The 288,358-nt window shown below is 43.3% G+C and overlaps 2 protein-coding genes across 2 annotated transcripts in view; one reads left to right on the top strand and one right to left on the bottom strand.

The window, feature by feature from the left end:
• Window positions 1-43,958, top strand: part of LOC147888251 (Zinc finger C-x8-C-x5-C-x3-H type family protein) — an 84,856-nt gene extending 40,898 nt beyond the window's left edge. The window contains exons 8-11 of the mRNA XM_087393665.1: window positions 16,650-16,951; window positions 28,213-28,366; window positions 28,514-28,583; window positions 43,171-43,958. Coding sequence (XP_087249791.1) covers window positions 16,650-16,951; window positions 28,213-28,366; window positions 28,514-28,583; window positions 43,171-43,206 — 562 coding nt within the window. The 3' untranslated portion in view covers window positions 43,207-43,958. The remainder of the gene's footprint in view (window positions 1-16,649; window positions 16,952-28,212; window positions 28,367-28,513; window positions 28,584-43,170) is intronic.
• Window positions 43,959-67,670: 23,712 nt separating this feature from the next.
• On the bottom strand, window positions 67,671-251,077 carry LOC147888250 (GPCR-type G protein COLD1-like). Its single transcript, XM_087393199.1, has 13 exons — window positions 250,471-251,077; window positions 250,281-250,381; window positions 224,297-224,404; window positions 223,869-223,989; window positions 187,098-187,227; window positions 186,765-186,843; window positions 141,004-141,092; window positions 106,630-106,722; window positions 105,961-105,987; window positions 105,510-105,596; window positions 86,846-86,917; window positions 86,636-86,766; window positions 67,671-68,274 (listed from the first exon to the last, which is right to left on the bottom strand). The coding sequence occupies exons 1-13, from the start codon at window positions 250,683-250,685 to the stop codon at window positions 68,121-68,123; spliced, it is 1,407 nt and encodes a 468-aa protein (XP_087249325.1). The 5' UTR covers window positions 250,686-251,077; the 3' UTR covers window positions 67,671-68,120.
• Between the last annotated feature and the right edge of the window lie 37,281 nt (window positions 251,078-288,358).

The following is a 288,358-nucleotide window of genomic DNA, read 5'->3' as shown; positions in this document are numbered from 1 at the left end:
AATTAAGAACAGATTCCCTATACCCAGGATATATGACATTTTGGATAGGTTACAGGGATTTGGAATGTTCAGCCGCATTGATCTGAAGAGTGGTTATCACCAGATCAGAATTCAGCATGAGGATGTGCACAAAACAGCATTCCGAACCACATTTGGTCTGTGTGAGTTTCTTGTCATGCCATTTGGGTTGACGAATGCCCCTGCCACCTTCAACAGAATGATGGGCAGAATTTTCCGAGAACACCAAGCCTTTGTTGGCACTTTTTTTGATGACATCATCGTGTTCTCTCAGGATGAGGCTGAACATAAGAAGCACTTGGCAAGTGTTTTTGAGGGGTTTCGGAAGCATAAGTTGCTTGTCAATGCCATGAAAAGTGATTTTTTCATGCATGAGTTCCATTTTCTCGAATACATTGTTTCTAAGGATGGAGTCAAGATGGACCCCGCCAAAGTAGAGGCTATCAGGAATTGGCCACACCTTTTGGCATCTATGAGAAAGAGATGTTTGCTGTCATACATGCTCTTCCGCCTTGGAAGCATTATCTTTTAGGTGCTGATTTTTATGTTCAGGACGATCACTAATCCTTGCAGTATTTTCTCACTTAGAGAAAGTGGTCCGAGAAGCACATGAGGTGGGCCAACTTTCTTTCTATGTTTCATTTTTAGATTGTTCATGTCCTTGTAAAGAAGAATGTTGTTGCAGATGCACTTTCCCGAAAGCCCACTCCAGAGGTAGTGTCCATTAAGCCACAAGTTTCAGCCGTTACCATTGCATATCATGATGAGCTTGATGCCATGAAGGATCAATATGCCAATGATGCTGATTTTGCACGGATTTATGATCAATTGGTCGAGGGCTAGAGGCATGAGCACTATACTCTCAAGGAGGGTTTTCTGATGATGCATGGCAGATTATGTGTCACACACGAGTTGAGGCCAAAAGTTTTGACCAAGAGTCATGCCCCACCTTATGCAGGACACATAGGCATTGATGCCACCATCAAAGCCGTGGAGCATTATTTCTTTTGGCCAACATTGAGGCGGGATGTCGAGGCATATGTCAGGACATGCATCACTTGCCAGAAGGTGAAATATGACAGATAGAAGCCGGCTGGACTGCTGCAGCCTTTACCCATTCCCGATCGAACATGGCAGAGCATTGCCATGGATTTCATCTTCGATCTTCTACGTACACCATCTAGACATGATGGGATATGGACCATTATTTGCAGATTCAGCAAGTAGGCCCACTTTATTTCCATATGGAAGAAGATTACAATAGACCAAATGGCGAGATCTTTTATGTCTCATGTGTTCAAACATCACGGGATGCCTCAATCGATTGTCAGTAATCGAGAACCGCGGATGGCAAGTCTTTTCTGGAGAGTTATCTTTGAGAATATGTGTACCACGCTGAATTTCTCATCCTCTTTTCATCTTGAATCTGTCAAAAGAAGCTGACTCCATCGCCCTTGATCTTCTCAAGTGTTATGTTTTGGATCAACAATCCAAATGGGAGCAATTTTTGCCACTTGTTGAGTTTGCGTACAACAACATTGTACATTCATCTACAGGGAAAGCACCATTCAAGATTGTGGTAGGAGAATGCAAGGTACCTCCCATTCTGCATACGAAAGAGAAGATTTTTGAAGTGGACAGATTTGTGGAAAGTATGGATATTGCCTACTAGAAGGTCAAAACAGCCCTCTTGAAAAGCGAAGAGAAGCACAAACGGCCGGCAAATTCCATGGCGATGTGCCTGCTGACCTGCTTCATGAGGATCAGCTTGAGGTTGAAGAGTTGGATGAAATCTTGGTTCCGGAGTAGATTTTGACACATATGGAAAGAAAAGTAAGAGGCAGAGTTTCGTGTCGCTACCTAGTGAAGTTCAGGAACTATCCTGTACTGGATGCGAAGTGGGTGGAGGAGGGTGATTTGGCAGAGTCACCTCGGATTTTGCGTCTCTACTTGGACACATTTCAGCTTGAGCCCAGTGCGGTGCAAGCTCCTACAGGTTAAGCAGAGCAAAGATTTGGAGCATTGCCTAGCTCGAGAGGAGGGTAGCACCTCCACTTCCTTGATACGGACTTCACGTATTTGGAGATTGCTTGGTGACACCGATTGTCTCATTTGAGATGGTGCTTGCCGACAGTATTTTTGCCATGAGGTCTCCTTGATGGGTGTTCGCGACACTCCACACAGAGAATGCATTTATGTATGGATGGAATCTTGAGCTCTTCCAGCCCATATTATCATTGCAGGTTGTATCTTACAGAGCATTTCTGGTATGGGCTATTTCAGCTTATTTTCATTATTCTTTATTTTCCTGTAAGTTTATAGAAGCAACCTGGGTAGTTTGTTGTCTTAAGAGGAGGGTATGTCACGGGGACGTGAAAAGTCTGACGTAACTCAACCCGTGGATAACTCGGGGCTAACCGTGGTTAAGTCAAGTAATAGTTTGGTCGTGAGGGACTGGCTAGAGGAAGTGCAAACTTCCTAGAAGTTCCTAGGGGCAAGGCAAAGGCATCAAAGAGGGGTCTTAAAGTTGGGCCCAAGGACAACCAACGTTGTCCTTGGTATGGTGGTTAGGACTTTAATAAAGGCCAAATGGCATGCATGCACATGCATGTGTTCCTACCACCTACCATCTCTCTCCCTCACCCTCTTGGAGCATCCTAGAGTTTGTAGAAGGGAGTCTGGAGCTGTTTTCCACGCCAGCTTCACAATTTTCCACGTTGTTCTTGCTGCTTTTTCTAGTTTTGCTCTTGCACATAGGTTGAGGCAATTCATACAATGTACAGATTGCAGGTGCGCATCCCAAAGCTCCATTTCAGAGCTGTACGATTGCCGTACAGACTATACAAACAGTTCGTACAGTTGTATGACATTTGGCACACTTTTCAAGGCTAGCATGCTTCCCGAGGAGGTTCTGGCGTGCATTCGAGGCAATTGTACGGCCTGTTGGGCGTGGATCCATAGGTGATTGCAGCATTGGCATAGATCTAGAGGCAGATCATCCATATGTATGGATTTTCCTTGCAATTCAGGGCAGATCTGTGGACCCTAGCCTCTACAGCTCCTCTTGCCTTCCTTCGTCTTTATATTTGTTCTTTCTCTCTTTTCCTGGGAGCTGGAAGACTCCTGCACCGAGAGGGAGCTTGGATAGGGGATAAGCGTGAGGACTGAGCTCGCCCCTCTGCTATAGACTACGGGTATTTGGTTTCTATCTTTCTTTTGATTGGCTTTCCTTGGTTTGAAGGTGTTTGCTGTGTTTTCCTTGTGTTTGGAGTCCTTTCTGGTTCCCATAAGCTCAAGCAAGCTTTTAGAAATAAGGGTGTGCTTGGGAAAGGCCAGTGGACACTGTTGATGCATGTGAAAGCCTTGAGGCTACCTTGAGCACAATTTGCATGTTTGTCTTGATGCTTTGATGCCTTCAGTTGGGTCAAGTCAGAAGTGAATGCCTAAGATTGCCTTGCCAGTTGATCCTAGTGGTGCATTGTGGAATAGATGCCCAGAGGATAGTCAGAGGAAATTGCAAGAGGAATAGTGTGGGGCTGAGCCCCCTAGTGTAAAGCTTTTTCCATTGAGAAGAATTAAATAAATACCGAAAGGGGCGCCAAGACATTTGGGGCCAGGGGGTGTCTTGTGTACTGTTTTCATCGAGCAGGGGCATTCTAGCATCCACACTATTGTTTCTCAGTTTATTTCTAAGTATTTTAAGTAAAGGAAGTATTTGGTGTGATGCACTGTGGCTGTATTTGAGGCACTTGACAGTAAAGTAGAGGTTCATTGTCCTTTAGTTTCGTGAAGGCAGGTTACAAATAGGTCCCTCGCCGCTACCAATTTACCATCTTGGGGAGTAGGTGCATTCTTTTATGTTTTTGATTAATATCCTAATCAAATTGAAAATGATTGGTCATTGAGATCCCCACCCTTCTTGGCATGTCTTCTTCCTCGGCAGAGGCAGTCAGTGCAGATGGGGTGCCTCGTGTTAGGGTCATTGTCTCTGACCCTAACATCTCAGATGACCACATCATGCTTTAGTGTCTAGACGGCTCTCTCTTTCAACAGAGAGTCGAGATTTCAGGTAGACAGGACCAGTGCAGGATTTGCAAGACCCTTGGGCACTTTGCTAGAGACTGCCCAAGGAAGAGAAAAAGACCCAAGAGGTCTTCTGGCGCGGCTCCTTCACGTACTACTTGGATTGCACCTCCCCAGCACCCTGTACCACGCACTCTAGGAGCAGCAGGGCACCCTGCTTCGTGCACCCCAGGACCACCAGGGGCAGCAGAGCGCCCAATGCCCGCAGCACACCTAGTACCACGATGGAGAGCTATCAGAGCGGCTCCCTTACCTTAGGAGGAGACCTTTGATCTTGTTCAGGCAGATGCCTTCTAGACTCCAGAGGTGATGTTGCTGCAGCCCCAGACACTATAGTTCCACATCAGGAGGGGCCTTTAGATGCACCAGCCCCAGTCACCTTGGTTTCTGACCATGAGGGGGCTACAGGCACTTCCTCCCCGCAAACTGTTCCTGCCACAGTCAGGACGACCGAGAAAGTGCAGGCACAGATGAAGACTCCAGATTCCTCTTCAGCCCAGTCACAGGCCTCCTCAGCACCCAGCTCTAGTTCTGCTGATAGAGGCTTGGCAGGTCCTTCTCCTCCATCTTCCACGAGTGCAGGTCTTCTTCCCACTCCTCGGCCAGACTTGCTCATGAGGAACACTTTTTCGGCACTAGCAGATTCGGCGACTTTCATGGATGAGGAGTTTGTGCCCTCCACCTTAGGGATCCCGGTCTTGGGGATTCCTTTTGATAGGGCCTCCCCTTCAGCAGGTGTGGGGATCCTTTCACTTGTTGAGTTTCCTGCCCTCAGCAGGAGTGTTTCGGTCCAGAGGAAGATGGTCTCCTCTACTAGGTCAGGTAAGCCTTTCCATCTAGCATCCTCTTGTCGATGAGGATAGTCAGCTGGAACATACAGGGCCTAGGCGGAGTTCCACACCGTCGCCGTAGGCAGCTGAACCGGAATCAGCTTTATCTAGGTTTCACTGGAGGTGCTATTAATATCCTTTTTATCCAGGAACACAAGTTGGATGCTAGTGATTGCTCTAAATCGGGCAAACTGCTTTCAGGACATACCTTCTAGTCGCTTGCTATGGGCACAAGGGGAGGTACTTGCATTTCGGTTTCTCCCTCTATTCTCCCCTTGGTGGTTGGTCATGGTATTATTTCCCTCTCTAGAGCTCAATGGATCATTATTTTGATTGGAGGGCGTAAGATTGGTCTTCTCAATCTTTATGCTCCTAACAACAGAGGGGAGCAGATCTCCTTTTGGAAGGAGTTATTCTCTTGGGCCCCCATTGCAGATTCTTGGATCATTGGTGGTGATTTCAACATGGTTGAGTTGCCATCAGACAAAAAGGGAGGCAAACAGGGTGGAATTCATTCTTTGGAGAGGGCAGCCTGGGATGCCTTTCTTTTTCAGTACAGTGGCAGGGACACATGGTTGGATGATGCCTTTCATGTTATGCCACAGTCACTTGGATTCAGGAGCGCCTTGCTGCAGCAAGGGCTCATATGCAGACATTGTTGGATTAGAGAGCAGAATATGCCTTTCATGCTGCAGGAGAAGCTCTTGGCTCTAAGTATGTGGCATGATCATCTTCTCTCTTCATAGGCTTCGAATGAGTCATCTCTTGAAAATCGATCCTCATAAGCTCTAAGGAACTCAGTTCTCTTCCGATCTTCTTTTGAGATATGAAGATCTCGTGAATCCCGTATATACACAAGATTACAATCTACCCCTCTTTTTACCAATCTTTTCGCTTGGGTACGAGTAATCAATGGAATTGTATACACGTCTGGATCCCCTATGATCCTTATGTACAAAGCAACAATGATGAGTATAAGGATGAATAGCAGGGTTAAAATCATACCGCCATGGTTTACCTAGAATCATGTCAACGTCTTGTAAAGGAGCTACTAGAAAATCCCTTTGATCTCTATATTTTTGTATACGAAAAGGAATATTCCGTACTATGGATGTGTCTTCTTTATTGTGTTTCCTAATAGTTTCTGAGAGCGACATGTTTTTTATAGGTTTTGGTTTAAGATGGAGTAATTTTACCAATCTATCACTCACTAAGTCATAATTACATCCATCGTCTAGGAGAACCACTATTCTTTGTCCATTCACGAATCCATACACCTTAAAAAGATCATGAGGCCCAAAGGTATTGGTTGAATGGACAGCATTCACTATTGGCTCAATAGTCATGGTAGATTTCGAGGTAGAAGCCTCACCCTCCTGCTTGGATGCCTTGGCTTTCCCTTTTACTGAATTCGTCTTGGCAATCTTACCCAAGAGAACGGGACACTTATGCCATACGTGCCTTCGCTTATGTTTCTTACACCCGAAACATTTTCCTTCCTTAATCAACTTCCTCTTCTCTTCGTTTGTCATAGAAGGAAATGGCACCCATCCAGGACGTGATTAACTGTTCACATTCCTTACAAGAGCTTTACCTTTCCCTTTATTATTCTTAAATCGGTTTGGTTTCCTAAAAGTGGGTATATTGTTGGTCTTAGATGATGACCCACCCTCCTTATTGAAGGGTTTATGAGTATTCAATTTTCTCTCGACTATTTCAGCCAGCTTAGTGAGGTCCTTAAGTGTGGTCAGGTTAAACATTTCAACCTCGTACCTTACTTTTGAGCTTAAGGCTGCTAAATACTTCTTTCTCCTATCTTCCTCACTCTTTTCGGGTAACTCTAGAGAGAGTTTCCAAAATTTGGTTGTAAAATCTGCATTACTCTCATTATCGAATTGCCTAAACCTCTGCCAACGAAAGGTTAGGTTCTCTTCATGCCTCGGTGGCATGAAAGTGGCTTTCAGTTGCTTCACGAACTTAGCCCATTCATGAATAGACTCTTTTTCTGTTTGTGACAAAGACCACCACATTAGAGCATCCTTCTACAGAGGCAATGTGGCAAGAGCAAGTTTCTCTTGCTCGGTCTTATCTTGATGGGCAAAGTATAGCTCAAAATGGCGAATCCAATTGAGGATTTTGTCAGCCTCTCTTGTCCCATCATATTTGGGAAACTCAATTCTCTCTCGTGGTTGGAATTTGGACCTCTTAGAAAGGGTAGTTAACTCTCCATCTTGAAAGTTTAAAGTCCTCGTAGTCCCTAATCTTGTCATAATGGACTGCTCAATCATATTGCTAAGCTGGAAAATCAGCTTATCAATAGGAGTCTCCTCTCTTCCTCTTGCACTTGGATTATAATCCATGTGTGCTGGGTTTTGAGTTGAAGGCGTAAACTCATCACCTTGTTCTTGGTTGGTCTCATTTCTTCTTTCATTATGAAAGGAGAACTCCCTATCAAGAGGTTCTTGAAGGAGAGACTGCTCTAAATCTATTTGGGGGTTATCATACTCAAGATGTGTGTAACTCTCACCTAATCCATCCTCTTCAAGAGGGGGTGAAGGTGTAGGAAAAGGACTAAGTTCATTGTTATATCTCCCTTCCCCTTCCATTCTTTTCTTTTAGTAATATAAGAATTCAAGATTGGCCAAGAAGGAGATGATTGCAACCTGAAAATTATGCTATGTGCACGGTGGACTGCTTTCCACAACGCATGCGTGTGTCCCGTCCAATATTTCGTTGTCTCGCATGCGTTCCTTGATCGTGTGCGCCTTCTTCTGCTATGTAGCGTTCTTGGTTGTGCTTTCTCCTGCGGCTTATTCTGTGGTTCCCATGCCTGCTCCCGGCGCTCGTTGTGCTTCTCTTCCGTCGTGTGCGGCTGTCGCGGGTCATGCCTCCCACTAGTGTTTCCGCCACGTCTGTCACGATTCTGCGTGTTCCTTTCTCGTCCTCTTCTCGTCTCGGTCGTAGACCGTCACCGCTCTGATACCAAATGTGAAAAACCAGACTTTTTGAGAATGCAAATGTGTGCAATGCATGCAGAATTTGAATGCCAATTGGCCCTCCAATGGGAAAGAGCGCCCTCGTGAGAGTGCTTGTTTCTATTTTGACCTACATGCAAGGTGGGAGAGAGATGGCGGATGAATGCAATGTGGCAGAGAGAATGCTACGTGAGATTCACAATGAAAGGGTGATACCCTTTCATTAATGTCCCTTGAGATCACTCAAGTTCCATCTTTCCATTTACACCTATCCTTATCCTATGACCCATGCACCTACCATTCAATGCACTCTAATGCACCCTTTCCCTTTCCTATTGCCCCTAGGACCTAGACACGTGTGTGCACATCTTTATTACTAATCATTGGCCAATGTTACATAGTTTTGGCGATACTATTTACACCGCTTGGTCAATCATAAATACAAACATATAACCGCACCATCAAATTGGCACCTAACAATAATAAGGTTCTAATGACTATTAATTAACTAAATAATCATTTCTCTTGTCATGACAGTGGCTGAGAGAAAGAATAGATAAGTCATGGAGACGGCCAGGTGTATGTTGAAAGGCAAGCGTGTGCCTAACAAATTGTGGTTGGATGCCGTTATGTGTGCAAACTATATTTTGAACAAATTTCCCACAAGGCATTGAAAACCATCACACCTTATGAGGCTTGGATAGGTCATAAGCCCAGGATTTCCCACATGAGGATTTTCGGATGCTTGGCATATGCACATGTACCTTCTCAGACATGTACAAAGTTGGATGATAAAGCTGTCAAATGCATCTTTATTGGGTATAGCTCAGAAAGCAAGGGCTACATGCTCTATCAGCTCCACAAGGGCAAGGTTTTTGTCAGTAGGGATGTTGTCTTTGATGAATCTTATTCTATGCGTGTGCTGGACTTTCAAAAACAGCCCATTGCTGATGCCCCGGATCTCTTTGACACCTTGATGCCTTTGTTTCTGTCTGACTCTCTTGATGATGTCACATCTGAGGTTACTCCTTCCATCGGTCATTTGCAGTATGCCTCAGATTGATCAGGATATTATGCACAGGGCTATTGGCCATGAGAGAACTGAAATTTAGGAGCCCAAAAGGCTTCCCCGTTGGCTCCTTCACACTCTAAAAGACAGCAAACAAGATGCTCCCCTCTGCCAGCCCGTAGTAGAGCAGCTGTCCAAAAAGAACATGCTGATTTGGTTGCATCTGCATTGGTTGCTACAGCATGCAACGAAGAGCCATTATGCTATAAGGATGCCTTCGAAAATGAATGTTGGTTGCAAGCTATGCAAGCTGAATTGGATTCCATCGATCAGAATAACACTTGGGAGTTGTGTGACTTGTCTCTTAGCAAGAATGCCATTGGGACTAAGTGGGTATACAAATTAAGTGTGACTTGTCTCCTAGCAAGAATGCCATTGGGACTAAGTGGGTATACTGTCATGTGACTTGTCTCGGCGCTCTCATGTGTCTCAGTATAGAAGACCATGTCTCTGTCAGTGTATGTCTCTTAGAAACTGCCTGGATCAGACCGAGAAACCGCCTGGATCAGTAGACTAGAGTGTGTCATTGCAATTCTACACTGCCATTCTCAGTCCACTTTGTGCCCCATTGGCCTGACACTGTCATAATTCACCCTCTTCTTTCTCTTCCTTTTCTTCCTTATCACCTTGGTGTTGATACTCCTTTCTCTCGGATGATCACCCTAGCATCCCTGTATGCAGCCCATTTTCCTGCTTCTCTCGCTGCCATGATGCGTAGCATACCTTCCGTCTGGTGTTTCTGCTGTAGGAGGGTGAGATCATCGTCTAGGTAGATCCGGGTTCCTTTCAAAGTCACCCTCGTGCTGATGAGGGTCTTCCTATCCATGGCTGTTCGGAGCTTCATCACAAGTGGCCTTCTGGGTGCATCGGGCTTGCCAACTCTCCAAGCTGTCTCACATGTCAGGTTCACACCCGTTTTGATGAACAAGGCTTTTGCATCTGCCATAGGAGTGTCTCCCACTGTGAGGCCTCGAACCAAAACATTTAGGGCTTTACTGTTTCTTCTTTTATCTTCCTCCAGAGCATCTGAAATGAACTCTTTCTTGGGGGTAGCCGTGCCTTTCTTGATCACATCTTTTCATTCCAAGATTGCAGCCTCTCCTTTCTTGATCTTCTGTGTGAATTCAACATGTTTACCCTGCATAGTGTCTTGCAAAAATGCCAAGTCTTTTATGAGTTTTTCATTCTCAGATTTCAGTTCATCTATAATCTTGCATCCTTCTTCTGAAGTTCCCTTTGCCTCCTTGAGCTGCTTCATTTGTTCCCTAATGATATTCAGTTTCTTGTGTAGGATGGCTGAAGTTCCTCTTCATTTGTGTGTGTATTTGCCTTCAATTTTGCATTCTCATCTTGGAGACTAATCACCTGAGCTTCCAAGCTCTCAATCTTGGATGTAAGAAAACTGTTTTTCTTGTCCATATTTTGCATCATAGCCATCTGCATTTTACCAATTTGTTTTGCCCATTTTGCATGCATTTCTTCTTGCCATCCCTTCATGTTGTCATTCATTTGAGCACGTAGGTTTGAAATCTCATCCTTCTTGTATTCTTCCAATTTCTTTTGTAAGCATTCAATTTCAGCATCTTGTAGCTTACATACCTCTTTGATAGTGGATAGACATGCTCATCCTCTACTTTCTGCCCTTTGGTCCAAATTATGCTGTATTTCCTGTCTTTTTCCCTTCTGGTTTTCTGATCGGGTGAGCTTGCCATGGCCCCCTTCTCTGAAAATTCAAAATATTTGGTAGCTCTCTTGGTACTTTCTGATTATCCTTGCAGCCTTCTTTAATGTGTAGGCAGTGTGTAGGTTCCGGGCAAGTGCAGAGCCTGAGGCGAGTGGGGCTGGCCACCTTCAAGTATGCTGGTAACTCTTCTCTGTCCTTCCACTGACAGTGAAGCTTCCCTCTCAGCATTTTCTTGTTATTGATGTTGACTTTCTTGATCTTCTCGTTGTTCTTGAAGGTTTGGAGCTGATAGGGTTTGAGACCTTTTTTGGGTGGCCTCGATGACTAGGTGGAGGGAAAAAGGCCCTGTGTAGTAGCCTTGCTGGCCTGTAGGCTAGTCAGAGGCTTGTTGGGGGTAGAGGGCACCCCCTGGGTCCCTCTGCTTGTGCTTGCAAGCCTCTATGGGTGGCGGTGTAACAGCAGGCCCCCACTGCCTATTTATGTGCCAAGAAGGGGTGTGGGAGTAGCGAACTGCATCACGACAGCAGCTTTTGCCATGTCGCCATCTAGGAGGTTATGGTAGGAAAGTCCCATGGAGATGAGTGGTGCATATGGACAGGCAACAGGGATGCACGGGTATCGACGAGTAGCAAGGACGATCGGGAGTCACGGCAGGAGTAGCAGTCGCGGGTTGGAGCAGCAGAGAGGGGGGGTGGTGAACGGAGAGGTGATTTATAGAGAGGAGGGGATGGCGGATGGAGGGGTGATGGATGACAGAGAGAGCAGACGACGGATGGGGGTATAGAGGTGATGGACGGAGGGCGGTGGTGACGGATGGAGAGGGAGAGGTGACGGACGGATAGCGGACGACGTAGAGTAGATGACAAACGGAGAGCATACAATGGGCGACGGGTGGGCTGAGTGATGGTGGACGACGACGGATGACAGGCGGGTTGACGACGGGCTGTGTCATTGGTTCGAAGAGAGCAGATGACGGACGGGGGTATAGATGTGATAGATAGAGAGGGGGGGTGACGGATGGAGAGGGAGAGGTGACGTGCGGAGCTGTGTCACTGGTTCGAAGAGAGCAGACGACGGACGGGGGTACAGAGGTGACGGACGGAGAGGGAGAGGTGATGGACGGATTGGGGGGAGAGAGAGAGAGAGAGAGAGAGAGAGAGAGAGAGAGAGAGAGAGGAATAGAGGAGAGAGGGGAAAGGATGAAGAGGATGGGGCAGGGGAAAGAAGGAGAAAGAAAGAAAGAAATTTTATTACAGTCTTCGGAAGACCGATGGATCTATGAGATTGAAAGAAAACCTGATAGATTGAAACGAGCATCATCACCCATGCTGAATCCTAAGTCTGATCATACATAATCAAATACATCTGGATGTAACAATGAAAAGAAAAGGAATGGAGTGGAGCGGAATCCTCCGTATGTCATGTCGCCCTGGTTGGTGCATAGTTGGTGATGGGACGCTGGTGCCCGTCAAGGAGTGCTGTGCGTCTCGGTCTCCTGGACGAGGCTCGACGCAAGACCAGAGCCATCGTGACTCCCGTGGGACGTATCCTGGGTCTAAACAATGACGGGAGGTCCCCCAGAGTGATATGTGTGTCCCCTCGATGTCTCGTGTGTCGTGCTGCGATCGTCGGGTCAGGGTCTTTGTCACGTCTGCGGCTAGAGACTGGACAATCAATGTCACTCGATGGGAAGAACTCTGTGATCCTGCTCTGAGAGGTGTCTGATGATGTGGCCAAGCCCCGTCGCCTGAGTAAGTACTCTTTGTGTTGGACTCCCTTGTGAATGAAGGCCGCGAGGCATCTCTGATCTAGGTAGGCGAAGAATCTGGAAAGGAGTCCGGAGCCATCTTTGAAGAGGCAGTGGTAGCGACCTCGGATCTCGTAGTACACTGGGCACCTGAAAATAAAATGCTCCTCCGACTCAACCTCCTAACAGTCGTATAATATGCATAAGCGATGCTCCCTAGGAATCCCCTCTGCTCTGCCGCTCTCTATGCGGAGGCGGTGTGATGATACCCGAAACTGCTCGACATAGATCTGTAGTGAGTGAGGCATATGAAGCTCAGCGTACCCCGGTGGTGTGATGAATCCCTCCTCCGAAATGCAAAGACAATAATCTCTGTAGAAACTCAACTTCAATGGAAGCTCCCTCGGTTCCAACCAGGTCCTAAAGGTGCGTAGCTGCAAGAGATCCTCTCGAATGACTTGGTTGGTATGTGGCTCAATCAGGATGGTGGGTGGGAGTACTGGAGGGGCATCTAAACTGTACTGAAAAGGAGGTATCCTATCGATGTGGAACCCTAGTCTCATAAACCATTTGTGAGTCCGTGCATACCAGCATCGCTCGTCTCCCTTTGTTGCCAACCTCATGGAGGAATCGAGAGCCAACCATGGCAACCCCTGTCTCCTTGATGTGCAGTTTCCATATGATCTAACCCGGTGTAGATATGTGATGGTTTGAAAGGCTGCATCTAGCTGGAGTGGAGAAGTACCAAACTCGGCCTGAATGATGTGATGTGGTACAGACGATTTCCCCCGGATCATCCGTGAGAGCATGAGGATCTGCAAGCGCTCCACCCGTGTCCACTCTATCTCTGACATGTCAGGCCTCCAACAAGGGCTGCCATACATACCAGTTGGTCGGACCAAGGAGTCGAAGAGAAGAGCCTTGGTTCGAGGGTCCTGGAAGTGGGAGTGAAAGCACTGTCTCTCTAGCCGAGCTAGTGAGGCGTATCACCTGCTCAGTGTGGCCTGCATCGTTGGTCTCATCGTGAAGATCGGGCCGGAGAAGATGACCCCCAAGTAAGTGTATGAGGATACGATCTCAGCTGGTGACCCACCGAAAGTAAAAGTAAACTGCTTCCGTTGCATGTTTGCTCGAGAGGTGTTAAAGATCATGACCTTGGTCTTGCCAAGGTTGACCTCCAAATCATGGGATAAACAAAAAGCCTGCAGTGCATCCAGGTGTTGCTGGAGCCCCTCGGGTGTGGACGACAAGAGTGCCACATCATCTGCATAACTTGTTTGACCCCTATGGTACTCAGGATCTCATCTGTCCAACCTGCACCTGTACGAACTCGGCGTGGGACTCTCTCATACAGTGCCTGCCCAGATGATCTCCTGATCAAATCCCAGTGTCTGTAGGCGTGTGATAAGAGAGAGAGAGAGAGAGAGAGAGAGAGAGAGAGAGAGGCTAGGGTGAGAGAAAATGATACTCAAATGAAGACATCATGAAAGGCTTTCATTCATTCATCCAATATGATGTGACAATTGAAGTGCAAGCCTTTATAGACTAGGCACACACACTCTAGTACGAAGTGCACATGGGATAATTCCCAAGGTGACACGTGGCACTCACACATGGACCACGACTACAACTCCTAGTACAACACACCAACACACACTCTTTGGCTATGATTTCTCCAAGACCACCCTTCAAGGCAAAGAGTGTGAGACCCAACACGTAAGGAGTAGACTGATCCCCCCTCCACAGCAATACTGCAAAGAGCAGTCCGACTATCCAACACCTATTATGTGATAGTGACTTTTGAGTTAGCTTGTGACTGGCAAGGGACCATCACTCTTCACCCCCCCTTACTCTGAATTGGGTGGTCAATACAATCATACCAAAGTAAAAGACAATACAATCATTTTTGGGGGACAACCCAAGGCAGAGTACCCTTATTGATTGCAAATACATTCATTTTATAGGGACTACTCAAGATTGAGAATCTTTATTGACTCAACACAAAAAGGACTAGTAATCATCTATCACTTTAGGGAGGGATAGATCATCCAATATAGTAGATAAAGCTTGCTCCTTAGGTCTAGTAGATGTGGCGAAAGTTTTGGAGCTTGTCCCATGTCTCCTTGGCTGAACTATTGAGGTCAAGATGATGAAGTAGATTGTTAGCCAGCCTCAAACCAATAAACGCCAGTGCCTTGTCATTCTTCTCATCCCAAGCTGTGACTTGTGCTGATTGGTCTTCACCATGAGGATGGGGTTCTATGTATGCAAGGCAGGTAGCAAACTTAGGTGGCGAACTTGCAGCACCAGATGGGCCCTCCGAAATGCAAAGGCAGGCCACCAAACTGAAAGCTGCTATCCGAAGGCCTTGAAACAGCCCGGAGCTCATAGGTAGTCGGCTATGCAGCAGCAGCATATAAAACTCTGTTTTTGGGTCCACACGGGTGAAAAATGCCTTGGGAAGTGAGCCGACCAGCAAGTAGGGAGGCCACCAAGGGTGCCTAGAGCTTGAAGAACTCCCGAATGGAGGCGGCAGACTGTGGAGAGGCTCTAAGCAGATGCAAATGGCTGAAAGGAGGAGGCAGCTAGATGCGAGATGAACTGGTTGAGAGTAGACAGCATAGGAGGCGTTTGAGCATAGGGTTAGGGCTGAAGAGGGAGATGACGTGGCAGATTAGGGCAGGGCCGACCTGCTCTGATACCATGAAGGAAACATGGTGAGAGAGAGAGAGAGAGAGAGAGAGAGAGAGAGAGAGAGAACATGGTGAGAGAGAGAGAGACAGAGACAGAGAGAGGCTAGGGTGAGAGAAAAGGATACTCATATGAAGACATCATGAAAGGCTTTCATTCATTCATTCAATATCATGTGACAAGTGAAGTACAAGCCTTTATAGACTAGGCACACAATCTAGTACCAAGTGCATATGCCATAACTCCCAAGGTGACATGTGGCGCTCACACATGAACCACTACTAGAACTCCTAGTACAACACACCAACACGCACTCTTTGGCTATGATTTCTCCAACAGAGAGGACATGTAAAATCTGCGCTGACAGTTTCGTTGAGGATGAGCATGCATGTCAGGGATACTCAGATGTCAGATTGGCATTGGGTATGCACCTAGCTTCTAGGAGTGAAGATTGCTGATAGAACCCCTTACAGCGTCAGGCTCTAGAATTAATCCCTGATATGTTAAATCCATGTGTATACTTGTAAAACCATAGCTTAAAAGATTACGATTCTACCATAACTCAACTGGATACACAATAAAAACGTGGACAGTTTTGCAACCTCAGCCCCCCCAGCCCCTGTCCTCCCTCTTTTCCCTTCCGTGCAATTAGGAATATTGATGGAAATTTTTTTTGACTCTAGATGAGCAAGGAAACAATTTTACTCATCTATCAAACTCTATAACCTTTACCACCAAGGACCTTCAATGGGCAAAAAGAAGTACAACTGTCAGACATGATTCAGATCTAAATAAACTATCCTCGAGCCATCCATCACCATCAGGTTTGGCTTGGCCTCCCTCCATCTCCAGGTGCTGCAAGCTTGCCACCCCTTCTCCTGCCTGACCTTATCTTGTTCTTCCTCTCTGCCTTGTTCAGCTCCGCCTTGTGCTCTCCACCAGGTCCTCTTCCACCCCCATTCGGTGCAGCGTGTCCTTTATTAGACAATTGGGGGCGGTTTTGGTGCATTCCCACTAGCATGCTGTTAATGAATTTTGTCTATGGCCTAATTGTGCATCAAACATCATGAGTTGTACTTCCATTTAAGACATATTAATATATTACCAACCCCATGGTTCTGCCTTATTGTATGACTCCATGATTCACTGCTGCCTAACCTATATTCTGGCATTGATTCCTTAAGCATAATTACTATCCATGGAGAAGCCTACTGACAAAAGCATGCAAATAGCTCATTTGCATGATGTATGGATGATGACTAAAGAAAATTTATCCTCATGATGAAAAGACTCTAGAGATTTTTATGTCTTACGCCCTTTCATTATCCATTTTTCTAGTTGATACAATTCTATGCAGCACTAGATTATCGCAGCTGTTAGGAGCTAATCGAGTACTTCAAAAGATCTTTTCATGGAGAAATTTGTTTGGACTTCTTTTCTTTGATTATTAATGCTCCGGGAATATTATTGAACAGCACCTATGAGGTGATCGAGCTCAATGCAAAGGTACTATGCAAAATACTCTTACATGATTTCTTGGTGGCTTTTTCAGGGGAAGCTTTGGAGTTGGTTTTGGGAAGGAGGCCACTGGTTTCTCTTTTGGCCTTGGAACATCCTCTGCCCCAACCAACGCTATTTCACTTTCTGGGAATCAAGTTTCCCCCCCCTTTTCATCTCAGACTTCTTCATCTACTGGCTTTTCTTTTGGTACTCAGTCTGCTAGACATGCTGCACCTTTGGTTGGAACAGAAATGATGCCACCGCAAAGTGTCTTTGGCAGCACTTCGGTGTCCCCTCCAAAATTTTGGCAGAATACTTCTCAATTTAGCAAAGGTTTTGGCGATTCAATTGGAGGTTAAAGATTCTAAAAACTAACTCTTTTTTGAAGAATTTTGCTGTTTATGCATATTTTTTGCTGAAGAAAAGTCATGTTTTTTTCCCTCAAAGAAATGAACATTTTTAAAACAAACTCCTTTGACACGGACATCAAGGAAAATACAACTCCCCAATGAAGGGTACAATAGAAAAACACAAGGATATCCCGCTGGCTTGCCGCTCTATGGGGGGTTACCTCTTAGAACGGGCTGAACAAATAGCCACTAAGGTGATTTATAATGCCATATTATCGCACCATATGCAAAATGAAGGAAAGGGCTTGGCTCCAATATACTGACGAAAGCCTCCCTCCTGTTCCTAGCACAATCCGAATCTCCCTAGAGTGTATCCCATCTACATCTGAGAGTATGAATGATATCCAGCCAACTGTGGGGCAGAGTCTTGGAGGGTGATGTGGTTTGCTGCTCTATGGACTGCCTGTACCTACCTGTCCATTTGTACCAAGCAACAATGCTCGCTATCAGCTCCCATCTATGACAGTGTCTAGGTGTCTACATCTTGTTTGTGAAGTCCGGAGTACAGATGGAGGTCGACTCCTGCCCTACTGATATGAAGGACGAAGTCCCTTGAATGTCCTCGTACCCACAAGCAGGTCCTCTGTCTGTAACCAGGTTGACATTACCAACTCCATCGCACGACTGAGAGAGACAAGAGGGCATCTGATAGGGGGTTGGGATTTGCTGAGGGCTGGCATCCAAGAAGAAAGTCAGTGATAGGTCGTTTGCTGGTGCTCAAGCTGTCCATAGTCTCCATGATGTAGCTTGCTGTCTGACAAGTGCTATCGTCACTCCAGTGGTTCTGTCTCCCCATGTCAAAAAGAGAGAATATGTTTGCATTCCTGATGCGAGTGTCCACCTGGGGTCGGGTCTGTTGAGTTGTATGCTTTGGCTTTCTACGATGTCTAGTCCCCTGCTATCCTTGGCTCAGGTCAGTGGATAAGAAATCCATGATCGTGCTTTGATTGGGGTTAGCCGGTCCCGTCTGTTCTCTCCTCTGTGCTCATATAAGTTGGTCTCTATATCTCTGGGCCTCAAGAAGGAAAATGGCCATACATAGCATGTGCGAGGAACTCTGTGAGTTAGTCAAAACCGCTACTGAAAAGACAATGATGTCATCCACGGATCTCATATTACACAGAGCATCCGAATGCGAAGTGATCCTTTGTGTCGTCTCCTGCATATCACATAAAGTACAGTTTTGTCTCGTATGTGGGATGCCCTCTGCTTGCCCTGTCTCAACCCATAGGCCGTGTGAAGATATGCGGAACTAACCAATCGAGATCCTCAGTGCATGTGGGAGATGAATCTTGATGTAACGTGTGGTTCGGTAACCCCTCCTCTGAGATCTGTAAGCAATGATCTCTGTAGAAGTTGAGTTTAACCGAAAGCTCAATAGGTGCTAAGTCTTGTATGGTATGGAGCTGCAAGAGATCCTCGCTGATAACCTGGTTCACCTCTTCACAGGTGAGCATAATGGATGGAGCCTCAAGGCTATGCTGAAACGGTGATAGTCTGTCCATTTGGAGTCTCAAGCTTGCAAACCCTTTGTGTGTTTGAGCATACCAGATGCTCAAATCTTCCTCTATCTCCAACGCCATAGTTAGGGCTAGCCTTGGCAATTTGCATCGCTTGAATGTCGTGGTAGAAAAGTCCCTGACCCTATGGAGATAATTGACCACCTAGAAGACTGCATCAAGCTGTAGAGAACTCTACCGGTATGATTTGATGTGGGACCGATGGGGTGCCTGCGGATCATCCAAGTAAGCAAAACTTGAAGTCTGTCTATGCGGGACCAATCTATCTTTGATAAGTTGGCTCGCCAAAAAGGACCACCGTACATTCTTGTTGGGTGGACCAGTGACTCAAAGAAAAGAGACTTGGTTCTGGGATTCTGAAAATGTGAGTGGAAGCATTGACACTCGAGTCTGTCTAGTGTGGCATATCCCTTGTTCAAATGGGCCTGCATAGCTGGTCACATCGAAAGATTAGTTATGTGTAGGATGCAACAATCTCTACGGGAGCTCTATCAAAGGTAGATAGCTCTCTGTGCATGGCCGTTCAATATGATATGGGTATCACCTTGGTTGTACCCAAGTTGACCTTCAAAACATGTGTATCGTTGACAGATTGGAGTGCGTTCAAATGTCATTGGAGACCCTCATCCGAGAAGGAGAGTAGGACTAGATCATCTGTGTATAGTAGAATTGAGATCATAAAGGGAATCTGCAACCCCCAAAGTCGTGATGAAGGATTCAAGCTCGTCGATGTACAAGCCAAACAAGGTTGGCGATAACAAAGAACCTTGTTTTATCCAATTTATGCTAATGATCCAATTCGTCGAAGTCTTGACTTTGCTTGATACCTGCTCATATAATGTGTGAACTACCCAGATGATATCTTGACTGTACCCTATATCAAGTAGTCGTTTGAATAGTCCGGCTCGCGGTACAATGTCAAAGACCTTGCGGAAATCCACAAAGCAACAAAAAAACTCTTTGCTTCCATGCTCGAGCCTCCTCAATGACAGTTCTCAATGTAAAGATATGTTGTAATGAATGTGGACATAATGTATTTAAGTGTGAAAAATACCATTTGCATAAGATTTTATTGCCTTAAGATGATGCGGATCACTTGTTTGAGATGATTCATTTTATTGTAAACAAAATAGAGAGTAAAGAGATCATGTTAGCTAGACTCTTAGTGAGGCATATTTATCGGCTTTGTGGGCTGTTGATGGATATTGTTAGTGACAATGATAAAACATTTCATAGTCATTTGTATACCCACAATGGAGCTAGAATAATGAAAAGTAACATTAAGGGACAAATGAGTTCTATAATCCTCTGCATAGTCACTATGCTTAGACACATACTTTTCTGATACTTCAATGTAGCATGATCTGCTCGAAAGCTTGCCGGTCCCATTGCTCTGAAGTCTCACACCCTGCCTCTTAGGGCATGTGAGTGTCAAGTACTGCTGCATAAATCTTGGACATAAGATGTCCAATGATGATGTTCCTGTAGTTCTCCGGACTCATGGGATCCCTTGCCTTGTGGATTGGATAATGGTCATAAGGGTCCTGGTGTGAGAGATTGTGAGGCCAACCGTTTGGGAGCGCAAAGAGTAACCCAAATCCTTTGCCACAAGAAGAAAAGGAAGGGAGCTAGAGGGCGGCCCTGATGCACTAAGCCAGAAAGAGAGAAGGCCTCCAATGTATGGTCCTCGATAGGCATTTGACTTACGGTCCCTATATACAAGACAAAGACCCCCCAACACTCCGAGAAGCCCATCCTCTGCATGGTGCCCTTTAGAAAAGGCCACTCCACCTTGTCGTAAGCCTTCTCAAAATTCAAGAGAAGCATTGCCTCCGAAAAGATAAAGATGTTTTCCATGATGCTGCACTCTTGAACAAATCCTGTGCAAGACCAGAAATGTTGCCACCAAGTTTTTGATCCTTGAATCCAAAAACAAAATCTGCATTTGCTAGCGGGAAGGAGGAAGGGAGAAGTGGGGGGACGGAGGGATGGGAAAAGCGGGTAAGGGAGGAAAAAGGTTCGACAAAGAGCAGCAACCCTATGAAATGGCCCGAAACAAGGAAACTTGAGCAAGGAACAACTGTCCTGTCAAGAGAGAGAGCTTCCACAGCCAAAGACACAGCATGAGTGAGGATTAGGGCCCAGGGAGGGGAGCAAAAAGGCCCTCGACTAGAAGTAGCAGCAAGGCGGTTAAGAGGAAGGGGGGGGGGTGTAAAACAGACCCCCAATTGGCTGTGCATGGCAAAGGGTGGGAGGGCGCGGGGGGAGGGAGGGGTGATGCGGGGGCAAGGGGGGGTTGGTAGAGAGAAACAAAAATGGGTGGGCCTATGTAGTACAAGGGAGAAAAGGGGGGAAGGGAGTGGGGGGCTAGCAGCGAGCAGAAGCAGGGAGCGGCAGTGTAGTATTTTGAACAAGTGCTAATTGCATCAACAACACACCGAATCTAGAGATTCATAATGCAACACCTTGTTATTCTTTCTCTTGAGAAGGGAAGAAGAACATTTATCTTCATCCAATCTTTCCAGCCTAGGCATCAATGATGTCAAATCTCACGCTCAAAGCACATAGCGAGCTTTTGACTACTGAAACTAAATCCTTGTTATAATCCTTGGACATTCAACGAGATAATTCCCAGATTAATGTAAAGGCACATGGTGGAGAGGGAGAGAGAGATAGGGTAGGCTAGGGAGAGAGGAAGTAATACTCAAAGAGAGACATAATGAAATGGAAATGAAATGACTATAGCAATGAACCAAAATGAAAGTACTCACATGTAGACCAAAGAGCTTGTAGCTTGATACTTGATTGATTTGACAGTAGACAAGTACAACTCTTATATAAGAGCGCACACACACATATGAACACCTATGCATATGCGATAACTCCCAATGTGACACATGGCATCCATAGGACACACTAGACTATAGCAAATTGACTCAACTTGGCTTCATATTCTAACACCCCCCCATGAAGGCAAGGTGAGATACTACTGGAGTGGAACCAAGGATAGAACATGACTGTGACAAAACTACTAAACTGTGCAATGTCTGAACTAGACATGGCTCTCATGCTAACTCAGAGGCTGTAGTCTGAGCATGGTTCAGAGGTCGGACTGAGCACTCACATGGCTTTACGTCCCAAACATGCCTCAGAGGCTCATGTCTTAGCATGGATGCATGAACAACTCAGAGGTCTAGAAGACCAATGCACCAACATCCTGGAACTCATATGCTAGGCCTGATAACTAGACCCTATCACTGCCAATACATGGCTCCCACAGTACATGCCTCTCTTGACTCCAGGGACTAACTAGGGACATGGAGCCAAACACAATAAATATAAAAACAAACATCATTTTAGGAGGACTATTCAAGACAGAGAACAAAATGAAAGTACTCACATGTAGACCAAAGAGCTTGTAGCTTGATACTTGATTAGACAAGTACAGCTCTTATATAAGAGCACACACACACATATGAACACCTATGCATATGGGATAACTCCCAATGTGACACGTGGCATCCGTAGGACACACTAGACTACAGCAAACTGACTCAACTTGGCTTCATATTCTAACATAATGTTCGTTTCTGTTTAATTTCCTTTTCGGGTTTGGACTTCTTGGCTGCCAGTCGTTGCTGTTATTGACTGGATTACCTTGAGGATGCTGTTTTGCAGCTTGGTAAGCTAGACATTGTTACATATCTCCATTGAGGACCAACTTCTGTAGTTTGCATATCGTCCTATAGGTCAATGTGACCAAGTAGAGGAACAAAGTAACTGTCATACTTCTTGTCATAAAATGGCATTTTTGTTACACATGCACACATGCATGCGTGTACACCCTTTTTTTTAGTGAAATCTTTGAGTGCTTTATATTACATGCGTGTACACATACACTTTTTTTTTTGTGGGAAGAAATTTTTTATTGTTGTAAAATAATTACATTCATAGTTACTTCGAAAGTGGAGTAACTACTACTCAACTGAAAATCTCAGTATAAGCTGTATATACATCCTTATCAATCAAACGAGTCTGAACGCAATCATAGAATGATTGCCGCAGAGATCGTTTGAAAAAAACAAAAGATGAAAATAGGGGATCACCAAAGACTCTATGATTTCTGTCCATCCATAAAGTCCACAGTGCCCAGTAGCGTACCCATACAAAAAATAAGTCAAAACCCTGTCTAGCTGGATGAAAACCAAACAACCAGAAAAACCTGCCATAAGTAACAGTAGGAAATCTCGCTCGAAGCCTCTGTCGGATGAGAGCGATGAAATCACAAGTGTGTCGACAGTGCCAGAAGATGTGAAGCACAGATTCAGCATAGTGTAGGCATTTGTGGCAAACAGCCGGAGCAAATATGTCTATGTGCGAGTAACTGGCCAGATGGAAAAATGCCAAGTAGGACTCGCCAAAGGAAAAGCTGTTGCCGAAGAGGGACTTTATAATGCCAAAGGAGACGCAGTCGCTTTCTCCACCACTTTAGTGGGCGATCCATATGCCAAACAGTATTTGCTCTGTCAGAAATCCAAGGCGGAAATAATAACACTTTATACAAAGATGACACTGTGATATGTGAGAGCTTCAAAGAACGGGCTGAAGAGGAAGAAGAATGTAAAATCCAATCCTCAAGCCTATTCTGAAGTTCCAAACGAGGTACTAGCAAGAACGGTTGAAGCATTGCTGAAATCCTATGCCATAAAGGACGATAATGAGCTCCCAAACCGTATTTGCTAGCAGCCATAGAAAAGGATAAAAGAGTGCCATCATCTTGAAGTACATCCGCCACAGAAGAAATGCCTTTGAAAAAGAGAAAATAAGAACGTTTGGGTTCTTGTATGGCCAAAGAAGGGTGGAATACTGAAGACCAATAAATATTCTCAGCCCTCAAAGAACTTCCCAACAAAGAATCCTAGCCATTCCATTCCAAGTGGGATAAAATATGTTTCCAATCAAGAAGCATATGAGAGACAAAAGGGCAGCCTCTGATCTTGCCTTGGATAGAGCCAAATAGGAAATCCCACTGAGTAGGCTGCCAATGCCCAAAAGCAGAAGTATGAATATGTAATAAAAGAGAGCGGATCATGAAAGCCCAAGGTTGATTTCCTTGCATAAATTGCAACATCATTTTTCCTCTGTGAGCATTTGAATATTGAGAATGTTCAGATCCTCGTGCATCTTTGGAGAACAGAGACGATGCATAGAGAGTAATCTGAGACTTTTCTTGCCATTTTTTGAACACCAGAAAATTTCCATGATAGCAGACATATTTATAGGCTTTGTGGGCTGTTGATGGATATTGTTAGTGACAATGATAAAACATTTCATAGTCATTTGTATACCCACAATGGAGCTAGAATAATGAAAAGTAACATTAAGGGACAAATGAGTTCTATAATCCTCTGCATAGTCACTATGCTTAGACACATACTTTTCTGATACTTCAATGTAGCATGATCTGCTCGAAAGCTTGCCGGTCCCATTGCTCTGAAGTCTCACACCCTGCCTCTTAGGGCATGTGAGTGTCAAGTACTACTGCATAAATCTTGGACATAAGATGTCCAATGATGATGTTCCTGTAGTTCTCCGGACTCATGGGATCCCTTGCCTTGTGGATTGGATAATGGTCATAAGGGTCCTGGTGTGAGAGATTGTGAGGCCAACCGTTTGGGAGCGCAAAGAGTAACCCAAATCCTTTGCCACAAGAAGAAAAGGAAGGGAGCTAGAGGGCGGCCCTGATGCACTAAGCCAGAAAGAGAGGCGGCCTCCAATGTATGGTCCTCGATAGGCATTTGACTTACGGTCCCTATATACAAGACAAAGACCCCCCAACACTCCGAGAAGCCCATCCTCTGCATGGTGCCCTTTAGAAAAGGCCACTCCACCTTGTCGTAAGCCTTCTCAAAATTCAAGAGAAGCATTGCCTCCGAAAAGATAAAGATGTTTTCCATGATGCTGCACTCTTGAACAAATCCTGTGCAAGACCAGAAATGTTGCCACCAAGTTTTTGATCCTTGAATCCAAAAACAAAATCTGCATTTGCTAGCGGGAAGGAGGAAGGGAGAAGTGGGGGGACGGAGGGATGGGAAAAGCGGGAAAGGGAGGAAAAAGGTTCGACAAAGAGCAGCAACCCTATGAAATGGCCCCAAACAAGGAAACTTGAGCAAGGAACAACTGTCCTGTCAAGAGAGAGAGCTTCCACAGCCAAAGACACAGCATGAGTGAGGATTAGGGCCCAGGGAGGGGAGCAAAAAGGCCCTCGACTAGAAGTAGCAGCAAGGCGGTTAAGAGGAAGGGGGGGGGGGGTAAAACAGACCCCCAATTGGCTGTGCATGGCAAAGGGTGGGAGGGGGCGGGGGGAGGGAGGGGTGATGCGGGGGCAAGGGGGGGTTGGTAGAGAGAAACGAAAATGGGTGGGCCTATGTCGTACAAGGGAGAAAAGGGGGGAAGGGAGTGGGGGGCTAGCAGCGAGCAGAAGCAGGGAGCGGCAGTGTAGTATTTTGAACAAGTGCTAATTGCATCAACAACACACCGAATCTAGAGATTCATAATGCAACACCTTGTTATTCTTTCTCTTGAGAAGGGAAGAAGAACATTTATCTTCATCCAATCTTTCCAGCCTAGGCATCAATGATGTCAAATCTCACGCTCAAAGCACATAGCGAGCTTTTGACTACTGAAACTAAATCCTTGTTATAATCCTTGGACATTCAACGAGATAATTCCCAGATTAATGTAAAGGCACATGGTGGAGAGGGAGAGAGAGATAGGGTAGGCTAGGGAGAGAGGAAGTAATACTCAAAGAGAGACATAATGAAATGGAAATGAAATGACTATAGCAATGAACCAAAATGAAAGTACTCACATGTAGACCAAAGAGCTTGTAGCTTGATACTTGATTGATTTGACAGTAGACAAGTACAACTCTTATATAAGAGCGCACACACACATATGAACACCTATGCATATGGGATAACTCCCAATGTGACACATGGCATCCATAGGACACACTAGACTATAGCAAATTGACTCAACTTGGCTTTATATTCTAACACCCCCCCATGAAGGCAAGGTGAGATACTACTGGAGTGGAACCAAGGATAGAACATGACTGTGACAAAACTACTAAACTGTGCAATGTCTGAACTAGACATGGCTCTCATGCTAACTCAGAGGTTGCAGTCTGAGCATGGTTCAGAGGTCGGACTAAGCACTCACATGGCTTTACGTCCCAAACATGCCTCAGAGGCTCATGTCTTAGCATGGATGCATGAACAACTCAGAGGTCTAGAAGACCAATGCACCAACATCCTGGAACTCATATGCTAGGCCTGATAACTAGACCCTATCACTGCCAATACATGGCTCCCACAGTACATCCCTCTCTTGACTCCAGGGACTAACTAGGGACATGGAGCCAAACACAATAAATATAAAAACAAACATCATTTTAGGAGGACTATTGAAGACAGAGAACCTTATTGACTCTTCAAACATTCATTTTAGAGGGACTACTCAAGGCAGAGAACCTTTAACTCAAACATATAAAAAATATAAAAGATTTCATTCATTTTATGCATAGCAAGGGCAGAGAACCCATGAACCCAAAGTAGCTACCGCACAAGAATGTGCATATCCTGATGCGAACAGGTATGTCGGTGAAGAACCAAGTGAGGATGCGCTCGAATGATGTGTCGATGAAGGCTATAGGAGCAGCTACCAAGGGTAATCACGTCATGAGTCTCAATGTGCCGATCGGAGAGTCACCGAATGCGAAGAAGAGGCTCAAATTCGAGCAATTATGCCCAAAGAAGACAAAATGCCTAAATGAGTGTACAAAATTAGAATGAGGCTACATGAATTTGAAGAAAGCCCCAAATAAATTTACATGTTGGAAGTTTCAATGATGCTCAAGAAAGATGCCTAGTTGGAGAAGCAAATTGTGGGCAGCTCAAATCAACTTCGTGACCACCAACGGTAGCCTGAATGAAGACGGATCTATGGCGGAATCAAGTGCAGATTTTGGCATGGATTTCGAGGGCAGGAGCAGCAGCAGTAGATGGAATCAGATGGCACAGATATCGAGGCTATAAGCAGCTGCAAATGGCGCAAAAATTGAGGGCAGGGGCGACTGCAAGTGGTGCTGCAATCGAGGTGGTGGCAGTCCTGAGAAAGAGTGCTCCCCAGCATAGAAAATATCATAGCCACAGTAGTGACCTGTCTTTTTGGCATAGACATGTTGGTTGTGTTCTTGTAATGCCACTATGTCAGGCTGAAATGTATTGATATACAGCCACACAGATTTCCATTTCCTACTGTCACACATCCCTTGGACATTAAGTGTAAAACATTTGATATGAGCAGTCATATTTACAGATATTTATAGTATAATAACAGCTAGGTACAACCGCAAACTTCATGAGGTCAGCCTGCATTTCTATCTCAGGGTCAAGGCCTCTTCCCTGAGAAGAAATATCCACCTGAGGAGTAGACAGCAAAGCAGCAACCTCTTCTTCAGGGAAGAGTGTTCTGCTAGCTGTCACTGCAGCCCATGTGATCCCAATTCCTGTATTCACCTCTGGGGAGTTTCCACTAGAAGACGCACCATTCCAAGTGCGAGGGGGTGGAAGTCTTCGAGCAGAAATAACTTTTCTTGGACTTTGCCATCCATCAATTGGAGGTTTCGGTCCTTTTGTTGAGGGTTGAATAGCAGGAGGTGAATGTGAAGAAACATTCCCATTTAAAACCACTGGAGCTTTTCCTTTATCTTGAGTTTCAAAAAACTGTCTACTACCTTTGTTTATATTTCCAATGGAGGTAGGAGCATCTTTAGTAGGCATTTGAATAGGCAAAGTAGCAGGAGGCATTTTATGCTGATTCATTGGACACTGTGAAGCCATGTGTCCAAATTTTTTGTAGTCAAAGCAAGCCCCTGCAAATAATCCCCATTTCAATTTATAAAAAGCACTTCCCATGTCGACATTGTTCATCGTGACTAAGTAAGAGTCTGGTGTGGGATTATCAGTATCCCAGAGAATGCAAAATCGATTCGAGTTGCCATTAGGCCGTGGTGGGCATACCACTTTGCCTAAAGTTGCTGCAATTTTAGGCAAGAGTGAAGCCATGCATTGCGGGAAGTCTACAACTTCAACCCAGACCGGACATTGGTGTCAGATCAAAGCCTGAAAATCCCTTGTGGGAGACCATGGCAATACGTGCACCATTTGCTGCCCAAAAAAGAGGGGCGAATGTTCCAAAAGCATTTGCCTGTGTATCTCATCTACCATAATGACCTCAAAAAAACCCCTGGCTGCATAGTGTACCTTGCGAACAAATGAGCCAGCCAGTGTGCGAGTCAACCAGTTGCCTACCTCTGCAGCAGGTGGCATCCGGCCTGGGAAAAATAAAATGACTGCATTTTTGGCATATTCTCTAACTGGATCCGAACTGTGTAAACTTAGCCATTTGAATTGTTTATTTCTCTCTTGTGCAAGCAGTTTGAATGAGTTTTCTTGCTCGGTATGCTGTTTGTTTGTGCTCCGTAGATGGGACTGAATCATGTACACACATATCATGAATTTAGAGAATGGTGTGTTGAGCTCGTTGTGGTATTTGCATTTATGGTCTGTTCATCCATATAAATATAGATGTATGAGAACCATGCTTGAATTGCTTTCAGCTCCCCACAATGTGTTTGGTCACAACACCCCTTTTCAAGCTGCAAAGGACAATATGATGGCAAGTAGCTTTCCAAATGTACCATCATCACAGGAAACAATGAATATAGAGCTTTCCGTGGCTGAGACTTCATCAGGAGATACAACCACTCAAGTGTATGTTTGATATAAATACCTTTTTTGTGCTCAATGTTCCCTGTCTTGACTTTCAGCAAGTGGTCATTGTCCTTGAATTTTCTCTGTAACAGGTGTCCTATGTTTGGGTAAAGGTGTTAATTGTATGGCTCTTTCATGGACAAACAGGCTGAATGGACAGCAAGGTCAGAAAGATGCAGTGGAGATATGGCTGAAGGAGACATGGGTGATTGGGCAGGTAGGGCATTTCATAATCTTTGAGATCAAATAGTTGTTGCAAAGCAATATTTGTTGGGCATCATGAAGGCTGCTGCTTGCTCCCTGCTGCCTGCCACCCCCGTTTCAGCCCTGCCTAGCGTAGCATCCTCCCTCTCCACTGTGTCGCTCTCAACCTGCTCGCGCCCTCCATATCTGCTGTTCAGAACTGTATGGCAGTCCGTACAGGGCTTTATAGGTGTGCGCTTGGCCTAGCTCCATCCGCATCAATTCCACCTCCTTTGCCTAGAGCTCCCCTTGTATCATCCCACCCCCTCCCCATGCCCTCCTCCCTTCTCTCTGTCATACGAACCTTACAACTGTCTCTACAGTCTGGACCCCTTGCTCCACTCTTCCATCTCATCGTCTCTCCATTTTATCTTCACCAAATTTGGCGTAGGCGCAACTGTGATGGAGAGGCCAATTGGCTGAGAGCTTTTTTTTTGTCCCAAAAAGATTACTTCATTAAGTATGCACGAAAACCGCAAGAGCAAGCTCAGGTGCGGAAGTACATCATGACATGCATAAAAGAATAAACCAGCTCAGAAAGAGCTAACAAAAACCTAGGGTGGAGGCTGAAAGTGCCACCTCAACCCTGAAGGAGAATCAGAGAAGAAAGGAGATCCTCTCCAAACTTTGAAAAAATATCCCTCCTAGTGGTAGCTGCTCTTGAAAATCCCTACATGCTTGCCCATATGGCCATCAAAGTATGTATAGTATCCGTCCATATACAGGCCATAGTTTGGGAAGGGTGAATCTGGGAACTCTCCATCGCCTCCGTACATGTGGCCCTCCAAATATGCAAGCTGAAATACTTGCCAGAATCTCTCAAGATGTGTCTATAGAGGCATGGGCTGCTCTGAAAGGAGTGAAAGGAACATCCTGGAGGAAACATGACTGCACAAGATGGCATCGTACAAAGAAGGATGAGTCTGAGCCATGTCCCTCGAAAAACACTTGATGACCAGTAAGAGACAAACATGCAACTGTATCCTCAGGTCATAAAGAAGGGTGCTCTATAAAATATGCAGAGTATCCTAGCAACACCCTTCCAGATCATCCTCGCTTGTTTGCACTCCCAGAGGCAATGCTGAACTGACTCAACTGCTGTGTGGCATCGAGGACATGTAGGGTGAGCCCCGAACCTGGATCTTACAAGTACACTACAATCCCTCCGTGAATAAAAGGGCCTCCAACCTCTACTGCTGAGCTGGAATCTCCTAGCATTTCTAACTGTGTAACCAAAGAAGGGGATGATCTTCTCTCGGTGCTCTTCATCAATCCACTCCCACTCCCCAGGGTCCCACTGCAAGGACCTAATGGTGGAGCCACCATATAACCAGAGTCTCTAATACCCAAGTGCCAGAAGAATGGGGTCAGGATCAAGATACCACTATGAATCCTTCCCCCACTCCAAATAACCTGCAATCATAGTGCCCGGAAACAACGTTTTTGGGTACCCGAAACAGTACGTCGTTTCCGTGCCGTCTTAGAAACCAAAAATGGCGTTTTAGACAGGTATTTTTTTTAATTTTAAAAAATAATTGGTTTTGTGCTTTTGTAGTGCCTCTGGAATTTATCCAAGGAAACGTATATATAGAGCAACAATGTAAGAGCTTGTAGACACCAATGTTCAGCTATAAAAGCAAAAGTACCAACACACACACACACACACACACACACACACATACACCCGCCTCAACAACTGAGTAAGAAGTTAGAACCCCATCGGCGGGTAGGGCAGTTTTTGCTCTCCCTCTCAAGCCTCTCCTCTTGCTCTCCTCTCATCCTACAACCCCCCTCTCAGCCCGCTTCCCCTCCTCCTTGCTCTCCTCTCTAGCATATCCTCCTTGCTCTCCTCAGCCCTTGCCCTCTCCTCTCCTCTCCTCCATGCTTTCCTCTCCAACGCTCCTTGCTCTCCTCTCCTGCTTGCTCTCCTCAGCCGTTGCCCTCTTCTCCTTGCTCTCCTCAGTCCTTGCCGCTTCCCCTCCTCCTTGCTCTCCTCTCTAGCATATCCTCCTTGCTCTCCTCAGCCCTTGCCCTCTCCTCTCCTCTCCTCCATGCTTTCCTCTCCAACGCTCCTTGCTCTCCTCAGCCGTTGCCCTCTTCTCCTTGCTCTCCTCAGTCCTTGCCCTCTCCTCTCCTCCTTGTTGTCCTCTCAGGCCTTGTTGTATGACATATGTATTAATAATAATTACATATATAATATATATTTAATTAACCTTAAAAATTGAAACTCTGTTTCCACTGTTTCTTCTGGTGCCCGAAACTCCGAAACACCATTTCCCGCCCGTTTCCAAAACTCCTGGGAACTATGTGTGCAATCCTGACCGGCTGAAAGGCAACCCCCAAAATAATATTCTTTGAAGATATGTGAAGCCTGCCTCTCGACTGAACCTGAAAAACAAGGGCATCCTCCCATGCATCCTGCATGGCTATAACTTGCAGAGGAATACCCTCCTCGTGAAAGCACCCAACCAAGTGGACTCTGTGATCGGCATGCCATTTGTATCCATCCACTCCCCTGGTATGGCTGTATCTATCTGCTGAATCCTGACTGCACTCCCTTTAAGATGGCTGACTGATAATCTGATCCTGTGGAAGCTTCTTGAAAGCTTTCTAGGCCCCCACTCTGGAGGCAGGTCCCCTCTCTCACCTAGACCACTACATATAATGTGACGCTCCTAGTGATCTACCATGCTCATCCAGTATACAATCATTCCTCATGATAGGCTGCCGGTCTATCTCTTCACGAGAGGAGGGTGGAACTCTCTGAAGAGTGCCTTTAAAGCTGTCCCAAGCTTTCGAAATGGCAGCCATGAGAGGGGAGGGGGGAGATTTGAGATGGGCTGACTTAAAGATGCATCTCGATCCAATCTCACCCAAGAGAAGGTGTATAAGACTGAATGCTGAGTAAGAAAAATCTCTCCAAGGCTCTTGTCCAGGCATCAATCCTCTCACCACCATCTTACAGAGCAAGGCCATACACTACGAGTCTGGATCAATAATATTGAGATCCCCTTGCCTTGTGGGGAGAATGAGAGTCTCCCAAGCCACTCTGGCTATAGAATTTGTAGCGCCATCTAGTCCACTCCACAAATAATTCCTGATAGGTCTTGACCTGAGTGATACACTCTCTAGATCGGCACCAACATGAACAAATGAATCCGGCAGGAGCCAACAGTACCTAGCTACTCTAGATGCAAGGTCAGGTATGGCAGAACTCCAAAAAAGGAATTTCCTCTTGATGCTTTCTAAACGGGAGCAAACTGCTACGCTGGAGAGATGCCCACCCCAACTTGGCATCCTAGATACCTGATGAAGACACCCCTCTGAATCCAAGTGAACCCAATGTTTGATCCCCAATCTAGAGTATCCTCATCACCCAAAAGCCGTTGGATTTGTTCCAATTAATATGAACCCCTACTTCAGTGCAAAACAAATTCAGAGCTGTCCTGAAGGAGGTGAGTGTCTGTGGCGTGGCATCCAAAAAAACCCGCTGTGTCATCTGTCAGCTCACTATCCAACAACTCTTGCCTCAACGGAAGCCTCAGCCCAATAATATCAGCTTGAGCCCTTATATAAATGCTCATAGCTTCAGCCACAAATAAAAAGAGAAAGGGGGCTAATGGGCATCCCTGCCGGACTGATTTGGTAATCTGAAACTTGTCTCCCCTGACTCCACCAATAGGAACTTGGCTGTGGGCTGATCTGTAAAGAACAAAGACCCCTCTGATCCATTTATCTGAAAAGCCAAAGCAAACAAGGGTTCCCTCTAGAAAACCCCAATCTACCTTGTCAAATTCTTTTTCAAAGTCGAGGAATAGAATGGCTAGCCTAGGGCCATTGTGCATGGCCTAGTTAGAAGCCTACGAGAATGAGAAGATGTTATCAAAGATGCTTCTGCCATGCACGAAGCCCGTCTGCGTATCATGTATAAGATCTGGAAGGAAGGGCTGCAAACGTAGGCTGATTGCTTTCGCCAAAATCTTGTATATAGTACCCAACAGAGTGATAGGTCTCCATTGAGACACTAAGTTCTTGCAACCCCCTTTTGGGATAAGATGAATGAGATCCTTTGTAAGTGAGTCCGGCATCTCACCCAAGTTCCAAGTGCCCTACAGGGCTGCGGTAATCTGATCTGGTTCCAAAAAGCAATAAAAAAGGAAGGGTCCTGAACTCTATGTTGGTAAAGGGTGCATCAAGTGAAACTCTCATATCTCTTGTCACCAACCTAGGTAAGTGATGCCAGATAGTAACCCTAGCATCATCTCTGGACTATGTGTCAAGATTTGCTGTGAGAAAGGAGGCATAAAAATCTGTAGCTACCTACAAGACGGCATCTGGATGTGTCTGTAGAACCCTGTCTGAGTCAACAAGCTGCGAAACGCTCTCCTTACTATGTCTGGGGCCAATATTAGAGAAGAACTGTTTGTTGGCCCTACCTCCAATCTGAGTCCAAAATGACTCTCTCGTATGAAAGTGCTCTACTCTCTGATCTAACAGTGACTGCTGAAGAGCCCTTGGTGCAGCAAGGCGCTCTTGAATCCAAGCATCTGTAGGCCTTTTCTGCTCTTCCCTCTGAAGGGATGCCAGTTGCTGGTGGATACCAATCTCTCGCCTGAGAATCTCACCTCTCCTGACACAAGCAAGTGAATGATAGAAGTCGCTAATATCAGAAAGGGATGTGGCTACATATGAAGGGAATAGCTGCCCACCTTGCATGTGAGATATCCAAATCCATAACACTGCCTCTGTGAGGCCCCCCTCTGCAAGGCATATGGAATCCTGATACTGGTAGAGTGGCCTCTCACACGAGGCTATGAAATCATCAAAACAATTGGAAAATGGTATAAAGGGACACCTCAGTGCTAATGCATACTATCCCACCTCTATCCAGAGTCGAATCATCCACATGAAATCTGTCAATCCGTGCATGGATTGGCATCTGCAACCTCCTGTTTGACCAAGAAAACAGAAGTGACTATGGCTGAGTGTGAAAAACATCATCATATCAAACATCTCTGCCACTGAACTGAAATAGGAAGGCCACCTTCCCTACCCTCTCTTTTACCTGCGGCGGACATCTCAACCATGTTGAAATCACCTCCAATAATCCAAGCCTCTGCAATGGGGGACCAAGAAAGCAGCTGCTTCCATAGAAGGATACGATCCCCTCTCAAATTGCGGGCATACAAGTTTAAAAAGCCAACCTTACGCCCTTCAATGAAAAGAATGATCCACTGAGCTCTAGAGGGGACTATAACTCTGTGTCCAATTATCAAGGGGAGCATTGAAGAAGAGACATAAATGCAAGTACCTCCGCTAGTGCCTGAGGCGGGCAACCAAAAGTATGACCTGAAAGAAGCTTACCCAACTTGGCACAGTCTCTGACATCCAGTTTATGTTCCTAAAGCATAAGAATATCAATGGGTCCCCCAGTAACACTTGGAAGAAGCTGGTTACGAATCAGTTGCCTACAACGGCGATGCGCGTAGCTCTGAGGCCTTGAATGTTCCAACTGACAATCCTCATCGATGAGAGGAAGATGTCGGATGAAAAATCCTACTTGACCTGGAAGCGGAGATAACCCTCTCTTGGGAAAAATTCCTCCTATCAAGAAGAGGGAAATCCACTGGGGAAAGCACTCCCACACCTGCTGAAGGGGAATCTTTGTCGAAAGATATCCTGATAACCTGCTCCCCAAAAGTAGAGGGTACAAACTCCTCTAACTCGAAATTTGCCAAGTTTGCTAGGATTGTGAAGGAATTCCTGAGTGAAGAGCTTGGACCCGGTGTGCAAAGGATCCCTGCAGATGGTGGAGTAGAAGCAAAACCCCACTTGCCTCTATCCACAGGTGAGGAGCGGAGGAGGAGGGGGGCTGCTGAGGTGGAGGGTCCGAAGACTGAGCAATAACATGCGGGTTAGCACTAACTCTCTCCATAAGTGGTAGCCCCTCCTGATAACCAACTAAGGGGACATGGGCAACCACATCAGCACTAGGAACCAAGACATGAATGATTCCTTACTGCAAGGATGAAGGGTCCGTGGCGCCAAGAGTACCCTCTTGAAGTGGAGGGGGGACACCAACTCTGACTAGCATCCATGAGGGACAACATGAACAGGACGTGTTGAGGGTCTTGGTCGCGTTGAAGAAGAGAATCCAGGATGAGATGCTGTAGCCGAAGGTCTTGGGCGAGAGGTGGAAGGTCTAGTAGCGCGAGAAGAAGTGTTAGGACGTGCAATATGTGCTATTGAGGTGGTGCGATGAGGCGTTGCACCTGAGGATCTCTTAGGTCTTTTCTTTTTCCTTGGGCAATCTTTGGCAAAGTGCCGAGGAGTCTTGCAAATCCTACACTGGTCTTGTCTCCCAGCGATGTCGACTCTTTGCGTGAAGAATGAACCATCTTGACGCTGAAGTATGATGTGGTCATCCGTGATATTAGGGTCCGAGACAATGACCCTAACACGTGGAATTCCATCCGATCTGATTCTCTGTAGGTGAAGAAGGCATGCCAGGTAGAGTGGGGATCTCGGTGACCAACCCAAAGGTGGCTTCAATGGAAGATAAGAGTAGATGGTAAACCTACGGGAGGTCGGGGAATCCGATGAAGAGTGACGTGATGTGGTTATCCTCCACAAGATCAAATCCCAAAGTGAAGGGCGTCAAGAAAATCCTCCTGGAGCTCAGTGTCAAGGAACTAGCCTCGAGCACTGTACCTGCTGCGTCTGGAGAATAAAAAACCACCTGGAAGAAGCCTCGACCAAGCAGGCGAACATTTGTGAGGTGCTGTGCAAGGTCTCCAGGTAAAGCTGCGAGCATCTAGTCCCTCGCCTATAACCTGGAAGGGTGGGACGAACGGATGCGAGCAAAGAGTGAAGTGGGACTCTCCTGCTATGTGTCTTTTTGAGTTATTGCAAGTCGTCTTTTGAAAATGTAATTGTTTTCACGACCGGTGGATGCAAACGAGGATTGGCTGAAGGATGGTCCATTGCCAATCGCGGTGAGAAGGCCGACTCGAACTCGATATCACTCTGTTCGCTCTAGAGCTAGGGGAATATGCGCGAGGGGTGCATGAGGAAGGAAAGGAGGGGAGGCAAACGGAGGGAGGGGGGGGTTGAGGGAGGCGAAGGAAAGGGAGGGAGGCCGGGAGAAGAAACTGAAGGGGCAGGGGAGGGGGAGGGTAGCTGGGAGAGGAGGGTGAGGGGCGTGGGGGAGGAGGGTGAAGGGGCGGAGATGGAGCCGTGAGGGTGAAAGGGCGGGGGAGGGGGCCAGGAGAGGAAGGACGAGGGGCAAGGGAGGGGACGGGGGGCGGGGGAGGCGGGGGGTTAGGGCGGAGGAGGGGGGGTGGAAGGCTAAGGGGGGCGGGAGAAGTGGGATGGAGGAGGAGGGGGCAGGGTGGAAGGCTGAGGGGGGCAGGGGAAGAGGGACGGAGGAGGAGGGGGAAAGGACCGGGGGAGGGGGTGGGGAGGACATTGGAGGGGGAGAGGAAGATGGCGGGTGAGGGGGCGGGGGAGGACAGCTGGGAGGGCAGAAGGAGATGGCGAGTGAGGGGGCGGGGAGGCCAGCCGGGAGGGGAGAGGGAGATGGTGGGTGAGGTGCAGCAGGAGAGGGCGGGTAAGGGGGCTGGGAGGGGCTGGTTGAGAGGGAAGGGGGAGGCTAGCAGTAGCTAGAGCGGGGAGGAGCAGCAGCTGACCAAAGCGATTTTAAAGACATGTCTGGTATATGCACTGGACCCAAACAAATGAACAAATGTCTTGCATTGCATGAGAGCTTTTTTTCCACGTATGGCTTAAGAGATTGTAGCGATCATGAATGAATTCTTTTAGAGAAGCCAACAACTTGGAGGTTTCATACACATCTCAAGACCTAGTAGAGATTTGTTAGTGGTTGAACACTAAGGAGTTGTCAACGTGCATATATTTCCTTGAACTGAAGACGAACTGAAGTGGTGCATAGTTTTGGAGTCTGGCGAATTGTACAAAGGATAAAGCCTACGGGATAGAGGGAGAAGTTCTCAAGGGCAAGAGTATTTCGACAAGGAGCTTTCTTATCCCTTTTGAATTTTGGGATACCTTTGGTTTCTAGCTCCAGCTTTAGGCTTTGTTGTTATTTTGGATTGCAGGCATTTCCCGGAAGGGCATTGGTATTTATATGTTGAGGGTTGCATTATTTCAGTTTCGACAGTTTGCAGTAATTTCCCTAGCGTAGGGAAAGTAGATCGATTTTGGTTCTGGTTGGGTGTTTTTATTTACAAAAAGTCAACTCAAACAAGCCAACACAAGAAAAAGTCAAACTTAGGTAGATATGGAAAGGGATAACCATTTGAAGATGGAGGTTGAGTCTTTTTTTTTTTTGGGTGCAAAGAAAAGAACCTTCTATCAATGCTTGAAAGACTTCATACAAAACAACAGCCCCGAAGGTGCTGAGTATGGAAAAAAACTGGAAAAGGCTGAAAGAGAAACCCGCCTGTTCGAGAGAAACCTAGCTCACTACCTAAGGGATCTCTGGTACTGGGGCTAACAGCTAGGTGGGGAGACTATACAACCAGTGAATCCCTCGCGGAGTGAATATGTAAAAAACTCCTACAGGCCAAGCCTCATAGAATTGAACGCGCCTTGCAACAGTTGCCCTAGAGCATGGGGACCCACGCTTCCAGGGGGTGCGGAGGGTGTAGATGATATCCTACCAAATGGCGACGAAGGTAGCGGAGGGTGGAACCGGATGCTCACCCATCACCAGACTGCAGCGAGCAACCCAAATGTTCCATGCCGTGATACTGGCTTCTACCTCACATACGCTGTCCTCCAGAGAAGAATGAGGAACGAGGCTATGAGGAGGGATCGCCTCATGGAGCTCTATCCTCTGAATGCTCTGACCTTGTATCTGGTAAGCTAGGGAGACCTCATCAATCTGGAACACGTGTCCTCCCTCAGTCAACTAAGCCACCATCCCCCATGTGTAGTCCCTCCGATTGCTATGCATACGGGTCATAATCCGGAGGGCTCCCATCCAACCTGTAACGGACCTTCTAGGGCACTCTCTGGGCCACCCAATGCCTTTCCCTTGTAGGGGTCCAAATCGAAGAGTCCATTTGAAGCCTCTTGCTAATCTGTTTGGTGTAGGAAAAGAAGGGCACCTCGTCGACCTACTCGGCAATGCCGCCTCTGTAGGGCCAGAACCACTCTCCCGGATCCCACTGGACCTTCCTCAAGGGCCTACCCTCCCAAAGCCAGAGGCGCCATCTGGGGGCATCTTGCTCTAGGATACTGGGAGGATTAATGTGCCACTCCTTCCCCAAACGCCCCACCACTCTGATCATCTGCCAATGAATCCCATCCTGACTCCCATCCATCTTTGGGTCTCTTAGTGAGTGCTTGGAGTAGGCCTCTAGATCCTACACGAAAAAAACTAGGCTGCGTGCTGCCTTGTTGCATCATCATCCTCAAGGGATACTAGTCTGAGAAAACTGACCCAACCATCTGCTATCCATCCACACGCGAAGTCCCTTCCACCAGGACTCAGGGATGGCTAGGTCAATCTTTCTCATCCGTTGCCCTGCCCCTCGCAAAACGCTAAGGCGGCAAGCCTCGCCTCTGCCTCCATGGGTAATCTGCTCCATCTGCCAAAGGAGCTGGCCGGTTCACTGTCCCATTGTGCCCAACCAATGTGAGTCTGCTGCCGGAGCATACGTCCATCTTGATCTCTGATCTCCGGGTGCCAAGTGATATACCAGGCCGTGGCAAGGACCTGGTTTGCCACTAAGGCATGGCCCTCTAGGGAGAATTTGGTCGAGCTCCAGTAGAGAAGCTTGCGTCGATGCCCTGCGGATCCCGTAGATGCTGCAACTGCGTGCCTGCTGATTGGGGCCTAGTGGTTTGAAAGAACTGCTTCGTCATCCTGTCCCCTTGTTGTACCTACTGGACCTGGGAGGAGTGATAGAACTCAGCCTGCCGAATCTCCATGTCTTGAAGCTCAAGGTGCGTGCTCTCAAACGTGCCACTAAGCCACTGGGATCCTGGGTCTTGCTCCTTGAGCCTCTCTCTGGAGGCGAGGTCTATCCGCAGTGTCCGCTCACGCTCCTGAAGAGCCTTGCTTCGTCTAAGGGCATGAGCCTACAACTCCTCACTGCTCCTTTGGATCGCGTCGGCCACCCACAAAGCCTAGCCCTCGCAAGGTGTTGTCTCTGATTGCTACCAAATCTCTGCCATGACTTGTTGAATCTCCGCGTCTTACAGGAGGTTCTCTAGAATGTGGACCCCCTTTTGGGGAAGACCTCGGTGGGGCTTCTCGAAGTGGAGTACTGCTAGAGAGTGGTCTAACATCGTGGTGCCTGCTACAGTCCCGGTAGAGCCACCTCTGTGCAGTGCCCAGTCCCCAACGTAGAAGCGGTCTAGCCTCTTAGGCAGTCCATCATGTCTCCTCTATCCGAAAGAGAAGAGGAGGCTGCCAGGTATCCTGTTGAACTCTGGCTCTCGCCATGCGTCCCTCTCATTGATGTTTCACAAGATATTGCTGGGTATATCCTTTAAAAGCCAAATCTGAAGTTTTCTTATGCTTTCAGAGGTGGCTGAATATGGTTGAGAATGAATCAGGATGCAAGCTTGTCACCCTCAACACAGATAGGGGAAGAGAGTATATGTCTAAGGAGTTTGATGCATTTCTGTCTTCACGGCACGGGGCATTATTCACAAATGCACTACTCCTTACACTCCTCAGCAGAATCCTGTTTCTGAAAGGAAAAACAGGTCCACAATGGAGATGGCCAAATGCATGCTTAAGGCCAAGTCCTTGCCCAATAAATTTTGGCTTGATGCAGTGATGTGTGCCAACTATGTGCTGAATAGATCACCTACACGGGCATTGAAGACTGTTACACCTTATGAAGCATGGAAAGGCAGGAAACCTTCACTTCACACATGAGAGTTTTTTGGTCTCTTGCATATGTTCATGTACCATCTCAGCTGAGACATAAGCTTGATGATGAGGCAATCAAATGCATATTTATTGGTTACAGCTAGGAGAGCAAAGGGTATCGGTTATATCAACCAAATACTGGGAAGATTATTGTCAGTAGAGATGTAATCTTTGCTGAACATTCAGCTTCTCTTGTGGATTGCAAAGCTAAGCCAGATGTTGACATGTTTGATGCCTTTGAATCTTGGTTACCTCTGGCATCCTCAGAAGAGGACTTTGACCAGCAACATGAGCCTCCCGCAGGCCCTTCACCAAGCAATAATCAGCCACTACCCCATGCTGATTTGCAGGTTTCTCTTCCAGCACAAAATGATCCCACTATTCATGATGCAGTCATTGAAGAAAGAGCTGTCAATAGACAGAAAAGGCAAGTTCCCAGATGGCTTCTTGATACATTGAGGGACAGCAAACAAGATCAGCCTTTTGCTGCCTGGACAAGATCAGGGAATAGACAGATGCATGGTCACTTTCTTGAATTTCTACTCCTTACTACAGCTTGCAATGAAGAGCCCTTGTGCCATAAAGATGCTTTTGACAGCAAAGAGTGGATGGATGCAATGAGAGCTGAGTTACAATCCATTGCCAAAAATGACACATGGGAATTAGTAGATCTCCCTCCCGGCAAGCATGCCATTGGTACCCGGTGGGTCTACAAATTAAAAAGGAAATCTGATGGCAGCATAGATCGATACAAAGCCCGTCTTGTTGCAAAAGGGTATGCCCAACAAGGCATTGACTTTGAGGAGACATTTGCTCCCACATCTAGGATTACTACCATTAGACGTGTCATTGCCATTGCAGCCCATCATCATTGGCAAGTGCACCAACTTGACATCAAGACTGCTTTTCTTCATGGGGATCTGCAAGAAGAAGTATATGTCACACAACCTCTTGGCTTTGAGGTTGTTAATTCTGAAAATAAGGTATGCTGGCTTAGAAAAGCCCTTTATGGTTTGAAGCAGGCACCTAGGGCATGGTATGCCAAAAATCATGCACACTTACTATCCCTTGGTTTTCAGAATAGTCCCACAGAACCCAAACTTCATGTTCGTGGGAGTGGATCTGATTTTTTAGTTCTGATTTTATATGTGGATGATATGCTCATCACGGGTCCAGATACTGAGCAAATTGCAGCTTTCAAGGCTGATTTGCAGCAGATTTTTGACATGTCAGACACGGGACAGCTCCATTATTATTTGGGCATTCAGTTTGCTCATGTTGAGGGGGTATCATGATGTCTCAGTCCAAGTATATTGGACAGCTCTTTGATCGTTTTCAGTTTGAGGATTGCAAGCCAATCTCTACTCCAGTGGACCCTGTTTTCAAATTCTCAGCTCATGATGGGAGCCCACCATGTGATATCACTCTTTATCAGCAGGCTGTTGGATGCCTTATTTATTTATGTCACACCAGACCTGACTTACAATATGCAGTATCTCAACTCAGCAGATTCATGCACATGCCTAGTTCACAGCATTGGCAGGGACTGAAGAGAGTCTTTAGATATCTCGGAGGCACTCAGCATTTAGCCCTCTTCTATGGTGATCAGGGTTCACTTACCATGCATGCTTATACGGATAGTGACTGGGAAGGATGTTCTGACACCAGAGTGTCACATACTGGCAATTGTTTTTTGCTTGGCAATTCATGTATCTCTGGGCTCAGCAAGAAGCAACCAATAGTTGCCACATCTAGTTGTGAGGCTGAGTACAAGGCAGCTTTCACCGCTATAGTAGAGTGTGTTTGGCTTCGACAATTACTTATAGATCTTGGTATTCGCCAAACATCCTCCACTATTGTCTACACTGACAGCCAGAGTGCTTTGGCCATTGCGAGTAACCCAGTGTTTCATGCGCGTACCAAGCATATTGAAGTTCACTATCATTATGTTCGGGAGCGGTTGTCAGCAGGAGACATAGAGTTGTCCTATCTTTCCACAGAGGACAACATAGCAGATATGTTTACAAAGGCACTTCCTCGTCCCAGGTTGGAAGTCTTCCGACAGGCTTTACTCTTGGTTCCCTTTGTTACATGATCTGACATCCCTTGTACATTCATAGGTGGCTATATCCTTTTGGATGAGCATGTGCCACCATGACGAGAAAATACCAGGTATTCTGAGACGTTTCCAGAATAGTTCAGCCCATCCCATGGAGGGGGGTTTGTAGGCCATCTCCTGGTGGTTCTAGTGATGTCCTATAGGCCATGGTATGTTCCTTGTAGGCATAAATATAGGCACTTGTAGTGTTAGTGCCTTTTAGGCCACATAGGACACTTAGTCCTATGTGACACCTAGGACACTTAGTCCTAGGTCTAAGTACTTGTACCTTATACTCCTTCTTTTCCCATTATCCTAGTTTTGACGTGACGGCTAATCTATTGACTCTTTTGCAACCTGCATTCTCTCACTTTCATTCGATCCTACACGCGTAACCCAGTGTTTCATGCGCGTACCAAGCATATTGAAGTTCATTATCATTATGTTTGGGAGCGGTTGTCAGCAGGAGACATAGAGTTGTCCTGACTCCTATCTTCCTAGAGAGGACAACATAGCAGATAATTTTACAAAGGCACTTCCTCATCCCAAGTTTGAAGTCTTGCGACAGGCTTTACACTTGGTTCCCTTTGTTACATGATCTGTCATCCCTTGTACATTCATAGGTGGCTATATCCTTTTTTCTGAACATGTGCCACCATGATCAGAAAATACCAGGTATTTTGAGACGTTTTCAGAATACTTCAGCCGATTCCATGGAGGGGGGTTTGTAGGCCATCTTATGGTTGTTCTAGTCATAGATCATGAGGTCTTTTTGGCATATACTGAAATTTTCAGTTGATGTAATTGTAGCACCTTATTTTGAGGTTGCTACTCATATAATATAATCAATCAAAGATTTCACAAAGAAAAAAGTGTGTTTGTGTGTGACCGTGTCCCTGCGACAGCACGAGACAGCTTGACAGACGCAGATACAAGATATTTTCACAGGTCACCAGAGAGCCATCATTGTGCCTGTCTTCGGTTTCTAAGTCCCAGCTCCGAGATTGACTTGACTTGATTCAGCTTGTACTTGATTGATTATGATTTTGCCAGCATAGATTAGTACTCAGCAAGGGCCCTAGTGCGCCCTTTGCTCCCACCCACTGAGGCTTGTATGGGTCTACTTTGTTTGTGCACTTTGTCCCGTGGGCCCCGAGGCCTTCTACAGACTCTCTCTCTCTCTCTCTCTCTCTCTCTCTCCCCCCCCCTCCCCTTTTCGTTAGGTTTTGGTTTTAAGCACTTGGATTTACCCATGAGATTCTGTAATCTTTTGAGACTCGGATAACAGCTATGCTTGGTTACTTCGATTATAGGCATAGCCTTGGTTACTATGTAATTCTCTTTCCTTCTTGTTTTAGAATTATTTTTCTGTCCTCTTCTAAAAGAATCTCATTGTTTCTCTCGTCTTTCATATCTTTGTTTCTAAAGAGAGAATTTCATTTTTAAGATCTGATATATTCTCGTGTCGTGAAGGTAGTTATTACACTGATTGCCATTACAGCTATGGAATTAATCTTCTTGCTGCTGATACTTATTCCGTCATCTAACTTGCAGGTCCCAGAAGACGAACCCCCTGTATATGCACGATGATTTCTGTTTCTTTGCATAGGTGGTGTGTTATGGCGAGGTTTAGTAGATAGAATATACTGGCAAGTTTCTTGCTCTCATATTTGCATTGCTCTTAGACAAAAAAACAATGTATAGTGCTGATGGCATCCATGGGGATGCCAGAGTAGAGTATCTACTATGTATTACGAAGTTGCTGGATTCTGACCCTAGGAGTGAGTATTATGAGGCTAAAAATTGCACTATTCAATTTTGGCATGATGACATTGGGTTTATTTAGATATACATGGTTGATGGATGCCTCTACCCTTATAAATGGCTTCATGCGGAATCTGTTAACCGGTGTTTGGGAACCTATTGCCATGTAGATCCGCTATCCGGAAAGCTGTTTGAGGTCTTCCACAATCCGGTATGGGCCCTGATATTTCAACTTGAGCTTGCCCGGGAATCTTCCCAGCTTGGAGTTATACACCAAAATTAGATCTCCCAGTCTAAATAGTTTGAACTTAATGTTCCGGTTTACCCATGCCTTAACACCATTCTTGAATGACTTGAACCATATATTGACTCTGAATCTGGCCTCCTCCAGGCGAAGTAACTGTTCTTGTCGGTACTGCACGGATTCTTTTGGGGTCATTTTTTTTACGGAAATCCCCAAATTTGGTGCGAAGATTGACTACGTCAATTCCTTTATCTTCCTGTTCATGTATGTCCCTTGCTTGTCTATGGATAACAATTTGCATTCCATGTCGGCCATCTCCAGCATTGGCTGTTACTTGCAAAGGAAAGTTCTTTTTTTTTCAAGATAGTTCTGTGTTTTTACATGATTGAGAAAGACACTAATACACGAACATTTGTTGAATGATTGATAGCACTGAATGCCATATTTATACGTAATGGACATCTTCACTAGAAAGACTGTTTGTAAAATATTGGTTTCTTTCTTGATTGAAATTATTTTGTGTATATTAGCGTCCCTTTTACATGGCTAGCTTAAAAGTATGAAATTATGAGTGTTGCCACCGTTAACTAGTACATGCCTATTTTGGATGAATCCTTTCAAACTAAGGGTTTGAGCTCCTTTATAGCCCATTATAGCATCTACAGATATGATGAACACTTCAGCCTGTGCATCAAAATAAATCTCATCACTCTCTACACAAGAATGTGCATCTTAAAAATCTTTCATCAAAAGACAGGTCACGTGCAACTTCAATATCCCATTGCTAACCAGAAGATGGACATTTTGCTTGGGAAATAACTTTTTTTTCTGAATGCTCACTTGCTGAACCACCTGGGTAAAAGGATTTAAAAATGCCCAGCATAACAGATTTCTTAGACCAGGTCTGTACAGTTGTTTGATCTCTATGATGACTATGCTTTGTATGATCTAAACTATGATCTCTAATGATATTAACTATGCTTTGTTTGATCTAAAATTTCAAAAACCTTGCTATTTTTGTAACATCAATCCTGAAAACAGAGTAGAATGATACCAAATTTCGAAGTTACTTGTGCACAAAGGCAGACCTTTTCTTTTTTTAATCTAAATTATTTGAGTCTTGAAGTATAAAGTACTGACTTCTATGCCTAGTGTCTTGTAGTTTAACACCTTACATGTCATAGAAATTTCATTAGCTCAAGAGAGATGGGGAATTAGGGGTACAGCATTAAGGCACAGGCCGTGTGTTTATCTGTATTTTGAAGCTAGATGCCTTTAGAGGTGCTTTCTTGATGTCCAGTGTCATCTCAAAATTTGTAGTGTAGCCATGAATCGAGGTCACCCTTTACAAATTTCGTAGAGGAGAGGGAGGCAAAGGTATACAATAGTGGTGGCCCAGTCTCTGTAGTGCCACATTGTTGCTCATATTGCTGCTCGATCGGTGTTTGCGAGGGTTGCTTGGTGTTGGCTTTGTCTCTTCTCTTGGTAGCCTCCTCTCCCCTTTGCTACTTGGGCGTTTCACTTTCCTCTGCTCCCTTTGTAGATTATTGGTGCCCTTGCCGATGTTCCCCTTTCGGGTTTTGTTCTCGTCTAGTCTCCTCAAAGGTGCCCTTATCGCTATTCCCCTTCTGTGTTTGAACTTGTGCCTTCTCCTCGACACCTTTGCTAGTATTTTTTGCCAATGTTATCCTATCCCTGTCCCAATTAATCTGAATGCTCATCATCCTTGGCTTTTGATGAGCTTGCTCCACCATGAGCTTGCTCCACCTTGTGCTGGAAGGATATTGGGCCATGGATCCTGGCTAGTCATAAGATGATGATGCACCAACATGCACAGGTGAGGGCAGAGCTTGTAGTGCATTTGTCCTTGGGTCACTTCTTTCAGTTGGGACTCGAATTCCTATAGCGTTGCCACCATGAGCCAAGCCACAAACTGCCGTGGAACATAGCCCATGCTCTTTTTAAGACCAATAAACTCAGAGAGGAATTTGCATACCGCCTTTAGGCCTTCATTAAGCGCCTTACTGATGAGGTATCCCTGTGAATTTGAGTAGCTATCCTCATCAAAGTATGCATCACACCTTTCGGTAGAGACGAGCTTTCTCGACCTTGGGTGTGCTTTGAATCTAAACACTTCCTCCAGTAACTCTGAACTCAGACAGACATGATTGTCATTGATCATGACAGTGTGATCGTGTTGTGATCGTCTTCATCATAGGAATCTAAGATCTTATCCGACAAATCTTCGTTTTGTTGAGGCATCATGCGTGGTCTTCTTCTACCCGAATTTCCTTGCATAAGGAAGTAGAGTGCCAGATAGTTCCATCGTCCAATAACGAGACTACGTACCAATAATGTGTGCATATCGCACTTGGTGTGGTCCTCTATCCTAGTTTCTACTTCGTGGAAGTCATGCGAACTTTAGAGGCTTATTGCTCCTCAAAATCCCTCTGAGGATGTCATTTTCAAAGTTCTTGATTGGGTATGGATGCGACACACAATAGGGTGCTCTTCGACTCTTTATCGATCAAATCGTTCCCTGCGCTCCTCCATGGCCACGAAGATTATGTAGAAGCTGATTGGGGATGAGGATGATGAAGAAGAAGAATGGAAAGCACAACAAACTATTGGGCACAACGGAAACAAGGGAGTTGTTAAACGACGGAGATATGAGAGTAGTAGAACGATTGCAAAAGCAAATGGAAACGATGATTGAAATCCTCAACCCAATGTAGCCAAACAAGATGTAAAATTGGACGTTGCATCAAGTGATTGGTTGCATGATAGTGTACAGTCTCCCTTTCTTGGGCATGATTATCTTGCATGAATGTGCCCACAACATGCCACATGTCAGCATTTGGTGCATCTCTTCCACTGTCACTAAACAGCTAACTAGCACTCTTGTTGGCATAAAATTCATCAAACTTTTGTCAATTGAGTACTCTGCATCTGAGTCCTGCCTAATTGAGAAACCCATTGCTTGGTACGGCTTCACCTTACTTCCATTATACAACTTGGAGATACATTCCCTTGCACATCTTCAAGTTGAATTGTCCCATTGGAGAAAACTTCAGTTAATCGGTAGGGATCATTTCATCGCAAGTTTAAATTTGTTTTGAGAGGCCCCAACTTCTCCAAAGCGATAGCTTGGTCTAGCAAATCTTCATGGTCCTAGTTAGATTGACTTATTTCTAGCTTGTGCAAATCTACCTGAGTGCAGCCTAAGATAAACAAGCTCGCATAGACTTATCATCTGGAACAATGTTCAACTGATTGATAGGAGGTCGCATCCCAAGTACAAAGTCTTGGACGAACTCTCCTTTGTTTTGCTTCAGCTTACTTAGCTTTGTTCCAACATCTTCTTTGTTGATTTCTTGCCTAAACCTTCATAGGAATGCTTCAGACATTGCATACCAATCATGAAAATATCCAATTGGAACCTGTTTGAACCATCTCTAAGCATTTCCTATTAAGGTATGCAAAAAATAGTCCATGTATTTCTCATCTGTTGTGGCACCATTGATGTGGCAAACTTGCAAGAGACTCTGCAAATGACTTTATGGATCTTCATCATCAGTGCCTTTGAAACTTTGAAATTTTACTTTGATGTTGGTGTTGGTGGACTTAGATGTTTTTACTCCATAGCTTGAGTAGACCGGTCTTCTACTTGGAAGGACCAAGTCGTTGGTTCTCCACCTATCACACCTACCTTTACGTGTGAGATCAATGTTGACTATCCCGCAATTGGTTGGTACTATCTTCAGGCCTTAGAGGTACAAATCTTTGTATGTTTGTAGGTTAAGTAGAACTTATGTCCACCGTGAGGAACTCGTGCAAATTGCCTAAGCTACTCCACATTCACTTCAGGTCTTCGATGGCATCTCTCTCCATCAGAAGCACGCCGCTCTTTTTGTCAATTGATTCTTCGGCCATTTACTGTAGTTGGCCTTCTTCCTTCATATCTTTCTTGACATAATACATATGGAGTAATAGTCGAGTACTCTTAAAGTCATTCTCTTAGTTATCTAAGTTGTTCTTCACGTTCATTTTGATTTTTTATAGAGTAAATGGCCGTCCACTCAAAATCGAAGCTTTTCATAGATGAATGCTTAGACTCCACTTGCCATGACGGACCTACATCTGCCAATGTTCTGGGACGTCTCAGTTTAAGACCAACGTTCCGTTCTTCTGATTCTGGATAGTGATTAACTTCCACCCCTGGGGTAGTGTGGCAGACTCTCTCTCCTTGTGCTCGTTGCTCTTGTTGGACAGTTGATGCTTTTGCCAGCCTCCTTTGAGTATGGAACTCCGGTTCTGAGACTGCCGCTCCATTTGTCATGGTAGGATGCAGTCAATTCTTTTGGCTCAGGAACTCTTTATGCCTTGCCACATATCTTTGTCTTTTTTCCGAGCATGTGTCAGGCATTGACTAAGGTAGAAAGTATCCAAGTAGCTTTCCAAATACTTGATCTGAAAAATTGATGTACTGGGGTCAATACCAAGGATTACAAGGTATGTGGTTGTGTGTGTGATCACATGAGTGAGCGTGTGAACACGTGTGTGTGTGTAGGTGTGCCTAAGTTAGGTGTGATTGATGATGTGTCAGTCAATAGGTGTGATTGAAGGAGTGTAGTGTGTGATTGAGAGATTCATGGAGAAATTTGTGGATCTAGATGCTCTCTTCAGCTCATAGGTACATTGTATCTCTCGCCTATATATTGGCCATCTCTCTCATGAATGAATAAGCTTCTTCCATCTTCTTGTTCCCCCATCATGTTTCCATTTTTGCTCCAACATGTGGTATCAGAGCCACCATGCCCTCCTTGAGCCATTTTTAGCAACGTTATCATCTTCTCCACCTTCTCCATCCTTGCTCCCATTTTGCCCCTTTCTGGCATGATCTTGGAGCTTCGAATTCTATGCATGTAGGTGACCATTCTCCAAACTCTTTCAGCCATATATTCCCCTCATATAGGCGCACTTCCACTCTAGAGGGATTCTAGAAATTGTCCTTTCTCAGGCCGTGTCAACACGATTATTGCCTGACAAACTTTTTCTATGTACAACCTATAGAAGTAAAATTTCGACCAGCCCTCCTAGGTATTGTTGGGCAATCTTATCAGCTAGATGCTAGTCAAGTTTGAGTGCATTTGGTCCATAGAAGAGGGAGAAATAAAAGAAAAACTAGTTGATTTTAAAGCAATTCTCATAGGCGATCTGGCATATTTTCAGCTATCCTCTGGGTTGGATATAATAAGCTTTATTTTTTGCATACAAAGACCCTTCATTAGCTCTTCCAGCTGTGCGCATATTTTCAGCTATCATCTAGGTTGGATATTATTTGGTGTATAAGCTTTATTTTGGCATAAAAAGACCCTTCATTAGCTCTTCTAGCTATGCGATTTCAGCTCTGCAAGTTGCTGCTATCTCTAGTTGCTATTTTGGACAGTTTTAGCTTTAAAAGGGTTAACCAAGTCAACTAAAAATTGGGTCTTTTTACCTTGACTAAAAGTTTTCAGCATATTGACTCTTCTTGAGCATTAGAACTCAGTTATGAAACTCATGGGTGTCATTGTACTTTGTTTTTATGGAGATGACTTAGTGGTCTATGCAACATATCTTATGATGTATGCAGCTTCTTTTCATCTATATGGGGATGACATGATGATTGTTCTCTTGAACAATATGTTCTCAAGTTCCACTTATTTGAGTCTATTTGTCAAATCTTGTAAGGCATTAGACACTACCCATGGGGTAAGACCTTGCTTAGAAGGAAAGCTTTGCTTCCTCGACACCAATTACAATGCAATGGACAAGCAAGTTTATGAGTCTGATACAATGGTGGCTTGGAAACGACGCTAGAAAAATATTGCCATCAAGGGGGGGAATTTCCCCACACCTTCAACTTAGTTGTTTGTGTGTGTGGTCAATAAGGGTTCTTTGCCCTGGGATGTCCCCCTTAAATGAATGTTAGTCTTATGTTTGAGGTTTTACCTTGTTAGAGCCATGGGGATTTCCATGCATAGTCATTGTCCAATCTCCCAGTTGTAAACGAAGACCAATGTCAGAGTGAGATCATGTTGGGGTGAAGATGCCCAAATGAATCTACTGCTGATGCAGCTAGAAAAGTTCCAGGTTGGGATCATAAGTGTTGTCACTAGAGGTGGGCAAGCCATGAAGTTTCCCATGGACTACTGCTACGGTTGAGGTCATCAATTTGTGGGGGGGTATGATGAGACAAATTTATGTACTAAGGACAATACCAAGGATTACAGGGTATATGGTTGTGAGTGTGTGAACACATGTGTGTGTAGGTGTGGTTGAGTTAGGTGTGACTGATGATGTGTTAGTCAATAGGTGTGATTGAAGGAGTGTGGTGTGTGATTCAGAGATTCATGGAGAAATTTGTTGATCTAGATGCTCTCTTGAGCTCATAGGTACATTGTATCTCTTGCCTATATATTGGTCATCTCTCTCATGAGTGAATAAGCTTCTTCCATCTTCTTGTTCCTCCATCATGTTTCCATTTCTGCTCCAACAATACTTTGTGTATCCCACACGTTAGTCTTCAAGCTTACCACCAGACTACACCACTCATTTGGAGTTACTTGAAGAATTTTCTTGTTGTAGCCTGCACTTCAATTGCTTCACTTTGTCACTGGTCAACATGAACCTTACTGACCTCAACAACCCTAAACTTAATACCTCGGTCCTCTAGATCTTCTGAACTAACAACTTGTCAATTTGCAATTCAATTGACCCTTCCCTAGTAATATCGCCAAAATGTTGATGCTTCTTTTTGCCTACCCATGGCTAACTTAAAGTGCTCGGTGCTAACCGAACCCTGTGCAGTGCTTGACAAAGATGCTCGCAGTTAAAATCCTTAGGTACGGCGTGCTCGAGTAATAGAGCAGATGGCAATATTAACACTCAGAGTTTGGGGTTAGTTGTTTACAAGAGAATACCGAGCTACACACAATCAATGATGTAATCCTATGGTACAATTCATCGTAAAGGACAAGAGTATAAACAAAAGGAATAAACTTATATTGAGCTTCTGCTTACAACCAAGCCTCCTCGGATTGCAATGAATACTCAATAATCTTCCTAACATAGCAATCTCAGGTGAGAGGAAGAGAACTCAGCATGCTACTGTTCTCTTCTCTCTCCCTGTCACAACTGCATCTTTTCTAGCTATGCAAAACTGCCTTCTAAGAGCAGTTTCATTCAATGCGTCATGTCACCACTTGCAATTGATGGATCTACCACAATCTCTTGCACCTTAACTGCAAAACTCTGCTCAGCATCCAGAACGTTCCACCACTTCTAAGTAAGTTGGTAGTCGGTGATTGTACTTCAATCCCTGACCATGTTAGCTTGACTCCAGGGCTAAAAATTGCCAATAGATCAAGAATGGTAGAAGGGAGGGAGTTTGAGCTTCACCAAAACCTCCATGGATGGAAAAGTCAATGAAAGCGGATCAAGTGATGAAAGACATCACCACTGCCATGTTAGCCTGACCCTGAGGAATAATTGGCATTCTTTCTGATGGCCTTACATAGCACTTGCATGCTCTAAAGAACCTCCTTTTTCAAAGAGATTTAAATGCTAAATTTGGGTTCCAATCTTCAATACTTTTGAGGTTGACAATGGACATGGATTTTCTTACAAAAGAAATCTAAGGGACATAGCTACACCATACATGTACTTCGGGATTGAATTTTTTTAGGCATGACTTCTAGATGAGGAGACTACCATGGATTGAATATTAAGAATTATACCTCGCTTGCAAAACAACTAGAGGCTCAATGAAACTCTTCCACATTCCCTCAATTTGCATCACATCAAGGTGGCATAGCTTGGAGCACCACCTTTGCGATTGGATGTCGGTTTTACACAATCACATATAGGTTCATGGGGACATATGTTTTTAGATTTGTTTTGATGGCATCAAGCTTTTCTAATATGGGAATGGGGGGCATTGATACGTAGATGATGGACATGAATATTCTTACAAAATAAAATGAACAGAGATAGCTACACCATATATGTACTTGGGGATTGCTTCTTTTAAGGCATGGCTTCCACCATGGATCGAATCTCAAGAATTGCAAGACTAGAGTATCAATGAAGCTCCATATTGTTGAACCTAAACCCTCAAATTTGCATCAATGCGGCATAGTTTGAAGCATCATCTTTGCAATTGGATGCGGTTTCACACAATCACATATCAACATAGGTTCATGGGGATGAATGTTAATAGATATTTTTGATGGAAATGTCATCTTTTAAGCTTGTTTGAGATTGAATGGGGGGCATTAATATGTATGAGTCACATAGATTGTGGGTAGATAAAGCCCTAATTATTTTCATGGCTAGGACTAGAAAGGAGCCACATTTTTAGATTAGACCTAGCCAAACACCATTGAGCTCATCGTATCTGGGAAGTTATTGGGACCATTTGGGACTACCATTGGTCGTAGATGAAGAAAAGGAATCATCAATGTTGACATACATATGGAGATGTATGTTAAGTTATATCGATTGGATACATCTATCTCCATTTTATAAATTGTTGTTGCTACCCCACCTAAAGAGAGGTGTCCTTTATACTTTGTTGTTTTTGTTTAGTGATCAATAGATTAATTTAGGCTCTCCCACCTATTATTTCACACATTGTACTATACTATGTCTCATAGACTCCTTTGGTCTTGCATACAAAGCGCATATACTTTTAGTTTCAACTAGGAGACTTTTTTCATTGAGAATTCCAAAGTGTTAAAATGGTATGAAATTCAAGACAATACATGGTTATTGTATGATTTTACCTTAGAGGTATGCAATCTATTATATGGTTGATTTTGGGGAAGCAAGGAAGGGGAGGATAAGAAAAAGGCTATTTGAGGGAGTGAAAAGAACTAAAGAAAGCATGATGGAACAAAAAATTTATTGGCATTTTTTTGGAACAAAGCAAAGAGAAAGCTAGAACTCATAAAGTCAATACTCGTGATTTTCCATTACTGATGCATGAGCAGATTCATGAACAAATATGGAGAGAGGAGAGAAGAGTGGAGATGAGGAGAGAGGGCACAGCTAGAGAGCCCACTATAAATGACTAACTGTACAATAGTATTAGTTGAAAATAATAAATATATACAAATCCCTTTAGGGTTAGGGTTAAGGTTTTCAATCCTTGTGCCTTTAATTGATCAAAGGATTTGGAAGACACAAATCCATTCCCTTAAGATGTCAAGTCATGAGACTAATGGAATTACAAATACTACCTGTGGGTGAGATTGATATTTTCCAAGTGGCCTACAGACACCAAACAAAAATTAAAACTTGAGCAGATTGCTAAGCAAAAATATCTCTTTTTGATTAACTTCCCTAAAGACATTGAAAGGGAATGAGAGTTAGCTGGAATACCAACTACAATTATGAGACTTGGTATGGAGTAGTTAGTGCCAGAGCCAACAAAAGAACTCAATCTCGAAACAGAAGACAACACTACAATGGTAGTGGTAAGTGCCAATCTTTCTTCCCAGTAGCTAAGGATTATGAAATATTTATTTGTCAGATATAAGGATGTTATTTCTTGGAATTACACTAATCTACAAGATCCTCTCGAGTTGTGTCAACTTAAGATAACTTTACTGCCAGATGCCAGAGTTTTATCTATGCTATTGATCATAGTGATTAGCTATTTCTTATTGTGGTTGTGCCTAAGAAGAATGGTAAACTCCAAGTTTGCGTATATTATCAAGTGTTAAATGCATAAATAGTCCCAGATCTCGAGACACTTCACTGATGGAATCTTGAATCAAGTTACAGGACATGAGATGTACTCATTTATGGATGGTTAATGTGGTTAGAATCAAATTATTATAGCTCAAGAGGATCAATCTAAAATTGCCTTTATCATGGAATGGGGTGCTTATGCAACCTGAGTAATGCCCTTTGGGTCAAGAAATTATCCATCAACCTTCCAGAAGTTTATGGTAGAGGCTTTTTGTGATTATCTCACTAAGTTCATTGCCATTATTTTTGTGTTTACTCCTCAGACAAAGATCATCTCAGTTATCTAGAAAAGATATTTCTTAGATGCAAAAAAGCAAATATTTCACTCAATCAGTCTGGAATGTGCATATTGCACGGTCATGTCATTTCTCAAGATGGTATACAAATTGAGCCAAGTCAGATTCGAGCTATATAGCAAATGTCTGAGCCTAAAAATCTAACTCAATTGCATTTTTCAATGGGGTTTATCAACTTCTATAGATACTTTATCAAAGATTTTGCCAAGATACAGCTCCATTGTATGAGTTGACAAAGAAACATGCTAAGTTTGAATGGACTATCGAGTTGTTTGTGCTTTTTCATGATCTTAAGAGTTGGGCAATGGCTACAGCCATTTTAAAGCAACCAAGGTGGGATGTTATTTTCCATGTGCATGTAGATGCATTTAGGTGTGCCTTAGGCATTATTTTGGCTCAACTAGATGGTCGGCTAGATTATCTAGTGTATTATGCCACAGTCGGTTATTGACGCCTACTGAGTCCAACTATAGTACCACCGAGTGAGAAGTTTTGGGGATGATACTCAGTGTGCAAAAACTAAGGCATTTTTTACTTGAAAATCCTTTTGTGTTTAATCTTCACTATCATGCATTACTTTATCTAATCAATAAGACTCTTATTCAAGGGCGTCTTGTGCATTGGATGCTTCTTCTTCAAGGGTTCAACTTTAAAATCATTCATAAACTCGAGAATACCCTTGTAGGATTAAATAAAATTATACTGAGCAAAAATTAAATAAAAGATCTTACATTTATAAAAACTTAGCAATTGTCGAGAGCATTAGAGGCCAAAAGATTACAGATAGTGACCATAACCAAGCAGCAATAGCCATCACTGAGTGGTTTATATAAAAATTAACAACATTGCATACTGAGAGCCTCACATTGAACAAAAGAGATTACATTTGTAACTCAGCAATTGCTGAGAGCCTTAGAGACCAAAAGATTAACCCGGGTGAGCTTCCTACAAAATGATTGCTTGCTCGTGTGGCATAACCAATCTACAAAGAACTCCACCTGCACACTAACGATAAAGGTGTCCACTAATTAAAGTGTATTTCCAAGCCTTCAAGGTCAACTATTTGTGCTTTTCATGAGGAATTGTATAAGGAAATGTACCCTTGGATAAATAATCCATCAACTCAGTATACTCGTGCTCACAATAGTCAACTATAAAGAGTTCAATGTCTGGAAGTTCAATAGTAACTCCTTGAGTATCTTTGAGTACAGGAAGTCTTGATAAGCATCATTGAGCAAGAGGGTAATTGTACAACAATATTGCCACCAGCCCAGCTTGCTACATTTGAATTTTTTGGAGAGCCAATGGAGGAGACGATGGTGAGGCCAAAGACCATGCACATTGCCAGGACTTAGATTACGGCCTACCTAATAAGATGAGTATACTTTGTTGTGAAAATCCTGAGTGCTTCATGAACATCCAAGGGGAATCCATATAGCACAGCCATAAAGAGGCTAGAGGTGCACATGCCATCCAACCTGGTGATAGGCACATGTGGGGGGAATCGATCGAGGATTTGAAGGGTGTCCAAAAGAGCCATCATTTCCAGTCCTATAGAGTGCTACGCAATCACCTTCTTATACAAGAAGGCTAATAACATTGGGATCATGTTGCATTGAGGGGTGGTAGTAGCTACACTAGGCATGGTGAAGATGAGTGGATGACTGGCGGAGCGGATGAGTAGAGGAGCAAATGAGTGATGAGAGTTGGAGGAGGAAGCATGGAGCAAAGTAGAGTAGGGGTGGAAGAGAGATAGAGGAGGGTGTGTGGGGCATAGTAGCAAAGCAAGGGAAGGATAAGAGCAATGTAGCAAAATGCCAAATGCCACAGATCTTTAGATTATAAAGTTCGAGACACCGTGGTGGCTAAAGACCTAGTGTTCCGTCCAAATAATCATGACTACCATCTTAATTAATCAAGCTATGGTAATTAATTGCACTCTACACTGCGATGGCTGGTAATTATTTGCCAACCTAGTGGATCTTAGCCACCAAAGGCATAGTTGATGAGAGACACCACCACTGGGCAGTAATTACCACAACATAAAAGAGCAAATCGGTATGAAACATTAAAAAACTAAGAGGAGCGCAAATTGCAAAGGTTTATAGAATGTATGTCTATGCAAACAAGTTTTGCTTTGATAATTCATCGCAAGCATCACTACTATTGAAGAGGGTAGTCTGCATACCTGCACCATCCAACAAAAAAAACATGATGAGAACCTGTTTAGACCTTAGTTGGGACAATAGGTGTCATAAGCACCACTCCTTTGTTATCGGGGTCACAATGAAAACCAACACTTTACCACAAGCCTATCAAGCTAAATTTATATGAGTGTCAAAAGAGTGAATAAAGTACCCTAGAGAAGGTAAAGGAAAAAGAGAGGGAAGGATGGAAAAAACCCTAAGTGAGAGCTTAAAATAAAGCACTACTAATGCAAAAAAGAAAAGGAACAATGTGAAAAAATAACCGAAGTGAGAACTAGAAAAATAATAATTTTTAAACAATATAAAAAGGAAAGGAAAAAAGTGAATAACCTAAGTGAGAGCTTAAATTAAAGCACTAGTAATGAAAAAAAATAACCTAAGTGGGAATTAGAGAAAATAATGGGAAAAAAAAAAAGGAAAAATGTAAATAACCTAAGTGAGAGCTTTAGAATAAATATATAGAGAAGGGGGAAGGGAAAAAGGCTAGGAGAAAGAGAATAAATATATAGAAGAAGGGGAGGGAAGTATCAAGATTTTTTTTTTTTTTTTGGGGGGGGGGGAATGATGGAAGAAAGTGGTGAATTAGAAGAACCTGTGAGTGAGAAGAAGGTGCGGAGTTTGATGTGAAGGACAGGAAATAGCAAGTCGGATAGGAGGGAGTTGAGCAAGAAAGGTGGGAGGGAATGGTTAGAGGCGAGGCATTTTTATAGGTCAGGGAGTCATGTAGTCAGGGAAGAGAAAGGGTTTGGATGTAGAGAAGAGAGTTTAGTCGGGAATTTGGAGAGACGAGGAAGAGAGTTGGGGGCATGGTTGGGTGGGTTTGGGAGAGTTAGGTTAGGGAGAGCAGTTTTAAAATTATGAACATTTTGACAAATCAAGGAAAAAGAAGGGGAAAAGTAGGGAGAGAGAGGTAAATGAGGGGTTGAATATGGAAAAATAAGGGAAAAGGAAAATAAGAAGAATAAGGAAGAATTAAGGGAAAAAAGAAAAGAATAAGGAAAAGTAAGAAAATTAAAAAGAAAAAATAGGAATTAAGGAAAGATTAGGGAAAATAATGAAATTTTGAGCAAATTAAGAAAAAGATTAAGGGAAATAAGAAAAAAAATAAGGAAAATAAGAAAAATTTAAGGAAAGTAAGGAAAAATTAAGGAGAAAATAGAAATAGGGGATAAGAAGGTAAGAAAATTGTGGATACTAGTAAAGGAAAATAAGGAGGGAAATTAGAGAAAAAGGAAAGAATAAGTGAGAATAATTAGGGGAAAAACACTAAATGATTAGAAAAAATTTAAGAGGGGGGAGAGGAAACGTAAAGAGAAATGTTTTAAGGGGTAGAAAGTGTGTGTGTGTTTAGGGGGTTGAGTTTAGGGTTAGGGAAAGAGTTTAATGAGAAAAATAAAAAAATTTTGTGAAAAAAATTGGAGAAAATATAGAGGGATATAGGAAAATTTAGCATTTTTTAGGGAAAATAGAAAAATAATGAAAAAAAGTATTAGAAAAAAGGGACAAAGGAGGGAAAGAATAAGGAAAATTACATAAAATAAGGGAGAATTAAGGAAAGTAAGGGTAAATAAGGGAAAATTAGGGAGATCTAGGGGGGAAGGGTCTTAAGAAGGGACACATACTGTGAAAGGATAAGGTTAGACGAAAGAAAGGAGGGAACAAAAGAGAGTAAAAAATAAAAGTTAACAAAGTAGAAAAGCTAAAGAAAAAAGAGAGGGAAGGATATTAAAAAACTTAAGTGAGAGCTTAAAATAAATCAATAGTAATGGAAAAAAGAAAAGGAATAATGTGAAAAAATAACCTAAGTGAGAACTAGAAAAATAATAACTTTTAAAAAGAGAAAAAAGGAAAGGAAAAAACTGAATAACCTAAGTGAGAGTTGAAATAAAAGCACTAGTAATGAAAAAGAAAAGGAATAATGTGAAAAATAACCTAAGTGGGAATTAGAGAAAATAATGAAAAAACAGGAAGGAAAAATGTAAATAACCTAAGTGAGAGCTTTAGAATAAATATATGGAGAAGGGGGAAGGGAAAAAGGCTTGCAGAAAGAGAATAAATATATAGAAGAGGGGGAGGGAAGTATTAAGAAATTTTATTTTAATTTGTTTTTTTTGGGGGGGGAGATGATAGAAGAAAGTGGTGAATTAGAAGAACCTGTGAGTACGAAGAAGGTGCAGAGTTTGATTTGAAGGATAGCAAACAACAGGTCAGGCAATAGGGAGTATATATGAAGGCCGGGTCTCGAGACACTGGGGGGAGAGGCGGGAAAGAGGCAGTCAAAATAGTCACGCAAAGAGTCAGGACTTGAGGTCAGTGCAATAGGTGTATCGGCCACGAGGGTGAAGGAGCCTGAAGTATAAAGCAGAGGTTGGCCATTAGAGCAAGCACGAATAGGAAGGTGGTGTACTCGGCTTTGAGCAATCAGCAGAGAGCTAGCACAACCGAATGGAGAGAAGAGTTGAACAATAAAGGTTGGAAGTGGGAGGGAATGGTTAGAGGCAAGGCATTTTTATAAGAATGGGACTGGTTAGAGGTAAGGCACTTTTACAAGCAAGGAAGTCATGTAGCCGAGGAAGAGAAAGGGTCAGGGATGTAGAGAAGAGAGTTTAGTTGGGAATTTGGAGAGATGAGGAAGAGAGTTGGGGGTGTGGTCCATTCCTCCATGGAAAAACATGCAGCACCTCCTCTCCTCCTGCTTCCTTGATGCAACAACCCTCTTCCACCCTCTATGGATGTTCTATATTGCCCATGATAGTCTGGTGGCCGGCCACATCTCATTTATATTGCAATGTGAAGTATTTTAGGGCCCATAGTCCATGTAACATCGTAATACATTGTAACTATTTTGTAACACTCAAAGTGATACTCGTTACAAGGAAAGGTCATGATATAAGATTAGTTATGACCTATACTTTTGAGCCCTTAGCTAAGGCCTTGACCACCTATGAGCAGCGTCTATCGTGCTCAGATTCCAAAGGATAAATATGGTTCTAAGGGTCCAATATGATTAGTGGATAGAACTCCTAAGTTTGGTTCTTTATATGGAGAAATTATCGAAGGGAAATTACCCTGGATATTTACATTGGATTGTCAAAGAAATCCCTTTGCCCTTTTTATTCATGTATTGCTTGATAATCCTTTATTGGGATTCTTCTCTATAAAGAAATTGATAGCTGAATCCATCCATGAATGGGAATTGGATTATGGCTATGAAATATTGAATAATGTGTCCCTTGGTTGGAAGTTTACAAGTTAATTATTGTCTAAATAAACTATCGTCTATATTATGCAAACCGAAATCGACTTTTATGGATTCATGTTCACCTCTTTGGTGAAATTTATACTTACTTATGATTAATGTGGAGTCGCCTCTTTCCTTATTTGACCTAGAGCATAAGGGGAACTTGGACCCATGGTGGATTTACCCCCTCCAGCTCTTGGAAATTAAGGACACGATGGAAATTAGGACCTTGAGTCTTAGGGGGGACTTATTTGGCACAAGGGTAAGCTTTATAAACATGACAATCACTATCACTCAGATTGACAACGGAGCTGCGTTTACGAATAAATATGAAAAGACAGAGTACCTCCCCTACCTAGTGTGTAAATACATTTGGGCTGACAATAACAGGATCCTTTGCAGAGAAAGTAATACTTTCCCAGATTATGCCCATTTTACATACAAAAAAGGAAGAGTTTAATGCCTTTTTGAGATTAAAAGATTTAATTGAAGCCTTTGGGATGAACGGGTTTGATAAAGGAAAAGTGTAGAAGTCTAATAAGAAGATTCCTAGACCAATCATTCCCAGGTGGCAACCTCGACTTGAGGAGGATTAAATGTAAGCTTCTTCAAGATCCTCTCTTTATCTATATTCCCTGATAGTTTCACTAATGGCTAGTAGACCAACCCACTTCTATGTGAGGGGCAGACTACTGCCCTCACTAGGAGTGTGTGTCAGACTTGCGGGACTGTGGTCGAAGGGTGTGCATGTGTGTGTGTGTGTGTGTGTGTGTGTGCATGTGCGCACAACACACACACACACACACACACACACACACTCTCTCTCTCTCTCTCTCTCTCTCTCTTCCCGTCCCTTGGTAAGGAAGAGAATGGGGTAGGAGCTTCTGAGGCCCATGGATTGCTATACAGAAAGGCTACACATACCATTGACTACTAGGAAATTCATAGCCCTCGAATATTGTATGGGCCTTTCTTAACTTTTCTTCGTTGAAAAAAACTCATATAGTTTCTATTGGGATATACATATCTAAAACAGTGAGTATAGATAAATGAAATGGGAACAAAAAGAAGAAGAAATAAATAGAGATTCCAATTGGAAACGTTATGGTTATACTATAGGAACCAATGAGCTTTGGTGTGGTGGTGATTAAAACTTGATGAAATTATCGATGTGGGTGAGCTTTGGTACAATGAATGGACTTATAGACCCCGATAACTGATCTGGTTTGCTGATAGCTCCTCTTTTCTCATAGGGTATGAGGAGTAGTTATTATTATATAAGGCAGAAGGGGCTATATCATTGTTTGTCTACTCTTGTATTTGGGTAAGTTTACAATAAATGAAGGACCTTGCTTTCTTGGAAAACTAATGGATATGCTAGATATTAGGGACCTAGTTTTCCAAGGATACTATGAGGGGCAACAACTTGCTCGGAGTGGTAAATTTAGTGGAACTCATAGTTTAATTTATTAAGTTGGGTTTATATAATTTATATATAATTTATTAAGTTGGGCCTATATTTGAATAATTTTTTGAGGGATATTTCAAGGTCATCTAAATGAATGACCAATGAGGTTGTGCACTCACTAGGAAGGGTTTCTCCCTTGCACTTCACTTGTTCTTATCACTCTATGTTTGGATTGTGTTTATCCATTTGTTGTACTGATCGGTGTTGGCACATAGGGGTATCACTCATGTTTTTTGGGCACTAAGGAACATGTATAGATATGTTATGAGCTGCTTAGTACTAGGTTTGCCATTGAGTACTAAAAGAGGGCTTAGGGTTTTTCTTGAGCGTGATGTTAAGTAGTAGTCCTTTATTTTTGCCATTGAGTTAGGGAATGGAGCATTGACTAGGTTAGGATTTTTTGGTTGTAGCTGTGTTGGTCTGGATAGTTTCCATGGGTATTTATCCTCATGAGGGTTCCAATCCCACTAAATGTATTACTTGTTGCATGCACTTATGAAAAACCATGCACATTCTTGCACCTACACTCAAAAGGTGGAGCCATGCACTTACACCCCTTCCACTTTCACTCATGTGAGAGAAGCCATGCCCTTTCATTTGAGGTAATGTTGCTCTTGTATTCCCTTATTAGATTGTTGATGGTGTTGCATATTGAGGTGATGTGGCATTCATCAGGATGTGTTGGGTGTTCCTATGTTCATTTTTTTAAGGGTTCTAGTATGAGCCAATGTTTATGTGAGAAATATGTATTGATGGTTTGGGATTCCATGCTCTATATTTAGAATTCAAATCATTATCTATTTGTTTGGATGCCATGCTAACCTTTTTTGTTTGGGATCACCTTGATTTAGTTACCTATGAGAAGTTGTGGCTATTTTTATACTTCTTTGGATTTCTTGAGATTGAGACAAATAGCCTTGGGTTCCAACCTAAGGTTCCATGTGGACTTAGCTTACATCAAATATGATGCAATCAGTACCACGATTGGTTGCTCCAATCAAGGTTCCCTATTGGTTAGTCTTTAGACTGCCTTCGGACTGCGTTCAGGAGGCATAGAGTCATTAGCAATGTTGACAAGCCGACCATGTTGGAAATCTCTCATCTAGTGGGAAGGGTAGTCAAAAGGGATAGATGCTAGTATGGAGCTTAGTCAGGCAAAAAGTAGCCAATATAAGAAAGGAGTTGATGAGACCAATGGAGCCACAAGAATCTATCTTGCTATTTCCTTAGAAAAGTCTCACACATAGACATTTCTCCATCGAAAAAAGCACTCACTAACCTTACACAAAGTCCTCTCACTAAAGTAACAACTCATGTAAGTCTTTCACAAAATCTAGAGGAAACAATCTCCATGACAAACCTCTCTCAAACTCTCAAGAACATGAAGAAGAAGAATGTCTGAGAGGAGGGCTTGTCCCCTTGACAAGAGCAAGGGATCTACACTCATGAAAGGAGTGTGAGCACCATAGGCCCTAATACCATGTTCAAGGACCAGGGAGAGAGAGGAGTGCAATAGAGATGAATAACTGTATAGTAACTTGTATTCTAAAGAAACTAAAATATATACATGAACCATTGGGGTTAGAGATATCACATGTGCCCTATTTCAATGTATAATTTATACCATTCTCAACTGAATTAGCAAGTCCTCTACATGGAGGTAGCACATCTAGATAAAGGTTGTTTGAACTTGTGACAAAAGTTTATGGCAATTCTATCTAATGTTTACAACTCAGTTAATGATATCATCAATCAAATGCTCACTTGATTGATGCTATCATCAACCAAGCTATAGGTCGGCCATGTTAGATGACCAAGATATATGCTTGGTTAATGCTATTCTCAACCAAGCCCTTGCTTGATTGATGATATCATCATCAAAGCAGTCACTCATTTGACATCCTTGCTACATGTTTGTGGTATTATCAAAATTGGCTTTGAAATCTATAATTCACTTTGTAATCGCTTCAAATTTATAATCTATTAAAAATGTTATATGAAAATAGAAAAAGTGATTTCATTATGCTTTTGAACTTTGGGATCACTAGGGGAGAATTGGGGTCTCGAAAGGGTCCCCAACTAGTGTTTCTTAATTTTAAGGAGTTCATGAGGGATTTTAGGTGTACGAATGAGAATACTCCATTTTGTGGTCCCATGCCAAATTGAGGTGGCATGTGCATTTTACTATGCTTAGGTTTATAGATGGTTTCAATTGGAAAAAGGGGTATATATGCTAAAAATTTACCATAGATTTTGAGAAGAAAATTGCCACAATTGGGGAGGAAGCATCTTGTGTTGCCATGTGGCCAAATTTTCAAAAAAGGGGAGGTTATGTGCATTAAAAGAATGTGGCATCATGACTACAAGTCAGCGTGGCTGTAGGACTGAACATGGACCAAGGCAATCCACACAAAATGTGGACCTACTGCATGTAGGTCATGCCAAGCCAATTACATGTCGCACTTGTGCAAGGAGGCGCCTACCAAAACATAATTGCACTTGGTTCCTAGTGGGATTTGAACTTTTAACCACTAGCTCAAAGTCTTCTACCTAATCACTAGACCATTTGATCCAATCATGGCATACCTTCCTATCACTTTTTATAATAATATATTACTACTCCATATCCATGAGATTTGGATGCAAAATCATGTGCGGTCTACAAAAACCACCTTATCCTCCATTATGATTCCTACCCATAGGCCTATATTATGAAAACTAATTTTTCACTAATCCATTCCTTACAGAGCCCTTTCAAGACCCCTAATGATTCTATTATTTGGCATAAGAAGAAATATATTGTTTTATTTACTTTTTAATGTTCTTTAAATGAAAATTTGTATTTTCATGTCCACTTTTGCTTTGTTTAATCATCTAATGCAAATAATTGATGCTATTTTTGCAAATCATTATTAAAATTCCATTTCATTCTTTTTATTGTTATATTTTTGTCAACATGAAAATTCTATCTCATTATTGAATGTATTTCAATGTGGCCACTAAAGCAATCTTTCACACGTATTATCATATTGAAGCTTCAAGGTCAGAATTCGACGTCTTCAGCACCCAATGATGGGTGTAGAATGTGTAAAACAAATCTCACTCCGTCTTTTGTACACACACGCATTATTCTAAATTTTTGTTTTGTATTTCCAGGCAAGCAATGGCAATCAAAAAATAATATATTGTGTATTGCAAGGCCTTCCAATGATAATGCTCCCCTCGAGAGCAATAAAATAACCTTAACAAAGAAGGATGGAAAGAAAACAGACTGTGAATTTTAAAAACTACAAAAAATTATTATCTTCAAGATCTCCCTGATGAAGCTCCTTTGTAGCTACGAAAATTATGAGACGAAGTTTAAGTACAAAACATCCAATGTTCACAATGAGTCATCAAGTTACAAAACATATATCTTTGATGCTAAGGACCAAAGGAGCTTCTAAGCGAAAGATTGGCCTCTAATCAAAATAAAAGATATAGTAAAGAGTAAAACTAAGGTTGTAAAAGTCAAGTTGACAATTTAAAAGTATGTTTTGAAAACTTATTTTCTTATAAAGATGTTATTCGTCCTTCACTAAGTTACTCATTAATATTAAAGAAGGGAAGACTATTAACTATCCATATTTTATTCAGTATAATTCTTAACGTGCCTTTTGTGTAAACGTGTAACAACAGAAGAAATACCCAACTCATCATCAAGGCTCTGTCCTGCTGAGCCATTGGATTCACCATCCACATAAGAGTGACTTGCATTCACATTATCCATGGGTTGATCTACTTTCTCTTTTCCTTTTCATGATACTTACATACCACTATCTGCATTGCTTTGAGGAGATCCTCCCGATCTCAATCTGCCTGTCCATGGCAAAGTATGTGAACCACTGCTAGAGGACACTACAGGTCCACTAATATTTTGTGATTGCTGCTGTGAATTCTGTGTAGCATTATCATTTTGTGCATCTACATCATCAATCATGTTTACTGGTTTATACCAGTGGCTCATCTCATCAAAAACATCTCTGCTCAGTGTAAACTTACGAGTAGAAGGGTTATATCATCTATATCTTTTCTACTGCAGAGAATAACCAATAAAGATGCACTTCTCAGCTTTTGGATCCAACAAAGTAACGTAGTGCTCATGCCTTCTCCTTTATGCACTCATGGATTAAGTGCAACATGGCTCTTAAGAGAAGTAACCACCGACTGCGAGAATGATTCCAGAGATTGGATCAGAGGAGGACGTTCTTGTGGAGACTCCAACAATTGCAAAATGAACGAAAATATGACCAATTTGTATTGGATCATAGGGAAAGTAAAAGTAAAAGTAAAATAAGTAAAATGAAAGAGATGGCCAATCTATAATCAAATCACAGATACATAAAGTAAAAAGAAGGAAAGTGAAACAAATTCCAAGGTTTGAGGATCTATAGTTACAGAGAGTAGACATGGAGATGGTGCTCTAAGAAAACCATGTGTATTTCCTACACATCAGTCAGGTACGAAGACTTGATCCTGATGCTCGTCTACATTCATTGGAGGTTCATTCATTCTCCTCATCAAATTTATATGGATAAATAATAACCCCTGCGAACAAGTTGTCAACTTCTTTGTAGTTGTGAATCCAATGCAATGTTCTTACAAGTAGTCTTTTGATAATCACAAATCAAATGTGAGAATTATGCCGTCCGAGGCTCCCGTTTTGTAGAACAAAAAGTCTAACAAAATCTTGAGTTTCCACGTAATTAATATTATAAGACTGACAAGCAAGAAAAGTTGTTGGCCTTTGATCACAACAATGGCAATGGCTATTGTAAGTCGTCACTGCCGTGTATAGAATAAGTACATTTAATAATGACAACTTTGTTAGAACCCTTGAAAAGTGTCCCATTACTCTAGAGTTCCGTTTGGCTTTGTTAATAAGATAAGGATATCTGTATCTATAGAGTTTGTTTGGCTTTACTAAATGAGAAATGGATTTTTGTATCTATAGCACCTTTAAAGCATGGGATGGAATGTTCCAACTTGCTTTTCGTAGTGGAGAATCGTAGAATCTCATTAATGTTGTTTTTACAAGGTCACACTTAAAGGAAGCAAACATCACAACTAGCCTTTGAAGGCTTTACTTGAGAAAATTTCAATCTCAACATGGAATATTATGCAAGGAATAAAATACGATACTCTAAGTCTTTTATTCCCTTCGAAGAAATGCATGAGACTTTCTTTCATAATAAAATGTAGTGCATATACCCTTTGCTTCAAGAGGTTTCTTTTGAGAAATTAAGGTATTTTATCCGCGTTTAAGTCAAGACAAAAATATGCGAGAATGCATGATAGTACAACTAAACATCCCGATTTCAAATGCCATTTGAAAGGAGTACCCCGAGAGTAGCAAATGGAGAGCCTTGCTCCATACTTTGATATTTCCAAAGCATAGTAAGTCAAATCAAGTGTGCAAATATTTCATGCTCTCTCTCTTTTACATTGCGAGATTCATAGTGCCAAAAATACTAGTGTAGAATAAGTCTTCAAATGCAAAGCCTAGTGAGACTGCCATTATGATTGCAAGCTTTAAGAAACTTATTAATTGAGCTATCAAAGAAAAAGAGCATAACATATGGCAACAATCATTGTTCCTACTGATGAGCTAATAAAGTTCAAGTGGAGAGAAAAACATCTATCAACTTCCTATTGTGTGATCGATGGTGATTGTGAGAGAAACTTAGTGCCACGAAATGAGTAGACAATTACTATTACTAAGATATTGTATGCTTTCAATGTGCTTGGCTCTATGTTTCATGAATTCCCCTACAAAGCAAAGAAGCTCAAGAGTTTACTTGAGCATTTCATGACAATTACAATGACAACACCTTAACTAGCTACTGTGATTTTTCATTCAAACTTAGACTTGAGAGTGATTACAAGTACTATAAAGTATATATGTTGTGGACTCGACGGCCTTTACTTTGATCATTTCTATACGTTATTTTTTCCCCTTTGGTAAATTTAGAGAAGTCTTTGATCCATGCTACAAGATGAAGCACAAATACTTCACCTATACTACTAAGAATATTCATAAATATATAGTTCAAAACAACTCTCTTCCACCTGCAACTTATGCTCATTATTATTTTAATATTCTTGCTATGATGAAGAAACTTAGACAATTGATAATGGACAAGAATGGAGAGTGAATCATAAGAAAAACCAACTCATAGATCTATTCTCTGACAAGCATGATTATCCTAATACTTGACCTAGTTATTGGTTTAGACACAATCACAAAGTGTGCTTTGATAAAGGATCAAAATATAATTGTAGTAGAGAAAGATGAAGTTCAATTAGATTATATAAAGAAGAGAATGGCTTCCCTTCATCACTTCTTGAATAAGCACCAAGAGCTTGGATTAAAAGATGGAGCGTTTGATGCAAAATTAACTCACGTGATATTGAAACCAGTAGATAAGCTAGTCAACACCTAGGAGGATGTGGTGGAGAAAGAAAAAGAAACTACGACACTAGGCAATTCTTGAGAAATCTCGCTCAAAGTGCTTAGATGATGCATATGAAATAGAGTAGTTGGATATTTTAAATTATTTCAATGTGTGCTTTCAATAGGGATTTTTAAGGCATTCCATTCAGCCAATAGTTTTAAATAGCGAAACATTAACTTCACTTCATTGTTTTGAAAAACGTTTTCTATTCTTTCTTTATTGGTGAACAAAGGCTTGTAATATTTATGTGCCATGTACAAGTAGTATGTACCATGTGATTTTGAAGAGAGAGCAAAAGTCCCTTTTAGACAAAAATAAGCAAAAGACTACTAGCAGGTGCAACAACTAAAGATAATTAAAGTAACATATTAGAGAAATACAAAGGTCAAGTTCAATGGAGGAAATATTTTTACTTTGAGAAAACAAAAAATCATTATATATTTTCTGAGGTAGTGGAGGTCCATGTTGAAAAATGCATGAATTTTGTACGTTTTTCTATTTTCCTTACACAAAATATAGCCTCTTTTTTAAAAAGTTTTGTCATTATAACAAATATTTTTCTGTATCAAGGCCACTATGTAAAAAGTTCTCCTTCCTACCTCGTGAAATTTGCAATCACCAGAGCAAGTGTTTTTGGAGTCAAGCTATGGAGCATGTCATCACCATCATTTACGAAAATACTTTCAAGAAGTTGTTAAGACTCTGAAGATCCTCAACAATGCTTCGTAGCAGATTAATTAAAGCTTAAACATCCTGAGAACATGTCCGCATTATCCTCATTGAAGTTGATAATGCTATTTCTGTTGTAAGTATAAATTAACAGAATAACCTATACAAAACTTTCTAACAATAGCCAAATGAATCTCTCTCCGCGTTGGATCCTGGGGATACTGATGCACACAGGAAACAAATGATACCCTCATTGCTTAGTTAAAAGGACCATTAAAAAATGATGGGTTGGCTGCTTGGACGATCTTTACAATCGATGTTGATTAATCAATGGGATGTTTGTCAGACTGACGAGATGTGTATTGCACAGCAATAATGAGTAGTGACACAAAAGAGCTAGCCACAAATATAGCGTCAAACCATCGGTGGTAGAAGTCGAACTGTATGTCTCCACCCAAGACGTCTGTTATGATCGACCTGCAGTGTACAATCCAGTAGTCATTTTACCAGCAGTGCGCCCTATTATTTCCAATAATGTTTGACTGTTAAACAAAGCACTATGTGGACTTTGCCTATCATGTAATCATTATTGACACTCTATATTATTGCAGAAATTTGTTGTTGGCTCTCACCAACCGGCTTGAAGGTTGTTTATTTACAGTCCAGTCCATCTGAAGTCCTCTACAATGGATTCAGTGTACCATCTACATCTATATGCAATTCCTATACTTTCATTTATTCAACAAATGGCTGGCCACCAGTTCCTCCTGACTGGCAATCCTGTGAATATTTACCTGGAGCAGCCAAATTTCCCCAAAAAAGGAAATTCTCTGTAGGAAATTTGTAGGGTTGACCACTCCTGAATCACAAGTCTTGTTGCATTTAAAAAGATGGATGTCAAAAACAGAGCATTCCCCTGACTTCTTTTTCTGTTTCTTTTTTAAACCTTCTCCAATAGAATACATTAATTTGAAATCTTGTGAATGCTGTGTCAGCCATGTAGATTAATTCACCAAGCCCATAAGTAAATTGAAAAACCGTTTGGACACTGTAATCAATACAGCAAACTACACTACAGTCTTACCCCTGGCATTGCAATAATGTGACCACTAAATTGACCGTTTTTCTCTCGGCTGTCTGAGTGATCTTGAGTGGTTGGACAGTTTCTATTAAGCACTCCAAGGATATCCAAAATTAAATATTCAATATCCTTTGGTGATTTCAAAAGCCACAGCATGCCCATCGTGCATAGGATCTGCCTGGATGAAAATCCTGCCACTAGAACTGAGCTATGATCTTTATGAGAAAGAATTATAAGTTGGAATCCATCCATTCAAAGGGTGGAAACATTATTTACTAGATGCTGAGTTTTAAGTTTGTTCTGATCAACGAAGTGTTCAAGAAACAACCCATGGTGAACACGAAGGGAATGGATTGGGCAAATTTTATGTCCACATTTAATTTCCAGATTCAATTGGCAGCTGATGCATTTTCTAGAAGGCCAACAGTTCATACCATCTTTGTAGTCTAGAAATGACAAGAGAGATGAAAGATTAAGACAGCATTAAGTGATGATGAAGGGCATACATATTATAATATTCGGGATGGACTGTGCTGAATGTGTTGCACAGTATCTTTGTGAGAAAAGACTTAATGACGCCCTAATCGACCCTATGCAGGGTAGGGTATGTCTCCTTTCTTAGCACAGCATGAAGGATTTTCTATTGGCCTCCAATGTGTGAGGATGTTTTTTGTCAAAAACCTATGTATGATAGAGAAAAAAGTTCTGATTGCTTTAGCCCTTGCCTATGCTTATAGGACAATGGAAAAAAATTACTATGGATCCTGTGATTGAAATTCATAATCACCACAAGACCATGATATGTTTTGGATAAATGCTGACATTCTCAAAAAGTAGGCCTATTTTATTTCTTGTCATAAGCCCCCAAAGGCAACCAACAAAGTCGTCGTTTGGTCAATTGAAAACAATTTTGTTAATCATTCTGAAGTCATTTGTGTCAAGTCATGATATCAAATTTACTAGGCTACTTTATTCATTAAATACATTTGCATTCTTCAAGGCATTTCAAAGTCCGTTGTGTCAGATCGTGACAACTACTTTTTGGAGGGTTTTGTTCAACAAATAGGACACTGAATTCCAGTTTTCTTCTAACTTTCATGCTCAGATGGATGCACGAAGTGAGGCAGCCAATGAAATGTTGCTTGAACTTCTCCATAGCGGTTGGATTTACCAATGACAAAATTTACATATAAAAAAGATAGAGCTTTAGCTAAGATCGTTTATAGCAAACACTCGCTACTTTTGGTTCGTAACCATGATGAAGTCTTTGCGGCCTATATGAATGTTCAAAATCCTATTATCTAATCTCAAGAACGTCAACGGACAGACTCTAATCAACGAAAGAATGTAGCTATCCAGATCTCACAAAGATTAGCAATGTAACATTCCATTTACATTTACCGTCACACTAACAGTTACACAATGGTTTCAATATTATTTTATTGAAGCATTATATGGGTAACCCTCCGTAAACTCTAATGACAAAAGATCACTAAAGCCAAAGATGATAATGAGATTCCTACATCTATGCACGTCTTACAGTATAAGATGCTTAAGGCAAGAAGGGGCATAGTACCCGAAAGTACTTCCTTAAGCTCATAAATTATCCAACTATAGATGGAAAGTGCATAAACAGATCTTTTTTTTCTTCTTTTTTTCTTTTTGTCTTCTTTTTTTTTCTTTTTTTTCCAAAGAAAGGAACCTCCTATTAATTCTTGAAAGATTTCATACAAGACAGCAGCCCCGAAGGTGCTGAGTATGGAAAAAACCGGAAAAGGCTGAAAGAAAGAAACCGGCCTATTCCAGAGAAACCCAGCTCACTCCCTAGGGGATCTCTAAATCTGGGGCTAACGGCCAAGTGGGGGGACTATACAACCAGCGAATCCCTTGCGGGGTGAAGATGTAGAAAACTCCTACAAGCCAAGCCTTGTAGAAACGAGCACGCCTCTCGATAGTCGCCCTGGAGCCTAGAGTCCCACGCTCCCAGGTGGACCGTAGAGTGTAAATGATATCCTGCTAGATGGCAACTAGGGTAGCCGAAGGTGGAACCGGGTGCTCACCCATCACAAGACTGCAACGAGCCACCCAAATGTTCCAAGCCGTGATGCTGGCTACCACCTCCCAAACACTCTCCTCCCTAGGAGGAGGAGGAGGAGCTAGGCTATCAGGAGGGACTGCCTCGTGGAGTGCAATCCTCTGGATGCTCTGACCCTGTAGTTAGTAGGCTAGGGAGATCTCATCAATCTGAAACGCGTGCCCTCCCTCTGTCAACCAAGCCTCCATCCCCCAGGTGTAGTCTCTATGAAGGCTCTGCATACGTGTCATGATCCTGAGGGCTCCCATCCAGATCCTCGCTGCGCTACGACAACTCCACAGGTAGTGCGGGATAGTCTCCAAGACACCATTGGAGCAATAATGGCACTGCCCCTCCACTCGCATTTGCTCCAACCACGGTCCGATGGGCAAGCCTCCATGGGCGACCAGCCAAAAGAAGTATGAAATCTTCCTCGGCCGCAAGCTGGACCACAACCGCATCCAAAACCTCGAGCGAACATCCCAAGGTACTCTCTGGGTCACCCAATGCCTCTCCCTCGAGGGGGTCCACCTCGACGAGTCCATCTGAAGCCTCCTGCCAATCCGTGTGGTGTGAAAAGAAGGGCACCTCATCCACCGGCTCAGCTAGGCCACCCCTAGAGGGCCAGAACCACTCTCTCGGATCCCATTGGACCTCCCTCAGGGGTCTACCCTCCCACAGCCAAAGGCGCCATCTAGAGGCGTCCTGCTCTAAGATGCTGGGAGGATCAATGTGCCACTCCTTTCCCAAACGTCCCACCACTTTGATCATCTGCCAGTGAATCCCATCAAGACTCCCATCCATCTCGGGATCTCTCTCACTGAGTGGCTGAAGTAGGCCTCTAGGTCCTACACAGAAGAAGCCAGGGTGCGTGCTCCCTCACTGCATCAACATCGTCAAGGTAACACCAGTACAGGAAAACTGCCCCAACCATCTGCTGTCTCTCCAAACGTGAAGTCCTTCCTACCAGGACTCAGGAATGGCTAAGTCAATCTCGCCCATCCACTACCCTGCCCCTCGCAGATGCGCTAGGGCATCAAGCCTCGCCTCTGTCTCCATAGGTAATCTGCTCCAACGGCCAAAGGACCCTGTTAGACCACTGTCCCATTGTGCCCAACCAGTGTGAGTCCAGTGTCCGAGCATACGTCCCTCCTGATCTCTGATCTGTGGGTGCCACATATGGGGCTGGCGCTTAAACTCCTCTCTGCATCTAGGCGGAGCATGGATGAGACCCCCTGCCACTGTCCGCCAGACCCTGTGAAGGCTCCTCATCAGGGGGGAGCCGTTCCCCGTAAGGGGGACCTCTGAGAAGATCCATCTATGTGAAGGCTGCCATTGTCCCCCAGTGCGTGGGGTGTCCCTTAGAAGCCCTCGCTGTAAGAGGAGCTTCCAAGGCTCTGCACCTGGGGTGAGGCCATGAACCACCAACTTGCCCAGAAGGCTCTGCTCTGCATCTCCAGATCAATGATACCCAAGCGTTCCAGTGCCTGTGGCATGATCACCGTCTACCAAGCTACTCGGGCCCTAGTGTTCCTCGTGCCGTCTGAACCTGCCCAAAGGAAGTTCCGTATCAACCATCGGAGCTGCCCAATGCATCCTCTGTGAAAGCACCAGTGGGAGGCGATATACCAGGCTGTGGCAAGAAGGACCTGGTTTGCCACTAAGATGCGACCTGCTAGGGAGAGTTTCCAATAGAGATGCTTGCGCCGAACACTCTCAAGGATCGGGCAATCTGCTCCTCTGCTGTAATGTCAATACCCACCTGACATCCGAGACATCTCTCTGTCTGACCACCTGCGGTATCCATCTAAAGCCAAAGTCACTCCCCCACTCACGGATCTCCTGTGTCTCCTCAAAGCCTGTGAAGAAACCTATAGATTTCGTCCAGTTGATCCGTGCACCCGAGGCCTCACAGTTCTCTTTAGACTCGCTGTGGTGCCCTCAACATACAAGGCCGTGTCATCTGCAAACTCCGAGTCAAGTAGCTCCTCCTCCTGTCTGATTGGGAGCCTCAACCTTGTGAGACCTGCCACCTGTGATCTCAAATAGTAGCCCAGAGCCTCCGCCACAAACAAGAAGAGGAAGGGAGCGAGTGGGCAGCCCTTGCAGACCGAGGAAAGGCCTCGCCCGTGTGTCCTCCAATAAGCATTTGACTAAAGCTCCCTGCATATAGCGCAGAAACTCCTTTGACCCATCTGTCCGAGAAACCCAATCTCCTCATAGTGCCCTCCAGGAAGGACCACTTCACCCTATCATAGGCCTTCTCAAAGTCCAAGAGAAGGATGGTTAGCGGCTGCGACTCCTCCCTGGACCAATCCACTACCTCCAAGAACATGAAGATGTTGTCCAAGATGCTGCGCTCCTAGACAAACCCAGTCTGTGTGTCGTGGATGATGTCGGTAAGATGGGGCCGTAACTGTAAACTCAAGACCTTGGCGAGGATCTTGCATGCAGTATCAAGCAGAGTGATCGGCCTCCACTATTGGATGTCTGACCTATCTCCCCCTTTTGGGATCAAACAAACCCGCTCAAGGACTGAGGGAGAAAGCATCTGTTAAAAATCTCCTGGCAAGCTAAACGGAAAGGGGTGGACATAATCTCCCAGAAGTTTCGGAAGAAGGCCGGAGTCAAGCCATCCTCACCTGGGCACTTCTGGGTCGGGATAGCCTTAAGGGCTTCCCAGAGCTCCTCATATGTGAAAGGCTCCTCAAGTTTGCTGCATAAATCCTACGAGACTACTGTCGGAACGTGATCCCAAACTAGCTCTCAGGCCACAAGACCAACTGGGGTTATCCTCTCCGTCTGAAAGAGCTGGCTGTAAAAACTGGTGGTCATGTCCAAACTCTCCTGCGGGTCAATGTGCATGATGCCCTGCGAGTCCTGGAGACGCTGCAGCTGTGTGCCTGCCAATCGGGGCCCAATGGTCTTAAAGAACCGCTTCGTCATCCTGTCCCCTGCTGCAACTCAGCCCACCACAACTCCGTGTCCTGGAGCTCGAGACGAGCGCTCTCGAATCTGTCACTAAGCCACTGAGAACCTGGGTCTTGCTCCTTGAGCCTATCGATGGAGGCGAGGTCTCTCCTCAAAGCCCGCTCACACTCTTGAAGGGTCCTCCTCCGCCTAAGGGCATGAGCCTGCACCTCCTCATTGCTCCTTTGAATCACATCGGCCACCCACGCAGCCCAGCCCTCGCACGGTGTCATCTCTGACTGCTCCCAAATCCCTGCCATGACTTGTTGGATCTCCTCGTCCTGCAGGAGGTCGTCTGGAATGCGGTCGCCCTTTTGGGGGAGACCTCGGCGGGGCTGATCCAAGTAAAGTACCACTGGAGAGTGGTCGGACATCGTGGTACCTGCCAGAATCCCGGTAGATTCGCCTCTGTGTAGTGCCCAGTCCCCAACATAGAAACGATCTAGTCTCTCTAGCAATCCATCGTGTCTCCTCTGTCCAAAGGAGAAGAGAAGGCTGCCAGGTGTCCTGCTGAAATCTGGCTCCCTCCACGGGTCTCTGCCACTGATCATGAAAATGATCTACTCCCAGGTGCTACGCTCTGTTGCTGGCATCTCGGAGAACGAGGCGCTGCCCTGCTTGTCTTCCCCAAACTCCAGGTTGTTAAAGTCACCTCCAACAATCCAGGAGTCTACATGCGGAAGACACTCTGACAGCCTCCTCCAAAAGGCTAGGCGGTGGTGTCTACACACTAGGGCATACACGTTCAGGATCCCAATCCTGGACTCTCCCGTCCGAACCCCCATCTAAATTGCCCGTCCTGGAATGAGCTCGCCTTGATCGTAGACCTCTGGAGCCAAAAGGTGATGGCGTCGTTTGATGTCTGCGGCTAAAAACATGTGCTCCTGAATCATAAAGATGTCCACTGTCCGCCCTACCATTGCCCTCTGCAACTCCTGCCAGAGTCCTGCCAGAGTATCAGGTACTGCAGCTGGCTACGAACACGGTCGTGGAGCCCGTGTACGTTCCAACTCGCTATGGTCTAGCTCATGAGGACGGGGGAGTCGGGAACAAGGCTCTCCTGTGAGTGGGTGTCTGTCCCAGAAAGACTGCCTTGTGTGACTTTGCCGGGGGTTTGGAGGGCGAGTAGTCGGTGTCTGTGCGGCGCCGTACTAGGGTGGATATCGGCTCCATACCGATCTTCCGTGCCCACTTCATCATGAAGGAGGCTTCCATCCCGAACAGCTCCGCACACTTTTGGAGGGGCTAGAAGTATGCCTGCTCCACCTTTGCCTCCAGCGGTAATCTGATCACTCCTGTTGCCAAAACACACACCGGCTCCTCACGCGTGAAGCTTAGCTGAAAGTTCACCTCCGCGCCATTGGTGTACCAAAGGTCTAGTCCTTGTGGCCCCATCCACTCATCCATCATGAGTGTAATCTGATTCCACAAAATAGCATCGAACACCTCCGGGGACCACTTCTCCAACCCTGTGGAGGCAAACTGAAATCTCCAAATGGGGTGTGTCTGAAATCCCACTGCACTAATCAAACCCCCCTTCCAGGGCTGAAGGACCATGAGCGTTACCTCCAGTGGTAGAGGATATGAGTTCGGAAAGTCTAGATAGTTCCATGGTCCTAACCTCCAGAAGTCCTGCGGTAAGGGACGCCCAAGCTGGAGGTTGGGAGCTGCTGATCGGGAGGACGAGCCTTGTCCCTCAAGATCCCTCCCTGAACGGACCTGCTGTTGCGATGAGGAAGTAGAAGGAGGCGCCATCGTTCCCTTGCCTACTGACAGGGGTGTCAAAGCGGAAGAACCTGCTGCTGAGGTGGAGATGGGGACGGCGGGAGAGGGAGGGGTAGGGATGCGGGGGGCAGAGGGAGGGGGACAGGTGGTGAGAGTGACCATAGAAGGGGGAGCTGAGGGGGGGGGAGGGGACGGGGGGAACCCTGGAGGGGGAGGGGGAGGTGGAAAGGAAGAGGGAGAGGGGTCTGGGGGGGGGAGGGGGAGGGGGAGGAGGAGGAATAAGGACGACCTCAGGCCCCCCCTACTGATCAGGCTCGCCGGGGCTCTGGATTAGCTCCTCTGCAGCCACCGTCGGGCTAGATCTGCGGCCTCCGCCATCACTGCATCTGAAGCTCCTAGGGCTCACTGCTACTGCAAGGGTGGGTGCGGAGGCTGGACCTCCGAGGCTGGAGGCTCGTCTGGATGGGCAGGGGGTAACCCATGGGGTCTGAGACTCCTACTGCCCCTGCCTAAGAGGATGCTAGAATCGGGCCTGCTGACTCTGTCTACTCTACGGGGGAAGGGGAGGAGGCGCACGGGAGAGGCCACCGGGACAATATTTGGCGAGGTGACCCATCTGTCTGCACCGAAGACACTGGCCTAGTAACCCGAAAATCTCCACCCTCTGGCGAAGTGTGCCCCCTTTAAGGGTCTCGAGAAGGATCAACTCTGGGAGGGACTCTGGGCTCTCAACCACCAGTCTGATCTTGGGGACTCCAGTAATGTGCCAAATGCCCGACCAATGGAAGGCAGGATGGCTCGATACTCCTTGGGGAGCCCTAGGAAGCGGAGTGTAACCGAAAAACATGGAACATGGTGTGTCATATCCATGTCCTCCACTGTGAACCCATGATACTAAGGAAAGAGGTAAATAAGATGCGGGCCAAGGAGGATGGGGCTCTGCTCCACAAGTGTCGAGGCAATGTCGAGGGAGCTCAGCTGGATGAGGAAAACGCCTTTTCCATAGATGGTGACCTCCTGGATGTGGTCTCCCTCTAATGCCAAACTTGCCTAGATCCACTCTCGCACCTGTCTCCGTGTAGGCGTGAGGCCCACAATTCTGCCCACAAGCGCCTTGTCCTGGAGGGACTGAACTGCCTGCTGTACTTGTTGCTTGTCAGCTAGGGAAAGAAGAACCTTAATGGCTGTGGGATTTGAGGGTGTTGCCATAGAGCCCCTCTGGCCAGACCAAAGGTTGCCACCAAGATCCTCTTTCTTCTGACAAACACGAATGCTCCTGCTGCTGGTGAAGAAAGGAGGAAAAAAGGGGGGGTGGGGCAAGGGAAAGGACAATGCAGGAGGGCGGAGCCTAATAGGGCGGAAGAACAGGAGAAGCGGAAGGGGGGGGGGGAATGAAGAAGTAACGGGGGGAAGGGGGGGGTTAGGAAGAGGGCAGAAGGGAGGTGGAGGGGGAAGGAAGCCCGGGGGGGGCGGAGAGAAGGCGGGAGGGGGGTAAAAACAGATCTTTTCTTAATTAGTATCCTCATCTCATTGCTTTGTATAAGGAGCATAGTTACCAGAGAACGGGAACGTTCATCGTCCAATGCCGGAAGGGGAACATTTTTGGATGGGGGAACGAGGAAGGGGTGACGGGAACGCCACATTATAACACCATCAAATCACATGAAAATATACCAGATATGAAAACAAAATCACTTTTTACAGCTCCAAGCTTTCCATTTCATCTTTAAACTTTCAAAAACACACAAAGATCCATCAAAAACTGACATGTACGTTGATGAAGATGTTTGCAATATGTATATGGCCATAGAGGTCCAAAATGCAACAAAAGGGCTGCAAAAGGAAGGAGGAGGGGACTTTTAAGTGGGTTTTTTTTTTTTTTTTGGGGGGGGGGGCGGGGGGTCTCTTTCCGGTGGAAACTTAGAAGAGCAGGGGGCTGACAAGAGAAGAGGCTGAGAGAAAGGGGCTGAGAGAAGCAAGGGACCAGGGTGGGATGAGAGACACTGATACCATTGCAAGGTAGAGAGGAGGGCTGGAGCGGCGGGAGCAACAAGAAACAATGCCAAATGGACACTGTTTTAGCGCTCCTTGTGGAAGCCATGCAGCTATAAATCTGGAATGCCTTTCAAGAATGCATTCTGGGAACGCTGTTCCAGCATTCCCTTGAGTTGCGGACCAGAAAAAAGTTCCGGGAATGTTCCGGGTTGCCTTGTAGAATGGGAGCAGAAATCTGTACATTCTCGAAGGAGGAATGACCTTCCCTAGAAGCTATGATGAGACGACTATTTAGTAGAGTATCTTTGAGTGCTTGATTGAGGACAATATCTTTTGGGACAGAGGGAATGTAACATCTGGTACAATCAATCTGTTTAAAATATTACTTTAAATTAAAAAAATTGTGCAAGAGGTCCAGTCTATCCTGACTTTATTCCAAGGGGACCGTCAGAGAGGAGTTATCACTCTTGGTATGGCTCATTGCATAGAGATCATCCCAGTCACACCCCCCGCCGAATTGAGAGACGACTCGACAGAGACAGATACGAGATATCCTCAAATCCTATGCTGTCGTGGCACCGGGAACCTAGTTGATACTTCTGGATTCTAGATATTTCGGCTCTCGCAGGATGTTGAGTTTTGGATTTTGGGTTTCAGTATAGCACTCAACAAGGGGCCTCAGAGCCCTTGCATCAGCCCATGGTGGCTTGTATGAGGAACTATTTTTGGGTGTACTTTGTCTCATAGGCTCATGAGGCCTCCCAGAAGATGTTAATATCTCTCTCTCTCAGCCCCCTCCCAGCCCCCCACTTGCCCTCCCAGCCCACTCCCAGCCCTCCGCTGCCTTCCCAACCCCAATGATTGCCTCCCACTTCCCCCCAACCTGCCCGGCTGCCCTCAGGAGTCAGCCCTTGCCCCTCAGTCGTGCAGCCCTCAACACACCCCTCCTTGCTGGTTGTGATTCCTCCAAAGCTCCTCCCAGCCCTCCCCATCCCTAGCCCTGCCCCCTCACAGCCCCTCATCTCGCCCCCTCTAACTGCGCCTCCCTCTAACCCTTCCCCCTTGTGTTTCTTGCAGATCACCCCATCTGTCCCTACAATCTTGAAGGTTTACATGTTAGCATTTATAGTTGCTGCTGCTTCCTGTCCTGCACTTACCTAGAGGGAGTTTTATAAGATCAATTTCACGATGATTCATGCAACTACAGCATGGCTTAGAAGAGAAGAGGTCAAGGAGCTCTGGCACGATTAGCATAGTTACGCTGAAACGCCGAAACGGCGCAACAAAGGCCTGAAACGGCGTTTCCCCCGTGCTAGACCCCCCGAAATGCGAAACGGCCCCGAAACCCAAAACGCAAGCTGAAACAGCGATCCGAAACGCCAAAATGGCATCTGAAACGCCGTTTCAAACCCGAAACGCACCGTTTTTGGTGCTGTTTTGGGCGTGACCTAAAAAGAGGGCAAAACGAAAAAAACGCCACCCGCGTCGTCGCGTTTTTTTGCTCTTCTGCCTGCTGCTCTCCCCCCTGATTTCTTGCCCGCCTGGTTCTCTCCCGAGTCCCGAGTCCCAGCCCTACGAGTGGCTGCTCTTTTGGACACCCGGCTTTGGTGAGCATATTTCCTTTCTCTATGCTTCTCTTGCCACAAACATCTTGCTGTTTTTTGGCTGCAACCATTGATTCTTGGCTTTTCCCTTTGAAATTTGATCTATTGCAGCTTATACAAGTGCTCTTTTTGCTCATGGATATGGCTTCACAAAGCGTTGTCCCTCAGCAAGAGAAGGAGTTCACCCAATCGGATTATTGGTGGATCCAAGTTGATTTGGTAGGCAAGTATGACTCCAAGAAAGGAGGAGCTCGCAAGTTTAGATGCAGATGGTGTGGATTGGAGCGAGGAGGGAACCCTGATAGGGTCAAATGTCATCTTCTTGGCATTAAGGATGGGGGGATTGGGCTATGCTCCGTAATCTCACCACAAGAGAAAGAAAGGTTGCAGTATTGCCCACTACAAAAACGGCAAAGACAATGGCTTCCACTCGTGTAGGAGCTTCTTCAGGTGCTCATGCACGTGTTCAACAGGGCCACTGCATTTCGGAGTCCTCTTTCCTCTGCTACTACGGCTTCTTCTTCTGCGAGTGCACATGGAGCTCCTGCTAATATTCCTGCTACATCTCGGTCTACTTCACATAGGTAGGGCAGTCTTTCCACATCATGGCATCCACAAAGGAAGGCACAAGTAGATGCAGCTGTGGCCTAATTTTTTTACTCCAATGGGATTAGCTTCAATGTTGCTAGATCACCCTACTTCAAAGAGATGGTGTCAGAAATCAAAACATTTGGATCCACATATACCCCTCCCACATTTGATGCTTTGAGGGGCAAGCTTCTTGAGGATGAGGTGGTGGCAGTTAAGCAAGCTATTGAACCTGTGAAAGAGAAATGGGTAAAGTATGGGGTAAGTTTAATTGCAGATGGATGGAGTGATGTGCGAAGTCACTCACTAGAGGGTATCCTTGCATATTGTAGGGGATCTGCACTCTACATACACTCCATAGAGTGTGGAGTGCAACAAAAAACAGCACCTGTATTGATGCAAATGTGGGCAGATGCAGTGGAATATGTGGGGCCGTCTAATGTTTTGCAACTTGTTTCAGATGGGAAAAATACCAATAAGGCAGCAGGTGCATTATTGGAGCAAAAGTATACTCATATCCAGTGGAGTGCTTGTGTAGCAAATTTCTTGAATAATTTATTAAAAGACATTGGCGAATTGGATTGGGTCAAGAATGTTATTGACAATAGAAAAGAGGTGGTTAACTTCATCACACGACATAATTTTTATCTTGCTTTGTACCGTAAATTTGCCAACAAGGAGCTTTTGAAGTATGCAGAGACAAGATTTGCATACAACTTTTTGATGCTTTGTAGGCTCCTTGAAATGAGACCTGCACTGAAACAAGTTGTGGCAAGCCCAGAGTGGGATGCATGGCCCACTTCTAGGCAGGCTCTTGGAATTTATTGTTATGACTTGTGCATAGGCAGTGATGAATTTTGGGCTGATGCATCTCACATTGTTGATCTATGTGTGCCTATTGTGAAGCTGCTTAACCGAGTTGATGGAGATATGCCTTTTCTTGGTAAGGTGTATGAGGGGATGGATCGGATGATTGAGAATATCAGGGAAATAGAAAAGGATCCCCAAAGGTTGAGAGAATTGGAAGTGTTGGCTGTGAGCAAATGGAATCAATATTACTCTCCCATGCATGCAGCTGCCTTTGTGTTGGACCCGGAGTTTCAACACAAGGCAAGTGCACAACAGAGTGATGCAGAGGTTGTTTGTGGTTGGAACCTCACTCTTCAAAAGATGGTGCCACTCCTGATGGGCGACGGAGGATAAAAGACCAGCTTGCCAATTATCGCAATAAGGAAGGCATGTATGGATGGCCAGATGCACAGCATGATAGGTAATATTTACTCATTTTAATTTTCAGATTTTAGGAACTTATAATTTGTTATTTAATACAAAATTAGAAATCTGAAATTTATGAGTTTTGGAATTTCACATTTCGAGTTGGGGCTGTTACATGGTGGGAGGATTATGGAGCTGATTCCCCCGAGTTGCAAAAGCTTGCCATCCGCATTCTAAGCCAAGCTTGCACCTCCTCTTCTTGTGAGCGTTTGTGGAGTAGCTTTGCCCATATCCACACAAAGAAGAGAAATCGTCTGCAAACGCAACGGGCCAATGATCTTGTCTTTGTTAATGCAAACTTGCGTTTGCTTAACAAGATGAGACACGAGTATACGCATGACAAATATATTGGATTTCATAGCCCAGATGATGCCTACTCACCTGATGATGATGATTTGTTAGTAGAGGAGAATGATGATGAGGAGGAGGAGGCGGCAGAGGTTGAGTCTCAGGATGAGGATGAGCTTATTATTTGATCATATATGATATCATCCTCGATGTAGCCTTTTTTGGGTTTCAGCTTTCTTTTTGTTACTATGACATTTGGGCTTTGAAAGCTGAATTACCATTTATGAATCATGATTGGTTTCTTAAATATCATGAATCATGAATCATTTTTACATTTTGTAACTTGTTATAGGATTTATAAATTACCCCACCTTGCGTAATTGAAATTTGCATTGTGTGATTGGTAACTGATTGAACAATGAAACTTAAATCTCCAAAGTTCAAAGTTACAATCAATATTAATGGTACTAGGTAGAGCTATAGCTTATTGTGCACTTTTTTTGAAGGTAGAGCACTCTAAATGTGTGTATGCATTACTCTAAACCCCCTTGATGACGTGGCGTTTCCCCGTTTCACCCCCTCTCAAAAATCCCAAAATGTTTCGGTTTCGGTTTCCGTTTCCCGTTTTCGTTTCCCCGTTTCCTGTAACTCTGACGACTAGAGCGACAACGCTTCCAAGCACATTTCTAGATCCCTCGTCGAAGGGATGGTTTCTAGAAGGCACATGGCTTTGGACAACATTCTGGGCTTATCCACTTTCACGATCAATTTTGATCAAGATGTAATGACATAGAGACTATTGAGACAGATCAAACAATAGGGGGTAACAATGACATGGGAGTTGGACACAATAGCATGTCACAGACTTGTACACATTCAAGTTCACACTAGGTCACAGTGGAGTGGAGGACGAGAAGCTAGTTGATATGAGGGCAGAGTGATCTAGTGAGAAAAGGAGACGAGGAGTAGAAGCCAGAGAGACAACGCACAATGCAGAGAAAGACCAGAGCAAAATCACTCCTCTTTGATTCTCTAGTTCAACCAGTGATCCTATACAAAAGCACTTTTTAGGAAGCAAAGATTAGAGATGATGAGTGCTTAAAAGGTTACGAATCATGATATCCTTGCATGCTCCACGGGAAGAGATGCACTCCACGTTCCTATCACAGTTTGCAACAAGACCTCTCCACACAGATAACTCGTGACATCCTAGACCGAATCAGGCAGTTCGGTTAGGCCCCTCTCATCATGTATGAAGGTTCTAGCTGAGGTAGAAAGCAGTGCTAGTACGCATGTCACCAAGTTGTAAATACTCTGAGTCAAAGTTCCAATTGACCATTTATTTGATCATAATTATACAACTCTTCATTTATTTAATTATGATCAAAGAGTGATTTTTTTCGTTGGTCAAAGTATTGACTTTGATCAAAGATACTTAACTCCGGTAAGCAAGTCTAACCTTGGTTAGGGAGACTTGGCTTAGGCCAAGAGGGTTGATTACGTTTAACCAAAGCATTACAGAACTGGCTTAGGTCAGAGAGTGTTGACTTCGATCAACAAGTCTTGGCTTTAGCCAAGGAGCGTTGACTTCGGTCAACCAAGATATTCCCAAGAGTTTTGACTTTAATTAAGATGCCTTGACCCACAGTCAAATAGCCTTAATTACGGTCAAGAGGGTTGACCTCGGTCAACCAGAGCATTTTCTATGTTATGTGCACATGTTGCTTGGTGGCGACACCCACAGAGACTAGGATTAGTCTAGAGTTTATTTTTGGATGCAAGTGCTAACAATTAATGGATGCCATGGTTATGTGCTTCAATTAATTGTTGCAGGTACCAAGAGGGGTTGAAGACCCAAAGCCTTATGGAGCTTAGCAAGCAATCAACAGATACTCCGTGTGACCAAGTGCTATGAAGGCTTCAGAGTTGCCCTTTAGTGACATGTAATCTAGCAAGTAGCTTAAATATTGACAAATGGTATGTTGCCAAAGATGAGGCATGGGCTCTTGTAAAAGATGTATTCCTGAATGTTTTTCAATTCATCCTGTGAGCTGAGATTTTGTACTCAGTATTTTTCCTCAAGAAATAAAGACCTTCCGGGGAATCCAGCCCGACAGTTGTCCTTGGCCCTAGTAGGTGTGTGTGCACGCGCCCGCATATGCTCATGGATAAAACGCAGTTGGCCAATAAATAATGCGTAGTGTTTTGCGCCTCGGGTTTTGCTCACGAAAGTTCACCGTGGGTGTGGAATTACTGGCGTATGCAATTTGCCAGTGAGTTAACGCTAGGTGAGCATTTGACGTTAACAACGCAATTTCAGCTTGAATTGCGAAGAAACAATTTTCATTACCTGACAGGACGCTAACATGGCAGACACATGGCAACACTGACGTGGCACTAGCAATGCTGATGTGGCAGCGCTGACATGGCACTGATAGTACAGTGCTGATGTGGCAATTAACCAGACCACAGCTAGGTCTAGAACAAACCTGCAGTCAGTTTTTGAAAAATAAAGACTAACAGATAGTCCTTATCTGTCAATTTTGAACTGTCAGAAATCAGACAAAACAGCAGCAAAATCTCTTTTTTTTTTAAAAAGAGAGAGAAGTGTGTATATCCTAGATGCATGGGGAGCTCACAAAATATACATGTTGTTGACCTGTGAAAAAAAGAGCAGAGCACAATGATTTGCTTTGAGTCAATCGGAGTGGTTTACAGCAGGTTCAAAGTGCCATGCCAGGGTGATTTCTTTGCCTAAGTCACATGCTCTGGCACAAGTCAAGACAAATTTGCCACTTTGCAGTACACCTCTTGCTAAGGGATTTTCAGCTTGGACAAAAAAACTGTGAGCATTCATATCATACTTTTGTTTAAGGACTGCTTAAGTCCAAGTGCTGAAACTTTGGTGATGGCTTCTTCAGAACATGCCATATCATCTCGTGGGGACACTGAAAGGGTTGCAGACACTGGTCGGTTCAGACCAGAGCAGACTGGAAGTTCCCCGAGAGGAAAATCCATACAAAGAATTGCTTGAACGGCTTGCCCAAGCAAGAAGGGATCCTTTATTTCACAAATTGAAAAATCCTCATGTAGAGGAAAAGCTAGAGAAAGTTTCTTCTGGAGCAACGCAGAAGCAGATTGGCAGGAAAAGATGCTGCAATTCAACCCCTTCTCTTTCCTCAAATGATATATCCAGAAAGAGTAAGAAGTCTTGCCATGCAAATCAAAAAAAGATTAGGGATGACCCTAAAGAGAGGTCACATTCCAAGAAGAAGAAAACCAGACATCATCACAGATCTCCTAGTTCTTCTTGCTCTTCTTCCACTTCCACCTCTTCATCTTCATCTTCTTCTTCTGGGTAATCAAAACCTAGCTCTAAGAACAAGAGGTCGTCCAGGGAAAGCATGCAACTAAGACAGCAAAGACAAAAGAATTTAATTCCGTGTGGCTTCCACTTTGGCGGGATCCATCCTGACTCCATCCTTAGATATTATGTGCCCCAAAAAATGAATTTCGTGCATGAAAAAATCACTCTTCTTGGCATTAACCAGCAACTTATGCTTCGTGAGCTTTGCAAAAACAATTGCTAAGTGTCCTTTGTGCTCAGCCTCGTTCTTAGAGAACACTATAGATGATGTGCTGGATCAGCTTAATGGAGTTCAGTTTTCAGCAGAATAAAGTGGTTATCACTAAATCAGAATATAGCCACTGGATGTGCACAAGACAGAGTTTCGCACTACATTTGGACTATACAAGTATCTGGTGATGCCTTTTGGGTTAACAAATTCCCCTGCTACCTTTAACATGATGATGGATCGCATCTTCCATCCATACAGACATTTCACAGGTACCTTCTTCGATGATATCATAGTCTTTTCAAAATCCGAAGAAGAGCACACGGAACACCTTGCTGCTGTTTTTCAAGAGCTGTGTAATCATCAGCTCTATGCCAACAGCAAGAAAAGTGAATTTTTCTTGAAAGATATGTCCAGAGCCTTTGGCCTAAGGCTATTGTGATTAAACTAGAGGTAATAGATGACCTAGCATCTAGAAAAGGTCAAACTTATGCAAGATATACCATAGATGATGGTATGCTAAAACATAATGGCAAGATAGTTGCACCTTGTCAGAATGATCTTAGGCAAGGGTCATTCGACAATGCCATGATAACCCATGTGTGGGACATTCAGATGTCAAGAAGACATCTGATCTCATGAAACAATATTTCATATGGCCAAAAATGGAAAAATATAATCATGAATATGTGACATGGTGTTTTTCGTGTTGAGTGAGTAAGGCAGAGTGGGTGAAGGCACCTGGCCTTTTACAATCCTTGGAGGTACCATCAAGCAGAGGCTCACTTTATTCCAACTAGGGAATCTATTAGTGCCACGCAAGTAGCAACTTTACGAGTCATTTTAAGATTGTAGTATTTGAGTCACTAAGTTGGGAATGAGTAGTGGGGATCATCCGGAAACGGATAGTCAAAAGGAGAGAGTGCAAATGTGTCATTAAGGCAACATATATGGAACATGTGGTTGCCATTGTTGGAGTTTCCTACAAGATAGAAAACATTCCTCTAGAAGAATAAGTCTATTCCAGTTGAACTATGGTTATAGACTAGCAAATCCAACTACAATTGGAATACCTTGGAAAGTGCCTAGTGTCGTGAACTATGTTGTTTAGATGCAGGAGATGCTAACACTTGTGAGGCTAAGACATATGCGGATGAAAATAGATCTTTCAGAGAGTTTTAAGGAAGGAGAAAAATATTTTCTTAGTGTTTCTTCACATTCCAAATCTTTGATTGCAAGTGTGCTAAGTTATCACCCCAATATTGTGGCCTGTGGTTAATTTCTAAGAAGATTAGGCGAGGTAGCCTATAGGTTTGAATTACCATAGGGTTGTAAGGTGCACCAAGTGTTTGATCTCTCTCATTTAAAACAGTTTTGCCCCCAGGTGATTCACTAGTTGAAATGAAGCTATGCTGCTATACTTAACAAGACAGTAAGGAGGAACTACTTTTCTAAAGCCCGTTTATTGGTCAGCCACAAAATCTGGTTGCTTTCCTCTAAATTCAAAATTTACCCCTCACATATATTCCCATAAATGAAGCCATGCTTCTCAATCCTTAACAAGAGAGCGAGGAGAAGTACTTCTCTGAGCCGTTTGTGGTTTCCTTTCTCATACAGTTTGAATCAGACATTTAGCAACTCAAATAAATTTCTAAATCATTACCTATATTCTGTCGCAAGGCTTTTCCTGATGAGCAAAATTGAGGAGATGAAGTACATCCCCATAACCTCTGACAGTAGTAAAACAACATTTGTTGATGAACCGCTTCCACCTCCAGATAAAAAGAAGAAGACCTGCATCCACACAATTTGTATGTTTAGTAGACACGAGACACCAATATGGCAAGCTATGCTAATTACAGATTTTGATCACCTTTGTCAGGTTCTGAAGGAACCCTCTCACCGACATAGTGATCAACATCCCAATGAACAATAGCGATATGTACTGCACAAAATGCAAAATGTCAGCACCATCACTGACCTCAGCCCTCCATGCCAAAGGCTGTGCAGCTCAATGAAACTAGTACACAAAGTATTGAAACAGAAGCACACACACACACTTCTCCACTGGATAATGTCTGATACACCTCCAACTAATGCTTAGCTGTCAAAACTTTCTAAAGGCTTGTTGGATGTGGCAAAGACAATAAAACAAAAGTTTCACACTGTCTAACACAACAGATGATTGAAAACATGTGCACTTATGTCTAAATTACACTGGTGCCAGAGACAACAGTTACAGTGAGAACACCTGGAGTCCAACATGAAAGTAAGCTATCTCAAAGCTCCTATGCCTGAAGGGCTGTCTTACAAATTTCTTCCAGGATTTTTTCATCATTTTGCCATTGCTTCCAGTAAAAATGGGCTCTTGAAATTGTCATGATCAACAAAAGTAGCCCCTTAAGACAAAAAATAAAATCTAACTCCTCAAAAGTTAAATGCAAACACCTTGTTAAATGAGACCTATCACGATATAAACATTCAAAGGCCTATCTTTCTCTTTACAATCACGGGCATAGGCACACATTTTACTCCCAGCCAACTTCGATGGTAGCAAGCTTACAGAATCTCCATTTTTTTACGTAAAAGCTCCTGCTTGCAAAATCCCAACAAGCCCCAATTCCCTACATGGATCTAGTATGCCACATGTCTACATTTTAGGGTACCTCCTAAATGCATCATTTACCCCCTCTCTTGGGATATCATTGAAATCATTTGCCCCTTGGCACATTTAATGCATTTATACCCCTTAGCCTTAGATCCACCTAGTCTAGTGCCATATCACCCTCACCAAGGACCTTGACTTTGATTCCTTTCTGATCATTTACGTAAAGCCCAAACAAATATAATACAAACATCGATCCTTTAAAGGAAAATGTCGATTGACTCTTCCGAGGTCATGTTGCCTCAACTTGAGCGTAACATTCCTTCCCTCTTCAGGCATCAGCGTCCTCGATGATAAAGTCTGGGAACACTCTCCATAACTAGTATACGGATTCCCACGTAGCTTCTGATAGAGGTAAACCATGCCATGCAACCAACACCGTGGATATCTTCGGATTGCGTACTTGCATTGTTCCTCGGTCTAGGATTCTTGTTGGTTTGCGTCTTGCATTATCCTCTATCTCCTAAAACAAAACAACACCCTTGATTAGTAAGTCACCTGTATGCAAAAATTTCTTTAAACGAGAAACATGAAACACTGGGTGCACCTTACAACCCTGTGGTAATTCTAAGGGGCAAACCCCCAATGAAAGATTTACGCAATGTGTCCCAATTTATTTTCTCCTCAGGGTTTAAGGCTCTAAACCATTGTCCAGCCCTACCATCAGACTTTGAGTGCGAAGGAACTCTCAGAAAAACTTTTTCTCCTTCCTTAAATTCTCTACCGGATCTGTTTTCATCCGCATACGCCTTAGCTCTATCCATAGCTTGGCGGATGTTAGCTCTTGCAAGTGCTAGCATCTCCTGCATCTCAACCACAAAGTTCGTGGCACTAGGCACTTTCTGAGGTACTCCAACTATAGTTGGATTCGCTAGTCTATAACCATAGTTCAGCTCAAACAGACTGAATCCTGTAGAGGAATGTTTTCTATCATTGTAGGCAAATTCTAACAATGGCAACCACTTGTCCCATGTATGTTGCCTCAATGATACATATGCTCTAAGCATATCCTCTAAAATTTGGTTGATTCTTTTTGTCTGACCATCCGTTTCTGGATAATCCCCACTACTCATTCCCAACTCAGTCCTTAGTGTCTCAAACACTGCAGTCCCAAAATGACTGGTAAATTTGACATCCCTGTCTGACACTATGGATTTGGGTAATCCATGCAAACGAAATATATGTTTAATAAACAAATCTGCCACTTGCGGGACACTAACAAACTCTCTAGTTGGAATGAAGTGAGCCATCTTGGTAAGACGATCAACTATCACAAGGATAGAATCATATCCAACTTATGTCGTAGGCAAACCTACAATAAAGTCCATGGAAATGCTCTTCCACCTACCTAGTGGTATTTCCAAAGGTTGTAAAAGTCCCGGTGGCTTCACCCGTTCTGCCTTACTTACCTGACAAAAAAAACAACGTGTCACATATTCATGAATATGTTTTTTCATCTTTGGCTAAAAGAAATCTCGCTTCACGAGATCATATGTCTTCTCGACTCCTGGATGTCCCGCACATGGGCTATCATGGCATTGTTGAATGACTCTCTACCTGAGATCATTCTGATTAGGTACTACTACCTTGCCATTTCTTTTCAGCATACCATCTCTTATGGTATATCTTGCATAAGTTTGGTCTTTTCTGGATGCCAGGTCATCCTTTTCCCTGGGTTTGAATACATGAGCCTTAGGCCACAGCCTTTGAACGAACTCTTCTACCTTTTGAGTTTCTCTAATCTCAGTCATTAGAGCACTTTCTAATACCGTGAAACTCATATTATGCATGATGCGTGACAACGCATCAACAACTTTATTACCCTTTTCTCTTCGGTACCAAATCATCAAGTTGAACTCCTACATGAGTTCTACCCACCTAGCTTGGCGGCCTCTCAAGTCAGGTTGTTTACAAAAATGTTTCAGAGTATCATGATCACCATCAACATAAAACTCTGATACATATAAATAATGTCTCCATGTTTTCATAGCATGGACAACAGCATACAACTCTAGTTCAAGAGTTGGCCAATTTCGTTGAGAGGGCGAAAGCTTCTTGCTTTCAAAGGCTACTGGCCTTCCTTCTTAGAGGAGAACTGCTCCTACTGCAATGCCACTTGCATCGGTTTCAAGGAAAAACGGTTTCTGGTGATCAACTATTTTTAACACCGGTCCTGAGACCACAACTTGTTTTATGGTGTTAAAACTCTCTTGTTGATTCTGTCCCCATATAAAAGGTACTTTATCTGAGGTCAGATTAGTCAAGGGCGATACTATTTCGAAATATCCTTTGATATGCCTTCGATAAAATTGAACAAATCCCAAGAATGATCGCAAAGCGGTCAAACTCTGAGGGATTGGCCAAGTCAGTATCGCAGCCACTTTCTTTGGATCCATTTCTACCCCCTCAGGAGTAATAATGAATCCTAAATATTCAAGTCTTACTATACACAGTACGGTTTTCTTTTTATTTACATAAAGACTGGCTTTCCTCAAAGTACTGAACACTATTCTTAAGTGTTTGTAATGCTCAGTAATACTTTTACTGAATACCAGAATATCGTCAATAAAATGTACTACAAACTTCCCGATATACGAACGTAGGAAATCGTTCATAAGCATGACGAATGTAGCTAGAGCATTGGTAAGTCCAAACGGCATTACTAAAAACTCATAATGTCCAAACCTACTTCTAAAAGCGGTTTTATGCACATCCTCGGCTCAAATACGGATCTGATGGTAGCCACATTTAAGATCTATATTACTAAAAATTACGGCCCCATGTAACCCATCTAGCAAATCATCGATCCGAGCCATCGGATACCTGTGCTTAATAGTGATATTATTCAATGCTCTGTAATCTATACAAAGGCGAAAAGTATCATCTTTCTTTTTTTTAAATATCACTGGCGAAGCAAAAGGTGAGAAACTGGGTTGAATCTGCCCCAGCTTGAGATATTCTTCCAGTTGTCTTCGTACCTCCGCTTCTTCGGTAAAACTTAACCTATAGGGAGGTCTATTTACAGTTCTACCCCCGGGATTAGTTCAATCTTATGCTGAACATTCCACTCTGGAGGTAACCCATAAGGTAATTCATCCCTAAAACAATCAGAGAACTCTGCTATTTGATTAGCCAGCTTGGCCATCTCTCCATTATGAGTAACATCAGTGCTAGCCGAAGAACCATCAATCAGCTCTACCGACCCTGTACAAAGAAATAAAAACTCTTCTTGAGCTTTTTGAATTTCCATTACGGAAACCAACGGTCCTTAAGGTATATCTTTTTCACCTCGTAAGACATACAGCACATCATTCATCTTGAATTGATAAATGTGCTTTTTCCAATCTATGGCTGGATTCTCCCTAGAATGCCAAGCCTTACCCAGGGCTATGTTTGCATGAGCAAGCTTTGTCATTTCAAAATCAAGCTTCTCTGCATAGTCTTGAATTCGAAGCTCCAACTGGGTAACCCTTTGGTCCCATACTTCAGTTGAACTTCCATCTGCCATTCTGACTGTATATGCATAGTCAGATGGACTAGTCTTTAATTTCATCCTCTTCATAAGCTTGGAGTTAATTATGTTGTGCGTTGACGCTGAGTCAAACAACACAATGACATCATGATTGACTACTTGCCCTTTCATCTTAATTAACTCCGTATTTTTAAAGGCTGTATATCCCGTTGCTGCGGGCTTTGATAGGACATTATCAGGTGCACTAGTTACTAGCTTAGCAATAGACACACATAACAAAACAAGTGCTGACCTTTGAGAAGATCCCGCTAGTTGAATCTGCATTTCCACTTTCATTTCCTTCCATTTCTACTTCCATTTCCTTCCATTTCCACATCGCATTCTGGGATCACCATCTCGGCCATCCGACGATCCTTCTTTCGTGGACAATCTTTCCACTGATGAGACTGAAGGCATCCAAAACACAAGCCTTCTCTCCTGTTTGCCAATCCGAGAAAAGAGCGGACATCATGAACATTCTTAGGAGTAGGCCAGTTTCGGATTACCTCGACCTTCTTGGGATCCACAGAGATGCCTTGAGCCGAAATAACATGTCCCAAATATTCAAGTTGGGTCTTGAAGAACTCACTCTTCTCAATGTTGATGTAGAGAGAATTTGCGCGGAGAACTTCAAAAACTTGGTGAAGATGTTGTTTGTGCTCAAGTAGGGATCTGCTGAAAACGAGGATGTCATCGAGGTAAACGATGACGAACTTATCGAGGAAAGGCCTGAAGATGTCGTTCATTAATGTCATGAATGTGGCCGGGGCATTGTTTAACCCAAAAGGCATGACCAAACATTCATAGTGTCCATACTTTGTTCGAAAAGCTGTCTTGTACTCATCGCCTTCTCGTATGCGAATTTGATGATAACCTGAATGAAGATCAATCTTGGAGAATTGTGTTGCATGTAGAAGTTGATCGAAGAGGTCATCAATGCGAGGCAATGGATACTTGTTTTTGATAGTGAGCTTGTTGAGGGCTCGGTAGTCGATGCAGAGGCGCATAGACTTGTTCTTTTTTTCCACAAGTAGTACAGGAGATCCGAAAGGGCTGCGACTGGGCCGAATGTGACCTTTGTCGAGTAGTTTGGTGACCTGTCTTTGGATTTCTTCATTTTGAGTGTGAGAAACCCGATAAGGAGGTTTCGACAGTGGATTACTGCCGAGAATAAGTTCGATTGGGTGATCCACTGGTCGTCGAGGTGGTAACTGCTTTGGCAATTCCTGTGGAAAAAGATCCAGGTAAGGCTGGAAAAAAGGTTGGTTGAGGTATTCAGGAGGATCCTTTGTTGGTGTCTCCTCTACTGCCGTAACCAACAGAAGTGAAGTCTTTGCTTGGCGTTTACGAACCCACTTCTTTACTTGTAGGGCAGAGGCAACTGGAGTTGAAGGAGAGTCCCTAGAACCAGTTAGCTCAATAAGTTTTCCCTGGTGGACAAACTGGATAGTATGGCTGCGAAAGCTGATTGATGGATCATAATCGTATAGCCACTGTTGTCCGAGTATGACATCGTACCGAGAAAGAGGCATGATGTCGAAGTTCAACTTGTCCGTATAATGTTGGATGCGAAAAAACAAGTTTTTAATCCTGGTGTTGCACAAGAAAGTCGTTCCATTTGCGAGTTCAATCTGATAGTCCATGAGACTAGGACTAGTGGTCAACCGAAGTTTATCGACCACAGAACTAGCTAGGAAATTATGAGAACAGCCATTGTCGATGAGGATGGTGACCGTTGTTCCACGAATCGATCCTTGAACACAAAGTACTTGAGTGGCCAGGGAAGGTTCGGGGTTGTTGGCAAGGCTCAGGTGGATGGTATTCGCCATTCGAACAGCTTTGCCTTTCTTGTCTTGTGCTGAGATAGCATCTTCTTTTGGGGAAGTGCTAGGTTCCATATTAGAGTTTTGCTTTGGTCGCTTGGGACAATCGAACCATCTATGGTTGCCTGTACAGATGGTACAAAGTCCTTTTGTGCTGGAGTTGTTCCTCTTGTCAGTGGCCGCACCTTTATGTTGGGGATGTCGGTAATGACTTTGTGAAGAAGAAGAAACACGATCCTTGGGGAAGTGCTTCTGTTGGAATCCAGCAAATGATTTCTGAGGCTTCTGGGGATCTTGAGACTGTCGCTGACCTTGATTACCGAAGTTTTTGCGAAACCTGGTGTTATCTTGAGGGCGAGCACCTTTGGCCATAGGAGAGTTCGGTGTGCGATTAGCACTCTGCTTCCCTGTGTTTAGGAAATCTGTAATGCGCTCTGCGTAAGCAATAGCGCCATCTGTGGTGGTGATGTTTGCTTTAAGAACATCAATGCGTAACGAGGGATTTAGGCCTGAGATGAAAGCATGAAGGCGATCATCCTCAGTTAAACCATCAATCTCCAGCACCAATGTGGTGAACTGAGAGATATAGGAAGACAGGGAACCCGTTTGCTCCAACTGTTGGAGTTTTAAACGTGCTTGGAAGTCCGCATTGGCAGGTACAAACTGCTTACGGAGCACGTGTTCAAAACGTTCCCATGTTAACACACTTTTTCCGTCCTTTAAGCATCTTTGCCACCATAGAAATGCCGTATCCTTCAGGAGGGAGGCTGCCAAGGCGATCTTTTTGCCTTCCGTGAGGTCAACAGTGTCAAAATACATGCGCATTTTAGCGAGCCATTGGTCAACTGTTCGGCGATTACGTTGACCAGTGTAGGCTTCCGGAAGTTTGACGTCAAGTCTTATAGTTTTGGTTGCTTGAAGTAATCGGTAGAGGGCACGTAGTTCAGTGTTTTCTACCTCTGGTGGAAAAGAGTCCGCATCGTCGTCGGGTTGCGTCACGTCATCCTCTGTATGTGCTGGACTTCGAGAATCTTGAAGTTATTGAACTTTTTGAACCAAGTCGGAGATGCTGTCCTGAAGCTGAGATATTTGAAGTTGCAATAGAGATTCGCTTTGGACGTTGCCTTCAGGGGTCTTTTTGGGACTTGATTCTTTAATCTCTGGAGAGGCTTCATGCGAGCGGTGCGACATGTCGGAAATCCCTGTGAGAAAAGCGCGAACTTGCGCTCTAGTTTGTACCATTCCTGAAAGAGGATTCGGGCTGCTCCCTGAGGTTGCTCATATTGGAGGGGGTAGGCGAGGCAAGATGGAACCACCCGTGGAAATCTGGTAAGGGAGGTCCTGTCGGAGGTAACACTGGAGATTCTGAAAAAGGTGTTACTACTCGTGATAAGACAGGGGTAGGTAGCAGAGTCCACGGATCTGAAAAAGGGTAAGGAGCTGCTGTCGGAAGAGGAGGATATCCAGGAGAGGGAGTGCCTTCATAATGTAAATACTGACTTGGAGAAGGTACAACCTGTAGAGGAGGATATCTGGGAGCTGAAGGAGGTGGAGAGTACCCTGGAGATGCCGAAGGTGAAGGGTAAAATTCTCTCCAAAAATGAACAGCAAACTCCTTAGGAATATCGTGTTCCGGATATCTTCGTGTCTCGTGGAACACAACCTGTACTGTGCTGAGGAAATAATGTGACTGAGGTGCCTCACGCAAAAGGTAGAGGATGTGATCCAAGTCACTCGGAGGGCACGTGACACAGAAGACCCAAGATGCAAAGGCTCCAAAATGGGCTGGCTGTGCAATTTGAACACGATATTGTGTAGTAGCAGATGCCTGAGGTGTCCTTGAAAGGCCGGGTGAATTACCAGGGGTTTCCATGCTTTAATGTGGATTCTTTCATTTGCTGTAATTTGTTAAAGAGAATCCTTAAAAAGCAGATTGGAAAGACTCCACCTGGCAATACTTTAATCTGCCAAGTTATTGCGTAGAAGAAGGCTGCAAATCGTTGTCCGGAGGTCCATGTTGCAGTGTTTTGCGAGGAGTGCTCGAGGCTTGTCTGGTCCGGGCTGTCAACGGGCTGTCTTCATCGCGCGAATAGTGGCAACTGGTGCTGAATTGGCAGGGCGAAAATGGCGAAACAAGGAGAGGGCAGCAGGCTGTCAGGAAAAGGCAGGTATCCAGGGCTGCAATGGCAAGGCTAGGGCTGCAAATAGCGAGGGGATTGTCAGCGAAAATGGCGAGGCAAGGGCTGGCAGTAAACAGGCTGGCAGCGTGAATGGCGAAACAGGGACTGGCAGCGCAGGGAATGGCGAAACAGGGACTGGCAGCGCAGGCTGTGCGGCTGTACGGCTGTACGGCTGGCAGCGTGAATGGCTGTACGGCGGGCTGTGCAGGGGTGTACGGATTGGCTGCGCAGGGCTGTACGGCTGGCTGCGTAGGCTGCTTCGAGATCCGTACGGTGCAATGAAGAGGTTCGCCTCTTTTCGTTGGGGGCTGCCCAATGGGTTAGTTGCCCAAAAATTAATTTGGGGGTTTAGTTAACCCTAGGGTAGCTAGGGTAAACCTAGGGGTAGGGGATGGGTTTAATTTTTTTCCCTTTTTTTACCCCTCTAGGTACCCTTTTGTAGGTACTTGGGGCCTAGGAGGTGTGCCTATTCGAAGGGGTGTGACCCTTGGAATAGGTGCACCTGTTCATGAGGGGATATGTCCCTATTGTTAAAAGGGGTGCGACCCTGCATGAATAGGTATGTCCATTTGCCCACGATGGGGTATGTCCCATGAGTGAGGAGTCGAGACTCGTCACCAAAAGGTGTGTCCCATGGTGGAAAAAGGTGCGTCCCTTGGTTTTGGGACAGCCCAAGCACCTGAAAAGACACGATTTTGGTCGTGTCCATTCACATCAACTTGTGATGTGAGGGAGATGGAGAGGCCAGGATGACTTTAGGCTGGGTAGGCGTTTAAAAATTTTACGCTCATCCTCTCCATCTCTTCCATGCACAATGTGCACGGATGTCCTTCTAGTGGCAAAAATGTATCAGATCAGCGCTAGAAGGTGGGGGGCATTTCCTACACGCAGGAGCGAATTTTGCTCTGATACCACTGTAAGAAATCCTAGATTTACTATATTTAGAAATGTGCTAAGGAACAGAAAAGAGACTGAGATAGCAGAGAACAAGGAATAATTGTATTGCTTGAATATCTGTAGGGTGGATGTGCTTGTCATCCATACAATTGGGCCTCTCTTATATAGAGAGTGAAGAGTCACACATGAAAAGGTGTGTACTCCAAAGGGTATGTGCATGAAGAGGTGTGTACCCCTTGTGATGTTACGCTCTAGCCGAGGTAGCATGACCTCGGAAGAATCAGTCGACATTTCCCTTATAGGATCTATCTTTGTAATATATGTGTTTGCGCTTTATGTAAATGATCGGGAGGGATTAATGTCAAGGTCCTAGGTGAGGGCTGATAGCACCAGACTAGATAGATCTGAGACCAAGGGCCTAGTGCAAAGATTGTGCCTAGGGGCAAGGAATTAAATGCATCCCAAGAGAGGGGTGAAATGTTGCATTAGGAAGGCCCTATATGGATGACATGTGGCATCTAGATCTATCTAGGGATTTGGGGTCTGTCAAGGCTAGTGAGAGAAGTTAAGGATTGTGATTTACGTGAATTTCTAGGACAGCTCTCTCTCTCTTGCTTGGGAGTCTTGGCAGAATAGGCTGGGTGGATAATCATGGTGCTACTCCCGTGATTTGCAGAAGAGGCTAGGATAGAGAAATCAGGTTACAGTTGGTATCAGAGCGCGGTTAGTGACGATCCTAGGACGGCAGTAGAGAATCGTCGATCATACGGTGCCCAGCCAGAACGAAATTGAAGGGAGAATTAAGCGAGATCAGTACTGGGAACGACAAAGTGGTGAAGACCGTCACGTACTGATCCTGTGTGTTCCGCTTTGGAATATGGCTGGTTATCAGTAGGCCGACGAGGTCCGTGAGGAGCGGCGCTCACGTGGACCCACGAACGGGCAGCGTGCACGAAACCAGTGACGGGCGAGATGACGTGGAGTCCCGTAATGGTTTGAAGGGCCTGCGAGAGGACTTGGGGTTCCTGTAACGAATTGACAGGCCTACGAACTGGAGGGGTGCCGTGACGACGGACACCCGAGGATTTGTGACGGCGTCTGGTCACGTAGTGCAGGCGTGGAGCGCAAACACGTGATACGAGACCCTTCGTGGGTTTAACGGAGGCGTGGTGATCTTTGAAGAGCAAAGGAGCGTGGTGGCTGACGATTGGTATCACAGGCTTCGGGATACCTGGCTACCTCAACCCGTGCCAGTTTTCGATTCGTTCCCTCAGACAAATTTCGATCAGAATTCATAGACCAGGGGGCTCTTTGTCACTTCTGTCAATTCTATGTTTTTTTTTTTTTCCTGATTTGGTTTACTGATGCTCCGTTTGCGTGAAGAGTGACAAGTATGCATAAAATTTGATGCTGTAGCAAGGACAGATTGTGCTTGAGACTATGCCTGTATACTTGAGTTATTTGCAGAAATTTCCCTAGTATAGGGAAAGGCGGGATTGAATATATATGCCTGTGTCAAATGCGTAGTTAGTGTGCATGTCAGATTGCAGGTATTCCCTAGTATAGGGAATTAGGTTCAGAGTGTTAGTACACTGAATTGTGTCAGCTTTTGATTACAGTGTTCTAGGGGTGTTTTTTTAAAAAAAAAAAGAGAAAAGAACCCCAAGACCAACCACCTATTGAACTAAATGGAAGCAGAAGAAGAAGCTTCCAGGAGGGACCCTGGTGAATCAGGAGTCCGGCCGACCCAGCAGGGATCGCGCCCAGTAGCTCACACTTTATCTGGCAGGATTGCATTGCTGGAAGATGCCTTGCAACAGTTGTTAGCGCAGCAATTACAAGCCAACGCAGGGCAATCTGAACTTAGGAGAGTGCTACAGAGTATGTCTGCCAGACCTTCTCGAGAGAAGAAGGGAAAGGCTCCAATGGAATTGGAGTCTAGTGTCCATACGGTCGAGCCTAGGAAGGCTAAAGTGCCAAATATTGCCAATTACAGACCGGAAAAGTATTCTGGTCGGATGAACGACCGTAGCTCCGATGTCATTGAGACCTAGTTACACAAATGGGATGAGGCGTTCGCCATTTGTGAGATCAGAAATGACATCAAAAAGATCCGCGAGGCCACCCATATGTTTAGTGAGGCTGCGGATCGGTGGTGGATTAAACAACAAAAAGATGGCATAGCATCCACTACCTGGGAGGGGTTTAAAAGAGAGTTCAGGAAACACTTCTTACCTCCTGACGAAGCATCCCGAGCTTGGGATCAATATAGGAACCTTCGTCAGAGAAATTTATCAGTGGCAGAATACACTGATAAGTTTCGAGAGAGTGTAATGAAGGTTGACAAACCCCTGCCTCAATCAATCCAAGTGAAAGATTTCATATTTGGATTGAATGATCGAATAAAAATGGAAGTTCGGGCTAAGTACGCGAACACGCTAGATGATGCAATAGCTATAGCCCTGAACTACGAGGATGCCAAGGGCAGCAAGCCAAGTGGGTTTGCACCGGTCGGAACCCAGTATGGGTATCCGAAGAAGTCTGGGTTTAAGAAGAAGTGGGCTAGTAGAGGGAGTGGTTCGCAGCCGAGTGGTCAAGCCAAGCAGGCGAGACCGGCTGAAACTCCTAAACCAAGTACCACCATTGGAGTGAAGAGAAAAGTAACTCCAATGGCAGCCCGGGCTTGGTCTAAATCTCCCTTGAACCCAGAACAGCGGGAAAAAGCGAGGAGAGAAGGCTTATGTTTTGGTTGCCTTCAACCTCATCAGTGGAGAGATTGTCCACGTAATAAAGATCGTCGGATGGCTGAGATGGTGATCTCAGAGTGCGACGTGGAGATGCAGGGAAGTCCCAGAGCGGAAGAGATGCAGATTCAGCTAGCGGGATCTTCTCAGAGGTTAGTACCTTGTTTGTTCTGTGTGTCTGTTGCTAAGTTAGTGACGAGTGCACCTGATAACATCCTATCTAAGCCCGCAGCAACGGGGTATACAGCCTTCAATGATACGGAGTTAATTAAAATGAAAGGGCAAGTGGCCAGTCATGATGTCATTGTGTTGTTTGACTCAGCGTCAACTCACAATGTGATTAACTCCAAGCTCGTGAAGAGGCTGAAATTAAAGACAAGTCCATCTGACTATGCGTATACAGTCAGGATGGCCGATGGAAGTTCAACTGAAGTATGGGACCAAAGGGTTACCCAGTTGGAGCTTCGGATTCAGGACTATGCTGAGAAGCTTGATTTTGAAATAACCAAGCTTGCTCATGCGGATATAGCCCTGGGAATGGCGTGGCATTCTAGGAAGAATCCAGCCATTGATTGGAAAAAGCACGTATATCAATTCAAGATGAATGATGTGCTTTATGTCTTGCGAGGTGAAAGAGATATACCTCAGGGACCGTTGGTTTCCATGATGGAAATCAGAAAGGCTCAAGTAGAGTCTTTATACCTTTGCACAGCATCGGTAGAGTCGGTGGATGAGTCTTCGGCTAGCACTGATGTTACGCAAAGTGGTGAGATGGCCAAGCTCGCTAATCTTATAGCAGAGGAGTTCTCTGAATGTTTTAGGGATGAACTACCTTATGGGTTACCTCCAGAGCGGAAAGTTCAACATAAGATTGAACTAATCCCGGGGGCAGAACCTGTGAATAAACCTCCCTATAGAATGAGTTTTACTGAAGAAGCGGAGGTGCGTAGGCAACTGAAAGAATACCTCAAGTTGGGACAGATTCAACCAAGTTTCTCACCTTTTGCTTCACCAGTGATATTAAAGAGGAAAAAGGATGATACGTTTCGCCTCTGTATAGATTACAGAGCATTAAATAATATCACTGTTAAGCACAGGTATCCAATGGCTCGGATTGATGATTTGCTAGATGCATTACATGGAGCCGTGATTTTCAGCAAGATAGATCTTAAGTGCGGCTATCATCAGATCCGGATTAGAGCCGAGGATGTGCATAAAACCGCTTTTAGAAGCAGGTTTGGTCATTATGAGTTTTTGGTAATGCCCTTCGGACTTACCAATGCTCCAGCGACCTTCGTCATGCTTATGAATGATTTACTACGTCCGTATATCGGAAAGTTCGTAGTACATTTTATTGACGATATCCTGATATTCAGTAAAAGTGTTACTGAGCATCGTGAACACTTAAGAGCAGTGTTCAGTACTTTGAGGAAAGCCAGTCTTTATGTAAATAAAAAGAAAACTATACTGTGTATGGTTAGGCTTGAGTATTTAGGGTTCATAATTACTCCACAGGGGGTAGAAATGGATCCGAAGAAAGTGGCTGCGATACTAACTTGGCCAATCCCTCAGAGTCTGACCGCGTTGCGATCATTCTTGGGATTTGTCCAGTTTTATAGAAGGCATATCAAAGGATATTCCGGAATAGTATCGCCATTGACTGATCTGACCTCAGATAAAGTACCTTTTGTTTGGGGACAGAATCAACAAGAAAGTTTTAACACCATAAAACAAGCTGTGGTCTTAGGACCGGTGTTAAAAATAGTTGATCCCCAGAAACCGTTGTTCCTAGAAACCGATGCAAGTGGCATTGCGGTAGGAGCGGTTCTCCTTCAAGAGGGAAGGCCAGTGGCCTTTGAAAGCAAGAAGCTTTCTCCCTCTCAAAGGAATTGGCCAACTCATGAATTGGAGTTGTATGCTGTTATCCATGCTTTGAAAACATGGAGGCATTATCTGTATGGTTCACAGTTTTATGTGGATGTGGATCATGATACTCTGAAACATTTCTGTAAACAGCCTGACTTGAGGGGCCGCCAAGCTAGGTGGGCAGAGCTCATGCAGGAGTTTAATCTAACGATTCGGTACCGAAGAGGAAAAGACAATAAGGTAGCTGATGCGTTGTCTCGCATTATGCACAACCTGAGTTTCATGGTATTAGAGAGTGCTCTAATGACCGAGATAAGAGAAACTCAAAAAGTGGACGAGTTTGTCCAGAGCTTATGGCCTAAGGCTCATATGTTAAAACCCGGGGAAAATGAAAAGGATGACCTGGCATCCAGAAAAGGCCAAACTTATGCAAGATATACCATAAGGGATGGTATGCTAGTTAGAAATGGCAAGGTTGTAGTACCTGGTCAGAATGATCTCAGGCAGAGAGTCATTCGACAATGCCATGATAGCCCGTGTGCGGGACATCCAGGAGTCGAGAAGACATATGATCTCGTGAAGCGAGATTTCTTTTGGCCAAAGATGAAAAAGCATATTCATGAATATGTGACACGGTGTTTCTCGTGTCAGGTAAGTAAGGCCGAGCGGGTGAAGCCACCCGGACTTCTACAGCCCTTGGAAATACCACTAAGTAAGTGGGAGAGCATTTCCATGGACTTTATTGTAGGGCTACCTGCAACACAAGGAGGATATAATTCTATCCTTGTGGTGGTTGATCGTCTAACCAAGATGGCTCACTTCATTCCGACTAGAGAGTCTGTTAGTGCCCCGCAAGTAGCGGATTTGTTCATTAGACATATATTTCGTCTGCATGGATTGCCTAGATCCATAGTGTCAGACAGAGATGTCAGGTTTACCGGTCACTTTTGGACAACGGTATTTGAGACACTAAGGACTGAGTTGGGAATGAGTAGTGGGGATCATCCTGAGACGGATGGTCAGACGGAGAGAGTCAACCAAACTTTAGAGGATATGCTGAGAGCATATGTGTCATTAAGGCAACATACATGGGACAAGTGGTTGCCATTGTTGGAGTTTGCCTACAATGATAGAAAGCATTCATCTACTGGGTTCAGTCCGTTTGAGCTGAACTATGGTTATAGACCAGCCAATCCGACTATAGTTGGAGTACCTCAGAAAGTGCCTAGTGCCGCGAACTTTGTAGTTCAGATGCGGGAGATGCTAGCACTTGCAAGAGCTAATATCCGCCAGGCTATGGAGCCAAGGTGTATGCGGATGAAAATCGGTCTATAAGAGTATTTGAAGAAGGAGAAAAAGTTTTTCTCAGAATTCCTTCGCACTCGAAGTCGTTGACTTCAGGAGAGTGTGCTAAGTTATCACCTCGATACTGTGGGCCGTGGTTAATTCTAAAGAGAATAGGCAGTGTAGCCTATAAATTAGAATTGCCACAGGGGTGTAAGGTGCACCCGGTTTTTCATGTTTCACGTTTAAAGAAATTTTTACATACTGGTGACTCACTAATCGAAGGTGTGGTTTTGTTTCAGGAGATAGAGGATATTGCAAGGCGCAAACCAACAAGAATCCTGGACCGAGGAACGATGCAAATACGAAATCGGAAGATACCCACGGTGTTGGTTGCATGGCATGGTCAGCCTCTATCCGAAGCTACCTGGGAATCCGTATATCAGTTGCGGAGAGTGTTCCCAGACTTTATCATCGAGGACGCTGATGTCTGAAGAGGGAAGGAATGTTACGCTCTAGCCGAGGTAGCATGACCTCGGAAGAATCAGTCGACATTTCCCTTATAGGATCTATCTTTGTAATATATGTGTTTGCGCTTTATGTAAATGATCGGGAGGGATTAATGTCAAGGTCCTAGGTGAGGGCTGATAGCACCAGACTAGATAGATCTGAGACCAAGGGCCTAGTGCAAAGATTGTGCCTAGGGGCAAGGAATTAAATGCATCCCAAGAGAGGGGTGAAATGTTGCATTAGGAAGGCCCTATATGGATGACATGTGGCATCTAGATCTATCTAGGGATTTGGGGTCTGTCAAGGCTAGTGAGAGAAGTTAAGGATTGTGATTTACGTGAATTTCTAGGACAGCTCTCTCTCTCTTGCTTGGGAGTCTTGGCAGAATAGGCTGGGTGGATAATCATGGTGCTACTCCCGTGATTTGCAGAAGAGGCTAGGATAGAGAAATCAGGTTACATGTGAAGGGCGTGACCCTTGATGAGAGGGTACATTACAATAGGAATGTCTCTTCATTAGAATGTCTCTTGTGAAGGGTTATGCCTCATTAGGAAGTGTCCCGTCGAAAGGGCAAGTGTCCCGTCAAAAGGGCATACCCTTCCACAAGTGTCCATTCATCAAACCATCCATAAGTCTAGAAATAGAGAAAGGAATACGTCACAGATCGTGACACCAATATATTGACCATTTTGTGGCGGCTCACATGTTACATGGCTTGCATATCCCTAGAGGTTGTCCTTTAGTTGCTCAGGCCTATGCAGATGATTCCTTTTTTGTGCCACAGAGTACAGAAAGAGATCTTTCTACCCTTATGCAAGCTCCTTCATTATATGGCTTGGTTGCTGGCCTTCATGTCAATTTTCAGAAATCTCGCTTGTTACCTTTGCATTCTAAAGATTGGAATACTCTGGTATGGCCGGGGGAAATTGTCCCACCCAATTAGATGGTACGTCATCTTGGATACCCTCTGTGTTGGTCAATTACTCGTCGTCAACAAATTGATTGGGTTCTTGTCAAATTGAGGAAAAAGCTGGAATTTTGCAAGTTGGCGACTTAGCCTTTGCATGTCCGGCTCAGAATTGTCCAATCTATTTTAGTGGCATATGTTCAATTCTATCTACCATTGATCTTTTTTACTAAAGGAGATATTACATCTTTTATGTCCGCCATCATGGAAATATTCTGGCGTTCGAAGCATGGCAGGAAAAGTTTGCGCTTGCTTCTAGTACAACAGTTATGTTTACCAAAATTGCATGGGGGGCTGAATATTTTCAACATTCATGTGCACATTCTAGCTCATAAGGGGAAAATGATGCTGCAATTTTTACAAGGAGATCATCCTTGGGCTGCCATGATGCGCCATTTACTTCTTCAACTCGCAACTACTACATTTGGCTACTGGCAACCCTCTTAGTGGGATTTTCTATTGGGCAATAATCAAAGGTTGCCCCATTGTTACTCAAATGTTTTTGGATTGGAAACATATTCTCACATCTCGCTTGGCATGGCCGGGATTCCCTCCAGGGTAATTCTTTCCGAGCGGAGAACATCCACTGGTCCCGAGTTTTTTCTCAGCCATTGGCTTTACAGGAGCCCAGACGCTCGCACTTTCTTAATTCAAAAGGGATTTCTTCTATGGTAGATATTATTTATGATGATGGCACTCTTTTATCTTTCCCTTTGGCTGCTGGAAAATATGGTTTGGGAATGCATGATCGTCCCGTATGGCAGATCATTACTCGGATGCTTCAACCATTTCAGCCAGTACCTCCTTTGGAACTTCAAGATAGGCTTCAGGATTGGACTCTTCTTCTTGCACACTTGTCCATTCATCCTTTGAAGTTGTCTCATATAACAGTCTCATCCTTATATAAAGTTCTGTTCTCTCCACCATGGGCTTAAGACAGGGCAAATCAAATTTGGTGTTTGCATCATCCAGTCAAATGGTGGAGAAAAAGATTGAAACAGATTTGGCACTCCAAGGTCCCTCTATGACAACAGGTCTTTCTATGGCCTGTTTTGTTGGGGGTTGTTCCATCTGGACAGCTTTTATCACACAGACATATTGCTCCAACTATTTGTCGTAGATTCTTTTCTCCAAGAGAATCTATATCTCACATTTTTTTGCACTACCCTGAGACACACAACTTCTTGGGTATCCATCGGCAAAGATTGAGACTGAGATTTCCTTAAGCTTCTTTTGGCAAGCTTTTCTGGTTGTTTGGGATCTATCCTCAACAGTCAGATTTTGAGTTGTTCTTTACCTGGCTTCGCTACTGGGCACTTTGGGCTCTCTGGAAAGATAGAAATCACAGTCTTTGGTGATCCAATTTCTCCTACTTTTGTTTTCTTCCGTCGTTCTTTGCAGCAATCGCTCTTCGATTGTCTGCAAAGTCACTACATAGATCATGATGTATATTTGTCCTACATGGAGATTTTCTCTTGATGTAATCTTGTGGCTTACCAGTTTTTCTGGGATAGTTCTCTTGTAATATAAAGACTTCAAAGTTTTCAACCCCCCCCCAAAAAAAAAAAAGTGTGTTTGTGTGTGTGTGTGTGGAGGGGGGGGGGAGAAAGGGAAGGGTATTGACATTATGCACAAAAATGATCAACAACCTCCTGAATGCTTTTTTCGATAGGTCAAAATGCATCAACAAGGATAACCCATTTGTGCAAACATTATAAAGCAAATTCCTTTTCATATACATGTGCAAAGTGCCCACGCAAGCACCCATGTAGAATGATATGGAAAATGCATGGGGGTGTGTCCGTGTGCATGAGTGTGCAACCATGCACGTGCACACACACACATACACACAGATTTGTAAAGAAGTGGTATGTGTACAGGTGCATATTTGAGCTGCCTGTGGGTGTTTTATGTGTGGGGATAGGTAGGCAGGAGGGACAATGTGCAGGGGGGAGAGCTTGATCTAGCCAAGAGGCCATAATGATATGCATGTTTCAGAAAGCATTGCATGATTACACTATATTTGCTTATTAGGAATTCTCTTCCTTAAAACTCTCTCCCAAAGGTAAGCAAGAAAAATTCTCACAAACCTGAGACCAAAGTGCAACGTTTATACCAATGTGGAAAAAGTGTAGAAGAAAACTGAGTGTATAGGTAACTGGGTCCACCGAACTTGACTGCATGACAGGAAAGCATTATTTTTTTAGGTATCAGGTATCGTTCCACAAAAAACAAGGGTGCTATATGAAATCCAGTAACTTGACACTCTGTAATGTACAAAAAAGGAAAGAAAGAAAACAAAAATGCATCCGAAAACAAAAATGCATCCATCCACACATTCACTATTGAACAGTGCCTTTGGTAGTGCTAGGGAAATTGCAGGAAAAATCAATCAGCTACAGGGAGCCAAAATAAGCGTAAATTCAACTGTTTTGGACTCTGCACTCGACTACATACTCAGATGTACACTCACAAAACGTCCATCAAACCAGTTTGACATTCCAAGTTGACAAATGTCTGCTATTAAGACTGTGAAAGTACCTCCTTGAAGACAACGCTCTGCATTGACTGTCTCCATCACGAAGCCAAACACCGGATGGTCAGTCACATGTTATTAAATTTTATATCCTCAAAGCAATGGGCCCACCAAAGGATCTATCATGTACAGATTCCACTAAAGCCACAAAAGACACCAGCATTTGGGAAAAGAACTTCAGGTTTAGAGCACCTCGTGTATATTAAACAGAAAAGTATGTTAAAGTCCTTGAAAACCCCAAAATATCAGAGTCTATTGCATTAGACATTCTTTTTTTAAACGAGAAGAGAGCCTTCTATTAATAAACTCCTTAGTGGAATGCCATAATACATATTATGCCACCATCTGTGAAATGTAAACTCTTTAATGGACCATCTATGAAATGTAGAAATGTTCTTTTCTCTAGAAAAAAAAAGAATGTCTAATGTTATAGACATGACATTCTGGGTTTTCTAAGGAGTTAAACATATGTTTCTGTTTAATATACTCTAGGTGCTCTAGAGCTCAAGTTGTTTTCCAAATACTAGTGTCTTTTGTGGCTTTAGTGGAACCTGTAACATGATAAATCCTTTGGTATAAGATATAAAAACCTCAAAGACAAACCGATATAAAAACTAAGATTAAAAATGAAAATCTAACAGAATTTTCAAATATTACAAAGGTAGACAGCTTGCCTTGAGCATCTTGTAGATACAATACATACAAAAAGCATAACCTAGTAGATTCTTCATGTGGCCTCTCCAAGTTCTAGAATAAGCTGCAGCGATCTGTCATAATAAACATTAACATTACCTTAAAAACAAAGTCGTCCTAGCTATTAACTACCAATAATTGATTGTCAGCATAGTTTGGACCAATTATCAGAACTTTTTTTCTCGTTAGAGAGTAAAAACACAAGCAAGGTGAACGTCTTAATAACAAAATAAAATCACTACACACTCAAAGTTCATACTCATCATACTGATTTCACCTATACACATTTGTTTACTTCCCCAAATTAAGCAATCTTCTAATCAACCCACTAATGTCAAAGTACAAAGAACTCCCCCAATATCCCCATGAAAGCAAAGACTTCCTAGTCCTGCTGATCCAAAACACCACAAAACAGCTTCCCAAAGCAAGGGCCAAGTATTTTCAATATTGAAAGAAAACCATTGTATGTCCACGCAATGCACTATTCTATCTCAGCCTATGTTGCCCATCACTTATTAACCTTTCCTCCAAATCAGCATGACAAAACTGCAGCCTGACATACAAAATTAAATCTCTCTTTACATGGGCCAAATGAGTCACAGTTTACTATTGAGAAATCTCACCCCATGTTAGTGGATATCAAATCCACCATAAGAAACTCTTGAATTTACTTGAGAGCTTTGCTTGCGGAGTCCAACAAACAACCTTCATTATCCTTTGCACTCCAAATTATGGTAGTCCTTATCCTGACCTTGCTAGAATCCCCCTTAATGAAAGAAGAATAACCTAACCAAACCAGCCCTTAAAAATCCTTGATCACAGTACTTCAGACAAAACTTGGACTTCATTTTTGTATAGTCCATCCAACGACTTTCCACGCCCTTGAAGACTCTAGAAAAATTAACGTGATACTGAGGAACACTTAGATTGACTTCCCAAATAGGTCAGTTATGCCCAAAAGCCATCCCAAACCCCAACCTTCAACAGACACTCCCTCGTGAGTATAACTGTGAGAATAGATAAACATGTTCATTCTAATATCCCAGCTTACGTTGTAACTATTGCACTATGTTTGTTCTTCTAAACTTGTATGTGGAAGCCTACCTGAGGACATTTGTGCGTGCCAACCGCATGTCTAGTTGGCCAAAAGCTTCATGGGCACATTTCCTTTCTGACTTTTTGGAATGGCATTAGCCTGGCATAAGACGTTACCAAAAGCAATAAGAAATGATTGGGGAGCTGTAAGAGATGCTTTGAAAAGACACTTTGGGGTAGAGGAGTCCCCAAATGCGCAATTGGTGCAAGTGGAATGCCTAACTTAGACAGAAGGGGAATCAAATAGAAGTTTTGAGTTACATTTTGAGTTGTGTAGTGCCGGAACAAGACAGCAGTTACAAAGGTAGTAAATACCAAGGTTGGTGTGGCCAATGTACATGCTAGGGGTGAGTCAACAAGGCCACCAACATTTGTATACACTAGTGGGCTCAAACACCTCAAAATGAATTGACTCCTTGCAAGTCTTGAGCCTCGATTGAAGTAGATGTTGCAGGAAAAGATCCCTAGACTTTTGCATGTACTCTATAAGTAGCAGTGGCCATTGGGGAGCAGGCAAAAGGATCCTTAGATACATCACAGGTACAATGCATTTTGGGATCTTCTATGGGAAGTCCAAAGCTCTACAGCTGCAAGGATTTTGTGACGTGATTGGGCAAGTAGCAAAGACAAAAAGTCTGCTATAGGCTACACTTTTTTAATCAGCATTGGCAATATCTATTTACTGAGCAAAAAGAAAAATATTATTGCTCTTTCCTCCACTGAGGCTGAACATATGGAAACAAATGCAGCAGTCAGTGAAGCAATTTCGCTTAATGATCTTGGCATAGCATAGGGGGGTTCAATTCCTATTGGTTGTGACAAACAGACATGCATTGCTTAGGCTAACAATCATGCAAAACATTCCAGGACTAAGCATAGTACTATTCGATATCACTTCATCTATAAGAAGGTGGAAAATTAGCAGGTCCAAATAATCTATTGTTCTGCCCAGGACATTCTTACATATATATTCACAGACAAAGAAAATTTTCCTATGCAAGCATATCCTTTGGTATACAGGATAACTTATTTCTTCAGAGGGGCATCGATAATGCATGGTGATGCCATATCTAAAAGTCAACTCAAACTCCTATAACCATTTTGCATTATGGGGGGTTTTGCTTACGCTCACCATGGATAGGATAATTCATTTATGGGTTGCAAACAAGTTCAAATCAAGAATGTGACCGCAATTCAATGAAGGCGTCTCTTTTGCATTGTACATGTAGCACTATGCCACATGTCACTCTAGGACTTGACTTAGGTCTCATACAAAACTTACTTTTAGTTAATTTCAACTTCTTAAGCTTCCTCTAACATTTTGTTATCTCTCCCCACACAAACTTCACAATTAGATCCAACTATCTGACCTATTGGAAAAAGTGATGAACTATAGAGTTAATTCACTAAATTATTCTTAATTTTGGGTTAGGATTAAAAAGAGTGGTTAGGTCCTAGGTTAGGACATGCATGAAATTACGTCATGGACAAGCGTTATAGACTTTTAAGGGGGCAGATGATGTGGCAAGCCCCCACATACATTCAACAAAAGTGAAGGGGATGGTTGCCACATGGCACCAATCCACTGGTTTATCTAATGTGGCCTTGCGACATGTCACATAGGCATGCACTCACCATGCCGCTCACTATAGGACAAGCCCCCACATACATTCAACAAAAGTGAAGGGGATGGTTGCCACATGGCACCAATCCACTAGTTTATCTAATGTGGCCTTGCGACATGTCACATAGGCATGCACTCACCATGCCGCTCACTATAGGACAGTCACTTGATGCAGGTATTGCATCTATGGCATGTACTTGATGCACTTTGACTGGGCATATTGTGTCGATGTACCACTTAGGATGGGGCTTAAGCCCTAGCTTCTGTGAGAAGCACCTCCTCAGCTAGGGTTTGCTATATGAGGGGTTCATTGTGTGCTTGCAATAAGTTGCTGCACATTTAGTTGTACGCTTTCATTAAAACCAGTGTTGGCATTTCCATTGCAGCGGCGGGCAGGCACGTACGTGCGTGCGCTCGCGCGTGTGTGTGTGTATTCCTACTCTCCTCAACTCCCTCTTGTGAGCTGACTTCCATCTGTATCTTGTCATTGCAAGCATCCCGCTCTCTGGGCTCTCGTGTGTATGTGTGTGTGTGTGTGTGTGTGTACAAGAGGGTCTTCCCACAAAAAAGTGTGTACAAGAGGGTCTCAAAAAATAGAGAGCGGGATGCTTGCAGTGACCCAAAAAAAAAAAAAAAAGTGTGTGTGTACAAGCATGCCAACGCTCTTTGGAATTTGGATAGGCCTCTATCTTGGTGGCAATCACGACTCATGAAAATCTGGAAAGCCAAATTGCCATTGAAACAGAGGCTTTTCTTTTGGAGATGTATAGTGGGAGCTTTTTCCATTGGGGCGAAATTGGCAGCACGCCGCATTGCTTCCCCTTCCTGCCCCCGTTGTTCTCATCACTGTGAAACAGTTCCTCACCTATTATGGTCTTGCCCACACTCTCACATATTGATCACTCATATTTCTCATTTGCTGCGGCTTCGGTTTCCCTCTATCAGATTTGGGAAACTTTTCTGGATGTTTAGATGCCTCTCATCTCAGATGTCTCCATTCCTCCTCTTCTTTCACTGGACTCGCTTTTGGGTACTATGGACCATTTGGACACAGAGACTGCATTCTAGGATGGGTCAACAGTTTCCTCAAGCATATATTTTCTTCAGAATGTCCCTCAAGCAATCCTTATATGACAGTTTTGCTGCAAGGGACTTGGATGCTACTAGCCTTGAAGTGTTCTCTACCTGTTTTTGAGTTTTTCCATTGGGCTCTCTTTTGGAGTCTAATGTCAGTGTGTGGAAGAATTCCCATCTTGTAAATTTATGAGAATATAAATACACTGGATTTTACCAAAAAATGTGTGTGTGTGTGTGTGTGAGCATAATTTGGGCTCTTTGGACAATCTGGGAAGAGCATAATTTGGCATACTTGGGCCGCCAGTTTCACAAGTCATATGAATCTTTTAGAGCCTCATTGCGGCAATCTTTATATGATGCCTGCCATGAGGGTGATATACATGCTTCTTGCATAGAGCTTTTCTTTTTATGCTTCTGATCTTTGGGATACTCTCCATCTTGGAGACTTTCCCTCTTGTAAAGTTATGACAATATAAATACAATGCACTGGATTTTACCAAAAAAAAAAGTGTGTGTGTGTGTGTGTGTGTGTGTGTCTGTGTGTGTGTGTGTGTGTGTGGGTGGTGGTGGTGGTGGTAGTGTGTGTGTGTGTGTGTGTGAGCTCCAGCCATGGCGACAATTCCAGCCCTCAGCCAGCTCTTTTGGTGATCTCGACCTGCCCCTACTGCTGCCTATGGTCCGTTCATCCTCCTGAGCTTGCTCACTGCTACCAGCCAACTCTCTAGAGCTCTATCTGGTCTCTTTTCCACCTCGTTTTCAGCCTCCTGCAGCTCCCCGTTTTGTGTGTGTTGTGGTGCGACCTCTGCCTTTCAGCCTCGTCAAGGTTTCCGTACACCTGTACGGCCCCCGTACAGTTTCTGTACGCTGTTTGTACAGCCCCGTCTGCATCTCCGTACAGATCTGCACGCGTTTCTGCACGCAGTTCCGCACAGTCCCGTGTCTGCACCTCCGTACAGTCCCGTGTCTGCATCTCCGTACAGTCCAATCTCCAGGGCCGCACACGTCTGCTGTTTTTTCTGTACTTCTCTGTACAGTCCCGTGCCTGTACGCTCCTTTTTTCCTTCTTGTCTTGCCACAGTTCAATCATGGCTTCAGATTTGGAAGTTTGTACATATGCTCGAAAAGAAAGACCCGCAGATGCTAACCGTCGCCTATCAGAGCCTGCATCACAAGATGATGAACTTACTGTGGAAGCTCAGTACGTGGTTGACACCCTTAAGGATGACTTTCAGCACTCACGACAAGAATGGGGCAAACCAATTCCAGAGGTCACATACAAATTGAAATTGCCGTCCCTCGTCAATCCTCTCAGGAAGAAGTCTCAAACTGCAGTTATAATTTTCTTTCCAGGAAGAATCCCAGCGGCCAGTGATGTCGCGCAGTGGATGAAGTCCATCCTTGGAGGATGCTTTGTAGAACGAGTGTATTTTGCTTCCAGAGGCTTCTATGAGGTGCATTTATCAGATGCTTCGTGCAAGCAGAGGCTTCTTGAGTTCTCTCCCATGTTTTACAGGAAGCAGATGGTACATGCTATGCCCTGGTCCCCAAACAAGGATTATCAAAGTCTTATACGACATCATTGTCCTGTATGGGTTGAGGTTGTTAACTTCCCGGACTATATGCATGAAGAGTTGCCTGGCCTGGCTGCTTCTTTGGGACAGGTCATTTGTCCTCCACGGCCCATGGGAAACCGTAACAAGTTCTGCATTCTCTAGGACACTGATACACCTACCTCTCCTTTTATTGCAGTGGAAGTTGAGGGAGTGCAATTGGGAAAAAAGTATTTTGAATTGAAGTGGGGCCTGTTTGCAGGAGCTTGTTTTGCCTGCCACAAGTTTGGGCATCTAGCCTCTGAATGCCCAATGGTTCTGCATCAACCCCCTCCCAATGCCATGCTGCCCCAAACACGCGAAATGAATGAGAATTTGCAAGCTAAGATAGCAAATAGAAATGGAGCAAAGAATGCCAAACCAATCAATCAGGTGCAGTCACTTGCTCGAAAAGGAAAAGATAAAGGAAAAGAGAAGATGAAGGAATCTGCAGGGATTGATTAGGATGGTTTTCAACAACCTAAGAAGGTGGTCGTATTGAAGCAAAGCCCCCTTCAATCTCGTCAATGGGATACTTCTTCTTCCTCACCCGGACAGGCTTCTACTTTAGCTCCTATCCTTCAAAATTGGGTGGGGGTACTGAAGAAGGGCATCCCCATATGTGATTCAGAAGAAGGGGAAAATGTTGTGTCTTTCATGGATCATGAAGGAATGCAGCCCATGCAGGCAGAGGCTTTGCCCCTCTCATGTCTTGTTTTATTCTGATACTTTCCTGTATATACCTCTCTCATGCTCCAAACACTTAAGTGCTTTACATATAATGTACAGAGCCTCTGCAATGTCTCCAAGTGGAGGCTTTTATGGAATTATGTTGTTCACAAGAACATAATCAACACTCCATGGTTGCTCATCATGATTATTTTGGCGGTTATGATATATATTATGCTGGTACCCAGGTGTATGCATACTGGTTAGACATGAGCTGGAACCTCAGTTAGCCTTCAATGACAACAGTGGCAGATGGATGGTCATACAATGTAATGTCAATGGTGATATTTTTGAGATTGCATCAGTTTATGCTTCCCAGACCTCTGCCATGAGGGCTTCATTATGGGATTCTTTATGCAGATACCCATGGAGATCCAATGCATTCATTTTTGGAGATTTCAATAATTCCCCTCTACCAAGAGATAACACCACTTCAAGATCTCATATGCTATCATTGGAAAGGCAGAAATGGGATAGCATGCTCCTTTCTGTGCAGGCTGAAGATTTATGGCTGCTTCTCCAAGGGTCAGTACCTGGATATACTTGTCGTCGTAATGCACTTACAACATACTGGGCAAGGCTTGACAGATGGTATTTGTTTTACCCACAACAATTTGCAGATTTTAGCCCTCATCTCTTTATAGATTTCTCATTGGGCTTGTCAGATCATGCCCCATTGTGGATGAATTTGCAGCTTGGCATGACTCTGGATGATTTGCCACCCCTTTCCAGTAGATTATTGCATGTTAATCAGGCTTATTTCCGACATCACTATTTCCAGCAAATGATCAGACTTGCAATTCATCCCTTGCCTTTGCATGCCCAGGAGGACATGAATTATGCTTGGGACAGTTTTGTCTCTCGTATGCAGAATGTCATTAGGAAGTATGGCAAATGGCATATGACTGAATGGAGGAATGGGCAAAAAGGACAGCACAACAATTGACTGAATTTTCTCAGTTAAGGCCTCTCTCTGATTCAGAAAATGATACCCTATCACATGCTCAGATTAAATTGACTGTTAATGATCAGAGGAAATTGCACAAATGGAAGATTAGGGCAAGAATGAAGCCCCTCATGGATAAGGGCTGCTCATCAAAAGCCTTTTTCCACGGCTTGCATGCTACTCAAAAGAAAAACTCATGTCTAAGGGTAAGGAAGCTTGATGGCTCTTGGACACACTCTTTCTCTGATCTCCAAGATGAATGCCAAAATTACTTCCAGAAATTGTTCTCCGCTCCTGGTTCCCCATCAAATCAAATGACTGATGCTAGGACTGAATTCCTCCAATATGTTTCTGGAATAGTGGAAATGGATGATGCTCTTATCTTGGAGAGACCTTTTACTGACACTGAACTTGATAATGCATTGTTCCACCTCAGCAAATACAAGTCCCCTGGCTGGGATGGCCTTATGGTGGAATTTTATATTTCTTTTTGGGATGATTTGAAAGAAGTCCTCTTGCAAATGATCAATGTTTCCTGGCAAGAAAATCAGTTGCCGCACTCTTGGAAGCATGGCATAGTCAAACTTGTGCCCAAAAAACATATGTGTGACCATATGTCAGATTGGAGGCCTATTACTTTGATGCCTGTAGTCTACAAACTCGTTGCTAAAATGATTGTGCATAGGCTTCACAGGATACTGGATGCGGGACTTCATCCTCATCAGTATGGGTTTGTGCCGCGAAGACAAATCCATGATAATATATCCAATGCCTTGACTGCAATTGAATATGCTAAGTATTCGCACCAAGATGTGCTCATGTTGCAGGTAGATATTGCTAAGGCATTTGACACTCACTGTTCAATGGGATTTTATCTCTCAAATCATGAGAAAGTTGGGCTTTGGTCCCAAGATAGCAAATGCAGTTTACTGGCTTTATTCTGGCTCTACTTCTCAATGCATTCTTGGGGGTCATCTATCTCGGTCATGGACATTGGGTAGATCAGTTAGACAGGGCTGCCCTCTTAGTGCTCTATTCTATGCCATTGCGACCCACCCCCTTTTAATGTATCTTGATCATCTTACAAACACAGGATAGATGACTGGTCTTAAAATCCCTGGGGCTGCATCTTTTTTGGCACAAGCATATGCTGATGATTCCTTCTTTATGCCACAGAATTCTCCTCGGGAAGTTCACAAGCTTATGACCGCTCTTTCATTGTATGGTTTGGCAGCAGGAGGGCATGTCAATTTTGACAAATCTAAATTACTTCCCCTGAAACAATGTGACTGGCATTCTATTCTTTGGCCAGGTCAGGTGGTGCATTCCAAAGATGTAGTCAGGCATTTGGGATATCCTATAGGATGGCATAGCACCAGGAAGCAGCAGCTAAAATGGATCTTCCAAAGACATCAGCATAAACTGGAATACTAGAAAATTTCTACTTGGCCTCTTCATGTCAGGCTCAGAATAGTACAGTCCATTGTAATGTCCTATGTCCACTTCTATTTGCCTTTGCTGCATTGGTCCTCCAAGGATATTTTAGCCTTTATGTCTCAAGCTATGGAGCTGTTATGGAGGACAAAAACTGCTGTGAAAGCATTGACACTAATGAAGATGGAAATGGCGTGCTCTCCTAGGATGCATGGTGGACTTAATGTCCTCAATATAAGATATCATGTACTTGCAAGGAAGGCGACTATGCTCCATACTTTTTTCTGCCAACAACAGCCATGGACTTGTATGATAGCATCCATGTGTGTCAACATGAGGACTTGTGCTTATGGTCATTGGACTACTAATCATTGGGAGGTTGTCATTGGGAGATTTGTAGGGAAGATGCATAGCTGTCCTTTCTCTACTGCTCTGATACTTGACTGGAAACAAGTACTTTCTAAGGTCAAATGGGCTCCTGATAATTGCTCGGGGACAAACTCAATGAGGAAAGAAAGTATTCATTGGAGTGCCATCTTTGACATTCCACTCGCTTTACACGAACCTGTTCGGGCATACAATCTCATGAAATTGGGAATTAGATACATACATGATGTGGTAGATGATCAGGGCTATGTCTTATCTTTTCCCCGGGCCACTACTTCCTATGCATTGGGAATGCACCATAGGTCTATATGGAAGAAAATCGCTGATTTGTTACATCCTTTTCTACCTGTTCCTCCTGTGGCTGACACAAACAAGCTTATGGATTGGCAATTGCAGCCCTCTGCTACATGCACTCGTCCTATTCCTCTTCCTGCCTTGACCTCCATCAAAGCGTACAGGCTTCTTCAGCCTGCTCCATGGATTCAGCAATATGCTAATTCTCTGTGGCATATAAGGAAGCCCCTCTCATGGTAGCGGAAGAATCTCCGGATATTATGGAAGTGTAAAATGCCATTGAAACAAAGACTTTTTCTTTGGAGATGTATGACAGGCACATTGTCAGTGGGAGTCACACTTGCCAAACGTTGCATTGCACCATCCACATGTTTAAGATGTCAGGCTCCTTCAGAGACTGTTCCTCATTTGCTTTGGCACTGCCCATGTTCTAGGAACCTCCTCGGGAGAATTTCAGATCATCTTCGGCTCCGTTTCCCGAGTCACAGATTTGGGAAACATTTCTGGCTCTTTGGCAGATTTATGAGGTCTTTGTCTCAATACTCACTATTTCTCTCTTGGGTGAGATATTGGGCTCTTTGGACAATCTGGAGTGAGCATAATTTGGCATACTTGGGTCGGCAGATTCACAAGTCATATGAATCTTTCCGAGCCTCATTGCGGCAATCCTTATATGATGCTTGCGATGAGGGTGATATGGATGCTTCTTGCATAGAGCTTTTCTTTTTTCTTTGGGATACTCTCCATTTCGGGGACCTCCCATCATGTAAATTTATGAGCATATAAATATACTGCACTGGATATTACCAAAAAAAAAAAAAGTGTGTGTGGGTGGTGGGGAGAGAGAAAGAGAGAGATTCCGTGCTAGCCCTCGTGCTCCCACATACAGCTGCTTGTTTCTCCCTCAGTTTGACACCCTCGAGGTTCCGTTTGACGTCCGTTTTGTGTTTGTGCGCTCTGTCAGAGAGAGAGAGAGAAATAATAATAAATAAATATATAAATAAACTCGCACTGTCAAAAATTCGTACGATTTTGTCCGTACAGTCAAAAAAATCCATACAGTCCGTACAGTTTTGTCCGTCGTTTGGGAAAGTCGTACAGTTTGCCTATCAGGGGAAAATATATATATATATGTATATATATGTATGTATATGTATATATATATATATATGTATGTATGTATGCCTGCACCCTCCTTTGTATGCCTGCACCCTCTAGCCCCTTTCCGTATAGCCTAGCAATTCTGCCCGCTTTTCCCTTTTCGTACAGCTTCTGCTCGCTCCCACAGCATTCCCGTACCATTTAGCCTATTCCGTACAGCTCCTTCCGTACAGTCCGTACAGACCGTACAATCTGCACTTTTACCCTCTACTTTATCCGGGGTGTGATTTTTTGGTGAGCTTTTTGTCATGAGCTTTTTTTCAATTTTCATGAATATTGTGAGCTTTTCATTCCACCTGAGAGAGAGAGAGGGGGAGGGGGGGTTTCATGGAGTGGGGTGGGTGGAAAGTTTGGGTTATGGTTGCAGTTAAGAGGAGAGAGGGGGGAGAGGGGAGATAAAGGAAAAGGGGAGGGATGGTCGCATGGGTAAAGTGGCATGGAGAAGGGAGGGGAGGGGAGGGGAGTTGGAACATATATTCGTTATCATAGTTAGAGGGGGAACTTATAAGGTATGCAAAGAGGAGTGCAAGGAGGAGAGAGAGGATGAGGAATGTGAAACTTATGTTCATCTCCTAAATGTAAAGGGGAAGGGAGAGCATATGGGAAATTTGTTCATTTTCAAAGTGTATAATTTGATAGATTTGACCTCATATTTGGATTCCTCGTCGAATTCCGGTCATTTTTAGTACTAGCGCAGACTCAAAATAGGCCCAAAACAAGCCAAAATGACAAAAACACCATTTTTTCAATTTTTATCGGAATATGGTCATGTTGGTACTCAAAATGACCGGAATTCGACGAGGAATCCAAATATGAGGTCAAAAGTTTCAAATTATACACTTTTAAAATGAACATATCTCCCATAGTTCCTCCCTTCTACTTTGAATATGGACATATCTTCCATAATTTTTTGCCTCCTACTGCCACTCATATCCGCCCCCCCCTTGTGCATAGTATACACTCTACCACCCCTTCCACATGCTATGAAAATGAACATATCCTATATCCTCTCCCCCTCTTTCTAACCTCCACAGCTTTCTTATAACAAAAACATGTATGGATTTCTAAAAAAAGCTCACAAAAACAAAGGAAATGGTAAAAAAGCTCACATTAAAAAGCTCGCCAAAAGATTTTTCCCCTTTATCCGTATTCTCTGCCTGTACAAACCTCACCGTACAGCTCGGATTTTTTTGCAATTCCATCAACCCTGCCCTGCTCCCCTCCATGGAAGACCAGCTTAAAAGCTACTCCCGCAAGGACTCGACCCGAGACTCTAAAAGACAGCAAGTTGACTTCTCTTCTGCAGCCTCTGTGGACGCTCACTACGTCTTCGACATGCTCAAAGATGAATTTCATCACAGTCAAAAGGAGTGGGCCAAACCTCCCCCTGCTCTCAAATATAAGTTGAAGCTGCCCTCATTAGTCGCTCCTCTTCGAAAGTTCTCTCAGCAAGCAGTTATCATTTTCTTCCCAGGAAAGTTACCTTCAGCAAATGATGTGGCTCAATGGGTTCAGGCCTTGTTGGGAGGTTGCTTTGTTGAAGGAGTATACTTTGCCTCTCGAGGTTTCTATGAAGTGCACTTCTTGGATGCCTCATATCGTTAGCAGATATTGGAGATGTCACCTCTTTTCTATGGCAGACAAATGGTGCATGTCATGCCATGGTCGCCAAACAAGGATTATCACAGTCTCATTCGACATCACTGCCTTGTATGGGTTGAGGTAGTGGATTTTCCGAATTATATGAGGGCTGAGTTACCAAGTCTGGCAGCTACTTTGGGGCAAGTTGTATGCCCACCCCATCCTTCGGACAATCGAAATCGGTTTTGTATTCTTTGAGATACAGATCACCCGACCCCTCCTTCCATTGCGGTAAAAGTGGAGGATGTTCCCCTGGGTGAAAAATATTTTGACTTGAAATGGGGAGTATTTGCAGGTGCTTGTTTTACATGTCATAAGTTTGGCCACCTGGCCTCACAGTGTCCAGCAGTCCTGCATCAGCTCCCACCCACAGCCATTGCTCCAGAAAATACCTCCTCTATGCCAACCAAGCTGGGTGATGTGGCATCTAAATCAGCCCCTCCTAAAGAAAATGTGGTTCAGGTTTCAGCCAAGCAAAAAGATAAAGGAAAAGGCAAAATTTCAGAATCTCATGCCTCCTCCCAGGGTACCTGGCAGCAGCCCAAAAAGGTATTTGCGCTCAAACCACGACCGTTACAATCCCGCCATTGGGATGCCTCAACTTCCACCCCTGGTCAGACCTCTACCCCAGCTGATAGCCTTGCTTCTCAACTGTGGGTTGATGTGCTAAAGAGGGCCATCCCTGTATGTGACAATGATGAGGCCAATGATCCAGGAGGCCAAGTGGATGTTGACGTCATGGCTGAGGCCTGACAGCTTACACCTTTGCTATGCTTTTTGGTTTGAATGTACATATCTTCTATGTCTACCTCAATTACTTGCATTACATACAATGTTCAAGGTCTTTGCAATGTCAATAAGTGGAGACTTTTCTGGCACTATGTACATAGAATGCACCCCGATGTAATTTCTTTACAGGAACACAACCAACACTTCTTGGCTGGCCAGCAAGGTCACTATGCTGGGTATAGCTGCTGGACTGCATATTAACTTTCAGAAATCAAATCTTCTAGCTTTGAAAGAAGCTGATTGGCATGCATTTCTCTGGCCAGGTCACATTATTTCTTCCCATACTATTGTGAGGCACTTAGGGTATCCCATTGGCTGGAATATTACCCCCCAACAACAGCTTAAATGGGTGCTTCAAAAGATCAACAAGAAGCTGGTATACTGGCATCTATCCACTTGGCCTCTACATGTTCGACTTCAGATAGTACAATCCATCATTATGGCATATGTGCAATTTTATTTGCCTCTTCTTTCCTGATCTCATAAGCATTTGGCTTCCTATATGTCCCAGGCCATGGAGATATTTTGGAAAAGCAAATCTCACAAAAAGGCTTTGCGACTACTTCCAATGCAGTCTGTTTGTTCACCTAAGACTCATGGGGGGCTTAATATTCTCAATCTTCAGTTTCATATGTTGGCAAGAAAGAGCACTATGATTGCTAATTTTTTTCAGCAAAAACAGCCATGGGCCATCATGTTAGCAGCCATGTGTGGAAACATGACGTCCCATACATATGGGCACTGGATTACGGATCACTCGGAAGCAGTCATGACCACATTTCAGGGGAAAATTCCTGGTTGTTCTCTTTCTACTGCTTTCATTCATGATTGGAAGAGAATTCTCTCTTATGCAAAATGGACAGGTACTTCTTCTCATCATGGCAATTCTTTTCGCTTGGAAAGCATCCATTGGAGCAAGGTGTTTGAATCGCCCCTCGCTTTACAAACACCCATTAAAGCGTATAATCTTATGAAATCGGGCATAAGATCTGTTGGAGATGTTGTGGATCAACAAGATTACATGCTTTCATTTCCACAAGCTTGCAGGACATTCCCTTTCCTTCTTGTAAAGCATTGCTGCTTCCAAGCTTTTTCCTTAACTCGAATGGCGGATTATTCCTATGAGAAAACATTTCACAAAGACGAGTCGGTTTCCAACAAGAAACAAAAACAGGTGATGCATTCAGATGATTCCCTTCATGACTCTACTGAGGCTCAGCTTGTTTATGAGGTTATGCATGAAGGGTTTGAAGACACCCGTAAAGGTTGGAAAGATCCACTTCCCACCACTGGCATTATGATGGAAGTGGATGATATATTTGATCCAGTTAAGGAGTATGCAAAGCATGCCATTATAATTTTCTTCCAAGGATGGATGCCTGCTACAGCAGATGTTGGGAATTGGTTGACTCGAACCCTGGGTGGTTCTTATGTCAAAAAAATTCATTATGCAGCGAGGGGCTTTTTTGAGATCATCATGTCTGATGAGGAGCACCGTCAGGTTTTGCTGGAGCACTCTCCTCTTTTCTATGGCCAACAGATGGTCCATGTTCTGCCCTAGTCTCCCACCCGGGATTATTAGGCATTGATTTGGCATCATTGCCCTGTTTGGGTAGAAGTTGTGGATTTTCCTCAATGCTTGTCTTCTCTTCTACCTAAAATTGCAGCTTCTCTCGGTAAGGTGGTATGTCCACCACGACCCAATGGAAATTCGAATCGCTTCTGCATTTTGTGGGATACAGATCATCCCACTCCAGCTTCAACTTCGGTTACTGTGAATAATGTTTCCATGGGGAGTGCCTTTTACAAGCTCAAGTGAGGGCTGTTTGCAGGTGCTTACTTTGAATGCAAGCAATTTGGACACATGGCTTCACAATGCCCTTCCCGAGCTCCACGGATGCCAATGCAAGCTGAAATGGTTCAGCCTTTGAATAAGAATGCAAATGCCTCTTCTGTGGTAAAAAACAAAGGAGTCAAACAGTTTTTCTCTATTCAAGACAAACGCAAAGCCCCGGCTGTCTCACATGGTAATACTTCTTTTCCTATGCCTTTGTCCTCTCCACCTCAGGGGAAGGGGGAAATTTTTTTGACTGATGGATGGCAAACTCCTCGCAAAGTGATCTCCCCCAGGCGACCTTTGCCTTCTCGGACTTGGAGTGGTGCATCCTCTCATGGGAAAACACCTGCTGAAAACTCTGGTGTTGGCTTGAACTGGGCTTCTGTGACTGCAAATCGGATCTTGTTTCTTGCAGAAGAAGTTGCTGCACTTTTGTCCTCTCCTCAGGCTCATGCTTCATCCCAGGGAAGAGGCCCAGACATTGAGGTGGAAATGCAGACGTAGACAGCCCGTTAGTTGCTGTACATACCTGTCCCATAACTGTAAATATGCTTGATCATCTGAAGTGCGTTACTCTCAATGTAGAAGGAATGTGTGATGGTCACAAATGGAAACTAGTCTGGATGTATATCAGGCAATTGCAGCCTGATATAATTGCTTTGCAAGAGCATAATCAGCATATGTATGCTGGTCAAATAGACCATTTTGCTGGTTATGATATCTTCTATGCTAGAGAGCACTCCTTTTCTGGTGTGGCTTTTTTGGTAAAGCACGACCTTCAACCTGTTGTGGCTCTCAATGATCGCCATGGTAGATGGATTATTGTTCAATGCCTTATTCAAGGGGAAATTTTTGAATTTGCATCCATTTATGCCCCCCAGTCTTCTCGTGATAGAGCTTTGATCTGGGCTGCCATGCATACTTATCCATGGCGACAACATGCCTTCATTTGTGGTGACTTTAATAATGCCCCTCAATCGGTGACAACACCTCAGGCCACACTCATATGTTGGCTTCTAAAACACAGGCATGGTCTGATTTTTTGCTTCAGTTGCGCCTAGTTGATCTCTAAAAGGAATTACAGCCCATGCTTCCGGGTTATACCTTTCAACATAATGCTCAATCTTCTTATCATGCACGCTTGGACAGATGGTATCAGATTGATCCACAGCATTGTGATGCCTTTACTTGTCAAATTTGGGTTGATCATGCTTTCACACATTCGGATCATGCTCCTCTTTGGTTGAGGCTTTCCTTAAATGAATTTCCCACTGACAGATTGCCTTGCCGAAGGCTTTTGCTGATTAATAATAGTTATCTTGAGCATGCTGACTTTAAAGCCTTGGTCTCTGATGCTATTCAGCCTCTCTCTCGTTAGATACGCATTGGTTTGGATTATGCCTGGAAGGCTTTTGTTGCTCGGATGCAAGCAGTTATTCGAGATTATGGCAAATCCTATATGCAAGCCACAAGGGAGACTGTAGCACATGCCAAATTTACATGTCAGAGTTTGACTGAGCTTGCTCATCTTCGCCCTTTGTCTTCAGAGGAAAGCATGCTCTTATGTCAGGCTCCATTCTCTCTTCAATCCAATGATCGCAGAAAGCTTGCTAAATGGGAAACTCGATCCAAACAACAGGCATTTTTGGATAAAGGCTGCTCTTCCAAGCAATTTTTTAAGAGTTTACACTACAAAAGACAGGTTGCCAATATCTGTCGGATCCGGATGCCTGATGGTTCTTGGTCAACATCTCGTTCAGAGCTTGCTGATTTATGTGTGCAGCACTTCTCCACTCATTTTGGGCATCTGGATACTCTTTCTCCTCGGGTCGTGTCTGCACGTCAGCTTCTTTTGCAGCATATTCATCCAATTTTGTATGATGCTTAGGCTTTGGAACTTGAACATCCCTTCACTGAAAGGGAATTGTATGATGCACTGAGATCCTGTGGTAGATGGAAATCTCCAAGATGGGATGGTCTCACTGTTGAATTTTTTATTGCATTCTGGGATCTTCTTAAATTCACCTTGCTGCAAATGGTAAATACAGCATGGCAAAATCAGCAGATGCATGTGTCATGGAAAAAGGGTCTTCTCAAGCTGATTCCAAAAAAGCAGCTATGTGATTCACTTGGTGATTGGAGGCCAATCATGCTCATGCCAATCATTTACAAGATCATTGTCAAAATGGTGGTTGATCGGATTAAAGGTTATTTGCATGATGGGTTGCATCCCTCCCAATATGGCTTTGTTCCACGTCGCCATATCACAGATAACATTGCCAATGCTTATATTGGGATTGAATATGCCAAATACACGCAGCAGGATGTTCTACTCTTGCAGGTAGATATTGCAAAAGCCTTTGACACAGTTCATCTCGCAAACTATGTGAGCTTTGGGGTTAGGACAAAAAATGCAGCAGGTTATTTACTCGCTTTACAGAGATAGCAATGCGGCTTGCATATTTCTGGGGATATCTCTGATGAGTGGACTCTTCGTTGTTTGGTCCGCCAGGGATGCCCTCTTAGTGCTTTACTGTATGCCATTGCTACTCATCCAATGCTGCAATATATTGATCATCTTGTGGCTACAGGATCGCTTCATTGCTTGGAATTGGATGCTAATCGCAGCATGGTTGCTCAAGCTTATGCTGATGATTCTTTCTTTACCCCAAAGAATACGCCCCATGATCTTGGTGCCTTGATGCACGCCCTCTCTGTTTATGGTTCGACAGCTGGTCTTCATGTTTATTTTCAGAAGTCTAAGCTGCTCCCTTTGCATTCCAAAGACTGGCATAGTCTATTATGGCCCAGGGATATCATTCCACCCACTCAGTTTGTTCGTCATCTTGGTTACCCTTTGGGGTGGGAACTCACTCGCCGACAACAAATTGATTGGGTTTTGGCTAAGCTTCGAAAAAAGCTTGAGTATTGGAAACTGGCAACCTGGCCTTTGCACGTTCGTCTTCGAATAGTGCAGTCCATCCTTGTGGCATATATTCAATTTTACTTGCCATTGATCATGTTCACTAAGGCAGATCTTACATCTTTCATGTCTGTCTTTATGGAACTCTTCTGGCGATCCAAACATGGCAGAAAAAGTCTCAGGCTGCTTTCAATGCATCACATTTGTTCTCCCAAGATGCGTGGTGGATTGAACATCACGGATATTCATGTGCATATTCTTGCCCACGGGGGGAAAATGTTGCTGTAATTTCTGCAAGGTGATTAGCCTTGGGCTCTTATGATTAGGACTCTCATCACTCATATCAGTATTTCTGCGTTTGGTCATTGGCAACTCGATCACTGGGATTTCTTTTTTGGCTGCACTGATGGCACTTTGCAGACTGGAAGCATGTTCTTTCTCATCCGGAATGGAATGGACGGCAATCTTTGCTTGGGAATTCTTTGAGAGCTGAAAGCATTCATTGGTCGAAAGTCTTTCAGCCTCCCTTGGCTTTACAGGAACCTCGACGCTCCTACTTTGTCTCGTTTAAAGGCATCACCTCGGTTGCTGATGTTATAGATGATGTTGGTACTGTGCTCCCCTTTTCTCTAGCAGCCACTCCATATGGATTGGGCTCTCATTATGGTCCTTTGTGGCAACAAATTACTTCTACGCTTTTGCCTTTTGTTCCGATTCCTCCTTTGGAACTCCAGGACCGACTGAAAGATTGGACTTTGACTTCTCCAGAGTCCTCTTCTCGTCCTTTGAGGCTATCTCAGATTACTGTACCTGCATTGTATAAAATCCTTTTGCCTCAACCTTGGGTTACAGAGAGAGGTGATTCTGTTTGGCGAATGCATTGCCCAACCAAGTGGTGGAGGAAAAGATTACAACAACTTTGGGCCTATAAAGTACCACTTCGGCAACAAGTTTTCTTTTGGCGAGTTCTTTTGGGAGTGTTTCCATCTAGACAACTATTAGCTCATTGACACATTGCTCATGCACTTTGCCATAGATGTTCTGCTTCTTCGGAGACTGTGCCTCACTTGTTTTGGCATTGTATGTGCTCTCGTGAGTTTTTAAATCTGCTTCGACAGCACCTGCGAGCGAGATTCCCATCCGTTCCGTTTGGGAAGTTCTTCTGGCTATTTGGGTTTCATCCATCCAAACCGGAGTTTCATCTTTTCTTCGTTTGGATTCGCTACTGGGCACTATGGACTTTATGGACATATAATGGACATATAGGAATTGTAAAGTCTTTGGTGATCCTACTTTCTCTCTGTTTGGCTTTTTTGCAACAATCTTTCTTTGATTGCTTGCAGACCCGTTGCATAGATCATGAGGTCTTTTTGGCATATACTGAAATTTTCAGTTGATGTAATTGTAGCACCTTTTTTTGAGGTTGCTACTCATATAATATAATCAATCAAAGATTTCACCCAAAAAAAAAGTGTGTGTGTGTGTGGGGGGGGGGAGGGAGGGGCGATGAAGACCTCCTCCTCTGCCCTGCCAACCTCGTCTTCCTCCCTGTTTCCGTCCGTGTAGTCACCCTCGACGTCCCTGCTACCTACCTTGCCTTCCGTACAGCTGTCGTCAGCTGTACGGCCTTCCGTATGAGTTCCGTGCACCCTTCAGCCCCATGTACAGCTCCCGTATGGTCATCTGCGCAGCCTCCTTCCGTATCTGTGTTGCAGCCCTCGGTGGCTTTTGCTCCAGTCTCATCTTCCTCGTCCTTTCCGGCTGCACCGACACCTGCTTCTTTTGTTTTCTTTGCCTCAGCGCCTCCTGCCTCTGCTTCTCCTACTCGTGTTTTTCTTCGACGGAAGCATGGTGGTTTGTTTGCCTCGCCTTTGATTAAATCGGCAAAGCTTGATGTTTCCGATGGCCCTTCTTCTTCCCTCCAGCTGGATCTTCTTCGCCAATTGTGCTCTGCCTCTGTCACAGAAGTTCCTTCATCGGGTTCCCCGCTTGTTTGTTCCTTGGATTTTGCCCTTTTGGTCTCCGGTCTTCAACAGGCTCAGCAATTTGGAGTCTACCTCTATTTTATGGGCAGGGTTTTATCTTCAGCTCAGCTTCGTCATTGGGCTGATGTTGCAGTGGGTCTGGATTGTATTTCTTCCTTTGCCTTTCTGGGCAAAGGATTTTACTATGCCCACTGCTCTTTGACTGAGGTGGTAGAGCGCCTTGTCAGTCATGCTGGTGTTCCTGGAGGTGGCTTTTTTGCTTACGTGATGCCCTGGGATCCCTTATTTAATCCGTATACCTCTCTTCTAACCCACTGTCTGTGAGAAGGGGAGAGAGCAACAGTGAGAGCAAGAAACAGGAGAGTGAGAGAGCTAAAAACGTAGTTGCAATTAGATGAGAGTGATACAACTGAATGGGGTGATAGGTTTTGTCTAAGTAACAAAACCTTATCCTTCACTAACCATATTTAGTGAACTAACTGTGGTTAGGGGAAAAAACCTCTAAGTGAGGGAAAAGTGCCCCTAACCTACTTATTACATTACATTGGTCACTGCTAAATTACAGCAATAATTCTAACACCCCCCTGCAGTGCCAATGTCATGTACAAGGAAAAGATCAATCACCAAAAGGAGATAAGTTCAGGGCACTGCGAAATGCCTCAAACTTTTCACGTGAAAATGTCTGCAACATTGTCATGTGTTGACACATAGATCATGCTGATCTCTCCTGCATGCAACTTCTCTCTGACGTAGTGATAATGAACCTCAATGTGCTTCGTGCGAGCATGAAACACAGGATTCTTTGCTACTGCAATAGCACTCTGACTATCAGTGAGAATTGGAGAAGGACCCGCCAATGAAAGATGAAGATCAACAAATAAACGACGCAGCCAAACACATTCAACTGTCACTGTGAAAGCTGCCCTGTACTCAGCTTCACATGAAGAGGTAGCCACTGTAGATTGTTTTTTGCTCAACCAAGAAATACAAGCTTTGCCCAAAAAGAAACAATTGCCACTTGTGGACTGCCTAGTGTCATAATCTCCAGCCCAATCTGACTCACTGTAGGCATGCATCTGCAAGTCACCCCCCCTAGGAAACATCAAGCCAAAAGACTTGGTACCTTGCAAATAACGGAAGATGCGTTTTACACCCTGCCAATGCATAGTCTTTGGGCTGTGCATATATCTGCTCACCTGAGAAACTGCAAACTGAATATCAGGTCATGTATTGCAGAGATAAATGAGGCATCCAACAGCCTAACTGTAGAGTGTGACATCAAATGATTCACCTGCTTCATGCATTGTAAGCTTCAGCCCCGGCTCCATGGGAGTAACTATGGGCTTACAATCCTGCATGTTAAATTTGTCCAAGAGTTTTTGCACATACTTGGATTGAGACATACCGATGCCACTTTGCTCTTGAGTGAACTGGATCCCCAAATAAAAGTGTAGCAGCCCCAAATCTGACATGTCAAAAGTGGTCTACAATTCAGCTTTAAAATCTGCAATATTATCTTCATTTGACCCTGTGAGCAGTAAGTCATCTACATAAAGAATGATGACTAAAATATCCCCCCCATCCTTCTTGATGTAGAGGGTGCTTTCAGTTGGACTGTTGTGCAGCCCTTGCTGGTCAGAAAGGCATGAATCTTTGCATACCATGCACGTGGGGCCTGTTTCAGCACATACAAAGCTTTATTCAGCTTGCATACCTGAAGTGCATTTCCTGAAATTTCAAAGCCTGGAGGTTGTTTGACATAAACCTCTTCCAACAAGTCCCCATTAAGGAAGGCTGTTTTTATGTCCAACTGATGAACATTCCACTGAAAATTTGCAGCCATTGCTATGACTGACCGGATGGTTGTCATTCTGGATGTAGGAGCAAAAGTCTCCTCATAGTCTATGCCTTTTTTCTGAACATATCCTTTTGAGACCAGCCTTGCCTTGTACCTGTCAATGGTGCCATCTGGCTTTCTTTTAACTTTGAAAACCCACCGTGTACCTATGGCATGTTTACCTGGTGGCAAATCGACAACTTCCCATGTCTGATTTTTCTTAATGGACTGCAACTCATCATGCATGGCATTCATCCAATGCACATTATCCTATGCCTCTTCAAATGTCTCAGGTTCCTCTTCATCAAGAAGAGTACCTGCATAAGCTGATTCAACTGAAAATCGTACTCTTATGGAGATGGATAGATGTATGCTGAAAAGCAAAAAATTGCCTCATTAATTTTGGCTTGAAGGTCTCATGTGTGCCTTCTTCTCATTAATTTTGGCTTGAAGGTCTCATGTGTGCCTCATTAATTTTGGCTTGAAGGTCTCATGCTGAAAAACAAAAAATTGCCTCATTAATTTTGGCTCACACTCAAGCTGAATTTGATATGCCTTCTTCTTCCGGTGATGTCTTTGAGGGGTTACTACCCATTGCCTTGGGTTCCCCTATTGATATATCTAATGAAAATCAGAATTTTCAGATACCTCCACATGCTCCGATTCAGCCACAGGATGTCATACCACCTCCACAAGCCATGGAAGAGGTTGTTCAGCAAGAAATTGCAGATATACATGCAGCAAAAACAGTCCCAAATTGGCTGTTACAGACTCTCGGGGAGAGTAAAATTGATGCTCCATTACCTGGCAAAACTCGAAGTGCAGTAAGGCATGGGGGAAGTGCTCTCTTAGCTTTCCCATTTTGCTGAGGAGTTAGCCTCACTGTAAGCTAATGTACAATGCGTCTTTCAAAAAAGCATCAAAATCTGCAGACAAGTACTCCCCTCCTCTATCAATGCGTAATGTCTGTATCTTGAGTCCGGATTCATTCTCAACCATGGCTGCAAAGTGTTTGAAGACCATAAACACTTCTGATTTGCGTTTCAGCCCATAAACCCAAGTGTAGTTGGAGTAGTCATCTATAAAAGTGACAAAGTAAAGATGACCACCAAATGATGGAGTCCTCATGGGACCACAGACATCACTATGTATAAGCTGTAATTTTCGAACAGCTTTAACTGATCCATCCTTCTTAAAAGGAGATCTATGCATTTTACCAAGAATGCACCCTTCACAGGCATGTGGAGGAGGTGTTTCAAGAGGAGGCAATGCATCAACCATGGCATGTTTTTGAAGCGTCATCAAGCTGTCATAATGCATGTGTCCATATCTCGCGTGCCATAACTCCGCATTCTGCATAGCATCAGTAGGAGTGGAAACTGCAAGAGCATGTGTTGGTCTTTTCTCCTACATGTCAAGCTGAAAAAGACCACGTAACAAAGTGCCGGACAGAGTCTCAAGGCATAGTCATGCTCTCTATCATGGACTGCACACTTGTCATCTTCAAAAATGACCTGAAATCCAGCTCTGTTAAGAGTGGACACTGAATGTAGATTTTTTGTGATACCAGGCACATACAAGACATCAGAAATTCTGAATGTTGAGCCATCAATGGCTGTAAGTTCAACTTCTCCTGTACCACGGACTGAATAGGAGGAGTTGTTGGCACATGTGACCTTTTTACCAACAGGTGGTGGATGCAGATATGTGAAGAGACACTTCCTGGAAGTGATATGCTTTGAGGCACCGCTCTCAAAATACCATGTATTATGTGTCTCATTGACACTAAAAGCTGATGCATCCTTGGAAGAATCATAACTGCATGTCAGAAAAGCATAAGTGTCATCATTACAAGTGGCTGTACTATCCCGAGCAGCCAACTGAGAGTCTGAAATGCAAGACAAGAAGGCATAGTCGTGCTCCACAAAGTTGGCTGTACCTTGCTCATTGTCAAATGCATGAGGAGCTGAATCTGAGACAGCCATACCGGAGCTGTTTTTCTTTTCTTTTGCAAGCCTTTTCTTGCATTCTCCAATGTAGTGACCTGGCTTTTTGCAGTAATGACATATTCCCTTCTTCTTTGGCTTACCTGCATCACCCTTAGCCTTTTGAGAAGGCTGTCTTGAACCACTGGAAGGCTGATTTGCTGAAGTCTTTGCCTGTCCCTTTACTTTAGGCTTGAATTTTGAGAGCATGGCATGTTCACCTGCTCGTGAAGCCATGTTTTTCCTGGTCTGCTCTTCTTGCAGCAGAAGTCCTATCAACTCGTGAAAAGTGAGAGGATTTGCACCCCCCCTCAAAGACAAATTCAGCGAGGTATGAAAGCTGAGATAAGATTCAGGAAGAGAATTCAGAGTAGTGGTAATCATCTCTGAATCAGGAATGATCTCATCAATATTCAGCAACTGCTCTCGTAAGTCCTGTAGCTTTGTGAGGTATGACATGGAGTAGCCCTCTTCCATATGTGCATGAGACAATTCTCTTTTCAAAAAAGACACCCTGGCATCATTCCGAGCTGCATACATGCTCTCCAAAATATCCCATGCTGCCTTTGAGGTCTTACACGACCGGATATGTGGAATGATGAATCTTTTTACTGAAAGAGAAATGCACGACAAAGCTAAAGCATCACATGAATCCCATCTCTTCTGCTCTGGAGTGGTAGGTATAACTGCACCAATAACTTGTGCTGCAGATGAACCACAGATGTACCATGTGCACGACCTCTGCCTCCTCCTTGTTGGGGAGGGGTATTAGGTGCCACATTTGCTGGCCGGAACTCATCCCCACTTACATAGTCCCATAAATTACGAGAAATCAGAATATTGCGTACCATAAAACTCCCGAGGGAGTAGTTGGTACCATCCAGCTTATCCTCTTGTGAAAGACCACTGAAAATGAAATCATTCTGATTTTGCTGGGCCATGTCTGAGAAAGAAAATACAGCAAATGCAAATCTGAATTCCCTTGCTGGGAATGGAGTGCACAAATCGCAAAAGAACACAGCCAAACACTGGCTTAAAAATGCAACTTAAATCTCTGTAATGTCTCTATCAGAAATCTGCCAGAGCATTCAATCTCTCCCAAAACCTGCCAAGAGTGCTTCAAAACACTCACAGAAAGGCAGTGTGAACTGAAATCTGTCAAATTGCTCTCCCAACACAAAAGCCCCAATGTGTGGCTTGAAATTGCAACCAAAAAGGGGCAAATTTACTAAAAGCCCCAAATCTGCAATTTCTGAACAAAAGCCCCAAATTTATCTATACGGACGGTGAACAGATGGAGCTTGCGAGCTGGAGCTGGAGGCAGGAAGCAAAGAGTAGGGTCAACTTGCTCTGATACCAAATGTGAAAATGTGAGAAGGGGAGAGAGCAACAGTGAGAGCAAGAAACAGGAGAGTGAGAGAGCTGAAAACGTAGTTGCAATTTCATGAGAGTGATACAACTGAATGGAGTGATAGGTTTTGTCTAAGTGACAAAACCTTATCCTTCACTAACCATAGTTAGTGAACTAACTGTGGTTAGGGGGAAAAACCTCTAAGTGAGGGAAAAGTGCCCCTAACCTACTTATTACATTACATTGGTCACTGCTAAATTATAGCAATAATTCTAACACTGTTCGGTTTGGATTACCCTCAAAGCGCTGCCTGTGCCTCTTCTTCAGCATCTTCCTACTCTTGCTGCTTTTTTGGCCAGGCCTCTCCATGTTCCGAGACAAGATTTCTTGCAAGCTACCCGTGATGTTAGGCTCTGTATTTTATGGGATATGATGTAGCCCGTGCCATCTACTCTGGATCTTGATATGGGATTTGCTCATCCAATGCGCATCAGGCTGCATTTTGCTTCTTTTCCTACAACTTGTTATCGGTGTCGTCAGGTTGGTCATTTTGCACGTACTTGCCTTTCTGCTTTTATGACCACTCCCCCTGCTCCTTCTTCAGTTGTGAAGGTTACTCTTCCTCCTCCTCCAATTTCTGCTAAGGCTTTACTGGATAAGTCTTCTTTTACTGCTCCGAAGCATTACTGGAGGAAGGTAGAAAAATCACAGGCCAATCTTTCTCTTGCTGAAGAAGTTCAAGATCTGACTCCTGTTAAGCATCATCAGCCTCCTCCTCCTCAAGATATGGATGTGCCCCTTGCAGAGGGGATCATACAGACACATCCTCCTTCTGAGGTTGATCCTCAAAGTGAAGCTGAAATGCTGAGTCCTACTTTATCAAATGCAGCTCTTTCGTCGGAGGATACAGATGTTGATCTAGCTCCTTTGCCTCTGATGCCTGTGCCAGAGTCGTCTTCTGTTCGGGATGCAAATGTGTCATTTTCACTGGATTCTTTTCATCCCATGTTACAACAGTTGAAACAGAAGAGTTGGCAAAAGAGAGTGATAATCTATAGTCTCTATGAATTAAGAAGCTCTTCATCACAAAATCATCTATAGCCAAGGTCCACCTAGTTCAATGAAAACATTTGGGTGAGAGAATCGTTTTAATACTAACCAGTTTGTTGAGAATATGTTTCAGCTTATTGAGCAGGTTACTATAAAGAGATTCCAGCAACTAAGTATTCATAAGAGGATCCTGAGCATGAATAATAATGAAGAGGCACTGCAGTGGTACTTCTGCATTTTGAATATTCAGCATCTAGAGGAACCAGAACTTAAAGATGGGATTTCAGTTCTCATTCAAAAGAGATCGTGTACTACCAAGAGAAGACTATTTGCAGATTATGAAGAGGAGATGCAAATGCAGAAGTAAAAGAGAAGCGTACGCAAGAGAAAGAGACAAGAGAGGATCCAGAAGAGGACTTCTGCACATTCAAGCAGAAGGGAGTGTCATGACAAGAGAAATCACTAATCAGTGATTAGTAGACATTAAAACATTATTATATAAAATACGCCAATGGTGTAACATGTATATGTATTTATGATGGACACCGACCGATTTGTTATGGTGGTGGATTATCTCAGTAGATAGGACTAGTCGAGCTGGAGCCACTGCTTCAGACGGCATCAAATTTGGACATGTGACACTCATTCTATTAATAAAAGTGTGCACACACGTGTCTAGGTCCTAGGGACAATAGGAAGGGAAGGGTGCATTAAGGTGCATTGAATGGTAGATGCATGGGTCATAGGCTAAGGGTAGGTGTAAATGGGAAGATGGAACTTGAGTGATCTCAAGGGACATTAATGAAAGGGTATCACACTTTTATTGTGAATCTCACGTAGCATTCTTCATTCACCTTGCATTCATCCGCCATTCCTCTCACACCTTGCATGTGGGTCGAAATAGAAATAAGTACTCTCACGAGGGCGCTCTTCCCCATTGGAGGGCCAATTGGCATTCAGATTCTGCATGCATTGCACACATTTGCATTCTCGAGAAGGCTGGTTCTTCACATGACCTAATCTGTTTTTTAATATTCGCCAAAATAACAAAGAAAGGATTATGTCACGAATTTGCACTTCTCCCAAGAAATAAAGAGAATCTTTATTAGCTTGACTTCGGTCAAAGAAAGTTGACTTCGATTAACTAGAACAAGTTTTATTTTCCTTTGCATTGCATTGGTTAAATAACACTATGGGGACACCTAGAAGGGACTATGATTAGTCCAGAGAACTAGAATGCATGCATCAGCTAGCCTTTAATGGCCTAAGTGTGTTGGATATTGTGGTAGGACCATGGAGACTGCAAAAAGGCTCTTGTTTTAAAGGAAAAAGCCTAGAAAGCAAGTCCCACATGAGAAGCAAATATGGAGTGCCCAAATTCGGGAAGAAAGCACGTGGCAAGGGGAGTGAGCAGCTTAAAACAGGACCCACATGGCTGAAAGCAAGAAAATCGCCTTTTTCAGAAGAAAGCTATTGCTTTCTAGCCTATTTTTGGCAAGAAAAGCATGCCCAGCTTTTAGAGAGCTTTCTAGCCGACTAGCCTAGTCTATAAAATAAGGGCCTCTAGGCTCCCACTTATATGAAGAATCCAAGATGTATCAGCTTCATGCCACGGTGAGCCAGTTATGGAGAGTTTTCTATTGCACTAAGACCTTCGGGGGGGTCCAGCCGTTATTTCTGGGCCCTAGTGTGTGTTCTCTCTCTCCCTCTCTCAGTTCATTTTCATTCCCATAAGAAATATGATAATGCTCCTTGTTAGATGAAGCTATCAGATGCTGTTTTCCCTTTTTATTTGAATCCTTTCCTTGAGATTATCTGCAGCAAATCTGTTCCAGACTGCTGCAGTTGATGATTTGACTTGGAACTCTGTGAATTGAGATTATTTGCTGCAAATTGTGTTCTACTACTACAATTGACATCCAACTCTTGCAGATTGAGGACCTAGGCTGCGGTTTTTACCAGAACTGATTTGTTTTGGGGATTCAAGGCTAATTACCAGTTCGTTTTAGGGTTTCAAAGCTGATTATAGATTTATTTTAGGGTCTCCAGGCTAGTTACATTGGTATCAGAGCTCAGCCTTGCCACTTTCCTTGGTGGCAACGACCCAAAGAACTACCTGACTGAGGAGGGACATCGGCAAATTATAGAAGACAGCAGATTTGCAACCCAAACGAAAGCTTTCAACACCGATCACAATTCAGATCTGCCCCTTCAGCCTTGTCAAATCGTTTCAAATTTGTGAACAAAGCACAAGTGTTTTGATCTGCAAGCAGCCCCTGAATTTTGGTGAAACTTGGTGTGGGCAGCTCAGCCCTATTTGCTGTTATGTCACAACTTTAGAACAGTCCTATCCCCTACCAATCTGATTCAGCTCAGTTTGTTGTTCCAAAACAGCTCATCGTCTTGCTAATTTACTGCAGAAATAGTTGATTTTGTTAAAGATCTTGGAGTCATCTAAAGTGCGATTCAGTCATGGTGGTTTTCTTCTCAACGATCCAATGGTTTTCTGATGAATCTAGCTATGAAATAGCTTAGGCTTGATCTCCGAAGCACATCATGACTTCAGAACATGGAAGTTTAGCCACCAAACAGCCCAGCCAGAGAGGTCCTGTAGGGCCTAATGATGACCTTGATGAAGAATTTATAGGAATCAGAAACCCCAGGGTCACAAAGAGTATGAGCACGATCAAAAGGATCAGATACATGGAAACAAGAGCAATACACACTTGGTTTGATTGTTTATCAAAGTTAAATGGTTTCCATGGATTTTGGAAGAATTCTTGATGAGACAAAAACCAACACAGCAAAGATATTCAAGTCTTATGCCAAGATATATATGGAGCTATAGCATTAATTCCTATGATCGGCAATATGGGATGTCTTTTTATGAATTCCAGGAGGGTGTAAAATCAATTTTCAAATACTATTTATTCCGAGTTTATTATATCAATTTTGGAGGATTCCATAAATAATATTCTAGTTATATTGTTAAGGAACCAGTCTCTTTTATCTGGTCAAGATTATAGACTCACACTATTCTTCCCACATGAATACTGGGGGAATACACAGTTGGAAAGATTGGTCTCAGAAGCCCATTCCAAGGCAATCAGTTTATACAACTCAAGCATGGAAAGAAGCCCATTCCAAGGCAATCAGTTTAGGAAAGAAGCCCTTTCCAAGGCAATCAGTTTATATGATTCAAGGTCAGACCCCACTTGAGGGTAGTATGTTCTAAGTTAGCCTGGTTGATAGTCATGAATATGCAGAGTTATAAGTTTCAAGTTATCTCCTTTCAAAGGATTTCTGTCATGGTATCCAGTTTTATTGTTTCTTATTATGGAGATCTAGCTCTTTATATAACGTTATTCCTTTATATGGTCATCATTGGCCAAATAAGGATTTCATCATCCTACAGTTTTCCTTTGACAAATTTCTCTGACGAAGGTTCCTACACTGATCCCAAGCTCGGGATGCTTCGTCAGGAGGTAAGAAGTGTTTCCTAAATTCCCTTTTAAACCCCTCCCAGGTAGTGGATGCAATACCATCTTTCTGTTGATTAATCCACCACCAATCCGCTGCCTCACTAAACATGTGAGTGGCCTCGCGGATTTTCTTGATATCATTTCTGATTTCACAAATGGCGAACGCCTCGTCCCATTTGTGTAACCAGGTAATGACATCAGAACTACGGTCATTCATCCGACCAGAATACTTTTCCGGTCTATAATTGGCAATATTAGGTACTTTAGCCTTTCTAGGCTCGACCGTATGGACACTAGACTCCGGTTCCATTGCAGCCTTTCCTTTCTCATCTCGAGAAGGTCTGGCAGACATACTATGTATCACTCTTCTAAGTTCAAACTGCCCTGCATTTGCCTATAACTGTTGCGCTAATAACTGTTGCAAGGCATCCTCAAGTAATGCAATCCTGCCAGATAAGGTGTGAGCTACTGGGCGCGACACCTGCTGGGTCGGCTGGTCTCGTGACTCTACAGGGTCCATCCTGGAAGCTCCTTCTTCTGCTTCCATTCAGGTCAATGGGTGTTTTGGGGGTTTTTTTTGTTTTTTTTGTTTTTTTTTATAATAATAAACATCGCTAGAACATTGTATCTACAAACTGACAAAATTCAGTGTATTGGCACTCTGACACAATTCCCTATTCTAGGGAATACCTGCAATCCCACATGCACACTGACTAGGCATTTGACACAGGCATAACCCAAATACCGCTTTTCCCTATACTAGGGAAATTCCTGCAAATAAACTGACTTTACCACAAAGCCATATGCACAAGCATAGTCTCCCAGATTGCCCACAGGAATTTTAAGAAGTCAAAAAACATCCCAAGTCTGCTATGTACCCTGTTATGGCATCGAACCTTCATGCAGACTAAACATTCACGAGACCCTCTTCATGCAAGCGGAGCATCAACAAAGACTAAGGTCGGGGGAAAAAAAACACAGAATTGACGAATGTCAAAGAAAGCTCCCTGGTTGATTCGCCTTTGTATACAGCTTGCACTATCTGCTAATTCGTCACGGTCCCCTGTGACTACGATCTTCCTACTACTTGACTGCATCACGCTGTCCCGATTGTCAGCCTATCGCCTGCTCTCATAGGCTCCCAACCCCGTGCGTCGCCCATCGCCACGTATCGCATCGAAGGCCTCCCTGTGACTTCAGATTTACCAAGTGAAACGATCTTATTCTAATTCTCTCTCTGTATTTCGTCAAGTCAGCCCGTCGCGTGGAGGTCACGAGCCCCTTGACTCTTTTCCTCCGTTTGGCGTCACGCGTAGCAGAGTCGTCCCTTGTTCATCACAGGTGAATTATGCACAAAGGAAATTTAATGCACGTTTCCTCAATCATGTATCGTCATCAATCGCCACGCCTTCTCTAATTTCCCAAGTTTTTTTTTTTTTAAAGACGTAGTTCCACGCAACGGAATCAGCCTGAGCCTACGTCGTTCAACCCCCTGTGCTCCTCAACTAGCTTTTTCGTCAACCTACCTTACGGGAACCCTCCGCTCCAGTGACAGCTTATAAGCCTGGAGCTTGGCTGTTTTCTCGTCACGTATCCCGCGCTCCCTTCATATGCAATCCCCTCATCCACCTGAGCTCTGATACCAAATGACACATACATTTCCTACTTACTACAACAGATCACGGGAGTAGCACCACAGAATATCCTCCCAGCCAAATCCTGTTGAAGCATGAGAGCTCTCAGAGAAGTCGAAATCAGCAAAATCACGTAACAGTTCATTCTCCTTCTCTCACTAACTCCAACAAGCCCCATCTCCCTAGATGGATCTAGATGCCACATGTCATCATCATAGGGCCTTTCCTAATGCATCTTTTCACCCCTCTCTTGGGATACTTTAATTTCCTTTGCCCCTAGGCACATTGCTTGCATTAGGCCCTTGGCCTTAGATCCACCTAGTTTGGTGCTATCAGCCCTCACCTAGGACCTTGACATTAATTCCCTCTCGATCATTTACATGAAGCGCAAACAAATATATTACAAACATAGATCCTTTAAGGGAAATGTCGACTGATTCTTCCGAGTCATGCTACCTCGGCTAGAGCGTAACACCGAGGCTAGATATGCCTTATTCCAAAGGGTGGAGATAGATCGGATATCAGGCCGTGGAGACTAATCACCTTACTGGACACCGCCTACAAGATCTTGGCCAAAGTCTTGAGCTTGCGGTTGAGACGTAACCTGCCGGACATCATTCATGACACGCAGACAGGTTTTGTTTAGGAACGCAATATCTTGGACAGCATCTTTACTTTCTAGGAGGAGTGGATTGGGCCAAGAAGAGTCACAGCCTCTTGCCATTCTTCTCTTGGATTTTGAGAACGCGTATGATAAAGTGGAGTGGTCCTTTTGGAGGGCACCTGCCGAGACTGGATATATCAAAAAGGTGGATCAGAGAGGTCTCAGCTCTATATGCGCAGGGAGCTCCAGCACACGGGTGAGGCCTTCTCTCTTTCTCGCTCAGTTCGGCAAGGCTGCCCCCTGCCCCACCCCACCTTCCTCGTAACAGAGGCCATTTTCTACACTCTCACGAGATTGGTAACACAAGGGTGAGGTTGCTGATCCGACAAGAGGATGAGTTGCTAGATTCAGAGTTTGTAGATGACACAGCTTTGTATGTGGGAGTCTCAACCGCGAGCCTTGAAGCAGCCAAGGGGGCCTTGGCTATCTACTATGAGGCCTTTCGGGCCCGCATTAACTAGACCAAATCTACTGGCTTCTTCACAGGCAAAGAGGAGGTTCAAGAGGTCCATTTAAGCATTAATAGAAACTTCCTTTTTCTGGAAAAATAAAAACTAACAAAAAATAAGACATACAAAGACATCCTTTATAAAACAAGCACCCGTCATGTATGGCATAATCGCAAGGCTGATCATCATATTACCAATCCTTCATCTTTGAGAGTGTGGACTCATGTACAATGGAAATGGAGGATACCATGTCCTTCCTACTAAGAGCATCAGCAACCACAATCTTTGGACCAAAAACATACTTCTCATGCCCCCAAACTGTTTGAATGTCTAGCTCCATTGGACCTCGAACCATTAGGATGGCAGGCATCGTCTACAGCCATTGCGATGGCTGAGGATCAGCTTGTGTCCTTCAAATGCAATGAGGTTACCATGTTGCTCCCGCACTCCTCCCAGGACATTGTCATTGGCATCAGCCCTCGGCTGGTCCCACTGAGCCAATGCCAAGCATGGAGCTGTGGTAATCGTTCCCTTCAATAAGCCGAACGCTATAAGGGCTCCCAGAATGAAGCGTATGGGATACTTCTTGCTCTTCAGCCCTTGTAACAGATTCAAGATGGTATTGTAATCTTTGCCAGTCCATGCAGACTCGTTGTGCCTTTATGGACACCTCCCAATCTGCAAATAATATACCTCCTCCAAAAAAAAATGTCTCTTCTTGGCATTTATTTGTCCTTCAGAAGCTGTAGGACCTGTCTAACATTACGCATCATTCTGTTGAACGTAATGGATGCACCTGCAGCATGACGACAAACTTGCACTGAGCTTTCTCTAAGTGGAAAGATGACTTTTGGATATCCAACGTGTGACTCCAAATCCAATGATACCTTTCCAAAATAGTCATTCCAAGATGTCGACTCTGGATATGGGAAAGGAGTCCTAACGGTCAGCTTGATGAGTGCACACTAATCCGCACACATCCTGGCTAAATTGTTGTCCTTTTTTACAAAAAAGGATGGGTGTTGCATATAAAGAATTGCTAGGTCTAATGAAGTCATTCCTTAGCAATTCCTCCAACTAGATCTTTAATTCCTCCTCCATGGCTTTGTCAAGCCCGTAGGGGTTCTTCCTAGATGGAAAGGCTCCTAGAATGAGCTCAATCTGATCATCATCTGGCTGCACTAGGGATAAGGATGGTGGTAAGCTGGATGTGAGAGACAACTCTTGAAATTCTTGAAGGCTTCCTGATGTGGGTTTGTGGCTGATGGTAATGCGGCAGTGTTGACATTGACCAGAAAAACTTCCCCACCTCAACAGAGCTCCTTGGTCAGCTCCATGGCTGCGATCAATGGTCACAAAGAAATGTCTCGAAGCCAAGAAACAAACCTTGCACCCGTGGCTAAAATGTTAAACCTTTCGACTAATAGTTGGGTTGGATCTCAAACTGATGCCACCACCAGGCTCCCAAGATAATATTCGCTACCTATGCCGGTGTGGATGACTATTGACCTACTGAAATATTCAAGACAGTTAACAGGACCTCCATCATGAATTATCCTGGATTAGTCGGATATTGTAGCAGGACCTTGGAGAGTGCAAAAAGGCTCTCGATTTAAGGAGAAAAGCCTAAAGCGGGTCCCACAAGAAAAAAGTAGATATCGAGTGCCCAATTTTGGAAGAAAGCACGTGACAAGGGGAGCGAGCAGTTTAAAAGAGGACCAAGAAGGATGAAGGCAAGGAAATCACCTTTTTGAGAAGAAAGCTATTGCTTTCTAGAGAAAAGTGCCTATTTTTAGCAAGAAACGCAAGCCCAGCTTTTAGAGAGCACATGCTTTCTAGCCGAATGGCCTAGTCTATAAAATAAGGGCCTCTAGACTCCCAGTTATATGAAGAATCTAAGAGTGCTACGATTTGACTTGCACTATGAATTGAGATTATTTGCTGTGAATTGTGTTCTGCTACTACGATTGGCATCCACCTGTTGTGAATTGAGGATCCAAGCTGCAGTTTGTACCAAAACTGATTTGTTTTAGGGTTTTTCAAGGCGATTACCAATTTGTTTTAGGGTTTCAAAGCTGATTACAGATTCGTTTTAGGATTTCTAGGCTGGTTTACAATTGGATTATTTTGGGCTTGTGGAGCAATCTTTGATGTACTATTTTTGGCTCACAAAGATCATACATTCTCTACATGGGAAGCCACTAACTAGAGGGGGAAATTACAACCCAAAACTTACAAAACAAAAGAAAGTTGTGTGCACAAAACATAAAGAGCCTTTGATAGTCTTTCCCCTACAAAGAATATTGCACTACTAAAATGCAATGCAGTAACCTCACAGGATCGGAGACTATGTTCAACTTGAAATCTTGAATTTTCATCGACAAGAGAGCACCTTGGCCTGGCGCAATTCATACACTTCCAAAAACAATTGCCTTGATAGCTCTTCCAAACCGTTGACCTCTGCTTCCATGCTCTTTATTTCTATTGTAACAAACCAAAAAGCGAAAAACGGTTCAAATAAAATGAAAATTTACACAAAACCCTTGACAACATATCTACTCAGCTAGAAACTGCGACAATGCAACTAAACTCTCTTTAGCGTCCAAGAATTTCTTCATCAAATGAGTTTCACACTTATGAACAATAACAAACTCATTATAAGTACATTCCAGCCTTGCTGCCTCACCATGGCAAAGACAAGACTTAATATGCACAAACAAACATGCACGTCAACATAAGATTGCAAGGAAAACATAGATGTGTATACTATACGCATGCACACATGTACATACGTACATATATATGTATGCATGCAAACACACACATGTATATGTATTTTTATATACATACTAGTATACATACAAACATCTATATATGTGTATGTGGGTGTTTGTGTGTATGTGACTCTTTCTATTCTCTTTCAATACTCCCTTAGGATCTTGGGAACCAAGCCTATCCTCTGTAGAGAATCGTTGTCTATAACACCGTTGTGTGTGCGTGTGTGCGTGCATGTGTGCATATGCATGTGTGTGTGTGTTTGTCTCCTTCATCTGAAGATGCTTCCTATGTGTTTGATATGTTGAATGATGATTTTCAACAAAGTAGAAGGGAATGAAGTCAACCTGCTCCGGAACTCACTTACAAAATGAAGTTGCCCTCTCTTGTACATCCTTTGAAGAAGCTTTCTCAAACTGCAGTTATCATCTTTTTTCCAGGCAAAATTCCCTCTGCTAATGATGTGGGTCAATGGGTGAATTCTCTTGTTACGCTCTAGCCGAGGTAGCATGACCTCGGAAGAATCAGTCGACATTTCCCTTATAGGATCTATCTTTGTAATATATGTGTTTGCGCTTTATGTAAATGATCGGGAGGGATTAATGTCAAGGTCCTAGGTGAGGGCTGATAGCACCGGACTAGATAGATCTGAGACCAGGGGCCTAGTGCAAAGAATGTGCCTAGGGGCAAGGAATTAAATGCATCCCAAGAGAGGGGTGAAATGTTGCATTAGAAAGGCCCTATATGGATGACATGTGGCATCTAGATCTATCTAGGGAATTGGGGTCTGTCAAGGCTTGAGAGAGAGAATGAAGAAGTGTGGATTTTTACGTGATTTTGTAATTGCTCTCTCTCTCATGCTGGAAGCTTTGGCAGTTTGGCTGGGTGGATAAGAGAGGTGCTACTCCCGTGATCGGAACTAGAGACTAGGATAGAAAAGAGTGGTAACATTTTGGTATCAGAGCGGAAGGTTGGAAGGAAAGGTAGAATCGACGAACGGGCTGTTGGAGCGATTCGTCGAGGGTTGCGAAAGTGTGGCGCTCACGTGCGGACCTACGAATTGGCGGGGTGTTGGATTACCTTAAGGGCAAGGGTCCGTCTGACGATCGCGTAAGTGGTATCACGATCGCGTAAGCTGGCATCACGATCGCGTAAGCTGGTATCACCGGACCTGACGGAGCTTCTTTGGAGAGGAAGCGAACGAAGAAATTGCTGACGAGCGACGAAGGATAGCAGATGGCCGACGAGCTTTGTTAAAGCTACGTATTCGGAGCAGATTCGCCATTCTTTTACGTACGTGTCCGAAAAGGGTGCCTAGGCACTCGAAAGATCGCCAGGCGTGGAGTGCAGACCCGTGTCACGACGCCCTTCGTGGTTTTAATGGAGATGTGATAGCAGACAGTCGTGCAGGCTGCAAGCAGCAGAATTCGAATTCCAGGGGGCCTTCTACCTATTTTCCCTTTTGGGTTTGGATCAGAATTCGTAGACCAGGAAGGCTCTTTGTCATTTCTGTTGATTCTATGTTTTTTTTTCCTGGTTTAGTTGCTGATACTCCGTTTGCGTGAATAGCGACAAGTATGCATAGAATATGATGCTGTAACAAGGACAGATTGTGTTGAGACTATGCCGGTATACTTGAGTTATTTGCAGAAATTTCCCTAGTATAGGGAAAGGCGGGATTGAATATATATGCCTGTGTCAAATACGTAATTAGTGTGCATGTCAGGTTGCAGGAATTCCCTAGTATAGGGAATTGTGTTCAGAGTGTCAGTTTGTGATTACAGTGTTCGAAGGGTGTTTTAAAAAAAAAAAAAAAAAAAAACCCCAAAACAATACACCTACTGAACAAATGGAAGCAGAAGAAGGAGCTTCCAGGAGGGACCCTGGTGAATCAGGAGTCCGGCCGACCCAGCAGGGATCGCGCCCAGTAGCTCACACTTTATCTGGCAGAATTGCATTGCTGGAAGATGCCTTGCAACAGTCGTTAGCGCAGCAATTACAAGCTAATGCAGGGCAGTCCGAGCTTAGGAGAGCGATACATAGTATGTCTGCCAGACCTTCTCGAGAGGAGAAGGGAAAGGCTCCAATGGAACCGGAGTCTAGTGTCCATACGGTCGAGCCTAGGAAGGCTAAAGTGTCCATTATTGCCAATTACAGACCGGAAAAGTATTCTGGTCGGATGAACGACCGTAGCTCCGATGTCATTGAGACCTGGCTACACAAATGGGACGAGGCGTTCGCCATTTGTGAGATCAGAAATGACATCAAAAAGATCCGCGAGGCCACCCACATGTTCAGTGAGGCAGCGGACCGGTGGTGGATTAAACAACAAAAGGATGGCATAGCATCCACTACCTGGGAGGGGTTTAAAAGAGAGTTCAGGAAACACTTCTTACCTCCTGACGAGGCATCCCGAGCTTGGGATCAATATAGGAACCTGCGTCAGAGAAATTTATCAGTGGCAGAATACACTGATAAGTTTCGAGAGAGTGTAATGAAGGTTGACGAACCCCTGCCTCAATCAATCCAAGTGAAAGATTTCATATTTGGATTGAATGACCGAATAAAAATGGAAGTTCGGGCTAAGTACGCGAACACGCTAGATGATGCAATAGCTATAGCCCTGAACTACGAGGATGCCAAGGGCAGCAAGCCAAGTGGGTTTGCACAGGTCGGAACCCAGTATGGGTATCCGAAGAAATCTGGGTTTAAGAAGAAGTGGACTAGTAAAGGGAGTGGTTCGCAGCCGAGTGGTCAAGCCAAGCAGGCGAGACCGGCTGAAACTCCTAAACCAAGTACCACCATTGGAGTGAAGAGAAAAGTAACTCCAATGGCAGCCCGGGCTTGGTCTAAGTCTCCCTTGAACCCAGAACAAAGGGAAAAAGCGAGGAGAGAAGGCTTATGCTTTGGTTGCCTTCAACCTCATCAGTGGAGAGATTGTCCACGTAATAAAGATCGTCGGATGGCTGAGATGGTGATCTCAGAGTGCGACGTGGAGATGCAGGGAAGTCCCAGAGCGGAAGAGATGCAGATTCAGCTAGCGGGATCTTCTCAGAGGTTAGTACCTTGTTTGTTATGTGTGTCTGTTGCTAAGTTAGTGACGAGTGCACCTGATAACATCCTATCTAAGCCCGCAGCAACGGGGTATACAGCCTTCAATGATACGGAGTTAATTAAAATGAAAGGGCAAGTGGCCAGTCATGATGTCATTGTGTTGTTTGACTCCGCGTCAACTCACAATGTGATTAACTCCAAGCTCGTGAAGAGGCTGAAATTAAAGACAAGTCCATCTGACTATGCGTATACAGTCAGGATGGCTGATGGAAGTTCAACTGAAGTATGGGACCAAAGGGTTACCCAGTTGGAGCTTCGGATTCAGGACTATACTGAGAAGCTTGATTTTGAAATGACCAAGCTTGCTCATGCGGATATAGCCCTGGGAATGGCATGGCATTCTAGGAAGAATCCAGCCATTGATTGGAAAAAGCACGTATATCAATTCAAGATGAATGATGTGCTTTATGTCTTGCGAGGTGAAAAAGATATACCTCAGGGACCGTTGGTTTCCGTGATGGAAATCAGGAAGGCTCAAGTGGAGTTTTTGTACCTTTGCACCGCATCGGTAGAGTCGGTGAATGATTCTTCGACTAGCACTGATGTTACGCAAAGTGATGAGATGGCCAAGCTGGCTAATCTTATAACAGAGGAGTTCTCTGAATGCTTTAGGGATGAACTACCTTATGGGTTACCTCCAGAGCGGAAAGTTCAGCATAAGATTGAACTGATCCCGGGGGCAGAACCTGTAAATAGACCTCCCTATAGAATGAGTTTTACTGAAGAAGCGGAGGTGCGTAGGCAACTGGAAGAATACCTCAAGTTGGGGCAGATTCAACCAAGTTTCTCACCATTTGCTTCGCCAGTGATATTAAAGAGGAAAAAGGATGATACGTTTCGCCTCTGTATAGATTACAGAGCATTGAATAATATCACTGTTAAGCACAGGTATCCGATGGCTCGGATTGATGATTTGCTAGATGCATTACATGGAGCCGTGATTTTCAGCAAGATAGATCTCAAGTGCGGCTATCATCAGATCCGGATTAGAGCCGAGGATGTGCATAAAACCGCTTTTAGAAGTAGGTTTGGTCATTATGAGTTTTTGGTAATGCCCTTCGGCCTTACCAATGCTCCAGCGACCTTCGTCATGCTTATGAACGACTTACTACGACCGTATATCGGAAAGTTCGTAGTACATTTTATTGACGATATCTTGATATTCAGTAAAAGTGTTACTGAGCATTATGAACACTTAAGAATAGTGTTCAGTACTTTGAGGAAAGCCAGTCTTTACGTGAATAAAAAGAAAACTATACTGTGTATGGTTAGGCTTGAGTACTTAGGATTCATAATTACTCCACAGGGGGTAGAAATGGATCCGAAGAAAGTGGCTGCGATACTGACTTGGCCAATCCCTCAGAGTCTGACCGCGTTGCGATCATTCTTGGGATTTGTCCAGTTTTATAGAAGGCATATCAAAGGATATTCCGGAATAGTATCGCCATTGACTGATCTGACCTCAGATAGAGTACCTTTTATTTGGGGACAGAATAAACAAGAAAGTTTTAACACCATAAAACAAGCTGTGGTCTCAGGACCGGTGTTAAAAATAGTTGATCCCCAGAAACCGTTGTTCCTAGAAACCGATGCAAGTGGCATTGCGGTAGGAGCAGTCCTCCTTCAAGAGGGAAGGCCAGTAGCCTTTGAAAGCAAGAAGCTTTCTCCCTCTCAAAGGAATTGGCCAACTCATGAATTGGAGTTGTACGCTGTTATCCATGCTTTGAAAACATGGAGGCATTATCTGTATGGTTCAGAGTTTTATGTGGATGTGGATCATGATACTCTGAAACATTTCTGTAAACAGCCTGACTTGAGGGGCCGCCAAGCTAGGTGGGCAGAGCTCATGCAGGAGTTTAATCTAACGATTCGGTACCGAAGAGGAAAAGACAATAAGATAGCTGATGCGTTGTCTCGCATTATGCACAACCTGAGTTTCACGGTATTAGAGAGTGCTCTAATGACCGAGATCAGAGAAATTCAGAAGGTGGACGAGTTTGTCCAGAGCTTATGGCCTAAGGCTCATGTGTTAAAACCCGGGGAAAGTGAAAAGGATGACCTGGCATCCAGAAAAGGCCAAACTTATGCAAGATATACCATAAGGGATGGTATGCTAGTTAGAAATGGCAAGGTTGTAGTACCTGGTCAGAATGATCTCAGGCAGAGAGTCATTCGACAATGCCATGATAGCCCGTGTGCGGGACATCCAGGAGTCGAGAAGACCTATGATCTCGTGAAGCGAGATTTCTTTTGGCCAAAGATGAAAAAGCATATTCATGAATATGTGACACGGTGTTTCTCGTGTCAAGTAAGTAAGGCCGAGCGGGTGAAGCCACCCGGACTTTTACAGCCCTTGGAAATACCACTAAGTAAGTGGGAGAGCATTTCCATGGACTTTATTGTAGGGTTACCTGCAACACAAGGAGGGTATAATTCTATCCTTGTGGTGGTTGATCGTCTAACCAAGATGGCTCACTTCATTCCGACTAGAGAGTCTGTTAGTGCCCCGCAAGTAGCGGAATTGTTTATTAGACATATATTTCGTCTGCATGGATTGCCTAGATCCATAGTGTCAGACAGAGATGTCAGGTTTACCGGTCACTTTTGGACAGCGGTATGTGAGACACTAAGGACTGAGTTGGGAATGAGTAGTGGGGACCATCCTGAGACGGATGGTAAGACGGAGAGAGTCAACCAGACTTTAGAGGATATGCTAAGGGCATATGTGTCATTGAGGCAACATACATGGGACAAGTGGTTGCCATTGTTGGAGTTTGCCTACAATGATCGGAAACATTCATCTACTGGGTTCAGTCCGTTTGAGCTGAACTATGGTTATAGGCCAGCCAATCCAACTATAGTTGGAGTACCTCAGAAAGTGCCTAGTGCCGCGAACTTTGTAGTTCAGATGCGGGAGATGCTAGCACTTGCGAGAGCTAATATCCGTCAGGCTATGGATAGAGCCAAGGTGTATGCGGATGAAAATCGGTCTATAAGAGTATTTGAAGAAGGAGAAAAAGTTTTTCTCAGAATTCCTTCGCACTCGAAGTCGTTGACTTCAGGAGAGTGTGCTAAGTTATCACCTCGATACTGTGGGCCGTGGTTAATTCTGAAAAGAATAGGCAGTGTAGCCTATAAATTAGAATTGCCACAGGGGTGTAAGGTGCACCCGGTTTTTCATGTTTCACGTTTAAAGAAATTTTTACATACTGGTGACTCACTAATCGAAGGTGTGGTTTTGTTTCAGGAGATAGAGGATATTGCAAGGCGCAAACCAACAAGAATCCTGGACCGAGGAACAATGCAAATACGAAATCGGAAGATACCCACGGTGTTGGTTGCATGGCATGGTCAGCCTCTATCCGAAGCTACCTGGGAATCCGTATATCAGTTGCGGAGAGTGTTCCCAGACTTTATCATCGAGGACGCTGATGTCTGAAGAGGGAAGGAATGTTACGCTCTAGCCGAGGTAGCATGACCTCGGAAGAATCAGTCGACATTTCCCTTATAGGATCTATCTTTGTAATATATGTGTTTGCGCTTTATGTAAATGATCGGGAGGGATTAATGTCAAGGTCCTAGGTGAGGGCTGATAGCACCGGACTAGATAGATCTGAGACCAGGGGCCTAGTGCAAAGAATGTGCCTAGGGGCAAGGAATTAAATGCATCCCAAGAGAGGGGTGAAATGTTGCATTAGAAAGGCCCTATATGGATGACATGTGGCATCTAGATCTATCTAGGGAATTGGGGTCTGTCAAGGCTTGAGAGAGAGAATGAAGAAGTGTGGATTTTTACGTGATTTTGTAACTGCTCTCTCTCTCATGCTGGAAGCTTTGGCAGTTTGGCTGGGTGGATAAGAGAGGTGCTACTCCCGTGATCGGAACTAGAGACTAGGATAGAAAAGAGTGGTAACATCTCTCCTAGGTGGATGCTATGTAGAAGGAGTCTATTTTGCCTCCCGAGGATTTTATGAAGTTCATCTTTTAGATGCCCTGACAAAACAAAAGATGCTGAAAATGTCCCCTTTATTTTTTGGTCGACAAATGGTGCATATCATGCCCTGGTCCCCTAATAAGGACTACCAGAACCTTATCAAGCATCATTGCCCTATATGGGTTGAAGTGGTTGATTTTCCAGATTACATGAGAACAGAGCTTCCAGGTTTAGCCATGACATTGGGACAAGTCATCTGTCCCCCTCGTCCCACAGGTAATAAAAATCGTTTTTGCATCTTATGGGATACTGATAGACCGACCCCCTCCTCTATTGCAGTTGAGATTGAGGGTGTTAATTTGGGAAGGAAATATTTCACTCTAAAATGGGGCATTTTTGCTGGAGCTTGTTCTTCTTGTCACAAGTTTGGGCATCTTGCTTCAGAGTGTCCCTCTATCCTTCATCCACCTCCTCCAGCAGCTATCCCTCTGCCTTCTAATAAAGGAGGTCAGAAGACATATGTGGAAAAGCTTGAGGCTAAAGGAGCAAAGCCTTCACTGCATACAGGGAGCCAGGCCAATTCAGCTCAAAATAGGGAAAAAGGAAAAAGCAAGTTAGGGGAAAATAACACATCTTCTCATGAGGGATGGCAGACTGCAAAGAAGACGATGCCTCTCAAACAAAGACCACTCCAATCTCGTAATTGGGATGCCTCTGCTCCTTCTCCAGGACAATCTTCTACCTCTCCAAGCAACCCCATCTCAAAGGCATGGGTTAATGCAGTCAAGAAAGGTCTTCCCCTTTGTGAAGAAGATGATATTATCAGAGAATTGGATGCTGAGGGTCAGCAAGACCCTGTGCCAATGGCAGAGGCTTGAGGCCTCCCGTTCTTTTGGAGGAATGATCATCTCTTGTATATATCTTCATGCGTGCTTCTCTTAAATGTTTTTCCTATAATATACAGGGCCTTTGCAACCAGAATAAATGGAGGCTTCTATGGCATTATATAAATACAACTCACCCAGATGTTGTGTGTTTACAAGAGCATAATCAGCATTTTTTTGCTGGCCAGCATGGGTTTTTTTCTGGATATGATATATTTTATTCAGGATCTGAACAATTTTCCGGGCTGTGCATTCTAGCCAGACATGAACTGCAACCTTGGATAGCATATAATGATCTTGGTGGACGATGGATGATCATCCAATGTATGGTTAATGGAGAGATTTTTGAAATAGGATCTTTGTATGCCTCTCAGAATTCAGCTTCCAGAGCTCAAATGTGGAACTCCATCAAGCAATATCCTTGGTCTTCAAATGCTTTACTTTGTGGTGATTTCAACAACTCTCCTCATTGGAAGGACAATACCACACATAAATCTCATATGCTGCCCTCTGAAATTCAGCAATGGGAACATATGACATCATCTCTTCAATTTGCAGATTTATGGACAGCAACTCACCCATCAGTTATGGGATTCACATATCATCATAATGCTTTTACATAATATTGGGCCAGGCTTGATAGATATTATCTCATTCATGCTCAGCAATATGATGGATATACATGTCAAATGTGGACTGATTATTCACAACAATTATCTGATCATACTCCACTTTGGCTAGCCCTTTCTTTTGGTATGCCTCTGGATGATTTGCAGCTCTCCTCAGTCAGGTATTTACAGGTCAATCAATTATCTCACACATGAAAAATTCCAGCAAATGATCAGACTGGCTTGTAGGCCATTGCTATCTCATGCTCAAGAGGATCTGGAATTTGCTTGGACCTCTTTCACACATCGTATTCAAAATGTCATAAAGGAATATGGAAGATGGTACATGGCAAAAACTAGACAGCATATCCATTGGGCAAAATCAAACAAGCAGTATTTGGTACAGCTTGGTCATCAAAGATCTCTATCTGCTTCTGAGCAGCATTTATTGTCCTGTGCTTCCTCTATAATAGATGCCAATGATAAACGCAAGCTGTCCAAATGGCAGATCAGGGCTAGAGCTAAACCTATGCTAGATAAGGGCTGTTCCTCAAAATCTTTTTTTCGGAACTTACATGCAAATAGACAAAGCCAATCTATCATGAGGGTTAGGAAATCAGATGGCCTTTGGACCCAGACTCTATCTCAGCTGGAGAAACAATGTTTGGATCATTTTCAGCTTCTTTTTTCTCAGCCATCTTTTTCTACACCTTGGGTTGTTTCAGCTCGAAACAGATTTACTGCACTTGTTTCTCCTATTGTCTCTCTGCAAAAAGCCTCAATGCTGGAAATGTCTTTTACAGATGTGGAATTGGATGAAGCTCTTCGGCATTTGGGTAAACATAAATCCCCTGGCTGGGATGGTCTGACGGTTGAATTCTTTGAAGCCTTTTGGCCTGAATTGAAAGGTCCAATTCTGCAGTTTATAAATGTAGCCTAGCAGCAGCAACATATTCCCTCAGCTTGGAAGCATGGTCTGGTTAAGCTTGTGCCCAAAAAACCTCTATGTGAGACTATGGATGACTGGAGGCCCATCACTTTGATGCCGGTTATATACAAACTGATTGCCAAAATGTTGGTACATCGGATAAAGGATATCCTTCATGATGGACTTCATCCCCGGCAATATGGTTTTGTTCCAAGACGGCACATACATGACAATATCTCTAACACTCTCATTGCAATGGAATATGCAAAATATTCAGATCAAGATGTGTTGGTTATGCAGGTGGATGTGGCAAAGGCTTTTGATACAGTACAGTGGGATTATGTCTCTCAAATCATGTCAAAACTTGGTTTTGGGCCAAAGCTAGTTAATGTCATATATTGGCTCTACTCTGATTCCACTGCACAATGCTTTATAGGGAATCATTTGTCTGAGTCTTGGACTCTTGAATGTTCAGTTCGACAGGGATGCCCTCTCAGTGCTTTGCTATATGCCATCGCTTCACATCCTTTGCTTCTTTATATGGATCACATGGTTGATACTGGACAGCTAGAGGGGCTTCAGATTTCTGGTTCACGACCCTTCATTGCTCAGGCCTATGCAAATGATTCATTCTTCATGCCAAAGAATAGTCCTTTGGAGATTCGCCTTTTGATGGATACCCTTTCAGATTTTGGGTTGGCGGCTGGTCTTAAAATCAACTTTCAGAAATCAAAACTCTTGCCTCTCAAGCATTGTGATTGGCATGCTACCCTGTGGCCAGGCCAGATTATTTATGCGGAAAACATAGTAAGACATCTGGGCTATCCCATTGGCTGGAAAATCAGCAATAAGCAACAAATGTCATGGGTGTCAAACAAAATTCAGGACAAATTAGAATATTGGAAGATCTCCACTTGGCCTCTGCATGTACGGCTTCGAATTGTCCAGTCTATTGTTCTAGCTTATGTCCAGTTCTACCTTCCTCTATTACATTGGTCATCCCGAGATCTCACCTCCTTTATGTCTCAAGCCATGGAGATTTTTTGGAAAACTAAGCTTCATAAAAAAGCTTTACGGCTGCTCAAAATGGATATGCTTTGTTCACCAAGAATGCATGGTGGTTTGAATATAATCAACATCCAATTTCATGTGTTGGCAAGAAAGATCACTATGCTCAAGACATTTTTTCAACAAGAGCAGCCTTGGTCCATTATGTTGGCAATTTTGTGTGGACAGATGACCACAAATGCTTATGGACATTGGCTAGTTGATCCATCGGAAGTAGTACTGGGCAAATTTCAAGGTAAAATACATGGCTGTCCATTTTCTAATTCCTTGATACAGGACTGGAAGCAAGTACTCGCACATCAAATGGTCTCCCCTTCCTACTTCTACAGATTCCTCACTCAGAATGGAAAGTATTCATTGGAGTGCTGTACTCCTCTCCCCTTGCAGCTCAACAACCCATCAGAGCTTATAATCTTATGAAAATGGGTATCCGTTTCATTGATGATGTAGTAGATATGCAAGGAAATATCCTCACTTTTCCAGTAGCATGTCGATAATACAATCTGGAAATGCATCATAGACCTATATGGAAAGCTATTGCTGATCTCTTGCTCCCTCTGGTTCCGATACCGACATTGAATGTCAGAGACACGCTTCAAGATTGGCACCTTCAGTCTTCAAATACAAGCATCTCCTCTAGGCCTTTGCATTTATTGACTTCTATACAGGCTTATCAATTGATATTACCTCCTCCTTGGATTGCCCATCATGCTAATTCTCTATGGCATTTGAACAAGTCATTAGCCTTGTGGAAGGGAAAATTGCAATTGATATGGAAGTTGAAAATGCCATTGAAGCAACGTCTATTTTTATGGAGATGTATTGTTGGTATTCTTCCAGTAGGGGTGAAATTGGCTCAAAGACGGATAGCTTCCCAAGATGTCACCTTACTTCTGAGAGTATTCCGCATCTACTGTGGTCTTGTTCACATTCCAGAAACCTTCTAGACAGAATCTCCTATTTCTTATCTCTCAGATTTCCAGCACACAGGTTCTACAGGTTTTTCTAGATGTATGGCAAACTATCAGCATCTCTGTCACAGCATTCTCTTTTCTTCCATTGGATCAGATACTGGGCCTTATGGACCCTCTGGTTGCAGCGTAATCAAGCATATCTGAATTCTCCCCTTCAGCATCCATATGAGTTCTTCCGAGCCTCATTGCGGCAATCATTATATGATGCCTTACATGAGGAAGATTTGGATGTTTCTTGTATTCAACTTTTCTTTTACTGCTTCTGATGCATAGGGCTTTGGCTCTCTTTTGAGCACTGCCCAGATGTAAATGAAAGTTTCATAATATAAGTATCTTGGTTTCAAAAAAAAAAAAGTGTGTGTGTGTATAGTGTGTGTTGGTGTGAGAGCAGAAAGAGAGAGAGAGTGAGATTCCGTGCTAGCCCTCGTGCTCCCACGCTACAGCTGCTTGTTTCTCCCTAAGTTTGACACCCTCGAGGTTCCTTTTGACGTCCATTTTCTGTCCGTACACTCTGTCAGAAAATCTGAAAAAACAAATTTTCGTACTGTCAAAAATCCGTACGATTTCGTCTGTACAGTCCATACACTTTTGTCCGTACAATCGGGGAAGTCCGTACAGTTTGCTTGTCCCAAAAAAAAAAAAAATTTGCTGTCGAAAATCCATACTGTCAGAAAATCCGTACGATTTTGTCCGTACAGTCAAAAAATTCCGTACATTCGGGGAAGTCCGTACGGTTTGCCTGTCAGGGAAAAAAAAATTTCGTACTGTCAAAAATCCGTACGATTTCATCCGTACAGCCAGTAAAACACCGTACAGTTTTGTACCTGCTGTGCTTTCCTCCTTGTAAAGCGTTGCTGCTTCCAAGTTTTTTCCTTAACTCGAATGGCGGATTATTCCTATGAGAAAACCTTTCACAAAGACAAGTCGGTTTCCAACAAGAAACAAAAACAAGTCATGGATTCAGATGATTCCCTTCATGACTGTGCTGAGGCTCAGCTTGTTTATGAGGTTATGCATGAAGGGTTTGAAGACACCTGTAAAGGTTGGAAAGATCCACTTCCCACCACTAGCATTATGGTGGAAGTGGATGATATATTTGATCCAGTTAAGGAGTATGCAAAGCATGCCATTATAATTTTCTTCCTAGGACAGATGCCTGCTGCTGCAGATGTTGGGGATTGGTTGACTTGAACCCTGGGTAGTTCTTATGTCAAAAAAATTCATTATGCAGCGAGGGGCTTTTTTGAGATCATCATGTCTGATGAGGAGCACCGTCAGGTTTTGCTGGAGCACTCTCCTCTTTTCTATGGCCAACAGATGGTCCATGTTCTGCCCTGTCCTCCCACTCGGGATTATTAGGCATTGATTCAGCATCGTTGCCTTGTTTGGGTAGAAGTTGTGGATTTTCCTCGATGCTCGTCTTCTCTTCTATCTAAAATTGCAGCTTCCCTCGGTAAGGTAGTATGTCCACCACGACCCAATGGAAATTCGAATCGCTTCTGCATTTTGTGGGATACAGATCATCCCACTCCACCTTCATATTCGGTCACTGTGAATAATGTTTCCATGGGGAGTGCCTTTTACAAGCTCAAGTGGGGGCTATTTGCAGGTGCTTGCTTTGAATGCAAGCAATTTGGACACATGGCTTCACAATGCCCTTCCCGAGCTCCACGGATGCCAATGCAAGTTGAAATGGTTCAGCCTTTGAATAAGAATGCAAATGCCTCTTCTATGGTCAAAAACAAAGGGATCAAACAGTTTTTCTCTGTTCAAGACAAACGCAAAGCCCCGGTTGTCTCACATGGTAATGCTTCTTTTCCTGTGCCTTTGTCCTCTCCACCTCAGGGGAAGGGGGAAAAATTTTGGATTGATGGATGGCAAACTCCTCGCAAAGTGATCTCCCCCAGGTGACCTTTGCCTTCTCGGACTTGGAGTGGTGCATCCTCTCATGGGAAAACACCTGCTGAAAACTCTGGTGTTGGCTTGACCTGGGCTGCTGTGACTGCAAATCGGACCTTGTTTCCTGAAGAAGAAGTTGCTGCACTTTTGTCCTCTCCTCAGGCTCATGCTTCATCCCAGGGCAAAGGCCCAGACATTGAGGTGGAAATGCAGACATAGACAGCCCGTTAGTTGATGTACATACCTGTCCCATAGCTGTAAATATGCTTGATCATCTTAAGTGTGTTACTCTCAATGTACACGGAATGTGTGATGGTCGCAAATGGAAACTGGTCTGGATGTATATCAGGCAATTGCAGCCTGATATAATTGCTTTGCAAGAGCATAATCAGCATATGTATGCTGGTCAAAAAGGCCATTTTGCGGGTTATGATATCTTCTATGCTGGAGAGCACTCCTTTTCTGGTGTGGCTTTTTTGGTAAAGCATGACCTTCAACCTGTTGTGGCTCTCAATGATCGCCATGGTAGATGGATTATTGTTCAATGCCTTATTCAAGGGGAAATTTTTGAATTTGCATCCGTTTATGCCCCCCAGTCTTCTCGTGATAGAGCTTTGATCTAGGCTGCCATGCATACTTATCCATGGCGACTTCATTTGTGGTGACTTTAATAATGCCCCTCAATCGAGTGACATCATCTCAGGCCACACTCATATGTTGGCTTCTGAAACACAGGCATGGTCTGATTTTTTGCTTCAGTTGCACCTGGTTGATCTCTGGAAGAAATTACAGCCCATGCTTCCGGGTTATACCTTTCAGCATAATGCTCAATCTTCTTATCGGGCACGCTTGGACAGATGGTATCAGATTGATCCACAGCATTGTGATGCCTTTACTTGTCAAATTTGGGCTGATCATGCTTTCACACATTCAGATCATGCTCCTCTTTGGTTGAGGCTTTCTTTACATGAATTTCCCACTGACGGATTGCCTTGCCGAAGGCTTTTGCTGATTAATAATAGTTATCTGGAGCATGCTCACTTTAAAGCCTTGGTCTCTGATGCTATTCAGCCTCTCTCTCGTCAGATACGCATTGGTTTGGATTATGCCTGGCAAGCTTTTGTTGCTCGGATGCAAGCAGTTATACGAGATTATGGCAAATCCTATATGCAAGCCACAAGGGAGACTGTAGCACATGCCAAATTTACATGTCAGAGTTTGACTGAGCTTGCTCATCTTCGCCCTTTGTCGTCAGAGGAAAGCATGCTCTTATGTCAAGCTCAATTCTCTCTTCAATCTAATGATCGCAGAAAGCTTGCTAAATGGGAAACTCGATCCAAACAACGGGCATTTTTGGATAAAGGCTGCTCTTCCAATCAATTTTTTAAGAGTTTACACTACAAAAGACAGGCTGCCGATATCTGTCGGATCCGGATGCCTGATGGTTCTTGGTCAACATCTCGTTCAGAGCTTGCTGATTTATGTGTGCAACACTTCTCCACTCATTTTGGGCATCTGGATACTCTTTCTCCTCGGGTCGTGTCTGCACGTCAGCTTCTTTTGCAGCATGTTCATCCAATTCTGTCTGATGCTTAGGCTTTGGAACTTGAACATCCCTTCACTGAAAGCGAATTGTCTGATGCACTAAGATCCTGTGGCAGAGGGAACCCAATCCGATTGCTGGCGACGAGTAATCATCCAACCAAGAGGATAACCAAGGTGACGAACCAGCTGAGTAGGCTAGACAAATTCACCAGGCCATAAAAGAGAATGCCATTCTTTTGAGTGCAGCGGCAAGAGCTTAGATTTTTGAAAATTAACATGAAGACCAGCAACCAAACCTAAAGAGATAGAGCATGCATCAACGATGAAATATCCTGCTTAGTATTCCGAGTGAAAAAGTAATCATGGGCATAGGCCTGAGCAATCATAGTACCACTCTTCTGAATCTCCAATCCATGAAGCATGTCTGTAGCCACTAAATGATTCATATATTGCAGCATGGGATGTGTGGCAATGGCATAAAGTAATGCACTAAGTGGAAAACCCTGATGAACGGAACACCGAAGAGTCCATGCTTCAGAAAGATCTCCAGATAGTATGCAAGCAGCCTTACTGTCACTATAAAACCAGTAGCTAAGATGCTGCAGTTTTTGACCAAAACCCAATGCTCACATAGTCTGCACTATAAAATCCCATTGGATTGTGTCAAAAGCTTTAGCAATATCAACCTGCAATAATAAAACATCCTGCTCAGTAGATTTGGCATATTCTATGCCAACGTATGCATAGGCAAACACACACACACACACACACACATTTTTTTTTTAGTGAAAACTCTTGATTGATTATATTACAAGAGTAGCAACCTCAAAACGAGGAAGCCAAAAGTACATCAACTGAAAATCTCAGTGTATGCTAAATATACATCATGATCTATGCAGTGTGTCTGCAAGCAATCAAAGAAGGATTGCTGCAGAGAACGCTTAAAAAAACCAAACAAGGAAAATATGGGATCACCAAAGACTTTACAGTTCCTGCTTGTCCATAAAGTCCAGAGTGCCCATTAGCGAGAACCCAAACAAAGAAAAGATGAAACTCTGGTTTGGGTGAATGAAAACCAAAGAGCCAGAAAAACTCCCCAAAAAGGCTAGTCGGGAATTAGGCTCATAGGCGCTGGCGAAGAAGATCAATGAACTCACGAGAACATGAACAAAACTAGAATAAATGAGGCACAGTCTCCTGAGGACTCAAGCAAACACACCCACTCATTAGAGATATCCCCAGAGATAATGCAAGCCGCATTGCTATCTCTGTAAAGCCAGTAAATAACGTGCTGCATTTTTTGTCCAAACCCCAAAGCTCGCATAGTTTGCGAGATGAAATCCCATTGAACTGTGTCAAAGGCTTTTGCAATATCTACCTGCAAGAGTAGAACATCCTGCTGCGTGTATTTGGCATATTCAATCCCAATATAAGCATTGGCAATGTTATCTGTGATATGCCGACGTGCAACAAAGCCATATTGGGAGGGATGCAACCCATCATGCAAATAACCTTTAATCCGATCAACCACCATTTTGGTGTAAATGACTGGCATAATTGTGATCGGCCTCCAATCACCCAGTGAATCACATAGCTGCTTTTTTCGAATCAGCTCGAGCAGACCCTTTTTCCATGACACATGCATTTGCTGATTTTGCCATGCTGGCCATTGCATGTCAGGCTCCGGATTGTTCAATCCATTTTAATGGCATACATCCAATTCTATTTGCCTTTGACCATGTTCAGCAAAGGGTATCTAACAGTTTTCATGTCTATTGTTATGGAAACATCATGGCGCTCCAAACATGGCAAGAAAAGCTTGTGTTTGCTTTCGATGCAGCATCTCTATTCACCTCAGATGCATGGAGGTCTAAATATTCTTAACCTTCATGTACATATTCTTGCTCACAAAGGCACCATGATGCTGCAATTTATGCAGGGTTCTCAGCCATGAGCTGCCATGATGCATCATTTTCTTTCAGAACTTACCACCCTTGCCTTTGGATATTGGCAGCCCACTCCCTTGGACTTCATTTTGGGTTCTATTGATGGAAAAATCAAAGGCTGTCCACTAGTTTCCAATATGTTAATGGATTGGAAACATATTCTTTCGCACTTGGAATGGCATGGCAGGGATGCTTTACAGGGTAATTCTTTACGGGCTGAAAGCATCCATTGGTCCAGAGTCTTCTCCCCTCCGCGAGCTTTGCAGGAGCCTCGACGTTATTTAGCCTCAAGAAGATCCACTCGGTTGCAAATGTGATTCATGATGATGGGACCCCTCTTTCTTTTCCTTTGGCTACTACAAAATATAGCCTCCGCATGCATTATCATCCGGTATGGCGCCACATTATTTACATGATTCAGAATTTTATTCCAGTTCCTACTTTGGGGATAGAAGACTGACGGCTGCAAGACTAGACTCTTCATTTGCCAGGGTTGGCATGCCATCCTTTGTGGCTGCCTCATATAACAGTTTCTTTGCTTCACAAAGTTATTTTGCCCTTACCTTGGGTTTCGCAGCAGGCAAATAACCTTTAGCATATGAATCGTCCTGTAAAGTGGTGGCGATGGAGATTACGTGGGATTTGGATCAAAACTTCCGCTTCAACAAGTGTTTCTATGGAGAGTTTTATTGGGACTTTTTCCATCTGGGCAGGTTCTGGCATGCAGACATATTGCTCCGGCTATTTGTCGCAGATGCTTAGCTCCACGGGAGACAATACCTCACCTTCTTTGGCACTACTCTCATACACGTGATTTCCTTGGATTGCTGGGCCAACGTTTGAGAACCAGATTTCCAAGTTTTATTTTTGGAAAATGCTTCTGGTTGTTTGGGACTCACCCACCTAGGCAGGATTTTGATTTCTTCTTTCTTTGGGTTAGATATTGGGCACTTTGGACTCTGTGGAAAGACAGAAATCATAGAGTTTTTTGTGATCCAATCTTCTCACCTTACTCTTTGTTCAGGCACTCTTTGCAGCAATCTTTTTATGATTGCCTGCAAACTGGGTCTTGTCACGAGCATCCACACGCTCGTGGCCATGCTAGCTAGTGCCAACGCAGGTAGCCAAGTCAACGGCCACGTAGACATCCGTACAACCATTTAGGCAGCCCTACGCAATCAGCAATCAGCACACAGTCAACAGGCAGTCAGCAGGGTAGCCTCAGCCTCTTCAGGGATCTAGTGAGGAATCACTTCCTCTAGGTAGAGCTGTCTTCTAGTTTTGCAATGAAGGTTTCAGCCCCTCCATACAGTTGTATAGAGCCCTTTGGGCATTCATTATTCAGTTGTATCTATTTCCTCTTCGGAGGTCCACTACATTCTCTCCCTCTGATTCTCTCTCACATCCACAGAACACTTTGTGTATTGAGTGCATCATCTTATAGTTGCAGTTAGTATTGGGCAGGGGAGAGAGTCAGGATAGTCTATCTCCCGCTACAGGTCTATAGATCAAGATGTATATTTGTCCTCTTGATGTATCTGAGCACATCCTGCTTTGGGATGCTAACTGATACAAATACCCGTGAACACTTGTGATGGGTGTATCTGCGTGCCATCCATCTGTACATCTGGCTCTCCAAATGTACCAAGAGGAAATGCTAGCCAAAATCTCCCAAGAGGTGTCCACTGAAGCATGGGAAGCTCTGAAGGGAGTAAGTGGTACATCCTGAAGAGAGCAGGGCTCTATCACCTGCCGGCGGACCGAGAGTGCCCAAGAAGAAGGCTCACCCTCATAAAACACCTGGGGCCCAGTAAGGGATAACCATGTTAGAGGAGAGGCAGGAGATCTGAGAGGGGCTGAAGTAAAAATCCAGCGAGAGCTATCCACCCAATCCAAACCTGAATGTGTCCAAAAAAGAAATCCTTCCAAGGTTCCTGCCCAGGCATGAGTCCCCTCACCACCACCTTACAAAGCAAGGCCCTGCACTGCAAGTCCGGGTCAATGATATTAAGGCCCCCTTCACATGTAGGGAGAATAATGGTCTCCCAAGCCACCCTCGCTGCAACATCTGCCATGCCATCAAGTCCACTCCATAAAAAATTCCTGATTGGTCTAACAAGCTGAGTGATGCAATCCCTAGAACGGCACCAACAAGAACACGCAAACCAGGCGGTGGCCAAAAGAACCTGGTTCACTACCACAACTCTAGATGCAAGGTCGAGTTTGGTTGAGCTCCAAAAAATGAGCTTTTTCCTTATACTCTCCACTACTGGGGCAAACTACTGTGCTGGAGAGATGCCCAATCCTACCTGGCATCCCAAATACCTAACAGGAACACCCCTCTGAATCCAAGAAAAGCCAATGTCAACTCCCCAACCTCGAGTGTCCTCATCGCTGATCCAAAAGCCAAAGGATTTATGCCAGTTAATGTGTGCCCCTGCAGCTAAGCAAAAGATATCCAAGGCTGTCCGAAAAGAATAGAGTGACTGCGAAGAGGCCTCAATAAAAATAGCAGTGTCATCAGCCAACTCATAGTCAAGAAGCCCCTGCTCCTGTCTCAGCAGCAATCTCAGCCCATAAAGATCAGCTTGAGATCTAAGGAAGATACTCATAGCTTCTGCCACAAATAGAAAGAGGAAGGGGGCTAAAGGGCACCCCTGACGAACTGACCTCGAAATCTGAAACCTGTCACCCCTTACTCCTCCGATTCAAACCTGGCTGTGGGCTGATTTGTAAAGGGAGGCCACCCCTCTAATCCATGCATCCGAAAAACCAAATCGTAGGAGAGTGCCCTCAAGAAAACCCCAATCTACTCTGTCATAGGTTTTTTCAAAGTCCAAGAGTAGAACTGCCAACATCTACCTGCTCTACATAGCCCACTCTGTAGCTTCCCAAAAAGAAAAAATATTATCAAAAATGCTCCTGCCATGCACAAAGCCTGTCTGAGTATCATGGATGAGGTCTGGAAGAAGGGACTGCCATCGAATGCTGATCGCCTTAGCAAGGAGTTTGTATAGGGTGCCCAAAGGAGTGATGGGTCTCCAATGGGATACAAAATTCATGTTGCCACCTTTCGGGATAAGGTGTATGAGTCCCTCGGTCAGTGAGTCAGGCATCTCACCCGAGTCCCAAATGCCCTGCAGAGCTGAAGTAATATGATCACCTATCATATCCCAAAAGGCTGTAAAAAAAGATGGAGTAAGACCATCGGAACCAGGGCACTTGCCCTTATGAAGGGCGGAGAGAGCATTCATGAACTCTGTGTTGGTGAAGCATGCCTCAAGTGAGCATATCATCTTTGGTGTGACCAACACAGGTAAAGTCTGCCAAACTACATCTCTAGCCTAATCTCTAGCCTGTGTGTCAAGATCTGCAGAAAGAAGGGATGCATAAAAATCTGTCGCTAAGTGCATAACAATATCCGGATGAGACTGCAAAACGCCGTCAAAGTCAACAAGCTGCCTGACACTCTCTCTACTATGTCTGGGTCCAAGTGCAGAGAAAAATTGTTTATTGACTCTCCCTCCCATCTGTATCCAAAAGGACTCCCGTGCATGAAAGACATACTTTGCTCTCTGATCAAGCAATGTCTGCAAGTAAGCCCTTGTTGGAGCAAGGCGCTCCTGTATCCAAGCATCTGAAAGTCGTCTCTGCTCCTCCCTCTGCAGGGCTGCCAATTGCCGACGGATACCAATCTCTCGCCTGAGTATCTCACCTCGCCGAGCACTAGCGACAGAGTGATAAAAGTCGCTGATACTGGCAAGTGCTCTGGCCACATGTGAGGGACCGGCCACCCCCCCTGCAAGTGAAAAACCCAAATCTCCAAGACTGCCTCTGTGAGAGTCTCATCTGTGTATAAGGCATCGGGAATCCTGATGCTGTGAGACCGTCCTCTCAGATGGGCTTTGAGATAGACAAAACTATCGAAAAATGGTCGGAGGTGGAGACACCACGTGCAATGCAAACTGTCCCCCCTCTATCAAGAGCCCAGTCATCCACATAGAATCTGTCAATCCGAGCATGGATAGGCATCTGCACCCTACGGTTCGACCACGAAAACAAAAGTGACTGAGACTGAATATGAAATGCATCATCTAACCAAACATCTCTGCCACTAAATCTAAACAAGAAGGCATCCCAAGCTGCTCTCTCGAGTGAATGAATACCACCTTCTCTGCCCCCTTGCTTATCGGATGGTGCCTCAACCATGTTGAAGTCACCTCCAATAATCCACGAATCAACAATGTCAGCCCAAGAGAGCAACTCTTTCCAAAAAAAAACACGGTCCCCTCTGTTGTTCGAAGCGTAGAGGTTGAGGAAACCAACCTTACGTCCGTCAATCAAAAGTAGAATCCATTGGGCCCTGGAGGGGGTGATGGTACCGTGTCCAATGACCAAACGGAGAATAGAATCTGAAACTAATATGCATGTACCTCCTCTGGTTCCCAAGGCAGGAAGCCAAAAAGTTCGGCCTAAAAGCAACTTACTTAACTTGGAGCAATCTCTGGTATCCATTTTGTGTTCCTGAAGAAAAAGAATGTCTAAGGAACCACCTGACACACCTAGATGGAGCTGATTCCTGATCAGCTGTCTGCGACGGCGATGGGGGATGCCGCCCAATCCCTGTATATTCCAACTGGCTATCCTCATGGGCAGAAGGAAGCAGGTTGGAATACCTTACCCGACCTGGTGGCAAAAAAAGAACCCTCCACCGGAGCTAATCTCCTGCCATACACAAGGTCCAAGGGGAGGAAAGTCCAAAGGTGAGAGAGAGAAATATCTCTCGAAAGGAATGCTGATAACTGGCTCTCCGAAAGTGGAAGGTACAAAATCATCATCTTGGAGGTCAGAGAGGTCCTCAAGAGCGAAAAAGGAGTTCTACTGAGCTAGTGGCTCCGAAGCATTCCTACCGAAGCAAGGAGAGAATGTAAGACCCCCTTCCCTCTATCCACGGAAGGAGGCACCTGTACTGGGTACTGATCAAGAAGTGGTGCGGACGAAGTGCCAACAACCTGGGCTGCTGAGGGAGGTACAGCCTAATCCTCGGGTGGAGTGGAAGAAGGCTCCTGGACACTAGGCTCCAAGGCGATAGCCTCCTGAGGCTCCAAGGGGGATGCCTCCGAAGCGGTGGAAGTATGCTCTGAAGTAGAGGGCCTGACCCACCATGGGCCAGAGGTGATGCGGGGTGCAGGAGGGACTCGAGCAGCCCTAGGAGGAGGGGGAGCTCGTGTCTGAGGCGGTGCCTGTGGAGCGGAGGATCCTGCTTCTGTTCTCTGTCGTAAGCTAGTACGAGCTGGTTGCTTTCCGGGCCTCTTTTTCTTCTTTGGGCAATCTCTGGTGAAGTGCCCCAAGGACCTGCAAATCCTACACTGGTCCTGCCGACCTGCAACCTCGAACCTCTTGCGGAAGAAAGACCCATCGGGTCACTGTAGCATGATGTGGTCATCTGAAATATTAGAGTCCTAGACAAGGACCCTAACTCTGGATACCCCATCCATCCTGACCGCCTCACCAACCGAAGAAGGCTCGCCAGGAAGAGGAGGAGATCTCTGCTACCACACCAAACCTCTCGCCAATAACTGAAAGAAGCCGTTGATAAACTGGGAACCTGATGAAAACAGAAGCTCCCTGTTTGTCCTCTTCAACTGAGTCAAAGCCCAGTTGAAAGGGAAACGAAAAAATCCTCCTGTAGCCTAGAAGTAGAAACCCAACCTGTAGCAAGTCTCTCATGACGTCTGGGGAATCTAAACACACCTGAAAGAAACCTCGTCCCAACAAACAAACATCCTTAAGGTAGGGGGCGAGTTCCTGGGGAAGCGTCGCAAGCATCCAATCTCTAGCCTATGATCTGGAGGGGTGTGAACCAAAGATACGTGCAAAGAGAGTCGTGAAACACTCATGCTCGAAGTCCTTTTGCAACTGCTGCAACTCGTCTTTTGAAAATGTGACAATTCTCGCGGCCGGTGTATGCGGTAACGGATTGACTGAATGGGTGCCCATTCGTCAATCGAGGTGGGTAAGGCCGACTCATACAATAAAGAAACTCGGTCCACTTTCCTGATTCCCAGAAGACCCCCCAAAAAACGGGGGTACACCTGAAGGGAGAGGGCGAGGAAAGGAGGGAGATGAGAGAGAGAGAAAGTCTAGGTTGAAGGAGGAGGGAGGTTGAAGGAGGGGGAGTTGGAAGGGGAAGAGGGAGGGCAGCAAGGGAGGGGACAGCAGGAAAGGGGGAGAAGTGAAGAGGAGAGAGGGAGGGGAGAAGAGAAGGAGAGGGAGGGGAGGAGAGAAGGAGGGGGGGAGAGGAGGAGAAGGAAGAGGGGGGGGGTGCGAGCAGCAGCACAGAGGGGGCGTGGGAGCAGCAGCGGGAGGGGCAGCACAGGCAGCAGCGCCCGCCGGGGGGGGGGGGGGGGGGCAGCGCAGCAGCAGCCGCGGAGGGGGGTAGCGCAGCAGCAGCCGCGGGTAGCGCAAGGGGGGGAGCGCAGCAGCAGCACCGGGGGCAAGGAGAGGGTTCAGAGAGGGGAAGGGAGGGGGCAGTAGCAAGGAAGGGAGTCAAGGAGGGAGGCAGGGGGAGTCGAGGGGAGGGCAGCAGGAGGAGCAGGGAGCAGTAGCAGTGCTCACTTCGTCTGATACTTTCGTTTTCTTTTGCAGCTCTTTGCATCAATCTCTATTTGATTGTCTGCAAACTCACTACATAGAGTATGATGTAGATTTGTCCTACAGTGAGATTTTCTCTTGATGTATTTTCTAGCTTTCTAGTTTGGGAATTATGTACTTTGACATATCCCATTTTGGGATAGTTACTTCGTAATATAATCCAAAAAAGTTTTCACCCAAAAAAATGTGTGTGTGTCTCTGTGTGTGTGTGTGTGTGTGAGAGAGAGAGAGAGAGACTGGTGGTGTGTGTGTGTGGTGCGTGTGTGAGAGAGAGCCGAAGAGAGCTGCGCAGGTGTGTGTGAGCGAGAGCTGCGCACAGGTGAGTGTGTGAGCGAGACGACCTGCTCCACGTTTCCTTTGGACTGTGTGCAGCCTGTTCGGAGCCCTTACCTCTGCTCGGAGGAGATTTCGTCACTGTTTCGCCATCCTGTGTGCTCTCTAAAGCCACCTTCCGCACCTCGTTTTTGGTTTCCTCTCAGTTTTTGCCCACTCTGTCAGTGCGTTTGATTAGTAAGTTGTGTGAAAGCAGTATTCCTACAAGCTTTTTTATCGCAACAGGTTCCCGTGCCCTCTTGTCCAGGTCTCGTGCCCGTCTGTCCAAATCCCGTGCCCAGCTGCTATAGCGTTGCCGCCCTTTTTCTAGTTTCAACCCAACCTATCTAGTTTGCGTTACTGTCTGGTTACTCCCTTTCGCTTGGATATTGCTCCGCTTGTCTATTCCTTTTCTGCTTGCTATCTGCCCCGACTGAAATTTCTGTCCAGTTTGTTCATTTCGTCTTCCTCTATTTCATAGCTTGTTACCTAACTGCAGATTTGAATCTTTCTATTGAATCGACTCGCTTCAATGGCAGAAACAAATAAGTATTATGTAAAGAGAGCGCTCTCTCCAAACCCAAAAGACAGTCAAGGGAGACTCTGCCCCCCATAGCCCCTTCATCTGAAGATGCTTCCTATGTGTTTGACATGTTGAATGAGGAATTTCAACAAAGTAGAAGAGAATGGATGCTACCTGCTCCGGAACTCACTTACAAAATGAAGTTGCCTTCTCTTGTGCATCCTCTGAAGAAGCTCTCTCAGACTGCAGTCATCATCTTTTTCCCAGGGAAAATACCCTCGGCTAATGATGTGGGACAATGGGTGAATTCCCTCCTAGGTGGATGCTATGTGGAAGGAGTTTATTTTGCCTCCCGAGGATTTTATGAAGTTCATCTCTTGGATGCCTTGACAAAACAAAAGATGCTGGAAATGTCCCCTTTATTTTTTGGTCGTCAAATGGTGCACATAGCTTGTTTCTCTTGTCACAAGTTTGGGCACCTAGCTTCTGAGTGTCCCTCTATCCTTCATCCGCCTCCTCCAGCTGCCATTCCTCAGCCATCTAATAAAGGAGGTTAGAAGACTTATGTAGAAAAGACAGAAGCCAAAGGAGCAAAGCCCTCAGTTCATACAAGGAGCCAAGTCATTTCAGTTCAAAACAAGGATAGAGGAAAGAGCAAGCACGTGGAAAATAATTCATCTTCTCACGAGGGTTGGCAGACTGCAAAGAAGACAGTGCCTCTCAAACAAAGACCTCTCCAATCTCGTAATTGGGATGCTACTGCTCCTTCTCCTGGTCAATCATCTACCTCTTCGGATAGCCCCATCTCAAAGGCCTGGGTTAATGCAGTCAAGAAGGGTATTCCGCTTTGTGAAGAAGACGATCTAGTTAGGAAATTGGGTTCTGAGGGTCAGCAAGACCGTGAGGCAATGGCAGAGGCCTGATGCCTTCCCTTCTTTGTGAGGAGTACTCATTTCTTGTACATATTTTCATGCGTACTTCTCTTACATGTGTTTCTTACAATATACAGGGCCTCTGCAACCCGAATAAATGGAGGCTCCTTTGGCACTATATAAATCAAACTCATCCAAATGTTGTGTGTCTGCAAGAGCATAATCAGCATTCTTTTGCTGGCCAGCATGGGTTCTTTTCAGGATATGACATATTTTATGCAGGCTCTGATCAATTCTTTGGGTTGTGCATTCTAGCCAGACATGATTTGCAGCCCTAGGTAGCATATAATGATATATGTGGCCAATGGATGATTATCCAATGTATGATCACTGGAGAGATTTTTGAAATTGGTTCCTTGTATGCCTCTCAAACTTCAGCTTCTAGAGCTCGAATGTGGGATTCCATAAAGCAATATCCTTGGTCCACAAATGCTATACTTAGTGGTAATTTCAATAATTCTCCTCATTGGACCACACATAAATCCCATATGCTGCCCTCTGAAATTCAGCAATGGGAACAAACGATTTCATCACTTCGTACCGCAGATTTATGGACAGCAACTCACCCTTCAGTTTTGGGATTTACATATCATCATAATGCTTTTACAGAATATTGGGCCAGGCTTGATAGATTGTATCTTATTCATGCTCAGCAATATGATGATTATACATGTCAAAAGTAGACTGACTATTCTCAACAACTATCTGATCACACTCCACTTTGGCTGAACTTTTCATTTGGCATGCCTCTGGATGACATGCAGCTCTCTTCAGTCAGACACTTACAGGTCAATCAATTATATCTTTCTCATGAAAAATTCCAGCAAATGATTCGATTGGCTTGCAGGCCATTGTTATCTCATGCTCAAGAGGATCTTGACTTTGCTTGGAACTCTTTTGTAAATCGTATTCAAAATGTAGGAACATGGAAGATGGTACATGGCAGAAACCAAGCATCATATCCAGTGGGCAAAATCATACAAGCAGTCCTTGGTACAAATTAGCCATCAAAGGTCCCTTTCTGCTTCTGAGCAGAGTTCATTGTCTTGTGCTTCTTCCATAATTGATGCTAATGATAAACGCAAGCTTTCAAAATGGCAGACAAGGGCTAGAGTTAAGCCTATGCTAGATAAGGGCTGTTCCTCAAAATCTTTCTTTCGGGATTTACATGCATATAGACAAAGTCAATCTATCATGAGAGTCAAAAAATCCGATGGTAATTGGACCCAGACTTTATCTCAGCTAGAAAAACAATGTCTGGATCAATTTCAGCTTCTTTTTTCTCAGCCATCTTCTTCTACTCCCCAGGTTGAATTGGCTCGGAGAAAATTTATTGATCTTGTTTCTCCTATTGTTTCTTTGCCAAAAGCTTCATTGCTGGAAATGTCTTTTTCAGATATTGAATTGGATGAAGCCCTCAAACATTTGGGTAAACATAAATCCCCTGTCTGGGATGGTTTGACGGTTGAATTTTTTGAAGCCTTCTGGGCTGAATTGAAGGGTCCAATCTTGAAGCTCATTAATGTAGCCTGGCAGCATCAACATCTTCCTTCAGCTTGGAGACATGGTCTGATCAAGCTTGTGCCCAAAAAACTCCTATGTGAGACTATGGATGACTGGAGGCCCATCACTTTGATGCCTATTATATATAAACTTATTGCTAAAATGTTGGTTCATCGGATAAAGGATATTCTTCATGATGGACTTCATCCCAGGCAATATGGTTTTGTTCCAAGAAGGAATATACATGATAATATCTCCAATACTCTCATCGCAATGGAATATGCTAAATATTCAGCTCAAGATATACTGGTCATGCAGGTGGATGTGGCAAAGGCATTTGATAACGTACAGTGGGATTATGTCTCTCAAATCATGTCTAAACCTAGTTTTGGGCCAAAGCTAGTTAATGTCATATATTGGCTTTACTCTGATTCCACTGCTCAATGCTTTATAGGGAATCATTTATCTGAGTCTCGGACTCTGGGACGATCAGTTCGACAGGGATGCCTTCTCAGTGCTTTGCTCTATGCTATTTCTTCACATCCTTTGCTTCTTTATATGGATCATCTGGTTGATACTGGACAGCTAGTGGGGCTTCAGATTCCTGGCTCACGACCTTTCATTGCACAGGCTTATGCAGATGATTCTTTCTTCATGCCAAAGAATAGTCCTCATGAGCTTCTCTTATTGATGGATACCCTTTCTGATTTTGGTTTGGCAGCTGGTCTAACAATTAATTTTCAGAAATCAAAACTCTTGCCTCTCAAGCATTGCGACTAGCATGCTCTCCTTTGGCCCGGCCAGATTATTCATCCGGAAAACATAGTAAGACATTTGGGTTATCCAATTGGCTGGAAAATCAGAAATAAGCAACAAATGTCTTGGGTATTCAACAAAATTCAAGACAAATTAGAATATTGGAAGATCTCCACTTGGCCTTTGCATGTTCGGCTTCGAATTGTCCAGTCCATTGTTTTAGCTTATGTCCAGCTTTACCTGCCTTTATTACATTGGTCATCTCGAGATCTCTCTTCTTTTATGTCTCAAGCCATGGAGATTTTTTGGAAAACTAAGCCTAATAAAAAAGCTTTAAGGTTGCTCCAAATGGACCTGCTTTGCTCACCAAGAATGCATGGTGGTTTGAATATTCTAAACATAAAATTTCATGTGTTGGCAAGAAAGATCACTATGCTCAAGGCTTTTTTTCAGCAAGAGCAGCCATGGTCTATTATGTTGGCATTTTTGTGTGGCTAGATGCGCACAAATGCTTATGGGCATTGGCCAGTTGATCCATCGGAAGTAGTACTTGGCAAGTTTCAAGGTAAAATACCTGGTTGTCCATTTTCTACTGCCTTGATTCAGGATTGGAAGCAGGTGCTCTCTCGCATCAAATGGTCTCCCCATCCTGCTTCTATAGCTTCATCGCTTCATATGGAAAGCCTTCACTGGAGTGCTGTTTTTTACTCTCCTCTTGCGGTACAACAACCAATCAGAGCTTACAATCTCATGAAGTTGGACATCCGGTTCATTGATGATGTAGTAGATACTCAGGGGCATATTCTCTCTTTTCCGGCATAATCTTGGGATGCATCATAGACCCATATGGAAAGTTGTTACAGATCTCTTACTCCCTTTGATTCCGATTCCAACATTGGAAGTAAGAGACAGGCTTCAAGATTGGCATCTTTAGTCTTCAAGTCCAAGATTATCCTCTCAGCCTTTGCATCTATTGACTTCCATACAGGCTTATTGATTGATATTACCTCCTCCATGGATTGCTCATCATGCAAATTCTCTTTAGCATCTAAATAAGTCTTTAACTTGGTGGAAAGGAAAACTGAAATTGATATGGAAGTTGAAAATGCCGTTGAAGCAGAGACTCTTTCTCTGGAGATGTATTGTTGGTATTTTTCCAGTGGGAGTGAAATTGGCTCAAAGAAGGATTGCCTCTCCTCTTTGTCCAAGATGTCATCAAACTCCTAAGAGTATTCAACACTTATTGTGGTTTTGTTCATATTCCCGAGACCTTCTGGACAAGATCTCCTATTTTTTCTCTCTCAGATTTCCAGCACACAGGTTCTCGAGGTTTTTCTGGATGTTTGGCAGATTATCAGCTTCTTTGTCACAGTATTCTCTTTTCTTTCATTGGACCAGATACTGGGCCTTATGGACCCTCTGGCTACAGCGAAATCATGCATTTCTGAATTCACCCCTTCAGCACCCTTATGAGTTCTTCCGGGCCTCATTGTGGCAGTCCTTATATGATGCCTTGCATGATTTGGATGTTTCTTGCATTCAGCTTTTCTTTTACTGTTTATGATGGATAGGGCATTGGCTCTTTTCTCGAGCACTGCCCTTTGTAAAATGAATGTCATAATACAATGTTCTTAGATTCACAAAAAAAAAAAGTGTGTGTGTGTGTGTGAGAGAGAGAGAGAGAGAGATTTACAAGATCATCACCAAAACACTGGTTGATCGCATTAAAGGGTATCTTCATGATGGTCTTCATCCTGCACAATATGGTTTTCTTCCTCCATGGCATATCACAGATCACATTGCGAATGCTTATGTTGGAATAGAATATGCCAAATACACAGAGCAGGATGTTTTATTATTGCAGATAGACATTGCCAAGGCTTTTGACACCATCCAATGGGATTTTATTTCACAGACTATGCATGCATTGGGTTTTGGTCACAAATTGCAGCACGTTATTTACTGGCTATACACTAACATTAGAGCTGCCCCTACATACTATCTAGGGATATTTCTAAAGCCTAGACTCTTCATTGTCAGGGCTGTCCACTTAGTGCACTTCTATATGCTATTGCCACCCATCCCATGCTTCAATACATGGATCATCTAGTGGTGACTGACATGTTGCATGGTTTAGGGATTCCTAGAAGCAGCACTATGATTGCTCATGATTATGCTGATGATTCATTTTTTACTCCTCAGAATACTAAGCAAGATCTATCTTCCTTGATGTACGCATTATCATTATATGGTCTTGCTGCTGGTCTTCATGTAAATTTTCAGAAATCCAAGTTGCTGCCCTTGCATTCCAAAGACTGGCATTCCATCTTATGGCCGGGGGAAATTGTCCAATCTACTCAATTGATTCACCACCTTGGTTATCCTTTAGGTTGGGCAATTACTCTTCACCAACAGTCTGATTGGGTACTTGCCAAGCTAAAGAAAAAGCTTGAATACTGGAAGTTAGCAACATGTCAGGCTACGGATTGTTCAATCCATTTTGATGGCATACATACAGTTTTACTTGCCTTTGATTACGTTCAGCAAGGGAGACATTAGTTCTTTCATGTCAATGGTTATGAAAACCTTCTGGTGCTACAAACATGGCAAGAAAAGTTTGCGATTTCTTTCGGTGCAACATCTCTGTTCACCAAAGATGCATGGGGGTCTCAATATTCTAAATATCCGTGTGCATATTCTTGCTCATAAAGGTAAATTGATGCTGCAATTTATGCACGGTTCTCAACCTTGGGCTGCCATGATGTCATTTAATTTCACATCTCACCACTCTTGCCTTTGGAAGCTGGAAGCCCACTCACTAGGATTTCCTTCTTGGTTGTATTGATGGTAAGATCAAAGGTTGTCCACTAGTTTTCCCGCATGTAGATGGACTAGAAACATATACTCTCGCACTTGGAATGGCATGGTAGGGATTCAATGCAAGGAAATTCTCTACGAGCCGAGGGCATACATTGGTCAAGGGGTTTTGCCCATCAACTGGCTTTGCAGGAGCCTCGACGTTCATATTTTCTTAGTTTGAAAGGGATCCACTCGATTGTAGATGTCATACACGATGATGGAACCCTTCTTTCTTTCCCTTTGGCTGCTGCAATATATAATCTTGGTATGCACTATCGCCCTGTATGGCACACTATTACTCATATGCTTCAACATTTTCAGCCAGTGTCCCACATTATTGTCTCTTCCTTGTATAAAGTCCTTCTGCCCTTACCTTGGGTTTCTCAGAAGACGAATAATTTTTGGCAAATGAAACGTCCTGCAAAGTGGTGGCGAAAGTGACTACGAGGGATTTGGCGCAAAGTGGTGGCGAAAGTGACTACAAGGGATTTGGCATTCAAAAATTCCTCTTTGACAACAGGTTTTCTTGTGGAGAGTCTTGCTAGGGATTCTTCCTTCTAGGCAGATTTTGGCACGCAGACATATAGCTCCCACTATTTGTCGCAGTTGTTTGGCTCCACGGGAATCAGTGCCTCATCTACTTTGGCATTGCTCCACACCCGTGATTTTTTGGGATTCCTTGGGCAGTATTTGAGAACTTGATTTCCGAATGCTACTTTTGGAAAATCTTTCTGACTTTTTGGGATTCGCCCACCTAGACGGGAGTTTGATTTATTTTTCAGCTGGGTTCGCTCTGGACTCTATGGAAGGATAGAAATCATAGAGTCTTTGGTGATCCAATTTTTCACTTTTATCTTTTTTCAGGCACTCTTTGCAGCAATCCTTTTATGACTGTCTGCAAACTCAATATATAGACTATGATGTATACTTGTCATATATTGAGATCTTCTCTTGATGTATTTAAGCACTTCCTTTTTTTTTTGGATAGTGTCTTTGTAATATAATGCAAAACAAATTTCACCACACACAAAAAATGTGTGTGTGTGTGTGTGTGTCATGTGCCTCATTTATCCTGGTTTTGTCCATGTTCTCGTAAGTTCATTGATCTTCTTCGGCAGCGCCTGCGAGCGAGATTATCAACTGTTCCTTTTGGGAAGTTTTTCTAGCTCTTTGGTTTTCATCCACCCAGACCAGAGTTTAATCTTTTCTTTGTTTGGGTTCGCTATTGGGCACTCTGGACTTTATGGACAGGCAGGAACTGTAAAGTCTTTGGTGATCCTATATTTTTCTTGTTTGGCTTTTTTAAGCGTTCTCTGCAACAATCCTTCTTTGATTGCTTGTAGACGCGCTGCATAGATCATGATGTATATCTAGCATACACTGATATTTTCAGCTAATGTAATTTCGGCTACCTCATTTTGAGGTTGCTACTCTTGTAATATAATCAATCAAAAGTTTTCACTAAAAAAAAATTGTGCGCTAATCATGTGGAGGTCACTGGCCACTTATCCGTGGATTCGCAAATGTCTTTTTGTGTCAGGACTTCAATAAATCTCCAGATTTTGGTGATAGCACTTCTTGAAAAGACGTGATTGAGCAAATGCAATGGACTTCACAAATGCCAGTGACATATGGAAATACATAATGCATTGGATTACTCCGCTAGGCTAGACCAATGATATATGCTTAATGCCACTCAATTCGATGCTTGATGCAAAACACACTTTGCAAACTTTATCAGTCACGAGTCATTCTTAAGGGCTTGCTCCTCATGAGATTGATGCCTTGACAAGAGCTCAGTTTTTCATTCAGAGGAATGATCAAAGGAAATTGCTTAAACGGCAAGTTAGAGCTAAACACAAGCCCCTAATGGATAAAGATTGCTCTTCCATAAAAGGTTTCGCACTTCTTGAAGAATTCACGCTCTCCATAGGCTGAAGAAATCTCATCTTCAGTCGACTCAACACTCTTTTGAGCTACAAAATGAAGTCCATAATCACTTCTAGAGCCTCTTTGTTGCACCTCGTCCACCAATCAGCAGGTCATAGATGCTTGGAATGCCATGCTTGATCTTGTTTATCCGATTATCATTGCTTCCCAAGCATAACAAGAATGGAGCCTTCTTCTACCCTGCAAGAATTGGATTCTGCTACATAAATCGAAATCCTGATGTGTGGGAGTCTTAATATAGAATTCTTTGTGGCTTATTGGGGTCTCTTAAAACTATTTTTTACGATCAAATGGGCCTTGGGATTCTAGCTTTCCCCTTATGCTGCTTGCTACATCTGCTGCTTAAGAAGCAGGTATGTGACAATTTATCAGACTAGTTCCCAATCACACTCATGCCTGCGATCTACAAATTGGTAGCCAAAAAGATTGTCGACCACACCAAGGATATTCTTTTTTCTGGTTTGCACCTGGGGCAATATGGCTTTGTACCACACCAACAAATCATGGATACCGTTGCAAATGCTAAAGGCTCTTGATACAATCCACAGGGATTTTGTAACCTTGGTGGGGTTTGACAATAAAATGAAATATGCTATCTACTGGCTTTATAAGGATGATTTGGATGTGTTCATGTCAAAGGCCTTAGAATTCTAAAGTGTACAAAGTACGGATCGAAAACCTCTTCACTGCCTCAAAAAGAAATTGGTTTACACTCCAAAGATGCATGGTGGACTCAACATACTTGACATTCATCTACACCTCATTAGCGATAGGAAAATCAAGCAAGCAAAGAAAGAATCTAAGTATCCCCATAAGATAATTTCTTGAAGTAGAAAGTACACAAAATGGGAGTTATGTGTCACATTTCTTGAAATTGAGTACTCCAAAGTTAAGGACTATTTTACAAGACCCCATTTGTATTTGGCAATTACACCAGGGGGTCAAGCATAAACATGTAACATAGCACTTTAGTGCACTGAGGGATATTCTTTTAATGGGGGGACCTACATGCCATTTATATGCATGAGAGGATTATAAAATAGCAACTTAATGTAATTTTATATGTAGATTCATGAAGAAGTATCACAGTTTGAAAATATAAACACATACAAGGGTTTAACCAATTACATGAAAAAATCTAAAAATGCAAAAATAGGGGTAATTTTTAACCCATGCTTGCTCGCACATGCTTTATGGGTTTATGAAGAGTGACCCCCCGAGTGCAATTAAAAGGTAGAGGATGTTAATATTTGGCTTTTTTTTGCCAAAATAGGCAGTGTCTTCTCGCTCCCTATCATGGGAAACCTTGCTTTGAATTTGGTGCAACAAATTGGCTAAAAATTCACAAAAATCATTTTCTATGCACGCAATTTTTAAAGATGGTGCAAAAAGGCATGATATTCATTTAAATCATGCCTTGTCATTTGATTTGATATGTAACATTATGCTAGTTGTTTTTTACAATCAAAAGATGCAGGGATGTTAAAAACTCAAAAAAATCAGACTTTGACAACTTGCAAGGATACAAGGATGTGAAAATGTCGTCTTTTGGGCCAAAACAAGGAGTGTGTTAATGCGCTCCCTGTTTTGCCTAAAAGATGAGGGAGCGCATTAATGCGCTCCCTGTTTTGCCCAAAAGATGACATTTTCACATCCCTATATCTTTTGATTTACAAGTCCAAACAGGATCATGTTACAATCAAATCAAATGGCAAGGCGTGATTTAGATGATTATCATGTCTTTTTGCACCATCTAGGAAAATTTCATGCACCAAAATATGAATTTGTGGTCCATTTGTTGCATTGGTTGGATTCGTGGGATGTAAGAGTGAAAGAATTGTTCCAAGAGTGAATAGAGTTAAAACTTGACAACTTGCAAGGATACAAGGATGTGAAAATGTCGTCTTTTGGGCCAAAACAAGGAGTGCGTTAATGCGCTCCCTGTTTTGCCTAAAAGATGAGGGAGCGCGTTAATGCGCTCCCTGTTTTGCCCAAAAGATGACATTTTCACATCCCTATATCTTTTGATTTACAAGTCCAAACAGGGTCATGTTACAATCAAATCAAATGGCAAGGCGTGATTTAGATGATTATCATGTCTTTTTGCACCATCTAGGAGAATTTCATGCACCAAAATATGAATTTGTGGTCCATTTGTTGCATTGGTTGGATTCGTGGGATGTAAGAGTGAAAGAATTGTTCCAAGAGTAAATAGAGTTAAAAAAGATAAGCATTTACATATGTGTGGAATCTAGATTAATCCATTCAAGGAGTCCTTTGGGACACCTCACTTGTGTGAAAGGTTGCATTGATTATCTCAATTACTATGGTGGAAAGAGAGAACTTGTTTGTAGTAGGTTTTGTCTTTAATACCAACAATGACTTGGCAATGAAACATACCAACTCTCTTATAAGTGATGTGAAACTAGTGTTAGTGGCTTTAAACTTATATGCATACTTAATCTTCTAGCATTGAGAAAACATATGAACTTTTGAATAAATTATGTTTTCTGGCTACTCAAGTAGGGGATTTATAACTCATTTATTGTTTTATATCGCTCGCTTTTTTGGCTCGCTCGCTTTTTGTCACTCGTTGATTCAGGATTGGCAAGCTACATGGAATACCTACATTGAAATGGGTGGCAGCAACCAATTAGTAATTCCTTGCGTTTTTGCGCCTTGAAAACATTCATAGGAGTAGGGTGTTTCGAGAGCCTCTGGCTACTTTTAGAGACTCGGTGATCTTATTTCCTTGATGCACATGGGTTGCTTAGTGCAGATGAAGCCGTTGATATGTATGGCATGCTACTCTCCTTCCCTGAAGCAAGGCAACGGCATGGATTGTATATCCATCATAGGCATATTTGGAATACAGTGGTGGAATTGCTTGCCCCATTACAGCCTGTGACTCCTATTCAAAGCCAAGAGAGACTAGATAATTGGGCATTGTTCTATGGAGGCCTCAACTCCGCTCTTTTTCTATGGTTTTCCTTACCACTACAAAGGCATATCACTTATTATTGCTCCCCCCATGGATTCAACAACATGGCAATCCCTTACAGCATCTAAACTAGCCTGAAAGGTGGTGGCGTGATGTGCACTCGCATATTTGAAAAGCAATCTTCCTCGTAAGCGAAAGGTCTTGGATGGGCATTGAGACTACATGGAACGTGGGAGAGTGTGACACACGGGAAAAGCCACTGATCATCAAGTTTAAACATGCCAACGCAAGACAAGAAGTTCTCATGAAAGAGGGCAAGGCTGAAAGGGACCCCAATCTTCATCAATGAAGATCTCACACTAGTGCAAATCAAGCAACAGAAAGAGGGCATCGAGAGGGTATGGAGGCACGGGAAAAAGGCAAATGTGCAGTGTATTGTATGTTCTACCATAAACCTGTCAAACTTCAAATACCACTGCCTTGTAGCTTGCTCTAAACCTTACAAACTTTTCTTCAATGTGCATACTGATTCCTCCTTTCCTTTGATCTCATATCCCTATTGCTGTTGCATATAAATATCTTCCTCTAGATTCCCATGAAGAAATTGGTTTCTCGACTCTAAAAAATCTGACTCTCTTTTGTTTTTCATAAACACAGTTCTCATAAAACTCCAAATCAACCTGCTTCAAACTTGTCAATAGCTTTCTTGAGTGAAGAATCTGCATACCCTTCACTCATGTGTACAAACGGCAAAGCCATCATTCAAGAACAAGGACCCCATCCCAAATAGGAGTATGCAGCCTAGCAGACTACTTCGGGAATGGTAAAGAGACGTTATGCTCTGCACAAGGCAGCTTTGCTGAGACTTTCCGGGGGAAGCTCATGTAATATACACCAAGACACATCAAAGCCCAAGGAGGGGGTTGCCCATAGTGTAGAGTCATTCAAGAATGGCGACCCCTACCCCATCTCAAATAGGGGTACGCAATCTGGCAAACCACTAGTGCTCTGTCCTTTGCTTTCTAGAATGGTAACAAGACCTTATGGGCCTCACCAGGCAACTTTACTGAGACTTTCCAAGGAAAGATCTTGTAGTATACACCAAGACACATCAAAGAGGGAGCTGTCCATAGTACATGAGTAGGCTTTCACACTTGCACAGAAGCCGGTTGAGATAATCAGATCATGATACTTGGGGTGCATGTTCACAAGCCCCAAGTTTACCATGAAACCAGCAACATAGGCAGGGTTGACTAGAGGGCATGCTTCAATATTGAGATTGGAGAGACGGTGTTTGTAGGCAGATTTCCAGCACATACATACAAGATCACTCCTCTTTGATGCCCACCCTATATGCAGGTGCTTTTTAGGTTGTAGCATTTAAAGCGAGTCGAATGGTTTTGAGAGACAACGTGCCATGATGTTGTCCTGCATGATTTGAGGAAAAAGATATACTCCACGCGACATTCTCTTAGCAAAGTTTGCAGTGAGATCCCTTCACACAAATGCTTCTTTGCATATCATCACCTATCTAGTTCATGCCAATCAATTCGGATGGACAGATGCAAGAGGCGACAAACATTGCATGGCTGCCTCTCTCAAAGATCACTACTTGCGGATCTCAGAGGCAAGGTTAGCCTAACCGCCGAGCTATGCCCAGAGTCACGTAACATCTAAAAGCAAATTGATCCAATCAAGATTCTTTGTCCATGTGGGAGATGAAAATCCAATCAAATCCATGCCCAAAAATTCCTAAATAGTTCCTACTCGGAGTCAGTCCCTTCGCTCACATACTGTTTCACATCATCACATTTCTTGAAACCCAATGTTCCACATTTTAGTGAGTAGAAGTCATAGTGTTTAGAGGCATTGACCGATTGATCAAAGGACATAATGTACATGATTTGATTTTTCACACATAGGCCATCATTGTAAAGCCTATTTGGCTATTTTTTGGATTGTGCACATCATTTGAGCCTTGTAAACCTCTTGGCTATTCCCGGCATCATTTGCCACAAGCCTTATAAGAAATTGGATTATATTTTGTAGTTCTATATTCACCGATAGTTTAGATTGAAATTTGATACAGATAGTGTATTGCAAATTGATCAAAGTGGACAACACAATTGTCTTTTCAGTAGCCGTTTTGGCCCACTCAAAGGGTTCCTCGCTCATCCTAGTCAATGACATGTGGCCATTTTTCTTCTTAAGGCCCAGAGTCATAGAGATCAGCTCATACAAGCACATAGGAGAGCACAGGAGCAACTGGCTGAGCCCAACCAGAGCACGCTCACGGATGTTTTCTCTAGTGACCCAAGCTAGAGACACTAGGGGACCAAATGTAGTATAGAGCCATAGGGCTGGGTGGAGACTCGAACGAGGACTGCAGACATATCCTCTCTTTTCTACATTGGGAGACAGACTATTAATGTAACGATAGCACTTGTGAGATAGTAGACTACCTCACGGAGACTACAGAGGGGGAGAAATGGACTTGGGAAGGCCAGATACCAACATCGATCTATCATTGACTTTCTTCGACGACGCCAACCCTCGACAGATTCAAAGCCACTATTAAACAAGCTTCTCTTGTCTCTCCTTAGCCATCCAGTGGGTTGGTCCCACAGACAACATACATTGGTCCAACCACTTGGATGGACAGATGACTGATTGGTAGGCAATCAAGGGCTCCCCCTGGTGTTCCCTTTTTGAGTCTCTCTCGCAGTGACAGAGGGATGTACTACTTTTTTCTCGTCACAGATATCACCCTTGGGTATGGATGCCCATTTAGTGGCCCCACTCTTAGCTTTCATTGCATCTAGTGTTTTTTGTCTCATAGACCCTTTGGTCTTTCGTAGACATTAATGCACTTTCTTTCTTTCCCATCTTCTGAAACCAGCCTCAACAACATAAAGGGTGGTAGGATCCACTTAAATACAGCATACACAGTAAATAGACAAGTAAATATGCACCACAGAACAAATCACAAGGGAGCTAGAGCGCTCCTACTCAGAAACAAGACACCGATTGGCCCCAAACCCTGGCGCCCCTTGCGGTATTTATTTAACATTCATTTGAAGCCAAGAGGCTGATTACAAAGGTCTCTCGAAAGCTGCTCCACAGGCAAACCAACGCCCTCAGATTTCCCGTCCAGCCCACCCTATAATTCCCTGCTCAACTTCAAACGGTGAACAGCATCCAATCCCTAGGCAATCCTGTATCCTCTTCCAACCAAAGCATGCAACAGAGACCTCAATAGCATCCACTATCTGAACCACTCCTGCAATCGCACATCCAAGTGCCCAACCAGCCAAACACGGCTGAATAACTGCAAGACAAAGCCCTCAACAGCTGAACTCTAGTGCAATCAAACAACCAAACACTTCCCAGCGAGTTTCTTCAATCTGTAGCCTCCCTGTCCACTGCCCAATAGCATAAATCAACCCTTCTTCGCGAGGAAAGAAACCCAAACGCAATAACTAGCCAGCAACCAATCAAGAAACGGCAAAAATAGGCAAAGACAAGCCTTCTTCTACCTAGGATCCACAGAAGAAAGGTCACCTTGGCTGGAAAACCCTAGATCCTGCGGAGATAAGCTGATTCCGCCCTGGCACAGCCCAGAAGCAGCCTAGAATAGAACACCCACGCTTGGAAAGATACCAAAACCAGCCACAACACCCAAAAAGCTCCAGAAGTCAGGTCGAAATCTCTTGCAGAGCCTGAAAGCCTTAAAAGGCAAGTCGCATTTCACCTGGAGCAGGCTGGTCAAGTCATGAACTCTTGAAACAGCCCTAGAACCAATCACAAGCACCTGGAACAGCGTGGAAGAGCCCAAAAGCAAATCACAAACTGGAATAGACACCTTGGCAAAAATCGCCACCTGCAACAGGATCCTGGATCAATTGCGATTTGCTTTGGCATGCCCTGGATCACCTGGAGCTGGCCACTGGGTAAAAACGAATTTCCTTGGCAGGCCCTGGATCACCTGAAACTAGCCCCTGGGTAAAAACGGATTTCCCTAACAGGCTCTGGATCACCTGAAACTGGCCCCTGGGTAAAAACGAATTTCCCTGGCAGGCTCTGGATCACCTGAAACTGATGATCTGGCTCCTTTGGAACTGATTTGGCCAATTGCATCCAAAAGAAGGGCTCCCTCCCCCTTTTAAAGCCCTAGGCTCCAAAAAGCAATGTTTTTTAATTGCACCACTCTTTTGGCTCCTAAAAGCAATTTTTTAATTGCACCACTCTTTTGGCCCCCCTGTTACACACTTTGGCCCTAGGAATTAATTGCCTAGTAACTGGGCGCACATTCACTATTTACAAGGGCCCACTAGGAATTTTAATTCCCCATGTCCCACCCCATGGCCGGACCCTCGCGTCCTAGAGGCTCAAGGCAGTCACGCGCAAATTACGGGAGTCGCAAATCAAAAGTCCCATAATATCACGTCCTCGTGACAAACCCCCCTCTTGAAAGAAGGCAAACGTCCTCGATTGCCTACAAAAGAAAACCAAGTGAAAACACTACAATGTTTGTCAGGCAAAAGACAAGCAAACATTCCACATACATGCATACATGCATACATGCACTCACAAACAATATGCTCCCCACGATGTCCGATCCACCTCACGTATGGCCATCCCTAAGAACCCACTGCCAATGGTACATCATGAGCATATGTAAACACTTAATGCATGCACATAGATACTCAGACTGTACTTCCCAGGGATAGTTCATGCATGCTTTACCCACCTATGGCCATCTCTTCAGACCCACACTAGTGGTACATCATGAACATCCGAAGAACCTGAGATATCAAATCCAAATCTGACTGGACAGCCAACCATGCCGCCAACAGATCACCAACAATGCATATAGGATTTGTAGAGCTGCAAATAACAAATCCATATAGCATTGCAAACCAAGCGACTAGTACACCCACTGTGACTAGTACACCACGTATATCGCGGCCAACGATGCACGACATAGACCACTTCCAGGAATTGCGCATCCGGAACCAAGGTCTAGGGGAATCCATTCTCTTTTTGTCGAAACCACATGACAAAAAAGAGCATTCCCATCTTGTCGAATCCTCATGACAAGAATAACATGCATATTTTGCCGAAACCTCATGGCAAAAATAGCATTCTTATTTTTGTCGGAACCTCATGACAAAAATAGCAATCTCATTTTGTCGAAACCTCATGACAAAAGAAGATCCAAAAGTAGCAGGGAAAACACCATCTTGCAAACCGTATACATCATCCAAAATCAGATGCCAAAAAGAGGGGCAGACTCTGTCATACAAAATTCTTTTTACAAGTACCTGTATACCGTGCTATACAAAACTAGCCGTAAATACCCCGTTGTGGAATTAGGAACTCTTGCCCTTCGGAACATTCCGTGGCTTATCCGTGTCACTAGCCGGCTCCTTCCTCTTATGGTTGGAACAATCTCTAGACCGATGTCCCTCCTCTTTGCAAATAAAACATTTACCAGCTTCATATAAAGCGCGTCGTTCCTCTCGAGACAAACGATTACGTTCATACTTTTGGCGATTAGCTTTTCTATCGGACTTATCCCCGCGAGATCCATTCTTAGATTCCTGCCTTTGTCCACCTTTGAACCCAGAAGTCCTCCCTTGCATCAAAGCATATGCCGTACTAGCATTCTTGATAAGCTGAGACATATTGGAGACTTGAGTCTTCGTGCAATAGTCTCTCAACTCCTTAGACAGCTTGCAACAATATGTCTCAACCTGCTCAGTGAAAGGAACAATTCGGTAGGAGCTAACAGGAAACAAAGCCGCCCAAAACTTGTTGTTGTACTCCTCCAAATTACAGCAATTACTGGAATTCAGCTCATGCCAAGCAGTCATGATATCCACTTCAAAAGTCGTGGTAAGCCACGCAGTTGAAAACACCTGCTTGAAACCTACCCACGTGTTTGGTACAGTGTTTTGCATAAGCATCGTGGTCCACCACTGAAGTGCATTCCTCTTTAGAAAACTAGCAGCCCGGAGTATCTTAGATGACTCTGTGAAATTCCCTCCTGTGTAAGCTGCATCTAACTACTGCAAAAAGGTCAAGGCCTTGAGTTTGTCCTACACCCCACTAAATGTCTCAAATTTCACAGCTGCACCTACCTCTTTAAAGTCTAAACAGGTGCCTGGGCAAACGGGACAGCAGCACTCACTCTATCCGCCACACTACCAGCATTAGGAAAAGCTGTACTATTCAAACCAGCACCCAAATTTTGCATATTTTCCAAAGCAAGGCTACCTGTTGCTACATTAGGCATACCTGTTTGCATCCCTGGGGCTGCTCCAACATTTGCATACACCATGTTCTATCCCATGGGCTATAAACTAGGCTGAAACCCAACTGTTTGACTGGCAAGCATACCTGAAAATTGGGCTTGTGGGCTGACCATAGCCTAAAATACTGAACCACCACCAAAATAACCTGGCTGAACTGGGTTTGCCAAAACTCCTTGCTGTCCGGAAACCATGGACTGAAAATTATTACCTTGAGTCGGTCCCGGAATCGTGTCAGACTGTTGCTGCTGACCATAGGGGATTTGAGAGGGCTGATCCTAAAAAGTGACATGTGGTCGCTTGTTAGCTTCAACATCCCTATCCCCATCGTCAAGCTTCCTTTTCTTCGGCTGCACATCTAAGTTCATCATCTTCTGGAAGCGAGAATCCTATGTGAACTGCGTGAAAGCACTCATGAAACTCCGCATCTGTGCCTTGAATAGTTCCACATCCTCCTCATCTGTCCGATCATCCTGATGCTCTGCAACATGCCAAGTCTCCTCTCCTGCATCCTGGTCACCACCAAGAGACTGAGACATCTGCTCTTCCTCCTCAGTAAGGCTCACAGATCTCTCCCTGTGTGACATATTTACTGAATAGTATGTTGTCTTCTTCACCTAGTCTGTTGGACTTGCACCAAGCCAACCACAGGCTCCCCTCTTGAAGAAGTTAGGTGGATCCCGGCAATGGAACCATTGAAACCAGCCTCAACAACATAAAGGGTGGTAGGATCCACTTAAATACAGCATACACAGTAAATAGACAAGTAAATATGCACCACAGAACAAATCACAGGGGAGCTAGAGCGCTCCTACTCAGAAACAAGACACCGATTGGCCCCAAAACGATGGCACCCCTTGCGGTATTTATTTAACATTCATTTGAAGCCAAGAGGCTGATTACAAAGGTCTCTCGGAAGTTGCTCCACAAGCAAACCAATGCCCTCAGATTTCCCGTCCAGCCCACCCTATAATTCCCTGCTCACCTTCAAACAGTGAACGGCATCCAATCCGTAGGCAATCTTGTATCCTCCTCCAACCAAAGCATGCAATAGAGAGCCCAATAGCATCCACTGTCTGAACCACTCCTGCAATCGCACATCCAAGTGCCCAACCAGCCAAACACGGCTGAACAACTGCAAGACAGCTGAACTCTGGTGCAATCAAACAACCAAACACTTCCCAGCGAGTTTCTTCAATCTATAGCCTCCCTGGCCACTGCCCAACAGCATAAATCAACCCTTCTTCACGAGGAAAGAAACCCAAACACAATAACTAGCCAGCAACCAATCAAGAAATGGCAAAAACAAGCAAAGACAAGCCTTCTTCTACCTGGGATCCACAGAAGAAAGGTCACCCTGGCTGGAAAACCCTCGATCCTGCGGAGATAAGTTGATTCCACCCTGGCACAGCCTAGAATAGAACACCCACGCTTGGAAAGATACCAGAACCAGCCACAACACCCAGAAAGCTCCAAAAGTCAGGTCGAAATCTCCTGCAAAGCCTGAAAGCCTGAAAAGGCAAGTCGCATTTCACCTGGAGCAGCCTGGTCAAGTCATGAACTCCTAAAACAGCCCTAGAACCAATCGCATGCACCTAGAATAGCCTGGAAGAGCCCAAAAGCAAATCGCAAACTGGAACAAACACCCGAGCACAAATCGCCACCTGCAACAGGCTCCTGGATCAATTGCGATTTGCTCTAGCAGGCCCTGGATCACCTGGAACTAGCCCCTGGGTAAAAACGAATTTCCCTGGCAGGCCCTGGATCACATGAAACTGGCCCCTAGGTAAAAACGAATTTCCCTGGCAAGCTCTAGATCACCTGAAACTGGCCCTTGGGTAAAAACGAATTTCCCTGGCAGGCTCTCTGGATCACCTAAAACTGGCCCCTGGGTAAAAACGAATTTCCCTGGTAGGCTCTAGAACACCTAAAACTGATGATCTGGCTCCTCTGAAACTGATTTGGCCAACTGCATCCAAAAGAAGGGCTCCCTTCCCCTTTTAAAGCCCTGGGCTCCAAAAAGCATTGTTTTTTAATTGCACCACTCTTTTGGCCCCTAAAAGCAGTTTTTTAATTGCACCACTCTTTTGACCCCCCTGTTGCACACTTTGGCCCTAGGAATTAATTGCCTAGTAACTGGGCACACATTCACTATTTACAAGGACCCACTAGGAATTTTAATTCCCCAAGTCCCGCCCCATGGCCGAACCCTCGCATCCCAGAGGCTCAAGGCAGTCACGTGCAAATTACGGGAGTCAGAAATCAAAAGTCCCATAATTTCACGTCCTCGTGACATCTTCTATGCAGCTTGCAATCGAGGAAGATGAGCATTGATGGTACGCACGAGCCTCGAGATGGTTCCACTCACAAGGCATGTCTTGCGAAACACAGTAGGAGATTCATTAGGTCATTAGAGACAATCTATGGCATGTGTATACCCATAGGACATGGGTATCTCTTTTGAAGCCACATCCAATGAAAATGACCTTCTACAGAGATCATTTCCTCCTCGATGAGGATGTCTTCATCCAGGCACCAAGGTACCTACAAATTCACCTTCCCATGCAGAAAGGACCACCATGGGCCATATCAAGGCTGCGTCCAATACATTCCAGATTGAGGCAGGATGTGAGATTACTGACATGACATCATAGAGGCTTGTGGCTCTATATTCTTTGCCCCACACGAGAGCTAGAGACAGAGAGGTATGTTTTGATCTGATGCCCATGCCCCAGATACTATGAGATCGGGGAAAGGTATCATTGTCTTTTCATCCATGGGTATAGACATGGACGAAATCATTGATTACCCAGATCAGAGATGCGATACACTATTCATACACGAAGGTTACCCGACTCAGGTGTAGAATCATGAGGCCCGCCACAAGACCCGGCCCTAGACAGCAAGAGATCACATACTTCTTCACACAAGAAGATGTAGGTTGGAGACACTGCAACCATGACCTAGACTTCTAGATACGTTGGGTCAGCAAAAGATTGGACACAGGCCCAACGAGCACTCCTTAAGGCATCTCGACATCAGGACACCTCACGCCACCCTCGAGTAAACACTACAAAGATAAGTCATGGATGCCAACAACAGTATGTTCTAAAGATAACGTGACTCTCAGTGGGACCCTAGTTTGGCTAACACAGAGCTCAAGCTATTCATGACTAACAAATGACTTAGATATAGGACACAAGACATAATATGATAGCATCCACTTCTGAAAAATGAAGGTTTTTGCTATGTTTGTAGTTGGCGCTAATGGAGGTGAGATACACACCTCTCCTTTCCCCATGGGGAGTGTATTCTCATGTTGATTTCAGTTCTTCTTCTCATAGGTCCTTTTGGCCTTTTGCTGACCTTCATAAATTTCTCTCTTTCTCTCCGACCATTTCCCTAGCAGCACCACCACTTAGATAAGGGGTAGAAGCACTCACTTAGCTACTCCATGGACAATCAAGTGCCCATAGTCACTCAAGCAAGCAAGCAAACATCCTAACCATCTAACTTGTCGCTGCAGCGCTTGACAGCACTTGAAGCTTGTAGTTTTGGAAACATATTGGTATTTATTCAGGATCATCTCCTAAAATAAACGAGTGTCTGAAAAGAGATGTTTTGGGCTAATCCACCAAAAAAAATTTGATATGATAAAATTATATTAATCACGTTGCTTCCACAACATTCTTTCAAATTGGATTTTCTATATTTATAGAGTCAAGGCCTTTTACCTTGTTCACGTTCATCTTCCTGAACAGTCCGCACAACTGTCCCAATTAGTCTTCTGAAAATAGATCTTGCCTCCATTTGCTGGCAGCAATAGAATTTAAGAAATTCGTATGTTAGCAAAAATTAGCATCTAATCAAGGGATCCTATGTTAATCTAGCTCAACCACAAATACTTCAGCAATACAAGGGAAATCATCATGCCACCAATCATCAAACATAGTGGAATGCAAATGATTTTGACCTATACGATAGGTAACATATCCTAGGAAAATGTGAATCCTTTGCCTTTGTAGCATTACATACAAAAGAGAAATTTAACCACATATGTAATATACCTTCTGCGTACCTTGTATCCGCTCCACCTCCATGCGAGAAAGGATGATTTTCTTCTTCTTTGCAATACATATATCCATAGCCTGTAAAAGTCTCCTTTCAAGGGCAACAACATCTGCTTCTTCTATCTCCCTAAACCAAAAAAAAAGGCTGTTTAGTAAAGTATGCATTGATTGGTTGATTTGGAAAAATTATAGACTTGGAAAGGAACCATATGCAATCCTATCACTGATCAACAACTGAATCGACGAGAGAGAGAGAGAGCTTAAATCATGAGAAAAAGGCCCTAATCAGGGAACTAGAGGTGTACAACACAGTCTTAAAGTTCTAGTGGAAGTTGAAACTGCAACTGAAAAGAATGTACACTCTAAATGTGTATGTGTGACCCCTAAGGGGGACCTTGTAAAGTATTACCAACAAGGTGATTTGAGCTTTGTGCAGGCTTGACTAGAACAAGGATCCAACTAAGAATTCTAGTGTCTCTGAAACATCTATAAGATCAATTGCTGTCATCCTAGATGCCACAATCCATCGGCGAGAAGAAATAACCAGGTGCTATGAGAATGCATTAAGGATGCCTCAAATATGGGAAGAACTCGCTGATCTTGTAGCAACTTTCGGCGTCTTTGGAGGATGGGGCTTGGGATCCGGCTTCCTAAAGCATCCACTTCGTGTGGGCTCCACTCTCGTGAAGAGGAAATAATTGATCACCTACTATCGGCACCCTTGTCCAGCTATGGTTCTCATGAGTCAATGTCTATTTTCAATTATCTATGATACAAAGAGAGTAGTGCGGTACTAGTCCAAAAAATCAATGATCCACCATATGTCTAGAAATCCTTAAACGAACAAACAATGATATTGACCCAGAATTTAATGGTACCCGAGGCACCTCATTAATGCATGCTTCTCTATATCGACCTCACCTATGTCGCACAGTTTGAAGTCTCAAGCCCCAATGGTGTCATGTGGCCTCACCCTCTCACCCGAAATTGGTGGGCTGATGTTCAAAGCGAAATTAGTGGGATGATGTTCAAAGCTGGCTCATGACTATCCATATTCAATGTGAGAGGTGGATCTTGTTTAAGAGTTAATGCTCAATTTGATATATAGTCCTATGTCAATTTTGGACCAACTAGTGGTCCATTTAAATATCGACATCAATTAAGCTCAACTAGGGCAGGTTATGTCAATAAAAATTTCACCTACCACGTGGTCATGTCATCACAAGTTGGGCAAACTCTAATTTTGTACTATATATGTCCAAACTTATCAAGTCTTGTACTTTCCTTTCACAAACTTTGCACATGTTATCCTTCTAATTGGGAGAGAAAATTTCATGAAATCTAGCCGACATTTCCATTCCCTTGCTTCCAACTACTCCCAATAGATCTATAGGAGCCCCGTGCCTGAATTTGGTTAGGTGAAAGAAATGCGCTCTATGGAACATCATTTTGGTGGCATGTGCCTATGGTGAGGATACCTATTCGTTGAATATACGCTTGCCATAGATCATCTTCAATGACATGGTGGATCTTTCACTATGTCAAGTGTAAGAAGGGGGGAATCCAAAGAGTACTAGGGTGGAAGGAGATGATCAATAGACAAACCACAACAGTGAAACCATCAGGTGGCCCATGAGTACCAGCACACCTCATCTCTGAGCTACATGGATGATGAGTGAACCCTCCATTATAACATCTGTCTATCCTCATTAGTCTAGCCATACTATCAAGCCTAGCAGAGGTACATAATCTGAAATGATCCATCTATGTGCAAAGGTTTCACTACAAACTCTACAAGAATCATGTCATATGGAGTGCTTCACTTTCACTCATCAGCTCTGAGATTTACTTCCTGACATGAGTCTCACTAGAGTGCCAACAAGAAGAGATTATGAGTTCATGTGCTAAAAATGGGCTTGGCAACATTTTCACTCCAACCTTGCTAGTGAAGCATGTCCTTTATTCGACCATGCCTTGGCTACCACTTTCATGGCAAACTTGGGTCTCATGGAGATGTACCCTAAAGCTCGTAAAATTGGTGAGCCTAGGGTTTACCTTCGTGTCCCAGCTACTATCACAAGATGCATGTACAGCTACCAGGTGTCTCTACAAAACCACTATTTCTCAACATGAAGCATGACAAGGACGAGAGTCTATGCCAGTGATGACCCCTATCCTCCTAGAGTGTCCACAAAAGAAGCCAGCTCATCAATGTGGAGCTCACAAGGTTAGGGGATAGGGGGCACTCCTATGTCACACCGAAGGAAGTACTTACTTTTCCAACATGCCCTGTTGTGTTACTCACTATGCCTACAACTCTCTCCTATATATCCATAATTGCCCAAATGATGCCATCTACCATGCCATGAGCCCAAATAATTGTCCAAATGATGCCATCTACCATGCCATGAGCCCAAAGCCATGAAATGAGGCGGGTCCAAGGTACAAAGTCAAAAGCAATCAAAAAGGTTACAAAGAAGCTACTCTATTTCCGATATTTGGAATAAACCGAAGTGGAAGTATCATGTATGAAGCCTACTCGATCAGTGGTTGCATACTTTCTTTGCTCGGCATGTTTACTCATGTGTATCTTAGTGCCAATCTATACACCCTATGAAAGAAATCCTAGTAATCATATTTTGTTAGCGAGTGTAACCCGCCTTCAGTTTCCTAAACGGCAGTAGACCGTAACTATCTTAGCATATTCATTATTCACAGCCATATTGCATCATTTCCAGCCACTTAATTTCCACGTAGAAACAACTTGAGAAATAACTAGACGGAGGCTAGAGTGCCCTTGCTCAGTGAAACCAAATACAAGACATCACACTAGCCCCAAACACTTGGCGCCCTTCCGGTATTGATTTATTTCTTTAGAAATGGAATTTGTACACACAACAAGGGCTCACCCTTGCAATTTGCCTCACTAGCTATTCCACTATCCAAGCCAAACATTGGCTACAACCTACATTCAATCCTAGTGCACACACTAGTACCCAAGTGCCAAGGCAGGGCTAAGGCATTCACCATTGTCCATGACCAATTGTAAAACTGTCCAGGCATTCCACAAAGCATCCAACTTGCTCTAAGGGTCTGGCTATCCCACAATCCACTGGACAGCCTCTTAGGGCGACATTGCATGAAACCGGCCTCTAATCACTCAGAGGGCAGTGGAACTAAACCTTTAATCACTTCAGCACTTATTTACAGCTCACAAAGCATATATCACAACCATTAACCATTGCATGATCACCATTTGGCATTTACCCATTTGTTCACAAACAAAACCACTGAAAAAGGGATGGAGGCTAGAATGCCCCTGCTCAACAGACATAGACAAGTGCACCCGATTGGCCCCAAACACCGTGGCGCCCCTTTCGGTATTTCTTTATATTTCACAGTGAAATGATTACAAGTTGCATCTGGGAGACCTTCCCTGCAACTGAGCACGCAGCCCCAATTCACTAAGCCTTCGCAAGGCTTTCAAGCATATAACACCATCACATAAGTGCACTTAACCCGTAGGCTCAACCCAAAGGCATTCTCTTTTCCGAGTGCAATTCCATTGGCTGTCCAGATGCAATCACACTGCACCCCAGCTGCACTCTCCTTGAGTGGTTTCCAGATGGCATTCACAAAGCTTTTCAAAGCTCCGAAATAAAATCAGCAAAGTACCCAACCAAAGAATGACTCATGTAGCACTGCCTGGGCACCTGTGAGCCAAGAAAGAGGCGGCACACGAGGCCAACCAATAGCTTATGGCAAAAAGAAATTGCAGTAGCAAAATCACAACTCACCAAGCCCTGAAGACTCGAACCAAGTCCTCAATCGCCAAGAGGACATAGTAGCCAATGCCCAATTGCATTCTCAGCCAAAGAGGAGTGCAAAGGCATGAAGAAAGAGCATTTACAAGAGCCGACCAGCAAGAATTCCACTGAAAAATGCGAAAAGAAACACTTCTGTCGCGAAGAAGTGGGAGTTCTTGGGCTCAAAAGAAGCGTGCTTCAGAGAGGAATGCATTGAGAAGGTTTTGGAGAAGTTTCATCGCCGGAAAGTCCTCCAAAACTGAGAAAAACCAGTCAACCAGCGCGTCGAACAACTCGAAATTCAACAAAAAGCTGTAGCTTTGCAAGAGGAGAGGCCCAGGAGGCGGTAGAAGCAAAAAGGTCCAGAAAAAGCCACTTTTGCAAATTCGTCCAGCAAAAGAAGTGCTCAGCTCTGCCCATTCTACCAAACGCACGGAGGGAAAAGCATATCACTACGAAGGGGAGGCAGAGGGGAAGCCATCGGGCCAAACGGAAGTCGAGGAATCCAAACGGGTGAGGAGTTATGAAGAAAAACGGAATTCAGCTGGAGGAGGCTGAAAAACCAGTCCAAAATCTCAACAAAGGAAGAAGATGAGAGAGAAAACCACACATGTGAAGTTTAGAAGGCCCAGGAAGGTCCAGGAATGGCAAAGGAGCATGTAGAAGGCACTAGAGCCACCTGGAACTCTAGGGGGGCCACTGAAGGTACATGGCCCTCTAGGGGGCCCATTAAAAATGCCACGTCATCATTTCCCAACAACCACTCTTTTAATTCCTTGGAATGCCTTTGGGCCTAGGGATTAATTACGCTTATGTGCTAGGCACCATGCCGCGTTTAATTACACGTTTAATTACACATTATTAAGCCCACGCTTGGACTTTTAAAACCAAAGTTGTCACGGTCTTGTAGTACATTAAAGTACCTAGAATTTCACGCCCCCGTGACATACCCCTCTCTTGAAACAGCAAACCACAGTTTGCTGCCCCAAAACACAGGAGCGAGCATGAAATATAGCATAAAAGAGTATACAAGAAAGCCGCAGCTATAGTATACAGAGACAGTGAAAATATGGCTAGGAGAGGCATGCATCCATCCATATATACTGCTCAAAATCTATGTGATCCTCGGCGATCAATAGTCAAGATGCATCAATATCATGAAGTCTCACAGCAGAAATACTGTCAGCTCAGTATCTCGGATGAAACATACAGTGTCATCAAGCGACCTCATGAAATCACAGTGAGCCCGTCTGTACTGAGGGAGTGGAGGTGCTACCCCCCTCTCGAACATCAGGTAATGCTCCAGACGCTCGCTCTACTGAACTACCTGTAGGAGCCCGGACCGCAGTCGGCTCTAATTGGAAAGCATCAAGGTAAAGCTGCAATATCCCAGGTGAATCTGCCAGTTCACCTTCCTCCATCCATTTCGCATCAAGTGATGGGTAATTTTGAAATTTTACCAAGTAGCGACGGATAACTTTACCCTTGAGCTTTCTATCTCTGTGTGCCAGAATCTGCTCTGGGACCAGAAGTTCATCCTGTTCTTCCACTTCAGGCTGCACCTCATCAGGTACATCCTCGGGAATATCTCCATGATATTGCTTTAATAAGCTCACATGAAAGGCATTATGTATCTTCCAATGCGGAGGCAACTTCAGCCTGTAAGCTACCTCGTTTATCTTTTCAGAAACCTGGAAAGGACCATAGTAACGCATGTTCAGCTTTGTGTACAACCTTTCCTTGCCTTTCTTATTTTTCAGCCTTGCCTTCTGAAAACGCAGCAAAACCCAATCACCTTCTGTGAATACCAATTCCCTGCGGTGCTTATCTGCTGCTCTTTTCTGCTTGTCTTGACTTCTTTGCAAGGCATATTTGATCTTCTTGTAAGCCTCTTCAAGGCTTTCCACAAAACGATCAGCTTCGAAGATTTTCTCTTTTGTATGCAAAATGGGAGGTATCTTCCTGGCACCTTCCACTATTTCAAAAGGTGCTTTACCTGTGGATGTGTGCACCGTATTATTGTAAGCATATTCCAGCAAAGGCAAATAATGCTCCCATTTGCTTTTGTGGTCTGAGACATAGCATTTAAACATATCCAAGATGGTAGAGTTTTCCTGCTCCGATTGTCCATCAGACTGAGGGTGAAAAGATGACGAAAAATTCAGCGTAGTGCCCATATTTTCAAACAGTCCTCTCCAAAAGAGGCTGGTCATCCTCGGATCTCTATCACTGATTATGGATTCAGGCATCCCATGATACTTGAAGACATGCTGCAAAAACAATCTGGCCATTTGATCTGCTGTAATTTTCTTTCTTACTGGCACAAAGTGGGCTTGTTTGCTAAACCTGCAAATTATTGTCCACAATCCATCATGTCCAGTAGGAGTACGTGGAAGATCAAACACAAAATCCATAGCTATGCTTTGCCATGGTCTATCAGGAATTGGCAAAGGGTGTAACAACCCAGGTGCCTTCTGCCTGTCAAACTTTACTTTCTGACAAACCATGCATGTTCTCACATAATCTTCCACATCTTTCGTCAAAGATGGCCAATAAAAGTATTGCTCCACTGCTGTAATTGTTGCTGTAATTCCCCTATGTCCTGCATATGGAGGAGCATGACTTTCCATTATGACTTTCTGTCGCATCTGATCAGTGACACAGAGTCGTCCATGCATCAAAATGAAACCCTCTTTCAACATATAGTGATCATGCCTTTGACCATCAGAAAGCTGATCATAAATAGTTGAAAAATCAGCATCATTAACATACTGATCTTTCATCACATCTAACACATTGTTGTAAGCAATGCTCACTGCTGAAACACTGGGTTTCTTGGAGACTGCTTCAGGCTGTGGTTTCCTGGAAAGTGCATCAGCCACGACATTTTTGTTACCCGGCACATGTACAATTTGAAAATGAAACATTGAAAGGAAGTTAGCCCATCTCATGTGCTTTTCAGATAATTTTCTCTGCGTGAGAAAATATCTAAGTGACTGATGATCTGTCTGCACATAAAAATCAGCTCCAAGAAGGTAATGTTTCCATGTGGTCAAAGCATGTATCACTACTAACATTTCCTTCTCGTATATCTGCAAGTACAATTCAGCATCTTTGAGAACTCTACTCTCATATGCAACCACTCTGCCATCCTGCATCAAAGTGCCTCCTATGCTGTTTCCACATGCATCACAAGTTACAGCAAAGGGTTTTGCAAGATCTGGCAAGATAATAACGGGTTCAGAACACAATTTTTGCTTCAGCTCTTCAAAAGCTGCATTTTCCTTTGGTCCCCACCGAAACGGTACAGCTTTCTTTTGTAAAGCATGCAAGGGAGAAGCAATTTCTGCAAAGTACTTTATAAACCTCCAATAGTATGAACACAACCCAAGAAAGCTTCTGACTTCATGCAGATTTTTCAAAATTGGCCAACTCCTTATGGCCTCAACTTTTGCAGGATCCATCTTGACTCCATCCTTTGACACTATATGACCGAGAAAATGAATCTCATGCATAAAGAATTCACTTTTCTTGGTGTTTATTAATAGCTTGTGTCTTTTCAACTCTTGAAACACAATAGTGAGGTGTTTCCTGTGCTCCTGCTCATTTTTAGAGAACACAATGATGTCATCAAAGAAAGTGCCCACAAACTTTCTGTGTGCTCTAAAAATTCTGTCCATCATTCTATTGAAAGTGGCAGGTGCATTAGTCAAACCAAAAGGCATCACAAGGAACTCATATAAGCCAAATGAAGTGCGGAAGGCAGTCTTGTAGACATCTTCAGGCCGTATCCTTATCTGATGGTATCCACTTTTAAGGTCAATACGACTGAACATTGAGGAACCTTCCAACCGATCCAATATATCATCAATGCGTGGAATTGGAAAACGGTTCTTAATTGTGACTTTATTCAAAGCCCTATAATCAATACACATTCTCCAACTGCCATCCTTCTTTTGCACAAGCAACACAGGGGAACAGTAAGGAGAATTACTTGGCTGTATTAATTCCTTTTCCAAGAGTTCCTTCACTTGTGACATTATCTCTTCTTGTTGTGCCTTACTGACACGATAGGGAGGTATATTAGGCGGTGAGCTTCCTGGAATTATATCAATTTGATGATCCTCGGGCCTCTTGGGAGGTAATTCTTGAGGAAGTGCATCTGAGAAACAATCCTGAAAATCTGAAATAAAAGCAGCCCTTTCTCTATCTAAAGCAGAAAGAGTAGAGCCTTCCTGAACTGGTTGGCTGTCCTCTTTGACAAAAATCAAGTACGCTGAAATATGACGCTTTATTACATTGGAAATACAAGAAGCTGAAACTATAGGGATGGACTCCCCTTTCAACTTTACATCAAGTACATGATTTTTGCCTCTATGAGTTAAAGAAATCTTCTTGTTTCTCATCTGCACATCAGCCCCCACCCTGTACATCCAAGGCATCCCAAGCAAAGCATCACACTCTGGCAAAGGCATAATGTAGAAGTCCTCTGCATCCTGATATCCCTGGATATGCATCCTCAACTTGCCAATGATAGGAGTGACAAGTGTGTTGAGTTCAGGGTTGGCCATATCACACATGCCGGATGGCCCCATTTCCTCAGGCTCGATGCCAAGCCTTCCTGCCATATCAGGAGTTATGAAATTTGCCTTTGCCCCAGAATCAAAGAAAAACAAACAATTCTGATTTCTGATTTTTCCCCATGCTCTGCACATCTCAGTCTTTTTCATTTCCTCTTCATCATGTGCATGTGGCAAACTCCCAATCACATCTGGCAGAAGTCCTGCAGAAGGTTTAGGCTTTTTGCCCTTCCGATCAGCCTGTTTATCACCATTCTTATCATCATCTGACCTGTCTCTTTTCTTGAATGGGCAATCATAAGAGCGGTGTCCCCCTCCTTTGCATATAAAACATTTGTTTTGCTCCATGAGTGACTTTTTCTCTTCATCAGATAACTTGGTACGGGGCTGTTTATTAGGCTGTCCATGCCTTTGACCAGCTTTGAATTGGGCTTTTCCTCCCTTTTGAAACGGTCGTTTGCCATAATTTTTATTTTCAGATTTGATGTCCTTATCCTAGTGTTTGGCAGCCCGTTTGTTGTCTTCTTTCTTGCTGTCCATAAAGCCCAAATTCTTCTCTTGCATCCATGCATATGCTGTCCTTGCATTCTCAATTAATTGAGTCATAGAACCCACCTTGGTTTTGATGCAATAATCACGTAGCTCACTAGGCAATCCACAACAGTACCTCTCTATTTGCTCTTTCAAAGAAACATGCCTGTAAGAGCTCAATGGCAGCAAAACATCCCAAAACCTCTGGGTGTAATCATCAAGATTCTTGCAAAGTTTGTATGACAAGTCATGCCAGTGTGAAAGTACTTCAACTTCAAAAGTTGGAGTAAGCCAAGTAGAAGAGAACACTTGCTTAAATTCCAGCCAAGTAGTAGGTGCATCTCCATGAAGCATAAGGTTAGTGTACCACTTAAGTGCATTGCCTTTCAAAAATGTGGCAACCTTCCTCATCTTGGATGCTTCTGTAAACAAACCCCCAAGAAATGCAGCATCAAACTGTTGAAGGAATGTGAGGGCTTTGTACCTGTCCTGTACTCCATTATATGTATCAAACTTGACATGAGAACCACCATCCTTAAATTCTTTATATACATTTGATATTGGCTGTCCCAAAGATGGCTGTATATTTGCAGCATTCCCTTGACTAGGGAGAGCCATGCTTGGCTGAACATTAGGCATGGGAGCATATGCTGTGGCTTGCATGCCTGGCTGCATTCCCACATTGTCATACATGGCTTGTTTTCTATGCCCAATTGGCGGTGAAATCAACATAGCATCAAAAATAGAATCTGTACCAAAATATTCAGGTTGCTGCCTCAAATATGGCTGAGGTGGTTGAGCCACATTTATGGACTGCACATTATTATTTTGAGGAGTAGAAATACCCAAACCAAGGCCTTGTGCTGGCTGCTCATACTGTTGCACTGGCTGTACTTTTTGTACCTCTTTCTCAAGTGCTCTTTTGGGCGATTCCTCTCTCTTGGAAGTCACTTTCTGAGTCATTTTTTATGGCTGTCCCTCATGGGAAACTGATGCATGAGTGTGCGGTCCGCCATGAGAAGCTGATGCATGTGTGTACTCACTCTTTCCGTGCTTGTGCTTTCTTGATTTCTTCTTCTTCTTGGCATTTGTTTGCACAATCTGAGCCAAATTTTGAGCCAGCTGAGTCAAAGCTGTCACTGCACTTGCAAGCTGTGCATTCAACATAGTAGCATCATCTGACTCACTGCTAGAACTAGTATCACCGTTGAGCTCAGTTGTAGCTTCATGTGTGGCCTGCTCAAAAGGCATTTGTTGTGCTCCCTGCAGCTGTACACTAGCTGGATCATTAAGGCTTTCCTGCCTTCTCCTTTGAGGAGTTGTGGAGCTCTCTTGCTCATGGGTACTCACCATGTTTATGGTTGTAATATTCAGCTGTCAAAAAGTGCAGCAAAGATATCCTTCCACCAAACTACCGAGGCCCACCTCTTGAGAAAGAGTGTGTGGTGTCCCGGCAATGGAACCGATGAAACCGGCCTCTAATCACTCAGAGGGCAGTGGAACTAAACCTTTAATCACTTCAGCACTTATTTACAGCTCACAAAGCATATATCACAACCATTAACCATTGCATGATCACCATTTGGCATTTACCCATTTGTTCACAAACAAAACCACTGAAAAAGGGATGGAGGCTAGAATGCCCCTGCTCAACAGACATAGACAAGTGCACCCGATTGGCCCCAAACACCGTGGCGCCCCTTTCGGTATTTCTTTATATTTCACAGTGAAATGATTACAAGTTGCATCTGGGAGACCTTCCCTGCAACTGAGCACGCAGCCCCAATTCACTAAGCCTTCGCAAGGCTTTCAAGCATATAACACCATCACATAAGTGCACTTAACCCGTAGGCTCAACCCAAAGGCATTCTCTTTTCCGAGTGCAATTCCATTGGCTGTCCAGATGCAATCACACTGCACCCCAGCTGCACTCTCCTTGAGTGGTTTCCAGATGGCATTCACAAAGCTTTTCAAAGCTCCGAAATAAAATCAGCAAAGTACCCAACCAAAGAATGACTCATGTAGCACTGCCTGGGCACCTGTGAGCCAAGAAAGAGGCGGCACACGAGGCCAACCAATAGCTTATGGCAAAAAGAAATTGCAGTAGCAAAATCACAACTCACCAAGCCCTGAAGACTCGAACCAAGTCCTCAATCGCCAAGAGGACATAGTAGCCAATGCCCAATTGCATTCTCAGCCAAAGAGGAGTGCAAAGGCATGAAGAAAGAGCATTTACAAGAGCCGACCAGCAAGAATTCCACTGAAAAATGCGAAAAGAAACACTTCTGTCGCGAAGAAGTGGGAGTTCTTGGGCTCAAAAGAAGCGTGCTTCAGAGAGGAATGCATTGAGAAGGTTTTGGAGAAGTTTCATCGCCGGAAAGTCCTCCAAAACTGAGAAAAACCAGTCAACCAGCGCGTCGAACAACTCGAAATTCAACAAAAAGCTGTAGCTTTGCAAGAGGAGAGGCCCAGGAGGCGGTAGAAGCAAAAAGGTCCAGAAAAAGCCACTTTTGCAAATTCGTCCAGCAAAAGAAGTGCTCAGCTCTGCCCATTCTACCAAACGCACGGAGGGAAAAGCATATCACTACGAAGGGGAGGCAGAGGGGAAGCCATCGGGCCAAACGGAAGTCGAGGAATCCAAACGGGTGAGGAGTTATGAAGAAAAACGGAATTCAGCTGGAGGAGGCTGAAAAACCAGTCCAAAATCTCAACAAAGGAAGAAGATGAGAGAGAAAACCACACATGTGAAGTTTAGAAGGCCCAGGAAGGTCCAGGAATGGCAAAGGAGCATGTAGAAGGCACTAGAGCCACCTGGAACTCTAGGGGGGCCACTGAAGGTACATGGCCCTCTAGGGGGCCCATTAAAAATGCCACGTCATCATTTCCCAACAACCACTCTTTTAATTCCTTGGAATGCCTTTGGGCCTAGGGATTAATTACGCTTATGTGCTAGGCACCATGCCGCGTTTAATTACACGTTTAATTACACATTATTAAGCCCACGCTTGGACTTTTAAAACCAAAGTTGTCACGGTCTTGTAGTACATTAAAGTACCTAGAATTTCACGCCCCCGTGACATTGCATCAACACAGTTCTCATACTGAATGAGTGACTCCAAAACACGAAGAAATTCACACACTGCCCCTATGGCTCCAATCTGGTTACACCCTCTGTAACATGGTGTCTATTCACAGCCTGAATGGCCAAGAGGGGGCTTCCAACAGCAAATGGAGCAACACCAAGCTTCCAAAATGACCAAATGCAATCAAAATGAAAGGGATAGTGACAAGAGAACTCAAACCAGCTTCAAATGACTTCAACCAGCTCCCAGGTGCTATGTTCCAAGCTAGTACACCTCCAGGGGGCAGCAGATTCACAAGACAGGAGGACAACAGGAGAAAAACGGCCAGATAGGGAGAGAACAACCCGTTTAGCAGCTGAAAAGCCTCGAAAATAGTGCCCAGCAGGCCCACACAGCAAGAGAAATCGATCTCGGGATGCATGCAACAGCAAGAGAGCCTCAGTCAAAGTGCAAGCAGGTCGTATAGCAATATAAGAGGCCTTGGGAAAGGAGAAACTGTCCGTACAGCAGGCTTATGAGTCCATACAGCAGGCTTAGGGGGTCCATACAGCAATTGTAAAGGCCGTACAGCTGCATGGAGGCGCCTTGGGATGCGTGCCAAGCTAGAGAGAGAAAAGGAGAGCCCGAAATACGTGACGTGAGATAGATAGAGAGGCGTGATAAACCATACCTTCTATGGTTTTTGCCTCCAAAAACGTTTAGATGGGTGAAGGGGGAAAGAAGCATGCATGGAGGATTGTCACATGGCCTCTCATTAATGCTCTAACCCTCCAAACCAATGCTGCCCCTCATTAAAGTTCTAACCCCTACTTTATGACCACTCTAAACCTTGCCTCGCCCCTAGCATTTTAGGCTTAGTGTGTGCACTTGGGGATTGAACCATTCATAGGGACTTTTGGGAATCGTCGCTTCCCTAGGCTAGTCCCCAAAGCCAAAGGTAGTCACAGCTCGAAAATTCATGTCCCAGTGCTAGTGAGCCAAGGAGCAAAAAGGAGACTGAGTGTCTAAATTGTGTGATCCATATAATAAGGCATCTCTTCTATAAAAGCATAAAGCCACATGTGAAAAAATGTATTTCCCGAAGGGTGTGGTGTGTCCTCGTGTGAGGGTGAAACCCTTCACGACAGGGTACATCACAATGCGACAAGCAAAAGTGTTGCCTTCTCAAAACATGTGCCTTTTTGGGAGACTTGTAGATGTGAAGGGTTGTCCATCAAGGAAAATGTACCGTCGAAAGTGCATACCCTACTATATCTAAACCATGTTTCGCTCTTTTATTTACTTAAGACTAAGAATTTTAGATAGCAATTAATACTTGGAGTCCAGTGGCCTAGCTTTCACTTACTAGGCCCCAAGTATTTTATAAACGTCAAGACTTGTTAGCACTTAGCCCTGGTATGTGCCTTGTAGGTCAGGTCAACTCATAGAGTTAACTTCACTAATTGACTTGGGAACCATACAGGCCACTCCTCTGTACTTTTTCATTATCCATTTGCAAGTACTCTCAGTTTCCTTCAGCTGTTGTTTGCTCCCTTGCATGCTACTCCCTTTCGATTGCTTCCCACACTGAACACTAGTATCAAAGTAGGTTATCTTGCTCCTACCTGTCTCGCCCCGTGCTCATTACTCAGCCTCCCATTGCTCCTACCTACCATTTTGCTCCAATACAGTCCGGTGCCTCATTTCGTCGCCGGGAACCTATTTTTGGAGCAGAAAAACAATCCAACGGCTGTCCGATTTTGACATTTTTTGAAATTTCTGAGCTGTCTATGTACAAACGACATTGCCTCGCACCATTTCGAACCTATCGGTCCAACTGTACGGACACCATACAGACGCCTATATGGCCGCACGGACGTGTGCGAACAGCTACACGACGGTGCCAGGAATCCGTTCGGCTATCAAAACTTAGTTTCAAGCATTTTTAGGCTGTTTTTTGGGGTTTTCTTGCTCAGATTTGGACTTTTTCACTCATTCAGGCCTTCATCCACCAACTACTCTAACCAGCTCTAGCAGCGTTTGCTGGGATTGGCTCCTCCTTGACTTAGATTTGTCTGGAAAATTGCAAGATATTTTCAGATTTGCACGTCATTTTATCACATTTGCCTGCTTTGATCTAAAATCGGGGCTGGCTTAGTGAAATTTGCAGGACATTGCAATGACATTGTAGGAGATTTGGTCACATTTGCAAAATTACAGCAAAATTTGGGGATTTTCCACGTTGGCATATTTGGCCTCTCAAAATTTGGAGCTTTGTCAAATTTGCTGATATTTGCAGTGATATTCTCTTAGCACATCCAAATTTTGGTTCTATTTACATTTGCCCTTTGATTTGGGCTATTTGTCCTTTGAAATTTGTGGCATTCATCCAACTTTTTTTTTTTTTCAAGAAAGAAACCTTCTATTAATGCTTGAAAGATTTCATACGAGACAACAGCCCCGAAGGTGCTGAGTATGAAAAAACCGGAAAAGGCTGAAAGAAAAACCGGCCTGTTCCAGAGAAGCCCATCTCACTGCCTAATTCATCCAACATTTGGGACAGATTCAGCTCAGACTTGCATTGGACAGATTTGCAAACATTTGCCCTTTTATTTTAAGCTGGTCATTTGCAGGACATCTCTTTTGCAAGGGGGGTCCTTTGATTGGACAGATATTTTTTTCAGGTCACTCTTTGGGGACAGTTTGTGCATTATGCTCAGTGTTTGAGCAGCCTACTTGGCATTTATAGTTGCAGAGCGTTTGCTGTTTTTTTGGGGTTGGCACTTGCAGATTTGCAGTCAGCTTTGGAGCAGCCAGCTCATTGCATTGTAGCCTTGAGGCCTTGAGACCACTCTTTTTCTTTGGGGATTTTTATTTGCAATGGCTCACGATCAATCTCTTGGAATGCTTGCCCATGAAGACAAGCTTGATGGTACCAATTATCCCATGTGGTCGTACTTGGTGCGCCACCAGTTAGTATCTCACAATTTTTGGGAAATTATCAATGGATCAGAGACTAACCTATCTCCTCATCACACGCACCTACTACCACCACAGCCACTTCTGCCACTTCCATTTCATCTACCACTACTCCCGCAGTGTCTGCCGGCACAGACCCTCCATCACCCAAATAGATTCGTTGGGATCAGAGAGATGCACATGCACATGCAGTGATTGCTATGAATAGCAAGGGGAGGTTATACCTCACATTCGTTCTTGCAAGACATCCAAGGATGCATGGGATGCTTTGGGTAGTCTTTATCATATTCGCAAAGAGGCCCGTGTTGCCTATTTATGCAGGCAGCTGGATAATGTTAAGGTGAATGAAGGGGACAGCATGAATGCCTTTCTCACTAAGATTAAGGATTTTAGAGAGCAGCTCATCAATGTTGATGAGATTGTCCCTCAGACAGGATTTGATCGGAGTATCTTGGATAACATCTTCACTTTTTGGGAGGCCACTCACTAGGCGAAGGAAAGTCAGCAGGAGATTGCAGTTCTCCTTCTCGATTTTGAGAAGGCTTATGACAGGGTGGACTGGGGTTTCTTGGAGGGCACTATGAGGAGGCTAGGCTTCAGTGATAGATGGATCTTATGGGTCTCCTCACTTTACTCTCACTCCTCTAGCAGGATGGTGGTCTGTGGAGGCAGAGGACCGCCAGCTTTTCAGCTATCCAGATCGGTACGACAGGGATGCCCACTTGCACCTTACCTTTTCCTTTTCGTAGCGGAGGCTATGGGATACTTTATGCAGGCTACCAGTCATGGCACTTTGGGCCTTCATCTGCCTATCCGGCAGGAGCAGGAGCTTCTGGACACTGAGTTTGCTGATGACACAACACTGACAGTCAGAGGAGATGCATATAGTCTTGCTACTTCTGCGGATTCAATTGACAAGTTCTGCCTAGCCTCAGGGAGACTTGTCAATTGGAACAAATCAAAAGGCATCTGGACTGGAGCTCAGCAGGATACCCCAGCATGGGGAGGAGACAGAGGCTTTGTATGGATACCCAGAGGCACCTCCACGAGATATATAGGCTTCCAGGTTGGCATTGAGGCGTCCCCGATGCAATAGTTTGCCCCAGTTCTTGAGAGTATCCGAAGAAAGCTAGCCTACTGGAGTACGGCTAGACTTTCTTTGGCCGGAAGAGCGCTGGTACTCAACCAGGTTCTACTAGCAACTATGTGGTACATTGCGTCATGTTGGTGCTTTCATGCTGACTCGATCCGTCAGGTGAGGAGATTGCTTCGGAACTTTTTGTGGAGTGGTGGTGATGGTTCTGAGGACACTAGGGCCAGAGTTTCATGGGATACTATCACTTTACCCTTCTCGCAGGGAGGGGAGGACTTGGGATTCTTGATCCGAAGATGCAGAGCAGAGCCCTTTTAGTCAAACTTCTTGTTAGAGGTTTGACTCCAGGAGATCAGCCGTGGAAGCAGTTCCTACTGCATGGGATTCACCAGTGCACCCCCAGAGCAGCAGGTCAGTGGGCAGGTAGAGTCAGCTGGATCTTCCTGACGGACCAGCATTCTCAGCCTTCCTCACCACTTGTGAAAAGGCTTTTTCAGATATGGGATCATTTTCGACAACACCTCATCAGAGCAGTTCCCTCCTCTAGAGAGGAAATTGCCAAACAGCCACTTTACCATAACCCCCTGGTTCGGTACCAGGGATCTTCCCCTGGTACAGAACTTAGGACTCCCCTGGCCAGATGGCATGCTCAGGGGGTTGTGATAGTTGGAGATTGGTTCAGGGGAGGTGTGGAGATGTCAGAGGAGGTGATCAGAGATAGACATGGGCCACTTGGACAGATTGCTGCCACCAAATTACTGATCATGACAGCTATTCCTCAGGAGTGGAGGGATATACTTACAGATCCAGCCTATGTTCATCCCATCTCTACTTGGTCAGGTTGTTTTAGTGAGGCTGGGCTATGCATTGGAGTTCGTTTGGGACCGGCACCGTTTATTTATTTTGAGACAGACTCCTCTCACAGATTGTATCCCACTCAGCCCCTGGATCGATAGGAGCTCCTTTGGCAGAGAGTCAGGGTCATTGGTTGCCTGGGTAAGGAATGGGCCACAGATCCTTCCAGGTTGACCATTGCAGAGGATACTAGATGGAGACTTTGGATTTTTCAGGGTCGACCTCTTGCGGAGCTTGACTGGGACCCAGGTGAGTGGGCATGGCCTGCTCCGGTGGCACGCGTTCGTCCTCTTTCATTTTTCCAGTACTCAACGAGGGCAGGTTACAAGCTTCAGCAGAGAAACTCTCATCACCTACCATCTGCTTCCCAGCATTGACACGCACAGGGATTTACTGCAGAGCTACTGGACACACTTTTGGGGCATCAGTAGAGCCAGGAAAGTCTCCTACTTTCGTTGGCTCACTATACATAGGGGCATACCTGTGGGTACTTGGCTTCAGCAGATGGGTAGACCCTCCTTGTGTATGCGTTGTCAGCTTGCAGAGGAATCTAGCAAGCATTGTTTATGGAGTTGCACCAGCTCTAGAGTGGTATGGATAGGTATCTTCAGGTTGTTCTCATATGTTACATCTGAGTCCTTTCTGATGACTTGGGGCGCTGCCCTTTGGGGGAGAGGATCTGGAGCCTTTACTCTCTTTGAGTCAGAGCCAGGAGACCATGGTTTCTTCATGCAGCGTCGCCAGAGACGGGGTCCCACAGAGACCAGCATCATGCAGCCACACGATTTACTTTTGGTACCGGTACCAGCTCAGGATTCCATGCCTACTTCAGCTGCAGGGTCAGCCTGGGAGGTGATTTCCAGCATTACCCTATGGCGGATATGGTGTTCGCGATGTTCTTTTGTCCTTGGGGGCCATTTATGCACGGAGGCTGACACTCTCGCTTCCATTTGGGCGGAGATTATCTTCACTCTCAGGAGTCAGTGGGAGCGGTGTACAGGCACCTCTTTGGCAGTTCGTGGGAGACTTATATCCTTCATGAGGACATGGGACTGCTCATTATTTTTTCATTTGACCCCTTTTGGGATGTCGTGGCATTTTAGACCACCTCCATGGCTTTTTTGCCACATTGTTGAGGCTCGGGATAGAGTACTTTCTCTCCCACCTGTTGTATGATTTGTTTTGAATGGAATATATCACTCTTTTATTTAAAAATTGCAGGTTTCAAGGCTGATTTACAAAAAACATTTGCAATGACAAATATGGGCTCATCGCACTATTACTTGGGCATCCAGTTTGCATATGTTGAGGGGGGTATAAAGATGAGCCAGTCCAAGTACATTGGACAGCTCTTAGACCACTTCTAGTTTGAGGATTGCAAGCCAGTTTCTACACCATTGGAGCCTGGCTTCCGTTTCTCCTCTGAAGATGGGAGTGCCCCGCTAGATGCCACCCTTTATCAGCAGCAGGCTGTGGGCTGCCACATTTATTTATGTCATACTCGGCCTGATCTTCAATATGCCATTTCTCAGTTGAGCAGATACATGCACAAGCCCAACACACATCGGCAAGCCATGAAGCGGGTCTTCCATTACTTGAAGGCCACACAAAATTTGGGACTGTTCTATGGTGATGAGTCTCCATTGGTCTTGCATGCTTTCATGGACAGTGACTAGGCAGGTTGTTATGACACAAGAGTGTCCCACAGTGGCAATTGTTTCATGCTTAGATCTTCATGCATCTCATGGTTCAGCAAGACGCAACCTACACTTGCTACTTCCAGTTGCGAAGCTGAGTACAGGGCAGCTTTCACAGCTGCAGTAGAGTGTGTTTGGTTCCACAAGTTGCTAGTGGATCTTGACATCAACTAGCCAACTCCTACTACCATCTACACCCACACCTAGAGTGCTTTGGCTATTACACGTAACCCAATCATTATGTTCGAGCACGACTGTCAGCTGGAGACATGCAATTGTCCTATGTTCCCACAGAGGACAACTTAGCATACCTCTTCACGAAAGCTCTACCGCGACCCAAGTTTGAGGCTTTTCGGCTTGCCTTGGCTCCATTTATTACGTGATGATGATCTCCATGTACTAATATACGTTGCTATATCCATCTTGGATGAACATGTGCAACCATGTTCTAGATTGGGGCCATATGGGCCACCCCTTCGTACTTTCTCATTATCCATTTACAAGTACTTGCTGTTGTTTGCCCCCTTGCATTCCACTCCCTTTTCTTACCGCACCCAACAAGACGACTCCTAGGCTGTCATAGTTCGGCATCATTGTGTACAGTTTTGTCAACTTCATATCGTCCCTATCTCACATTACAGACCTGCACATACATCAATAGACATTTATTGGGAGTTTGTAGGCAAGCATCACAGCCTAGCATAGTTGGAGATCTAGATGCACACAGGCTACTAATAACCCCCAAGTCCACCCAACCTTGGCCAATATATGGACAAATACTGTACACACTCTAATGGCTATTTGGGCATCAGGCGCCTTACGTGAGACTTTCGCCAACTTGGTGAATTGCCACAATAGCAGAGCCAGCAGCATACAACAACGTGTGACTTGGAGCGTGAACTGGAGCAACGCAAATCTTGAGCGAAGCATTGAAAAATTCAGCAGCGTCACTCTAAGAACGTGCAGATTTTATCATTGGCACATTTGGGCAGATTTGGCCCAAAATTTGGGGCTTTTGTCAGATTTGCCCTCTTCCTGGCTAATCTGCAATTAGATTGTACCTAAAATTGAAATTTGGCTCAATTTCAATCTCAAAATTTAGGTTTTTTCCATTTTGCAAGGCATTTGGGGTTTTTTGGTATATTACAGTTAGATTTGCAAGAAATTAAGACAAAAACTTGGGGCTTTCGAGGACTTTTGCTGCAATTTCTCTTTTGATTGCAATACATTGGGACAGATTGGAGAACATTGAATCACATTTGCAGGACATTGAGTCAGATTTTCAGACATTGAGTCTTTTCTGCAAGACATTGAGTCAGATTCGCATACATTGGGTCACATTTGCAAAATTTCAGCAAAATTTGGGGCTTTTCTGCATTTGCCCACTTTTTGGCCTATTTGCCCTCAATAAATTTGGGGCTTTTGCCAGATTTGCTGTTTTTGCAGTGAACATTGCCTGCCACAATCACATTTGGGTCAGATCTGCATTTGCCCTTTGATTTGGGTTGGAAATTTGCAGATTTTTGCTGTTATTTTTTGGACAGCCAGCTCTTTGCAGTGATAGCCTTGAGGCTTTTGGGTTTTCAGGTCTCTTTCAGGGTATCACATTTGCTATGGCTGGGAACAATCAAGATCTATTTGGCGTTCTTCATGAAGATGATAAGTTGGATGGCACCAACTATCCGATGTGGTCTTATCTCATGAAACATATTCTTGTTGCAAAGTATTTGTGGAATATTGTTTCTGGGGTTGATCTGAGGTCAGCCAATGCTACAGTGGTTGCCTCTACTGCTGGTCCCTCTGCAGGGGGTACTCCTCCTGATGCCTCATCTTCTAGCACTCCTGCTACTACTCTTCCAACTCGGGAACAGACAAGATGGGATGCAAGAGATGCAAATGCACATTCATGTATTGCTTTATCATGCAAAAGAATCATTATTCCACACATCCAGTCTTGCAGGACAGCAAAGGATGCTTGGGATAAATTGGCTTCTCTCTATCAAATTCGCAATGAGGCACGTGTTGCATATTTGAGAAGGCAATTACAGGAAGTCAGCATGAATGAAGGTGACTCTATGGATGCATACCTCACAAAGGTCAAGGACCTCATGGAACAACTTGCCAACATTGATGAGGTGGTGCCAAATTCACAGCTTGTTAGTACCACATTGAATGGACCGCCAGATACATATTAAGGGTTTGCTACAACCCTTCAATTAGTGGCCATGGGTTATCCAAACCACTATACTTTTGATCAGCTAGTTACTTTGCTTTTGCAGGAAGAGCAAAGTAGAGCTAATAGACAAGCCATTATTCCTAATCATGCATTTGCTTCACAGCAGACATGAAGAGGCAAGGCTTCCAAGCCTATGGGCAAGCCAAAATCAGCGCATAGTAGCTGCAATTCCTCCCATGCATCTAAAAATACAGCAGATAAGTCAAAGAAGAAAAGATGCAACTATTGTCGCAAGCCCGGACATGACATTTCAGAATGCAGGAAGCGCATATTCTCTCTTGAAGAAAGAGGATTATGAAAGAGCCAAGCAAGAAAATCTTTGCTTCAAATGTTTAGGCAAAGACCATGCTGCTTGGAACTGCCCTAAAAATAAACTAGCGGGAGATAAAGCCCCAAATAGACCTCCACAAAGACAAGTGCATGCGGTACAAGTGTTGCCGCTTAATGGTACTAAAAAGTACACTAAGGTAGAGGTCTATCATGAGGATAGCACCCATGTGTGTTGTCTATCATCGGCAATGTGGCAGCCCCCTTTGGTCCTTGTGATTTAATGAGGATGCATGGAAAAATTAAGAGGCAAAGAGTAAGAGTGATGGTCGATGATAGTGCAACACATAATTTCTTAAACTACTCGTTAGTTAAGAAATTAAAATTGCATGAGAGTCCCAATGCCCATAAATATGTGGTCTCTTTGGCGAAGGGCCAGGATTGACAGTTAATGCCTCTCATGCTATTGAATCCCATGAGCCAAAAGATGCTTCACATGCACATGCTCTTCAAGATGATTGGGCACGGGCTGTCCATTGCTCATTTGATCCCTCCAAAGCTGATGCATTCTTTACTGCTAATGATGCTCAGTCCTGGTACTTTGATAGAGGTACTTTGATAGTGGTGCCAGGAGAGCAGAGGGTATTGGTTATATCAACCAAATACTGGGAAGATTATTGTCAGTAGAGATGTAATCTTTGCTGAACATTCAGCTTCTCCTCTTGTGGACTGCAAAGCTAAGCTAGATGTTGACATGGTTGATGCCTTTGAATCTTGGTTACCTCTGCCATCCTCAGAAGAGGACTTTGACCAGCAACATGAGCCTCCTGCAGGCCCTCCACCAAGCAATAATCAGCCACTACCCCATGCTGATTTGCAGGTTTCTCTTCCAGCCCACTATTCATGATGCAGTCATTGAAGAAAGAGCTGTCAATAGACAGCAAAGGCAAGTTCCCAGATGGCTTCTTGATACATTGAGGGACAGCAAACAAGATCAGCCTTTTGTTGCCCGGACAAGATCAGGGAATGGACAGCATGGTCACTTTCTTGAGTTTGCACTCCTTGCTACAGCTTGCAATGAAGAGCCTCTGTGCCATAAAGATGGCTTTGAAAGCAAAGAGTGGATGGATGCAATGAGAGCTGAGTTACATTCCATTGCTAAAAATGACACATGGGAATTAGTAGATCTCCCTCCCGGCAAGCATGCCATTGGAACCCGGTGGGTCTACAAATTAAAAAGAAAATCTGATGGCAGTATAGATCGCCACAAAGCCCGTCTTGTTGCAAAAGGGTATGCCCAACAACAAGGCATTGACTTTGAGGAGACCTTTGCTCCCACATCAAGGATTACTACCATTAGATGTGTCATTGCCATTGCAACCCATCATCATTGGCAAGTGCGCCATCTTGACATCAAAACTGCTTTTCTTCATGGGGATCTGCAAGAAGAAGTATATGTCACACAACCTCCTAGCTTTGAGGTTGTTAGTTCTTAAAATAAGGTATGCCGGCTTAGAAAATCCCTTTATGGTTTGAAGCAGGCACCCAGGGCATGGTATGCCAAAATTCATGCACACTTCCTATCCCTTGGTTTTCAGAATAGCCCCACAGAACCCACTCTTTATGTCCGTGGGAGTGGATCTGGTTTTTTAGTGCTGATTTTATATGTGGATGATATGCTCATCACGGGCCCAGATACTCAACAAATTGCAGCTTTCAAGGCTGATTTGCAGGAGGTTTTTGAAATGTCAGACATGGGACAGCTCCACTATTATTTGGGCATTCAGTTTGCTGGGGTATCATGATGTCTCAGTCCAAGTATATTGGACAGCTCCTTGATCATTTTCAGTTTGAGGATTGCAAGCCAATTTCTACTCCAGTGGACCCTAGCTTCAAATTCTCAGCTCATGATGGGAGCCCACCATGTGATATCACTCTTTATCAGCAAGCTGTTGGATGCCTTATTTATTTATGTCACACCAGACCTGACTTACAATATGCAGTATCTCAGCTCAGCAGATTCATGAGCACATGCCCAGTTCACAGCATTGGCGCAATGAAGAGAGTCTTCAGATATCTCAGAGGCACTCAGCATTTAGCCCTCTTCTATAGTGATCAAGGTTCACTTACCATGCATGCTTACACGGATAGTGACTGGGCAGGATGTTCCGACACCAGAGTGTCACATACTGGCAATTGTTTTTTGCTTGGCAATTCATGTATCTCTTGGCTCAGCAAGAAGCAACCAACAGTTGCCACATCTAGCTATGAGGCTGAGTACACGGCAGCTTTCACCGCTACAGTAGAGTGTGTTTGGCTTTGACAATTACTTACAGATCTTTGTATTCGCCAGACATCCTCCACTATTGTCTACACTGACAACCAGATTGCTTTGGCCATTGCGCGTAACCCAGTGTTTCATGCGCGTACCAAGCATATTGAAGTTCATTATCATTATGTTCAGGAGCGGTTGTCAACAGGAGACATAGAGTTGTCCTATCTTCCCACAGAGGACAACATTACAGATACACTTGGTTCCCTTTGTTATGTTGACATCCCTTGTACATTCATAGGTGGCTATATCCTTTTGGATGAACATGTGCCACCATGACCAGAAAATACCAGCTATTCTGAGACGTTTCCAGAGTACTTCAACCCATCCCATGGAGGGGGGGTTGTAGGCCATCTCCTGGTGGTTCTAGTGATGCCCTATAGGCCACGGTATGTGCCTTGTAGGCATAAATACAGGCACTTGTAGTGTTAGTGCCTTTTAGGCCACATAGGACACTTAGTCCTATGTGACACCTAGGACACTTAGTCCTAGGTCTAGGTACTTGTACCTCGTACTCCTTTTTTCATTATCCAAGTTTGACATGACGGCTAAGACTTGTGCGACGCTTTGCTACCTGCACACTCTCTCTCTCAACCGATCCTACAGGTGGAAGTAGAAGGAAGCAAAAAGATGACCTATCAGTAGAAGAAATGTGAGCACTGGCTATGCTAGAAGGAGGAGATCAAATGGCTAGTTGGAGCAAGAAGATGTGAGAGATTAAGCATGCCACAAGCAAGAAATGAACAAGAGAGAAGGAAAACTCTAAATAATTGAAAGCAAGAAAGCTAAAACGATAAGAAAAAGTGATGAAACACTAAAAATAGCTTTGTAACTTTTAATTTATGTAGATATGTTTGAATTAAATCTTCTAACCTAAATAGAGTAAAATAATAGAAAAACTTTTGGCGTCCTCTTTAAAACTTTGCCCCTTGACCCATTTACCCATGTGCATAATTAATTACACGATAGGTCAAATTTAGCTCATACTCAAACTAGCATTATCTGATGTGCATGTGAGGGATCAATGTATCTCCTTATTAACTAGACTACACTCAAAGATTGTTGGTTCTAGAGATTATGTGAGCCTTACATGTTAGGATTATATAGCCCTTGGTAACGAAGCAGTATTGCCTAGCACACAAGGCTCGCCTCCAAGGCAGGCCCAATCTGAAGATATTGGAATATCTCTAGAGTATAAATCCTACGAGATGGTACGGAAACCTTGTGAATATGCGGAGCATCCAAGTCTTGCAAGGAATGCTGATAGATGGAGGGCGATCCAATAAGAAAGAGCCAAGCCATATGGGTTTAAACAACCCTACATGTTGTAAGATAACCCACATGTACTAGAATCTACCCCATGCCCTAGCTACCAACATCTTGTCGCCATATGTGACTAGCTGAGCACTATATGAAATGTCAATTGTGGCTACCCTTCCGAAAGGTGCCACCACCATAGCAAGATTGTGTGAAATGGTGGTGAAGGCCATAGAAAAGAGATCTCTATAACTAAAGATGACCAATGCACTACAATCGATGAAGATAGATGGCCAGATGGGTCGAGTGCTGAAACAAGAACTCACCCATATATGTGCACAAATCATAAATAAATGAGAGGATATAGAGGCAAATATTGCTGGAGTAAAGTAGTCCTATTACGTACCCTCCGTCACGAAGGTGTTGTGCTCAGTTGACAACAAAAGAAAAGGTACCATTAAGCTCCTCATAGAGCTGAATGAAAATGAGTTCTCATATAAATCCAATTATGAATAGATGTTTCTCATCACTGAATTTCACAGAGGCTGGAAAAGAAACGATATGAGACCAACAAGACTCCACATATCTCCATACTTGTAGAAGTGCATGGTCTGAAACCTCTTCACTTTCCATTCTTCCTATTCATAATCTGTAAGCTCATCCTCTTTTGTACTGTTATCCACATCTCCATCTTCCTCTTCCAATATCTTCTCACCTCCTCTAGAACCTTCAGGGCTGCACTATCCTTCTTTCTCTCTAGGCCTCTCATCCATCTTCCTCTTCCAATATCTTCTCACCTCCTCTAGAACCTTCAAGGCTGCAATATCCTTCTTTCCCATCTGCTCCCTTCCTTGGCTAAAATCTGCTCCTTGGCTGTCTGATCTGATTTTTTGCTCTTTTATGGCTTCGCTAAGGCCTACTAGAGGACTGAACCCACATGGAAAAAAAAAAAATCAAATCTGGCTCAATTCCTGTTTAAAAAGGTAAAAAAGATGAAACAAATTAAATCTTACTCTTGAGGTGTCCCCAATCCATGACTCCCTTCTCAAATCACTTCATGTAGGGTCATGGAAGCGCATCTCAAATCCCTTCTCAAACTCGGGGCATGGAAGCGCCTTGTGAAGATATTTGCCAAATTGTCTTGTGTAAGAACATAAGACAAGTGAATATCCCCTGCTGACAATCTCTCTCTATCATAGTGATAATGTACCTCAATGTGCTTAGTGCACGCATGAAACAAACACTAGATTCCACGAAATGGCTAAAGCACTCTGATTGTATGCGCATTAAACACTAGATTCCGCGCAAAAGTGAAAGCACTCTGGCTGTAAGAGTAGATAGTAGTGGGAGATGTCTGACCAACATCAAGATCTGCAAGTACGCGCATGAAACGCTAGAACTCGCACAATGGCTAAAGCACTCTCACTATAAGAGTAGACCTTGTACTCAGCTTCACAACTAGAAGTACCAATTGTAGGCTGCTTTTTGCTCAACCTCAGTGTGCTTAGCACGCACATGAAACACTAAATTCCGCACAATGGCTAAAGTAATCTGATCGTAAGAGTACATAGTGGTTGCAGATGTCTGACCAACATCAAGATTTGCGTAGTGTTTGTAGTCAGATACATTCCACCATGGCTGTCAAAGCTGCCCTATCCTCAGCTTCACAGCTAGAAGTAGCAACTGTAGGCAGCTTTTTGCTAAACCAAAAGATGCATGAAGCTCCAAGCCATAAAACAATTGCCCCTATGGGACACTCTAGTTTCATAGCATCCTGTCAAGCCACTATCAGTGAAAGAATGCAAAGTAAGTGAAGAATAGTGGACACAGAGAAGGCCCAGACCTTGAGTGTCTTTCAAACACCGGAAGACACCTTCACAGCCTGCCAATGCTGTGTACAAGGAGTATGCATGAATCTGCTCAACTGGGAAACAGCATACTGAAGATATGGGCATGTGTGACACAAATATATCAGGCATTTAACAGCCTGGCATCAAAGGGCTCAACAGCATCATCCATGGAAAAACGGAAACCACTCCAACAGGTGTAGAAAATAGTTTGGACTCCTCATCATAATACCCCCCTCAACATGAGCAAACTTAATGCCGAGTTAGTGGTGTAGCTGGCCCAAATTTATCATAGCAAATGACTGCTGCAAATCAGCTTTAAAGGCTGGAACATGCTGAGTGAAAGATCCATTCAAGAGCATACTATCAACATACAAAATCAGAATCAATAAGTCATCGCGCTTGCAAGCACAGAGTGTGCTCTCCTTAAAAACCAAGGCTGATAAGATGAGTACGAATCTTGGCATACCAAGCCCGAGGTGCCTGCTTCAAACCATCTTGCCTTGTGCCACTGGCCAACCTTATTTTCAAACCCTTTGACTTCAAAACCAAAAACCAAGAGGCCGAGAAACCTACACATCGTGAAGGCAAGAAGTTTTGATGCCGAGTTGATGCACTTGGTGGGCTGCTATGGCAATGACACACCTAATATAGTTATGTGTGGCATGGGTGCAAATGTTTCCTCAAAATCAGTGCCCTGCTGCTGAGCATAGCTTTGCAACAAGGCTATGGCAATGACACACCTAATATAGTTATGTGTGACATGGGTGCAAATGTTTCCTCAAAATCAATGCCCTGCTGCTGAGCATAGCTTTGCAACAACAAGGCGGGTAGTGGTCAATGCTTCCATCAGCCTTCCTCTTTAAACCCACTTAGTGCATGTAGCACACTCACCTTTAGCCAATCACACAACTACCAAGTGCCATTCTGATGAATCAAATCTAACTCAGATTTCATAGCATCCCATCCAATCTTTGCTCTCAAAGGCATCCTTGTGACACACTGGCTCTTCATTGATGCGGTAGCAATCAATCCAGCCTCCACTAAGTGTCCCTGCATGTGACAAGAGGCTGCCCTCATGTGGCTATACAAGGCTCAGCTTGTTTGCTGTCCCTCAGTGTATCTAACAGCCATCTAACACTGCTTTGTGATGTCTTATGCAGCCCTCCCTTCGGTAACCGCTTCATCTGTGGTAGCCTGATCAATTTGGGCACATCAAGCTGAAAATCAGATCTTGTTGGTGGTTGTAACTCATCTGCTTGTGGCTGGGTTGGACCCTCCATGGATTCATCAAAATCTGATGCAGACTTGAACAAGGGCAGCAATGTATCAAAGACATCAGAAGCAACTGTTTTTTACAGTCCAACAACGGCATTACAGAGTTTTTCCGAGAAGACAATATGCGCTAATGATAACCTTGTCTACACTAGGCTGGTATAACCAATACCCTTTACTTTCCTAGCTAATGCATTTAATTGCCTTGTCCTCAAGCTCAGGTCGTAATTTAGATTAAATATGTTCACATGCAAGGCATCCAAACACTACCAATTTACGACCTGTCCAAGCCTCATAGGTTGTGTGAGTCTTCAGTGCCCAGGTGGGCGACCTGTTCAAGACATAATTGGCACATGGAGCGGCATCCAACCAAAATTTGTTGGGCAAAGACTTGCCCTTCATCATACAAGGTGCCATTTCCATCAAGATTCTATCCTTGCGTTCTGCAACACCATTTTGTTGTGTGGCACTCTACGCTAATGTAAGATACCGAGAAATACTGAAAAACCAGCAAACCAACAGGACATATACTCTCCCCCCTTGTCATTGCAAGTGTCAGAAGCTTTTGTCTGCCTTTTTTTTTTTTTTTTTTTCAAGAAATAGACTTCTATTAAGTAAGAGAAAAAACCCGCGAGAGCAAGCTTTAAGCGAAATACATCATGAAATCATGAGGATAAATAAACCCCCTCAAAGTGAGGTGGAAAACAACCAAGGCTGAGGTTGAAAGTGCCACCTCAACCCTGTAGGAGTCTCAGAGAAGAAAGGAGAATCCTTCCATTCCCTGAAGAAAGAAGCCCTCCTAGCTGAGGCTACGTGGGAGTCTCCCTGCATACTCGTCCATACAGCCATCAAAGTATGTACAGTGTCTGTCCAAATACTAGCCAATGTGTGTGAGGGATGAACCTGAGTTCCCTCCAATGCCTCTGCGCATCTGGCTCTCCAGATATGCTAGGATGCTATGCTTGCTAGAATCTCCCAAGAGGTATCCACAGAGGCATGTACAACTGTAAAAGGAAGGTGTGGTATCACATCCAATGAACAGGACTCAACCTGAAGACGTCAAATCGAAATGGCCCGAGAGGAGTCAAGTCTCTCATAGAATACCTGAGGCCCTATAAGAGAAAGCCAAGCCACTGAGCCCCATGTCATAAAGAATGGGGAGTGAGCAAAGTAACTAAAAATCCTGGCTATCCCCATCCAAATTATCCTCACCTCTCTGCAATCCCATAAGCAATGCTGAATAGTCTCCAAAGCAGAGAGGCAACGAGGGCAAGTAGGGTCGGCTCCGAACGTGGATCTCCAAAGGTTCACTGCAATCCCACCATGGACAGAAAGCCAAAAGAAGAGAGTGATCTTTCTATTCCTGTGGGATTTCCAGAGTCTCTTCCAAAAGCACCTCTACAAATCCGTAGTGATATCAAATGTCTCCCAATGAGGAACTCCGGAAGGTCTCCAACCTCTACTACTGAGCTGGAATCTCCTGGCATTACTGACCATGTAAAAAAAGAAGGGGATGCTCTTCTCTCGATGCCCAGCATCAATCCACTCCCACTCTCCAAGGTCCCACTGCAAATACCTAATGGGAACTCCCCCGTAGAGCCAAAGCCTCCAAGATCCGGTGGAGAGTAGACGGGGGTCTGGGTCGAGGAACCACTCTGAATCTGATCCCTGCACCAAAAGCCCTACAACCCTGATAGGCTGAAAAGCAGACTCAAGCAAGATGTCCTCTGTGGACCTAAGCAATATGCCACCATCATGCACACTAAAAACTAAAGCATCCTCATGTGCATCTCGAAAGGCCAAAACCTGAAGAGGAACACCGCCTCTCGTAAAAGTATCTGCCCAAGTGAAGCAAGTGAGTGGCATATCATCTGTGTCTACCCAATCCGCTAGAAGGGCTGCCTCAATCTGCAAGATCCTCCCTGCACTCCCTCTGAGATGTCCTGTCAATTGAGATTTGGTCTCCTCTGGAAGCCTGCGGAAAGCTTTCCATGACCCCAAAGATGATGCGGGTCCCCTCTCCCACCTAGACCCCACCTAGACCACTGCATGTGGAGTGAGGCACCAAGTGGTCTGCCATGATCATCCAATATACTGTCATTCCACATGATCGGTTGCCTATCAATCTCTTCACGAGAGGAAGGAGGAATCCGCCAAAGAGTGCTCCTAAAACTGGCCCATGCTTTCAGTATGGCAACCATGAGAGGGGACGAAGGTGATCTGAGGTGTGCTGTGGTGAAAATCCACCTAATACTGCTCATCCAGTCTCCTCTTGAAGAAGATGTGCACGTCTGTATGCTGTTGATAAGAAATGCCTTCCACGGCTCCTGCCCTGGCATAAGTCCCCGCACCACCATCTTGCAGAGTAAAGCTCTACACTATAAATTTGGATCAATAATATTGAGACCCCCTTCCTGTGTAGGGAGGATGAGGGTCTCCCAAGCCACCCTGGCTAACGCATCTGTTGTGCCATCAAGCCCACTCCAAAGAAAATTTCTGATCGGTCTCCTGAGCTGAGTGATGCAATCCCTAGAACGGCACCAGCATGAACAAACAAACCAGGCCGTGGCCAAGAGGACCTGGTTGACCACCATAACTCTAGAGGCAAGATCCAGCTTGGCTAAGCTTCAAAAAAGGAGCTTTCTCCTGATGCTCTCCAACACGGGAGCAAACTGCTGCGTGGAAGAAATATGCAAGCCAACCTGACAACCCAAATACCTAACAGGCACACCCCTCTGAACCCAAGTGAATCATATGTCAAGCCCCCAAACTGGAGTGTCCTCATCACTGATCCAAAAGCCATTGGATTTATGCCAATTTATCTATGCCCCCGCCGCCAAGCAAAATAAATCCAATGCTATCCTGAAAGAAGCGAGCGTCTGTGGTGTGGCATCCAAGTAAACTGTTGTGTCATCTGCCAACTCACTGTCAAGTAGCTTTAATTCTCAACCGGCAAGAAATCACTTAGTAAACCCAAGTAAACTCCGGGCCGTGGCTTACTGGGCATACTTGGGTTTACTAAGTGATTTCTTTTGTGGTTCATGCTGGATGATTTCACTGGGCATATTTGGCTTTAATTCTCAACCGGCAAGAAATCACTTAGTAAACCCAAGTATGCCAGTGAAATCATCCACAAAAGTAATAAGTATGAATACCCTCCAATAGATGCTCTCTGCATTTGGGCCACACACATCATGTGAACCAAATGCATCTTACGGGCTGCACCAACACTCCCATCGTTAGGGAAAGAAAATTGATGCATTTTCCCAAGTAGGCATCCCTCACAAACAAAATTGGACAATGCATGCATCTTTGGGAGATCAACAACAATATTTATGTAATCTAACCAAGCTGCCATAATTTAGATGCCCAAAACACTCTTACACAATTGATTGTCTGCAACCACAAAATCCTCTACAGTGTCGATCGCTCTATCATAGGCATCTAGTCTATATGGAACCCTAGTCAATGTTCTAGTGATGACAATGGTGTTGCCATTTCATAGACGGCACAACAGTAGCCATCGAAGATAACTCTATATCCAAATGTAGCAATCGCTGAAATGGATATGAGATTCTTTTCTATTCATGGTACATACAAAATGTCCTAAAGAAAGACAGGATCACTAGATGCTGCAGTAAGCTCAACGTGGCCAATGTCTTTCACAGCATAAGATGCATTATTGACACAAGTCATGGTGCCCCGATTTGGTGCATCATGCAAAGTGCAAGATGGAATGTGCTTAGAAGCAACACTATCAAAATACCAAGTGATGAATGCATCGAAAACAGCCATGCACGAATTGTACTAGCATATAACCAGAAAACCCAACCATGATGGGGCAGATGAAGCACTGTCAAAATACCAAGTGATGAATGCATCGAAAACAGCCATGCATGAATCATGAATAGAAGGATTGTATTGGCATGTAACCCAAAAACCCAATCATGACGAGCAACATTGGTTGATTCATCCTTCTCATCAGAAGATGAAGCGTCAGTAACTGCAAGGCTAGAATGCTTCTTCTTCTTCTCTGATTCTATGTGCTTTCAGCATTCGGAAATATCATGACCTGGATTTTTGCACAAGTTGCATCTCTTCTTTTTCTTATCTACATTCTTGTTGGCATTCGAAGTACTACCACAATTGTGCTTGGGTTTCCCACAAGACTTTGTTGTTTTTGCATTACCCTTACAATGGGTAGCAAATGCTTGATCACCTGAAATAGAGGCATTCCGATAAACACAGTCTTGCTCTTCCTGCAACAATAAAGTGGCCCACTGATCAAAGTTGTAATGGTTGGGATTGCCCATGGCCACCAACCTCAACATTTCGATTAGCATGGATTTGCTCTTCCTGCAACAATAAAGTGACCAGCTGATCAAAGCTATAATGGTTGGGATCGCCCATGGCCACCAACCTCAATGTAGTTGCAAACCCTTGATATGAATTAGGAAATCCACTAAGTGTCATGGACTGGCAAAACCTCGTCAATGTTGGCCAATTGCTCTTTAAAGTCCTTGATCTTAGTCACACAATTCTTGAGCTGGAGACAATGGAGCAAAGTGACAGAAGATGGAGAGTCAACACCACCACCAACGACCACTTGGATGGGAGCTTTTTCGAGGACAGCAGTTCCTCTACAAGTGATCGCTCTTCGAGATCTCGGGGAAGATGCACTGGTCTTTGACGTTGGGGTTGGACGTATACTCTCTAGATCCACGGATGATATTCTTCTAGAGGTTGCCTTTCAGCCTATTAGGATTGCTGGTTTTCTAGACCATGGAGCGGGCTTGGAGTGGTACTTAGACCCCGACCCTCTTCTCTTGGCCCTGGGATCCTAGAGGTTGTGGTTATATGGACGTGCACCTATCAGGTGCTTGCAGTGGGACCCAAGAGAGTGGGAGTGGATAGATCATGGACACTGACAAAGGGGGATTCCCTTCTTTTGTTTCACGGTTGGTAATGCCAAGAGATTTCAGCTGAGCAGTAGGGATTGGATTCCCTCCAGAGCCCCCCATTGGGACAGCTTCTTCATCACCGCAAATTTGCGTAGGAATTTATAGAGGAGGCTCTGGAAATCCCTCAAAAATAGAAAGATCACTCTTTCTTTGGCTTTCTATTCGTGGAGGGATTGCAGTGAACCAGTGGAGATCACGTTTTGGGGCTGATTCCACTTGCCCTAGCTGTCATTCTGTAGAGGAGTCAATTCGGCATTGCCTTTGGGACTGTAGTCAGGCGAGGACTGTTTGGAAAGGGGTTGCTCGGATACTCAGCATTTTTCATACTTTCCCTTTCTTCATGACTTGGGGCTTAGTGGCATGGTTATCCCTTACTAGGCCCCAGGTGTTTTATGAGGGTGAGCCTTCTTCTTGGGCACTCTCGATCCGTCGGCAGGTGATAGAGCCCTGCTCTCTTCAGGATGTACCACTTACTCCCTTCAGAGCTTCGCATGCTTCAATGGACACCTCTAGGGAGATTTTGGCTAGCATTTCCTCTTGGCACATTTGGAGAGCCAGATGCACAAAGGCCTTGGATGGCACCCAGATACACCCATCACAGGTGTTCACAAGTATTTGGAGTGACACGGTTCACACTTTGATAGCCATATGGGCTAGCATGCAGGGCCCTTCACAGGCAGCCTCTTCTAGGAGGACTGTATTTCTTCGAGTTTGGAGGGGTTCTCCCTTTTTCTCAGAGGTTTCTACCGGATTGAGATGGCACTATCAGCCCCAATCCTTTCTTTTTGGCTCTTGAGCTTTTCATGCACTGCATGGTGTATCCCGTACGAAGCTTGCTCTAACGGTTTTCTTTAATACTTAATAGAAGTCTCTTTTTGCCCAAAAAAAAACATCACCAACGCACGTAGAGACAGCTGCAATGGGGTTGGTGGCTGTGAGGGAAGTCTCACCTCAAAACCTACAATGGTATTCCATTAAATCTTGGCTACCAACACATGACGCATTATGTATGACCACATGGGGTAGTTGGTGCCTTCAAGCTTGTCTTGAGGAGAAAGCTGTGAGAGTGGTACAGTGCATAAGCATAAATGAGAGAGACAGAGAGAATCGACACAAATAGAGGCAATGGCAACTGTATATACAGCAGGGGACAGCACCCAACAAAAGAGAGAAATGCTCCAAGAGATAATTTACAAAGAAGAAGAGCAGGGCTACTTATAGCTTACCAAGTGGCTGACCCCTGTCAGTCAACCGACCCACACTAGGTCTGTAGTCTCTATGCCAGTCAACCTCGAACTCATCTGGTCAATAGCTCCACGTTGTTACCTTGCATGGACCAGAAGCAACCCACCATCCCTCCCACAAGCCCTCTTTGGCTGTGACCTGTTTGCGAACCCGGAACTAGTGCTAGAAGGCTAGGGTAGTCTTGGCAACAACTGCCTTGGAACCACCAAAAGAGGAATCCGACTCTGAGCCCTGTCCTTAGATTTCTTCTTGGACCAACAATCTCTAGCCAAATGCCCTCGCTTACCGCATTTATAACACTTGCTCCACTTCTTCTTGTGCACAGACGAAAGTGCTTCACGTCCAACTGAAGTGCCACCTAGAGTGATCCCGAGCTTTCCCTGGGAGACAAGAACAGATTCCTCCTCAAGGAAAAGGGAGCTTAGGTCATCAAAGTCCAATTGACATGTTGTGACCTGGCACCTCAATGCTCAGGCAACCATGTCGGAATTCGAAGGGAGCTTGGTGAGGATGAGTGACACCAACTGACTCGTAGTCAAGGCAGTACCCATAGCCTATAACTAATCTTGGAGAATCTTGGCCTGCATCTGGAAATGTTGCATAGAACTCCCTTTGGAGAACTCGACATTGTACAATTATCCCTAAAAGGTGACAGCACACATCGCCAAATACCTGGCGTAGAGGGCCTCTAGTGTAGACCATACCTTAGATGCACTCTCCAGGGGGTTTGGACAGCCGGAGAAACCTCCTTGGTGATTGTCCTAACCAAAGTCAGAAAAGGCCTCTCTGCACAAGGAAACCTATCCTTAATAGGGCAGACACACCCACAAATAAGCTATGAGATGCACATAAGTCCAATACAAGCATGCCAAAAAGGTCATTCTTTTGCCATTGCTGATAAGGCACAAAGAAATATATATGACTGAATCAAATGACTGCACTAAGGCAGACACAAATGTCTGATTCTGATCACACAGTCAATAGCCTACACAATGTCTTAACTTAAAAACCTGCAAATGCAAAGATAGAGCGAGCAAAAAGCCCCAATTTACAGAGCACAAATGTGCCAAAAAAGAAAGGGCAAGGTAGGCTCAACTTCTTTATGGACAACAGTCACGTGCAAAACGCCTTCAGAGAGGTGTGTCCTGGCAGTCAGGTCTCCGAAATAGCAAGACCTGAGCTCAAACATGCTCCAACAGTAGGGAGGCACCTCCCGTAGTGCCAGAAATGACTCGTCTACATGTAGGAGAGATGCTGAGGGTGGTGGCTACTACAGAACCGATCAACAGGGGCTGCAGCTCCAACTTTCACGTGACAGAAAAGCTCCAAAAGGCTTGGAGAGCACGCTGCACAGGGCAGGGCTGAAATGCTGCTCTAATACCATTGTAGGGAAGCGTGAGAGCAAGGGAGCAAGGAGACAGCAAGAAGTTGAGCTACAGGAGTGCATTGTAGCAGCAGTCATATGAAGGCTGCCCTAAACCCTAGACTGTTCAACTCATGGGGTAACCCATGTTATAAGAGTTGACTTAGTTATTAATTAACTAATAGGACTAGAACTAACTAGTATTAGCATACAAGACCCAGGCTAAACCGAACAATTCATCCTCTTCAATACCCAAATCTACAGGAAGCATTCGATCCACAAACCGGCCAAATTTGTTCTTCATAGGCACCGTCTTCTTAGCGAAAGTGATGACCTCCCTACACCCCTACAATCACAGCTCTCCATGTATTCACCATGGCTTCGAACAGGATAAATATGACTCTTAAACTTTTCATACATTCACAAACACAAGCAAACCTAGGCTGACCTAAGGCGATCATTCAAAGGCCAATCAAATCAATAATTGAAAAGAAAGCAAGCTCTGATACCTATCAAGGTGATGCTATAGCAGAAGCGTGTTTCTGATGAGTATTTAATTGATACTTACAATTTTGAATAGCCATCAACTGAAAATTATTAACAACAATAAATTCCATAAATTCACACAGAGCTCATCAAACATTAAAATAGAAATTGGAACACAAAGAGAGTAACACTGCATGGGGGTGAACAAGGATCATCCTCTGCTAAAGTTAAGCCTACTACCCACAAAAGTCTTGCAGTATACAGCTAAACCACAGTTTGTGAAGGCAGGCATATGATATTTGAACCATTTTATTGCTGCCCCAAACATTTGACAATAAAATTCACAATTGTTGACATACTCAACGGACTGCAATACTGGAATTTCTAACCCCATAAAAAGATCTGTTAAATATCTCTACATCTCATGTTTAAAAAAGCAACAAGCAAGATAATTGAATAAAAATAATCACAAGTGAGATATGCGGACTGATATAATTAGAAGATCCAAATTTTGTTCCATCTGCTGAATAGACAACCCATATGGAATGGATATTATTCAGATGCAAAAGTGGTGTTCAGCTACGTATGGACGCAAGAAATATTTCTAAGACGTTAATCTCTTACTCTTGAGGAGCAATGGCAACATTGAGCAGAGAAAATCCTTCCCACAATTGTAAATAATATATTAGGATCACAATTCTCTGAAGGAATCCCAACATATTTGTATCTGGGCGGATGGCAATATTTTGGCAGTAATTTTTTCATTCAAGCACAATACAGGGGTCCAAATGGCAGTAGAAGAGCCTTCCATTTATTTGACATAACTTTGACAAAGGATGGTCCCTTTTTTACACCATTGAAAGTTAGATCAAAACTGGAAGCTGTGGCTGGCATACCTGATGAACAAAGACAGATAGCTATACGGTAAATTGACTGCGCCAAAGCCAGATAAAATTGCCATAACTGTTACACCAATAACTCCAACTCTGCTAAGTAACTGAGGCATTGTGAAAAAACCTGGCAAGATAAAATCCATAATGTTAATCACCATGTCTGCAAGCATTACCACCATTTATATGCAAGGCCGATGTCTACCCTTCACCATCCATAAGTTGTACTTCCAATACCCCAAATATGATACATATTTACCGATGATTGAGGCTTAACCATAGTAAGATGTGTTAATCATAAAATCAATAGAAGATACAACTTACACAGCACTTGCATAGCATTATAAACAAGCTATTCACATCGATGCTTTGGGAAAGGCATTTCATTCATGCAGATATGTCTCTTCAACCTCAACTAAACAGCAGGAGCAAACCTTTATCTGGTGATGGCATTGGAAAGTGAATACCCATTCGCCAAAAAGCATAAAGTAAGGCCAGAAGGAAAATAATAGCCCCTGTGGCTGCTCTTTCTACACCCAACCCTGGATAATGGCATTAAAAAACTTCAAGTTAGAGTAGCCAAGTTCATTTGCAAACCCTTTCAATCAATTAAATCCACTCTCCAGCAATCACAGTTCAATTGTTCTCCTAAATGAAACCCACATTGTCCAAAACCTCATAATTATACTGGATAACTTTTTAACCAAAATATGCCCTAGCGTCAATGTTCAACTTCTCATCTTTGTGATGAACCATCTATAAAAAGCTCTTGACATTCTGTCCTACTTAAGCGTTGGCACATTGGCCCTCGTCCCTCACGGCACGTAATTGACTATGTGAATTGATGAAATATGGAGGCCAAAATGCCTCATGGAAGCACTATCTGGCATGTGGATATGGGGTCCCATATACGAAGTAGTAATTGAATGTTCCTTGGATATATGAAAACGATGGAGCCCCTCCTCTCATCCTGATGGCTCTTTTTGGGGGCATTGGGGAGGCTTGCATGGCTATGGGGCAGAGGTGTGGGACCCTCTGCACTTGGTGCACTTGGTGTTGACTGACATGGTATCAGAGCAGGGAGACACTCTGAGGACTACTGTGGTCTATTGCACAGCAGCAGTTGTGTCTGGGGTGGACAAAGCAGACTGCGCATGTGACTACCCAGCATCCCGCATTGTGCCTTGATTTGCAGCGACTATTTGTTGTACTACACATAATTGACTATGTGAATTTGTGAAATATGTAGGCCAAAACGCCTCATGAAAGCGTTGTTTGACACGTTGATATGGAGGACTATAGTCCCCAATACAAAGTGGTAATTAAATGTTTCTTGGATATATGAACCCCTCCTCTCATTCCACTAGCTCTTTTTGGGCTATCGGGGAGGCTTGCGCAGAAATGGAGTAGAGGTGTAGGACCCTCTGCACCTGGTGCACCCCGTGTTGACACACAACCCCCCTGGGTTGCTGACATTAAAAAGCCTTCTATCAAAATCAATTCTCCTTTGTACCTCGAAATCTCCTTTAATTGAACATTTTTAAGATATGTGGACTAGATCAGCAATGCTGGTAAAACCTTAATGATTTGATTCTTTTTCATTCTGGGTCTTGAGGTCTAAGGTTTGGTTCAAAACCCTCCATGTTTTCAACCTGCACCAAGTGCTCAGCTAGACCATTACAGTATAGGCTCTCAATCTTGTGCACAGATCACTGCAATCATAACGATCAGTATACCAAGAGCAGCCAGTCGTTGAACGTATGGCAGTCGCCAGCCTTGAGCTCACTACCCCAACGGTGTTTTGAGAGAACAGCAATTGCCTCTCCATCAGCCAAATATTCTAGCCCCTATACCAGTCTCTATGGGGCACCTTAGGACTATTGGTACAGTTAGTACGTGTACCACCTAGGTCAGTTAGGACACTTAGTCCAATTAGGCAGTTAGCCCTAGGGTTTTGTTATGTTAGCTCACCCTTGAGCCTCCACACTTGTTGTTGCAGCATTTTCAATACAACATCTCGTTTTTTATTTTCCATCACTCATTCTGGGCTCCCTTTGTCCAACAGTGGTATCAAAGCAGGTCAGGAATCTTCCCCTCAGCCACTTCTAGCCACCCCGAGCTCTCCGTTGCTCATTGACGGCTGTTTGGCGGCCTTTTCTTGCTGTTTTCTCTGCTGGTCGGCTCATTTCCCTGGCTCTATCCACACGTGTGAGCATTCAGGGCTTCTCCAAGCTTTTCTGTGGCCAGAAACTTCTTCCAGGAGCTCCTACTGCATAGACAACCTGTTTTCGGAGCATTCGACCCCTGCTGCAGATCTGTACGGACTTTTCTTTTGCAAGCGGCTCCACACATGTGAGCCGTACTGTACGGACGACTGACTGACACAGTAAGTGCTGTACAGAACACTGCATGCTCATTTAAGGCTGTTCAGAACCTGTACGGAATATTGTGCCTGCATTTAATGCAGTACGGCTTCATTTATTGCTGTACGGTCTGCATTTAATGTAGTAAGGTCTCATTTACTGCTGTTCAGTCTGCCTCGAGGCTCGTGCCAGCTGATTCAAAGCTTCCTTCAACACTTTGATGCTGTTTCGTGAAGCGTGTCAATTTCTGAAGCTCATACAACATTGGTGTTTGGAGCTTGCTGCAGCATTTTGAAGAGATTTTTCCCACCGACTTTGAAATTTGCACCTTGTTGCTACACTTTCGAGCATTGAAGGCCTCCGTTTTCAGCATTTGGGACTGGTTCTTGCACTCTTGGAGCAATATATTTGCTGTTCATTCAGCATCCTAGTTGGGACAGCAAGATATTTTTGCAGTTTAAAGCCTTGAGGCTTGTACAGTCACTAGTTTTCTCGGTTGTGGTACTGTTTCTCTATTTGCATCAATGGCTAGTAACAAAGATGACCTTTTTGGTATGCTTGGGGCTGATGACAAGCTTGATGGCACCAATTATCCCATGTGGTCATACATGTTGGGACATGTTTTGGTTGCCAAGAATTTATGGCATATTGTTTCAGGTTCTGAGGCCAGGCCTACACGTAATGCCACTTCTGGTGCTACACCTACTGCCTCTGGTTCTACTTCAAGTGATGGGTCTTCAGCTGATGGTTCTAATGCTACTTCTAGAACACTTGCAACTCCTGTTACAGGTACTTTGCCTCCTACACAGGAGCAGATTCAGTGGGATGGTCGTGATGCCAAAGCACAGGCCTTGATTGCTCTCTCAGTGAAATGGGTTATTATCCCTCACATCCGGTCTTGCAAGACAACTAAGCAAGCATGGGATCAGCTTGCGTCTTTGTATCAGGTGCGGAATGAGCAGTTGAAAGATTTGAAGCTTGATGAGGATGGTAACATGGATGCCTATCTCCCTAATGTGAAGGATTTGAAAGAGCAATTGGCCAACATTGATCAGATTATGCATGATTCTCAACTTGTTTCTAATACCCTTGATGGGTTACATGATTCTTATCAAGGCTTTGCTACTACATTGAGGTTGGTTGCAGGGGGTAATGCCAATCATTTCTCATTTGACCAGCTGGTTGCTCTTCTTCTTCAGGAGGAGCACAGTCGCAATGCTTCTATGGCTAGTGATCAAGCCTTTGCTGCCCAGCACAAAAACAAAGGCAAAGGCAAGGTTTCAGCTGGTAAACCCCCTCATCCCCATGCTGATCATTCACATGGTACCTCTCCTTTAGGGGATAATAAAAAGAAGAGATGTAACTATTGCAAGACACCTGGGCATGATATTCTGAATGCAGGAAGCGCATTGCATCTGAAAATAAGGAGTCTGGTCTTGCAGAATCTGGTTCTTCTAGGGCAGAAGATCGACATGAGTCCGCTAATTTTGCACAAGACCAGCATTGGGCTTTCTTCGTTACATGTCAGTATAATCCTGATCAGTTCATGATGCTTGTAAGGCAATTTCAGATGTTCATGATGCCTCATTCTTTGATAGTGGTGCTAGCAAGCACATCACTTCCTACCGGAAGTTATTCAGCTCATTAGAGCATACATCTCAGGGGGGCAGTGTCACATGTGCCAATAATGCATCATACACCGTGAAAGGTATTGGGCAAGTTGCTCTTACTTCTGTCTCTGGTGGTATTGTTACTCTAGAGAATGTGCTTTATGTTCCAAGCATTCGCAAGAACCTCGTCTCTATTTCAGCCATAGCTACCTGTGGCTTTCAGGATCTTTTTTATGGTGTTCAGTGTGCAATGTATGATGTTACACATGCCTTTACCATGGTCTTGCCTGGCACATTGACTAGAGGTCTTTATAGACTTGATGCTTATGACAGATGTTTGGATGATGATGATGCTGCACTTGTAGATGCACATGTCTTTGCTCTTGATTCTACCATGGCCGATACCCCTTTGTGGCATGAGAGGTTTGGACACTTCAATTTTGGACCTTTGGTAAAGATATATAAGGATGGTATGGTTGATCTTCCCAAAATGCTTATGCCGTCAAAGCATGTTTGTGAACCATGCTTGCTTGGTAAGATGCACCGTGCTACGTTTCCCAAGGATGGGAGAGTCGGTGCCTCACGCAAGTTTTATCAGGTTCATAGTGATGTTTGTGGACCCATGAGGGTTGTAGTTCTTGGGGGCTTCTATTATTTTGTCACCTTTATTGATGACTTCACCAAGTATACTTGGATTTTTGCCTTGAAATTTGAAGTTTCTTCATGCTTCAAGTATTTTATCGCTTTGGCTGAGAATGAGAGTGGGCTGCACATTGCTCACCTTAATACAGACAGGGGGTGAATGCATGTCAAAGGAGTTTGCTGTTTTTTTGGCTTCACATGGCATACATCATCGATGCACAGTGCCTTATACTCCTCAACAGAATCCTGTGGCTGAGCAGAAGAATAGATCAATGATGGAGATGGCCAGATGCATGTTGAAAGGCAGACATTTGCCTACCAAGTTGTGGTTGGATGCGGTCATGTGTGCTAATTATATCTTGAACAGATGCCACAAAGGCATTGCAAACTATCACACCTTATGAGGCTTGGACGGGTCATAAGCCTCGCATTTCTCACATGAGGACTTTTGTATGCTTGGCCTATGCTCATGTGCCTTCGCAGACACGCACTAAGTTAAAAGATATAGCTTTTCCTCAATCTGTCTTTAACTTCTCTCCACATATCATGTCTTGGCAATCCTCTCTGCTTCATCCACCAACTTTTTTGCCCATCTTGGAATGTGTCTGGATGATGTGGCATCTAGGTCATGCTCACTATGAGAGCATTATCTGGCTGAGAATTTGCAGAATAAACACAAGTCCACTATAATCTCATAACTTCAATTGTTGGGGTAATCTTCGTAAGGTTGAAGAGGGGTGGCCATGCAATCTTACGTGGCAAGGTTTCGACTTGGTAGTCCAATGTAGTTCAAGAAATTCTGTGAGTTTCGTGATCTATGGGCACAAAGCGGTGAAGCTCGTCTATTTCACCAAGAGTCTGATGCGGTGGTTTTTGGTGAAGAAAGCTTACATGAGAATCATCTTGGGTGTTCAGCTCTAGGTCTTTAGACAGCAGGTCGGTTGACAATAGAAAAGTCCCAAAGCTTTCTTCCTTCCAATGGATTTTAAAGCTTTCTACAGCTCTTATCAACTTTTCTTCGGCAAAGGCCCTACATTAATACTTCCCTATAGGCTAATACAAGGTGGACCTGCTAGTGATTTCATTAGCTGCCACTTTGCAAATTTATGTTGTTGATCTTATGAGTTCCTTTACAATCTCAAGATTCAGCAGTAATATGTCTCCTTTCAAGAGAAATCCAATGGACCGACAAGCTTGACATGGTAGATAGCAGCTATGAGCATTGAGTAGGTAATAGGATTAAGTATTTTAGAATGCACTTTGCTTAGCATACATTCCTTTATTAATGCTATGATATTCAAACCATGATCTCTTCTCTTGTAATTAGCTTGCAACCTCCATTTTGTGCACTTTTTGTTGTTGAAAGCACCGTCTCAACTAAGATAAAGGGTAGGCATTGTTGGAGTCCCCCACATGAGGAGAGCGTTGGGAGCAGTGGAAACACTGTCAGAAGAGTATTGTTAGAGTTGAGGGCATCTCAACTGTAGATCTAGTGAAAGAGGGCTTCTATTGTGGGTGTGCCCACCCCCTTTTAAGCTAGGATAGGGAGAAAGTAGAGGGCTGGTAGGGCTGGCTAGGGGCAGCCTTGAGGCAAACCCTAGGCACCCTGGGACGCCCTTTATAGTGGGCTGGTCAGGGACAGCCAACCAGCTGGTCAGCCCTCGGACCTACTACTTGGGTCACCCATATCAGGCCCCCAAGTAGGCCTACAGGCAGCCCTATTTATAGAGCCAGCCTCCCCCTTTTTTTGGCATCAATTGGAGCAGTTCCTCTTCCCTCTTGTGGGTGTTCCCCCTTGCTATATACACAATTTCCTTTGCCGCTATCAGTCTCTCTCCCTCTCTCTCTCTCTCTCTCTCTCTCTCTCTCTCTCTCTCTCTCTGCTGCATGCTTCCACTCATTTGCATACTCTAACATGGTATCAGTTTTTAGGCTGACTAAGAGAGGGCTGTTATAGCCGCAAGCTGTTCAGGGGCATTGTGACGTGTTTGTTGCAAGGATTTCCACCCATCTAGTGCTGCGATTTGGTCTGTCCATTGAACCTTCCACAATCTGCTTCAGCACCCTTAGGCTGTTTTGAGGACCTCTATGCCCACGCAATCAGTAGGAGGAGGTCAAGAGCATTGATTTGCAAGTAGCCTGTGTCCGCTGGGCAATGTGCACATGGCGTGGTCCGAAAGGGGCAAAAATCGGGGTATCGATTCAGTCCATAACCCACCACCCTTATTGCCGGGCAATATCCCACCAATCCTTATTGCATCGTGCATGGATGAAACCATTGCCAGTGTCTTGACCAAGATCATATAGATCCGGTAGGGGCAGTTTCTTTTGTCATGATCGAACGCAGTGGTGTTGAGGGCATAGTTCCGGGGTGATCGCGTATCTATGGCTCCCCCATGCACAAATGAAAAGGACAAGTTGAAGAGAGGAAACGTCGCTCACTTGAAACTACAGCTCAAGATTTGGTTCAATCATAAGGGCTTATGGGAGCTTGTTCAAGGTTTGAAAAGAAACCTAAGCGTCCTTCCAATCCCAAGAAGCGGATGCAGGATCAGAAGGATTAATTTCAGGAACAGCTTGCTGAATGGGAAGACAAAGACTCGAAGGCACATTCCGTCCTTGTATGCACCATCACGGAGGAGGTTTCTCCCGCAGTGCAGACATTGACAAGTGCGTTCGAGGTATGGTCCAAACTGGAGGAGCTTTATGAGAGGGGCTCAACAATGAGGTGTAAACTACTCAGTGCTTTCTATCAATTCAAACAACGGATTTTGCAGAGGCGTTTGAAATTAAATGATTGCGAGTTGTCAAACACATATACTTGAACTTAAGAGATTGCAATTAAGCTGGAATTAAGACTTATACAGCTTAAACACAAAATGACATCATTGGAAATTGCAATATGATTGAGGGGCCAAGACAGGCCCCCCCCTTATCCAGGCTCACTTTATTCTTGAAAAGTGAGTAGTACAAGAAGTGGGATAGGTTTTGTCTAAGTGACAAAACCTTATCCTTCACTAGCCGTAGTTAGTGAACTAACTGTGGTTAGGGGAAAAAACCTCACATAAGGGAAAAGTGCCCCTAACCTACTTATTACATTACATTGGTCACTGCTAGAACATAATAATAATTCTAACACCCCCCTACAGTGCCAATGTCATGTACAAGGAAATGATCAATCACCAAAAGGAAATAAGTTCAGGGCACTGCGAAATGCCTCAAACTTTTCACGTGGAAGTGCTTTGGTGAAGATGTCTGCAACATTGTCATGTGTTGACACATAGATCATACTAATCTCTCCTGCATGCAACTTCTCTCTGACATAGTGATAGTGAACCTCAATGTGCTTCGTGCGAGCATGAAACACAGGATTCTTTGCCACTGCTATAGCACTCTGACTATCAATGAGGAGAAGGACCCTCCAATGGACGATGAAGATCAGCAAACAAACGACGCAGCCAAACACATTCAACTGTCGCTGTGAAAGCTGCCCTGTACTCAACTTCACATGAGGAGGTAGCCACTGTAGACTGTTTCTTGCTCAACCAAGAAATGCAAGCATGTCCTAGAAAGAAACAATTCCCACTGGTGGACTACCTAGTATCACAGTCTCCAGCCCAATCTGAGTCACTGTAAGCATGCATTTGCAAGTCACCCCCCCTGGGAAACATCAAGCCAAAAGACTTTGTACCTTGCAAGTAACGAAAGATGCGTTTTACAGCCTGCCAATGCATAATCTTTGGGCTGTGCATATACCTGCTCACCTGAGAAACTGAAAACTGAATATCAGGTCGTGTATTGCAGAGATAAATGAGGCATCCAACAGCCTGACTATAGAGTGTGACATCAATTGATTCACCCGCATCATGCATTGTAAGCTTCAGCCCCGGCTCCATGGGAGTGGACATAGACTTGCAATCATGCATGTTGAATCTATCTAAGAGCTTTTAAACATACTTGGACTGAGACATAACAATGCCACGTTTCTCTTGAATAAACTGGATCCCCAAAAAGGAACGTAACAAGCCCAAGTCTGACATATCAAATGTAGCTTTCAATTGGGCTTTGAAATCTGCAATTACTTCCTCATTTAACCCGGTGAGCAGCATGTCATCTACATAAAGAATGATGACCAAAATGTCCCCCCCCATCCTTCTTGATATAGAGGGTGCTCTCAGTTGGACTATTGTGCAACCCCTTGCTGGTTAGAAAGGCATCAATTTTGGCATACCATGCACGTGGGGCTTGTTTCAGCCCATACAAAGCTTTATTCAGCTTGCATACTTGATGTGCATTTCCTGAAATTTCAAACCCTGGAGGTTGTTTGACATAAACCTCTTCCAACAAGTCTCCATTAAGGAAAGTTGTTTTAATGTCCAACTGATAAACATTCCATTCAAAATTTGCAGCCATTGCTATAACTGACCTGATGGTGGTCATCCTGGATGTAGGAGCAAAAGTCTCCTCATAATCTATGCCCTTTTTTTGAGCATATCCTTTTGCAACCAGCCTGCCTTGTACCAATCAATGGCCCCATCTGGCTTTCTTTTGACTTCGAAAACCCAACGTGTACCTATGGCATTCTTACCTGGTGGCAAATCCACAACATCCCAAGTCTGATTTTTATAAATGGACTGCAACTCATCGTGCATGGCATTCATCCAATACACATTATCCTTTGCTTCTTCAAATGTCTCAGGCTCCTCGTCATCAAGAAGAGTACCTGCATAAGCTGATTCAACTGAATGAGCTCCCTCCATGTGCCTTACTGCACTACGAGTTCTGCCAGGCAATGGAGCTTCAAGCCTACTCTCCCTGAGAGTCTGAAGCAACCAATGCGGGACTGTTTTGGCTGCGTGTATCTCTTGAATTTCTTGCCTGACAACTTCATCCACACCTTGAGGTTGTACCAATTCAGTTGGGGGCTGAATCTATACTTGTGGAGCTAGCAGAGGTTGCTGTAAATTCTGAGTTTCAGCGGGGGAACTAAATGCTATAGGAAGCATCCCCTCAAACACATCATCTGAAGAGGCCGGAATCTGAAATTCAGCATGTTTATGTGCAGAATTTTCAGAGAATATAACATCTCTACTAACAAAAATCTTGCGTGTAGCAAGATTGTAGAGACAATAGCCTTTGCTTTGTGAACTATATCCCACAAAAATGCATTTGAGTGCCTTATCTGACAACTTGTGTCTAAACTCCACAGGCATGTGGGCATATGCAACACAACCAAAAACTATGAAGTGGTCCACTGAAGGCTTTCTCCCATGCCATGCCTCATAGGGAGTGATTGTCTTCAAAGCCTTTGTAGGAGCCCGATTTAAAATATAGTTGGCACACATGAGGCCTTCCAGCCAAAACATGTGAGGCAACTTCTTACTTGCAAGCATGCATCTATCCATTTCCATGGCGGTGCGATTTTTCCATTCAGCTTTGCCATTCTGTTCAGGTGTGAGCCTCAGTGTAAGCTGATGCATAATGCCTTTTTCTTTCAGAAATGTCGCAAATTCATGAGACATATACTCCCCCCCTCGATCTGTGCGAAGTGTCTGCACCTTAAGTCCTGTCTCATTTTCAACCATAGCCATAAAGTGTTTGAAATGCATAAACACTTCTGATTTTGCCTTGAGACCATAGACCCAAGTATAGTTAGTAAAGTCATCTATGAATGTAACAAAATAGAGATAACCCCCAAAAGCAGGTGTCCTCATGGGACCGCAGACATCACTGTGAATAAGCTGCAATTTTCTTGTAGCTTTTATTGCACCATCCTTTTTGAAGGGAAGCCTATGCATTTTGCCAAGGATGCAACCTTCACATGCATGAGGAGGAGGCGACTCCAAAGGAGGTGATGCGTCAACCATATCATGCCTCTGAAGTGTCATTAAGCTGCCATAGCTCATGTGCCCATACCTGGCATGCCATAACTCCGCATTCTGCATCACAGCAGTGGGAGTGCTAACTGATAATGCAAGATGAGATCTTTTTTGATATAAATCAAGCTAAAAAAAACCCCGATACAAAGTGCCAGACAACCTCAAAGCATAGTCATTTTCTTTGTCTCTGACTGCACACTTGTCAGCATCAAAAACAACCTGAAATCCTCCTCTATTAAGGGAGGACACTTCTTCTTAATGCCTGGCACAAAGAGTACATCTGAAATTCTGAAATCTGTGCCATCAGTGGATGTGAGAATAATGTCTCCCACTCCACACACTGAAGAAGAAGAATTATTTGCACAAGTTACCTTCTTCTTAGTGGGTGAAGAATGCAGAGTCACAAACAGATTTTTCTTGGAAGTTATGTGCTTTGAAGCACCACTGTCAAAATACCAAGTATGTAGTGTCTCATCAACACTAAAAGAGCATTCATCCTTTGAAGGATCGTAACTACAAGTCAAGAAAGCATATGGATCATCATCATTAGTGGATGTAGTATCTGAACTACCCACTGTAAAATCTGAAGTGCAAGACAAAAAGGCATAGTGCTCTTCAACCAAGTTGACTACAACATCTCCTCCATCATGAGAATGTGGAACTGATGCATCTGACACAGCCATACCGCAATCCCTTTTCTTCTCTTTGGCTATGCGCTTCTTGCACTCTCCAATATAATGACCTGGCTTCTTGCAATAATGACAGATGCCCTTCTTTTTCTACTTATTTGTATCACCCTGTGCCTTATAAGAAGGCTGTCCAGAATCAGCTTTATGCTGATGTGTGGGCTGTTTGGCATGTGGCTTATGCTGCCCTTTACCCTTGGGTTTGAACTTGGAGAGCATAGCATGCTCGCCACCCTGGGTTGCCATATTTTTGTGTGTTTGTTCCTCCTGCAACAGAAGTCTTACCAACTCGTGAAAGGAGAGAGGATTGCTGCCCCCCCTCAATGACAAATTCAGCGAGGTGTGGAAACCGAGATAGGACTCAGGAAGAGAGTTCAGAGTGGTAGTGATCATCTCTGAATCCGGAATGACTTCATCAATATTCAGCAATTGTTCCCTAAGATCCTGAAGCTTTGTGAGGTGAGAGTTCATTGAATCTCCCTCCTCCATATTTGTATGGGAAAGTTCTCGCTTCAGAAAGGAAACCCTAGCATCATTTCTTGCTGCAAACATACTCTCAAGTATTACCCAAGCTGCCATAGATGTCTTGCATGACCAAATAAGAGGTATAATGAACCTCTTGACAGAAAGAGAAATTACTGAAAGAGCTTGTGCATCTCTAGAGTGCCATCTTTTCTGCTATGCTATGGGAGCTCTTGGAGCAGCTGCTCCAATCACCTGTGTTGTATTTGTACCTCTTCCCCTGCCTCCAGCAGTAGGAGTGACAAGTATAGGCGTTGTCTCTGGTCTTTCTTCATCTCCATTGACATAATCCCAAAGATGTCTGCCAAACAAGATATTGCGAACCATGAAACTCCACAAGGAGTAGTTGGTGCCATCCAACTTATCCTCCTATGTGAGAACCCCGAACACCTCATTTGAGTTGTTATGAGCCATTTGCACCAAATATATCAAAAAATACAGCAAACTGACCAAGTGAAATCCCTTCCTGGGATATGAAATGCACAATAAAATCTGCAAAGAAAAATATGCTCACAGTGACAAATATTGTCACAGCCTATCAAAGGCTTAAAATGCACCACAATGCTCTGCTCAATGCCCAAAAATCTGCAAATAGAATCTGCAAAAAGTGGCAAAAGTCTGCAATTTGACTCGTACTGAGTCCAAAACTGTTTGCAGACTTCCAAAATGCTTGTTTACCTGCAAAATTGCAACTCAAATGCAAAAGCCCCAATTTCTTGTGGGAAATTGCATACAAAAGAGGGCAAAAGGTCTGAAAGCCCCAAATGTTGCACAAATCGGACTCTGCCTGCAAAAGCCCCAAATTTCACTGCAAAATTGCAGTGTAATTGCAAAAGCCCCAATTTCTTGGACAACCTGCAACCCAACTGCAATGTTAGTCCACAAGTACGGAATGCCCCAAATTTTTGCAAGATCTAAGCCAAACAATGGCTATGTGCATATAATGTCTGCCAGAAAACAACTGCTCCAATACCTGAACAGAAGTGCAGATGCCAACCAAAAGTACACGAGCTGCAAAATGTACGAAAAACCGTACGTACGGTGTACGCTGTACGGAACTTCGGAGAGCTGTACGGAGGAAGTATATTCACACGTGCGAAACAGATACGGACTATGTATTTCTACGGAACCAGTCCGTACAACTGTACGGCAATAGTACGACGCTATACGTAAGGTGTAGATGCATGTACAGACGTCGTACGACGAATGTATGAAAATAGTACATCGGGTGTACGACGACTGTACGGCAAATGTACGGGCTGCAAGAGCTCCGTGAGCTTGTACGGCTGTACAAACCTGACGGCGTTGCAAGTACGTACGGCGCAGGGTGTACGGCACCTCGAGAACTGAAGCGTGGGCTGCTGTACGGAATCAGTCCGTACAAATTGTACGGATGGGAGCAGGGAGCTTGGAGCAGGAAGGTCTTGTGGGCAAGGAGCAGGGAGCTTGCGAGCTAGGAAGCAAAGAGCAAGATCTTGCTCTGATACCAAATGTTAGAAAAGAGAGTGTGAGAGCAAGAGAGCTAAACGTAGTGCTTGCAATAGATGAAGTGAGTAGTACAAGAAGTGGGATAGGTTTTGTCTAAGTGACAAAACCTTATCCTTCACTAACCATATTTAGTGAACTAACTGTGGTTAGGGGGAAAAACCTCCAAGTGAGGAAAAAGTGCCCCTAACCTACTAATTACATTACATTGGTCACTACTAGAATATAATAATAATTCTAACAAATGCACCATCCAAACTGAAGAACTCAGTGAAAGCCTAGGACCTAGATACAAGACTCAAGAGCATATGTACAAAATAGACAACTGAAAGGCGGACTCCAAGCTCAGGTTTCAACAAGGAAGAAGCCTGCAACAATCACCACTTATATCCAACATTAGAGGCAAGCAATAGTTTCTAGAAAGATAGTAGAAACAACATGAAATAGTGTTGTAAATGAAATAAACTTGACAATACAGACTCCCTTCGTGACTTGACCCTTTTGTAGATGAAGTCCTTGATGCCTCTGAAGCTCCCTTGGGTGAGGAGAGTGTGGAAATGGAGCTGGAATGAGAACAGCTCAGAAAAACAGCCTGTATGCTAGAGAGAGAAAGCCTATATGGAGTGATAGCTGTAGAGAGAGAGTGCCAATTGTTACGCTCAAGCTGAGGCAACACGACATTTTCCTTTAAAGGATCAATGTTTGTATTATATTTGTTTGGGCTTTACGTAAATGATCAGAAAGGAATTAAAGTCAAGGTCCTTGATGAGGGTGATATGGCACTAGACTAGGTGGATCTAAGGCTAAGGGGTCTAAATGCATTAAATGTGCCAAGGGGCAAATGATTTGAATGATATCCCAAGAGAGGGGTAAATGATGCATTTAGGAGGTACCCTAAAATGTAGACATGTGGCATACTAGATCCATCTAGGGAATTGGGGCTCGTTGGAATTTGGCAAGCGGGAGCTTCACGTGAAAGAGAGAGAGAGATTCTATGTGCTTGCTACCATCAAGGTTGGCTGGGAGGAAAATACGTGCCTACGCCCGTGATTGTGAAGAAAGTTAGGCCTTTGAATGATTTAACCGTGATATTTGGTATCAGAGCAGTAGGCGATTGGGAAAGGGGGATCGAGAGAGGTCCTGGACTAGTTGGGCATATGACTAAGCTAACAAGCTGAGGAGGAGATGGACGACTTCGTGTTATCTGTTCACGGTATTTGTGAGTATGTAGTATATCGCAGGCAGTTCGTTAATCAAAAGGTTGTGTGACGCCCAAATTTGACGACGAATAACACGGAGCACAGATTGTATTTTGGCATTATATGTTCACGGACATCATCGCAATTCAAAGATATCAGGATATTTGCGTGACGGAGCGTCGGGCTGTTTGTGTTGTCTGGTTTATGTTATATCCAATAATTCATCAACGTTGGAGCTGTGTGTGAAAGGATAGCAGGATCATGTACAGCCGCAGATTCATAATTTGGTACCTTCAGGGCTTTTTGGCATCGTGTGAGGAACTAGTTATTGCACACAAACTGATTGGCTGGCGTTGTGACGTTAGTATTGAAGACCGGGGCGGAATATTATATGGTTGGGAGCGTTCGAATCGTGGGTCAATTGCTGTGCGAAGTCTGTGAATTAAAATAGTCACGTAGATCAATCTTCTTCGTCATCAGATTGACCACTTTGGGGTTGCTTTTAATTACATTTATGAGCGTAAAACAGTTATGGCTTGGGGCTAAGGTCACAATAGTATCCGGTGGATTTTAAGGTGATGTTTACTCTTTACGACGTGGTTATTTTGCAATGATGTAGCGTCCCAATTAGATGCTCTCAAAGATTTGGTGAAGAAAAAAAAAGAGAGCCAACATCATCCATTCAGGACAAATCAAAAATGTGTGTTGGAGTGGCTTACAAGGATTAGTTGATCTCTTCATGCAGCAGAAATATGACCAAGGAGCTCTCTATGCCTTCTAAGTTTGTTGGAGTATACGCTCGTTTATTTTGCCTTGGTGTTTGAGTTGTTTAAAATTGCAAGTATTTCCCTAGTATAGGGAAAAGATTTCGGTTTGGTTCTCAACTAATTTCAATTGATGGTTATGCTTGTTGAGACACCTTTTGTGGTTAGGAGAATGAAAAGCAGTTTGTAAATACAGTTTTAGGTGGTGTTTTATTTGTTTTTTTTTTTTGTTTAAACACCCATTGACCTAAATGGAAGTTGAAGAAGAAACTTCTAGGGTGGATCCCATAGAGTCGGGAGTCCGGTTGAACTTGCAAGTGTCGTGCCCAGCAGGCCATACACTATCTGGCATAATTGCAATTTTTTTTTTTTTGGGCAAAAAAGAGACTTCTATTAAGTAAGAAAGAAACTCGCTAGAGCAAGCTTTGAGCGGAAATACAACATCATGAAATCATGAGGATAGATAAAACCCCCTCAAAGTGAATTGCAATATTAGAAGATGCCTTGCAACAGATTTTAGCGCAGCAGTTACGAGCAAATGTAGGGCAATCTGAGCTCAGGAAAATGGTCCGTAGTATGTCTACTAGACCATCTCGTGAAGAGAAAGGTAAATCTCAAATGGAACCTGAAACCAGTGTTCATACGGTCGAGCCTAGAAGGGCTAAGGTGCCTAATATTGCCAATTATAGGCCAGAAAAGTATTTTGGTCAGATGTCTGACTGTAGTTCCGATATCATAGAGACCTGGTTACACAAATGGGACGAGGCCTTCGCCATTTGTGAAATCAAGAATGATATGAAGAAAATCCGCAAGGCCACCCATATGTTTAATGAGGCAGCGGATAGGTGGTGGATAAAACAGCAGAAAGATGGATTGGCATCCACTACTTGGGAGGGGTTTAAAAAGGAATTTAGAATACACTTCTTACCTCCTGACAAAGCATCCCGAGCTTGGGATTAGTATCGAAATCTTCGTCAGAGAAATTTATCAGTGGCGGAATACACTGATAAGTTCAGAAAAAGTGTAATAAAAGTTTACGAACCTCTACCTCAGTCAATCCAGGTAAAAGATTTTGAATGATCGGATTAAGATGGAAGTTCGGGCTAAGTATGCGAACACGTTAGATGAAGCAATTGTCATAGCCCTGAACTATGAGGATGCAAAAGGAAATAGACCAAGTGGGTTTGTGCAGGTTGGGACTCGGTATGAGTACTCGAAGAAAACAGGGTTTAAGAAGAAGTGGATTAGCAAAGGGAGTGCCTCACAGCCTAGTGGTCAAGCCAAGCAAGCGAAGCCAATTGAGACTCCTAAATCAAGTACCACCATTGGAATGAAAGGAAAAGTAACACCAATGGCAGCCCGGGCTTAGTCGAAGTCTTCTTTGAACCCAGAGCAAAGAGAAAAAGCGAGGAGAGAAGGCTTGTGTTTTGGATGCCTTCAGCCTCATCAGTGGAAAGATTGTCCACGAAACAAGGATCGTCAGATGGCTGAGATGGTGATCTCAGAATGCGACGTGGAAATGAAGGGAAGTCCCAGAGCAAAACAGATGTAGATTCAGCTAGCGGGATCTTCTCAAAGGTCAGTACCTGTTTTGTTATGTGTGTCTGTTGCTAAGCTAGTAACTAGTGCACCTGATAATGTCCTATCAAAGCCCGCAGCAACGGGGTATACAGCCTTTTAACAATACGGAGTTAATTAAGATGAAAGGGCAAGTAGCTAATCATGATGTCATTGTGTTGTTTGACTCAACGCCAACGCACAATGTAATTAACTCCAACCTTGTAAAGAGGCTGAAATTAAAGACTAGTCCATCTGACTATGCATATACAATCAGAATGGCACATGGAAGTTCAACTGAAGTATGGGACCAAAGGGTTACTCAGTTGGAGCTTCGAATTCATGACTATGCTGAGAAGCTTGATTTTGAGATGACAAAGCTTGCTCATGCAGACATAGCCCTGGGTAAGGCTTGGCATTCTAGGAAGAATCCAACCCTAGATTGGAAAAAGCACATTTATCAATTCAAGATGAATGATGTGATGTATGTCTTATGAGGTGAAAAAGATATACCTCAAGGACCGTTGGTTTCCGTAATGGAAATTCGAAAAGCTCAAGAAGAGTTTTTGTTTCTTTGTACAGCATCAGTAGAGCCGATTGATGGTCCTTCGACTAGCACTGATGTTGCCCAAAATGGAGAGATGGCCAAGCTGGCTGATGAAATAGCAAAGGAGTTCTCTGATTGTTTTAGGGATAAGTTACCTTATGGGTTACCTCCAGAGCGGAATGTTCAGCATAAGATTGAACTAATCCCAGAGGCAGAACCTATAAATAGGAGACCCTATTGATTAAGTTTTACCGAAGAAGCAAAGGTACGAAGACAACTGGAAGAATACCTCAAGCTGGGGCAGATGTTAAAACTCTCATGTTGATTCTGTCCCCATATAAAAGGTACTTTATTTGAGGTCAGATCAGTCAATGGCGATACTATTTTGGAATATCCTTTGATATGCCTTCGATAAAATTGAACAAATTCCAAGAATGATCGCAAAGCGGTCAAATTCTAAGGGATTGGCCAAGTCAGTATCGCAGCCACTTTCTTTGGATCCATTTCTACCCCCTAAGGAGTAATAATGAATCCTAAATATTCAAGTCTTACCATACACAGTACGGTTTTCTTTTTATTTACATAAAGACTGGCTTTCCTCAAAGTACTAAACGCTATTCTTAAGTGTTCGTAATGCTCAGTAATACTTTTACTGAATACCAGAATATCGTCAATAAAATGTACTACAAACTTTCCGATATACGGACGTAGTAAATCATTCATAAGCATGACGAATGTAGCTGGAGCATTGGTAAGTCCAAACGGCATTACCAAAAACTCATAATGTCCAAACCTGCTTCTAAAAGCGGTTTTATGCACATCGTCGGCTCTAATACGGATCTTATGGTAGCCACATTTAAGATCTATCTTATTGAAAGTTACGGTCCCATGTAACGCATCTAGCAAATCATCGATCCGAGCCATCGGCGGATACATGTGCTTAATAGTGATATTATTTAATGCTCTGTAATCGTTTTTGTTTCTCTTCTTCTTAAAACTGATTGGGCTGTGTCGAGGGGAGGCGGTGAAGCCTCTTGACATCCTTCTTTTCAAGCCGTGGTCTCAGGTCCGGTGTTAAAAATAGTTGACCCCTAGAAACCGTTTTTCCTTGAAACCGATGCAAGTGGCATTGCGGTAGGAGCAGCTCTTCTCCAAGAGGGAAGGCCAGTAGCCTTTGAAAGCAAGAAGCTTTCTCCCTCTCAACGAAATTGGCCAACTCATGAATTAGAGTTGTATGTTGTTGTCCATGCTCTAAAAACATGAAGACATTATTTGTATGGGTCAGAGTTTTATGTTGATGTTGATCATGATACTCTGAAACATTTTTGTAAACAACCTAACTTGAGAGGCCGCCAAGCTAGGTGGGCAGAACTCATGCAGGAGTTTAACTTGACGATTCGGTACCGAAGAGGGAAGGATAATAAAGTTACTAATGCGTTGTCACGCATTATGCATAATATGAGTTTCACGTGCATAATATGAGTTTCACGGTATTAGAGAGTGCTCTAATGACCGAGATTAGAGAAACTCAAAAGGTGGACGAGTTTGTCTAGAACCTTTGGCCTAAGGCTCATGTATTTAAACCCGGGGAAAAGGATGACTTGGCATCCAGAAAAGGCCAAGTTTATGCAAGATATACCATAAGGGATGGTATGCTAAAAAGAAATGGCAAGGTAGTAGTACCTAATCAGAATGATCTCAGGCAGAGAGTCATTCAATAATGCCATGATAGCCCATGTGCGGGACATCTAGGAGTGGAGAAGACATATGATCTCGTGAAGCGAGATTTCTTTTGGCCAAAGATAAAAAAGCATATTCATGAATATGTGACATGTTGTTTTTTATGTCAGGTAAGTAAGGCAGAGCCGGTGAAGCCACCCAGGTAGGTGGGAGAGCATTTCCATGGACTTTATTGTAGGTCTGCCTACAACACAAGGTGGATATGATTCTATCCTTGTGGTAGTTGATCGTCTTACCAAGATGGCTCACTTCATTCCAACTAGAGAGTCTGTTAGTGCCTTCAAGTAGCGGACTTGTTTATTAAACATATATTTCGTTTGCATGGATTACCCAAATCCATAGTGTCAGACAGGGATGTCAAATTTACCGGTCATTTTTGGACCGCAGTGTTTGAGACACTAAGGACTAAGTTGGGAATGAGTAGTGGGGATCATCTAGAAACGGATGGTCAAACAGAAAGAATCAACCAAATTTTAGAGGATATGCTTAGAGCATATGTATCATTGAGGCAACATACATGGGACAAGTGGTTGCCATTGTTAGAATTTGCCTACAATGATAGAAAACATTCTTCTACAGGATTCAGTCCATTTGAGCTGAACTATGGTTATAGACCAGCAAATCCAACAACAGTTGGAGTACCTCAGAAAGTGCCTAGTGCCGCGAACTTTGTGGTTCAGATGCAGGAGATGCTAGCACTTACGAGAGCTAACATCCGCCAAGCTATGGATAGAGCTAGAGCGTATGCGGATGAAAACAGATCCGTTAGAGAATTTAAGGAAGGAGAAAAAGTTTTTCTCAGAATTCCTTCGCACTCAAAGTCTTTGACTGCAGGCGAGTGTGCTAAGTTATCACCTCGATATTGTAGGCCATGGTTAATTCTAAAAAGGATAGGCAAGGTAGCCTATAAATTAGAATTACCACAAGGTTGTAAGGTGCACCCAGTGTTTTATGTTTCTCGTTTAAAGAAATTTTGGCATACAGATGACTCACTAATCGAGGGTGTTGTTTTGTTTCACGAGATAGAGAATAATGCAAGACGCAAACCAACAAGAATCCTCGACCGAGGAACAATGCAAGTACGCAATCGAAAGATACCCACGGTGTTGGTTGCATGGCATGGTTTACCTCTATCAGAAGCTACCTGGGAATCCGTATACCAATTACGAAGAGTGTTCCCAGACTTTATCATCGAGGACGCTGATGCCTGAAGAGGGAGGGAATGTTATGCTCAAGCTGAGGCAACATGACCTCGAAAGGGTCGGTCAACATTTTCCTTTCAAGGATCAATGTTTGTATTATATTTGTTTGGGCTTTACGTAAATGATCAAAAAGGAATTAAAGTCAAGGTCCTCGATGAGGATGATATGACACTAGACTAGGTGGATCTAAGGCTAAGGGGCCTAAATGCATTAAATGTGCCAAGGGGCAAATGATTTCAATGATATTCCAAGAGAGAGGGTAAATGATACATTTAGGAGGTACCCTAAAATGTAGACATGTGGCATACTAGATCCATCTAGGGAATTGGGGCTCGCTGGAATTTGGCAAGCAGGAGCTTCACGTAAAAGAGAGAGAGATTTTGTGTGCTTGCTACCATCGAGGTTGGCTGGGAGGAAAATACGTGCCTACGCCCGTGATTATGAAGAAAGTTAGGCCTTTGAATGATTTAACTTGAGACCAATGCTGACCCCAAGGGAGGGGATGTAAGAGAGGAGCTGCTACTGTTCCAAAGGTGCAGAGAAAGGCAGATTTCTGCAAGGGGAAGGGGATGGAACAGTAGAGAGAGAAATTCTGCAGTAGAGAGAGAAAAACTGCAGCAGGAGAGAGAAAGGGGCTGTGGCCTGCTCCAGGCTAGGAGAAGCAGAGAGGATGCTGTTGCTGTTCCAGAAGAGCTGAGAGGGGGCAGATTTCTGGAGAGGAGGGGCTGGAACTGTAGAGAGAGAGTGTGTGTGCTGCTGTAGAGAGAGAAAGTGCTGCTGAGGTGAGAGAATGGCCTGGGGAGAAGCTAGCTGCACCCAAGGAGCTGGAGAGGTTCTGCTGCATCAACCAAAAGGAGGGAGAAGAAAAGTGAGGAATTTTCTTCACGTAGGGAATGAAGGAAAGAGGCCTTCTTTTATAGGCTCAGCGCCCCCCCCCCAGGCCAAGAGTGGAAGGTGGACACTTGTCCCAGATTTTTGGTGGGCTGCAGTCCCAAAGAGGACAGCCCACAACCTGCCCCAAATCTACCAGATTTGGGGCCAGACACTTGGCCTGCATGCCCTGCCATGCATGCTGCCACATGTGTGGGACAGGGACTGCTGACCTGCCAGCTCAGATTCCATGTGGCAGTCTAACACGTGGCAGTCTGCCACATGTCACTCCCAAAAACCCTAAAATTTCAAAGTTGTCAAAATTCAATTCTGATCGCACCCACGGGTTCCTAACAGCTTGGACTATCTACTGACGTACTCTAAGGTCATAATTGAGCCATACTGAGCTCATTTGTTTGTCGTCTTATCTTGTATCTCCATTACTCTTGGCATGCTGCCAGGCCCACACCCAAAGCTCAGGGAACATTCTCTTGAATGGTTCCTAGGTCAGTATGCAATCTGTGTAGTTGATTGGTCCCATGTTTGGGTACTCAGGTGGGGTGTGGTTTCCAGATGTCTCTCTCAAGGAGAGGCCATCACTCTTGTGGGTCACTAATGCCCATAACCCGACCTAGTCCCCATTGACCGTAACTGAACAGTAGGAAAACATTTCATTTCTTAATAAGCATACTATTGAAAAACAAAAAGAAATATTACCAAGCAAGTGGATACATGTTGTTGAAGCAGGATGACATGAGGGCTGTTACTTTAATGGGACAGCTTTACAGTCTTGAGTTCTCAAGCGGTAGTACTATGCAGCCCTTCCTAATGAAGGCTAAGGCCATCCATGACCAGCTTTTGTCCACGAGAGTTGCATTGACCTCTCTCCAGTTGGTGGCACTTATTCTCATCAAGCTACCCTCTAGCTTATGACATGGTCTCTCAGGCCTTGCGGTGTCAGGTCTCAACTAGTCAGTTAGACTTTGATGATCTGTCCTCCTTATTGCTCGAAGAGGAGTCAGTACTTTAGTCCCAGGGCAAGTTGCAGGTCAATGCAGGTGGCAACACGGCCCTTTCATCTTTGAAGAAGAGCATGAAGAATAGGGACAGGTGTTACAAATGTGGTAAAAGAGGACCCCTATCCAGTTGACAGTCTAGCAGGCACAAGAGACAATGTGGAGCTATGGACCAAATGTGTTCGGGTTCATTGCTTCAGGTCACAGTGACCATGGACCGAGGAGCTCGAGTTCATTGTACGAGGTTTCTATATGTGATGAGTTCACACACGTTACTGCACGTGGTGTGTTCCATAGTTCATATTTCTCCATTGGGAACCCATAGCAAATCACTCTCCAATTGTAATCTGCCTAGAGCAACCTCATCGAGGACCCCCAAAAGGGGATTCACATTCCAGACGATCTCTTACAGGAGGCAAAGGTTCAGCAGGCAGTAGCGAAGATCAGGAGATGCTCTCCAACAGAAGGAGCACGCAGCTTGACTTGCAGGCCACGGAGACTCGTGGAGCTGAGTTCTCATACCACTCCTCTAGGGCCAAATGGGTACAGCAGGGGGACAGGATGACCAGACAGTTCTTCCAGACCATTGGACCCCGGTCAGCCTAGACTCAGCTTCAGAGACTGAGGGACGAGCACCCACAGGAGATCCTCGAGTTAACCACGGCTTTTTATCGACAGTTATTTCAGTCAGAGAAGGAGTCATCGGCGACGTAAGTAGCCAAGAGCTACAGTCCCAAACCCTTGGATGGATGCATGCTCTCCATTAGAGGGAGCACGCGGCTTGACTTGCAGGCCATGGAGACTCGTGGAGCTGAGTTCTCGTACCACTCCTCCAGGGCCAGATGGGTACAGCAAGGGGACAGAATGACCAAACAGTTCTTCCAGACCATTGGACCCCGGTTAGCCTAGACTCAGCTTCAAAGACTGAGGGGCGAGCACCCACAGGAGATCCTTGAGCTAACCACGGCTTTTTATCAGCAGTTGTTTCAGTCAAAGGAGTCGTCATCAGCGACTTCCATAGCTTAAGAGGCAATTTGGGCACAGGTTCCAGCATTTGTCCCACAAAGCTTGAGCAAACAACTAGAGGCCCCATTCACAGATGAGGAGTTCTGGAAGGCTCTCAAAGCTCTCCCTCCTCAGAAGTGCCCAGGGGAGGATGGCTTAACCCCCACCTTTTTCCGTTGTTATTGGGAGCACATGCACTCCGCTCTGCCTGGCTTGCCAGATGATTTTTTACTCAAGCTCCCTCCCGCAGTCCTTGAGCCGAGGCTAGATATGCCTTATTCCAAAGGGTGGAGATAGATCGGATATCAGGCTGTGGAGACTAATCACCTTACTGGACACCGACTATCTTGGCCAAAGTCTTGAGCTTGCGGTTGAGACCCAACCTGCCGGACATCATTCATGACACGTAGACAGGTTTTGTTTAGGAACGCAATATCTTGGACAGCATCTTTACTTTCTGGGAGGAGTGATTGGCCCAAGAAGAGTCACAGCCTCTGGCCATTCTTCTCTTGGATTTTGAGAACGCTTATGATAAAGTGGAGTGGTCCTTTTGGAGGGCACCTGCGGAAACTGGATATTTCGAAAAGGTGGATCAGAGGGGTCTCAGCTCTATACGCGCAGGGAGCTCCAGCACACGGGTGTGGCCTTCTCTCTTTCTCGCTCAGTTTGGCAAGGCTGCCCCACCCCCCCTTCCTTGTAATAGAGGCCATTTTCTACACTCTCAGGAGATTGGTCCCATAGGGATGAGGTTGCCGATCCAACAAGAGGAGGAGTTGCTAGATTCAAAGTTTGTAGATGACACAGCTTTGTATGTGGGAGGCTCAGCCGCGAGCCTTGAGGCAGCCAAGGGGGCCTTGGCTATCTGCTGTGAGGCCTTTGGGGCCTCATTAATCTACTGGCTTCTTCACAGGCATAGAAGAGGTTCAAGAGGTCCATTTAAGCATTAATAGAAACTTCCTTTTTCTGGAAAAATAAAAACTAACAAAAAATAAGACATACAAAGACGTCCTTTATAAAACAAGCACCCGTCGTGTATGGCATAATCGCAAGGCTGATCATCGTATTACCAATCCTTCATCTTTGAGAGTGTGGACTCATGTACAATGGAAATGGAGGATACCATGTCCTTCCTACTAAGAGCATTAGCAACCACAATCTTTGGACCAAAAACATACTTCTCATGCCCCCAAACTGTTTGAATGTCTAGCTCCACTGGACCTCGAACCATTAGGGTGGCAGGCATCGTCTACAGCCATTGCGATGGCTGAGGATCAGCTTGTGGGACCTGTCTAACATTACGCATCATTCTGCTGAACGTAATGGATGCACCTGCAGCATGACAACAAACTTGCACTGAGCTTTCTCTCAGTGGAAAGCTGACTTTTGAATATCCAACGTGTGACTCCAAATCCAATGATACCTTTCCAAAATAGTCATTCCAAGATATAGTTGACTCTGGATATGGGAAAGGAGTCCTATCTGTCAGCTTGATGAGTGCGCACTAATCCGCACACATCCTGGCTAAATTGTTGTCCTTTTTTACAAAAAAGGATGGGTGTTGAATTGCTAGGTCTAATGAAGTCATTCCTTAGCAGTTCCTCCAACTAGATCTTTAATTCCTCCTCCATGGCTTTGTCAAGCCCGTAGGGGTTCTTGCTAGATGGAAAGGCTCCTAGAATGAGCTTGATCTGATCATCATCTGGCTGCACTAGGATAAGGATGGTGGTAAGCTGGATGTGAGACAACTCTTGAAATTCTTGAAGGCTTCCTGATGTGGGTTTGTGGCTGATGGTAATGCGGCAGTGTTGACATTGACCAGAAAAACTTCCCCACCTCAACAGAGCTCCTTGGTCAGCTCCATGGCTGCGATCAATGGTCACAAAGAGACGTCTCGAAGCCAAGAAACAAACCTTGCACCAGTGGCTAAAATGTTAAACCTTTCGACTAATAGTTGGGTTGGATCTCAAACTGATGCCACCACCAGGCTCCCAAGATAATATTCGCTACCTATGCAGGTGTGGATGACTATTGACCTACTGAAATATTCAAGACGGTTAATGGGACCTCCATGCCACTTTCAACACGTTGGCTGGTAAATCCGTTCAAGGCAATTATAGCTGCAGTTGATAGAAGCAACCGAGCATAATTGACTGCTTTGGTGGAGATGATGTCCACTGAAGTACATACAGTCCTACTTCTTGACGTCTTGCACATGACCACAATAGCAACAGTTTTCTTTATTGTACTGAGCACATGTCTCAGCATCCAAGAAACCCCTGTAACCATTGCCGTTCGTCGTCGTCAAGTTGTTCTTACTACTTTGCTGCCCATTCCAAGGCTTCTTGCTATTGATGGAGCTAATCTTGGATCCTTGACCCTTGCTCATGAGCTCAAAATTCGAAGCGAGCTCGTAAGCACCTCTGTAGTATTTAGGCTGAAGCTGCAAATGTACCACTGGATGTCCGATCATATGAAATGGAGAAACTTCATGGTCTTGTCCTTTTTTTCTTTCTATAACTAAATGGCTACCTATGTGAATCAATTGGTGAAACGATTGACCAATTCTTTAGAAGTGGGTCTGCAAACAATCCAAGTAGTAGGGTGGAAGATAGCATGTCTTGATGTTTAACAGAAATTCTGTCCACATGTACATGGCTATTTCTCGCTCTGCATCGTAGTGACTGCGCACTCCTTGTGCCACCAAATGACAGCTTCATCTGAAAGATGCATTGAAGCCAGAATGCACTTCTCGTTGTTCTCAAACTGATTAGCCAAGAAGTGAAGATGGACTGCAAGTCTCCCAAATCTTCATTCCCATGTCCAGATGAAGAGATTTTTTTACTGTTGTTGCTGCATTTGCATCATGGTTTCTGACTGTTGTTGCTGCATCTGCATCATGGTTTTTGCTTGTTGTTGCTGCATCTGGTTGCATCATGGCTACCATGGCAAATAAATAGGGGCCAATAGAATTGGTGGCATGGGTGCTGCTGGCGGAGGTGTTGTTGGCAGAGCTCCACCACGTACAGATTTTGCCTCATCCTCGACACTGGGTTGGAAGGTGTCTCTGTGCTCATGCTTGATTTGCCAGAGCGTGTCTCTACCATAAACTAGTGCCCCCTCCCTAAACTGTCCCTCACGAGCTCAGAAAATAAAACTGAAGCCCTGATACCCATGTAAGACCATGCAGGTAACTTAAGCTAAAGATGCAAATAACAATTCGATGATGAATATAAGTAAAACCATATTATTAGATTATTAGAATTCCATCATCCAATTTCATATAGAGCAGTTCAATCAAGCGACTACAACAGACAATTTTAAAAACACTCACCGGTATTGCGAAGAGAAAGGTAACAATGGTAGTATGGCAGCACGAAGACCAGCAGAGTTATCAAGCAAAAAAGATCCATTTTCCAGTTTATCCATCTTGCACTGAAAAGAATCTAATCAGTACCGTCCAAATCGATATTATACATATCCTTCACGCTCAAAAACAGAAAGCGATCGGTAGAAAGGCATACGTTTTAGAGAGAAAGGGAATGATCTCGAATAGTACAAGCTGCAGAAGGTTGAACGAGAAAGCAAAAACGATACTAAATATAATCTGCACGAGTGCACTTTTTTCCTCGTATTCTTTGTAGAGCTTTCGGTTGAGGAACCAAAGGCCGCTCCATGCGAGGCCTCCAAGGGATCCTGTAATCACCAAAGCCTCGAAGGCAACGTATGCGATCCCCATGGCTCAGCTTTTCGGTAGTGTTGTTCTCAATGCATCCTGTGATACAAATGTGTTGCTCCGGATTCGCGCTCTCCGCCTTTCTCTTCGTCCTGCCAAGCTGTGGTTATCGTGGTGACGCAAGAGCGTGCTGATGATGCGATGTTCATCGTAGAGCGATCGAAAGGCTAGGCGCATTTGTGGAGCTTGCGATGCAGATGCATGTCTCGATTTCCCCAGCGATCAAATTGCACTCCTCTCCCTCTTTTTGCTTGACGATCTCCCTTGAAACATTACTATCAGCATTATATCGATTGAACGATTGTTTGATCTATAAAATTGATTGTTTGATCCAATAAATGATTTAATGATATGATTGTTTGATCCAATAATCTTCTATATATCTATATACTATGACTTTGTGTTCTCTAAGCTAGCTCTCTCACATGTGTCACCTTCACAAAGCTTGGTTTTAAGAAAAGCAGCAACTCAAAAAGTGGCTTGCCACATGGCACCCTCTCCAACCTCCCACCACAAGCCTGCCCATGTTCTAATTCTAAAAAAGCTTCTGAGAATGGTGACACAAGAACATGCAATACCCACGGGTTTGTTGCTACTTCCAAGCTAGTATAGTAATATTGTGGCGCAGCAACGTGCAAGTTCCATCCTACTTTATTATAAGCAACATTGTTCTCTCTCTAAAAATAAGCAGTCTCTCTCTACACGTGTCACTTTCAAAAAGAGGTTCGAAGTGGAGAAGTTTTCCAAATATTTATATAATTGTGGCAATCAATGACACATGCACGAATATATTTGTATCATCTTTCCATTTTTCATCAAAAAAATTTGCTATAGGCAGTGGTGCATCATGTGATACTATAAAGCTTCACTATGTGGTATAAAATATCACTTCTTGTACAAGGTTGTGTAGTTCGAGCTTTCGCCATGTATATTTATATATGTGCCACACACGCACGATAATATTTGTAGTAGCTACCATTTGGGATCAATAAATTATGCAATAGGTGGTGGCTCTGGCTATTGCCTTTCTCTTGCATTTACAAGCTATGCTCTGGCAATGGCTATGGCTTCCCTCTTGAAGCTCCTTAGTTACACCACCATCCCACAATGAATCTACATTCGACATCTATCTCCATCATTGCTCCAAATAGAGGTTGTTCTTATTGACCATGCCTCCTTTGAATGTGCTATAGTTTAGGGCTAGACTTGAAAGTTGAGTATTGATAGATTACAATTAAAAAATTTTGGGTTTTTTAAAGAGAGACAACAATCTTGCTGCAAAGGCAAATCTTATTGAAATTAGTTTACAAAGATCTCGTTGGACCAACTTTTATGGGTAGCTCTCCAATCACTAGTATGAGCAACAATGTGACTTCAGACCACAACGCTCCAATTGCTACTATGGCTAACACTATGAGCAACATTGCAAGTTCAAACCACAACATTAGTATTTTTTGTGATCCCAAAAGGGCTTGAATAAACTGAAGAGCATCTCATCACCAACAAGAATGAAGTATAAAATCATCCTTTTTTAGCCATCCAAATTTGTTTTGCTCCCTCGTTTCTCATCACATAAAGGCTATCACAAGTATGACCTCTATAACATTATGATTTAGCTCAAAAGGGCCTTCATAAGGAGCATATGTACACATACAAATACTACATGCATACTTCCAACTTTGAAGAGAATATGTATACGTACACAAACACATACATACATACAAATACACACGCTTTTTTGTGTGTAATACTTTATATTATATTGTGGGGAAACCTCAAAAGAGGTAAAAAATCTAGCATGAAGAAAAAAGCTACAAGTTAAAATGACGAGCGCCTTGAGAAGGACCAAAATAAGATCAAGTGAAGGTATTTGATCCCCTTATGGTTCCTACAAATGCCAGCAGGTATTTGAAATTTGAAACAATGGATCAAACATTGACTTTATAAACGGAGCTAAACGAGCTCTAAATCAAAGGAAGTATCTGAAGTTGCTTCTTCTAAAGAGATATTCCATCAGAACTCTGCCACATGACATTCCAGGCCATCCAAGCTCAAATCCTAAGCATGTAGATGTATATCATGTAGGTGGTTGTTCAATAACACATCTAACCATATTCCCAATTGCATCTATGGGCATGTCTACATGAACATCAAAGGGCATATCGGGAACATCGAAACCAGTAGGAATCTAACACCCCCCCCCCCCACACACACACACACCCCCAAGGAACTGTCTCATGGTGATGAGAGCAACGGGGGCAGGAAGAGGAAACAATACGACGTGCTTCCAATTTCACCCCAATGGAAAAAGCTCCCACTATACATCTCCAAAGGAAAAGCCTCTGTTTCAATGGCAATTTAGCTTTCCAAATTTTCCTGAGTTTTGATTGCCACCAAGATAAAGGCCTATCCAAATTCCAAAGAGTGTTGGCATGCTTATCAATCCATGGCGGTGGAAGAAGAAATCTGTAGACCATCGAAGATGTCAAATTATGTAATGAAAGTGAACAGGTAGCAGGAGACAAGGAAATTAGCAGTAATCTGTCCTGAACAAACAATGGAGGAACAAGAACAAATGGCTACAACATAGTTGTAAGTATTCTCCAAATGGGCCTATGATGCAGACCCGAGGGGAATGTCCTGCAAGCTTGTGGAAATGAGAGCACATAACCATGTTGATCCACCACATCTCCGACAAATCTTATGCCCAATTTCATAAGATTATATGCTTTAATTGGTGCCTGTAAAGCAAGAGGAGATTCAAACACCTTGCTCCAATGGATGCTTTCCAAACGAAGAGAGTTACCATGATGGGAGGAAGCACCTGACCATTTAGCATAAGAGAGGATTCTCTTCCAATCATGAATAAAAGCAGTAGAAATAGGACAGCCATGAATTTTCCCCTGAAATGTGGTCATGACTGCTTCCCAGTGATCTGTAATCCAATGCCCATATGCATGAGACTTCATGTTTCCACACATAGCTGCTAGCATAATAGCCCATGGCTGTTTTTGCTGAAAGAAATCAGCAATCGTAGTGCTCTTTCTTGCCAACATATGAAACTGAAGATTGAGAATATTCAGTCCACCATGAGTCTTAGGAGAACAAACAGACTACATGGGAAGTAGTCGCAAAGCCTTTTTGTGAGATTTGCTTTTCCAAAATATCTCCATAGCCTGGGACATATAGGAAGCCAAATGCTTAAAAGACCAGTGAAGAAGAGGCAGGTAAAATTGCACATATGCCATAATGATAAACTGGACTATCCGAAGTCGAACATGTAGAGGCCAAGTTGACAAGTGCCAGTATTCCAGCTTCTTGTTAATCTTTTGAAGCACCCATTTAAGCTATTGTTGAGGGGTAATATTCCAGCCAATGGGATACCCTAAATGCCTCACAATGGTATGGGGAGAAATAATGTGACCTGGCCAGAGAAGTGCATGCCAATCAGCTTCTTTCAATGCTAGAAGATTCGATTTATGAAAGTTGATATGCAGTCCAGCAGCTATGCCAAAATCATTCAAAGTATGCATCAAATGAGAGAGGTCACTTTGAGAATTCCTAGGCATGAAATATGAATCATCAACATGTGCCTGTGCAAGAAACGGCTGTGCCCCCGGAATTTGCAAACCATGAAGCTGTCCTGTATCTGCAAGATGGTCCATATGCAACAATAACGGGTGAGAAGCAATGGCATATAGTAGGGAGCTAAGAGGGCATCCCTGTCTCACTGAACGGGTCATAGTCCATGTCCTTGACAACCCACTACCAAGCAGACACTGTGCAGTGGTATGAGAATACAACTAGTAAATAACATGAATGAGCCGAGGGCCAAATCCCAATTTATGCATTGTCTGAGAAATAAAATCCCAATGGACAGTATCAAATGCTTTCGCAATGTCCACTTGCAAAATGAGAACATCTTGTTTAGAATATTTGGCATACTCAATTGCAAGCAAAGCATTGGAGAGATTGTAAGTAATCTGCCTTTTGGGAACAAACCCATACTGCCTGGGATGAAGACCAGCTTGCAAGATAAATCGAACCCTAAGGACAATCATCTTGGTAAGGAGTTTGTAGATGACTGGCATAAGAGATCTGTGCCGCCAATCAGCCATTGTCTCACACAATCTTTTTTTGGGGATCAATTTGACAAGCCCATGTTTCCAAGAAGGGGGAAGAGACTGTTCTGCCCAAGCATGATTTATCATAAGAAGAAGAGTGTGCTTGAGATCACCCCAAAATGCACGGAAGAATTCAACAGTCAATCCATCCCAGCCAAGAGAGCTGCCTTTACATAAATGACTCAAAGCATCATCTAGTTCCTTGAGCATAAATGGTTGCTCCAATGCATGAGCCTGTTCCCGAGACAACATAGATTGAACATGCATAAGGAATTGAGACCTAGTTGCATTCACTTGCATCGAATAATCATGCTGAGGAGAAAAGAGATGCTGGAAATGACTAGAACATTGCGATTCCAGTTCTGATTTGGAGATGGTCCAGGTGCCATCATCCTGCCTGATCCTGCAAATATCCTCCTTTCGCCTATCCGCATGCTGGCTTTTAAAGAAGGCCTTGGAGGAGCAGCCCTTATCCAAAATGGGTTTCATGCGAGCTCGGATTTGCCACTTCTTTAATTTACGAATATCATTTTGATGAATGATATGAACTGCATAAGTGCAAAAATCCTGTTCAGAAGAGGTGAGCTGCCTATAAGAGCTGATTGCATCCATCTGTTGCTTGTGAGATTGAGCCCATTTTAGCTTAAGTCTAAGGTTTTCCATGTGACTCCGTCCATAATCTTGAATAACAGCCTGCAAGCGATGGGCAAGACTGATCCAGGAAAAATCCATGTCCTCGTGAGCATGTAAGAGGAGGGAGCGGACAGCCACTCTCACCATGTTCTAAAATTGTTGATGAAGCAAATAAGCACTATTAACATGGAGTAGGCGACGACCAAAAAAAGGCATATCATCTGTCAAATGTGCTATAAATAATGTCAGGCATACTGGAAAGTGATCAGATAACAAGAGGGAATGATCAACCCATAATGCACACGTGAAACTAGTGTACTGCTGAGCTTGCAACAAATACCATCTGTCAAGTCGAGCCCAATAATGAGTAAAAGCATTGTGACGGTATGTATAACCCATATCTCTATCCCTTGTTGAGAGCCATAAATCTTCTGCATGCAAAAAAGAAAGCATATCCTCCCAATGTCGAAGCTCAGTGGGGATCATGTGAGAATGATGAGTGGTGTTGTCTTGCATGGCAGGCGAGTTATTAAAGTCTCCACACAAAAAAGCATTAGACAGCCATGGATATTGCTTGAGGGAGTCCCACATTCGAGCTCTTGTCACAGAAGTTTGAGAGGCATAAACCGATGCTATTTCATAAAGATCAGCATGACAAATGCATCTGATTACCATCCATCGACCCTGGGGGTCGTTGTAAGCAACTGTGGGCTGCATATCATGTTTTACCAGCATGCATACCTTGGAAAAGTGCATCGTACTAGCATAAAAGATGTCATAACCAGCAAAGTGGCCTTGCTGGCCAGCCAAGGAGTATTGGTTGTGTTCTTGTAAGGAAATTACATCGGGGTGCTTTCTATGTACATAGTGCTAAAAAAGTCTCCACTTATTGACATTGCAAAGACCTTGAACATTGTATGTAATGCAAGTAATTGAAGCAGACATAGAAGATATGTACAGTTGAGCCAAGAAACATAGTAAAGGTATAAGTTGTCATGGCTGAGTCCACCTAGCCTCCTGGATCAATAGCTCTATCATCCGCATCATTGTCACATACAGGAATGCCCTTCTTGAGCACATAACCCACAATTGAGAAGTCATGCTATCAGCAGGGGTAGAGGCCTGACCAGGGGTGGAAGTAGAGGCATCCCAATGTCGAGATTGTAACGATCGTGGCTTAAGCGCAAATACCTTTTTGGGTTGCTGCCAGGCACCCTGAGGAGAGGCATTGGATTTTGAAATTTTGCCCTTTCCCTTATCATTTTTCTTGGCTGAAACCTGGACCACACTTTCTTTGGGAAGAACAGATTTAGATGCTACATCACCCAACTTGCTAGGCATTGCCTTAGGCCTTGGACCATAAGTTGGAGAGGTAGTATTTTCTGGAGCAATAGCTGTAGGTGGGAGCTGATGCAGTATTGCAGGACACTATGAAGCTAGATGGCCAAATTTATGACAAGTAAAACAAGCACCTGCAAATACTCCCCATTTCAAATCAAAATATTTTTCACCCAAGGGAACATCTTCCACCTCTACCACAATGGAAGGAGGGGTTGTGTGATCTGTATCCCAAAGAACACAAAACCGATTTCGATTGCTCGAAGGTCGGGGTGGGCATATAACTTGCCCCAAAGTAGCTACCAGACTTGGTAGCTCAGCCCTCATATAATCCGGAAAATCCACTACCTCAACCCATACAGGGCAGTGATGTCAAATGAGACCGTGATAATCCTTATTTGGCGACCATGGCATGACATGCACCATTTGTCTGCCATAGAATAGAGGAGACATCTCCAATATCTGCTGACGATATGAGGCGTCCAAAAAGTGCACTTCTTAAAAACCTCGAGAAGCAAAGTATACTCCTTCAACAAAGCAACCTCCCAACAAAGCCTAAACCCACTGAGCCACATCATTTGCAGAAGGTAACTTCCCAGGGAAGAAAATGATAACTGCTTGCTGAGAGAACTTCCGGAGAGGAGTAACCAATGAGGGCAGCTTCAGCTTGTACTTAAGGGCTGGGGGAGGTTTGACCCACTCCTTCCGACTGTGGTGAAATTCATCCTTGAGCATATCGAAAACATAGTGAGCATCTTCAGAGGCTGAGGTAGAGAATTCGAATTGCTGTCTTTTAAGGTCCCGGGACAAAAGTCCTTACGAGAGTAGCTTTTAATATGGTCCTCCATGAAGGTGAGCAGGGCAGAATTGATGAAGCAAGAAAGGGCAGCAAGGTTTATGCACTGTTATGGACGGGTGATACACAGCAACAGGGAAGAAAGCAGATGGCAAGAAGGAGCGGTTGGCAGCAGCTAAAGCAAGCGAGCAAGAGCAAGGCGAACACCAACGGGCTGTACGGAAGGCTTTGTATGGACGAAGTTGGTTGTACGGAGATATCAGCAGAAACTGTATGGAAGAGACTGGGCTGTACGGAAAGGTTGACAGAACGCTGAAAACTACAGTGGTACAGAAAGATTGACGGAGACGTACGTGCACACAAAAGAAGCAGAGGTCGGAGAAGGCATGCGGGCCTGCTGGCCAACACACACACACACACACACAGAGCAAAACATAACCCCCCCCTACACACACACACACATGCACGCACGTGCACACACACACACATACAAAAGCCAAGATCAGAAGAGGTAAAAAATCTAGCATGAAGAAAAAAGCTACAAGTTAATATGACAAGCGCCTTGAGAAGGAGTCAAGAGGCCAAAATAAGATCAAATCTCGAGAGGAACCATACGGAGGCACAAGGCTTGAGTCATCCAAAGTCAACCTCTGGTTTTCAAAAAAGGTATGCAAGGGAACAACTTCACCAATATAAAAGTGAAGGTGTTTAATCCCCTTACGGTTCCTACAAATGCCAGCTGGTATTTGAAATTTGAAACAATGGATCAAAGATTGACTTCAAAAGGGGGGCTAAATAAGCTCTTAATCAAAGGAAGTATCCGAAGTTGCTTCTTCCAAAGAAATATTCCATCGAAACTCTGCCACATAACATTGTGGGCCATCCAAGCTCAAATCCTAAGCATGTAGGTGTATATCATGTAGGTGGCTATTCAATAACATATGTAACCATATTCCCAATTGCATCTATGGGCATGACTACATGAACATCAAAGGGCATATCAGGAACATCGAAACCAGTATGAATCTAACACACACACACAAGCCAAGATCAAAATTGAAAAGACATACTAGGAGACTACTAACTTCAAACTTGAACATAAAAAACGTCGAGAATGCAATGCAACTACAGAAAACCACAACCGAGTGTGTGTCATGGGGTGTGAAGGATCACACTCCACCCTATGGATTTTTGCAAAGTTCAACAAACTTTCATGCTTACTACGTGAACGACATATAATTTTAACATATATCCATTGTAAACATTTATAATTGCTCCGAAAACATATTTTATAAACATATTACTATCCCACTTTTTGATACATGTAGATTGGATTTGGTTGATTGTGTGATGTTCTATGATCTTATTGGCGAGAGTCACGTGCAATGTTTATCATAATGTGATTTCAGTGTGCCATGGTAGCTAACTTGTAATGATTGGTACTGGGATAGACAAGGCAGTCATAAAGTAGACTTCTTGATTCAAATTAAATGGATGTCAAGTATAGCTTTTCTTTCTTTTTGTTGCAAGTTAGTCCACTCATGTAGAACTTGTTATGTCCCATGCCTATTGTCCTTCTTTGCTCATCTAAGAGAGTGTGGATACTCATGTGAGAAAGTGTGGGTGAGTTTTGTTTGCTTGTATGAGAGACAGACGGTGGCTTTGGAGTTTTAAAATGGGATGTGTAGCTAAGTGTGATGTTCCATTAATGATAGGAGTAATCTTTCCCTCACTTTCAATGTGAACCTTTTTCCCTTAAAGATGGGAGTAAAAATCTTTTTAAATTTGAGCGGTAGTTTATTAGGATCTTAATAAAAAATTAGGGTTGGTTAGTCTAAGATGGTCTGTTAGTTATTAAGATACTGAGACTTGTTTCGACTCATGATGAGTTAGTGGGGATTAATGTTAATTTGGTTGTAATAAAGAGAGATTGATAGAAAAGTTCTAGTGGAAATTCCTAATTTTCACAGTTGATGATAGTAAAGACAGCAATATTCTCAAAAGGTATGAGATTTTGGGGCAAGGATTATAAGTTAGTCAAGGAATTATTGAGGAAGTTTTTTATCCTTTGCTTTTTTAATTAGTTAGGCACATAATGGATCTAAATTTTGTTGCGTTTGATTCATCGACTTATTGAGATGCTAGGCATTCAATGTTATGTGGTTTTAAAGAGCCTTGTGTCAGGGGTCCGAATGGTTGTCGTATGCATTGCGTTAAAAAAAGAATTTACAAAAATTTTGCAATTCACAAATAGATTTGTCATACTTGACTTCTGTGGTAGGAGTTTTGGTAGATTGGATCGAGTGATGAGACCTTAAAGATTATGCTAGACTGTTACATTCAAGCCACCTCTTTAGATCTTGGCATCTTTGATATTGATGGCATACCTTCTCTGAATCCTCCTACTCTATGTGCATGTTGATTGCCTTTGATGTGACATTGTGGTTGGTGCTTCGATCTAAGTTCTCTCTGAGTGTTTCTCTAAGGAGGTCTTCTAAGTGAGGCTTTCGGGAGTTCAGTTCATCAATATGTTTTGCTAATTTCTTGGTGGAGCTCTGAAATATTTTTAGTGGCTACATTGTCTTCCTACATTGGCCCAATGTGTTCTGCATTTGCTCCTCCATTTAGATCGTTACACTCTCATGCAGGATCTAGTTTTTTTGTGTTGCTCATGTTCTTGGGCACTTGGTAGGGTCAAAAGAGTTGCTCTATCCTTCCATTTCTCGATCGTTCTCTAGCTAGTACTGGAACTAATGTCTCTTTGGATTATTGAGAATAAAAGTGTTGGCCTCCTGATCCAAAGAGCGAGGTGCTTTGCAGACTGTGTGTCTCTGTCACCTGGTCTCTATTTTCTCGCATTGTTTACTCTTTAAAGAGTTCAGGCTGGGCTGACAATCTCTCTCAAAAGGCGGCTTTCTACAAATCTAGAGCCTCTTCATTTTTTTGGTTCTTTAAGATGCATGAGCTTAGTCTTGTGCTTATGAGAGAGAGTTAAGTTGCTTTGGACTCATTTCTTACTAGTTTCGTGGTTACTGCTTCTATACTAGCATTTCCTTCATGGTGTACCAGGCTTCACTCTTCATCTTCAACCAATGGTGGCCTATTATTTCGATATTAGCTCTTGCCTAGTGTTCTAGATAGGAAGGTAAAGTCTTGATGGTTCTTGATTGATTGAATATCGTTATTTTTAATCTTCTAATAGAATAGAAGTTGTTCATTTAGATTCATGGATTTACATATGCTTTCATGATTTAACTAATATCTTTTTGTCTTAGCCTTGATTTGTGGTTTAGTTATTAATTTACTATGTATTCTTTATTTTTAATTCTCCTTTATGTAGGTTTCTAGAAGTACTTTTTAATGTCTTACCTTTGCATTTTATAGTTGGTAATTAAGATCCATTTTGATTATATATAAGGTTAGTATATAAGTTATGAGTAGTGTGCTATTCTTAGAGTTTTTCTTTTTTATGTATAGTATCGTTTGGTTCTTGCAAGTAACATTATAGTTATTTTTCTTGTTGCTCAAGGTATATCGTGTTAAAGTTGTCCTTTTTTCCCCTTATCTTAGCCTTTATTGTTGCTTGTGTGTGTGTGTAAATAAATAAATAAATAAATATATATATATATATATATATAAGTGTATATATATATACTTATTTACTTATATTTATAGTTAATTTAGTTTGGGTTATGTTCTTTTTTAGATCGGTCTTTATATATTTAGTATTATATATTGATAGATAGATATATGTAATTATCCATAGATCATAGACTTCTTCTCCATAGTATTGAAGAACCTAGTAGCTTGGATTGATTAGCAAAAATTGTATGATGGCATTAGGCATGAATAAACATGAGTGCTTAACATATTGCTCACACAAACACTTACTAAACAACTATGTTTTGTCCCATTGGGAAATACATCTTATCCAGTGATGACATTGCATACATCCACTTAAACAACAAAATGGCATTGGATAAGGTACATTTAATGAATCAAAGGATTGGGCATTTCAATTAATATTTCATAGAAATGTGAAAACACGACAAGGACAAAAATAAAACGGATGTACACGAGACATAACATTGGTCTTTGTGATTTTTCTAATACTTAATTGTGACATGGATAACAACTGGGGATTTGTGTATATTCTTCTAGCAAAATGTTATGTTTGATGTTGGCAGGTTAATATCTCTCCTTCAATCAATATGACAAACTTCACAAAGTGCTACGAGTATACGGGAGCATTTTTATCATTAGTATTATTTTGATTAATAAATACATGTTTGGAAATTTCTATAATGATATTATTAGAAAAAGAAATTTACCTTTTGGTTGAAATACCGTATGACAATTTAAAGCATTGTATTATTAGTTCAAAAGATGCTTAGAATTTGATTTGTATTGAATCAAGTTAGTGAATTAAAGTTCAACATTGTAATGAATTGGTTTGAATATGTATTGTAAGCACACACACACATAAAGTTTACAGACTTCATAGAGGTATCCTCTAATGGTTAGTAAGACAAAGGAATTTTTTGAAAAAATAAAAAACAAACCATTAAACTAAAATAAATGCACATGTATGCAGTGTTATGGTTTGCATGCAGATTTGATGTCGTTGGGGTATGATACACCTTTATCGTCCCCTTCCCAAGTAGCCCAATAATTCTAAGTCATCATATCAAACCTAGAGTTTCATAAGAAAGTCCAAGAGCTTGACATAAACACTTGTGGGGTGTTCTTTAGAAGCCCTCTCTATAAGAGGAGCTTCCAAGGCTTTGCATTGGGGGTGAGGCCGCAAACAACCAACTTGCTCAAGAGGGCTCTGCTTTGCATCTCTAGATCAATGATTACCCAGCCTCCCAATGCCTGTGGCATGATCACCATCTACCAGGTGACCCAAGAGGACTTTGCCAATTTACAGAACCAATACCCACACTGTCAGACAAGCACTAGCACTCTTTGTCTTAGATCCATAGTAAAATCACTCATGTTCAAACTCTTCTGACTCACTTACAATACTCATAATTAGAAATTTTAAAAGGTTCAATGCTCAACAAATAAGCTAGCAAAGTAGTTTACATGGTTGACATGAGCTCAAAAATTGGAACCAATAAGAGTATTGGAGATCTGCTTCTAGTTGCACTATACAATAGCATGAGCTTTAGATCTAACTCTCTTCCATGTATATGCTTTAAATGAGTTCAAAAAGAATAAAAAAGGTATTGAAAGAGAAAGGCAATAGCAACTACTCTCCAAGACATGTAATTTGTCCTAATTCCTCACTAAGGTAACCTATCCAAAGTCCATTATGGCCACACCTTTTCCTATTTCTAAGAAGTTTCACATATACAAACCCATTAACCTTTATTTACAATGGGACATTCAATCATGTTTTTTACAATGGGCTTATGCTCCTAATGTATATCATGATGTTGGAAAAGGTTTTGATACAAACTAATCTATAAAGTATAGTCAAACTAGAGAGAGTGGACAAAAACTCGTTTCCTCAATGCTAGGGTGGTCCCTTAGCAATCATCAAGATGCTCATGCTCATGAATTGCCTAGCCTTGGAACTTTTCAATGTCAAGTAATCAATTTATTTGAGTTAAAGTCATTAGATGATAGATAGTAATCTTGATTGTATCAATATCTAATCACTCTAATGGAATACTATGCCTTCTAAGATTTTTGATGGTGAACTGACCTCGAGTCACTAGCATTCAAATCTCTATTTCCTCTATCACTTGCACAACTTTACACACACATCCAAGCATAGAAAGAATAAAGGATGAGCAAATACATGAGCTTATTTCACTACTTTAAGAATCATACATGAAATATGAAGGGAAGATGCTAAAAGATTAAAGAATTCAAAAAGCCTTTTGCAAATTTTCTATGTACATTTCTTAATACGCAGATACTTCCACTCTCAATTTTATAAGGAGGAATATGAGAAGTTTTTTGTTTGTCTTTCCTACATCATCTACGGACCCAAATTCCTACATCACTCTATCCTATATCATCTACAAACCCAAATTCATTAATGAACTCATACACACACACTCCTCTTATTACTTGTGCATATTGCCTTCCTCTTCCACATAGAGTATTTTTTCCCTTTGAGTTTGGTTCATGTGAAACCTCTTCTCTTGTTAACCAAGAGATTTTGCCTTTGTTTCATTCTTCTTTGCTCTGAACTCATGGATGGGCATAGTTTGTGCATCTACACACACACACACACACACACACACACACATGAAGCTAAATGCATTGCCAAGACAACCTAACACATGCAACACACATGTTGCACATCGACACAACAAACAAATACGTAATGACACTTCCCTAGCACATCAATTATACAAGTAGCACATAACATTTTTGCATTTGCTTCCCCGATTCGTTCTTGAGATTTCACATTTTCATTCTATGAATCTTTTAGTTTTCATTCTATGCACCTTTCAATTTCTTTTTCCATCTAGTGTTTTCCTCTTTCTTCAAACTCCTCTACTTTAGCTTTGAGGTCTATCAATGCAAACTTCAGTATTTTTAGTGGAATGAATTTTCAGCCATATGGGCACCACATTCACTACCCTCAGGGGTATCTACCTATATGCACAGATATAATATGTGGCATTATTGTTAATTGCCATAGTGAGATTCAACCTTGGAATTGGTGTCATATCACCTATAGAGATACTGTGTTGCAAGATGCCTTAATTTTCATTGGATACTATCATTGATGCATGGGTAGTAGACATAGGGGCTTCATTTCATGCTACGCCTCATAAGAAATATTTTCAAGACTATGTTTAAGGTGATTTTGGAGAAATTCATTTAGGTGATGAAGAAGCATTGAAGGTCATTGGAAAGGGAAAGGTGCTTATGAAATTTTAGAATGGAAATCAGTGGTTGCTAAAGGAGGTAAGGCATGTTCCTAATTTAAGAAGAAACTTAATATCAACAAGACAATTGGATGATGAAGGCTACACAACCACATTTGCATGAAATTTGTGGAAGGTCACTAAAGGGTCAATGGTAATAGCAAAAGGACCCAAGGTAGGTATGTTGTATTGATGTACTAGTAATGCTTACTCCTCTATTGCTTAAGCTTGTATAGGAGTAGATACAATGTTGTGGCATCATAGGCTTGTACACATGAGTGAGAAGGATATGCAGATTCTTCGCTTAAGAAAGCTATTGACAGGTTTGAAGTAGGTTGATTTAGAGTTTTGTGAGAACTGTGTTTATGGAAAATAAAAGAGAGTCAGATTTCTTAGAGTTGGGAAACCAAAAAAGAGAGAAAAGTTAGAGCTTGTGCATATAAATATATGGGGTTTTGCTGATGTATCATCTCTTGGTGGTTCTCACTATAATGTTACTTTTATTGACGATGCAACTATAAAGACTTGGGTTTATTGCATTCAAAGAAAATATGATGTCTTTGAAACTTTTAAGAAATGGACAACTTTAATGAGGCAGGAAAAAAATTTAAAGGGTCTCTGATCAAATAATAGAGGCAAATATTGCAGCAAAGAATCACTATTTATATAATGGAATTCGTAGAGAGAAGACAAGTCCAAGAATACCACAAGAAAATCCCATGTCGTAGAGGATTAAGAACAATCATGGAGCACGCAAGGAGCATGAGACTACACGTAGGGTTGCCCTGACAAATTTGGGCTAAAGGAGTGAATACAATTGTTTGCTTAATAAACAGATCGCCTTCAAGTTCCTCGGATGATTGCATTCCAAAAGAGGCATGGATAGGTAAAAAGGTTAACTAGTTTTTTCTGAAGGTTTTTGGTTGTGAAGCACTTTTCCATGTTGATAACAAATTGAGAACAAAGCTTGAGGCAAAATCCAAGAAGTGTAGCTTTATTGGATATGGAGGTAGTGAGCTTGGTTATCGTCTATGGGATTATGAAAGTAACAAAATAATTAGTAGCAGAGATTATGTATTTAATGAGACTATTATTACTTGTAAAAAAGGAAGAAAGAAAATGCATACACTAAATATACATCTCTTGATTAAATAATAGGAGATGAAATTCCAAAGGGTGTAGAGAATGGGAATGTGCAGCACCATGAACCTCAAATTCTTTAGGTACACTTAGAAGCTCTACAAGGGTGAGGAGACCACTTGAGCAATTTTCTCCTTCTCTGAATTATGAGCTATTGACTGATTCTGGTGAACCAAAAACATATGAAGAAGCCATGGACATAGAATCCAAAAAGGAGCGGGAGCGAGGCATGAAAGGGGAAATGGACTCTTTACTATAAAACCAGACTTGGAATTTGGTTCGCTTGCCTATGGGAAAAATAACATTGCAAAATAAATGTGTTTACAGGGTGGAGGAAGAAGATGGAGGAAAAAGAAGGTACAAGGCAAGGCTTGTAGTAAAGGGGTTTACACAAAAGAAAGGTATAGGCTTTGATGAAATATTATATCTGGTTGTTAAAATGACTTCAATCAACACTATTTGAGTCTTGTGGCTGTAGAAGACTTGAAGATAACTTTTCTTCATGGGAATCTAGAGAAAGATATTTATATGCAATAGCAATAGGGATATGAGATCAAAAGAAAGGAGGAATTGGTATGCACATTGAAGAAAAGTTTGTAAGGTTTAGAGCAAGCTCCAAGGTAGTGGTATTTGAAGTTTGACAGGTTTATGGTAGAACATAGTTTTAGTAGATGTCATTCAGACCAGTGTGTTTATTCTAAGAAACTAGACAATGGCAAATACATGATCTTGTTATTGTATGTTGACGATATGCTTATTTGAGGGTCTAACATGCATGATATAAATGTGCTCAAGAGGAAGTTGGAAAATACATTTACAATGAAGGATTTGGGTGTTGCAAAGCAAATCCTTGGCATGAGAATAACAAGAGATAGGAAAAATTGTAAATTGATATTGTCTTTGAGTGAATACTTTTAAAAAGGTACTAGAAAGTTTTGAAATTCATGATGCAAAACCTATTTGTACACCTTTGGCTAATCATTTCTGATCATGGAAGGATATGTGTCCCGAGACATAAGAGGAGATTGACTATATGTCAAGGGTTCCTTATACATCAATAATAACTAGCAACTTTGATGTATGCAATGGTATGCATAAGGCCAAATATTGCACATGCAGTGGGAGTTGTGAGTAGATTTATGAACAATCCAAGTTAAGAACATTGGATGGCTATATTTTATATCTATTTTGTAGAAGTGGTTCACGCATTTACTATTGACATTATTTTTTCATTTTGACACTTATCATACAGATCCACTTTTATTCACTTATTATCGGTAGGTGGGGAGTAAGTTTCACATTGTGGGCTTACTCCCCACCATGTGGTCTTACCCTCTAGGTTGGGGGTGGGACACACACACACACACACACAAAATTTGATTAGTAAATGTATCTCACACACACAACCACTTATTTCTTCACACACACACACACACACATGAATACTTCCCTAACTATGAATTATTCTTTTATGTACCCCTGTGAAATCTTTCCTTTACACTTTCTTTTTAACCATCCCACATACCAAGCCCACTTATCGTCCCATACCTCCTCTAATCCCTTCTTAATCCATGCACTCATTTGCTCCTTACTCCACTCGTGACTTAAACTTCACTTGTGGCTAAATTATTTTTTCAATTATCTAAGAATCCATATGGTTGTCTATATTCCTAGGTAAAGCAATAACAAGCCGGGAAAAACATGCATTACCTAGGTGTCTACCCAAACGTAACTATGATGTTCTAACACCTAGTTTGTTTGGATGGTGGCAAGTAAGTGGACCCCGACCTCAGAACTTGGACTGCATGAGGATTCAACATTTTTTTTCAATATTATGTTTGTCAAACTCAATATTATTAATTCTAAATTTTGATCAAAATTTTTACAAACTCTAGTTGCATTGTTCAACTTAGATTCTCAAGCATTTTTTTCTTATATGTTTCCCTTTTTTAACTTTTTATCCAATTGATGGAATTAATTGTATGGCTCAATTATTAATGGGACTTTTTAATCTAAACACACACACATACACACACACACAACCTAATATACTCAATGGCAATGAGGAGTACTAAAAGAGAAGAGGAATCATTGTTGCTCCGTTATCACATTGCTCCTAATACATGAAGCTTCCATCGCCTTGTCATCTCTCTCTCTCTCTCTCTCTCTCACACACACACACACACACACACACACACACACACACACACACACAACCTGATATACTCAATGGACAATGAGGAGTACTAAAAGAGAAGAGGAATCACAGGAGAGGTGCTTAATGGCAAGAGAGAAGACAAGATGACTACAACATAAACATCAATACTTCACAAGCACTCTTGTTTTGCCTACATGTCTTGTTATAAATTCATGCACCTTCTATGTTTAAATAGGAGTTCACATGCTTTTTCAAATATTTTTTATATATACTATGTACATATACATATACATAGACATAGACATATAATTACACATACAAATATACATATACATATGTATATGCATATGCATACACACACACACACACACACACACACACACACACACACACACACACACACACACACACACACACACACACACACACACACACGCGCGCGCGCGCGCGCGCGCACACACACACACATAAATACAAAGACATCCATAATGCATTCTCGACTGAGCAGGGGATACACCGTGCTTGACAAGCTTGAGTGATAGTTTTATGAGATCCTCCCAATGCCTTGGTTAAACTCATGTCACATGAGTGGAATAGAGTAGTCTATCCCCATGTGGAGTCCAAGGCTTGTAAATCATATGCATGTATGAGAAAACTACATATATTGTACCTTTTATCACCTCAGTTGCTAATTTTGTGGATGTGTAGATAAGGCTAGCCATGGTAACCTACTCAGCCTAAGGTTGCGAGGAACCAAAATCTATGACTTTATGGAGGCACATGACCACCTGGGATGCTATGTCAAGTTGGAGTGGGGGGACCCCAAACTCAGCCAAGATTATCTTGTGTGGGTCTGATGGCTTACTACAAATCGTTCATGCTAATAAGAGGCTGTGGAGCCTCTCTACCCAAGCCTAGTCCACATCTAGTAGATTAGGGCCCCAACAATTTCTTCCATACATACAATCTAGGTAGACCAAAGAACCGAAGAGAAGAGACTTGGTTTGATCCCAGAAGTGAGAGTAAAAGAACCAAACATATAGTACCTGCTTAGCACCCACTAAGTTCCTTATGAAGCTCAACTTCTACAGAGATCATTGCCTATAGATCTTCTAGGATGGCTTTGGTGACATGCCACCCTATACACAGATTCACCTCCCAACTCCTTGAGGATCCCGATCGGCCAGGAAGTTTTGTATTTCTTCACACTAATTATGTTTTGAGATTGGATGTGCGAAGGGGATACCTAGAGATGACAACATTTGCACTATATGTAATCTACACGAGATTGAGTTAGAGGAGCACGTTATGCTTGTTTACTATGTAGATCCAAGGCCATCACCAATGTTTTTTCAGATATTGATTTGAGCCCCTATTTAGCCCCTTGGTCCCTCTAGATCCGAGACATTTAGCGATCTTAATCATGAGGTTGTATGCCACAAAGACTAGTTGCTCAAGACATATAAATGTGATTAGGAGGCTTAGCTAGACTCTACTCAAAGCACCAAATTTTTTAACTTGGATAGCATGAACTAGCAACCCTAAAGAAGATGGCACAATCAAGACTTGGAGTACGAGACACAATAAACCCGCTAGCATGTTGATGCACATATGAGAATTGGGGATCTTTCCTCCATGTTCGCTAGACCAAGGGCACAACTGATGGGGGTGACAGTGGCACTTGTTTGATGGAGAGCTACTGTGAGGAGGCCATAGCAGACCATGAAGGTTGACCAACGTTAACGCTCGATCACAGGTTTTATTTCTCCATAGCATCTATCACCTTGAAGCCTCTATCTGCTTAGACCCTCTTATCCATTCTCAACCACATGGTGGGCTTGGTTCCTCAAACCACATATAGAGGACCATCACAGTGATGAGACAGTGATGCCACATTACAGATATATCTTTCTTCCCATGGGTTTAAATATTCAATATTCGTATGTGTATTTGTCTGATGTGCAAATGCCCACTTCATGGCTCCACCCATTTTGCTCATTGTTTTTTAAATTCTTATAGACCTTTTGGTCTTTCGAAACTTCTTCCTCTATGTTTCTAATAATGTTACATTAGGGAAAAAGGGAACTCATTTTGGGGCCCTGTAAGAAATTCACTATTTTTTGATTTATTTCTCTCCTAAAAGACCTCAAAAATAGTAAAATATGAAAACGTGGCTCAGAACTATCAGTAAGGACTACAGAACTGTCAATTCAAAAAGGAATAAGATAATCTTTTGTCTGACTAACACGATTTTGCATTAAATATCTCCTTAGATTTTTTTTTGTTTACCAAAGATTCCGCATATCTTTTGCCGACGTGTGCAGGCCTTTCATAAAGAGTCCATCACTGAACTTGGTGATTGCAAGTTTTCAAAATATTCACATGGATACCGCCACACTTCCACGATTCATGTTACAAAATGACTATGAGATTGAAAAACAAACTTCGCAACCTCAGAAGCACAAAAAATGGCCGATACTAGTAAGTCACTATCTCAGAAGAAGCGATTACACCATCTTCACATCGACTTAGAAGAACAATATGCTCCAGTACAAAAAAGACGAAAGGATACGGTGCTGAATGCTCAACAGCGGGAAAATATGAGAAGAGAAGGGCTTTAACATATTGACTTATGGTGCAATGGAAGCATATATCCAAAATGTCAAGTAAAAAACTCTACACCTCCATTTGTCAATCCCACCACATTACTAAGGTTTGCCGGCGATGGACAAAATGGACTTCTTGGTTATATTTTAGCGCAGTCTGCATTTGCGAAAACGTATAAAATGATGTACCTACAAGAAAAGGGGGCCAAGATGCAGAAGATAGCCATTCGTGCAAAATTGGAGCAACAGTTGCAGAATGAAATTGAGGAGCATTCAAAGAGTAAAAAAGAGTTGACAAGAGCAAGAAAGAAGAGAACCGTGCTTGGAGACAGACTACATAGCAAGAAGATTAAAAACATTGCAAATTTGAAGGCTGGGACTGGTGGATGCAAGCGACGAATTCAGGAAGCAAGGTTAGATTGAAATTTATCATTTTGTATACTCAAAAAGGCTCTCTTCCAGACTATATCTATTTCGTCGATTGTCGCAAAACAAGAATGGAGGTGCTGAATGATATAGTCATATTGTGTTGTTACTACAGGAAATTATTGGAGCCTGCAAAAGAAAATATGGACCCGAACCTTCTTCATGTTAAACAAATGAGAGGATTGCTTTCTTGCGGTGTAGCAAAAGGTTTGATTGAGGAAAAAAATACAAAACAGTCAAACGCAATGGTGTAGAGGACTTTGTATCCAATAATCAAGTTGATGGCACTATAATCCAAGAGGCTCTTGATGTTAGTGGAGTTAGCAGGAAGGGATATAGTTCGATTTTCCATGCGATATCCTCAACTTTGAAAGATCAAAGGATTAAACGAGTTTTACTGCCAAATCCAGCAACCGTGTGGAGGATAAGAGGTCATTTGAATGAAAGTATAGATGAATTTATTGGGCAATATATCCATATTGAAGAAATATTTCATGGTGTTAAAGGAACCACTGTGTATGATCCTTGGAACAATATATTTTTAGATCTGCAACAACTTCAAAAAAGAATGGTCGAGTTTTATGGAATAACATTTGAGGAGTGCAAAGGCATTTTGAAATTTGTTATCAAACTGGATGAGTGTGAGGTTGTAAAGGAAAAGAAAATGGAAAGAGTTACTATTACATTGATGAATGGAGCAATTGATACATCATTGACTGAAGCGAGTTCCAGGTATGATCATTTTTTGTTTTATACTTGATTTTGGTCATTGTTTTCAAATCTGTTAAAGTAATACTTTTGTTTTCTATAATCTGGCAGGTGAAGACCGAAGACCATGAAACACTAAATTGGGTGTTTCACCACACGGAAATACCAAGAATAATCAAAAGACAAGTGCAAGGCGAGAATCTCCATGTTGCAAGAAAAGGTGATTTTCAAGTAGAGTGGCACATGGCCGGGGATCTTAAAACACTTAAGTGCATGTATAACATTAGTAAAGGAGGCAACTCAAAGTCTCCTTGTCTTTACTGCAAAGAATCAGCTCAAGTAATGGATTCAAAATGGTGGAAGAGAGCACCTAATAGAGATAAAGTTGACCCTGACTTCAAGGCCATTCTGGACATTCCACTATGTAATGTTCACATCTGCACATTGCATGGTCTATGTCGAATTATTGAGAAATTGGTATTTTTATATATTGGATTTGCTTGGAAACTTCGTTCCGAAAAAAATAGAAAGGATGCTCTTCAAGCATTGGAAAAAGTGTTATCCGATATAGGTCTGCATGGAGGAGATGTTCAAGTCACAAAGGATTTTAAAAAGTCTAGCAATGGCAAGGAGGTACCAATCAAATCCTCTATTGGTGGGACCTGTGGTTTGACCATATCATGTGTCTCACAAAAATTTTTAATTGCACCCAAATGTTGCTTGAGACTCTTAGAGGCCATGTGATTTGCAAAGATGTACTCCTCTATTTTCACATAGTCAGATCATAACCCACATGAGGTCAAGAAGCTCTTACATGGCTAGAGAGCTATGCTTCTAGCACATTTTCAAGGTCATCTAATGAAGGGATAGCCATTTGACACAATAATGAGACCGAGGCCATGTATGTAGTGCCTTTTAGGGGAGCAATCTCCTGATAGCTACGTGGAGGAGATTTGACAAGCTACAGGTGGTTATGGGATCTAAGATGATTTGGAGTAAGCCCCACTTTAGACAAAGGCCATCTTTCTGGAAGTGACATATTTGCACCAAGTATGGGCCATGCCTAGCTAAAAATTGACTTTGGAGTCATCTAACTGGCTAGTAAACACTGCCTCTTAGTAAGTGTATGCCTATACAATCCCCACCTACTCTCCTTGATATGTGAAACTATGCCTGTGCGGTTTGTTGTGATGCATTAAAGATCATAGCCTTGGTCTTCCCACGATTAATAGTTAGTTTTCTCTCTCTATCTCTCTAAAAAACGCCTTTAGGGCCTCTAATTGTCTCTATAAGTCACTTCAAACAATGACCATCTTTCTAAAAGTGACATGTATCATACAAGGTGCAAATATGTTACTCTTAGAAAGATCACCTTTATTTGAAGTGGTATTACTTGGAGGTAACTAGCCTAGTAAACATTGCCCCCAAGTAAGTGCCTATATAATCTCTACCTAGTTATGAGGTGTTAAGATCATAGCCTTAGTCTTCCCAAGGTTAATATTCAGGTCTCTCTCTCTCTCTCTCTCTCTCTCTCTCTCTCTCTCGGTAAAACGCCTCTAGTTCCTCTAATTGTCTCTATAAGCCCATTTCTAAGTGGTGTAAGAGGACAATATCATTTTCATATAAGAGTATCAACATCGTCATATCTACCACCAACCTTACCTCTAAGCCAATCAATATAGGTTCCCATGGATCTTGCCAATGTGGCCAATCATATAGTGTGGTAGTTCCTTGTATACATAGGGACCTCAACCTTGTGGAGATGCTCCAAGTGGGAGGAAATCATGCTACTTTATTAAAGACTTGAGGTAAGATTAGGGCAAGAACCTCCTACCATGTGCAAAGTCTCGACCCAAACACAGTAAGCAAGTAAGGCAAGGTAGAACAGTTTCAAAGATTAATTATGGATTGTGGAAGCAAGTCCATAATGCTGTGAAAGATCATGAGGCAGATGGGGAAGCACAAAATAGGAAGGCAGAGGTGTGGAGGTCTCTTGATCAACTCTTCATGTTCTGTGACAAAGTAACATGGACAAAGAGTGATTACAAGAACTTTGAGGAGGCAATTAAACATTTTGGGAAGTCAATGGACAGCCTGCAATATAACTCACTACATGGTAAGGTTCTGTCTTTTTCTTTTACTTAAGTGTGATCCTCTTTTTTTTATTACTTATTATGCATTCTTATGTCTTACAGCATATCATATACAACCACCTTCCCTATTTTGTCAAAAAGTATGGATGCCCAGCTATTTGGTCTACCCAAGGCATGGAGAAGTCTCACTACATGGCACGTAATGCATTTTTTAGACACACACAACACTATGGAGGGAGTCAGAAGGCAAATAGTCTGAAGGAAGTCTTCCAATGGTGTTACCGAGGCATACTACAAAGGCTGCATGCTAAAAGAAAAGTTGCTAGCTCCAAAATCAAGCTTGCTTTTCTTCTAGCCCAAAAGCAAAGACGAAGACAAGCTCTAGACAATTCAATTGCAGCAGAGAGACATAGACAATGGAGGGAATCGAAGATATTTAGAAACCATAAATGGACAAGTAAACATGAATAGGACTCATTTGTAACTTATTGGTGTTATGTCCACATGTTTTCAAACTCATTCAATAGAAATTTTTTTAGTGGAACAAGTGACTCTTGGTGTTATGCATGAAAAGTATTTCTTTTGTGAAACATATGATCTAAACTTAATACAATTTGTTCACAATTTCAATATATTGTTTGTTTAATATTTAACGACACCACTCTATGTAAATGTACAAATCATTTCATCATCAACTTATTAATCATTTATACAAGATCATACCAGATATCAAAGACTTTGTACAAATCAGTTCAAATTTAATATAATGTTTGTGCTATATTTGATGACTAAATCCTATTTCTCCCAAGGCCTGCCGATCGGAACTCTCTTTTTGATCTTGATTGGAGTCTTTTTCTTCTTTATTGGCTTGATGTCGACTGTCTGTTTATCAATGCTTGCCTCTGTTGCTTAAGACAGAGAAATCACTGTAGGAATGCAGATCTTCAAGTGTGATATTTGCATGTGAGGGTAAAATTGTACTTATGGGTTCTCCCTTCAGTCTGTGCACACTTCTTGCCTTCCATAGACTCAATCCATCCTGTATGGTTATGCAAACACCTTCAAATGACTGAAGGCATATTCCAGCATGTTGCCTCATGAATTTGCAACAAAACGCGAGGAGAAGGCCTTAGGAATTTCAAACAGCTGAAATTGCGTTTTGTTGCAAATATTGAAATATTGCTTCATCAACCCCTGTCATTCTGGTTTTGTGACTTCCATAGCTATCCATAGCTGTAATCTTCTTGCATAAACTCCATTCATACTGTATTAAGTTGTAGAGACAGAAAAATCACTGTAGGAATGCACCAGCATGTCATTTCAAAAATTTGCAGCAAAACGCGATGTGGACCTGTTTGAAATTTCAAACTGCTCATATCGCATTTTATTGCAAATTTCTCTATATTGCTTCATCCACCCCTGTGATTGCCTTTTCTTTGTCAAAACATGTTCTCCATGTCTGTGATCTCTTTCCAATCCTTTGTATGTAGTTTTTCAGAGTGATGGCAAGAACCAAGTCAACTGCAAGGAAAGTTGGCAAAGGGCCAGGGCTTGCAGCAACAGCAGCTGGGGTAGGTACCAAGAAATTTAGTGTGCCTCCAAAGGGAAGAGCTGCACATGGCGGGAAGGGTAAGCCAATGAGCCTACTCAAGCAAAAGGCCAAAAGATTGAATCATGGTGCAGGTGTGCTAAGGGAGATCAGGAGGCAACAGAAAGCTATAGGCTTTGCAATACCCAAGGCACCTTTTCAAAGACTGGTGAGAGAAATTTGTGACAGTTGGAACCTTGGGTTCAGGTGGAATAGAACTGCCATTCTTTCCTTACAGGAAATGGCAGAGGATTACTTGGAAAAATATTTTGAAGATGCAATGCTTGTAGCAGCCTATGGGTGACTTTGATGGCCAAAGACTTCAACACTTTGTCCAAAGTGAGATGGAGGTATGACAAGCTTGTTCATCCTGTGGAATGGCAGGACATAAAAATGAGAGACATATTGCTAATTCCACCTACAAGGAAGTTGAAGGTTGATGAGGTAAAGGTTGTTGAGGTAACGCACTCAAAGAACACCAGAGGGAAGGCTGCTTATGAGGACTCACTAAAGCAGCAAATAAAAGAAACAAAATCTGTTATAGATGTGGAGACTGGAAAGAAGGAGCTATAGATACATAGAAGGTTGCAGGAGCTGGGCCCTGATGTAGTTGTCCATATTGAGGATGAAGTTTCAGTGAATGATTTTGACTTGACAAGACAATGCTTAGCAGCATTGGCTCATAGGAATGAGTATTGCTCAGATACTATCATTCTTGCAATGCTCTAGTAAGTGTCTATTATTTTACATTTTTTGCAAATCAATCCTCCTTGTACCTCCTTTATAACCTACCCTAATTATTTTTTGGTCCTATGCAGCATGATGAGAAGCTGGCTTCACCCCTCTGTACAGCATATAGTCCATATTATTGATCCTACCATTTCTTCTAAATTAAAAGATGCAAAGGAGACTCCCATTAGTATTTCCAGCTGGTTCAAACACTACAATTTTGAAGTAATTGATATTTTGCTACTTCCATACCATAGCAGGTATGTGGGTGACTACTTCTTTTAAGATTCTTCTTTAAGATTGGGAACTCTTGTAGCCTTTGATTTCCTTATGCTTTTTTCCTTATGCAGTGACCACTGGAGTTTTGTTTCTATTGACATCTAGCAGAAGCAATGCTTTCTATTCAACTCTCTAAAAAACACACACAGAGAGCTGAAATTGTAAGTGCTGTGTGTGCTTTTTGAACTTAAAACTTCATTATTTTGATATCATACTAACTAAATTATACATATTGCAGTTGTATTAGAAGGCTTTTAGATGCATTGGATCACTGTCCTCCAAATGTCTCTCTTTTGGATTCAATAGAGCCAATAAATCTAGAGGTAAAAAGTCTATTAAATGCTATGTATTTGAACTTATTGAATAATTTTGTTTTGTGTAGATGCTAACAGTTTCTAACATATCTTTCCAACTGTACAGACACCACAACAAAATGATTCAAGTAGCTGTGGATGGAGAGTGCTGATCAATGCAAAATATCTACTTTCAAGCTACTTTGAGAAGGAACAGCCAGACCTTGTAAGGAAAAATACTTTTCATTTAGCTTGAAGATAATTCATAATGATACAAAGTGTTCTAAATTATCCTCTACCATTGCAGATGAAAGAGGATAGCTTCAGCTCCAACTATGTACATAATTTTAGAGCTCATACAATTTGGAGGTTTTTGAGCTATGCCTCCCCCAAACCTATTGTACCAGCTACTGTGGAGCTGGGTGAGAGCTCTAAAGTACAAGAAGGTGTCATACACCTTGATGCCACAGATGAAGCACCTAATGCTGAGGACCAGAAGCCATAGGAGCAATCACATAGTGCTGAGGAGGAGAAGACACAGGAGCAAAGACCTGCTGCTGATGTTGTTGAGGAGAAGGTGGAGAAGCAGCAAAGAGATGCTCCTGGGGCAGTGGAGGAGACAATGGAGCAATACCAACATACTGCACAGGACAGGATGGAGCAGCAGAAAAAAGATCCTCCAAAAAATGTAGAGCAGCCTCTGGATCAAGCTGTACATAAATAGAAAATGGATGTCAGAAATATGTTCTACATATTTAACTAAATTTTCGATGTCTTTGCATTTTATTGAGCTCTCTCTTCTTTTGAGCAACTGCAAAAAAGCAATATGAATCAAAGTGGTAAATTAAACTAATAGCAATGCTTAATGAGACTAGGATAAATCAGATGGTGTACCTTTTTGTTGTTGTAGATAAATAAAAAGTCGTTTGAGATAGAACCTTCTGTCTCAAACAGAATGTCACTGTGCAATTGAGCTAGGGAGCAACATTCTCTTAATGAGATATTGACTAGCACATCACCATTCTCAACAACATCAATATCAATAAGTTTATTTTCTGCACCAAAAGAATCTTCATCTTGATCCATTGGGACTAGTTTTGTGCCTAGCATTCGACTGCGCTTGTAATAAAAAGAGAAAATAAAATTTTGTGATGCAACCATGTACTTCAGTTGCATAGAAGGTTGGACAACCTCACAAAACACTGAACTACATGTCTTCTTATCCCAACCTTTATCCAAAAATTGTGGCATGCATGCCGAATTTGTTGCTTTAACTGTGAACATTGTTTTTGAAACCTTCACTGGAAAGGTATTAAACAAGTCCACAAAAACTGTGAGAGGCATGCATAAAGAAATTTTTACTATCCTAGTGGCAATATTGGGCCTCAGAGCTTTCTGTACTTCTGTAAAAAGCTTCGCCCTATATGCCTCTGTAACACTAGAATGTGGGTGAGGCCAATCCACTGAATTCCATGCCGGAAGGTCTTGTTTTATTAATACACCATGTGTGTTAGCTTTGTCCAGCAACTGATAAAAATGATCAGTAAAAAATATACCTGATTGAGCTAGCTCTGTTGCACATCGACCTTGGTATTGTTGTTCTCCTATCGATCCATGCAGAACATCTATAAATCCCAGAATACAATCGATGTTTTGCCATGTCTCATACGATGAAGGATATAAATTTGAAATAAAACAACACAAGAATGTCAATAAGCTAAGAGAGAAAGCTTCATCTTAAAAATCCATACACCTCGTAAAGAAAAAAACCACAATAGAAAAATATACAATTAGGCCTGTGTTGCGGAAGATTTTTTGGATAGTCTCGCAAGACAAGTTCTTTATGCATGTACACGTGTGCTGAATCAAAACTTCTTTCACGGATATCTTCCCTTTGGTGATTTTAAAATCTCGTACTCTTCCCTTCCACGACACCAAGAAAATGTTTTTTGTCTGGGGTCTTTTTCTTTTGCTAGGTTGCATGAGCACCCATGCTCCTTTCGAAACACTAAACCTTTCCCAAGTTCCTTCCGTTTTGACTGTACTTGAATTCTCTACCGACGAAATAGAAGAAGCAGGTCGACGGGGTAAGGATGTTTGGTATAATTCTGCCTTCGTAGCATTATCATCCACAGAGCGTCTTCCACAAGAACGGCCGTGGTTTTGGTTCACCATGGAGATTTTCTGAATCTGTAACAATAGCAAAGTAATGTAACTAAGATAACAATTTGAAGTTTCAAGAAAGAGAAAGTGGGCAGACAGACAGTTGACGAGAAACATCTTACTCTACGCCAAACAGGATCAAGGGAGCAGTTTTGGAAAAGAAAGGCTGCTGCACAATGAGGCAATGGTGTAGAATGGTAGACCTTTCGCACGAAAGGCGGCACAACATTTCAAAGTTCAAAGGAAGGTGGAAGCGGGAAGCCTTGGTACCTCATGGAGGTCAAGTTGTGTATAATGCTCACAACACTAGAGAGAGGGAGGTAAGAACAGGGCCTCAATAGAAGAGTTTACCTTACCCTCACAAAACAAATAGCAATTTTGTCCATATCCTCATGGACTTTTAGTACAAAGTCTTGTCCTAAGAACATGCATTCTTGGAGTCAACTTTTTATATTATCCTTGCTATCAATTTTCTTTTGGGCTCACACATGCTTGTGTCATCATTAATAGTTGTTTTTTATTTTTTTTATTTTTTGCTTTCATCTTTTATGCTACATCCTTTTAAGCTTCCTTCCTTTTGCCTTGAAGCCTGCTTCCTTTTGTATCATACTATCCTTCTTGGTGCTTGTGCATGCAGCAATGGTAATGCATACTCCATCATTCTGGTTTGTTTCTTGCTTGTTCCATTCATTCCTTCTTTCTTTCTTGTCTTTATTATTCATTTGTTTACAATAATTAAAGGGTGTGCCTAGAGCTTCTATAATGTGTGGTAATAAAGAAATAAAGACTTGATTTGCATGGTCTATAATACTTCCTTTAGTTTGATGGCTTCTTTCATGTTTCTTTAGCTAATCTTGGCTTAATTGCTCACAAAGTACTATCCTTGGTAGGTGCTTCTTTGTATTTAATCACCTAGGACTTTCAATCTTCATGAAACCCTTAGCTTTTATCCTTTTTTCATGCCTTCAATTGAGAACTATATTATTTTTTTTCATTCAATCTTTGGAAACACTCTTGTAGTCTTCCTCCATGTTGGCATTGTTTTGTTGTGAGTATGTAGTGTACTCCCATGCAAATGGCATCTGGTTGGCCAAAACATTGGAGGCTTTGGATGCACCAAACGGGTGGAGAGGAGGCTTTGCAGAAGTATTTATTTATTTATTATTTATTAGCATCGCCTCCTTAGAGGGAGTGTTATAGTGGAGGATTGAAACTCTTTTGTGAATTTCCACCATAAATTTTTGGGATGCCCTCCTTGCATCAACACTACCTCAATCGAGTACCCAAAGATCATTGAACCATTGATCGTGCTTAACCCAAGGTGAACCCAACGCCCTTTACAAAATCGTTGCAGCAGGCAGCCTAAAGGGATGTTTTGGTTTTCTCACACCTCCTTGAGCCACTTGTCATCAATATGGACCCTTGATCTCCATTGATTCCCATTGATCTCATATGACAAAAGCTGTTCACTAAAAGCACCTACATGCTTTTCAAAGTACCAAACTATATAAATAGAATCTGATGCTTTGAACTTAGGTAAGAAGCTTGTGCTAGTGGAATTGATTGACCATCAATTCTTGCTATAAGGTTCATGCTTGGACTCATCGTAGAGGATGACATCCATTCCGTTCGTACTTTTGGGCACTGTAGGCTAGCTAAAGGTCAACGTGTTAAGGAAGCTATACTACTTTATTAGGTGCTATAACATTCGCTGCTAATTCAAGTGCTCTGATAAGCTACATCAATTTTGTACTTACTCCCTCTGCAATCGATCCCTTTTCAGATAAAAGGGCTACTAAATGAAGGTGGAGATTGCTCAATTGTCTATGTGCGCCTTGCCACTTTGCCACTCGAGGCAATCACACAGTTTCTTGGCTAGCAACAGTGTCCCATAAGGCCTAAATTGCCGCTTTATGACCAAACGTAAAAATTGTGGGACACCTTATCAAAACCCAGAGGTGGGGATGCGATGCTGGAACGCTCGACTTCAAGTTCTAGACTATGCGGTGTAGCAGCTTCCACACCTTGTTTGGCGAACCCTATCTTTGAGACTTCATCCTTCCCCGCCTCTATAGAGAGATCGGGCTATACAAAAAATGCACGGTGTAATTTGTTGTATCCACACATATTATCTTGAAATACAACTAAGGAGCCCATGATCAGCATTCCGACAAGAATGGAATTGATATCGGATCCATCCTCCAGTATGGTGGAAGAACTCTGCACTGGCCTCTTTTTCTTTGATGTGGGCAAGTCGGGGACCTATATTGTTAGTAAAAAATATAAGCGTTGTGATATACGAAGGTACTACCATCAACGACACCGACTGGAAGGATTCTAACTAGGGGGGTTGGTGTTGGCTGGGTCGCTCTCGTGTGCACTAGTGGAGGAGTGGAAAGCATTCACACCCATGTGATCTTGGGCAACCTACAGAGAAGGACCTCCAGACTCATGTTGTGGATTGCTTGATTGGAATTCTTGTCTTTTTCATCGAGATGTAGTGCAAAGTTTACTCGGATGCCACTGCCACTGTTGGCCTTCAACCCCTTCTCTTGATGCAGGAGACCACTACCATTGCTCTTTCCTATACGATTTACAACACGGTTTTACCTTGCAAATGATCCGATCAATGTTGTTTTATGGGACGTTGTGCATTCCTCTATGCAAGTGTGCATTGTTGCTCTCAATAAGGGACAACCGAAAGTTTTGGGGCACTCATTTGAGCGGTCTCTATCTTAGGATACGACGAGATCACAATGATCATAGATCAAGCATTGGAATGAAATTTTAGAACGATGATAAGAGCAAGGTCATTACCTGACACTCTGACTCTTGAATTTCCTTCCAATAGGTTCCTGTGCTAGTAGGGGATTTTGACATTGCTACCCTTCAATCATCTCGAAATTAAGATGACAGAGAGTAAGCAAGCCTTAATTCAAAAACTTAATCAGGACTCTCGGGACTCAGGAGCTCAATCAAACAATGATTCAAACTTCTGTGCACCACAAGGAACTGATTACGCGTATATATGGTCGAAAGCATAGACAATATTAAATCAAATAGTCATCGAGGATGTAATGATTGTAGCTTTTACTAGGGACATCTCTAATCTAGTTAAATGGTCAAGCAACATATGCAATCCTACTTCCTTTTACTTGCTTCGACTAGTTCTTGAAAGCATTTTCACACCAACTCAATCGCTCTTGTTGGTAGTCTAGCTGCTGCAAACCTCCGGTGGTGTGTACCTTCACCTACATCGACGATGGAACATATTGGATCTCACTTGCAAATTTAGGTGCCAATCATTGAAAAGAGGGAAGCCTCCCATGTGATGCTGGAGTCCCTATGCTCTCAAGCGGCCATCAACCGTAGTCACCCATGAACTTGAGCAACATCTTAGCTTCCCAAGAGATCTATGGCACTAGCATTTAATATAAGAGACGAATCAATGGCTACTCCACTATGCGGTGCCATTATCAGCATATGGATCATAGAGCGGAGTGCAAAGGGATGGTTAGAAGACAAGCAAAAGCCCTTCATGCTTATATAGAGAGTCCGATGGCTTGTGATCCGCATCAATCTCAATGCTGAATAATTCAAGAGTGCCCCTTGGCAACCCTTGATCATGGTGGCAGACATGAGAATCATTGTTGCTTTTCAATTGCATGTTAATGTAGAGAAGCTAGGCCATTCTCCATCGAGCCCCAGGATCTCGCGAGCCTCGAGAGAGAGAGACTTTGGCGACTGAGGATCTCACTCTAAGGCCTTCCTTTTGCACAGGAATGCCAGTTAGTAATCTGACATGACTTACCTTAGAATAAGTCCAACAAGGCAGTGATTCCGATGAGTAGAAGGTGCTTACTGCAGGGGTGATCACCTTGGCAGTGCTGAGGAAGGTGAGCGCCATCTCAAGACACACTGCAAGCCGTGTATCCAAATTTGATGCACGTGAGGGAGGGTCACAAATTCTAGCATTTGTGCTTTACTTAATTAAGATTAAAGGAACCTATAATCAAAGGTTTGTAGCAACGAATAAAACAAGAGAACCGAGTTGGCTCAGATGGGATCTTCCACCTATATCGCATCAGTTGAGCAGCTTGTCAAGCTTGTCATGTGAACTCTTCATCACGTGCTAGCTCTTGATACCCAGAAGGACTCGATACATTTGGAAGTCTGACTAAGACGCAGATCTGAATTCCTATAATGCTAAAACTTCCACCAACAAGATTGATCTCATTATCTTTGCATTGTTTAGGTTGTTCTTAATGATATTTATTTCAAGTCATTTGATAATAGGAAAGCTATGTAGATTTGAACAACAACATATCATATGGATATCACAAGAAATTCCCTATTGTTAAAAGGTGCTTCTGTAATGGACTTAGGGTGTGGAAAATGCATATTGAGGTGTGAAATATTTGGCTCTTTCATCATGTTTCTTTGGTACTCTGGACAAGTGAAGATTGGGAGAATTGGCCCTGGGCTACTTTCTCATATTATGGTTCTAGTTTCTTTGTAGCAAAGCTAGAGCAAAGAAATCATTAGCAACCACTCGTGGTGATTTTACTAGCGTATGACTATGATTACGACTACTAACATACAGGTAATATGCCAATATCTTATCCATTTGTGAGACTTATTCTATACGCTTATATTCTTGGCGTTATCTCGGCACCTAGAGAAGAGCCCATTCCCTCAAATTATTACTCTTTGGGGAAGGAAGTGCACCACCTCCCTACCCATACTATGTGTGGTTATAATAATTATATATTATATATTATCATACAAATATTTTTAATTCCTCGTCCATTCAAAATTGCTTATTTTCAACCTGAATTTTCACAACATTCCTCTCTTTTAATGCATGTTATCAATGTGAGGGAGCAAGGAAATCCAAGCTGGATGCAAGATCGAAAGATAGATATCGACACCTTTATTCATATAATTGTAGCCCATGTGACAATATTGCATAGATTCCAAGAAGGATCAGTTATTGTAATTGCCTTATTTCTTCAGACTTCAGCTTTCAAAATATGGACATTATGAAATTAATAATAAATCACCACCCCTGACATTTGTAGGGAGGATCGGGTCCTAATGGACCATGTGTCGTGTCTCATGTCCACATACTTATCCACTTTTTTCCTTAAAAATTCCGATAAAAATAATAAATCACCACCCTTGACATTTGTAGGGAGGATCGGGTCCTAATGGACCGTGTGTCGTGTCTCATGTCCACATACTTACTCATTCGCTTTTTTCATTTGAAAATTTGACAAAATGCTAGGATTCAGGTTCAATTTGGTGTTAGTAGCTGGCAAACACTTATCCTAACCACTTATCCTACACTACCACCTTGCTATCCTAAAACGGATCGTATTGTTCCAAAGTGCTATACTAAAACAGTCCCCTTCTGGTTCTCTTTATCTATTATCACAATTCAGCCACCGGGCTGGTGACCACAAATCCTACATGAATTGCAAGCTATAGAATCATACTGTATTATTGGAAAATGTCCATCACATTATAAAGTCCAGCTCAGGGAAACATTTTCAAATTATAAAGTCCAACTGAGTGAAGCAGTCATAAGAAAATAGAACCTTCGAATCCAACTAAATGCAACATTTTCAAATTATAAAGTCTAGTTGAGTGAAGCTGTCAAATCCAAGGATGGATAAATGGCAAATTATTACTTTAAATTTGAAGTTATATAGAAAAGCCAAATGTATAGCTAGCCCCTAAAGTTATATACCCGGGTAGTATACAACCAAATTTTACTCTTCCGCATTTTGAAAAGAGACCACCATCGTATCTAAGGATGGATAAATACAAAGACAATTTACTACTTTTTTTTCTTTCAAAGAAGACAATTTACTACTTAAGTTCTATTGAAAAGCCGACTATATTAGATGGGTGGTCAACCCCTAAAAAAGTCCCGGGTAATATATATCCAAGATTCCAAGAGATCAAGTCTGAGATATTTGAAGGACTTTATGTTTGCACAAGGATTCCAGAACAAGGTCTCGACAATTTGCACAACGGAAGCCTTCAAGAACATACTTTGCAAACTGTGGGATCTTATAGTATTGAAGGCCTTCCCACAGTTCCTCCTGCAATATGATCATCTTGTGAATGATACTCTTGGGAGCTATATGTTCCTCCTTCAAGTGATCAATCTCATCTATGACAATCTTGGGTTGTCGAGGGACCCCTTGCGAAATGGCTTCATCAAGCTCAGGACACAAGCAGCATGAAAAATGTCATTGCCTCTGTGGCTTTCCATGTTCGTTCGAACCTCCACTGTTTCTTCACTCGAGACCTGTCGGGCTTTTAAACTAGTTTGCTCTCCTGCTATCCAAGCTATAGTTGTTCACATATTCTAATCTATCAAATCAAGTTGTCTTGACATGCTCAACGATGTAATCTAGTGAGATCTTTGCCATCTTTGAAGACTCGTGTACTGATCGATTCCCCACATTGATGAATATGACAGGTTAGTTGTATGATAGTTAAGGCTAGAGGAGGTAGGCACTGGCAAGGAAATGCATTTTTCTTGGTTTAAGATTAACTACAACCCCACAAAATATAACCTTTAGTAAATCCCAAACAACCACTGTGCTTGTTTCAATAAATCCCAAACAAGGGAAAATGTAAATCCCAAACAACCACTAAGCTTGTTTTAGTAATAATGACTATGCAGGAGGGACCATCTAATTCATAGGTTTAGATTAGCATTCCATCGAAATCAGACTGTAACAACAATGATTGTGTATGAGGGACCATCTAATTCATAGGCTCAGATTAGCATTGAGCCGAAATCAGACTGTAATAACAATGAGTTTGCATGCAGGACCATCTAGTTCACAAGCTTAGATTAGCATTGAGTCGGTTCATCAGGTTACAATAACAATAGTTTAGAATGAGGACTATTGTTATTACAGCCTGATGAACCGACTTAATGCTCATCTGATGTCCTATTTTGATCTTGCATTTCTTCATTTAATTGTAATAACAATGACTTTGCATGAGGGGCCATCTAGTTCAGAGGCCCAGATTAGCATTGAGTCAGAATCAGACCGTAATAACAATGAATTTTCATGAGGGACCATCTAATTTGCACGCTCAAATTAGCATTAAGTTGGAGATATACTGTAAGAATATATCAGATTGTTAGAATTTTTCAATGACTGAGAAATTCTCCCATGGCAACCATCTAATTGCCGTCATGGCTAGACGATGATGTATATGACTGCCTACACTAGGCTGGGCTACCAGTAAGCTGGGTGTATGTGCCACTGCTCCTCCCCCCTCATCCCATTGAATTATTATGATCTTGGCTCTGATGACCAAGAAATTTTTCCATGGCAACCATCTAATCGCACGTCATGGCTAGACGATTATGTAAATGACCGCCTAGGCTAGGCTAGGCTACCAGCAAGCTGAGTGCATGTGCCACCACTCCTCCCCCTCATCCCATTGAATTATCATGATCTTGGCTTCGATGATCGAGAAATTCTCCCATGGCAACCATCTAATCATACGTCATGGCTAGACGATGATATAGATGATCGCCTACGCTAGGCTAGGCTACTAGCAAAATCCAACGTGTGGATTGTGTGCTCTTAGCAGCGATAGGCACCCAGAGTTGCACAAACTGATAAAGGAGAAAAGAGTGGGAGGGCAGCAAGTCCAGCTATATAAAGGCCTTAAGGGCAGAGGAACAATTCACTGCATCGAGGAAAATCCCTCTCTTACCCCCTTCCACGCTCTCTCCAAGCCCCCTTCCAACCCTATGATGAATCTTCTGCTGCAACCTCAATGCCCCTTCATAATGCTGCCCAAGTCATGGGATCCATTGTTTGCCTTGGCTCTCCATGCTGCAACACTCCACCAGCCGTAGCCATGACCAAGGGAGTTGCAAGATGGGGAGCCAAGGGAAACGGGTCATCGTTGTTCTATTAGGCACTCACAGAGAACTCAACTTGGTGATGAGACTCTCGCAATTGAGCACAACCTTCGGCACTGGGAAAGGAGAACTCAAATTGGTGATAAGCTGTAACACATTGAGAGCATGTGTAAGTGTGCTCGAGCTCACCACTAGATTGAGTTGCTTGTCTACTATCGAATGTTGTGCTTGATTGAGCTCACCAACCAAGTTGAGTTCTCTCTGCCAGTGCCTTGAATAAAGTTGCTATGAAGAAGGCAATTCCTTGAAGGACTTGAAAGAAGTTGCTATAGTTTCGGATCAAAATTGTAAGAAAGTCATAACTACGATAGCACTATGAGGTGCTCGTATTGTCCCCTGCATACAAGGCACGAGGTCAAAAGTGTAAGAAAGTGCTAACAAGGGCAAAAAGTGACACCAGGTCCTGCCACAGCGGTGGTGTTGACAAGTGCTAAGAGTGTTTAAAGAAGTGTTATAAAGACAAAGTACTAGCATCTTTGGATGTAATCTATTTTGTTAAATGTTTACTTCAAGTGTAATTTATTTTGTTTCAATTTCAATGTAATACTATTATCGCAAAAACTATCATATGTAATTTATTTTGTTTCAATTTCAATGTGATACCATTATCACCAAAACTATTGTTGATGTTACTTCAGTAGTGAAAGTGGCTCTAAAGAAGCACAAATGGCATATTTATGCCCCCATTTACATTTTATTGCAACTATAGGAATTGTTGCGCAAGAAACTGTTGTTACTGTAGTGAAAATGGTTCACAAATGCCCTTATTTAGGATTTACTGCAACCAGTGCAACCGGTACGATTGCTACACAAGCAATTGTTGCAAAAGGATTAAAATAGCTCTACAATAGGACTACATTTTCCTTAGCTTGGAACTAAAATAGCTCTAAGAACTAGCAAAATTTGTTGCACAAGGACTAGTAAGACTAAAATAACTGGAGTGTATTTTCCTTGGTTTAGAACTATAATAACTCCAATAACTAGCGCGGTAATTTAGAACTATAATAACTCCAATAACCAGCGCGGTGGTTGCAAGGAAACTTCAAAGTAGGAGTATATTTTTGTTGGTTTAGAACTATAATAAAACCAATAACCTTCGCAGTTTTTTAGAACTATAATAACTTTAATAACCAATGCGATGGTTGCAAGGAAACTATCATAAATTGCAAATGTCTACATTTTCCTTAGCTTGGAACTAAAATAGCTCCAAGAACATGTGCGATGGTCAAGAAATTGTTGCACAAGGAGTAATACGAATAAAATATCTCCAAAATAAGACTATTTTCCTTGGTTTAGAGATGGAGATTGACTAGGGATGAAGACAAGAATTAAAAATAAGATGGTGAATGCTTTGGAAAAAAATTTAGCTTAGATCATGCATAAGAGAAAGAAGGAGATACAAACAAAGAGAGAGAAGGAGGTATGAACAAAGAGAAAGGAGGAGGTATGAATAAGAGAAAGAAGGAGGTATGAACAAAGAAAAACAATGAAAAAGAGGCAAAAATGTAGATATAATTCTTTCATTTTCTCAACATTCTCAACCATACCAATTGTAGATGAAGATAGATGTGTTTGAATTATGTCACCCTTTCCTAATATTTCAACCAAATTGATTGCCTTCTTTCCCATTCTTTTCATGAATAGCCACATAAAGGTAGATTGTTGAAGAACATGCATATGATATTAATCACAATGGAAGAGATGTGAGGATAGAATAAAATATAGAGAGATTATGAATAATAG

The sequence above is a fragment of the Dipteris shenzhenensis genome, chromosome 22 (genome assembly GCF_047967505.1).
Source record: "Dipteris shenzhenensis isolate YYH24624 ecotype China chromosome 22, Dip_SZ_1.0, whole genome shotgun sequence".
NCBI lineage: Eukaryota > Viridiplantae > Streptophyta > Polypodiopsida > Gleicheniales > Dipteridaceae > Dipteris > Dipteris shenzhenensis.
Note: the sequence above shows the minus strand (reverse complement) of the source record. Positions and strands in the feature narration are given on the sequence as shown.

Excerpts from the sequence above, each read along its gene's own strand:
- LOC147888250 (XM_087393199.1), bottom strand. The coding sequence starts at position 250,685 with ATGGGGATCGCATACGTTGCCTTCGAGGCTTTGGTGATTACAGGATCC. Across the intron at positions 187,228-223,868 it reads TATCTGTCTTTGTTCATCAG|GGAGATAGAAGAAGCAGATG; the intron begins GTATGCCAGCCA and ends TTTTTGGTTTAG. Across the intron at positions 86,918-105,509 it reads ACGTTGCACTTTGGTCTCAG|TACATATCGCTATTGTTCAT; the intron begins GTTTGTGAGAAT and ends CATTTTGTGCAG.